The sequence below is a fragment of the Balaenoptera musculus genome, chromosome 6, assembly GCF_009873245.2.
Source record: "Balaenoptera musculus isolate JJ_BM4_2016_0621 chromosome 6, mBalMus1.pri.v3, whole genome shotgun sequence".
In the NCBI taxonomy this organism is placed as follows: domain Eukaryota; kingdom Metazoa; phylum Chordata; class Mammalia; order Artiodactyla; family Balaenopteridae; genus Balaenoptera; species Balaenoptera musculus.
This window is the reverse complement of record NC_045790.1, coordinates 76,865,985-77,100,984: the sequence shown is the minus strand read 5'-3', so window position 1 is coordinate 77,100,984 and position 235,000 is coordinate 76,865,985. Positions and strand designations below refer to the sequence as shown.

The window sequence follows — 235,000 nt, the reverse complement described above, 5'->3', positions numbered from 1 at the left end:
AACTAAATTCTGCCAACAACCTAATGAGTTTGGAAGTGGATTCCTTTCCAGAGCTTCAAGATAAGAACCTAGTTGGCTAAGGCTTTGATTTCAGCCTTGTAAGACCCTAATCGGAGAACCCAGATGAGCCATGCTGGACTTCTGACCTCCAGAACTGATAGGTAGTAAGTGGCTGTTGTTTTAAGCTGCTAAGATTGTGGTAATTTGTCATGTAGCAGCAAACTGATACAGTTTAAAATCCCTTCCTCCCCAGCTAGGCCTTCAGTGGTGAAGGGGAGCCTCTTGGCTTTCCTGCTCTTCTCTCCAGGATCACCTTCTTTCTCCCCCTGAGCTAGCTTCTGTTTTACTGGGGGTGAGAGGGGTGGATAGCAAGGAGATGTAAGGAGTAGGACAGTTCTTACTTGGCTGGTGGCTTCTTCTCTCTGGACCCACAGAGCGTCCCAGCTGGCTGTGTTGTGGGCATTTTGCAGGAATTTTGGAGGCTCTTTGCTGCCCCTCTCGTGTAGGGCTTTCTGGGCCTGGACTGATGCTTTTTTTTAATTCCGAGTGGCCTTAAGAAATTTCTTTGTGGCTTGGGGACTTCCCTGGTGGTGCAGTGGTTAAGAATCCACCTGCCAATGCAGGGGACACGAGTTCGAGCCCTGGTCTGGGAAGATCCCACATGCCGTGGAGCAACTAAGCCTGTGCGCCACAACTACTGAGCCTGTGCTCTGGAGCCCGCGAGCCACAACTACTGAACCCACGTGCCACAACTACTGAAGCCCGTGCACCTAGAGCCCGTGCTCCGCAGAAAGAGAAGCCACTGCATTGAGAAGCCCGCACACTGCAACGAAGAGTAGCCCCCGCTCGCCACAACTAGAGAAAGCCTGTGCGCAGCAATGAAAACCCAGTGCAGCCAAAAATAAATAAATAAATTTATTTAAAAAAGGAAAAAAGAAATTCCTGTGTGCCTTGCTGTCCTAAATGAGCCACTTTCGGCCGACATGAAACACATGCTTCCCAGCCTCCCACTTGCTGAAATGAACGCCGGGTTGCAGATGCCTCCACGTGGCCGTGCACTTCTCCCTTTGCCGTCAAAACAGTCACCTCCTCCCTCAGCCTTCTTTTTGTGGGCTGGAGTCAGTCCCCGGTCCACAGTCCGCTTTGTCTTTCTCGGGGATGGATCAAGCGCCAATTCTTTTTGTGTCTCGGTGACAGGCAATCCATTTCGAAGCTCTTTGAAGTGAACTCTTGCAGATTCCCTCACTAGACATGTGTAGAGAAGGCGGCTTTCCCCACCTCTTCCCCTCAGGGACATGTGGTGTGGTGGGACCAGACTGTGGCTTTGCATGGTTCTGTGGGGCAGCATTCATATTTCAATCTATGTATTCAGAAGCTTCTGGAACTCCGGAACACCTAGAACACATAGAATGCAATCAGAATGATGCCCCAGGTTGTGCAGTGGGGCTCTGCCTATGGTGGGGAGTCACTGTGAGCACAGCCTTCTTCTAAAAGAACCCTTCACCAATCCTCTCTCTCTATTTTTTTCCCCTTTTATTTTCTCAGAGTGGGTGGCTGGAGACACAACTGGTGGAACAGGTTCTCCTATGATTCCATTGTAAATTCTGCTTACGGGAGGCTGTGTCTCACCCTCGCTTGGGTATCTTGTCACATGAGCCCCTTACTGCCAAATACTGTGCGAAGGGTTACACTTGTCTAGCTGAGCATCCGCGTCAGTGGCCAGCACCCTGCAGCACTCACCAAAGAAGGCACTGAGAGGGTGGATTTTTAAAAAATAGCATCAGGACTGGATGCCCCAGCCGGGCTACCCTGTCCCTCCACTTGCTAGTCAATAGGTTCTTCCACTAGCTGGGAGCTGGAGTTGCCAGTGGTCAGAACCTTGCCTCTGGTCACGCATCCCTGGAGGCTTTGCTTTCCTATCGCAGGCCTCCGTTGACTTTCTACTGGCCACCTGTGCCCACTGAAGAGTTCTTTTTAGTCTTGAGCTGTTCTTATTCTCTCCGTGTGTGGCTGCGTGTGCGTGTGTGTGTGTGTGCGTGTGCGTGTGTGTGTCTGTGTCTGTTTTTTATCTGTGCTTTCCCTCTTTTGAATGCTGGGATCTTGGTGGTGTTTCATTCAGGAAACCCAGCCTGGCTGACGTCCACGATCCCTCTCTCCTGCTTGTGCTCACCCACTGCCTACAATTCCTTCCTCTCGGCATCTGCTTACTCTGTGCCAGGCCTAGGCCCTGGGAGAGGAGCTTGTTGGCAAAACGTGCTGCTGGGGAACATGCGTTCAGATGGCAAAGTGGGTTTTTGACACAGCTGGCCGTCTTCAGGTGGGTCACCTGCATTGCCAGAAACACAGGGGCGTCTTGTTCATGAGACTTAAAACAGCCGTTCTGAGTGACTGAGCAAGTGTCAGCTTCACAGGTTTTGGGTAAGTGTCTGCTTTAATCAGCCAATGGTTTTCTAGTCTAGAAGATCACACCTGGACAGCTTGCCTGAAGGGCATCTGAACATTTTTCTTTTCCTATCTGAGTCCTAACCTATTACTCTATGACTCCCAATTAGATCGATAGTAACTGCCATTCTCTTCCCTACTCTTTATCAAAACAGGCCCAGGAACCATGAATTCATACGATATGCCTGCCAGCTTAAGGTCTTAGCAGTCCCAGGATGTTCAAAACATAGTTTAAAATTTCTGACATCAATCCAGTATAATAGAGTAATAGGTGAGAATTGGGTGGTGTGTGTGTGTGTGTGCGTGTGTGCCCTGGACCAGAATTAACCACCTACTATTATGCAAGTCACACTTTTGTTGCCTTTCTTCCTTTCTTCTTGGGTTGGTGGGTAGGTCATTGCCTTGGTGGAAACCAAAGGTCCTCCCAAAGCCTGAACAACCATGATGTCTACTCCAGGGCCTGCCAAATATCTATGATTTCTTCCAGGAAAATCTGTCATTTAGGTTACGGATATATAAAAATCCTCATATTTAACTTTCTAAAGCTACATAGTAATCAACCAGTCCTCATCGTCTAGCTGTGCTTTCTTTCAATAAGTATATATTGAGTACTTGCTGCGTCCTCACTATGCTGGAGGCTGTGGAGACACAGAGGGGTCAGAGAGACCATAAGAATTCAGTCTGGCAAGTGGATGACCAAGTGCATAATGTTTTGGTGTGATGGGGTCTCTGAGAGCAGGGCATGTACCCCCAGACAGTAGGAATGGATGGGCGCGAAACATCGCTAGGAGTGATGGGAGGTATGAACAGGGAGTGGAGAAGCCATCTTGGCTTCCTTGATGTTTTGTCCAGACCTTTTCTTTTCATGCCTCTTCTCCTGTCCCTCCTGCCTCTTTTCTCTTGCCTGACTTTCTTCATGTCTTCTTGGCATTGTTGCTTCTCTTCCTCCATCTCAGTCACCACCCCCTTCCTTATCGTGCTTCTTGTCTCTAAAGTTGCCGCTTCCAGAAGGGTAAAGGGGAATGGAGACTAAAGGAACATGTCTCTTGTTTTCTTCTTGTGCGATTCTGACTTTGAAAGAAGAGAAGGAAATTTAACCTTAGATGTTAGGCTTATTATTATCATTATTATTAAAGCGCTTCCCAAGTTCATTGAGGAGAGTGCTTATGCACTAGGATTAAAGGAAAGAAGGTGCACAGGGTTGGGGACAAGAGGTGGGATTTACAGCCCACCTTTTCCTAGGTGCTCCAGCAAAGAATCCTCAGAGAGCGACCCAAAGACAGGACAATTCACATGTTGAGTTTACAGTGGACACGTTTAAGGTTCAGAAGGCAAATGTGAAAATTGCCTCATCTGCTTAAGGCTGTCTCCTTGTTATTGTACCTCTTGCTTCTCAAACTGGCCTGCACATGAGTCCCGTGTGCTGTCTGTCACTTGTCTTCAGCTGGAGTGTGGGAGAGGCAGCGTGTAGTGTGTTGTTGCCTAAAGTAATCTCTGCACTCATTTTGCACCAGAAAGAACGCCAGGGCTTGCTTCCTTTTGGGGAAACAGGCACACCCTGGCTGTACTTTGTATCACAGGGCACAGGACAAATGGCTTCTAAACTAATGGCCAGTGTGAAACAAGGGACTGGGATCCTTTATTTGATAAGTGATTCTCATTGCGGGCACAATAAAATATTACCACAGCTTCCAAAGTCAGCCTACTTGGCCAGTGAAACACAAGGGAATTCAAAACAGGAAAGCAAACCTAAAACAAAACAACAATATACAAAGCGATAATAATGTTACTGCTAATTGTCCTCCACGTGAAAATCTGAAAGCTTTACACTACCTTCCTTAAAAGGGAGGATGGGTTTGGTACATTAAATGGGATTGGTATAAACCAGGCTGCTTTCCAGTGAATGCTTCGGTAAAGACTATATTCGGAAAAGGCATAAACACTCGGTGCATCATAAGGCAAAGGGCTGTAGGGAATAGTCCAATAAATGGAAAAAAGTCTGCTCAATGAAAACACTTTCCAAGTGAATATATATATTTGCTCTAAAAGAGATATCTTAAAGTCTAACAGAGGTACCATTCAGGTGGCAATAGCATCTCCCCCTGGTCCTAGCAGTGAACCAAAACTGAAGGGAGTGCAATGTGTGGAAAATTATAAGCACTTTATTCCGACATTAACTAGATTTTCTTGTTCTGTAAACACATGCGCATCTGATGTTCCCACCCAGGCTATTCGTTCTAGGAGTGCGTGCTCTCTCTCACGTTAACCATTTGGTCGCTCGATGAAACGCATCACCATCGCCCTTTGTACCCATTTAGCACCTCTAAAAGTCACTACATGGATTTAGTGATGAATGATGATTGATTTTTTTTCTTGCCAGCTTAATCGTCACACTTGAGTGGGGCTGATGTAGACCCAGCTGTGCTTAATTAGCCCACGGGACTTAGAAACCATATTTTAAATCCAGGCTTGTAATGGAAGAAGTCTTCTTGAGGAGGCAGCCTGCTGAGGTGAACCCAGACATGTGGTAGATGCAGTTTTTCATCAGGCCCAAGGAGCATGTTTGGGAAATGGATGTTGCCTGAAAAAGACGTGTTCTCCCTAGATGTGGGAAAGCTATTGTTTGTTGCCTTCTAGAACATGGGGTAGAGAGGGAGACAGCTCAGTATGAATTTTTTTCTCTGTGGCATGATCTTGACTAATTACTTAGGACAAATGCTTGCTTCACTCTGGAAGGTAGGTGTGTTATATCACATCATTTTATATGACGTATTTGGTTTTTTGTATTTTTGGAGAATTTAACCTTCTCTAGTGTCTACCTTAAAATGTGAAACTCTTTATTATTCTTGAAAATGTTCCATGTCTATAAAGATGTCTTTTAGTCAGAATCCAAAATAAAGAACCAGGCTTCCTCATTCCCTTCCTTCTTTGCTTGGCCAGTGGAAGGCTTCCTACCTTTCTTCCTTCTTTCCTTTCTTCTTTCTGTTTTCCCTTTCTTCCACTAGACATATCTTCTTTCCTATAATTAGGAAAGTTATTTCTGAATTCAGCCTATTCCCTGTTCAGTTGAGAGGCTTTGTGCTGATGTCTGCTGCATGAGCAGTTGCCCACTAAGCGTAGACCACATAACCATAATCTCATATTGTACACACAATAGAAAATCATCCAAGTGTCATCGTCACTTCAGGTAGCATCTGGCTTGAGTCAAATCTGGACTAATGACATAGGAAAGCTGTGACTCTTGTCAGTACTTCTCTTAACCTAGAAGGCCCAGAGGAACTTTATGAGGGTTGGATTCTCAAGGAGTCTTCTAGGTGTATTTAACAGGTATACTTGTAGATATTGTTGGGAATTGTGAAACTGTTCTTATGTGGAAATCATAAGGAAACAGAGGAAAACCTTGCTGCAAGTCTTGTGCCGTACTATTAGGCTGTTGACTAGGGGGAACTTTGATGCAGGTGGAGTAACGGGAAGACTAGTGAGAGCATGAGAGGTGGGAGTAGCAAGTGAGGGGGCTTCCAGCTGAGGCCCAGTATCCTAGAAACTGATCCTAAGAGAGTTGCCTCCGAGGGTGGTGGGAGTGCAGATTGGAACTGCTATGAAGTGCTGATGAAGAGAATTGTCAGTGTGAAAGGCAACATTTTGGTGTTAAAGAACAGTATTGTGTTTAAGAAGAATGCTACGTTATTCAGAACCCTTTGGGCTACAAGTGATAGAAACTCAGTTTAGACATTTTAAGCAAAAAGGGGAATTTATTGGCTTATTACATAGTTTAGAAGGAAATAGGTATAGCTCATCGGACTGAAGTTACAGCATAGGACCCAGGGCCTCAAGAACTTGAACCAAGCACTTGACTCCTATGTCTTTCTCTGCCTCTTGCCACCATCTCCATCCATCCATCCATCCATCCATCCATCCATCCATCCATCCATCCATCCATCCATCCATCCACTCATCCATCCACCCACTCATCCATCTCTCATCTGTATCTGTGCTTGACTTTGTTCTGCAGATAGAATTCCTCTAAATGGCAGGGTTTAACAAATACAGTGGAAAGAGCTTTGTTGCCTAATCATGCATATGACGGTCCAGGGGAGGGACACTATCTGGCCTTGTTGGGTCATCTGATCCTCCCTAATGCAATGGAGACGAATGAGGTGTTATTTGGCTAGGGTGGGTCATGTGCCCATATCTGTGGGTGATACTTTAAGGTGAGGAGAGAATGGTTATATTTGTATGAGAAAGATAGAACAGCTTGCTGGGCACACAAAAATAATGGTTACCTCAGTCTGCTAAAAATTCCACATAATGTTACCACTAATCAGTCTAGTAAACATACCTTTTTCTGAATAACATTTTATTCTGTTCAAAGCTTTTCCACTTACATATTACCTAAATTTTTGTTCAGAGTGGTGCTGAGGGGTCAGTTAAACAGACTTAGTCTCATTTCATTGATGAAAAAAACCCAGGTCTAGACTAAATAGTAGTACGTTCATACAAGGGCATAAAAATAACTGAAATATATATATATATATACACACACACACACACATATATATGTATATTCTTTAGTCAATTATATACAAACTAGAAGATCTAGGTCTAGTTCCAGTTCTGCCACTAACAAGGCTCCTGACATTAGCAAATCTTACTTCACTATTTTGGGTTTCAGAGGGAGTTGGACTAGATCAGTAGTTCCCAAACTTTAACATGCATCAGAATCACCTGGATTATTTGTTAAATGCTCATTGCTGGGCTCCGCCCCCACAGTTTCTGACTCAGTAGGTTTGGGGTGGAGGCAGAGAATTTGCATTTCTAACAGGTTTCCAGATGTATTACTTTCCTACTGCTACTCTAACAAATCACCACAAACCTAGTGGCTTAAAACAATGCAAATTTATTATCTTACAATTCTGGAGGTCAGAAGTTTGAAATGCTTCTCACTGGCCTAAAGTCAAGATGTTGGCAGAGCTATGATCCTTCTGGAAGCTCTGGAGAAGAATACATTCCTTTGCCTTTCCCAGCTTCTAGAGACTCTCTGCATTCCTTGGCATGTGGACCCTTCCTCCATCTTCAAAGCTAACAGTGTAGAGCCTTCAGATCTCGCTCTGACCTCCTCTGCTGCCTCCCTCTTCCACATTAAAGGGCCCTTGTGATTACATTGGGCCCACCCGGATTAGGAAAGATAATCTCTTTGTTTTAAGATCAGCTGATTAGCAAGCTTAATTTTGTCTACAGTTTTAATACCCCCTTGCCATGGAACAAAAATATTCACAGGTTCTGGGAATTAGGACATGGAAATCTTTGGGGGCCATTATTCTGTCTACTACATCAAGGATCACTCACTGAGAACCGTTGGACTACAGAATTATTCCATTTTATTCAGCTCAAAAATTCCAATTCTAAGACAGCTAAGCAGAATTGTTCTCACTTCTCTGAAAATGGATTCATTGCTTACCTGTTTTTATATTAATTCTTTCCATTGTTTGAGCTTTATTGCAAAAATAATTTGCTCCAGAGTTAAATTGCTCCCCCAGGGAAAGCCATTTATTCCCTCAGCTACAACAGGAATAGTCCCAGTAAAGGGCTATCTCCATGAGGCTTTCTGTCCATGAGTGCGGTTCTGGCTCAGTGGTGAGGTAACATGAGGTCTGAGGCTGGGAAGGTCTGTATTCTCAAGGTTCACATCAAATAGTCTGTCTCAAATTTATTTTGTGGTTTCAGGTTATCTACTTTTGTCATTCTTGAAGAGTTAGAGGTTTTCCTAGCATTAACTAACTGCAAGCAAGAAGGCCCTGAGAAGGCAGAGAATGTTATAAAAGGCTTCAATTTCTATCCTCTGGGCTTAAGTTAGTTATTGGTGAGACAAGGCTTTGGGTCAGGTCTCCTAAGAACCACTGGGAGTTGCTATGGGAACTGCTCTGTTGTCTACTTTTCCTTGATTCCTCCCTCGTCATCATTTTGAATCTGAGCAAACAAATCTGTCTGACAGTATCTCAAATGCATATCTTGGATCTGGAAACCGATAAAGTAATTCTCACTTTTTCCCTTTCCCTCCCTTAATCTCATCACTTATTTGCATTTAAATCTGAGTGAATCTAAACTTCCCTTTGCAGTGGAAACACTCCTTGTGTGGTAATCTGTATTTATAGTGAATTAAAACTTGGTTTCATTTAGAAGTCATTGTATTATAAGCTACTCTATGAGAATCTGCTCTCTTCTGGGCAAAGCCTTCCTGTGGCCATTTTTGTTTCTTCTTTTAGCTCCTTTTCATCATCTTCCTGTAGTCACCTCTTTCCCCTTTGCAGCAATTTGCTCTGAATTTCATATTGTCTTTAATTTAACATGGACTTAAGCATTTTATAGGGGAATGCTTTAAGGTCTAAAGAAATAAGTCTCTGACAACAGAATAGTGAGGAAAATTTCTGTTGGTATTTAAATAACAGTATGTTTGCTGGGCTTTATCTTCCTAACCTAAAATGTAATTTTATTGACATGCATTAAAAGGAACTCTGCCAGCTTTGGAATCTTTTCTTTTGAATCCACTAATTACCTTTATTTAAATTGGTAAGTCCCCTACTGCTCTAGAAGATTTGAGGTATCTTATTAAAGATGCACATTTTCAAAACTTTCAAAAAAATGTATGCACATATACATCTATTTATACAAAATCTAGGTTAGTGTAATTAATATAATTGAGCATTACATGTGATTTTGAGTTTCATGACAATGAAAGTACAAAGGGAAACTCAATTCACTATAATTTTCATCTGGAAAAATGTTAGCTTAGCATTTCCTCAGGTGAGCCAATTTTTTTAGATATTATATATTTTAAAAATATTTTCAGGGATATACAAATCCAAATGCTGATATTCGGGATGTTTATTACAGTATCGTTTATACCCGCAAAGAAGTAACTAGAAGTAAACATTGAGGAAGAGTGGTATAGTAATATTCCGCACAACTATTACATACAGTGATATGTGTTCATATAGTAGAATCTTAAGATGGCATAAAAAACCATATTGAAAATGACTACTTTTCATTATGTGAAAATGTTTATGATGATGCACCTAGAGTATGAATATACACTCTATAACAAAATATCAACGGTATGTTTATTTGAAGGGTGGAATTATAGATCACTTTTATTCGCTTGCATTTTTCTGCTTATCTGTATTTTTGTATGTAAACATGTATTACTCTCCAGATTTTTTTAATTAAAAAATAATTTTCTCCATAGACCTTTAGAGCAAGAGATGTTTGACAGCCTTAAGCAATATATGATACCTTAAACAATGGTTTTACTGAGAAACAGAACCGTTCTTCCTGAAATTTATCAAAATCTGATAGCTTAACTTAGTGAAGGCATTTCTTTGCATCGTGAAGCAAGGTGGTGGCAATCCAATGAGCACTGGACTGATGACTTCAAATGACTCAATAGATATGCAAACAGAATCGAGCAGTGCTTCTTGAATTTTAGCATCCACACAGAATATCTGGAGATCTTGTTCAGGTGCAGATTCTGGTTCAGTAGGTCTGAGATGGGGCCTGAGGTTCTGCAGTGCTAACGTACGGCTGATCCATACATGCTTTGCATAGTAAGGGCTTAGGTCACCTAAGGAACCAGGTGGAACTTACTGGTTCCCACCGCAGGCTATCCATCAGGGTCACCTGCAGAACTTTAAAAAGTACAGATTTCAGGGCCCACCTTAGATCTGGAGGTGGAACTTAGGGATAAGTGTCTTATAAAACCTCCCCAGTGATTTGGATAAAGTTGGTTCAGGACAGGGTGTGTGTGAGGTTCATTTCCTGGGACAGTCTTATCTGTCACTCATTCCAGCGGTGGTTTTGACAGGAGCAGCACAAAAGCCTGCCTGGAGTGCGGCCTGTCTTGCCCTGTGTAGGAATTCGCTCCTGACTTTATAGCGGACATTGAGGTAGCAAGCTTGTCCATGTCACTCGAAGGAGGAAGCCAGGTTGATATTGCCACCCTCTCTCTGCCCTTTATGGGCCACTGTGGTTGTTTCTAGGAGGAAGGTATTAATTTTCCATAATTTACTGTAGATTCGCTCAAATAAATATATTGCTAACTGCATAATATTATCTGACTCTGTCAATGAGTTTATCTAGAAACATGCGCAACAAACATGTCATTGAAACAGAGTCATTACTTTGTAATTTCGTTTCTCCCGTGTTTAACTTCTTATATAAAAAATCACATAGGTGATACCGCAGCTGTCTCTTCAGAGTGGACAGATTAATTATATTTGCATGAAGTCCATGTCGGACTCTAATTGAGAAATATACTGAGCAAATGCCCACATGGACTCACTACATAAGGTTTTCATGGAAACTGAAAAACGTATGAGCTGCCAAGGAGGTCAGCGTCCTTCGGGATGTCTAGTGCATGCAGAAAGCGACGTGTGACAGGACAGAACACGTCAGTTTATCCTCTGCTAGGTCTGAGCCAGCAACTCATATATGCCAGCCTGTCACTCAGAACTATGCTCGTGCTACTGGTATCTACATATGCTTGTATTTGAGAGCAGTAAAGCCCTGGCTTTTGAGTTTTAATAAGGCATACCTAATTTCCACATAAAAATTGAAGGTTAACCATGCTAGCATGTGGTGGACAATTTCCATCTCAAGTGCAAATTTACTTTCCACAGACATTGCTTTCCAGCAGGTTTCTGAGAAGCCCACGTAACTGGGGTGTGTAGGACAGTTAATGAACAATTCTTTGATTAATAGATTAACTGCGACTTTGTAACAAGCAAATCAGTGACTCTTACTAGAATACATCCTGAATGTCAGATTTTATTTTCCTGTTACCAGAGTTAGACTTTGTGCTGCAAAAGGCAGTATGACCCAGCCCCCTACGCTAAGTCCCCTCTATGGTGAATCAAGCCTTGATTTCTCTGAGATGCTCTTTGTATTATAATCCCTATTATGATAACCTGCTGAGCTAGTGGGTTGCATAAATGCACAGAACCGCTGTCCAAGAGTGATTCCAAGATGAATAATTTTACTTCTTGACAAAGGAGAAGAGTTTCTCCATTTTCACTATCCTTGCTGCCCCTTTCTCCTTGGCTGCACTCTGGGAAGCTCCCTTTCTCCTTTGCCCCAGGCACGAGTAATTATTCACATCAATATTAAAGAAGAACTATGAGCTAAAGTTCAGGACCAGAATGATACTGATGAGCATCATTTAGCTTCCCATTTGGAGTCTTTTCAAGTTGATTTTTCTCTTGACTGCAGCTGGCCAGCATATGTGGTTCACCCGGCCACACAGAATTTTCTCTTCGATGGGGACCATTTATAGTCAGGCTGCTGACCTCTCAACATTTCCTTCCTCCCCAACCTCTGCTGTCCCCTCTTCTTGGTCCTCTTCTCTTCCTCCTTCCCGATTCTTCTTCCTCTTCCTCCTTCTCTGGCTACAGATAGAAGCAGGAGCCGGGCTTCTCCAGGGTCAAACACATAATGTCGTGGCTTACCTCCTGTTTGATTCCAGCCCCGTCCCTGGGGGGATGCAGTGTTATTGTCGTGGGCCGGTCTTGTAGCACCACAGGCTAATGGATCAGTTCAGCCTTCAGAGCATCCTGTGACCTGTCGATACGAAATTCTAGCAATTACTGAAGTGGGAAGGCTGGGAAGTGGCTAAAGAACATTCCCTATTGATCACTCTAGAGTATGATGAACTTGTTTAAGAAAAATTGATCTGACACATTGATTTTTTTTTATCAGAGGATCTTACGAATGCAATTTAAGTCATAATATTTCTTGCCTTGCAGTGTTTTCTTCACGAGGAGAATCTGTGAGGCAAAGCAGCCAATGAGAGATACTGAGAACAGTTCCAAAGCACCCTACCCCTTGCCTGCTCAGTCATTTTAGAAAATGTTTTTGTATTATACCAGTTTTTAAATGTGAGGTCTCCTCTCCTCCATGTTTTGTGTTTTTAACCCTCTCGTAAACCTTCTTCACTAAAACTCTCTCTTCCTTGCAGTCCATCACTTGTCCAGCTCTAAACTCCTAATCGGAGGTTTCTGTTTGAGGAGCAGGCCCTCTGATGCAGCATATGTGTTCTTATTTATTACATGGAGAATAGATTTTGGAAAATGAGAGTCTTAATCGTGGCCAAAGATAGCCCTGTCTCTGGACATCTCTGAGAACTACTTGGGTAGTGATGGTGATAGATCGCAAACCCCGGGAGCATTCACGCTCTGAGCTGTGTCACATCAACAGCACAAGCTTGGACAGCTGTTGTGTCAGCTAGAAATGCACTGTGCACTTGAAGAGGTGCCCCAAGTCCTCACCTACTTCTAAACGTCTCTCCCATGCATCTCTATGGGCTGGCTTTCCCTTCTCTCTCCGCCTAATCTGGCATTCTCTTGGGGAGTGGATGAGTGGTTTCCAAATGTGGGTGATCAGCAGTAGCATTTTGGGAACTTCCAAAAATGCAGATTATTGGGTCCCATTCTGGGCCTGTTGAAGCGCACAATCAGGGAGTGGAGTCTGGGAAATTATAATTTAAAAGGCTTCCTAGCTGAGTCCAATTCCAGCCTTTTTTGGGGTCTACTGGATTAGATAACAAGGTTGTGTGAGTGCGTGAGCGTGTGTGTTTGTGTTTGTGTGTTTGGCAAAGAAAGAGTTGGATAGAAGTGTAAAAAGAGAATGTTGCCCCAAATTGCAATTTATCCCTTTAGAATTCCTTATTAGCACTTTGAATTTGAATGTACATGTACAGGAATTTGTTGATGAGATGAATCTAGTTGATACTAAGTCCAATAGAAAAGAGATAAAGGACAGAGCGATTTCCAGAGAGGGTTGTACTGAGGGTAGAGGGTAGCACAGAAGACACATTTGGCACACTTTGGTGTTGGGTCCAGGAGAAGGTCTCCTGGCAAAGCTTCAAGCTTGTGTCACAAAGGGAGAAAAGATACCTACGCCTAAAATTTCTGATGGCTCACTCGTAGTAAAGCCCACGCCTAGCTTCTCTGACGTGTGTGGAAGAAACCAGTTTCCTTCCAAATTAACAAACTGTGTTGAAAGTGGAGAACCATTCCCAGACCTTTCAACACAAGAATTCAGGGGTTGTGTCTTTAATTACCTTGTCAAGCCTCACAGAGAATGTTCTAAAGTAGTTGCACCACAAGAGAAATGCAGGTTGCCTGCATTCCAGAATACATCCAGGAAATCTGTTCCCAAATGATTTTCCATTCCATTATCTCAAAGACCTGCTTCCAAGGGTGAAATTTTTAAGCAACTTTGCTGCTTGCTTTGTGAGTTTGAATAAGCTGAGAGGTAGGTCAAAAGAATCTTGTGCAAGTTACTTAAATTGGAGATTACTTGGCAAATAACCTAAGTTTCAGTGCAGTCTAGTAAATTCAGCTTTTAACCATTTAATACTTACCAGTGGTTACTTTCTTCTCTGGGTTTCTGCAAAGTAGACTAGATAGTTTGCCACAGTAGTTCCTAGTCTTGACTGCACTTTAAAATCACTAGGGAACTGTCACAAGTACTCAGGCTTGGGTCCACCCCCAGATATTCTGACTTAATTGGTCTGGAGTTAGGTCTGAGCATTTCTGTAAAAGCTCCCGAGGTGATTGTAGATTGTGGCCAAATCTGAGAACCCCTGGTTTATTTAGATTTGAGGGCAGCAAATTGAAATTTTGCCACAGTTTGAAATCTTTATTTAATTTGCTGCTGGACTTCTGGAGACGACAATGCACAGCAGAGATGGGAGGTACCTTCCTTCTGTCTGCCAAATTTGGGAAAAAACCAAAGGCCTCTCATTTCAAGTACTTCTCAGGTAGCACGTGGGCTCTCTTCAATACGCGGCTCAGCTTTCAGCAAAATTGTTAATTACAGATCATAATAAGCTGTTAGAAGCAAAACACACATAATTTGAAAGTGAAATGAGGCACAGTACACTGATAAAGCAATTGTTTGTTTAAGAGGTGATTAGCAACAGCAAAACAAGCAAACTGATACTTGAACCTGAAAGAAATTACACCCATTTGCAATTGGTAGATTCTTTGGTTATTTGGGCATCGCAGCCTAATGCAAAGGTACGAGTCTGTGAGTCTGTCGCTGTCAGCTTTCCTCTCTTCTGTGTGTGATGTAGGGAAGGTATAGTCTATGCCATCTCAGAACTAAGATGATATTAAAAGAATAGCTTGTCAGAAGGAATAAGGAAAGGGAAGTGTCTTGGTTTCTCAAAGAAGCACAACTGAGATTTAAATTGTTCTGAGCTATGATAAATTATAAGGCTTTAAAACCACTGTGATCACTGAATGAACAAAACAGTTTGCCTTGGTGCCTTTGGTAATTATGCCTTTTTGGTCTCCTTCACTTTCAGATTATTTTCCCCTTGTAAATGTTACACTCTGGCACCCGTGTGCTGTGTCAAAGCGTGTTAATCTCAGTGTGAAATGCTGGGGTTGTCTTGAAGAGTAAGTGAGCCCAGAAATATTTGCAATTCAGACCAGGTTAGGTAAAAACACCATTAACGTGACATTTGGTGACAATAGCTTCTGAATCACAACTCCATCTGGGGTATGGGGTGAGGTGAGGTGGGGGATCACCCACTAATCTCACAGGAGAGTTTTACTTGAGTAATCTTGGGGGGCTCAGCCTCGTTCCTGGAAATTCCCAGGGTGGTAGCTTCACGTGGAATAGATGCCAGTTAATGAATAAGGGCTCACAGGCTGAGGAGAGATCACCGTGTTATGAGGGTAGATTGCAGCACTCGAGATGGGAGGTTTAATAAGCAACGGAGGTTAACAGGAAATCCTTAGCTTTTTGTTGCCCGATAATGCATTCAAATTTTGCAGGCTGTGCTTGCTAAATTGAGGAAGGGCCTAATTAGTACTTACGAGAGTCACCACGGTTCAGAGTCCAGGTTCCAGGCCCAAGCACACTCTCCGATTCCAAGGTTGGCAGCAGAATGTGAGGCTGCTCTGTGTAGCTCATCTGGTATTGTTGTCTTTGGAAAGTTTCAGCAGGAAAGCCTCTATCTGGCGTCTTGAGTGAGAAGGTGGAGACAACAGTCAACCTTGGTGCCACCACATTTTCAGGTTGCCTGGCTCTCTGGGTTAATGTTGCCTTCCATCTAGGGGCAGAGCCTGTACCTTCCAGTTTCCTTGGAGATAACAAGTCCACATGCTCAGCCGCTTGGATAAGAGCCAACACTTACTGAGCAATTACTTTGTGCTAGGCATCATTCTATGCATGTCGCCTCTATTACCTTCTTTAACAAGGATCTCATGAGGCAGGCACTTTCATTCTCTCAACTTTACAAAAGAGGAAAAGGAGACAAGGAGTGGTTGCCCGAGGACTCAAATAGTGGAGCTGGATTGGAACCAGGCAATCTGACTCCGGAACAGCCAAGTGACACGCCTTCAAAGATACAAACTCTTCCCTCTTTCTGTGCTTCCCACCTGCCCCACCCCAGCTCCCAGCTTTCTCACAACCCCAGGACTGGGGGCAGATAACCCAGTACTGGGCCAATCTCCCCTCTTGGCCCTGGAAGAGGCTCCAAAGTCCTTGTTTTAGAAAGTTAGTCTTTATCTGATATCGTGCCTTTCTGTAGTTTGATTCGTACAATGCTGGGGTTTGTGGACTTGTTCTGGAGCAGAGGTCTTAAGGGAGAGCCTGTAGGTGGTATTCGTTGTGACCTCCTTAGATGATGTCATAATGCATCCTCTGCAAAGGACCATGCCTGAGCCTCCCGGTAGGCTGGTTGTAAACAATACAACAGACCAGGGGATTTACAAATCCTAGTGAGATTGCAGCTGGGGCTGCAAATGTATAACCCAAAAGGCAGGGAGACAACATGAAGTCTGATAGGGTTGCCTGGAGGTATTAGAGAGGCCAACAATCCTATAAATGTAATTGGTCTTTCGAATTAGTTGTGATGGCCTCATCAGCCTGCACGTCTTATGCAGCCTAACTGGCCAGACTCAGGACCGCATGCATAATGGCCCTCTTTGACATTTATAAGCCTAGGCCATTTATTTTGAGTCAAACCTTCGAGATGTGCTTCTTGATTCGGACTGCCGAGAGCTGCCTTCACGTGGGGAGCTGGTCTTGTGCCTGAATGTGCAGTGGCCTGGTTTGCATGCAGGACCCGCTCTGGCCTCCCGTGTACCATCACAGGCTCTCAGAATGTTCCCTCCTTTCAGCCTCCTTGTGTAGCTTGTTTTGAATCTACTTCTGCCTCCTCCCACTTCCTCCTGTTACTAATGAGCCTCTCTGGGTGAGACAGTATGACATCTAAGGGCCTCTGGGAGCAGCAGAAAAAACTGTCGGTCTGTCCACAGAGGAGTCCCATGGCACTGACCATTTATCCGTGGCCATGTGGGCCCCATAAACAAAGCAAATCTGTCCGGCTCTCCCTCCCTCTATGGCTTTTGGGCCTGTGCAAGTGCATTTCCCAGGACAGTTGCAGGAGACACCAAAACTTGTCTTCATTATGGCTCTGACTCATAACCCAATTAATGGTGTCAAGAAGTGAAACATGGTCCCCAGGCTCAGCTGCCTTTTGAAAGCAAGTCCCAGCCTGTTCAGAGGAGTAACGAATGGTGCTCCAGAGAAGGCGGCTCAGGATCTCTCCTGCCAGCTGGTAGCCAGGGGGAGGGGTTCTGAAAGGCACTGTGCGGTGTCAGCTCTCAGTTTTGGGGTGTGAATGCACTTGGTCTCAAAACTGAGTGAGAGGGAGGGCGGGAGAGCGGGAAGGGAAGTGAAAATGTCCGTTGCTTCCCCTGACTTCGGAGAGAGCTCACCTGCCTCAACTACCCTGGATTTCTCAAGTTTAAGGCAGGCCGACCTGTCACCTTGAGGTCTGAGATTCTTTAGGAAGAATCTTCTCATTCACATTGACCAGACACTCATTTTCCCCCTCTGGGGCCCCTGCGTGGGCTGCTTATGACGTGCCTTTCCTGACAACACTGCCACCGGTGTGTAGGGGAAAGGCCAGCATCACGTGACCATTTTCCAGCTTCCATTCTCGAGGTTATTTTGTAGGTTGAGATGTGTTAATTTCCACAGGGGGGTGTGCTAGGAGGGGCTCTCCGCGAGACCAGGGCATACTGTTCCTTCAGACACCTGACTGAGCGCACACAATTTTACAACACGCTTCCCCTTGGCTGAGTGGTAATGCTCCTTTCTAGGAAGCCATTTACTTCTTTCTGAATAAATCAGACCTCTTCACAAATCACATGCAGAGCCCCTTTCATAACACTCATGAGAGCTGCCATTGGGTGCCACAGAGACACGTTGAGAGGGTCCCCGATGCTCCCAGCAGCCCATCCAGTGGGGAAACGATCCCCGTTTCTCAGGTGAGCTCTGTTCTTCGTTTTGAAGGAAGGCAATGGGTAGAGAGGACCGTGGCTGGGCTTCACCTCAAAAGGGAGCTGGGAGCTGAGCTGCTGGGTCCTGCAGTTAAAAGCCCATCTCTTCTTACTGCTTTCTCACCCCCTGCAGTCGTCTCGGGATTTTTAATATCCCAAGAGGCCTGAACCTTATTTCATGTCTCCAGGAGAGAAGGCGGGGTCTCCAGGAGGGTGAATCTCCCAGGGAAAGGTTCGGAGGGAGGAGAGCGTCCCAGCAGCATCACCCAGACACCTGCGGCCTCTCAGGTCTCCCCCAGTGGCCTCCTCCCTGGAGAGGACTGAACCCAGCTTTGCCTGGGTTCTGGGAGATGACAGCCTGTGGTGACAGGGAGGCAGTTGAACACCCGCCGTGCCCCCCCCCGCCCCCCGGCAAGGATCCCCTAAGGATCCTTTTCTTCTGTTGCAGCCAAACGCTGCTCATTTGAGAGCTTGGGAAACAAAACAGTCTTTGTTGCTTAAACTGAAATCATTCCCATGGCTGATCGTCCCAGCGGTCCTGTTATTAACAATACTTCCTCCTCCTCCTCCCGCTCGCTCCTCCCCTCCGCCCGCTCGCTCCTCCCCCTCCTCCCCCTTCCTCCTCCTCCTCCTCTTCCTGCTCCTCCTCCTGCTCGCTCCTCTCCCTCCTCCCCCTCCTCTTTCTCTGCTCCTCCCACTCCCTTGCCCTCTATGATTCTTAATCATTACACTTCTGCAACACGACAAACCTCACGGAATCTTGCCAAAGCGAGAGGCCCCAGGGAGTTAGTACTAAAAGTAAAACAAGAGCCAAATTCATTTGGAAAGGTTTGGGTTTCATGGGAACCGTTTGGTGCAATGAGAAGGAGAGAAGGGGGAGGCGGCCCAGCTGATTGTCTCCTGGGATGGTTGCCCAGGGAGTGGGGCCATGAACTGGATTAGTCATTGTTCACCGATTTTAGATCATGGTTGTCTCTGAGAATTTGAGGAGCCTGCATAGCGACACAAGGTTTGGGGTCTCAGTTGGGTTTCCCTGAGTCCTCAGTCCAAGGGCTAATGCTCTGTTCACTTCTGACTTCCCCCCACCCCGGCTTTATCTATCTTAGAAGCCCAGTGGACACATGTCCTTAGCCCATGTCACTTATTGCCTTCACTGGGACACTTTTGAGAGTGACAGAGGCACTATTGGTAACTACGCTGGGACAACATATATCATCTGAGATGGTCCCAAGCAAAACGTGATATGGTGTCTCTCTCCCTGCTCTTGTCATGGGGTTTGGTAGCAAGATCCAAGACTGGGAAGTGGGTTCTACCATGAACTACCTAGAATTTCTGGGCAACCCTCAGCTTACCCAACTGTAAAAATCAAAGAATTGGACTGTCTTCATTGTTTCTTTGTGTGCTGGTGTTTTGAATCCTCTTATCATTTACATGAATGGAAGAAAAAGTATTTTGGGTGACATATTTTGCCTCATACTGGTAGGTTCAATCAATGCATCCACTCAAATATCTAGGAAAAAGAAGTACTTGGTCTTGGGAATTCCCTGGCGGTCCAGTGGTTAGGACTCCATGCTTCCACTGCTGGGGGCCCGGGTTCGATCCTTGGTTGGGGCCAATAAATAAATAAATAAATATTTTAAAAAAAAGTACTTGGCCTTGTGAGAATAACATAGTGCAAAGAACCTGGGAACTACCATATATGAGGGTCTGTCCTTTTCTGAAAGAACGGGGCAATGCTTTCATGGAACTGCTCCTCCTTGTTCCAAGTAACTGACCATGGTATTAAGTACTGATTATTCCGGGAGCACCCACAGTTCGCTGAGGGCTTCTGCAGGAGCACCTCGGAGGGGAGGCATTCTCTGTCTCGAGGACCTAGGCTCTCAATTATATGGAAAAAACAAGCCTGCATTTAAAAATACACTAGCTGGGAAGGTACTGAAATCCCAGAGCTCCTCGACAAGGCCCAGGTTTAGGCCTAATTTGGGGGAAATTCTAGCATCGAGATTTCACTATTCACCTTGTACATCTCGAATAAGCAGGAACCACAAACATTAAAGACAGTGGAGGGCTCATGGGCGGGTGAAAATGAGTTCAGGGCAGAGAGCCCTGGACCCTGAGGCAGGCTTGTTTGCGGTTATTCTGGGTTTGCCATTGATGTTCAGGATGTCCACAGGCAGATCCTTTACACTTCTTTCAAAGATTTCGTTTTCTCCTGCTGTTCACACTGAATGATAATTGAGACCAGAGCAATGTAAATGGCTTGCCATTCTGCATTTTGAAGTTAAGGGGCACACGGCGAAGCTGGCAGTGGCGTGTGGAGGAAGCAGTGGGTCTGGTGTTAGGAGGACACAGATTCTAATCACTGGACCTCACTTGGTTTGTGTGACCTTGCCGGGTCTTTTTGTGCTAGAAGTCTCTATTTTCTCATTGGAGGGTGGGTTTTTTTGGGGTTTTTTTAAGTAGCAGAATTCTTTAAAAAAGAGGAAACTTTATATAGATCTTACATAGATTCCCCAATATTTAAAAAATGTGTATGTGTATATATATATGTATTTGTTGAAATAACTTTCTAGGCCCAAGATGTAGCTGCTCCTGTCCAGGGTACACATCAGCAAACCAAATCTTAGATGACTTTTGTTAATGCTCCACTTGACCAGAAACCCAGTATATCCAGTCATTTGATCCCCAAGCACCAGGCCAACTCTGGGCTCTATACTTACTTGTTTGTTCCTTATTCATTTTCTGTTTTTCTCTTCCTTGCTTCTCATTCTTTATCCTGTAAAAGCTTCCTGCCTTCTGCCCCATTTTGCAATTCTCTGGACCCTTGAGAGTGGAGAATGCCTGCTTCACGTAGTGTTAAAGTTTGTTTGTATCTCGTAAATTGTCTTCTTTAATCATTTTAACATGTATAGAAAGCTGTTTGGATTAAAGGGGGCTTAGGACCCGGAATGGTGCCAGCTCAGGCTTCCCCCCTGGCAACCCTCATAGCTCCCTGAGGCATTTCCTCAGCTTGGCCTTGGCCAGTGCTGAGGCTGGGGTGAACTTTAGAAGGTGCCATACCTCAGTCTGATGCGCCTCTGCACCAGGCCTTAGCCAGCCCACAGGGCGAGAGGAGCAGGCGCTGGGTGGAAGTGCCTCCTCTCCCTTTGGTTTGGTGCACATGCCCAGGCCCAGCGCAGTGACCCCGAGTGCTGGGAAACTGTGGAACACCTCCCACAAGCTCCTTCCAGAATTTGGCCTTCTGGCTAATAGACGCGGCCTTTCTGGATTGAGAACTGGAGCCTACGGCACAGGTAACCATTGGAGCCGTTGGATGATACAGACAGGAACCAGAAGCAAAGTGTTTGTCCGTCAGTCAAGATGTCTGGCTCCTGAGACACCCCTCCGCCTGAAAGCCGGCTGTCCCGGTTCTCTGGCCGCCAGACCTGCTGCTCTCTCGGCAGTTCTGGTGCTCAATTTGATTGTTACCCAAGCAGGTTATCTGCAGGTTATCTGGGACTGTGAAATAGGATTCTTGAAGGCTAGAGTGAAGCAAGTGGCCCTTGGGGACCAGACACCTTAGGTTGTAAATCAATCTCTGCAGTTCAGACACTACAGCGGTTAGACATTACAAGGTGAAGAGTGGCCCCCTTGTGGGACACCCTGCAGCGATTGCCATGTTAGCCGAGAAGATTGTGTTTCTGGAAACGATCGGATGGAAGATACAGAATCCCCTCTGGGGACGATGTTTTGGACACGTGGGAGCATCTGTTAACAGGAAATGAGTATAGCTGGGTCCTGGGAATGATCTGGGGAGTAGCTTCTTTTTCTTTTTGTATGAAAAAGGAACAGATGCTTGCATAAAATGTATTTCTTGATAATTCTGTTCAATACTTAAACAACTCCAGTCCTACACACCAGGAAATGAACAGTGGATATTTTGTAGCTGTTTGAATCTCCTTAGAGTCCTAGCATCCTGAATAATTATGTCTCCTAAAATTTCATTTTCTTGGATTATTTCTAAACAATCAGCTATATGTTTGAGTTATACTTGGGAAGAGTCACCAAGTGACTTGCGTTAATGAACTGATGAGGCCATAGTCTGTCCCATGATAATACCTGAGAAAATCCAGATTCAAAATGTGTTAATCAAGTGTTGAACTTAAATTTTTCAGTTTGGGAAAATGAAAAAGTTCTGGAGACGGATATGGTGGTGGTTGCACAACATTGTGGATGTATTTGATGCTACTGAACTATGCATTTAAAAATGGTTGATAAGGTAAATGTTATCTTCTGTAAATTTTAGAATAAAAAAAAATTAAAAAGAATTCAGGTCCTAGTTTTTGTTTTTGGGCTTTGCTCAATCCAAACCAAAGGTACTTTGGCTTTGTTTTTAGATTCATGACCCATGTGAATATGGCATATTTCGTATCTCCCCAGACTCTTCAGCTCACTTGTGAGTCTCAGGTTCCCAAATATTATTTCTCATTTCTCTGTCACATGGTTCCTGCTCATCCATTTCAAATACCAGGGAGCAAAATAAAAGCAGGCAATGTTTCCATTGCAGAAATTCGTATAAAAGCTAATGATGTGAGGGCCTTGCAAAGATTTCAGAACCTGTGTTTACTTTGGAGAAGCATCCAAAATTTAGAATGGTGGGAGCTCCTTTCACTAACTGCCAGTTCACGCTTTACTGTCTTCCTGCCTCTGAGCCTTCATTCCATAAGTGCTCATCACATCCTACACTGTTCATGGTACCGTGTTAAATGCGTTTGAGAAGTTATCAGACTCATCTACCCTCTAGATAGAGGCTCTAGAGATGTGTGCATAATGAAAACAAAAGAATGGACAATATCCTGAAATAGACCCCCCTCTAACATTCACTCAACAATTACTCATTGATCCCCAAAACATGCCAGATACTTTAGTGATTATGGGATTTCAGAAACAGCAGAAAGCCCCTCCAGGGAGTGGCATTAGGGAACTGTCTCTGGAAGACATGGCATTTCAAGAAGCTAGTTCCTGAAGGTTGTGTAGTATTTGAGGGGCATTCCACAAAGTGAGAATGGAATAAAAAAAGATAAGGAGGAAATCAAAGGATATGTATGGGGAAGAATAGGCTATATCACATGGGTCAGCAGACTTTTATTGTGAAGGGCCAGATAGCAAATATTTCAGCTTTGTGGGCCATATGGTCTCCATTGCAGATACTCGTAGACAATATCTAAATGAATGGATGTGGCCATGGTCCCAATAAAACTTTATTTACAAAAACAGGTGTAGGTTCATTTTGACCCACTCTCCATAGTTTGCTGACTCCTGAGCTGGAAAGTAGGATGGATGAAGGGATGCAAGAAGGAAGTAGCCCAGAGTCTGATCAGAGTGGTACTTGCACACCAAACTAAAGACATTTTTCCAAAGTAGCAGTCAGAAGATACATGTCTTGAAGCAAAGTGAATGTCTTGATTAGAACCAACAACCTTAAATAGCATCTTTCTCAAAGGAGGCCCCATAGTTGTCTCTTTCAGAAGCACTTCTGGGGACTTTTTTTTTCTAGTATTATTCATTCACTATTACAGTCATAAATTCTTAGAGCTTTAAAAGTAGTTTGGTACCAACCTTATAAATCACTTGGTCTTACCCACTAAACAAGGAAAGGAGAGGTGGTTATAAGTTTCTTCCAAACTTTCTGTCTTGGGAGGTTATTATAGATGAGAGTAGGGTGTAAGAATTAGCCAAGATTCTTGCCTTGGTCTTTCCATATATTCTACCACAGCTCCTTTGAGTAAGGCCTAGAGTTTTGCAATACCTTCATGGCCTTGCAGATTAGAACACTTGTCTTTTCAACCTGAGTCCCCTGCTCTCAGCTTTCGAAGTCCTGAATTTCCAATTCAAATTGTACTTTTCCAGGCCTCATCTTGCTTGACCTATACAGTATTTAAAGCTCCATACTCCTTCCTCCTAGTTACTTCCCTGCTCTGGGTTTTGTGATATCACTTTCTCCTGGATTTTCTAATTTACTTGTGACTCAGCTTCTTGGCCTGGTCCATGGACCCCAACGCCAGTGGCAGAGTTGGTGTGCCCACCTATTTACGCAGTTCTGTTAGGAGGCCCATTTGGATAACAAATCTAAAACCACAGCTTCCTTCTTGGCCTCTATTGGTAGAAAAGGTGGTACTTTAGTCTCTTAATCAGTGTTGCTCCACTATTTTATTTCTTCATTTGCTCAGGGAAGAAAGGGTGCTATTTGTTGGGCCTTTCAGATACCCCAACATTATCCCCCTTTCTATCTAAATACTCCATAGCTTCTTAGAACTCAATATGTCTAAACAGTTCGTCTAATCCTGAACACATCTGTTTTATTTATTTATTTAAAAAATTTTTTATTGGAGTATAGTTGCTTTACAATGTTGTATTAGTTTCAGGTGTACAGCAAAGTGAATCAGTTATACATATACATGTATCCACTCTTTTTTAAAATTCTTTTTCCATATAGGCCATTACAGGGTATTGAGTAGCGTTCCCTGTGCTATACAGTAGGTCCTTATTAGTTACCTATTTTATATATAGTAGTGTGTATATGTCAATCCCAATCTTCCAATTTATCCCTCCCCCTCCACCCTTACCCCCTGGTAACCAGATTGTCATACTGAGTGAAGTAAGTCAGACAAAGACAAATATCATATGATATCGCTTATATGTGGAATCTAAATAAAAGGGTACAAATGAACTTGTCTACAAAACAGAAATAGAGTTACAGGTGCTATTTTATTTTTCAAAAAGAAGATTTTTCTCCTTGAATTTGCCATCTTTAAAATGGTGTGATTTTGTATCCATTAACCTAAGCTAGAAACCTAGAGTCATCCCAAACTCTTCTTTTTCCCTAACAATATTCTCTGGCTTCAGTCTCTTTCATACATCTCATCTTCTTCATCCGTCTGACACTGACATCATCCAGGTCATCAGAATCTCTGCTAGGTTTCTGAAACAGCTTCTTAACAAGTCTCACTGTTTCTAGTCTTACGCCTTCCAGCTCAGTTTTCCTTTCTGTAGCCAGAATAATCTTTATAAAAATACAAAGCCAATTACGTCATTACCTGGTTAAAAAATCATGCTATGTTTTTTTCCATTGCCTACAAGGTAAAATCAAAACTCTTAGGATGACAGTAGGACCCTTTGTGATCTGGCCCCACTTATGCTTCCAGCCTCATCTCCCAGCATTTCACCCAACCATGTATTCTTAGTTCTATACATTTTTTGCTATTTTAAGTTCTCTTAATCTATCTTACAGATTCATGCCTCTATCTCTATGCACACAGATATCATTTCCTCTCTTGAAGATCAGATGAATATTTTACTTGTCTTTTAAAATTTGGCTTAAATAGCACCTCCACTTTGCCTTTCTTTCACTCACTTTCCAATAAAGTATCACTTCTTTTAATCCCCCATAAATGGCAGACAGAAATATAAGGCTTAGATTAGACTCACATAAATCTTGATAGATATGTAAAATGGTGGCTATAATATCAGTTGCTGATCATTGATCTCTCAGAAGATCTCAGGAAAACCTATTGATCAAGCACAGCTAAGCTTATTAGGCCTACCAAAGTAAGGGAGAAGGTTAATTTGGCTGACTTATAGTAGTGTCTCAAAATGGAGAAATGAGGGGTGGGTATATATGACATTTTAGGACCTAAGCTGTGTGATTTTAAGGTGGGTCTTTCAAGGCAGGGAATTGGTTGGGATTGGGCCGGTGACTATGATAAAATAACTTTTGGTTGGTAGACATAGCTAGGCAAGATCTTAAAGCAAGCCCTGATGAGCAAATTTAGTCTTGATAAGGTATTTTAATTGGTTCATAGTCTTATCTTCCAGGAGCAAATATTTCATGGCACAAAAGGGTACTTCCTTTTGCTTGGTCCTACTATTTTTAGCACACAAGCAGGAAAATATTTTTCCAGGAAAGTATGTTGGTTTAACTTCTCACTATCTCATAGGGATATTGTAAGGATTGACCGATTTTAATGCGTATGAGATATCTATCATAGTGCTTCTATAGCAAGTTCTCGATAAAAAAGATTTATAACTGTTCCTCTGTATATTCCGTTTGTTAGAACACCTACAACCCTTTATTTCAGTGATTTGTTTTAACGTCGCTCTCTCCTACTATATCGTAAGAGCTCAAGTACCTGCGCTATGTTTTATTCATCTTGTCTTTCCAGCTCCTAGCACAGAGCTTTGCCACTTAATGGGTTCTCAGTAAATGTTTGTAGAATAAATGAATGGATGTGTTGTGTTAAATACATTCTGTGTATGTGGGTTGACGCTGAGGAACTTGTTATGTTGGTGACTAGCATGAGAAGGGAAGAGAGGACAAAAGCTTCCTAGAATGCAGGAAGTGAGTGAAGAAATGGAGAATCTAATTTTTCTCTTTCTCTTGCATGCTAAGGATCAACTCTCTTGCACTGAAGCTGAATACATTTAGCAGATAGCCATCCATCATTCCCTGTTTGCAGACAAGAGCAAGCGATAGCTCCATTAACTCTGCCCACATAACTCGTGGAGCAAAACCTCCAAGGTTGGTTTGGATTGGGACCTGGCGCTACCTGATGTGGAACAGGGCAGAGAGGCTGAGAAAGACAAGCATGGCTGGTGACTGTTTCTTATGTTTAATGGGAAAATCTTGAACTATTGCAACCCTCAGCACTAAGAAGGTAGGGATGACTTAAGAGAAAACCAGGACCACACAGCAACAAAATGATATTGATGGTTCTGCATCTTAACAGTGAGTGACACTGTTCATGTTAAGTACAACATTGAGTCTTTTGCATTCTGTCTACATTTCCCTTTTTGCTAGGAGACCTTTCTATACGACACAGATCAGTGGCCTTGCAAATCATGTATTGGCTCCAATCAGAACTGAGGCAAAAAAAAAAAAATTTGTATTGTGTAATAGCTGTCTGATCTTAGTTTATACTTCTTTTAGAGCTTTGAGGATAGGGCATCATACTTAGTTCTGTAAAGATCTGGGGTTTTTTTTGTTTTTTGTTTTTTTTCACTCTAGTATGCTTCCCTAAGGGGAAGCTCAGCATCTTATTCAGTATTATAATGATTGCCAGGCCCTTTTCCCATGTATCCCAGTACTGATAGTGCCTGGCACATAACAGAAAATGTTTGTAAATTCGATGGTGATGAAGTGAATGTACATAGATGGAGCAGCTGAGTGAATCAAACAAGACATTTCTTTTAAAATTATATTAATTTTTTCTTATTTTGAATTATAAAATGTTTCATTGGGAAAACCATAATTAAAACAACTTTATACACCTGAAATTAACACAACATTGTAAATCAACTATACTTCACTTAAAAAAAAAACTTTAAAAAGAAGGGAAAAAAAAATCCTTAAACTTAACACTGTTAGTAAGCGTTCCAGTCACTCACTTTCATACACACACACTATACACACACATACATACAACATATAAATATATAAGTATGTAGACATGTATATACAAATATAAAATACATTTATACATATTTGTGTGTAAGTATGTATATATGTTTAAGTCTCATATGTATATCAGTGAAATTAGATTTTGATTAAAGAAATAATTTTGAACCTTATTTTTTTATCATTATTATATAGTGAAGGACTTTCACATGTTTTAAGATATTTTTGGAAATATTTTTATTAACTGTATCGTTTTTCATCTTATAGCTGTACATTATTAAATTGTTTCTGAGTCTTCTAACCCTACAGGAGCAACGTTGTACACAAATCTTATTGCGTAATCTCCGTTTATGTCTTTACAAGAAATTCTAAATTTATGGTAAGGGACATTTTGGATCAAAGGGTAAGAATATTTTTAAGACTTTTATCCATGATACCACATTGCTCTCCTTAAAAATTATACTGATTTATGATTCCCTTTGCAGAGTGTGGGCTTCTTCTTCCTGTATCAGTTTTAATGGTAGGTTTTAACGTTAGAGAAAAAAACTGGTGTCAATCTTAAAGGAAAAAAGTAAAATTATATTGTTTTAATTTGCATGTGTTTCACCATTTTGAATGACTTATGCATTTCTTCTGTTTTACTATTAATGTTCATGATTTTCTTATTGACTTGGCAATAAGAGCTTCTTATAGATTGAGGATATTTTTTATTAATTTTTTTCCAGGTTGTCATTTATCTTTTATGTTAGAGTTGACAAACATATTAAAAGTTATGTGAAATCAAATATACCCATTTTTCCCCAGTGTAGATTTTTCCTTTGCAATTATGCTTAGAAATTTTACTACAAAGTCAGATAAACATTCATCAAGAATTCCATGCTTCTTTGGTTTTATTTCTTATATTTAACTCTTTAATTTGACTGGTGTTCTTAGGTGTAACATATGAGTTAAGGATGATATAACTTTTTTTTTTTAATTGGGGTATAGTTGCTTTACAATGTTGTGTTAGTTTCTGCTGTACAGTGAAGTGAATCAGCTATATGTATACATATATCCCCTCGTTTTTGGATTTCCTTCCTATTTAGGTCACCATGGAGCATTGAGGTGAGAACCTATACAGCAGGTTCTCATCAGTTATCCATTTTATACATAGTATCAATAGTGTATATATGTCAATCACAATCTCCCAATTCATCCCACCCTCCTTGGTATCCATATGTTTGTTCTCTATGTCTTTGTCTCTATTTCTGCTTTATAAATAAGATCGTCTATACCAATTTTTTCAGATACCACATATATGCGTTAATATATGATATTTGTTTTTCTCTTTCTGACTTACTTCACTCTGTATGACAGTCTCTAGGTCCAGGGGATAATATAACTTTTTAAACTTGAAATAATTTTGCGATTGTCCCACTCTATTTTAATAAAGAATTTTAACTGTCCCAGTCTAATTTAACACATAATCTTTCTCTTCCTCATTAATTTGATATTGTACTAAAATCTAATGTAACTTGAATTTTCCCATGCATCATGAGCCTGTGGATATTAATTGGATCATTTTAACAATAGTTATTTAAATTTCACTAGGATGTGTTCCCTGTTTCAGCAAACTCCAGTTGTTCATCTTACACCCCTCCTGCCCCCTTCCCCCCAACTCTCTATCCCAGGACCCATTCCCTTTCAAGTATTCTGGGCATTCTTAGGAGCTGGCTCATTTGTACTCTTGGACAAGTCTGACTAAAGATTTTGGGGACAGTGCTCTTGCCTCAAAATCAAATATTTGTCCTGGCCTTCCTGTTACTTCACTTAAGTGGAAACAAACAGTTGATGAGATAAAGTCTTTCTTTATATATGCATTAGAGCTAATCAAAGAAGAAAGAATGACAGAATTAAAATATGCCATCTTGTAACCCCTAACATAATGAGTAATGGGAATATTTTCAATGGCTGCTAAGACTACTAGGTAAAGAGCTGATTGGGAACTTTTTAAGGGAGGCTATGGCTGTAATATATATAAACCCCCTATCAATCTTAACATGAAGGAAAGAGACAACCAAACATTACGTACCTCATGATGGGATTCTACTACACAACTTTTTTTTAAAATTGAAATATAGTTGATTTACAATATTATATTAGTGTAGAGCATAATGATTCAATATTTTTATAGATTATACTCCATTTAAAGTAATTAGAAAATAATGGCTATATTTCCCTGTGCTGTATAATATATCCTTGTTGCTTATCTATTGTATACATAGTAGTTTGTATCTCTTAATCCCGTACACCTTTCTTGCCCCTCCCTGTTCCGTCTCCCCACTGGTATCTACCAGTTTGTTTTCTATATCTGTAAGTCTGTTTCTGTTTTGTTATATATATTTGTTTGTTTTACTTTTTAGATTCCACATATAAGTGATAACATATAGTACTTGTCTTTCTCTGACTTACTTCACTAAACATAATACTCTCTAGGTCCATTCACATAGTTGCAAAGGGCAGAATTACATTCTTTTCTTATGGCTGCCATTATATATCTATCTATGTCACATCTTCTTTCTCCATTCATCTGTTGATGGACACTTGGGTGGCTTCCACATCTTGACTATTGTAAACAATGCTGCTATGAATATCAGGGTGCGTGTATTTTTTTGAGCTAGTGTTTCGGGGTGTGTTTTTGGAAACCCAGGAGTGGAATTGCTTCATATGGTAGTTCTATTTTTAGTTTTTTGAGGAACCTCCATACTGTTTTCCATAGTAGCTGCACCAATTTACAATCCCACCAACAGTGTACAAGGGTTCCCTTTTCTCCACATCCTTGCCAACATTTGTTATTTGTAGATTTTTTGATGATAGCCATTCTGACAGGTGTGAGGTGGTATCTCATTATAGACCTGAATATACATTTTTCCAAAGAAGACATACAGGCAGCTAACAGGCACATGAAAAGATGCTCAACATTGCTAGTTATTAGAGAAATGCAAATCAAATCTACAATGCAACTTTGAAGTATTCTTACTAAAAATATTCAACTTGAATATGCTCAAGCCTCGAGATCCAATTACTAGCTTTCTAGAAACACAGGGGATATGGGAACATGTTAAACAACACCATGAAGATATAATTAACATTTTATTTTGTTTTAAGTAGTCCCTTTTTCTACATAGATACCTTAGCATCTAACTCAGAGGAAGCGATGTCAAGATCTGCTAGGTGCCATTTTTAAATGGAAATAACAACCACAAATTTTTGGTTACCTACTAGGGACATTTTTTCTGTTTCATATAGGAGTAATATTGAGAAAAATATTGAGAGTTACCACTATGAGAACAAATAATATAATTACTAGATGAAGGAGGCTGGTTCTTTGTTCTAAACAGCACTTTTTTTTTTTTTAACATCTTTATTGGAGTATAATTGCTTTACATTGTTGTGTTAGTTTCTGCTGTATAACAAAGTGAATCAGCTATATGTATACATATGTATATATCCCCATATCTCCTCCCTCTTGCATCTCCCTCCCTACCCTCCCTATCCCACCCCTCTAGGTGGTCACAAAGCACGAGCTGATCTCCCTGTGCTATGCAGGTGCTTCCCACTAGCTATCTATTTCACATTTGGTAGTGTATATATGTCCATGCTACTCTCTCACTTCATCCCAGCTTACCCTTCCCCCTCCCCGTGTTCTCAAGTCCATTCTCTACATCTGTGTCTTTATTCCTAAACAGCACTTCTGAACACTCAATACCCAATTTTCAAATTCGATAATTCACTGTCTTACTTTTTTTTAATATTAAAAATTCACTTTGCTGATATGAGATACTACATTTAAATATCTCTTTGAGAGTAGATAATGGGGGCAATAGACACATTTTCTATTCTCTAAAGTGCTATAACAACTGGTTTGGATCATGAAGTTTCTTTTTCTTTTTAAAAACCTGAAGGCATTTTTATCATTTTACTAATAATACAATTTATAGTAGAAGAAAAAAATAAACTCATAATCACACTAAGATATAACAATTATTACTCTTTTGGTATATTTTTTATGGCATTTATGAATATGCATGTATATACTTTTAAAAATAATTATGGGATAATCCAGTTTATAACCTGAAATTTTTATTAAATAGGAGATAACGAACAACTTCCTACATCATTATTTATGCTTCATTTCATCAGAGTATTTTGCTCCACCAGAACATTCTCTCAAGTTACCACCAGTGAAAGTTTTAGCAACTGGACCTCCACGTAATGCCGCGAACTATTTGTGTCCCACATGCCACCTGGGATGAAGTCCTCATTGTCAGCTGGACAGTGAGTGATCTGTTCCCCAAATCCCAGGTTACTGCCAGCTTTCTGGGGTCACTCCTGGTAACAGCTCTGACATTCAGATCCTCCAGGAATCAGACACTGAGACTGAGTTAGGAGGGCAGGAGGTTTATTGGGGATTAGTGACTGTGAAATAGAAAAAAGGGGACAAAGCAGGATTGGGCAGGGAAAACCTACAGACCATGTTGCAGGTCTGACAAACCTAGAGGGATGGGATAGGGAGGGTGGGAGGGAGACGCAAGAGGGAGAGGATCTGGGGATATATGTATACATATAGCTGATTCTCTTTGTTATACAGCAGAAACTAACACAACATTGTAAAGCAATTATACTCCAATAAAGATGTTAAAAAAAAAAATAGCCAACCCTACAGGAGCTCTAGAGCTAAGATTACCCATAAGGACTCCTGTGTTGGGCAGAAATTGCCAGGTCCTGCAGCCCTGCTTGCTTAGTCATTGGCTGGAGGTTGTCTGGGGAGAGTGTGGTCTCAGTTTGAAAGCTGAGATGCCTCCTGAAGGTGTTAACAGCTGGAGGCTCTCAATCACCTGCACTCCTTGCAGCTGAATAGCAAGTTCTTTCTTGATGGGTGATTTGGGCCACCTCTACAGTAGACATGTACCTCAAAGTCATGCTAGTGATTTTAGTGGTGAAATAGACATAAGATTTACTTTTTTTTTTTTTTAAGTGCCTCCTGCCTCTCTTCTGACACTTTTTTTTTTTTTTCATTCTACTGCTCTAGTTAAGGTTCACTTTGTCCCTCTTCTGAAGGAGTTGCTGAAGGCTTTCTTTTTTTTTTTTAAAAGCTTGATGGTATTCACATTGCTTAATTTGTGTCATGCTTTATTTATTTATGTATTTATTTATGGCTGTGTTGGGTCTTCGTTTCTGCGCGAGGGCTTTCTCTAGTTGTGGCAAGCGGGGGCCACTCTTCATCGCGGTGCGCGGGCCTCTCATTATCGTGGCCTCTCTTGTTGGGGAGCACAGGCTCCAGACGTGCAGGCTCAGTAATTGTGGCTCACAGGCCCAGCTGCTCTGCGGCATGTAGGATCTTCCCAGACCAGGGCTCGAACCCGTGTCCCCTGCATTGGCAGGCAGATTCTCTACCACTGCGCCACCAGGGAAGCCCAAGATTTACTATTTTAACCATTTTTAGTATGCAAGTTAGTAGCATTAAGTACATTGACGTTGTTGTGTAGTCATTATCAGTATCCATCTCTAGAACTTTTTCATCATTCTGAAGCTGAAACTCTCTACTCATTAAACAATAACTTCCCATTCTTTCCTTCTCTCAACCCCTGGTATCCACTATTCTACTTTGTATCTCTATGAATTTGACTACTCTATGTACCTCATATAAGTGAAATCATACAACATCTGTCCTTTTATGTCTGGCTTATTTCACTTAGCATACTGTTTATTAGGTGCAGCCTGTATTGGAATTTCATTCCTTTTCAAGGCTGAATGATATTCCACTGCACGTATATACCACATTTTATTTATCCATCTATTGATGGACATTTGTATTATTTCTACTTTTCGATTATTGTGAATAATGCTGCTGTGAATATTGGTGTATAAATGTCTGAGTCTCTGCTTTCAGTTTTCTTGAGTGTATACCCAGAAGTGAAGTTGTTGGTTTACATGGTAATTCTGTGTTTAACTTTTTGAGAAACCATCATACTGTTTGCCAAAATAGCTGCACCAGTTTACATTCCCACCAGCAATGCCCAAGCATTCTGATTCCTCTACACCCTCACTAACACTTGTTATTTTCTGTTTTTTTTTGATAATAGCCATTTTAATGGGTGTGACGTGGTATCTCATTGTGGTTTTGATTTTCATTTCCCTAATGATTAGTAATGTTGAGCATCTTTTCATGTGTTTATTGGCTACTTGTATATCTTCTTTAGAGAAATGTCTATTCAAGTCCATTGCCAATTTTTAAAATCAGGTTGTTTGATTTTCTTGTTGTTAAGTTGTAGGAGTTCTTTATATAATCTGGATAGTAACTCCTTATCAAATATATGATTAGCAAATATTTTCTCCCATTCTGTGGGTTGCCTATTCACTCTCTTGATAGTGTCCTTTGATGCACAGATGTTTTTAATTTTGGCTAAGTTCAGTTTTTCTATTTTTTTCTTGTGTTGCCTGTGATTTTGGTGTCATATCTAAGAAACCATTGCCAAATCCAATGTCGTGCTTTTTCCTTATGGTTTCTTTTGGGAGTTGTATGAGTTTTTTTCTCTTACATTTAGGTCTTTGATCCATTTTGAGTTAAATTTTGCATATGGTAAAGAAAAGATCTAATTTCATTCTCTTGCACGTGGATATCCATTTTTCCCAGCACTATTTGTTGGAAAAACCGTCCATTTCCCATTTGTGTTGGTATCCTTGTTGAAAATCACTTGGCCATATATGTGTAGGGGAGGAAGAATTTTATTCTACCCTATTAGGTTCTGTGGCTGTGCCTAAGAATTAAACTGACATAAGACAGATTCATAGGAGAAAAGCATACACATTTTATTGAATGTTTTTATGTGTAATGGGTGTCTTTAAAAGGAAAAGGAAGACCCAAAGAAGCTGTTAGGTCTAAAGCTTATATATACTTTTAAAAATAAAGAGCAATAAATTGTGGGGATGTGACAAGACAAAGGGATTTGAGTTATGGGCAGTAAATTGTGAGACAGTGACTAGGAAATATATGGGGAAACTAATGGAAGATTAGTTTTTCATACACGTCCATTTCAGCATTGGCTTTCATTCTCTGGTAATAAGCACATCCTTCTCTTCCTGGTACAGAGACAGTACCTTTCTCATGGGAAATTTTATGATCTGCTTTTAGGTAGAAAGGGGGAGGTCAGAGAGCCCTTCTTGCCTCCGCTGCTTCTCAAGCACCTTCCACTCAAAGTAATCAGTATGCCGAAGTGGCATATTTTGGGGTGGCATGTTCTGAAGCCCTTCATATGTGAGGGTTTATTCCTGAGCTTTCTATTCTGTGCCATGTTACTGATTTTTAAAGCATATTAATATTCAGACATTCAAGTGAGTGAGGTTCCTTTCAGCATCCTTTCCCTGGGAGGCTATATTCCTCTTCAGCTCTTGCTACTATTACTTAAAGAATTTCTTCTGTCCTTTTATGACTGTATTTGAAGACTGAGGCCACTATTTGTTGTACCTCCAGTGATGGCACACCTTCATCCTTCGTGGTATTCTGATTTGGAGGAATGATCATAAGTTATCTGTGGTCAATCTGGCAAATAAATTGAGTGATGTAGACAAAACCATTACTCTTAAAAAAATGAAAGGAGGTTCTAAGGTAATGGTGTGAAATTTTGTGTGTGCCATATAAACTGACTTGAGGCCAAATATCTTCTTAAGATAATTGCTTAAAAAGGGGGAATGCTCATCTTGAAGATAACTGCTGGAATGATTTTTTAATTTTTTTAATTTTTATTTTTAAAAATTTATTTATTTTTTTGGCCATGCTGTGCAGCCTGTGGGATCTCAGTTCCCTGACCAGGGATTGAACCCGTGCCCCCTGCATTGGTAGTGAGGAGTCTCAACCACTGGACCGCCAGGGAAGTCCCTGGAATGATTTTTTTTAAAAAACAAACAATAGGGCTTCCCTTGTGGCGCAGTGGTTGAGAATCTGCCTGCCAATGCAGGGGACAGAGGTTCGAGCCCTGGTCTGGGAAGATCCCACATGCCGCGGAGCAGCTGGGCCCGTGAGCCACAACTACTGAGCCTGCGCGTCTGGAGCCTGTGCTCTGCAACAAGAGAGGCCGCGATAGTGAGAGGCCCACGCACCGCGATGAAGAGTGGCCCCCGCCTGCCGCAACTAGAGAAAGCCCTCGCACAGAAACGAAGACCCAACACAGCCAAAAATAAATAATAAATAAAAATTAAAAAACAGACAAACGATACATGACCCATTCCTTACTTTAGTGTCACAACCTACAGCCTTTATTTATTTATTTGGACATGTACCTACTCTCTGTGTAAGAGTGCTAAAAGCATCATAAAAAAATTAGGTGAAGGAGTAATGGCCATGCAACCAAATGACTCAGAGAGGCAGAATTTGGAAGGACCTGCCCTCCTTGACAGATGAGGGCTGGAAAGGCTCTTTGTTCAGGGCCACTCTTCAACTGAGGAGCAAGTGAGGAGCAAGTCTGACTAAAACTCAGTCTTCTGACTTCTAGCCCTGAATTCTCTCTGCAACATTACTGGGGAGACGGGTCACCAGGAGGTGTTGTGGGCTCTTCTTTCTGAATATCCATCAGGATATGCTAACTTTCTTTCTGCAGAGGATAATTTAAATGTAATCTCACCTTTAATGGGGGGCATTTAGCCTTTATAAGCCAATGATTCTACAGTTCTCATCTGAATTTTCTGCAAAACATGTTTTAACCCTAGATGGCATTTCATATGTTAAGAACTGGGAAGTGGGTTTTCACAATTCCTTTGAATGAAATACTTTTCAAAGTTATCACATTCTATTATAGTCTCCAAGTGACATTCAGGAGAAAAGAAAAGAAGGACCTGATTTTGATTATTTTAATTCAAGTGGCACAGTTTCATTCGGTAAGGAAAATACTAAAATATCCTGCATGTGTGCTTGTGTAGAGAGAGAGAAGGAGGGAGGATCTCTTAGGCAAGTGGACGCTCCATGAGGCCCACAGGTGCCTCCCTAGGATGCAGGAGACCTGGGTACTGGATCTGTGATCACCACTGTTTAGCCATGTGACTTGGAAATACATCTAACCTATCTGGATTCCTTAGTTTGAAAGGGAAGGTTTTTTTTGGCAAGATATTCTTGAAGTTTACTTTTAGTTGGATAACTCCTTGAAATAATTCCAAGAAAGAATGTTGGATTTAAAATAGTTAGCTACAATATTGTGAGTTGACAGCAAAAGGCTGGCATTTTGGCTTAGTGTGATGCCATGTTGGAAGCAGCATCTATATAAATCTGAACTCCAAGTACAGTTGTCTGAAAACTGAGAAAGTAAAGTTGACAGGACATCCACTCTTTGTTAGTATCTTTATCAAATACGGTATCAATGAATCCGTGACCTTGGAGATATATTCTAGTATGCAGTTATTTCTGAATATTATATATAATCAAATGGAGAGAGAGAGGAGAACACGAGAGAAATGAGAAACTTAACTTTTAAATTTCTTAGTATCACTAACAGCTAGAAGAGTTTGTTTTTTTGTTACAAATCCAGTCTTTTCAAATGTGCTAGTTGGGAAGTTTCCATCAACTTTTTCTTTGTTCACTATCAGATGAAAGGAACCCAACTGTTCACAGTGTAGTGAGTTTGCAAGATTATTCATTTATACCAGGGCAAGATGATAAATGAGCACAAGAGTTTCTCAAATGAGAAGTTTTGGAAGGATAGTTTCACTTATCTGAAACTTTATGAAAACCCCTAAATTTGGCCCAGTAAGTTATTCACCTCAATCACCTGTGGGACCAGTCATTCCTCAGATGAAACAGCAGTAACCCCCATCACCACCACCACCACCTGTGCTCAGTGCTGCAGGCTACTTGCTGCTCAAAGGACTAATTAGGGCTGTTGTTAGGGTTATGCTCTCCCTGCTCCTTTTCACTGAAAATGAATCTCCCTGCTCCTTTTCACTGAAAATGAATCACTGTCTTTACAAGACATTCTTCTTGCCCTGTCCTTTGTGGTGTGGTTTTATTTTACCCTAGACTTTAGCTTGAAATTCAGTGGCTGATAGGGTGTGAAATGGAACCCAACATACTGTGCAACAGGTACAGGCTGAGTGGTGCCAGGGACCCTGGGGGACAGGTTGAAACCTTCTTTAGCCACAATGAACTGGAAATTACTGATGCTTCATACACAATAGCCAAGCCGTCATGAGCAATTAAGCAGCAGTGGTGTAATTGACCTGATTTGAGGATGCAGGGCAGCTGAGCACTTCTCCCTGGGGCCGGCTCTCCCACGGAGCAGAGCAGATGGCCATCTGAGGGATTACAATAACAAGGGCTGCTGAATAGTCAAGTGACCAGTCAGGGTAACCAAGGGGACTGGGCAGTCAGATTTCTTCTGGATGAATGGGCAACCCATGCCTAACTGAGCCATGCCATATGTCCCTGTTTCTGCCACCCCCGTGCCCTCTCCCAGGAGTGTTCCTTCCAATGCAAAACATAAGGGTAAGGGATGTGTCACTTCAACAAATTCCTGTATGTTGGCACTATGATGAATGCTGGTAATGAATAAGATGAATAAGGAACAAGGAATGACTTCAAGGACCTTGTGATCTAAAGGGGGTGGAGCAAACACGAGTGTAGGTGAGTATAATCCAAGTCTTACTTTCTAAGTGCTGCCACAGCGCGTACCATATGATGACTGCAAAAAGAAAGGAAAGATCATTTCTTACTGCAGAAGACGTTGAAAAGAGGTGACGGTTTCCACTATATATTCACTAAAAAATGGCTCTGTGGTTCAATACATTTCAGAAACCCCACCTAAAGATTTACAATACACGTTAGCATATGTGGTATATTCTAAATTTTATTTTCTGAATAGGAAATGCATAATTCAAAATTCAAAATATCTTACCTTATCCCCCAGGTACTCGGTTTCCTCAATGGCAGCAACCACTTTTACTAGTTGTAGTGGACCCTTCCAGGGATATATTGATACTGTGCCTATGCATATATGAGCACACATGTATATATTCCGTTTTTTCTTTACACACAATCTTGATTTTTTTTCACTTAAAATGTATCCTAAGAATCACGCCTTATCAGTCAGTTTTGAGCTTAATAACTTTTTTAAATGACTGCGTCTAATCCCATTGTATGAAGAGTTTTCCCATTATTTATTTAGCTTTCTCCCTACTAAACATTTTTGTGTTACAAACAATACTTCAATGAATATTCTCATAAATGATTAATTTAAATATGTACATGTTTATTTGTAGGAGCAATTTCTAAGAGTAGCATTGCTGGGAAAATGAGTGTGTTTATTTAAAATTTTTTTTTTTATTGAAGTATAGTTGGTTTAAAATGTTTCAGGTGTACAGCAAAGTGATTCAGTTATACATATCTACCTATCTTTTACAGATTCTTTTCCATTATAGGTTATTATAAGATATGGAATACTGTTCCCTGTGCTATGCAGTAGGTCCTTGTTGTTTATCTGTTTTATATATAGTAGTGTGTATCTGTTAATCCCTTATTCCAAATTTATCCCTCCACCCACCCTTTCCCCTTTGGTAACCATAAGTTTGTTTTCAATATCTGTGAGTCTGTTTCTGTTTTGTACATAATTTCATTTGTATCATGTTCATTTTTAATTTCAAGAGAGATGGTCCTGTGTTTTTATTGAAGTTATTTCCAACTGGATCTACCTGCTTTGTACTTTTTCACTAATTCAGTGTATTATCAAAGTTATTTTTATCTTGATCAATATAAGTAAAAATGGTATTTTTGCAATTTTTTTTTTCTTGTGAGTGGTGTAAGGAGGAGAAACTATTTCTCTACTCTCTTACATTGAGTAACTGAGGTCTGCAAATTAAATTGACAAAAACCAGAATAACAGGAGAAAAGGCATACAATTTTTATTGACTTTAATATTTTTATGTGCATGGAGACTTCATAGAAAAGAAGTGAAAACCCAAGGAAGCAGTTAGATTTGGGAGCTTATATACCATTTTAAGAAAGAATAATGAATTGTGGAGAAGTAACTTGACAAAAGAAAGGAGGTTTGGGTTTCTAGGGCCAATAAATTGTAGAAGAGTGAATAAGGAATATGTGAGGAAATAGGAGGAAAATATATTGAAGATAAGGGTTATTTTGGTAAGATTTATTTGTGTAGACTCATCTCAGTATTGACTCCTTTTCTCTGGTGATAAGAGGGCTCACCTCTTCCTGGTACAGGGAGGATACCTTTCTTACAGGAGATGTACCTTTTAGGCAGATAGGGAGACGGCAGAAAACTCTTCCTGTGTCTGCTGTATCTCAATTGCCTTCAGCTCAAATAATCAACATGCCAAAGTGGCACATTCTCATCCCCTTCAGTGGGGTTGAAATTTTTCAACCCCTTCAGTGGGGTTGAAAAAATTTTCATATATTTAAGAGTTATTTTTATGTCTTATCTGTTTAAATTCTTTGTATTTTTTTTATCATTTTCTTATGGAATTTTAGGCATTCAAAGTATGTCAAGTAATTAGAAATTAGGGCTTTATATAATGAATATCAAATATTTCTTTCAATATGTACTTCCTTTTTGGATATAATTCATGATTTCTTTTTGCCAAGTAGACAGTTAAATCGAATTATTAATCAAATTTATTGATTTTTACATTTAGAGCTCTGAGCTTTGTGTCCTGCCTAGAAAGACCTTCTTCCAAAATTATATAGAAAAAGTTCTCTAATAATTACATGTAGTACCTGTATACAAAGTTGATAATTTGAATATTTGATCTATCTGATACACATATGTGTGTATATATATAGCTCTATCTATCTATCTATCTATCTATATATATATATTTTTTTTTTTTGTATAAGTGAAAGGTAGGAATCCAGGTAGGCAACCCAGGTATCTCAAAACAATGTATTGAATAATCTACCTTTTTCCCACTGAAATGAAATGCTACATTTATCATATACTAGATTATATTTAGGTCCAATTCTGAACTTTCAATTCTGTTTGAATGATCTGTCTACTCATGCTAAGTTCTGTAATTTTATAAATTTTAGCATATGGTAGTGCAGTTTCTCTTTCATTACTCTTTCAGACTTTTCCTAGGTTTCCTTGCTTATTAATGTTTTCAGTATGAGTATCAGAATCAACATGTTAAAAATAAACTGTGAGTATTGTTAGGGGGGAATTTCATTAAATATAGATCAATATAGGTAAAATTGATATCCTCTTAATACATATTCAAGAACATGATTCTATATGGTATTTGTCTTTTTGGGATTGCTTAGTACCATTTGAAAGATTTCTCCCTATGAACTGTATTCATTTCTTATAAATTCATTTTCTATGTATTTTATCTTTTTGAATGCTACTTATTTTTCTTCCATTATGTCTGCTAACTTGTTTTTATATGTGAAAACTTACGATTTCTGTATATTATTTTTTACTTAATGAAATTAGTAATTCACGTTACTATTTGAAATGGCTTTTCACTTGATTCTTTTGGGGGTTCCTAAATAATAATAATAATAATAATTATTATTATTATTACTATTGTAAATAGTTAATTCATTCAAATAATGGTAAATCTTACCTTTGTTTTTCCTGTTTTTATACCTCATTTCTTTCTTTGGCTACTTCTTATAGAATAATATTAAATATTAATGGAGAAAAGAGACATCTTGTCTTGCTCTTGGACTTTAATGAGAAATTTTCCAGCTGTGTTTCCCTATCGTACACAGAAGAACCTATTTTTTTAAAAAAATTCTTACGAAGAATAGTTGTTAAATTTTGTAATGCCTTTTCGGCAACTATGTAGTTGTTGTATGATTTTTCTATTTATGAGCTGTTAATATGGTGAATTATATGCAGATTTCCTAGTATTAAACTATTCTTGCATTCTTTGAATAAAACATATTATCATGGTTTATTTATTTGTTTTTTAAGTTTTCGTGTAATTGATTTACAATATTGTGTTAGTTTCAGCTATATAGCCAAGTGATTTGATTACACACACACACACACACACACACACACACATTTTTTTTTCAGATTCTTTTCCATTATAGGTTATTACAAGATATTGAATATAGTTTCCTGTGCTATATAGTAGGTCTTTGTTGTTTATTTTATATATAGTAGTGTGTATCTGTTAATCCCATACTCCTATTTTTTGTCTCTCCCTGCATGGTTTATTATTTTTAAAAATCCTGATGCATTCTACTTGCTAATTTTTTTTGATATTTGCATCAATATTTGTAAATGAAATTGGTTTATAGTTTGCTTTTTTGTGGTTGCTATCTTTGTCAGGTTTGGTACCATTGTTATACTTGCTTCATGAAACTTATCTGGGTGACTTCCTTTTACAATTTATTTTCTGGAAGAGTTGAAATAGTACTGGAGCTATCTGTTTCTTGATAAATAAGTCATGGGGAGGTAATGTACAGCATAGTGACTATAGTTAATAATATTGTATTTAAAAATTGCTGAGAGAGTAGATCTTACAAGTTCACAAGAAAAAAATTGTAACTTTATGTGGTGATGGGTGTTAACTAGATTTATTATGGTGATCATTTTGCAATATATACAAATATTGAATTATGTTTTACACTTGAAACTAATATAATGTTATAGGTCAATTATATGTCAATTGAGAAAAGGTTTGGTAGAATTTCTTTTTTTTAAAATTTTGTTCGAGTATAGTTGATTCACAATGTTGTGTTAATTTCTTTTTTTTTACATCTTCATTGGAGTATAATTGCTTTACAATGTTGTGTTAGCTTCTAATGTATAACAAAGTGAATCAGCTATATGTGTACATATATCCCCATATCCCCTCCCTCTTGTGCCTCCCTCCCACCCTCCCTATCCCACCCCTCTAGGGGGTCACAAAGCACCGAGGTGATCTCCCTGTGCTAGAATTTCTTGATAAAGGCATCAGGGCCAGTTACTGTTTTGAAGAGTATCTCTTACACTTTCTCTCTTCTTTTCTATTTAATTGTTATGTTCAAAATATATTCTGCCTATTTCACTTTGATTTCTTTTTGGACTCCAGAGTCATTCCTGAAAATTTTGTTATAATCTTGTCTTCTGTGTCTTTCTCCTTGTGTTTTCTGTTGCTTTATGAAAATGGCTGTGTATTATTTATTACAAAGATATTTGTAATTTTTAGATCTTCCCTGTGAAGTGTACCCTTTAAATAATATTTGCTCTAAATCCAACCTTGTCTGAAATTTTCCTCTATGTGCATTTACCCAATAAGCGTTTGCTAAGTTGTTTGCCCTACCTCACATTCTCTTGGTCCACTTTTCACTGTTGTTTCACTTTTCAGCTGTAGTTGCAGCAACTGGCTCTCTGTATGTGTAATCTGAGCACTCACCTTGTCTGTAACACGAAGCTATGTATCTGTATATACCTGCTCAGCTGTTATTATGGGCAAAAATTCATGACTAATGGGGACAGGGGACAATGGGTAGATAGTCTCCTTTTCCATCTCTTGGGTGGACAATTTTGAAGTATATTCACGTGGCTGCACAGAGCTCCCAGTGGGATCATGCCTAGGTGCCCCAGGGATAATCAGCTTCATGACACACTGTTTTCCTATTTCACCTTTCTCAGTCCTCCACTCCTGATCCTTGTGATTACGTCCCCAAATTTACCACCTGGATCAGGCTACTTTTTCAGGGAAGCCTAGATTAGGACAGTGTCTTTTGAGTTTTGCAGTGAACTGAATCTTGCCTTGCTTTCCTCTTTTGACATACTCTTATACTATATGTACAAAACACATAGTTGTTTATTTATATGACATATATTTGTTCTTAATTCTCTTATGTTTAATTCCTTCTGTAAAAATTAATAAACAGAAATCTCAATTAAATAGAGTTGGGAGACTATCAGGGGGAGCTCTCAGGGCCTGAACTGATAGCAGAGCCCAAAAGGAAGAAGACAGACTCCTTCTTTCCGGGCAAGGACTCAGCCAGTGAAAAGCCATGGACTCTGTTAAGAATAATGCTCCCAACTTCCTTTTCCCCTCTATAAAAGTGTTCTTCTTCCCTTGTCCTGTGGGGAATTTGCTCATGGTTGCAGACCCTGAATTGCAATTCTCTGCTATCCTGAATAAATCCATCGTTGCTGGGGAAGTATCTGGCAGTCTATCTGTTTCAAGTCAACACTTGTATATTCCCTTTTTCACGATAATGATTTGTATATTTCTATGTATAAATATTTTCACAGATTTTTCTTTTTAGTTTCAAACTAGTTTATTTAGGGGTTCCATTTTCACTCCTCAATAGATTTTATGTATTTCTCATATGCTTCTTCACTCATTAGTTCATCTAGTTCTGAAGGATTACTGAGTGTCCTCTTGATCAGCCAACCATCTTCCTAACAAGATTTGTTGACAAGTCCTGGGTTTTCTGCTAGAGCTTCATCCATTTCAGTTACTTCTGATAGAGGAGAATAGAGTTCACCAGCAGCTTTCACACTTTCCAAAGCACCAACCTCCTCTTGTTTGTTCAATTTTGTCCCAACTTCAGGCAGACTATGGTAAACACCTCCCGAAGCTTCCTGTGCAAAATTGCTGATTCCCACTGTACCAACACCGTTTTCTGCTGGTACCCACTCACATCTGTCTGTGAATTTATGCAGGGAGAGCAGAGCATGGCAGTGCACAGCGTTTAGACATCAGCCACCCGCAGCCCCCAGGGCCATGGTGGGCAGGACAAGGCAGGCACCCACTCGGCAGAGTGCAGGCTGCAGACCCAGGTCCCCACGCTCTGTGCTGCCCCTGACCATACTTTTGTTTTAGCAGTTCCTTTTTTTAAAAAAATTATTTATTTATTTATTTATATTTGGCTGCATTGGGTCTTCGTTACTGCGCGCGGGCTTTTCTCTAGTTGCGGCGAGTGGGGGGCTACCCTTCGTTGCGGTGTGTGGACTTCTCATTGCGGTGGCTTCTCTTGTTGCAGAGCACGGGCTCTAGGCGCATGGGCTTCAGTAGTTGTGGCTTGTGGGCTCTAGAGTGCAGGCTCAATAGTTGTGGTGCACGGGCTTAGTTGCTCCACGGCATGTGGGATCTTCCCGGACCAGGGCTCGAACCTGTGTCCCCTGCATTGGCAGGCAAATTCTTAACCACTGCACCACCAGGGAAGTCCTAGCAGTTCCTTTTTTATTTTTATGAACTGTGGTTATAGGAGGTCATCAAGAGGATGTGACTGCTGGTTGACCCTAGAGCCGGACCAGGGCAATGGGAGGTTCCTCACCCCCTCCCCTGTCCTTGCAGTGCACACCTTGCTCTCTGTTCCCACAGTGGGAGCTGTTTTCAAAGCGGCAGCCTTGAGAGAGCAATGTGTTGAGATGATCCGGACTGTGCAGGTGACTTAAACCTCGTTTTAAGCCCTCTGTATAAACTTTTAAGATTCTAGTAGGCAGGTGTAGAGTATCTACTTGTTACCGACCTGGGTTCTTGGACTCTTTAATCAATAGAAATTGATAACAGGCCAGACAAGGAGTTCAGGCAAGGCTTTATTGGGGCCCGTTGTGCAGGACGAGGGCAAAACAACTAACAGGTGCCCTTGCTCACTCTTTGAGTAGCGTGGGCGAGCTGGTTCATTAAATGGGGTGAGGGCGGGGCGATGGGTGGGTCGGCCTGGAGGCGTGGCTTACGTGGTCTGCCCACCCCATTGGCAGTGCTGAGCGCCGGGATCATGCGCAGTACCCTGCTTTTGCTCCCGACACCGCCTCAGAAGCAGCAGTCGGCTTTTGGCTTTTTTGTATCTTACTGTTTATAACTTGCCCCTCCTGCGTGTGTGTGCAGTTAAATTTGCTTCCTTATAGTTTCTTCGAATTCTGTTGCTGGAGGAGATGTCTGTTCAGGTGCAAGCACTGCAGCACAGGGTCCCAGGTCCCAGCCTGTCTCATACTCGTCGTGCAGCTGCCCCAGACAAGCCTGGTGAGTTCCCTTGCTTAGTTAACCCGCCACCTACTAATCTGGCGTGGCCTGTTTCTTTGGTTTCTCCTTGCCTTTCTCTGTGTATGGGGGCCAGTTTGCGAACAAACAACTGTACTGTTGATTCCTTTGTACAAGCAATGATGGAATTAGTACAGTTTTAACTTCTCCGTTTTCATCTTTCTATTTTGCCATGAGATATTTTTTGTTGACTGTTATTTTTTATTAGTGTTACCTTTATGTCTTTAAATATATCTATGCCATGATTACTTGATTTATTATACCTGTAGAATATCTTTTGATACTTGGTGATAAGAGACGAAGAAGTCCATGCATATTCACTGCCTCTCATTTTCCCTTCCCCATCAGCTTTATTTACCTCTTTTTTGTCCATTTATATTCTCTTTTATATAGCCTCCACATTATTTTAATTTTATGATAAAATGGATTCATTATACATTCATTCTTGTGCCACAGGTACTTTGTTCATTCTCTGGTAATTTCTATAGAAAACTCTTGAGAACTATATTTTAATTTTTTATTTTAAAAATTATTTTTCTCTTGCCTTTATATTTGGACCAGAGTTTGGTTATGTCTTATGTCACACTTTCTTTCTTCAAACTTTGTGGGCATTGCTTTGTAGTCTCCTTGTATTAAGAAATTTGAAATTGGACAATTTTAGTAGATCATGTTTTCCTGTTGATTGTATAATTACATTTGAAGTGCATTCATGTTCTAATTGTTGGTTGTGTTTGTTTTTCTTAGCGTTTCTTCACGTTTTGGAGTTTTGATTGAAAGTTTAATTTTGAATTGATGTTTCTTCACACTCCTTTTCTGTTCCCACTCTTCCCTGCCTAGGGGTTTAATGATTGACTTTTAGGACTGCAGTCCATAAGCAGGTCTCATTATTCATTTTGTGGCTCCTGCTTCTAAGCAGTATTGGTGAATTCACAGGTGTAATCACTGAGCCAGTGGAGCGCTTAGTTTAGTTTTTGGTTGAGAGACTTGGCCTGTGTTTTTGATGTCTCTAGGCTTTAAGTGACTATGGTTTCTCAGTGTTGAGACTTGGCACTCAGTACTGCACTATTTACATGCTAGCACTGTTGACAGTTTGCACCAGATAATTCTGTTCTGTGGGGGGCTTTTTGTGTCTGTATGTGTTGTAGAATGTTTTACAGAATCTCTAGCCTCTATGCACTAGATGTGAGTAGCATCTTTACATCCCCAGTTCTGACAACCAAAATACTTCCTGACATTGCCAGATGTTTCCTGGGAGACAAAAGCACCTCCAGTGGAGAACCACTGTTCTAGGCACATGGTGGGAATATATTTCAGTCTTTTATGCCAAGAGGGAAATAGCCCCACCAGAGTCTTTTGCTTCAAGTAATAGCCTGGTTTCTGTCTCTGTCTCCCTGCATGCTGTCACTCTCTTTTTCAGACTTAGAGGTCTACAGCTCATGGCTTCAGCCTGGCTGACCACTTTTCATTCAAGAGATGTTTATCTTGATTTTGAGATATTTATAACTTTTTCATATTTCTATTTTTACCTTTCGGTATTATTGCTCATTGTTTGGAACAGAGAGGTTGCATCGAAGTCAGAACTAATGGAGTTATCTTTACTGGAAATCTTTGCCGCTGTTATAGGGTGGTCAGTATACTTCTACTTCAATTCAGTCACCCCCAAAACAGTGGATAAAATAAGCGTGGCAAGGGAAAACTAGTATCATATTGTTGAGTTATGATACTCCTCTGTCTACCGTCATCCATTTCTCCCACCATTCCCAACATGCTTGATCTTTCCTATTAGTATACAAACAAACCCTTGTTCTGGTTTACCAAAATATCCCATGTAATCTGGCTGTGGCCTAGCCCTCCAACATCATCTGGTAACCACTATAGGTTAGTCACAGTAGGATTCTCTCTCTCTTTTTTTTTTTTGGCCAAGTTAAGCTCTTTCCTTTTTTTTTTAAAATTTAACTCATATACATACCCATCTTTTATTTCCCAAAGAAAATTATACAACTTTGCCATAGATTGCTTTCAACAAAGGATTAGTTTACAAAGATGGTGGGGGGCGGAGATTAAAAAAAAAGAACCCAAAGACTATTTCTAGAAAAGTTACAAGCTCATTCCATTTTAGAACCCTGTGGTGATCTTTCAATATCTGTGCTCAATTTGTTTCTCCTGGTCATTTAAATATCAGTTTAAATATCCATTCAAAAATATCTACTCAATTATTCTCTTACACTGCCCCATTTTAGTTCTCTCTGTATAAGCTTCCAGTCTCCAATATTCTTTTAAATTTGTTTATTTTCCATTTCCATCTACTGTAATGTAAGCTCCTTGAGGGCAAAGACCTTCTTATTGTTTAGTACTATATTGTTAGTGCCAAGAGTAAACCTGACCCATAGTTAGAAATTAATGATAAATATTTACTGAATAATAATAAATGCAAAAACACGCTGTGCATGAATACTGTTGATCTATTCCTTTAGTAAAATTATCCTAAAAGGAGTCTTGAAGTACCTTCTCATTCTCCAAAGTTTTTAGAATAATTGCTTAATAAATTTATTAAATGTGACATCAATCCCATTTTGTCATATCCTAGGCCCATTTTTCATGGGGAAATGTGCAAATAATCTCTGGTGTAGAATGCCTCACAAAGACAGTGTTAGCTAAGAGACAAGCTTAAACACAAATTGAAGATGCTTTCAGTAGGTGGTGACTGGCTCTTTTAAACTTCCTCTGGAGGTCAGGTATTTAGTCTTTAGGGGACTGTATGTTGTAGCATATAATTGGACTTAAAACTTTGTTGCATTCTGCTTTGTTATTTATAAAAAATGTTAATTATAAAAAAGATATAAATTGTTCTAAGGAGCTAGTTCGAAAAATATGTGAATGCTTATTAGGGAATAGATTAGTCACTGGTTTCTGTTCCAAATATTTTTGTGGTATTTTACAAAGAAATGTCTTGAGAAGGGAAAGGTATAAGGGCCTGTGAAAACTAGGTTGTCAAGCCAAGAAGTTAAACCTGTATTTCAATTGATTTATCTGGAAAATGATACTAATAATATTTAATCTCTTCTGACTTTAGATGATGACTATGATAATAAAATTAAATAAATGTATAAGTGCTTTGAACACAGCATGGTAAAAATGCAAGTTATTACTAGTAGCTACAACAGAATGATCACAGTAATATTGAGTTAGCTTTAGGATATTAAATAAAGGCTGTAATTCAATGGGTGGCATTTCCTTTTTGTCCCTTGTGAGATGATGTCATCGTTTTAAAAAGCTAGAGGAGCCAAAGCCCTCCAGATTCTCAGTGTATATTGGACACCATTTCAGTGGGCCAACATTTGAGAATGATAACCACTCGATGACCATAAGTAATATTTTTCTCCTTATTACTTTCATTGGTGAAGTTTGTTTCCGTTTTATAATTTAGTTTTAAGAATGCTGATTACAGTGGTGACTGTGCCTCAAATTTCGATTCATTCCTTCTTTTCTTCTTTCTGGCAGTATGAGTCTAAACTTATTCCCAAAGGTTTTGAGTGAAAGCTGATATGCCTAGTTTTGCTTTTGGAATTTAGACAATAATCGAGAGTAAAAAAGTTATTGATGAAAGTGTTAGTTAGAATATATTATATCTGCAGGAAACTCCAGATGTAGACTGTGCCCTCAGCCTTGTTCTTCTGTGATGTAGAACTGTTTGAGAGAAAGGAAGTCCTGGAGTCCTGTGTCTGAGAATTGCATTTTGTTTTACAACTCAGTGGTACATCCATACAACTCCCAAGCAAACCGGTTAGTTCAGTAAACACCTGAAAAACGGTAAAAATGGTGACACCAATCAAGTGAATTTCTCTCTCCTTTTTTGTTCTTTTCCAGATATACATGTCTTACAGACATACACGTACGTTTTAGACAATTGAGAAGGATAAGCTAAGGGTGAAAATTCTTTTTTCTAAAGATGTTCTCTGAAGGGGTCTAGATAGTAAAAATGAAACAAAATATCATTCAATAAGGCAAATTTATTCAGCACCAATAGTGTTTTAGGTTAAAAAGATGTTTACTATAGTAATTTTAATAAAGCAAATTTACCTGTTATTAAGAAACTAATTTTATTACACAGAGTAATTATTATGTATCTTTACTGACACAGAATATTGCTATCTTTTCATAATTTCTGAGTAGATTTTGACATATGTCATAGCATATGATAAGCTGTGTGAGGGTCTTTTTTTTAAGTGTACAATTTAATGGTCTATTACTGTGCTCACAGGTTATGAGTAACCACTGTCTCATTCTAGAACATTTACATCACCTCAAAATCAAACTCCATTAGTACTAACTCCCCATGCTCTCATTCCCCCAGCTTCTGACAACTACTAACTGCTTTCTCTCCCTATGGATTTACCATTCTGGCCACTTAATAAAAATGAAATCATACAATATATGGTCTTTTGTGATTAGCTTCTTGCACTTAGCGTAGTATATTTCGTGTTCATCATTGAAATACTGATAGCTTATATCATTTTATTCCTTTTTAATGGCTGAATAATAACATATCAATGTTTTATTCCTTTGTATGGCTGAATAATATTCCATTGTATGGATATAATTTATTTTTGCATTCATCAGTTGACGGCATTAAGGTTTTCACTTTTTTGCTATTATGAATAATGTTACTATGAGCATTTGTGTAGAGGTTTTTGTGTGGACATGTGTTTTCACTTCTCTTGGGCATGTATCTAGGAATAGAATTCTGGGTCATATGGAAACACTATGTTTAACTTTTTGTGAAACTGCCAAACTGTTTTCTAAAGTGGTTGCATCATTTTACAATTCCATGAACAATTCATGAAGCTTCCAATTTCTCTGCATCCTTGCCAGCACTTGTTATTGGTTGTGTGTTTTTTTTTTTAAGCAATCCCAGTGGATATGAAGTAGTATCTATGGTTTTGATTTGTATTTCACCTACTGATGTTGAACATTCCTTGGGAGAATATCTTCTTGGAGAAATGGTTATTCAGATCCTTTGCTTGGGTTATTTGTCTTTTAATGGTGGATTTCCAAGTCCTTTATATATTCTTCATTCAAGACATTTATCAGATATAAGATTTGTAAATATTTTCTCATTTTCTGTGGATGTCTTTTCACTCCCTTGACAGTGTGCTTTTTTTAAAAAAAAATTGAGGTATAACTGATATAACATTATATTGGTTTCAGGTGTACAACATAATGATTTAATATTTATGTATACTGAGAAATGATCACCACAATAAGTCTATTGATAGTGTGCTTTGATGCACACAACGTTTTAATTTTGATAGTGTCCGATTTGTTTTTCTTTTTCTGCTTGTGCTTTTGGTGTCATTTCCAAGAAACCATTGCCAAATCAAAGATTGAAGAGATTTACTCTGAAGATTTTGACTAAGAGTTTTATAGCCTTAGAGATTCCATTTAAGTCTATGATTCATTTTAAGTTAATATTTATATCTTTTGTGAGGTCAGGGTACAACTTTACTCTTTTGCATGTGGATATTCAGTTATTTCAGCACCTTTCCCACCCCTCCCCATGCATTGAATTGACCCTTGCAAAAATGTAAGAAGTTATTTCTGTACTCTCAATTTTATTGATATATATGTTTATTCTTATGTAAGCACTACATTGTCTTGATTATTGTAGCTTTGTAATAAAATTTCCCAGCTTTATTGAGATATAATACATATATAACATTGTGAGTTTGAGGTGTATAGCCTAATAACGTGATACATGCATATGTTGTAAAATAATTACCACAATAAGGTTAGTTAACACATGTATCACCTAACAAAATTGTCATTTTCTTTTGTTGTGAGAACATTTAAGATTTACTCTCTTAGCAGTTTTCAAGATTATAATACAGTATTGTTAATTATAGTCACCATGCTTTACATTTGAGCCCCCAGAACTTATTTATCCTATAACTGGAAGTTTATACCTTTTGACCAACATCTCCCTATTTTCCCCAACTCCAAGCCCCTGGCAACCACTATTCTACTCTCTGTTTCTATTAGTTCAGCTTTTAAAGATTAATATAGTATTTGTTCTTTCTTTGTCTGACTTATGTCACATAGCATAATGCACTCAAGGTCCATCCATGTTGCCAAAAATGGCAGGATTTCCTTCCTTCTTATGGCTGAATAATATTCCTTTATATGTATATGTATATATACCACATTTTCTTTATCCATTCATCTGTTGATGGACTTTTGGGTTGTTTCCATGTCTTGGCTATTGTGAATAATGCTGCAGTGAACATGGGAGTGAAGATATCTCTTTGAGATTGTAATTCCATTTCTTTCAGAAATATACCCCAAAATAGGACTTTGGATCATATGGCAGTTCTATTTTTAATCTTTTGAGGAACCACCATACTGTTTTCCATAATGGCTGCACCAATTAACATTGCCTCCTACAGTACCCCAGAGTTCCCTTTTCTCCACATCCTTGCTATCATTTCTTACTGCTTGTCATTTTGATAATAGCCATTCTGACAGGTGTGAGGTGATATATCACTGTGACTTTGATTTGCATTTCCATGTAATTAATGATGTAGAGCATCTTTTCATATACTTATTGGCCATTTGTATGTCTTCAGGTCCTCTGCCCACTTTTAATTTGGATTGTATTTTTTGTGTGTGTGCTATTGAGTTTTATGAGTTTCTTATGCATTTTGAATATTAACCCCTTATCAGATATATGGTTTGTTACTACTTTCTCCCATTCTATAGGTTGCCTCTTCATTTTGTTGATTTCTACTGCTGTGCAGAAGCTGCTTTGTTTGATATAGTCTCGTCTGTTTGTTTTTGCTTTTGTTGCTTGTGCTTTTGGTATCATACACAAAACATTGTTGTCAGATACAAAAAATTGTTACCAAGACCAATGTCAAGGAACTTTTTCTCTGTGCTTCCTTCTAGGAGTTTACATCAGGTCTTAAGTGTTTAATTAATTTTGAGTTAGTTTTAGTGAGTCATGCAAGACAAAGGTCCAGTTTTATTCTTTTGCATATGGATATTTGGTTTTCCCAGCACCAATTATTTTATTTTATTTTTAAAAAATATTTATTTGGCTGCACTGGCTCTTCATTGCAGCATGTGGGATCTTTGTTGCGGCATGCGGGATCTTTGTTGTGGCATGTGGGATCTTTATTGTGGCATGCGGGATCTAGTTCCCTGACCAGGGATCAAATCCGGGCCCCCAGCATTGGGAGCGCGGAGTCTTAACCACTGGACCACCAGAGAAGTCCCTGGTTCTGGGCTTTCAGTTTTGTTCCATTGGTCTGTGTGTCTGTTTTCATGCCATTACCATACTGTTTCATTATGATAGTTTTGGTGTATAGTTTGAAAGCAGGAAATGTGATGTTCTCAGCTTTGTTCTTCCTTCTCAAGATTGCTTTGTCTATTTGAGGTCGTTTATTGTTCTGTACAAATTTTAGGATTGTCTTTTCTATTTCTGTGAAAAATACCATTGGAATTTTGATAGGGATTGCATTGAATCTATAGATGGCTTTGTGTAATATGCACATTTTAACAATATTAATTCTTCTGATCCATGAACAAGGGATATCATTCTGTTTGTGCCTTCAGTTTCTTTCATCAGAGTCTTATAGTTTTCAGTGGATATATCTTTCATCTCCTTGGTTAAATATATTCCTTAATATTTTATTGTTTTTGAAACTGTTGTAAATGGGATCATTTTCTTTATTTCTCTTGCAGATATTATTTCTTTCTCAGCTGATTTTTGTATGTTGATTTTGTATCCTGCAACTTCACTGAATTTGTTTATTAGTGCTAACAGTTTTTGGTGGAATCTTTAGGGTTTTCTATATATAAGATTATGTCATTAGCAAACAGATGCAGTGTTACTTCTTCCTCTCTAATTTGTATACCTTTTTTTCCTTGCCTAATTACTCTGGCTAACATTTCCATTACTATGTTGAATAGAGTGGTGAGAGTGGACACCTTGTCTTGTTCCTGGTCTCAGAGGAAAAGCTTTCAACTCTTCACCATTGAATATGATATTATCTATGGGTTTGTCATATATAGCCTTTATTATGTTGAAGTATGTTCCTTCTATATCCAATTTGTTGAGAGCTTTAATCATGAAAAGATTTGATGTTTTCTGCATCTATTGAGAGGATCATATGAATTTTATCCTTCATCCTATTAATGTGGTGTATGTTATTTATTTGCATGTGTTGAACCGCACTTGTTCATGGTGTATGATCCTTTTAATATGATATTGAATTTGATTTGCTAGTATTTTGCTGAGAATTTTTCCATCTATATTCATTGGGGATATTGACTATAGTTTTCTTCTCTTGTGTCCTTACCTGGCTTTGGTAAGGTAATGATGATAGTTAGTAATGATGGCCTTGTAAAATGAGTTTGGAAGTGTTCACTCCTTTTCAGTTTTTGGAAGAGTTTGAGAAGGATTGGCATTAATTCTGCTTTAAATGTTTGGTAGAATTCACCAGTGAAGCCATCTAGTCCTGGGTTTTTCTTTGTTGGAAGTTTTTGATTACTGATTCAATCTCTTTAGTCATTATTGGTATGTTCAGATTTTCTGTTTCTTTCTCATTGTCTTAATAGGTTGTATGTTTCTAGATACTTATTAATTTTCTTCTAGGTTATCCACCTTGTTGGAGTATAATTGTTCATAGTAACCTCTTCTAATCCTTTGTATTTCTGTGGTGTCAATTGTAATGTCTCCTCTTTCATTTATAGTTTCATTTATTCTTTTCTCTTTTTTTCTTGATTAAGTCTAGCTAAAGTTTTGTCAATTTTTTTATTTCAAAAAACAGCTCAGTTTCATTGATTTTTTTTTCTATTGTTTTTCTACTCTCTATTTCATTTGTTTTTCTGCTCTAATTTTTATTATTTCCTTACTTCTGCTAACTTTGGACTTAATTTTTCTTTTAAAAAAATTCCTTGCAGTGTAAAGTTGTTTATTTGAGATCTTTCTTTCTTCTAAATTTAGGCATTTATCTCCGTAAACTTCCCTTTTAGAACTGTTTTGCTGCATCCCATATGTTTTGGAATGATAGGTTTTCATTTTCATTTGTTTCAAAATACTTTCTGATATCTCTTGATTTCTTCTTTGATCCATTGGTTGTTCAAGAGTGTGTTGTTTAATTTCTCTGTATTTGTGAATTTTCCAGGTTTTTTTCCTGTTATTGATTTGTAGTTTCATACCACTTTGGTCAGAAAAGATATTTGATATGATCTCAATCTTCTTAAATGTATTCAGGCTTGCTTTGTGTCCCAACATATCTATTCTGGAGAATGTTCCATATGAGTTTGAGAAGAATGTGTGTTCTGGTTCTGTTAGATGAAAGGTTCTTTATAAGTCTGTTTGGCCCATTTGGTATGAAGTATAGTTTAAGTCCAATGTTTCCTTATGGTTTTCTGTCTGGATGATCTTTTCAGTGTTGAAAGTGGGGTACTGAAGTTCTGTACTATTATAGTAATGTTGTCTATTGTTTGGCTAATATTTGCTTTAAACTTATAATTTTTATGCCCTCTTGAATTGACCCCTTCATCACAATATAATGATCTTCTTCTTAGTCTCTTGTGACTGATTTTTGATGGGAAGTTTCTTTTATCTGATATATGTATGGACACCCTTACTCTCTTTTGGTTACCATTTGCATGGAATATTTTGTTCCATCACTTTACTTTCAACCTATGTGTGTCTCTAAGGTTAAAGTGAATCTCTTACAAGGCAGCATGTTGTTGAATCTTTTTAAAAAGTTCATCCAGCCACCCTATATCTTTTGATTGGAGAATTTATTCCATTTACATTTAAAGTAATTTTTGATAGTTAAAAAATATTACTAATTTTTGATAAAAATTACTGTTGCCATTTTGTTGTTTTCTGTTTAGTTTTTTTGTTCCTCTCTTGCAGTCTTCCCTTGTGATTTATTTATTTTTTTTAGTGGTATGGTTTAATTCCATTCTTTTTATCTTTTGTGTATCTACTTTAGGGTTTTTTGTTTTTTTTGTTTTTGGTTACCATGAGGCTTACATAAAACAGCTTACAGATATAACAGTCTATGGTAAGCTAATAAAAACTGACCTTCAATCTTATACAAAAGCCCTACCTTTTTACTTCTCCTTACCCACATTTTATGCTATTAATGTCTTACTTTACCTCTTTTTATGTTGTGTAATTAACACATTATTGGAGCAATAGTTATTTTTAATATTCTTTAACTTTTATACTAATATAAAAGCACTTTACACACCACCATTACAGTAATAGGGTATAGTGAACTTCACTATATATTAACCTTTACCAATGAGTTTTTATACTTTTATATATTTTCATGTTATTACTTAGTGTTCTTTCATTTCAACTTGAACTCCTTTTAGCATTTCTTTTTTTAAAAATTTTATTGGAGTATAGTTGATTCACAATGTTGTGTTAGTTTCAGGTGTACAGCAAAGTGATTCAGTTATACATGTACATATATTCATTTTTTTTCAGGTTTTTTTCCCATGTAGGTTATTACAGAATATTGAGTAGAGTTCCCTGTGATATACAGTAGGTCCTTGTTGGTTATCTATTTTATATATAGTAGTGTGTGTATGTTAATCCCAAGCTCCTGATTTGTCCCTTCCCCACCACCCACCTTTCCCCTTTGGTAACCATAAGTTTGTTTTTGATATCTGTGAGTCTGTTTTGTAAACCATAAGTTTGTTTTTGATATCTGTGAGTCTGTTTCTGTTTTGTCTGTTTCATTTTAAAAAATTAGATTCCACATATGAGTGATATTACATGATATTTGTCTTTCTCTGTCTGACTTACTTCACTTAGTATAATAATCTCTAGATAGCATTTCTTGTAAGGCAGATCTAGTGGTAATGATATTAGCTTTTTTTGGTTTTTTTTTTGGTCTGGGAATATCTTTATTCCTCCTTCATTTCTTAAATTTATGTATTTATTTATTTATTTTTGGCTGTGTTGGGTCTTTGTTTCTGTGCAAGGGCTTTCTCTAGTTGTGGCAAGCGGGGGCCACTCTTCATCGCGGTGCACGGGCCTCTCACTGTCGTGGCCTCTTTTGTTGCGGACCACAGGCTCCAGATGCGCAGGCTCAGTAGTTGTGGCTCACGGGCCTAGTTGCTCCGCGGCATGTGGGATCTTCCCAGACCAGGGCTCAAACCCGTGTCCCCTGCATTGGCAGGCAGATTCTCAACCACTGTGCCACCAGGGAAGCCCCCTTCTTCATTTCTGAAGGACAGCTTTGCTAGGTATAGTATTCTTGGTGGCAGCTTTTTAATATATTTGTCATTTATAATACAAATGATAGAAGTATTGGTGATCAGTCACTTCTAGCAAAACTAAAGCTGAGATATGTGATTTCAGGTCTGCTTCCACTTCCAGAGAATGTACTCTCTGTGTCTCAGTTTCCCCACCTCCATATTATGAGTATGCTAGGAATAAATTGTCCCCAGTATGCTTACTAGATCTAAAGTCTTATGAATTCTGGAACAACATACATAGGAGCTAATGCATAGAATCCACACATGCCTTATGTTCACAATGTTGAGGGATCATAGGTCTAAGGATTTATTACTGTTTTTGTGGCCTCTGACATGGTATTGTTCAATTACAGTAGGAAGACTGGAGACTCCAGGAGGGAAGTGTCTATGAAAAAAAAAAATACTGTATTATCTGATGCATTTGACAATGTAGAAAATATAGCAGTGTTAAGAAGAGGTTAAAAGCTCTGCAAGAATATATGGAAAGAATGAGTGTGAAGTAGATAGAAATCTAAGGAAATAAAAAAAAAACGTTAGGCAATTAATAACCCTAAGAAAAACAAGGAGTTGCATGAGAGGAAATGTAATAATAGTATACTAGTTGGTTAGAAATAAACAATATTTTTGCAGTAGTAATGATGTAAATCATAAATATTAGTTTCAACAAAGGTAAATCTGACTATATCCATAGAAAGGAGGGAGGTAAGTGAGGGTGGTAGTATAAGAAAGTTAATATAGCTATTATAATAGGAAATGAATAACTATTTGTACAAAGCAAGATATAACAGTTCAACCATATTAATTAGCAATCTAAAGATAAACATCAAAAGAAACAGCTGAAGAATTGAAAAGGAGCATCTCTTGGAATAAGGACTGGAATGGAAGCTGCTTTTTATTGTGAGCCTTGTAGAATAGTTTTACTTCATAACACAAAACATATATTTAAAAAATCCATAAGAAATGTACATTCCTTTCTACATCTTACAATTTGATTCTTAGTGGAATCATTGTCATCATTATCATTATCATCATCTGTAACATCTGTATAACTTACAGGCATAAAATTTTCCCACATTTATCATTTCCATTTCCATCCATCTTCATTAGTCTGTGAGTTGGGTAGAACATATTTCAATATCTCCCAGTTTTACCAATAAAGAAACTTAGACAATGTGACTTGCGCAAGGTTAAATAATTAGTAAATGGTAAGTCAGTAAATTGCAAATGATAAGCCCCAAATTCAAAACATCTGTTTCCCAGCCCTGAGTTCTTTGCATCATAACTGTATTTCTCCAGAATCTTTCACTGTATCATAGAAATTAATAGTTGTATTTTAGTTTACCTTGGAAATGTATAAGAACTTTTCATAGGGTTTTTATACTAGAACCTCAAAATGTTTTACCTAGTTCTAATGGGTAAAAAAAAAAAAAAAGGGAAAAAAAACATTTTTAATTTTCTTTATATCTCTTTCCCTTTTTCTTTCATTCTCTCCAAAAGTTTTGCCACAAAAATACACCGGCGATGGATGTCATAGATTTTCTAAAAAATCACTTTAGAGAACTTCATTATTTCTATTAATACAACTACTATTAATAACAACAATAATCATGTTGTGCCCTTCTCCACAGCCTCTCATCCAGGGATCTCAGAATGCTTTTCAAACATTAATTAAAAATCCTCTCGTCATCCCTATGAGTTCCTAGGGCAAGGAGAGAGGAGGAAATGGTATCTGCTCTGACACTAATTAAGCTCTCCCTTGGCTTGCAAACTAGGTAAATAGCTTTTCTTCCCCCCATTAACAAACAAGCCCGCTCTCCACGACGATTATCACAGATGTTCACAAGTAAGAGGAGAGATGACTTCTGCTGGGCACTGAGGAGGGGGACTGACATACTTGCCAAACTTGGCTGCTGAGGCTTTGCTTTCTAACAGTGGTTTCCAAAACCTGGGCCATCAGCAGCATGGCCTTAGGGGTTCTGCAAATATACCTGTGTCTGGGCCATTTATACTCCCTTCCTACAGATCTGATTTCATAGATAAGCAATACAGCTCAGGAATCTGTGTTTTCAAAAATTTCCCTCTACACTTTGAGAATGATCACATTTAAGTGGCAATTTTATTACTGGTTTCTTTCAAATATTAAAAGCGTCTTTTCTTGCCTTTCGTCTCTTCCTGCTTAATAGTATGGGATATGCACGTCTAGACCAGAGGTTTTCAAAACATGGTCTTTGGATCTTTTTGTAATCTGAAATACCTGGGAAACTTGTTAATGATACAGTTGTGTTGGAATATGTTGTTCTTGCATAAGTTTATATTTCTCTCAGGGAGATAAAATTTATTCCTACATCTAAGAAGTGAACAATGCCCTGTCAGAAGCCATGAAGATAGTAATAAATCCTTGGGCTTATGGGCCCCTAACACTGTCAATATAAGGCGTGTGTGGATACTGTGTGTTAGCTTCTGTGTACGTTATTCCAGGATTCATAGGAGTTTAGTGCTGTAAACATATTGGGGACGATTTATCTTAGCTGACTTACACAGAGGTGGGGAAACTGAGTCTTACCACTGAAGGAGTGTACTCTCCTACCATCATCACACAGCCCACTGGTAGTGGAGGCAGACCTGAAAGCACATCTCCCATCTCGGCATCCGGAGTTCCTTCTGCATCACCAGCAGACCACCTCAGTGTAAAATTGTCTCTTGTTTGTCACTCTGAGTCCCTTGTTTTTAAAAATGTTGGTTAAAAACAGAAGCCTGATGTTGGAAAATATTATTCTCCAAATCTCTGAGGGGTAAGAAAAGGAAACAAGCTGAGATAAGACGTTTGCCTTGTAGGTAAACTGCCTTCTTTCCCTACTTTTGGTCTCTTTTGTTCTTATCTTCTGGCTTCTATGGTTGACCCTGCTGGTGGCATGACAGGGACCAGCTGATGGACAAGGAGGCTGAAGTGTTTATTCAGAGGACTAGAGAGATTTGTGTGTGACATGAAAGACAGCTCGCTAAAAATCATAGCACTTAGTCTACATTTTATGTCCAAGGGTGTATAAGCCTTTCACAGACCCTTCCTTCCAGAATATTCCCTGGGACAATTTAATTAGTCCTACTGTTATGGGTGGAGACACAGCGTGAGTTGTTCATTCCTTACAATACAACATATCATTAGGGCTTCCCTGGTGGTGCAGTGGTTGAGAATCTGCCTGCCAATGCAGGGGACACGGGTTCGAGCCCTGGTCTGGGAAGATCCCACATGCCGCGGAGCAACTGGGCCCGTGAGCCACAACTACTGAGCCTGCGCGTCTGGAGCCTGTGCTCCGCAACGGGAGAGGCTGCGATAGTGAGAGGCCCGCGCACCGCAATGAAGAGTGGCCCCCGCTTGCCGCAACTGGAGAAAGCCCTCGCACAGAAACGAAGACCCAACACAGCCAAAAATAAATAAATAAATATTTTTAAAAAAACAAACAAAAAAACCCATATCATTAGTGAGGCTGGAACTAGAGATCCCGGGGGTCCTGTACCCCCATGGATAATGGGCCGCCTGCTTTAGTAGCCTGTGGTCACTGGATGATGGTGAGTAGCAGGGGGCTCTGGGTGTAGATGGTGCAGTGTGTGGGTAGGGAATGCCTGTTTCCTTCCTCTAGAGGGAGGAGGCAGAAGAGGGGAAGGTGCTAATGAATTGAGGAGCCGTAATGGGAGTAACTGCCATTTCTCATCACATATCATCATTGCAAGAACATTGTGGACAAGTCTATAGATCACATTGTACCCAGGAGAAGACCGAGACTCAGAGAATTAAGTATCTTGTGGAGCTGTGAGTGGAACTGATTCTTATACATCTTCATCCTTTCTGTGCTTTCTTAATACCTAGAAAAATCTTTGCTCACAAAACAAAGATGAGTATCTCTTACTTTAAAATCCACGCTCTCCCCATGTACCTCGTTGCCTGCCCACACAGAATTTTCTTAGGTGGTTTGTTGAAGTAAATAGAACTTTCTCTCTTTTATCCAATTGCGTTAGCACTAACAGCAGTGAATCGTTCAGAAAGAATGCAATCATGAGTGTTTTACATCTATTCCAGAATAAAAAAACGAACAAAGCAAAGCGTCTGTATGCTCCAGCAGAGCCCTACTTTCCTGAGCTCAGGTCTACAACTTGAAAGTTCATGCATTTCTAGTCTCTGCCAGTCCTCTGCTTTTGGTAAACAGAGGGTGAGTCACTTAATCATTCTGTGCCTTCCTTCCACCTCCAGCAAAGCAGGGTGATTAGAGTTTGTCACCCATCTATGTCAGAAGGGTATGGTGATGGTAACCTTGTAATTATGAGGTTCTGGGAAAATATAAAAAACCTAAAGAGCTAGTAATATATCGCCACTCATCCCAGGTTGGAGATTGGCTTATTGGGTTGGAGAATTTGCAACCCAGCAAATGCTTACCACTTGGAGGTTTATAAGTCTGGAATCTTAGAGCTGGAAGGAATTCCTAGAGATTACCTAGTATGAACCCCACACTTTGCAGCCGGAGAAACAGAAACCTGGAGCGGTGTAGGGACTGTATCAAGTCACTCAGTGAAGTTGAGACAGAACCCAGGTCTCCTGACTCCTGCCTCGGGCTCCCCTTTTCTTCCTCTGTCTTCGACTGTCCTGCTGCTTTTGGGGAGGCTTCTGACTCCTGTCTGGAGAGAGTGGCTGCAGATGAAAGTAGGCCTGGGACGCAACAGCTGCTGGAGGCTGCCTTTCAGTCGGACACACACCATTCACTTTGAGCTGAGAAACCTCTTTCAAATACGACTGGGTGAGCCAGGCAGAGCAGATGGGTAATTGCCTGGAGTGTGTAGGGAGATGGTGGAGAGTGTGGTTCACTGAGTACCCAGGGAGGTTTGGCACATTATCATTTCCAGCCATCCAGAATGTGAATGACCAAACCCCAGTGGTCTGATCCTGTCAGATTAGTTTTACTTAACAGAGCTATGCCTCTGAGCTAAGCTGTACTCTGTACTTTTCAGGCATAAACTTGCAGAGATGAAGTTTAGCTGGGGAAGCCGGAAAGAGATGTTAGAGAAACTGTACAAGCAGTTGTATCATTACCTTTATGAGAAAATCACTAAACCCTATTTATTTCCTCCCTTTCTTCCTTCCACCCTTCCCCCGTCCATCTTTCCTTCCTTCCATCCTCCTTCCATCCTTCTATCTTCCTCCTTTCTGCACATATTTTATTTAGTGTCTACTATGCTCTAGACAATTTAGGCTCTAGATAAAGCGATGTAAAGATACATAAGGTCCCTGGCCTAGAGAGAGCTGAGAGATTGAAAAAAAAAAGCAAGTAAACCACAAGAAAATGAGCAAGAGAGTGTCAGAGAGCGATCAATGCTATGAAGAAATTAAAGCAGGGTGATACGGGACAGACCGATGGGGCCTCTGTGAAGATGGAGTTTGAGCTGTGATGAGAAGGAGCCAGTCACACACAGACCTGGGAGCAGAGTCTCCCCTGCAGAGGTAACAGCAAGTGCAGAGGCCTCGAGGCAGAGAAAGTTTTGTGAGTTTGAGGAGTAAAAGCAAAGCTATTGGGGCTGGAGTATAATGAGCTAGGGAGACAGTGGTAGGTCCTGAGGCTGGAAAGGTGGAACTGGGTCATGTCATATTGGTTTTTGGAGGTGGTGGTAAGGACTTTAGATTTTGTCCTAAGTGCACAGGGAGATAAGTGATGGGCTTTAAGTGTTTGTGTGTGCGTATCTGTGTGTTGGGGGTGTGTTGTGTTACATGAGAGGACTTTTGTTTTTAAAACATAGTTCAGATTTTTTTTTTGTGGAAGCAAAGCTTCCACAGTCACGGAGATGGTTTCTTTTGAAGGAGAGTAGAGCAATCATGCAGGTGATGATGATCACGGCTGAAAGTGGCTGGTGCAGGAGAGAGAAAAAGGAGTGGATGGATTTAAAATCTATTTTGGAGATGATTCTGACATAACTCTTTAAAGGATTGTATGTGAGGGAGGAGGGATGAGGGGAAGAGAGGGCTCAAAGCGATGCTAAATGTTGTATCTGAGCACAGGGTGCTTGGTGGAGACATTGGTGGTGGGGGAGTGCCAAGGTGTACGCTGGGGACAAAATCAAAAAAAATCAAGGTTCTGTTTGGCCATTTTAGGATTAATAAGATTAGTTATTCAAGGGGAAATACCAATCATAGAATTACAGTTAATTACAGTTTAGATTTCAGAGCTCAATGGAGAGGTGTGATGGGGATACAAATTTGATAGTCTCCCACACGGGGTATTTAAAATCATGGAATATATCAAAACTGGCCAAAGAAAACACTGGAGATGGAGAACAGTGGAGCCTTGGAGGAACCCTGGAGCACTCTAGCTTCTCAAGTTTGGACCGAAGGGAGGGGATCGAAAAAGAGACAAGAGGAAGTGATTAGTGTATAAGGAAGAGAAACAGAAAAATGTGGAGTCACAAAAACTAAGGGTGTGTTTTAAGGAGGATTGAATGGCCACCAGTGTCTAATCTTGCCAAGAATTTGAGTAAGATGAACAAATATAGAAGTGCCTAGTAAATTTGGAAGCATGGTGGACTTTTGTGGTGATGCCCAGTAACCTTGACCAGAAGAATCAGTTGTGTGGGAAAGGTAATGGGCTCAGAAGAGATGGCTTGGAGGGAGTGAAGAGGTGGCATGGCCAGTAAATAAGTCATTCAATATTTTTTTGCCATGCAAATGAGCAGAAAAGTACTCCAGAAACTAGAGGTGGACCATGGGCTCGATGGAGGTTGTGCAGGAATAGATGTCACTGGGACATAATTAAGAAGGTGTATATGTTGATGGGAACAATTCAGTAGAGAGGGAGAAATTGATTACCAGAAAATCAACAAATACATGAGAAGTAGAAAAAAAGATGGGGTCTGGGGCATAAGTGGAGCGGAAGAGATCCAGGGGGGGTGGCAGACTTGGTGAGGTAACAAAAAGTGATTCTCTTTAGCTGCTTCATTTTCTCAGTCAAATGTGAGTTAACATCATTAGCTGAGAGTATGTGTGTATATGTGTCTGGAGGTCTGAGGAGAGAGAATATATGAAAACTCCATTTTGGTAAGTAGGTGAGTGAATATATCCTGGAAGTATGTTTGGTTTGTTTAGAGACCTTTTGACTCTCTGGTTATGTTTTCCATTTAACTCTGGTTATGATTTTCAAATTTAGACCTGACAGTATGGTTCTGTGTTTTTTCCCTGATACCATTCAGCTTTACAGAGAAGCATAGATTAGGGAGATAGTTGGTTTTAAACAAGGTTCGGATTTATCCAGAGGAACATAATAGAGGGAAAGTAGACAAGAGAGTTGAGTAGGTAGCAAGTGAGTGATTATAATGATAAATCATGGGCTCTCAACAGGGTACCAACATGAGAAGTGATGGCTTGTAAAAAAAAAAAAAAAAAAGAAAGTGAAGAGTCACTGGATTGGATGTATTATATTAATGAGGCTAAAGAATAGTAAAATGAGAGTATATGTAATAATATAATGCAATATAATATATGTGTATCTATCAATCATAAGAGCCCTGGAAGGATAAGCAGTGGTAGTAGAAGTTTCAAAGGTGGTGTGATTATTTGACGAAAAGGAAAAGGATGTGCCCATGTGATGTTGTGGCTGAAGTGTGGGGTATAGGAAAAGACCACAACGGGTGAGGCGTCCAAGGACTTGAGAAGTTGGGCTCTTGGATGGTTTAAACAGCAGGGTTGGTATTGATGTCTCCAAGAATGACAACTGGAGTTGGATATAAAGGGAAAAGTCAGGTGTTGACATTTTCAGGGAATGATATTGAAGACCAGAATATTGATAGGGAACACCAAACAAACAATAACAACAGAAAAATGAGTTAGTCGATACTAAAGGTTGGGAGCACCAAGGAGCATTGACATGGAGATATAATAAAAGTAACCCACATTATATCAATGTGTAGGCTTGTTAAAGAATGATCAGCTTATTTTTAGTGTTTTCAAAATGATTTAAAAAATTAGAATTCTGCACTTAAAGAGGATCCTCCACCATGAAGAATTCTAACAGATGTCATTTCTAGGAGATGTCCTTGAATCATCATAATTTGCCATAAAATGATAAAGACATTCCAAATTCCTAAGCTGTAAATACCTTAACGCGATAAACTCCAAAATTAGTAAGTTTGTTAAAATATTTGCTCTAATTGTTTTACATTATATCCCTGCTTTCTGCTGACAGGAGGCAGTATTTTCCCCAATTAAAAAAAAACTAGTATCAGTCTCTATGTTGTATACAAAGTATTGTTTCTTGATACAGTGTTGACCTTCCTCTGATTAAAGTTGGTGCCTTAGAAATAGGTCAGTGATTGCACGTAATGAATACTGTCTCCTGTATTATACAGTCAATATATCTGTTTCTCACTAAAGTAAGAAAGTGAATCCTGTTTAATGCAGTATTTTACTTGACTAGAAAGCTGCTTAGTATGTCAGTCTCATAAAAATCCAATCTCTTTGCAATAAGGAGCAGCTCTCCAATGTTGTAACAGCTACAGGGGGACAGTAAAGGATGGTACGATTATATTTTCTTACCGGGGGTGACCTCTAGTGTGAAGCAATGGCATTTTAGAATTCCTTGGGGTTTGAATTAACAACACTTTGCCAATTATGACAATTTTGCTATTTTTTTTTTCCCCCTTAAGATCACAGGTAATTTGTCTTGGTGGTGCTTTCTTGAGCTGTTATTTGATTTTTGAAGTCAAGAAATCTATTTGCATCTTTTTTTCTCTTACTCGCTTTCAGGTCCCCACCTAGAAGTCTTTACAATTTTGTTTTTAATACGCAAGAGATCTGTCCCGTATTGCTTACTTTGGCTTGTTTGATTTCATTTTCAAGCTCACAAGTGCCACATTTCAATAGATTCCTCTTCTTATGTATTCTTCCTATGCCACTTAAGTTATTGCCTCTCACTTGAAAGCCCACCCTGCTATACTCTATCTCTTTGTTTTGCTGGGGCTGGAACTCTGCAAGCTAGGCTTCTGTTTTGCCAGCTGCTACGATGTAGGCTCTGTCAATAGGGGGCGCTAGAGGGCCTGGACGAGGAGGAAGGCATATGCTCCTTCCTGTCTGCTTGCCATGCCTATGAGCATCTCCCCAGCAATGCCTCTTCTTCCTGGCAGCAGCAGTTCCTTCTTACAGATGCAGCCAAATCCATGTGGAATTGTTTTTTCAACACCAGCTCAACAGGAACCCCCTTTTCAGAATCTGACTGTCAGCTCCACGAGGTCCTTTTTTTTAGGCTTCTAAGTTTCAACACTTTCAACTTCCTTTTGTTTCTCACAGGCCCTAGGGATGAGGTGCTTCTTTCAATCACCACTTCTTTGATACGCTGGGATTCTCTTCTTATCTTTTTTTAGTTATCTAGTTACCACTTTATTCCTAGTCAAAATTCCTTATATTAAATTCTCTTTGCTAAAATAACTAGTATGGTTTCTAGTTCCTGATCTGGCTCTGACTGCTACTTTACCTCAGCTTTCCATTTCTTAATATACATGTAATAAAAAGCACACCTTAACTAATAGTCTCAAGTCCTTACTTTCAGCTTCATAGTTATGTTTAATGTGAGTAAGACATAGTTATGTCTTAGTAGGTAAGAATACAGGCTATTGAATAAGACAGATCCAGGTTGAATTTCTACTCTTTATAGCTGTTTGAACCTTTCTGAGCCTGTTTCCTTATTTGTAAAGGAAGATCATCATCTACCTCTGGGGTTTGTTGAAAGGATTTCAGGAGGTAAAGCACATCAGTCACTTACACAGTGCCTGGCATAAGAAAAACAATAAATCATAGTGGTTTAATTTTTTTTTTTATCCTTTTCTATATAATCTTAAAAAGACTGTAGTCTTCAAACTAAATAAAACAAGGCAAACAAATCCTAAGCAAACATACAAACAGAACAGAACAGCACAATTCCTGGCACCAGTGGGATGTAAGTTTGTATTTTTTATGAATGATTTTCACATTACTGATTAGAATTTAAAATAATGTTTACCTCATGACCCTCTCCCCTCCACCCCAATGTAAAGAAGGGAAGGTGCCAAAAAGAAGAATGGGTTAAAATTAAATTGACCACTAATAAAAAAAAATAACCACTGATCTAAAGTCTCTGCCTCTTTCTCTCTCTGTACACTCACACACACACACATTTACATTCATATCGTCTTTCTTCTGTGTATAGAACACCAATCTTCTGTTTCTTATTCATCTTCCAAGTATGTGTTTAATATCTAAAATGAGGAAGGTTGGAAGTTTTTCAACTGAATGCCTTGAGGAAAAGAAAGAATATTCAGAGAATCTGTTTCCAGGTTTCAAGCAGTGTGTAAGGGAAGACAGGGCAGGAATTAAGTGTGATACAAGGTTAAAAAATGATAATAGCTCTGAGAGAGGCACTCTCTAACTGTAGTTAGTAGTACTGAATATGGAAATATTTCTTTAGCTGGAAGGTTAGGGATGGCTTCGTGGAGAAGACACCATTTGAGCTCCTCCATTGTGAATAGGAATTAGGTGGCCCTGGGTTGGGAAGGGCAGGGGAAAACCCAAGTATGGGAAAATTAAGCAGATTAGGAAGTATTTGGGTGGCTCAAGAATTGCACGTAGTTCCATTTGACTACTGTTAATGGTGCACAAAGTTCAACAGCTGGATCGTTAGTGCAAGGCTGGCTCCCAGAGGGTCTTTGATGTCAGGCAGAAGAACCTGGACTTTAATACAAAAGCATTAGGAGGGTTTCAAAAGGTTTTGACGAAAAAAGAAAAATCAGAGCCACTCTAAAGAAAGGCAGTCTGATAGTATTGGAGAAATTTGGTTGGAAAAGGCAGATGCTGGTATCTAACAGTCATTTGGATCATATTATAAAGGGCTAGGTGAGAGGTACAGAAGGCTTCCCCTTGGTAGTAGGAAAGGAAAGGAGACCCAAGTATGGCATTAATGTACTGAATTTACAGAACTCGTCAACTGGAAGAATTTGAGCAGCTGGGGGAAGGGAGAAACCAAACTCCTGTGGAAGTTTTGAGCTGGGTTAGCCATAGGGATAAAAGTTGCACTGACAGAAATATAGAACATGGAGGAAGAACAGGAGATTCTTTCAGCGAGAAGCTGGGCTTGATGAATTAAAGTGTCTATAGGACATTAAGGAAGAATTGTCTTACTTGCTTTGGGATATAAGACTGTAGACTGGGAGGGAAGTCAGGGGTTGAGGTGCAGATTTGGGTGTCTCTGAAATATAAGTGGTAGGTGAGTCACATAATTGGATGAGATTGACAAAGGAGGGAACATAGAAGAGAGACAAGGACAGATCCAAGTACACCGGCATTTAGAGCAGGGATTGACACACTACAGCCTGTGGGTCATATGTAGCTTACCTCCTTTTCGTGTAAATAAAGTTTTATTGGAACACAGCCGTGCTCTTGTATTTGCATACTGTCAGTGCTGCATTTGCACTACAAGGACAGAGTCCAGTAGTTGCGAAAGCAGACACTGAGTGGCCCTCAACGTCTAAAATATTTGCTATCTACCCTTTACAGGAAACATTGACTAACCTCTTATTTAGACAGTGGGGAAAGGAAGGAATTAGAATCCAGAGAAAGACTAGTCAAATATTAGAAGTTAAAAAAAAAAAAATGATGTGTCAAGAAAGGCAAAGATGAGTTCTGAGGGAAAACTGAAGGAATCAACAATATCAAATCCAGTAACAGCATTTCCCGAAAGATATGCAGAGAAAATGAGTTATAGGTATTTGAAGAGATATTGATCTCCTTAGCCTATCCCAGGCCAGGGTGGGCCTGGGGTGACCAGAGTCTTCAGGATTTCAAGTGGGGTTGCCAGGTTTAGCAAATAATAATACATGACACCCAATTAAATTTGAATTTCATATAAAAAACAAATATATATTTTTAGTACAAGTAAGTTCCCTGCAATGTTTGGGACATGGTTTTTCTTAAAAAGTGATTTGTTCTTCATCTGAAATTGAAATTTAACTGGGTGTCCTGCATTTTTTCTGGCAAACTGAGCTCGAGCAACCTCATCCAGGGCTTGCAGGGGACTGCCTGGCGAGGGGGTCTGATCGTTAATCCAGTAGTTAAAACAGGTAGCAAAGGTGGTGGGCATAACTGGGCATTTGCCATTCTACTGGGAATCTCTGACCACTGCTAAGAAGGGGCCTTATCGTTGAGCAGCTGTCTCACGTGCCATGTCTGAGTTGCTGAAAGGGTTCATGTTCCATGAGCCTAAAGAGGGCGCAGCAGGTCAGGGGTGGGGTCTTCTGACTAGTGTAGCTATCAGGGTCCGCCCTGAACCTCTGATTTCACACCAAAGACTTTTATCCTTTGTGCAGCTGCTGTTTACTTTTAGTAATGCTGAATTGAGCTAATGATGACAGCTCCAACAATATGTGTGCAGTCTATAAATAAGAACTTCACCATTATTTTCAATTGTTTAGAAAGAATTAATTTGATTGGATATAAAATATTTCATAAGCTATTTCAATATTACTTACAGGAATGAAAGAAAAGGAAAAGGTACTCCTTTTTTAAAAATTAATTAATTAATTAATTAATTTTTGGTTGCGTTGGGTCTTCATTGCTGCACACGGGCTTTCTCTAGTTGTGGCGAGCGGGGGCTTTTCTTCCGTTGTGGTGCGTGGGCTTCTCATTGCGGTGGCTTCTCTTGTTGCAGAGCAGGGGCTCTAGGTGCATGGGCTTCAGTAGTTGTGGCATGCTGGCTCAGTATTTGTGGTTCACGGGCTCTAGAGTGCAGGCTCAGTAGTTGTGGCACACGGGCTTAGTTGCCCCGTGGCACGTGGGATCTTCCGGGTCCAGGGCTTGAACCTGTGTCCCCTGCAATGGCACACAATTCTTAACCACTATGTCACCAGGGAAGTCCCATACTCTTTTTTTAAAAAACAGATTTTTCAACCATTGCACATTTTTGGATGGTGGTAAAATTTGGTTTAAAAAATTTTATTCCTGTATATGAACAAAGTTTCTTGTAGATGGGGATCCACAAGTATTTGAAGGGCTAATTATTAAAGTCTGATAAAAAATTACGAGTAGCCATCTCAAGCAAAAATCATGATAGAAAAGTTGAAATCAAAAAGGTGAAATAAGGAAATCAAACTCAAGTTTCTTAATTAAACATTTTGAAAAGATTGTTTGGAAGTTTCATGCAAGTCAGTTTTGAATACCGTTGCAGGTTTGGTTCCTCAGAAACAGTCGCAGAAATGGAGTGTGGGGACAGGGTATTTATTAGGGATCCACCCCTGTGGAGAGAAGTGGGTGGAGGCGGGATTGGGCAGAGGAGATTGTATTATGGTGAATTCAGAGTCCGGGTCAAGGTCCCTCTTCCCCCACAGGCAGCTCTGGAGTGTTCAAGGCCCCACAGAGTTGTTCCCTGTTGGGCCAATATGGTTGGGTCCTTAGACTCTTGCCTGATTGGTTACTCCATACGGGCTGTCCCACAACAGGTGAGTTCTTGGGCGAGGTAAGGCGATCCCTGTAGGGCTGAGGGATCGGAATGTGCATTCCCTGCCCCTACAAACACTACATTGAAACTCTGTTTTATTTTTACTTTCAAATTATTTGATATAAAGAAAATGTAATGCATTTTTTTCACCGCATCTATACAGAGGGTCCTAAGTCCCCTGCCGTTTATTCAGTGTGCTGTACAAACATAATCATTTCCTCGGTGTGCCAGTGATACATACATAGCACTGTGGGCTACAGCAGTTGAGAAGGAAAGACCATGAATCATCTTAGTTTTTATCCTTTCAGGGTCTTGCTAGAAGTAGATATGACTTGGAGTGCATACATTTGATCTCATAGAAATATGAATACCAAAGGACCGTTGCTGTTTGTTTTGGTGATATTCTGATACTTAAAAGCCACCAGTGACACGTGTATTCATGGCTTCCTCTTACTTCGGTGGTTCTTGGCAGTAGCAAAAAGTGTTAAAAACAGTTGAGTTTCAAATGAAAGCAACAGGTTTCCAGCATTACTCTTACTTGGCTGCAACTTTTACTGGGTTTATGTAACTCTGACCTGCTATTATTCAAAGCATTTTTCTCATAACCTGTGTTTTAGAATCTGACACCTGGATATTGAAAAGTGTCAGTTATCTTAAGATCGTAAGTCGTTATTTTCTAAATGTGGGTAAATATCAAAATTACCTTGGTGTGTGTGTGTATGTGTGACCTGTTAAACGGTTGGAACCTGTTTGAAGAAGTCATAAGTGACAATCATAGAGCATTTACTTCCCCATCCCCTTCCCCTCCCCAGATTTATTAAATTAGAATCTCCAGGATGAAACTTGTATTGTTATCAAATGCCCAGATTTGGAAAACGCTGACCTAGTGTGACATTTAAAGCTTTTTATAGTCTTTCTTATCCTGTGTGTCCGGCCAGATTTCCCACTGTTTACCTTTAATGCATTCCTTACTAGCAAATAGAGCTGCTCACCACACAGAGCACTTGGGGGCTGAGCTGGGACTTGGGCAGAGGGCATCCCTCTACGAGACAGGCAGGAGGAAAGGGCATCTCACTTTGGTCACCCTCTCAGCCTCTCAGGTCCTGGAGAGTTCTGCATAGGGCAAGCTGATGTTTCTAGTTTATTGAGTCCCATGACTCGTGTGTTTCCGGGTGGTTGTTCTTTTTAGGGTGTTTATTTTTATTTTTAATAAAGAATTCTGTTTCATAGTCCTAGGTTTGAGGACTGTTAATAAACTGATCCATGCTCTTTTGTTTGTTCTTTATCTGCTATTCTTAGCTCATTTCAGCACTTTGCTAACTTTTCAAGTTTCCTGCATCTAGTGTCTTCCTGTACTTTCTGAAAATTGTATTTATGTTATCTTCTAATTCTTGTCCCTAATATTTTATCCTATTAACTCTCATTAGCTTCTTTGTTTTTTATTTTGCCAGTTTTACCTTTTATCATTTATATTAATTGTTCATTTTATTATTTATAATTCAAAACCTCTTCTATTCCTAACTTCTTACTTTGAAATCTAGGTTTATTTTTATGAATTTATATTGTCCTTACTGTGAACTTACTTTGAATTTTATTATCTGTGTTATCGTAAACGTACTTAATTTCTGTTAAGGTCATTTTTTATATTCATGCTTTACGTTTAAAATTATTTATTGTTTTTAAAGACTTTCTTGATTGTTTGGCATTTATATTTAAATTTAAAATATTTATTGTTTTTAAAGGCTTTGTTACTTGTTTTTTGTTAATGTTAATGAAAATTTATATTTCCTTTTTTACTACATAATTTTTATCCATGCATACTTTAAAAATACCTATTATGTACTTTTTTTTTAAACATCTTTATTGGAGTATAATTGCTTTACAATGGTGTGTTAGTTTCTGCTGTAATAACAAAGTGAATTAGCTATACATATACATATATCCCCATATCTCCTCCCTCTTGTGTCTCCCTCCCACCTTCCCTATCCCACCCTTCTAGGTGGTCACAAAGCACCAAGCTCATCTCCCTGTGCTATATGGGTGCTTCTCACTAGCTATCTATTTTACATTTGGTAGTGTATATATGTCCATGCCACTCTCTCACTCCATCCCAGCTTACCCTTCCCCCTCCCCGTGTCTTCAAGTCCATTCTCTATGTCTGCATCTTTATTCCTGTCCTGCCCCTAGGTTCTTCAGAACCATTTTTTTTTTTTTTTAGATTCCATATATATGTGTTAGCATACGGTATTTGTTTTTCTCTTTCTGACTTACTTCACTCTGTATGACAGACTCTAGGTCCATCCACCTCACTACAAATAACTCCATTTCGTTTCTTTTTATGGCTGAGTAATATTCCGTGGTATATATGTGCCACACCTTCTTTATCCATTCATCTGTCGATGGACACTTAGGTTGCTTCCCTGTCCTGGCTATTGTAAATAGTGCTGCAATGAACATTGTGGTACATGACTCTATTATGTACTTTTAATAACAACTTGCATTAGATTTTTGTAGTTGTTGTTTTAGGTTAGTCCTTGAGTTTTGTGTAATGGCTGGCAAGAATGGATGCAGCAGAGGGGAAGCTCATCATAAGCAGGGGAAACCCTGTTCACCGCCCCCTACACACATTGAATCGCAGATTGTAAGAAGATGTATATGAGAAGCCTTCCAACATCAATAATGATTTTATCTGGAGAAAAGCATGCTTGTTCCATGAGAATATTTCTTTTGACGTCATGCGCTATCCAGTCCTAATATGCTTGTTATATAATCCATTCTGTAGCTGTTAGGTTTGTACTCTTTACATCACTCCACTTTTCTTAGAGACAGTCTTAAGACTGCTCATTTGGCTGATTAAACTGTGAGTCCTACCCTAGTGTGTTTAACTTGAACCCCAAAGTCAGTAGACACCTCCACTTTTTAGGACTGGTATAATATGTGCTATAGTCTTGATTCTGGGTGAGGGCGATTTGCCAGATATGGGGAAACATGCCAAAGAGACATCATGCCAAACACCTCCAATGGTTAAGATATTTTAAATTTATTTATTTTTAAAGATTTTTTTTTCTGATGTGGACCACTTTTTAAAGCCTTTACTGAATTTGTTACAATATTGCTTCTGTTTTATGTTTTTTCGTTTTTTGGCTGCAAGGCATGTGGGATCTTAGCTCCCTGACCAGGGACCAAACCCGCACCCCCTGCGCTGGAAGGCAAAGTCCTAACCATTGGACCACCAGGGAAGTCCCGGTTAAGATTTTAGATTAGCCAGTGTTTCATTGTTTTAGAGCTGGCAAATGCCTTGAAGTGGACCTAAGTTTCCTCTCTGGGATGTTGCTAGAGGGAGTATAAAAGCCCAAGCTTTTCTGATGGGTTTAATATCCAGTCTGCAGAAGAAATGCATTTTATTTTTTTAATATTTGAAATATTTTTCGTCTCCTTAATTTTAAGCAACAAACCAAAAGCTTTGAACAGGTTGTAGTGGATTGGCTGCCCAGTGTGGGTTGTGTGAAGAGGACCTGGTTTTCCCAGTTCTGCCTCAGTTAGCTTCAGGTTTGGTGTGATTTGCTTCAACATATTTCTCTTTATTGAGGCACATGCTTTCTGCTTGGATATCAGTTTTCATTTTGAAAATCTTCTTTAACTTGGGTTTACTCAAAGCATAGTAATTATTCCTAGGGACCCGTAGCCGAGATGGAAAATAAAATTGCTAGAAATCTTTGTGGAATGATTGAGAAGTGGCATGGTTGGCTTTCTGTAGACCAGGGCTCAGCAAACTGTTGCTGTAAAGGGTCAGATAGTAAACATTTTAATTTTTGAAGGCCATGAAGTCTATTGCAGTTATTTACCTCTGCCCTTAAAGCAGACAAGCAGCCGTAGACAGGCAATATGTAAATGAATGGGTACTTCTGTGTTCCAGTATAACTATTTACAAATGCAAAGGTGGATTAGGCCTGCTGGTTTTATTTTGCTTAGGCACAGTTTGCTGACCCCTGATGCAATGACCCCATTGCTTTAGGTAAAGATGTGTCACCTAATTAGAAACTTTTGCACAACTCTGAAGGATTAAGGATGGCTACAGATTTTTGCTACTTCTGCCATTGAGAGATGGGGACTAATTCTCCTCCTCTTGAATCTAGGCTGGGCTTAATGACTTGCTTGTCCACTAGAAGGAGGCGGAAGTGAAATTTTGTGTCTTCTGAAGTTAGTTCTTAAGAAGCTTTGCAGTTTCCACCTGGGCTTCTGGGACTATTCTGTAAGCCCCAAGCTACCATGTAAGAAACCCATCCATTGTGATTCCATGGTATATTCAAAGTCATTTCTTCGCTTTGTTCAAATCTCTGCTCAAAAATTGTCTTTTCAGGGACTTCCCTGGTGGTGCGGTGGTTAAGAATCCACCTGCCAATGCAGGGGGTGTGGGTTCGAGCCCTGGTCCAGGAAGATCCCACATGCCGCGGAGCAGCTAAGCCCACGTGCCACAACTACTGAGCCTGTGCTCTAGAGCCTGCAAGCCGCAACTACTGAGCCCACGTGCCACAACTACTGAAGCCCGCGTGCCTAGAGCCCGTGCTCTGCAACAAGAGAAGCCACTGCAATGAGAAGCCCGTGCACTGTAGAGTAGCCCCCGCTCGCCGCAACTAGAGAAAGCCTCCGTGCAGTAACAAAGACCCAACGCAGCCAAAAATAAAATTAATTAATTTTTAAAAATTGCCTTTTCAGAAAGGGGTTCTTTGACCAATGTATCTAAAATAGGGTAGGGAAGGGGAAAAAACTTTTCCTCTACTCTCCTCAGTTCTCCAGCTGGGGCCATGCAAATTAGACTGGCAAAAGACAGATTAACAGGAGAAAAGGTATGCAAACTTTACTTGATGTTAATTTTTTACTTGACATGTTGGCCTACCTGGGAATGAAATGAAGACCAAAGAAGCAGTTAGGCCTGAGGGCTTATATACAATACCATTTTTTTTAGACTTTTTAAAAAATATATCTTTATTATTTATTTATTTATTTAGTCTGCGCCAGGTCTTAGTTGCAGCACGCAGAGATCTTCGTTGTGTCATGTGAACTTGTTAGTTGTGGCACGTGGATTCTTAGTTGCGGCACGTGGGCTTCTTAGGTGCAGCATGTATGCAGGATCTAGTTCCCTGACCAGGGATCGAAACTGGGCCCCCTGCATTGGGAGCGTGGAGTCTTACCCATTGGACCACCAGGGAAGTCCCTGCAATACCATTTTTAACAAAGAGAAGTAAATTGTGGAAATGTGACAAGACAAAGGAAAAGGGTTTCAGGCTTCCAAGTGTGGCAAACTATGGGAAGGTAAGTATGTGGGGGAAACTGATGGAAGATAAGGGTCATTTTAGTGTGGTTTGTTTGTGCATGTCTATCTTGGTGCCAACTTTCTGTCTTCTTCGTGGTCGTAAAACTTTCCTGGGAGAGGGGATTTATGGCAGTCCTCATTTCTCAGAAGTTTCTGCTTTTAGTCAGATAAGGGAAACTCCAGGAAGACTCCTTTCTGTATCTCTTGATTCTCAGTTGCCTTCAACTCAAAATAATCTATATGTAAAAGTGCCATATTTGGGGGTAGCATATTCTGATCCCCTTCACTAGTAGTCTTCTTTCTTTTTTCCTGCTTTCTATTTTTTCACAGCATTACAGATTTATTTTTTTATGTGTTTATTTTTCTTTATTTAGTCTCTCATACTAGATTGTAAACTCCACGAAGGCAGAGATTTTTTTCCTACTAGCCTGGCACATGTGAGGTACTCAATAAACCTTTATTTTTAAGTGCATAAATCTTCTAATTCTTGTTTTATTAATTTCATGTGTATTTATTTGAATTACCTCTAGTATTTTAGAGAACGAGTTGATGTATAAATAACAAATAAATGAATTTACAACTTTCTTCTATTAAGTATCTCTTATTTCTCTGTTGCCGACATTTTTGCAAGGTAGGAGTATTTTCCTTTCTCTTCCTGTCACCTCTGTTTCTGGACCTCTAAATGCTTATCACTAGAGTGAATACCACCTCCTCCTTGAACTTGACTCTGATTCATTTCAAGAATCCTTTACATCTTTCCCTTGTGCTCTCAGGAAACATTCCCCCCCACACCCCGGAGCCATGGAAAAATCTCATTTTTATCCCACCTTCTAAAAAATCTGTGTTAAAATCATTTATCAACACCTCTTATTTCCCTTACTGCAGTAATATATGACTTGAAGGTAAAAACCTATATCTATGGGAAGGTTTTACAGCCATGAAGGAGACGGAAAGTTGGCACCAAGATAGACATGCGCAAGCAAACCTTACCAAAATGACCCTTATCTTCCAACAGTTTCCCCCATATACGTACTACCTTCCCATAGTTTGCCACCCTTGGAAGCCTGAAACCCTTTTCATTTTGTCTTGTCTCATTTCCACAATTTATCTGTGTGTGTGTGCGTGTGTGTGTGTGTGTGTGTGTATGAAAACTGGAAAAAATGCAGGCATGTATTAATAAATGCAAAACAGAGTCTTGAAAATAGGCCGAAAATTTGTTGGCTTTACTGTATTACTTTATTACTTTATTTCTTGTTGCCTCTAAATTTCTTCCTTTCTGGTACTCCAAGATATGAAAATCATCTTGCAAGAAATACAGTAAAAAATACTTCAGTGAAAAATTTATGCAAATTAGGCCAAAGAATAAAGGGTTTAAAAAAAAATCCTAGCATCCTCATTTACTTTCTTATCTACTCTGATATTTTGTGGACCTGCTGGTTGATTTCTGATAGATTCATCCTGATTTTTTTTTTTTTTTTTTTGGTCAAACTCAAATAGTTTTTATTTTATGAGCATATGGAATGGCGCTCTCCGCACTGTAGATATTCATTCCACAACCTTACCATGGTACAGATATTTTCTGTGATAAGATTATGTTCTACAGAGGATCTGATTGTTAAAAATTTTTTGTAGATCTATGCTAAATCTGGGGAAAGTGTAAATCATTATCAAAAATTAATTTCATCCTTTGAAAAAAATTTGAAATCATTATAATTCCAATGGTGTTGTGTTATCAGTGTCAATAGAAAAATCATTATTGAGATTACTTTAAATTCATTAACAAAAGGAATTTTATTATGAAGGTAGTCTGGTCTTAGCCATATTGAAAATAATGTACCCATGCTTTTATTCTCTAATTAGAGTTTTAACCACCAATTCAGGCAGGTTGGAGAAAGCAATATCAAGAAAAGAAAGAGGGGATAAAAACTTAATATTAATCTCTGCGCCAAAATATTAAAAATAATCTGAAATAAATGAGGTTTTGAACCTTCTGAAATTAAACTAAAACATAATGTTAAAATCATTTATATTGTGCAACTTTTTGAGCCTGAATTCCATTTGTACTCTCCTGACAGCATGAGTGTATAGCTAGGAGTGAGAGAACTAAGGTGTCACCCACAGGAGAATTCTGGGACCATGGATACGGGAGCTTGTGGTCTTTTACTGACAATGTTTTATGCTGAATTCAGAATTTACCAGGGCTGGAAAACAACAGATACTGTCCATGGACTTCCTCATTGGGAACCTTATGGCAATGGTCATTCATTGTCAGTCAGACAGTCCACAGGTATTATTTAGCCTTCATTTGCCTGAAGAACTCCATGCTTGATAGGATACTTCAGGCTGCTTGAGTACAAAAGGAATTGAAGTAGTTAGTTCCTTGAGGAGTTTACAGTCTACTTAAGGACCTAGAAACTAATGAAAAACTCTGGGGATGGTGATGGGTTAAGGAAAAGCCAAAAAGACCCTAGAGATGAGGTGACATTTAAACCAAAGAACAGGAGGAAGTAATCAATTGGGGCAGGTGGAGAAGGGGAGGAAAAATATTTTAGGTTAAAGGTCTGGTACTTAGTAAAGCATAGGAAGTAAGTATGTATTATTTGTATCCCACTGTATTTCACATTGCGTTGAACCATGCTCCTAGGAACAACCGTAATATGGTAATTGTTTTTTTGGAAAACCTAAAGAATTAGTGAAAATTAAAATGTGGATAAAATAATGAATGCAAGTTTGAGCTTAGAACAAAGAAAGCTGCCAAGTGCAAGGCAACCTCTGTTCGTAGGGAGATAAGCCAACTCTCCAGAAATAAGCCAAAAAACCCCCAAAAAACCCAGAAAAAGAAAAGAGGCTTTGAGTGGTTGCTGTAGTTGTCAGAAAAGCACGGCACTAAAGTCTCTCCATTTCACATCTTGTGAAAACCTTCCACATATGTTCTGTATGATATGATAGCCACTTGCCACATGTGACTATTGAGTACTTAAACTGTGACTAGTCTGGGTGAGTCATGTAAAACACACACTGTTTTGAAGACTATGGAAAAATGACTGAAAAATATCTCATTAAAAGTTTTATAATGATTTTATGTTGAAATGATAGCATTTTGGATATATTGGGTTAAATTATTAAAATTAATTTCTGCTGTTTCCTTTTACTTTTTTAAGTAGCTAGTAGAAAATTTAAAATTCCATATTTGGCTCACATCGTATCTTTACTGGACAGTACTGCTTCAGACTCTCTTACGACCTATTTTATCCTTATTCTTCACACAAATCTAACATGTTCATACATATTTAAAAATTGCCCAGCAATTAGAATCATCAAAAAAAGAAGGTGGTATTGGGATAAGTGTAGTGTTGGGGGTCTGGTAGAGACTTCCATGTTGATAGTAGTGAAAATTTATTGTTCTTGAGAAGTTTATAATCAGTCAATGAGATGAAACCTAAAGATTTGAGGGCACTGTGTTATTTAGCTACTGCTACAATAAAGTTGCGTTAACAACCCCCAGTCGAATGGCTTCTAAATATAATCATTTATTTTTAACTTACCCTTCTGCATGTTGGTTTGGGTTCAGCTGACCTAAGCCGTGTTTGGCTCCAAGGTGCTGGTTGGGTAAAGGTTTGCTCCTTGTTTATCTCGTCCTCACTGGATTAGTGGCTACCTGGATCTTTCTCTTTACAGAGGACAAGTGAACAGGTTGCGCTGCCCTAGTCCGTTTCAAACCTCTGCTTGCAGAATTCTGCTAATATCCCACTAGCCAAAGAAGATCATGTGGTGACGTTGAACGTCACAAGGTGGGAAGTACCTCCTCCACCGTGAGGCCATGGCAGGGACATGTGTGCATATCCTCTAGTGAAGACTTGAGACAAAGAATATAATCTACCTTAAGCACCTACACAACAATACACAAACAGGCAGCTGATACTTGGGCAGTGAAAGAGAAAATAGAAAATCATTAAAAAACAGACACCAAAGCAAACCAAGAAGACAATTCTAGAGCTATTTGGTATAAACATAAATAGTTCTGAATACCTCAGGAGCATCTGAAACCTTACAATAATACTTTCTGTTTTTATTGATAGTCATTTAAATGTTTTAATAGACCCAGCACAGGACTGGATCATGTGACCAAGACCTAATCAATCACTATATCATTTCCTCTAGTTATCTTTTTTTTTTTTTTTTTTTTTCTAATGATATAAGCACTGTCTTTATAGTCTTAATGAGCATTTCTGGGAAGAAGACATATTGCTCTGCTTTTCAGACTAACACACTATAGCCTCAGAGGAATTAAGAAACATGGTCAGGGTCACAAAGCCACAAGAAGTTCCAGAATGCCACTCAGGTCTGTACGGCTCTGAATCCTGTATTCTTTGTTTTCCAGCATTGTGTCTATGAAAATGAAGAAGCAAGTAGTCGGAGCTAATCTATATTGTCATATTAATTGGTGTTCCTAGTGATGACCTTGTTTTTAGGAAAAGATTAAATTATATTTTCTATGGGTAAAGCATACTTTGGAAAGATTTTTGAAGGGAACCAGGCTGTGCCATGCCAAACAGGCCACTTTGGTGTATGGATTATTTGTGCTGAAGACAATTGAGAATCAACAGATGCAGGAAGAGTTCTCTGCCCTCCCCTTTTCTGCCTAAAAGCAGGACATAAATTTCCCTTTGTGAAAGTGTTCTTCCCCTGTACCAAGAAAAGGAGCGTGACTCTTATCACAGAGGCAGATAGTCAGCACTGAGATGAGTATGCATAAACAAACTTCACTAAAATAACCCTACCTTCCATTAGTTTCCCCCATATATTTTCTAGCCACTTTCCCACGATATATCATCCTTTGAAGCCCAAACCCCCTTTCCTTTGTTAGAATGGTATATAAGCTTCTGAGTTTAGCGACTTTGAGTTTCACTTCTTTTCTGGGGACTCCTGTACATATAGTACATTAATAAAAATTGTGTGCCTTTTCTCTTGTTAACCTCTCTCTCTCTTTTTTTTTTTTTTTAATGTTTCCATGTTACTTATACTCAAACCAGAATTATAATTTTATTTCCCTGGCTTTAATGGAAGCAAACTCATGAATAATATTTTCAAAACCTGCTTCATTTTCTATTGATAGATTGAATGTTTGACAGTTTCTCTTGACCAAGTGACATTCTTAAGTAATTTTTAAATAACTGCAGCTTACTGAGACTTCTATTGTAGGATGCCACCATAACTAGTATAGCTAAAAATTTTTTCAAGGCTATTCCCAAATTTGGATACAATTCCACTAAGCAAAATTTGTGTATCAATTTTAGAAGATCCAAACACAATGCTGATTTTATATTACAAAGCATCAGTGTTGCATGTTTCTTAAAACCGTCAGTTGGGATTTCTATATGACTTAAAATTTCAGAATATGTAACAGGCAAGTCAGTGGCTGCTTTTGACAAATCAGATGTATTCATAGAACGTAACTTTTCTCCATTTAAAAATTCAAAATCCGAAGACTCTTTGTTTAAATTTTTACACCTCCATTTCAAACGTGAAATTAGGACACCTATAATCTGCTTAGTTTCTATTTGGTATGCACTTTCCCATAATAATTGATACTCCCATTAGGTGGTTTGTATATTTCCAATTTCTCTCTCCTTTTGTTGGTCCAAAAATGTATTTACTTTCCTTCTTTTTTTTTTTTTTTAACATCTTTATTGGAGTATAATTGCTTTACAATGGTGTGTTAGTTTCTGCTTTATAACAAAGTGAATCAGCTATACATATACATATATCCCCATATCTCTTCCCTCTTGTGTCTCCCTCCCTCCCACCCTCCCTATCCTACCCCTCTAGGTGGTCACAAAGCACCGAGCTGATCTCCCTGTGCTATGCGACTGCTTCCCACTAGCTATCTATTTTACATTTGGTAGTGTACATATGTCCATGCCACTCTCTCACTTTGTCCCAGCTTACCCTTCCCCCTCCCCGTATCCTCAAGTCCATTCTCTAGTAGGTCTGCATCTTTATTCCCGTCTTGCCCCTAGGTTCTTCATGACCATATTTTTTTTGTTTTTTAGATTCCATATATATGTGTTAGCATACGGTATTTGTTTTTCTCTTTCTGACTTACTTCACTCTGTATGACAGACTCTAGGTCCATCCACCTCACTACAAATAACTCAATTTCGTTTCTTTTTATGGCTGAATCTCTCTTTTCTTAGTCTGATTCACAGGTCCCAAGTCAGTGAACATAAGAGAGTAGTGCCACAGTTTTTCCTCCCCGGCATTTTCTTCTCAAGAAGTTAAAATAACATTCAGTTTTATTTCTGCTTAAAAGAATAAGATTTGATATAATTTGTATATCCCTTTGGGGTCCTTTTTCCCTTGGTATAGCACAGAAATGATTTTTCTAATTGTTTAATGAAAAAATTAATTTAGAAATTTCAGTTCTATGACCTCCCGTCTCCCAGGTCACCATAAAAGTGAGTTGTCTATAAAGCTGTGTAGGTGTTGAGTAAAGTAGCTATGGTAGGTATTAATTAGTAAAGAGATTCTGGGAGGAGATGAGTTTTTTGTTTATTTGAGAGTTTGTTTTCCTAGAGAGAAAGGACAGGGACTGATAGGGAGGAAGAAGAAGGAATATCTTGCTTATAGAAATATGTAAGTGGGAAGTGAGTTCTGTTTGGAGATTTCAAGATCACCTATTTCGAGCAAGGAACCCTGTTTTGGATTTTTGAGACAAGAATTAGTGGTAGAAGCATAACCTTAACTCCCATTTACCTTGAGATGGCCCAAATTTGGATCACTCTTAGAGCATTTTGGGATTCCCTAAGGATCTGATGGACTTCAGGTTCTTTATCATGTGGTATTAGAATAAAGTCAGGCGGTGCCTTTACTTCCTTGGCTTGTGACAGGAGTAATATGGGAACATTTCCAGGCACTAGAAGGTGGGAACTCATGAAAAAACAACAGGCCTTGTGCATCTCCTTCCATTCCCACTAAGGTGTTATAGACATGCTGAGCTCCATTTCTGAGATCCGGGACAAATGGCTCTGTTCCCCCTTGTTTTTCTTTCTTCCTCTGTTTTTGTCTACTTATGACCCAGTACCATGAAGGAAATGAGGCACTGTACTCTTATAGAATAAGATGAGATGAAGTTGGGCCATGAAGGAGGAAGTATGCCCTCCCCTGCCAGAGGTCACCCATAGCTCTCCATGCATCTATCGACTTCTCCTAGAAATATGCCACCTGCTGCCCCCCACTTCTTACTGTATTCATTTTTATCAGACTGCTCTTCTTTTCTCCCTATTTCTCTTTTTAAAGATAGAGCCAGTGTTTTTCTCTGGTGATGCATATAGGGTCAAAGATGTGAAATCTTAAAACCAAAAAAGGTATATATATATATATTTGGTTTTAAACCCAATGTAACTGTGGAAATGCCTGCTTTTTCAAAATGAATAAGGGAATAATAGGAACGGAAACCCAGGCAACAACATAGGGTCAGAGTTTGGTTAAGCATTGTGTTTTTAAAGGCATAGTGAGCTGTTGTTGACTGAGTTTCTAGAGACATTGGGTCCTTCAGGGACTCGCCTCTGGATACTCTGAATTTTTAGTTTAGCACATTTTTTATACTGTTGTTTAGTTATTGTAGAAATGATGGCTGAAGGGAAAGAAAGGAGGTTAGATGTGAAAACCTGACTGAATGTGACTGACACAGAAAAAGCAGCTCCTCTAAGCAGATGTTTTCATGCCAGCATCTCAGACTTGCTCTCATACAGGTGCTTTTTTTTTGAACTGCCGACCAATTTATTTATTTTTGTAACTTGCGTCCAATAAAGTTCACTTATTTTGATGATATAGATCTATGAGTTTTAACAAATGCGGAGTTGTGAAAGTATCACCATGAAATAGATACAGAACTGTTTCTTCACCCCTGAAATTCTTTTGTGCTATTTTCTTGGTAATCAACCATTTCTCCACCCCCTACCACTGATCTCTTTTCTCTCCCTGTAGTATTGCCTTTTCCAAAATGTCATACAAACATATTTGTAAAGTATGTACCATTTTGAAGTTAGCTTCCTTCACTTAACATAATACATTCATGCTTCACCCATTTGTTGCATACATCAGTAGTTCATTTTTTAAAAAATTTTTATTGGAGTATAGTTGATTTACAATGTTGTGTTAGTTTCTGCTGTATAGCAAAGTGAATCAGTTATACGTATACAAATATCCACTCATTTTTAGATTCTTTTCCCATATAGGTCATTACAGAGTATTGAGCAGAGTTCCCTGTGCTATACAGTAGGTCCTTATTAGTTATCTGTTTTATATATGGTGGTGTGTATATGTCAATCCCAGTCTCCCAATTTATTCCTCTCATTATTTTTTGATGGGTAGTATTCCATTGAGTTCCATACTATCCAGTTAATTTATTCATTTGCCAGTTGAAGAACATTCAGGATGTTTTCAGTGTTTGCAATTATGATTAAACCTGCCATAAACATTTGCATACAGGTTTTTCTGTATCAGTTTTCATTTTTCTTCAGTAAAATATCTGGAAGTGGGATTGGTAGGTTATTAGATTTCTCTTGCTGTAACTAATTACTACAAATTTAGTCACTTAAAACAACATAATGACATAGATTTATTCTCTTACAATTCTGGAGGTCAGAAGTCTAGACTGGGTTGGCAGGGCTGTGTTTCTTCCAGAGACTCTAGGGAAGAATCCACTTCCTTGCCTGTTCCAGCTTCTAGAAGCCAACCATCTTCCTTAGCCAGTGGTCCTGCATCATTCTGACCTCTGCTTCTGTGGTCACATCTCCTTCTGTGACTCTGTCCTTGCCTCCCTTATAATTACAGTGGGCCCACGTGGATAATCTCCCCATCTCAAGATCCTTAACTTAATCACAGCTTCAAGTTTCCTTCAAAGTCCTCTTTTACCAGATAAGGTAATATACTCACAGGTTCTGGGGATTTGGATGTGGATGTCTTTGGAGTGGGGCGGGGGTGGGGCATTATCCTGCCTACCAAAACTGGGACATATAACAAGTGTATATTTAAGTTTATAAGAAATTGCCAAAATGATGCTTTCAAAAGTATTATCATGCTGTAAAATTTTGCTAATATTTCCAGTTGGGTTAATAAGATAGTGAGCTTGTTAATCAGGGTATGTTTCTGCGTCTGTTTGAATTTTTCTGCTGTATGTCAGAGAAAACCTAACACAAATTGGTTTACAGAAAAAGGAAAGTTATTGGCTTACATAAATAAAAGGTCTAAGGCTGAAGTTTTGCTCTTGGCATTTCTGAATTCAGGACTCAAACATTGTCATCATTATTTAGTTTTTCTCTCTCTATTGGATTTGCATCATTTACAGGCTCCATGCAGTGGCAAGGAGATGACAGTAGCTCCAGATCTTATATTCTCTTTGGCTCAAGTCCCAGGGAGCAAATGCCCAATTATGTCTCAGTATTTTCAGCAAAGGTCTGGCTGCTTATTGTTGCCAGTGGATCACATGACAATCCTGTGAACCAATCACTGTGGCCAGAGGATAGGATATGCAGACTGGTCTTGGTTACATGATCTACTCTGGAGCAGGGCAAGGAGCTTAATCTGAGGACTGTGGACTGAAAATGAGAGAGGGATGGAGCCCAAACATAAAACAGAGGCTCTTTCTAGAAAAAGATATGGATGTTGGAGACACATTCTACAAATGCCCATTTTAATTTCTTGAACTTTAAATAGAGCTCTAGAATTAATTGTCCTCTAAGGAGGTTACTCTTTTTTTTTTTTTTAAGACTTTATTTTATTTTTTTTATTAACCCATTAACTTTAATTAATTAATTTATTTATTTTATTTTTGGCTGTGTTGGGTCTTCGTTTTTTCTGTGCGAGGGCTTTCTCTAGTTGTGGCAAGCGGGGGCCACTCTTCATTGCGGTGCGCGGGCCTCTCACTGTGGCGGTCTCTCTTGTTGTGGAGCACAGGCTCCAGACGCGCAGGCTCAGTAATTGTGGCTCACGGGCCCAGTTGCTCCGCGGCATGTGGGATCTTCCCAGACCAGGGCTCGAACCCGTGTCCCCTGCATTAGCAGGCAGATTCTCAACCACTGCGCCACCAGGGAAGCCCGGAGGTTACTCTTTTGAGTGTGTTTACGCACTTTTGCCAAATAAGGAAAGTAAGGAACCATGTTAACTTCAATTATACCACCAGGGATAGCTTATAGACTCAACGGGGAGACAGGGAACTAGGGGGGCTGTGCTAAAACCAACCTGTGCTGGCTCACACACACTCCTCCTGTATGGATCTCTTCCCAACGCTACATCTGGTCATTTCATGTTGATAGCTTGAAGTAGGCCATGGTGAAGTATTTACACCACAGAAATTGGCAAATGTTACATATCAGGGCTTTATCCTCTAGAGTGCAGGTTGCTAAATATTTACCAGTACATCACTGCTGGCAGCCAATAGATAACTGTATACAATAAATATGATAGCACTGTGTGACAATTTTAAATTAATTCAGGCTTTAATTTGCAACAGGAATTGAGAGAAGGGAAGTATCACTGTGTGTGTGTGTGTGTGTGTATGTATGTATGTGTCCCCCTGCCCCCCTCCCCCCAAAAAAAAGACTTCATGGAGAAGAGGAGAGCTTGAACTGGACATTGCATTGGAGAGAATACAATCAAGTCTCAATACAATTTGAGTCTGTGGCTTGTGCTTGCATGGTTTGCACTTTGGTCTCCTATCCAAGAAAAATTGTCATTTTTCACAAAATATTCTGTTTTCTTCTAAAAACATCATAGTTTCTTAAATTAACTTTTGGGTATGGTGTGAGCTAGAGGCTGAGGTTCATTTTTTTTTTCTCCAATGCCTTGAGAATATTAAGAACTCTCTTCTGACTATCATCAAGACATTATCACGGAATGCTGCATACTCCCCATTCCTTTTTTTCTCTGGTTCTCAATTCCCAGCACTAGTTCTTTTAAATTCGTGAGTCTTCAGGCTACATAAGAACAGAGGTCTAATGTTCAAAACCACCTGCGAGTCTGGTCTGACGGTGAGTCTTGATCTGTAGTCTGTTCTGCCACCAGCTGCTCTGATGCTACATCATTGATCTGGGCACCATTTCCCCCGTGAGGAACATGTAGGTGCTCCTGAAATATTAGCTGAACAAGAAGCATTCATTTTAACTTCAGCAGATCCTATGCAGATGTTCACTGTTTTTAATATATCTTGCTCTCACTCCTGCTGCACCAAAACCCTACCTCAGTTCCTCAGGTCATCCGCAGGTTTATTCCACCCCTTCTCTTCGTGGGGTCAGCTGAAGATGAAAGATGATTTTCTTCCCAAGAAGAACTTCAGTGTCTTGAGCCTCATAACTTCTTGTGTAATTTCCTGTCAGTTCTCTCTTAGGGCACAGACTCCAAGAGCTGATTGATGTGGATGAGTTTCCTGCAGTTGAGATGCTCACTAACAATTTGCTGCCCAGATCTACCATATTCTTTTCACTTGAGTTTTCAGGGAAAAAGATTTTTTTCTTGAGCTTACTTGCACTTTAATGATTTCTTTCTGGTGAAGCCTATTTGAAAAAATAATTTCATGGTTAGAATAAAAATGCACATTTTAATTTAAAACACAGGTCTTTTTTTCCTGCTTATGAGCCCACTTTTACATGCTAGAATTCTAGATAGGTCTGGGGGGACATTTTGAAGACAAGTCATAGGCATTCGGCATCTTAAGGGATAAAATAAGAGTAGTCTTTGAGAAGATTTAGCCTTCATTTTATGTACTTTCAGGCCACATACTGCAGTTTATATGGAAGTTCAGTGAAAACATTAAGTGCTGGCACTAAGGGTTTCTAAGGATGTTTTTCAAGGAAGGTTAAAAACACCATTGCTTAGAGTGATTTAATAGTAGAATAACCATTTGTGTGAAGTGGGTTAAAAGCTTTTGGTCTGGAGTTGAGCAAAGATCTTCAGAGGAGAGAAATCATGGAATAGGGGAATAGGCCTAATTTTTCAGGCCATATAAATCTAGGTCTGAATTCCGACTTTTGACGTTGCTTGTGACGTAACTTTGTGCATTTGACTTACACTGTTTGGGTCTCAGACTTTATTTGTCAAATGGACATACTGAAGCTACCTCAAGGTGTCATTATTATGAATGAAATGAATGAATGAAATAAAAGTACGTGAAGTTGTTAGCCTGTTGCCTGGTACTCAACAAATATTGCTCATTATCCTTTTTCCTTAAGAGGAAGACAGAATAGGTATGGGAGAAGTTTGGAAAAATTCCCAAACGGGGCTTGTTATGCCCTAATAGGACTAAGTAACACTTTTTTTTCTTTTGGGGGAACTGATGGGACTAATGTTATGATGCCTATTCCATCTGCCCAGTCATGGAGGGAATAACATACGCTGTGAGGCTCAGGGATGCTTAGACTATGGAAGAGTCCCATAGAGGATGAAAGTAGGCCAAGCTAAATGTAGATATATTGGCATATTGGCATTAAATTTTAGAGGATAAATACTATGTGAAATTCTCTCTTGTGTTTAAAATTTCCATGTCATTACAATCAAACAACTCAAAGAAAGACCTGACAGAGAAAGAAGAAACCCAACGTTTTAGAAGACCTGAAAAAAGGCCCCCACTTTACAAAGGAATCCTATCTATAGCAGACCCAATGGATCTGCTTGAACAAATTTGGTTACAAGGAGTAGACCACCCTTAAGGCATCCTATTTCATCTCTGAACAGCTGTAACTGTTAGAAATGCCTTTATATTTAGTCAAACCCAACACCTTTGTGCTGCAGTGTTTGCACAATGTGCTGCAAATGTGCAGTGTTTGCACACAACCCCTTTGTGCTGCATTTCAGTACTAGAGTCAATTTCAACTGTCTCTATTTCTTTTTCTCCCCAAGTTTTACTGAGATATGATTGACATATAACATTGCATTAGTTAAGGGGTACAGCATAGTGAATATTATTATATATATAATATATATATATATAAATGATTAACACGGTTTAGTTAGCATTTGTCACCTCACAGACTTATAATTTTTTCCTTGTGATGAGAACTTTTAAGATCTACTCTCAGCAACTTAAAAATATAGAATACAGTATTATTAACTGAATTCACCAAGCTGTACATTACATCCCCAGAACTTATTTATCTTATACCTGGAAGTTTGTACCTTTTGCTCACCTTCACCCATTTTGCCCACCCCTCCACCCCTCACCTCTGGCAACCACCAATCCTCTGTGTAATTGGGTTCATTTTTTTTAGATTCCACGTATTAAGTGAGATCATACAGAATTTGTCTTTCTCTGACTTATCTCACTTAGCATAATGCCCTCAAAGGGCATCCATGTCACAAATGGCAGGATTTCATTCTTTTCTATGGCTGAATAATATTCCACTATATATATATGTATATGTGTATAATATATATTTTAATATAACATATATATCACATTTTCTTTGTTTATCCCTTGATGGACACTTTAAGTTGTTTGCATATATGGTTATGGTAAATAATGCTGCAATGAACATGGGGGTGCAGATATCTTTTTGAGACAGTGATTTCATTTTCCTTCTGATAAATACCCAGAAGTAGAATTTCTGGATCATATGGTAGTTCTATTTTTAATTTTTTGAAGAACCTCCGTATGATTTTCCATAGTGGCTGCACCAATTTACATTCCCACTAACAGTGCACAAGTGTTCTCTTCTCTCCACATCCTCATCATCACTTGTTATTTCTTGTCTTTTGATAATAGCCATTCTAACAGGTATAAGGTGATAGCTCATTGTAATTTGATTTGCATTTTCCTGATGATTAGTGATGTTGAGCACCTTTTCATGTAATACCTTGATCACTTTTCATGGCCATATGTATGTTTTCCTTGGAAAGATATCTATTCAGTTTCTTTGCCCATTTTTCAGTCAAATTATTTGTTTTTATTTGTTTTTGTTTCATTTTTTGCTGTTGAGTTGTATATCTTCTTTATTTATTTTACATATTAACCAGATATAAGACTTGCAGATATTTTCTTCCATTCCATAGGTTGCCTTTTCATTTTGATGATAGTTTCCTTTGCTGTGCAGAAGCTTTTTAGTTTGATGTTGTCCCATTTGTTTATTTTTGTTTTTGTCTCCTCAAATGTCTTGTATTTCTTCAGAGGAGTACCCAGTGAACGTTTGTAGGCTTAATTCCCTTTTGCATGCACCAGAGAGAACTCTTTCATGACTACGGGCTGTTGTCCTGAGCAACAGTGTTGTACAGAGTATTTTGCAGTTAATGTGAGTATGAGGATGGGGCAGAGGGATAACGAGGTAGCCTGGGAAGCTCATTCAGTACAAAGTCATCACCACTATTGGAATAGCCTCACAAAGCCCAGGCAGCCCACTTGGTAGCTTGAACACCTAATTCTTTCACAGCACCTAAGATTCAGTGATATTTTCTCAGAAGATCTCAGTAGAGGTAACTTTTTTCAGTTAATTATCTATAGGAGAATATGATAATTGCATTTCCAAAGTTCTCCTGTATTTCTGCATTTAGATCCTTGATATTGATTGCTCTTTGAAACTTCAAATACTGATAAAGGAAATGTGCTTGAAAGAAATGCCATTTGAATTTGGGCCTGTTAAAAGCCTGGCTGTGAGAGGACTAACTCTTCAAATAATACTGATTTATTAATATACTGTATCTGTTACCTGCCCTCTGTCAGAAATCCCAAAAGGAAGCAGGAATCTTAAGCAAATGTTTGTAGCTTACTTAATAAAAACAAAAATAATAAAAGTCATCTTCCTGAGGATAAAGCTTTCTGAGAAGCAAATTTATTAAATGTCACTCTTGAATGGGTGCCGAATTTTGACCCTCGCTAGTTGGGGGAGGCACTTCCAATGGTTTGTTTCCATAAAATAATTAGCTTCAAATGTAATTAAGTTTTATAATTGGAAGGAACCTTAAAGATAGTTTTGTTCAATATCCTTCATTTTCCAGATAAGAAAACTAAAATAATTTTTTAATGGGTAATTGTTGCATGCCTGTTGTATTCCAGGCACTGTGGTAGGAACTGGGGATGTTGTGGACAAGGCAAGGTTGACTACTTAGACTAATTAGAGAAGTCCTGGATTAGTTAGTGCAGACCAGAGCTAGACTGGCCCTCAACCTGCAGTTGCCTTGCCCATCGGTCTTGCCTCCAACCCTCACCAACTCCTCCAACATCTTGAGTTGCTTATTCCCATTTGCTTTTCCAGCCTCTCACTTCTGCTTTCATATTGTCTGAGAAGAACGGTGGTTCTCAACACTTGGTCTTCTCTCCTCTCCCTCAAATGCACATGTGAGTGCACACGTGATTTTCCATACCATCTCAGGGCATGTACAGCGCTCTTGAAGTCCACAGGCATCAGGACAGGAAACTCTGTATCTTGGTGATATATGCTAGAACAGTAGCCACACAAAGACAACTTCATGGGCCATCTGCTTTGTACTGGGGAATTTTGTGGGGTCTGCAATATTTTTACTATTGGTGAGAATTTTATCGATCACTCAATAAATCAATCAAATCAAGAAGTAATTGACAAACCATTTTCCAAGCACTGTGCAAGGATACAGAATTTTAAAATATGGTCCTTGTTTTACTTATGAGGAAATTACATTTTAGAGATGTTAAAGAGATGTTAAGTAACAAGTGCCCACAGCGTCTAGGTAGGGAGACCAGGGTTTGAACCCAGGGTTTCAAACTCTACTTCTAGGGCTTTTCCCTTCCCGCAGTAGGTACTTTGAAGTGTCAGAAATACCTCCAGAGTGGAGACACTTTTTTTTTTTAACTATGTAACAGGCCACAGGTGTTTTAGGAGTCTGGAAGTGAGGGAGATATCACTAAGGGCCGGAGAACACAGAGGGAACTTCCCACATAGAAGGTCCATCAAAGGATGAGTAAGATGTGGATAAGTGGAATAGGATCAAAATGGTTAATATTAATTTCACTCAGATGTTTTTAGAAGGATGGGAATTAGTTTGAAGCAGAAAGAGCAAATTGCTAATATAATAATTTCTGTGACTTCAAACCCAGTTTTAAATACAGGTGTGTTTATTTTAGGTAATCAGTGATTTTCTTTTCTGCTTACATCTGATATTTTAAGATGGAGAAAAAAAGGTATCTGGTCAATTCACCACACATTTAATTATTTGTTACTTAGAAATAATAGAGAATAATTAACAATAAATAGTCCTTACTCTCAGGAAACTTAGATTCTGATTGGGGAACAGTGATTTCAACTATACCCTGAAGAATTTAAAATATAAAAATTCTAGACAATCTTTGATCCTTTTAATACTTTTTTTTTCAGACTTTGGTTAGGAAGTAAAATAAGCAAAATTAAACCACTATTTTTTACAATGGCTCCCAAATACATTTTCACTGAAAACAGGCAAATACCACTGAGAAATTTTAAGAGGCTAACAACATGGTATACATCTTTTAAGGTGCTATACTATCTGTGATTCTTATTTTATTTGAAGCAATTAAATTGGCCTATAACTTAGGATGATCCCACTGAGAGAACTTTTAAGCTCTTAACTTGCCTTGATCCGAAGCGCTGTTGCGTGAATGTTCAGGGTACAAAAAATAATTAGAGCCTATGTTGGAGTACCATGCCAAGCGCTTTATAAGAAGTATCTTGTTGGATCTATATAATGGTGGTATGCTGCACTGCTATTGCTCCCATTCTACAGATGCGAACATCAAGAAAGGAAGCTGTTAGGATAGTCACGTTAGGGGCCAAAAGGCTTGAGGAATTTTATGCTCCAGATATTCAAATACAGAGAGTTTGTAGTAATGACAAATAACTTCATCTTACCATTTTATCTAATAATCTTTTATTTGTTCATAATTAAAAGAAAGAAGAATTGAAATTGCCACAGTGCCTTTGGTTCACCCTTACATTTGAACCTACAAATCTAGAACTTCTAAGCTAGAAATTCTAGTATGTCCGTGTTTTTGCAGATTGTAGACTCTATGATAAGAAGCCATTCCACTATATAATAATTAAAAAAAAAAATAATATATTGTAATATTTTGTATCTTAATTACTTGCAATATTATATGCACTGTGTGGAAATGCATTATATACATTATATGGAAACTATGCATTACATTCTGTCATCACACTTTGTTAGCTAGTTGTGAACCTGTTTCCCTCGTTTGAATGCAGCTTGTTTTTTTAAATTTATTTATTTATTTATTTATTTTTGGCTGTGTTGGGTCTTCGTTTCTGTGCCAGGGCTTTCTCCAGTTGTGGCAAGCGGGGGCCTCTCTTCATCGCGGTGCGCGGGCCTCTCACTGTCGCGGCCTCTCTTGTTGCGGAGCACAGGCTCCAGACGCGCAGGCTCAGTAGTTGTGGCTCACGGGCTTAGTTGCTCCGCAGCATGTGGGATCTCCCCAGACCAGGGCTTGAACCCATGTCCCCTTCATTGGCAGGCAGACTCTTAACCACTGCGCCACCAGGGAAGCCCCCAGCTTGTTTTCTTGGCAGCTCAGAGAGGTTAAATAAGTTGCTCAACTTGACACACTGGTAAGTGAAGAACCAGGATTCAAATCCAGGCCTGAATGACTCCAGAAGCATACGCCCTTCACTGTGCTTTGCTTTTACCCTGACTCAAAATTTACTTTTTATCACGCTAGTTTTATCCAAGTTTGAATTGTAAATATTACAAATACATTGGCATCATTGTATATGTAAGACCATAAAGAGCATACCTTGGGAAGTTATGGGCCAGAATAAACTGTATGTACATGACTTATCATCATTAGCTAGAGAACCATCACCCTGTGCTGTGGTCATATGAAATTATTTATGGAAACTGAGCCAAACAAAACACAGTGGAAGCTCTCCATTGTGTATGCAATAACATGTTAAATGAGATAATCTGTTTTGTTTTGGTAAAATACTCAAGAAAATTGAAGGCTCGAATTCTCACTTTCCAAAGTGAGGTTTGAATCTACTTAACCTGAACCACTGAAGAAGGTCAAAAAACCGGTTGGAGTCTTCAGCTTCCTGCCAAGATGGAATAACAGGTGTTAGTTTTACTCTCCCTCCTGGGAGGCTGGGAATAGTGCTTGTTCCCACCAACCACCTTGGAAAACTTCATGATATACGAGGCTTTAAATAAAGCCTTCAGAAGGGTTCAGTCTCAGTATTGGGGAATGATTAGCCCGAGACTGACTACTACTCTGGTCCCACCTAACAAATCTTTAAAAAAATTTTTTTTTCTATTGAAGTATAGTTGATTTACAATGTTGTGTTTCAGGTGTACAGCAAAGTGATTCAGTTATACATACATATATATCTATTTTTTCAGATTCTTTTCCCTTAGAGGTTATTACAAAATATTGAGTATAGCTCCTTGTGCTATACAGTAGGTCCTTGTTGGTTATCTATTTTATATATAGCAGTGTGTGTATGTTAATCCCAAACTCCTAATTTATCCCTTCCTCCCTTTCCCCTTTGGTAGCTGTAAGTTCCCACCTAACAAATCTTAAAAGTAAGACCTGAAAGCGTCAAACTGTTTCTAAGTGATTTAACCACAGTGAGATGCCACTATACAACTATTTGAGTTGCTAGAAGAAATATCTGACCATACCAGGTATTAGCAAGGATGTGTAGGAACTGGAATGCTCATATACCATAGGCAGGAATGTAAGATGCTATACCCACTTTGAAAAACAGGCAGTTTCTTATAAAGTTAAACATGCCCCAGCCATTCCACCCCTAAGCACTTGCCCAGGAGAAATGGAAAGTTGTCTTTACAAGGATTTGTACATGAATATTCACAGCAGCTTTATTTACAAACAGCCTCAAACTGGGAACAATCAAACTGTCCATCAATAGGTGAATAAATAAACAAATCATGGTATAGCCATACAATGGAATACTGTTCAGTAATAAAAAGGAGTGAACTATTGCTCATGAATGAATCTCAAAATACTATGCTGAATGAAAGAAGTCAAAAAAGAGTACCCACTTTGCACAACAATGTGAATGTACACTCAAAAAGGGTTAAAATGGTAAATTTTATGTCATGCATATTTTGCCACAAAAAAAGGGTACATACTCTGTGATTCTTTTATACAAAAGTCTAGAAAATCAACTAATCTATAGTGACAGAAAGCAGATCAGTGGTTTCTGAAGGGGTCAGGCGGGAGAAGGAATGATTACAAAGGGGGATGAGCAAACTTTGGGGAGTGATGGACACCAATCCCATTTTTCCAACAGCATTTGCTCACTCTGTGTCTTTGTGTCACATTTTGATAATTCTCACAATATTTCAGATGTTTTCATTATTACTGTACTTGTTTGGTGATCTGTGATCAGTCAGTGACTTTTGATGTTGCTATTGCAAACAAGATTGACTCGCTGAAGGCGCAGATGATGGTTAGGATTTTTTAGCAATAAAGTATTTTTTATTTAAAGTATGTACCCTTTTTAAGACAGAATGCCATTGCACACTTAATAGACTACAGCATAGTGTAAACATAGCTTTTATATGCACTGGGAAATCAAAAACTTTGTGCGACTCTATTGTGATATTTGCTTAATTGCGGTGGTTTGGAACCAAACCTGCATTATCTCTGAGGTATGCCTATATTAACTGCTTTAAAATGTGTCCAGGATTTGTTTTAATCAGGCATGGTAAGGCATGCAGACATGGAAAACGTTGTCATGAAGGAAGAAATGTTTGTACTCACAGATCCCTGGAAACAGAAGGCATGTTATGCCGCACAGGGTGACATGGGAAAGCAACTGAGTCAGTCAAAAGGCAGAGAGAGTGAGGGGAAAACGTGGGCAAGAGCCTTTTTGGTGATTTCTGTGGGAAAAGCAAGGCAAGGCAGAGAAGACGGGTTTAGGATTAGCTAGTTTGAATAATCTCAACAGGCCCTGGGGTGTAAGGGCTTCTCCTACTTGTCTGATAGCTGGCACTGGGGTGATTAGCACAGGTGGAGAGTGGCGTGGCATATGAGAGCACCATGAGGGTCCGATAAAGGAGATGGTGGTGGAGGTAGGGGTTCTGGATTGGCTGGTTTGCTTTTGAAGAGCGTGCTCTTGGGCAAGTGTTTGCTGCTCTAGGAATCAGCCAACCTTGGGAGGGGTAGTCCCTTCCTGCGTCAGCAAGACCTCAAGATGTCAAAGCAGCAGAAAATACAGAAAATGAAAACCATGACTGATACAGTAACTAAGAGTGAGAAGATGAATCATGTATATTGCCCAAGGTTTAGACTAGGCCCAGGGATAGAATGGACCATGCAGCAGGTTTAATGGGCAGTAGTGCTTTGGGGATAATTAAAACATAGATTTTTATAAGATAGAGTCTCTGAAACTTTCCTGTGCATGCAGATCAGCAGGGATTTTGTTAAACTGCAGATTCTCATTTAGAAAGTCTGGAGTGAGACCTGAGAATCTGCATTTCTAATAAGCTACAGTGCTGCTGGTGTAAGGTAACCCATTTTACAGCAAGGTAGTAAGTGGTTGAATGAACAACGGGTAGGGATCTGGGTTGAAGTTTTGGTTCTGCTACTTGGTAGTTGGATGATTCTGGATAAGTTACTTAAGATATGGAAGCCTTATATTCCTTACACATAAGATGGGAGTAATAATAATATCTACCTCAGAAGATTGTTGTGTTGGTTAAATGAAGTATTACTTAATGGTGCTTAATGAAAGGCAGTCAAAAGTAAGAAGAGTGGGGGTGGATTTCTAAGATAATTTAGTGTTTCCTAAGTTGCGAGAGTGGGACAATTTAGAGATCTTATTCTTCCAAGGATCTCCTTTGCCATCTGTCTGATGAGAAGATTTTTTAGCTTCTGTGTTTGCAGGGATGGGAAGAATTCACTTGGAGGCCATTTTGTTTCTAGACTGCTCTGTTCATTTCAAAGGATTTTTACTATTTGGAGATAAAATTAGCTGCTGCCAAGTAGTTACAGGTCTGTCCCCTGAGGCAACACAAAAAAAGAAATCTTCACCCTCCCGATCCCCTCTCATTTTTCTGATACCTCCAGAGTTTCACACTTAACCAAGCCCACTCAGTTATTCACAATTACCGTGTTTCCTGTGGTTGATACTTACAACCTTGTGTGATAAGAGGTAAGTGTCTGTTATAGTTCATCCCCCCCAAACTCATTACAGTGAGACACTCAGACAGAAGTATAGACACATTTTTAACCAAGCATGCACAAAAACAATCATGCAATCTACAGCAAACTCAATACATTCTTGACTCTCAGTCCTTGTAAGGGCTCCAACAGCACTTTGTATGAAAGAGTCACTTGGTAAGGACAGTATCCCAGTGGTAGGAATCATTTAATCTTCTAGATAAAGACTAATTCCTCTGAGAAGCAGCCAGGACACATAGGTTGAGAAGTCTGTGCCCAGGATGCTGTTCTGAAGAGTGTAGGCTCTCAAGCTCTTATATCTTGTTTCCTCCTACAAAGGGAGCAGGATTTAAAAATATTCATGAATTTGAATAAAGCTTTGGTTGGTTGTTTATAAGGAACAGAACTTCCTCACTCAGTTTAGGTGAGGGAAGATTTATGATTCAGGGAACAGGGATGTTTCATAGAATTCAAGGGCAGAAATCACAGCTAGGGCTGATGAGAGACTGGGGCTGGAAGTGTAACACTCAGTGACCAAGGCCTTCCCACCTCCCTTGGTCTGGTGTCATACGACCTCTTGCCCACCCTTCCCTGAAGTTTGCTTCACATTTTCCTTTGTCTGTAGAATATATCTTCCATTTCACTGTCGTAAGACCCATCCTGGCCATCTTCAAACTGTACCTTCAGCCCCTGGGTCTATGTTACTTCCAGACCAAGATACTCAGCCTACCAACTATCGTCTCTATCCCAGTTCCAAGTGATGAGTACAGAAGTTGGTTGACCCAGCCTGAATCAGTTGTCTCCCCTTGCTCCAACCAGCTGTGGGTAGGGTAAAGGGACTCGAATAGCCCTAGGGCCAGTTCCCAGTTGGTAAGAGCACAGTACGTGGGCAGGAAAATTTTTTTTTTTTGTATAGACTTTATTTTTTTTAACATCTTTATTGGAGTATAATTACTTTACAATGGTGTGTTAGTTTCTGCTTTATAACAAAGTGAATCAGCTATACATATACATATATCCCCATATCTCCTTCCTCTTGCGTCTTCCTCCCACCCTCCCTATCCCACCCCTCTAGGTGGTCACAAAGCACCGAGCTGATCTCCTTGTGCTACGTGGCTGCTTCCCACTAGCTATCTATTTTACATTTGATAGTGTATATATGTCCATGCCACTCTCTCACTTCGTCCCAGCTTCCCCTTCCCCCTCCCCGTGTCCTCAAGTCCATTCTCTACGTCTGTGTCTTTATTCCTGTCCTGATGGGCAGGAAATTTGAATGCCATGTCTGCTCTGGTTTTGCCACTAATCTATCAACCATCAGCACTGTTTTGTTAACCAAGAAACTCAGTGAGCATACATTTTGTGTGTTCCTCACAAACAGCTGATAAGTATGAATCAGGACTTTGGCAGAGGGGGCCCTCTTGTTTGTCATTGATTGATTGCAGTTGATTACTCTTAATCAGTAATCTTTGAAGGGGACTGTAGAGTCAGCTGTAAATTATACTGTCTGTATCCTTACCCACGTATTTCTACTTTGTCTATAAAGCTCTAATGAATGCCACTGATTCTCTTTTTTAAAAAATTATTTATATATTTATTTATTTATTTTTGGCTGCATTGGGTCTTCGTTGCTGCACGCGGGCTTTCTCTAGTTGCGGGGAGCGGGGGCTGCTCTTCGTTGTGGTGCGCAGGCTTCTCATTGCGGTGGCTTCTCTTGTTGCAGAGCACGGGTTCTAGGCGCGGGGCTTCAGTAGTTGTGGTGCGCGGGCTCAGTAGTTGTGGCTCATGGGCTCTAGAGCGCAGGCTCAGTAGTTGTGGCTCACGGGCTTAGTTGCTCCGCGGCATGTGGGTCTTCCCGGACCAGGGCTCGAACCCGTGTCCCCTGCATTGGCAGGAGGATTTTTTAACCTATGTGCCACCAGGGAATTCCAAGTGATATACTCTTAGTGTTAAAGTCATGTGGGAAAGAAAATTAGATCAACAGGTGTGAGCATCAGAAAGAGTCCTTGGAACAACAGAATGAACCCTGTGTTTAAAATCAAGTCTCTTTCTCTCTGACACTTATTGGATAGTTGACCTTCTTACACTCTCTTCCAGTCTAATCTTTTAAATCTGTAAACCAGGAATTATAGTTCTTATTTCAAAGTCGTAAATATTAAATGAGATAATTATGAGGTTATTTGTGTCTTCTAAGGTGAACTATTAAAGTAGGAAACTGAAGAAATTGAGTATGGTCTTACTGGGGTTTCTTCTATCACATTCACTCCTCTTTTGTGGGCCATGATGCTGAGATATGCGAAAAGATGTTGAAGAAATTATATTCCCTCCCACCACCATATCTCTCCAGGGACACAGACTCTTCCAGGGATGGGGAAGGCCACATTCTATTTAATTTTTTGATCTTTCACATTTTTAGCTTATAAATTGTGTGGGATTTTTTAAGAGGAGAGCAAAATGGTGTGTTTTGGGTAAAGTGAGATATCAAGGGGCTACAGTTGGGATGACGGTGATTGAATTTATGTGCTAAGAATCTCCCAGAGCCTTAGCACAACTGCTAAAAAACAGATCCCAAAGCGAGGTCCTAATATTTCCCACATTTTGTTCTTGAAAGACTGATAAAATTACCTCAAGGTGAGGTGTTTTCATTGTTTTCCCTGAATTGAAGCTCTCACACCTTCAATCTTGTACATGTCATAGACAACAAAGACCATTAGTTTAAATGTTACAAAAACTACATGCCATTTAAAGCAAGCACTTGGGCTTGAAATGAGCTCCATTGTATTTAATGCATCTTTTCTAGAGACATTTTATTGACCAAACAGCCAGGTTTGTAAAATAATGTCAAGAAGATCTGCCTTATATGTCCTCTCTTAATAGCCCTACTACTCCATTAAATTTGCTCTTTTTTTTTTTAGTATCTCTATTAGAGTATAATTGCTTTACAATGGTGTGTTCGTTTCTGCTTTATAACAAAGTGAATCAGCTATACATATACGTATATCCCCATATCTCCTCCCTCTTGCGTCTCCCTCCCACCCTCCCTATCCCACACCTCTAGGTGGTCACAGGAGTTACTGCTTACATGGAGAGAACAGGAATTCATATATTGCACATATAGAACTGTTGCTTTCAAGCCTATCTTCCAGAATACTTAAAGGCATAGCAGGTGTCAATATAGCTCTTTGATAAAGCCATTTTCTTTAGTCAGTCCTCTCCTTTCTAGAACTCCAGTATTTGAACAAGGTGTTACTGGGCCATCTTGAAAACCTGCCTGAATCATTTGGAAAGGAAACATGTTTCAGTACTGACTTCAATAGAAACACAAAGTTCCTACATGAAAGCCTTTTGCTTTTAGCTTGCACAGCCGTAGGGAGACTGAAACGCTGGCTGATTACTCTCAGAACTGCTAGAGCATTCACAGGATCTCTGTCACAAAAACAGACCGTGTGTTTGGGTGTGTGATGTCACCTGGGGTAGCCTTGTTCGGGATCCTGGATACTGAGTCCTTTACCTCTGCCCTCTGCTGCAGGCTCCAGAGCCTGGCGCACAAGGTGTCTGGCCCAAGGTCTTCAGCCTTTTTAACAAGCAGCAACTGAATGAGAAGAGATACTGCTGGAGGTGTGATGTTTTAAGATTCTTCGGTGGCAGGTTTCAAAAAAAAAAAACCTACTGAAATGACTTTGTATTAGTTCAGATAAAGCTTGATGTTGTGTCACTTAGAGCCTGTAAAGTCTTACATAAGGGAAATTTATTTCTTGAGCTTGTAAAGTCTGCTCGGTGAGGGTGGTATTGCTGCTCCAAACATTCTTTCAGGACCTTAGGCTGAGGAGGTGCTGACATCTTCAACACGTGACTTGCACCATTGTCCCTGGTGTGGACCTTTAACTGGCCTATGAGGAGAGAGAACGAGTGGAGAATCATAGGGGAGGTTTTTTTAGCCAAGTCTGAAAGTAGAGAATATCACTTCCTCTCACATTTTATTGGTCAAGGCCCAGTCACATGACCACAACTAACTGTGTAATGAAGCCTGGGAATGTAGTTTGGCTGTGTGCCCAGAAGGAAAGGGAATGGCTTGGTAAACAGCTGGCCAGTCTGCCACCTAGCTTAAACCAAATGGCGTTTATGACGAGAGCATAGGGGTTCTCACAGAATCCTAGGCCTTCAGGAAGGGAGTGGGCCTAGAAATAGGACAGTACTCTCTGTCTCTGTCTCTGTCTCTCTTTCTCTTGATATCTTTCTTTTTGTTTTTGTGCCACTGCTTCATTCCACTCTCTCTGTGTCTCTCTGTGCACTTTTTAAAAGGCTGCTCCTTTATCCACAAGGCAGAATACGGCTGTTCCACAGCCCAGTTTTCACATTATGGTCTTGACTGCATGCAGAGCTTAACTACCTTCTGAATTCCAATTCCAAATTTCTAGGCAAGAGAATTTGATTGGCCCAGGCTGCCTCAGTTCCACCAACTGAGACCAACAGTCAGGGACCCAAAGTGCAGACCTGGCTTCTAGATCCCCAGCCCACTACCACTGTGACCCTGTGGAAGAAGGAGATGGTGTTCAGAAATGGATGGTTTTGAGCTGGACCACTCAGACTATCCAGATGTTAAAATGGCAGGTTTCAGAAGTGACTCAGGAGTTTGTAGCCACAGACTGCACTGCAAGAAGGCAAGAGGTGACATTCTCTTGGCTGACCTCTGATATCTCTACTTCTCTATCACCCATATCTTTGCATTTGTCATTTTGTAACATTATGTACATCCCAACTAAGCTAGTCATACCACCACTTCTCTGTCTTGGGAAGGAAAGAGTCACTTCCATGTATATAAACATGCAGCAGGCCTAGTTTTTACTTAGAGGGTTTTTCATTTTCTATAGGACCAGCTCCTTCAAGCCTATAAAACCAGTGACCTAAATATCAAATTAACGAAGCATGCAAGAGAATGGAGAAACTAGGAAGGATTTCCCTTATCCTGGAGTCTGTGGTATTCTGTCACTGTTACGGAATGTTCTGTTTTAAGATTCATCATGTTTTTAAGGTGAAGGAAAAATACATCTAGATATAAGTCTGACTCATTTTGGTTTTCACTGTGGTCTTGTGAAGTGCTTAGTGTAGGTTGGAGAATCAAGGCTCAGTTTGGTGATTCACTTAATGCCTTTGAGCCTCCCTCATTTGTAAAATGGAGATAGTAATACATTACTCAGGAATGCTGGGAAGATTAAATATAATAATCAATGTTAAAAAGCTTTGTAGAGTTTTCAACATAGAATGGAATTAGCATATGAATTAGCATATGACCCAGCAATTCCACTCCTAGATTTGTACCCAAATTAGTAGAAAACAAGTGTTCAAACAAAAACTTGTACGTGAATGTTTGGCTATTCACAATAGCCAAAAGTGGAAACAAGCCAAATGTCCGTCAAGTGATAAGTAAATAAATTATGATATATCCATACTATAGAATATTGTCCAGCCCTGAAAACAATTGAAGTGCTAATACATGGTATGGCATGGATAAGTCTTGAAAACATGCTAAATGAAAGAAGCTAGAATTATTGCATGGATAAGTCTTGAAAACATGCTAAATGAAAGAAACCAGAATTATATCATCTGGGCCACATATTATATCATCCCATTTCTGTGAAATATCCAGAATAGGAAAATCCATAGGGATAGAAGGAAGATGAGGGTTTTCAGGGGACAGGGAGGGGAAATGGACAGTGATTGCTTAATGGATAGAGGGTTCCATTTGGGTTGATGAAAAAGTTCTGAAACTAGATAGTGGTGGGATTGTTCAATATCTTGAGGGTACTTAATGCTACTACATTGTACACTTTAAAATGGTTGAAATAGTAAATTTTATGTTATTTCTATCTTATCACAATAAAAAAGATCACCTAATGTCCCCACTCCCTTTTAAAAAAAGCTTTGTAAGTGCTAAAGTGCTATACAAGATTAGATCACCCATGGTTTTTTTGTTTTGTTTTGTTTTTTGCCTTTTATTAAGGTGGCTGTCTTCGGTGGCTCCAAGCATTTCATTTCTCCATGATACTTGTTTTCTCATAACCTCTCAATGCCCCAGTCAAGGACCAGTTCCAATCCTTAACTCAAGGTTTTTCTCCTCGGTCCTATGAGGAAATGTTCATCATAGTAGTTTATTCAAGAAGGAAGAGACGTAGATAGATGCTGCTTCTAAGTTTTCCAAGAAATAATCAATCAGTCTTCAACTGGTGGCTACCTAGCTTTCTGCAAAGTAATCTAAAGATTAGATTGCACAGTAAAAAGAAACAAAGCAAGAAAAGGTCTAGATTCTGGATAGTGGTGGGGTTCATTAGTGCTAGTTACCCATTTCCAGTTTTTCTCTTCTTTGTGGGCACGTAGGAAGGCTAGACTTCCCAGCTCCCTTCGTGCCTAGGCAGGGTGATTTGACTAATGCTAACAAATGACATGGAGACATTTAAGAGACAGTGTGCCACCTCCTGCTCCCTTTTCCTCTGCTGCAATGACCCTTCCACAGGGTACCAAAGGGGAACGGAAAAACCTTGCTAGTGTAGGGATACCAATGGGAGTGATTTAGAGTGATCTCTGAGCCTGAGCAGAAAAGAAGGGGTCTGCCTGTCTAGGACCAAACAGGATCCCTAGGGGAGAAGGCTTCCAGGAGATTCTAGTATCCATACCACCCCTTTCCCCAACCTCCTTGGAACCTTCATCCCTGTTAAGACTAGTCAGTTGGAGGTGGTGCATTGCTAGACAAGTCACTGGGGACCAAAGAATGAACAGCACAGCCCCTGCCATCAGGAAGCACGCAATCCAGTGGAAGAGACAGAAAAGGGAGAGATGCTTATAATACAGTGGCTAAGTGTGGCAGCAGAGGTAAATCCAGAGAGCTGTGGAGGACAAAGGTGGACCCTGCAACCCTGAGCTGAGACTGGGATGGGTTGGGCTGTGAGGAATTTGGAAGAGAGGTTTTGTTCTCACTCTAGAGATGACATCAGAAAAACGTGGGGCTTGGGCATTTCAATGTGGAAATCAATTCATTTCTCATCACACGTCCTTATATGTGGTGGAAGCTCTAGTCCTGTTGGGAGGCTAGTTTTCTTAGTAGTAATTCTAAGAGAGGGCAGAGCATGGTGCTTATTAGTCCTGCTACTGGATCAGACAAACCACTTCAATGTTGGCTTAGCCTTTTTTTAACTGTGTGACTTAGGGAAAATTACTTTTTTATGTCTCAGCATTTGCTTTTTTTTTTTTAAATCTGAAAATGTAGGTAATAATCTGTTGTTAGGATTGAAGATTAATCCCCAAAGCTTGTTAGCGTTTACAATGATATGGTTAAATGCATGATGGCAAGTTGTTTTAAGACCTTAAGTAACATACTGACACGGTTTTACTGGAAAAGTACTTTCCAATTCCAAATGACTGACCCAAAAGAAACATGGGGGGACCCACACTACTTAGGTGGGAGACTACAACTTCATTTTAGCAGTGTTAAATTATTATGGTCATTTTCTGGCTCCCACTGAAGAGGAAGCTTGTTAGTGGGATACAAGGTATGCTTTGTAGATAGGGATATAGAGCTTCTCTTACAGGCTTCTGTCCTCATTTACCCTGTTTAGAAATTCATAACCAGTTGAGTTACATCTATCCTCTGTCTTTGATCTGTGGCTTTGACTAATAGGAACATCCTTGGGACATGGTTCCGGATAAGGATTGTGTGCACACGGTTCCTTCATGGGCCTCTCTGTGGAGCCCTCCTCTTCTGTCCAGCCCTCAGAAGCCCTCGTGGAGAGGTGACACTGGACACACACCCAGGTGCTCCTGGAGAGGAAGCTTAAGGGCAGAAACTGTTGCTTCTAGAACTTGTATGCAGGGGCTGAGAACTGACTGTCCTTAAATCCAAAACCTCTGTACCTCTGGGTATTAGACAGGATATTGCAATGGGCGGGGGGGGGGGGGGGGGGGAGATTCTACTCCTCAGACTCCCAGGGCTCAAGAATCTTCCAAAACTGTATAATGAAGCCCTTGAATAAGCTCTTAATGAGGCTGTCAATCTGTAGACCACATACCTTGGCAGAAATTGGGACATGCTAAGTGGAAGGAATTAATCAGGATTTGTGGATTGGATGGTGGGTCACTTGCCTCCTAATGTTTGAAAAGGAATGAGGAGCTGAAAGTATCTTTTGAATTACTTTGGTATCAAGGTAAGTGGATATTAAAATATGGGACCCTCCTTGACAGCTTCAGGCTGCTTTTCAGAGAGCTAAACTTACAGGATGGCGTGTAATTAATGTCAAGAAGCTGTTATAAGTTGACATCATTCTGAAAAGCACAGAGTCTGAAAGGAGTGAGTATATTTCTGGGAAAGATATTTTTCAGGAGGTTATAGTGGGCTGAGGAGTCCTTTCCGGGTGGTGCTTTATGACGTCACGTTAATCAAGCAGGGTCATTGTGCGTCCACAAGTGTGAGGACAGTCAGTTGCAGGCCTGTTCTCTCCTCCCTGGTAGAGCCCTGGGCATAAGGAACATGCAGTGTCTAGTGAATTCTAACTACACAAAGGCGTCCCAGGTTGGTTGTTAAGGTGGTGCTTACAAAGTAGATGACAGAAGGTGTGTAATACTTCAGTCTTTAGTGTTCTTAGGTTTGAATTTTTAAAAGGGAAAAAACTAATCCAGTCAGTGACAGAATGAAGTTCTATGTTTACATTTTCAAATTAAGAAATAAGTAATGCTTTCTTTTTAGAACTCTCTAACTTCTTCTTCAACTCTCTTTTCTCTTCCCGGCCCCTTTTTGCCATACCCTCCGGTGACTTCTCAATGAGGAGAAGGAAACCTAGTCCAGTGCCTGCCTCCTGGCTTCTTTAGTGCCCAAGCTCATAATTACCCCAACTTTCTTCCTCCCTCTGCTTCGCCGAAGCTCTGGCAGTAGATGTTCTGGGCACAAGTGCAGATCCCATTTTCAGTCGGTATACTCCCTGTTGCTTCGAGTGCCGAGACTAATGGTTAACATCAGCCAGCCTGCTCAAGGGGACTGCCTGCTCCCTATTCAGAATCCTGGGGTCGACACCCTTTCCACCTGATGCTGATGCTGGTAGAGGGTACAAAGCTTCTCCTCCCGGCCTTAAGCGGGACAGTGCTGGATTCGGCCATGACTAGTCATTACCTAAAAGCCTTGCTTTTCTTGCTTATTCTGCTTCCCTCACTCCTTTGTAGGGCTCTCCTGAGAAGAAGCACATCCTCACGAAATTACATGTGTTTGAGGCTCTCATCTATTTCTGGGGAACTCAACCTAAACAAGTCTGTGGTCCAGTTGGGTCTTTTGAGAATATTTATCTCAGTAAAGTGATCTCACGTAAATGAGAATTCACAACACTTTAAAAGAAGCCGCTTAGCAGCAGCTATTCCTCCCTAATTGGTGAAATTTCATTTATTACAATAACAGACTAAACATTTTTAGACAGCGTGGAAGATAATTCTCAGGGGAATTGTTATGATCCTACTTATCTTTTTAGAGCAACCTATTATATGCTTTGTTGAGGCCACAAAACGGTTGATGCCATAAGTATGTGTATCATAAAAATTTTAAAAAGAAAAGAATTCTTAAAAGACACAAGAGAATGTAGTTATGAGGAATTATCCTTTAAGACCCTAGGGCAGATTAATGCTCACTCTGTAATAAAGATAATCTTGCTCCCAGGTGAGGACTAGGTGGGGTTTCCCATCAGTCTCTGGCAGTCTGCCCTTTGTAAATCATATGGAGCATTGCAAAGTTACTGCTGGTTGTTCAGTGGAAAACAACAGTGATCACAGTAGGAATGAGAAATATGCCATATGAAAAAAGATAGTGTGACAATTAAGTAACAGTTTTCACAGACAAATGTAGTTTTCAATGTTATGGTCAGTGTTGGAACATGTACTTTTTGCAACACAAGAAACTTAGATGAACCATATGGAATGGTAGTTTATCATTAAATCGGATGACTGAGGGAATGTTCCTTTTTTTTTTTTCCTATTAGACAAAAGAACAGAATTATTAAAAAAGGATGCAAACAATTTAGAAGTCTAAAAAGTAAAATCAGAAAATGTCCTTGCCTTTTACTTCCTATGCCTACTCTAATTTTCCAGAGATAAGCACCATTTGCTGTATACTTTATATATACTTCCAAATATTATTCTTCATGCTCAGAAATATATAATTATATGTATATATTTTCACATTACCACAAAGGCACATTTAAAGATTTTCTAAACCTCTAAATGGAATCATTGTAATTTTGTTCTTCAACAACATTCTTTCTTTACTCAACGCTATATCATTTATGTCCTTCTGTGTTAGTACATACAGAGCTACCAACTTATATTTTAAATTGCTGTATACAGCATTACAGAATAATGTACCATTATTTAACCATTTGGAAGGGGAGGTACTGATTTATGTTTCTGTGAAGGTCTTTGGCAATAGGAAAGTGGTTATTGGCTAACTTAATTAAAATCTTAGTCATATTTTTAGAGAGAGTCAGCACAGAAGCCACATTACCAGCTCAGCTTACAAATGTTTGTTCTTTGTTGCAAAGCACCAAATGACATTCAAAGGGGTTTGTTTGTTTTCATGTTTTTCTAAAATCGTGTTCTCTGATCTAAACTGGAGATGAGTATTTACCTGCACTGCGCAATATTCTAGAAAATTTGAGAAAGAAATAAGAATTGTAGAGTCAGACTAGACCAGACTCTAAATCCTGGTTCTATCTATTTTGAACTATATGATCTTGACAAATTATGTAAACCCCTTTAGCCTCAGTTCCGTTGTTTGTAAAATGGAGACAACAATCCTTAACTAATTAGACTATCTTCACTATTTTTTTTTTTTAAATAAACATCAGAGTAGACTCTTAGGATTCTAGCCTAACCATATACACTAACAATAGGGTAGATATTTTTCAGTTGTGCAAATACGGTTCCTTTAAGCTATCTTGTGAAATAAATGACACAAACTCATCAATTATCAGCTGTTACCTCTATTATTCTCACTTCTCAGAATTTTTCTCTTGTTGAAGGAATCACAGAGAAGTAGTTCATAAGAAGGATTATTTAGAAATATAGACATAGCAAATTTTATTTCTGGCTATTATTGTCCTGAACTTCAAAACAAGGCATATTTTTCCTACATGAGAAAGAACAGTTTACCTCTTCTTTATGCAGAGGTCCCACTAGCATGGGAATATTTAATTTAGGGTTAAATTAGATTGGTTTCAGCAGCTGTACTTGTGATTCTTAAGGACCTGACTCTCAGAAAAGATCTCCTTCCCTAGTCGCATGTGTCTTATTTTCTTTTTTTTTTTGATTTTTTTAATGTTTATTTAAATTTTTTTTCTTATTAGTCATCCATTTTATACACATCAGTGTATACATGTTAATCCCAATCTCCCAATTCATCCCACCACCACCCCCACCCCTCCACCATTTTCCCCCCTTGGTGTCCATACGTTTGTTCTCTACTTCTGTATCTCAATTTCTGCTCTGCAAACCGGTTCATCTGTACCATCTTTCTAGGTTCCACATACATGCGTTAATATACGATATTTGTTTTTCTCTTTCTGACTTACTTCACTCTGTATGACAGTCTCTAGATGCATCCACATCTCTAAAAATGACCCAATTTCGTTCCTTTTTATGGCTTGAGTAATATTCCATTGTATATATGTACCACATGTTCTTTATCCATTCGTCTGTTGATGGGCATTTAGGTTGCTTCCATGACCTGGCTACTGTAAATAGTGCTGCAGTGAACATTGGGGTGCATGTGTCTTTTTAAATTATGGTTTTCTCTGGGTATATGCCCAGTAGTGGGATTACTGGGTCATATGGTAATTCTATTTTTAGTTCTTTAAGGAACCTCCATACTGTTCTCCATAGTGGCTGCATCAATTTACATTCCCACCAACAGTGCAAGAGGGTTCCCTTTTCTCCACACCCTCTCCAGCATTTGTTGTTTGTAGATTTTCTGATGATGCCCATTCTAACTGGTGTGAGGTGGTACCTCATTGTAGTTTTGATTTGCATTTCTCTAATAATTAGTGATGTTGAGCAGCTTTTCATGTGCTTCTTGGCCATCTATATGTCTTCTTTGGAGAAATGTCTATTTAGGTCTTCTGCCCATTTTTGGATTGGGTTGTTTGTTTTTCTAATATTGAGCTGCATGAGCTGTTTATATATTTTGGAGATTAATCCTTTGTCCATTTATTCGCTTGCAAATATTTTTTCCCATTCTGAGGGTTGTCTTTTCATCTTGTTTGTAGTTTCCTTTGCTTTGCAAAAACTTTTAAGTTTCATTAGGTCCCATTTGTTTATTTTTGTTTTTATTTCCATTACTCTAGGAGGTGGATCAAAAAAGATCTTGCTGTGATTTATGTCAAAGAGTGTTCTTCCTATGTTTTCCTCTAAGAGTTTTATGGTGTCCGGTCTTACATTTAGGTCTCGAATCCATTTTGAGTTTATTTTCATGCATGGTGTTAGGGAGTGTTCTAATTTCATTCTTTTACATGTAGCTGTCCAGTTTTCCCAGCACCACTTATTGAAGAGACTGCCTTTTCTCCATCGTAAACCCTTGCCTCCTTTGTCATAGATTAGTTGACCATACGTGTGTGGATTTATCTCTGGGCTTTCTATCCTGTTCCATTTATCTATATTTCTGTTTTTGTGCCAGTACCATATTGTCTGGATTACTGTATCTTTGTAGTATAGTCTGAAGTCAGGGAGCCTGATTCCTCCAGCTCCATTTTTTCCCCTCAAGACTGCTTTGGCTGTTCGGGGTCTTTTGTGTCTCCATAGAAATTTTAAGATTTTTTGTTCTAGTTCTGTAAAAAATGCCATTGGTAATTTGATAGGGATTGCATTGAATCTTTAGATTGCTTTGGGTAGTATAGTCATTTTCACAATATTGATTCTTCCAACCCAAGAACATGGTATATCTCTCCATCTGTTGGTATCATCTTTAATTTCTTTCATCAGTGTCTTATAGTTTTCTGCATACAGGTCTTTTGTCTCCCTAGGTAGGTTTATTCCTAGGTATTTTATTCTTTTTGTTGCAGTGATAAATGGGAGTGTTTCCTTAATTTCACTTTCAGATTTTTCATCATTAGTGTGTAGGAATGCAAGAGATTTCTGTGCATTAATTTTGTATCCTGCAACTTTACCAAATTCATTGATTAGCTCTCGTAGTTTTCTGGTGGCATCTTTAGGATTCTCTATGTATAGTATCATTTCATCTGCAAACAGTGACAGTTTTACTTCTTTTCCGATTTGGATTCCTTTTATTTCTTTTTCTGATTGCCATGATTGCCATGACTAGGACTTCCAAAGCTATGTTGAATAATAGTGGCGAGAGTGGATATTCTTGTCTTGTTCCTGATCTTAGAGGAAACGCTTTCAGTTTTTCACCATTGTGAATGATGTTGGCTGTGGGTTTGTTGTATATGGGCTTTATTATGTTGAAGTAAGGGTAAGTTCCCTCTATGCCCACTTTCTGGAGAGTTTTTATCATAAATGGGTGTTGAATTTTGTCAAAAGCTTTTTCTGCATCTATTGAGATGATCATATGTTTTTTCTTCTTCAGTTTGTTAATATGGTGTATCACATTGATTGATTTGTGTATATTGAAGAATCCTTGCATCCCTGGGATAAATCCCACTTGATCATGGCGTATGATCCTTTTAATGTGTTGTTGGATTCTGTTTGCTAGTATTTTGTTGAGGATTTTTGCATCTATATTCATCAGTGATATTGGTCTGTAATTTTCTTTTTTTGTAGTATCTTTGTCTGGTTTTGGTATCAGGGTGATGGTGGCCTCATAGGATGAGTTTGGGAGTATTCCTCCCTCTGCAGTTTTTTGGAAGAGTTTGAGAAGGATGGGTGTTAGCTCTTCTCTAAATGTTTGATAGAATTCACCTGTGAAGCCATCTGGTCCTGGACTTTTGTTGGTTGGAAGATTTTTAATCACAGTTTCAATTTCATTGCTAGTGATTGGTCTGTTCATATTTTCTATTTTTTCCTGGTTCAGTCTTGGAAGGTTATACCTTTCTAAGAATTTGTCTGTTTCTTCCAGGTTGTCCATTTTACTGGCATAGAGTTGCTTGTAGTAGTCCCTTAGGATGCTTTGTATTTCTGCAGTGTCTGTTGTAACTTCTCCTTTTTCATTTCTAATTTTATTGCTTTGAGTCCTCTCCTTCTTTTTCTTGATGAGTGTGGCTAATGGTTTATCAGTTTTGTTTATCTTCTCAAAGAACCAGCTTTTAGTTTTATTGATCTTTGCTATTGTTTTCTTTATTTCTATTTCATTTATTTCTCCTCTGATCTTTATGATTTCTTTCCTTCTGCTAACTTTGGGTTTTGTTTGTTCTTTTTTCTCTAGTTCCTTTAGGTGTAACGTTAGATTGTTTATTTGAGATTTTTCTTGTTTCTTGGGGTAGGCTTGTATAGCTGTAAACTTCTCTCTTAGAACTGCTTTTGCTGCATCCCATAGGTTTTGGGTCGTCGTGTTTTCATTGTCATTTGTCTCTAGGTATTTTTTGATTTCCTCTTTGATTTCTTCAGTGATCTCTTGGTTATTTAGTAATGTATTGTTTAGCCTCCATGTGTTTGTGCTTTTTATGTTTTTTCCCCTGTAATTCATTTCTAATCTCAGAGCATTGTGGTCCGAAAAGATGCTTGATATGATTTCAGTTTTCTTAAATTTACTGAGGCTTGATTTGTGACCCAAGATGTGATCTATCCTAGAGAATGTTCCGTGTGCACTTGAGAAGAAAGTGTACTCTGCTGTTTTTGGATGGAATGTCCTATATATATCAATTAAATCTATCTGATCTATTGTGTCTTTTAAAGCTTGTGTTTCCTTATTAATTTTTGGTTTGGATGATCTGTCCATTGGTGTAAGTGAGGTGTTAAAGTCTCCCACTATTATTGTGTTACCGCTGATTTCCTCTTTTAGAGCTGTTAGCAGTTGCCTTATGTGTTGAGGTGCTCCTATGTTGGGTGCATATATATTTATAATTGTTATATCTTCTTGGGTTGATCCCTTGATCATTATGTAGTGTCCTTCCTTGTCTCTTGTAACATTCTTTATTTTAACGTCTGTTTTATCTGATATGAGTATTGCTACTCCAGCTTTCTTTTGATTTCCATTTGTATGTGATATCTTTTTCCATTCCCTTACTTTCAGTCTGTATGTGTCCTTAGGTCTGAAATGGGTCTCTTGTAGACAGCATATATATGGGTCTTGTTTTTGTATCCATTCAGCAAGCCTGTGACTTTTGGTTAGAGCATTTAATCCATTCACATTTAAGGTAATTATGGATATGCATGTTCCTATGACCATTTTCTTAATTGTTTTATGTTTGTTTTTGTACGTCCTTTTCTTCTCTTGTGTTTCCCACTTAGAGAAGTTCCTTTAGCATTTGTTGTAGATCTGGTTTGGTGGTGCTGAATTCTCTTAGCTTTTGCTTATCTGTAGAGCTTTTGATTTCTCCATGGAATCTGAATGAGATCCTTGCCGGGTAGAGTAATCTTGGTTGTAGTTTCTTCCCTTTCATCACTTTAAGTATATCATGCCACTCCCTTCTGGCTTGTAGAGTTTCTGCTGAGAAATCAGGTGTTAACCTTATGGGAGTTCCCTTGTATGTTATTTGTCATTTTTCCCTTGCTGCTTTCAATAATTTTTCTTTGTCTTTAATTTTTGCCAATTCGATTACTATGTGTCTCGGCATGTTTCTTCTTGGGGTTATCCTGTATGGGACTCTCTGCACTTCCTGGACTTGGGTGGCTATTTCCTTTCCCATGTTAGGGAAGTTTTCGACTGTAATCTCTTCATATATTTTCTCAGGTCCTTTCTCTCTCTCTTCTCCTTCTGGGACCCCTATAATGTGAACATTGTTGCATTTAATGTTGTCCGAGAGGTCTCTTATGCTGTCTTCATTTCTTTTCATTCTTTTTTCTTTATTCTGTTCCACAGCAGTGAATTCCACCATTCTGTCTTCCAGGTCACTTATCCATTCTTCTGCCTCAGTTATTCTGCTATTGATTCCTTCTAGTGTATTTTTCATTTCAGTTATTTTGTTCTTCATCTCTGTTTGTTTGTTGTTTAATTCTTCTAGATCTTTGTTAAACATTTCTTGCATCTTCTCGATCTTTGCCTCCATTTTTTTTCCGAGGTCCTGGATCATCTTCACTATCATTATTCTGAATTCCTTTTCAGAATAATGGAGATAGGAAGGTTGCCTCTCTCCATTTCATTTAGTTGTTTTTCTGGGGTTTTATCTTGTTTCTTCATCTGGTACATAACCCTCTGCCTTTTCATCTTGTCTGTCTTTCTGTGAATATGGTTTTTGTTCCACAGGCTGCAGGATTGTAGTTCTTCTTGCTTCTGCTGTCTGCCCTCTGGTGGATGAGGCTCTCTAAGAGGCTTGTCGAAGTTTCCTGATGGGAGGGACTGGTGGTGGGTAGAGCTGGCTGTTGTTCTGATGGGCAGAACTCAGTAAAACTTTAATCCACTTGTCTGCTGATGGGTGGGGCTGGGTTCCCTCCCTGTTGGTTGGTTGGCCTGAGGCGACTCAACACTGGAGCCTACCGGTGCTCTTTGGTGGGGCTAATGGTGGACTCTGGGAGGGCTCATGCCAAGGAGTACTTACCAGAACTTGTGCTGCCAGTGTCCTTGTCCCTTGCTGAGCCACACCTGCCCCCCGCCTCTGCAGGAGACCCTCCAACACTAGCAGGTGGGTCTGGTTCAGCCTCCTATGGGGTCACTGCTCCTTTCCCTGGGTCCTCACATGCACACTACTTTGTGTGCGCCCTCCAAGAGTGGAGTCTCTGTTTCCCCTAGTCCTGCCGAAGTCCTGCAATCAAATCAAATCCCGCTAGCTTTCAAAGTCTGATTCTCCAGGAATTCCTCCACCTGTTGCCAGACCCCCAGGTTGGGAAGCCTGACGTGTGGCTCAGAACCTTCACTCCAGTGGGTGGACTTCTGTGGTATAAGTGTTCTCCAGTTTGTGAGTCACCCACCCAGCGGTTACGGGATTTGATTTTGTTGTGATCGCACCCCTCCTACCGTCTCATTGTGGCTTCTCCTTTGTCTTTGCATGTGGAGTATCTTTTTTGGTGATTTCCAGTGTCTTCCTGTCAGTGATTTTTCAGCAGTTAGTTGTGATTCCGGTGTTCTTGAAAGAGGGAGTGAGAGCATGTCCTTCTACTCCTCCATCTTGAACCAATCTCTCTATCTTCACTATTAAATGAAACACTATATGACAATAGCATAGTGTCTAATTGTAGGTGTTCAATAGAGTTTTAATTAACTAACATTTATATATTAGGTTGAAAAAATGAAGTAGTTGATGTTTAATCTTTTTTTACTTACAAAAAAGGCAATTTCATATAGTTTAACGTGATATATATATTGGTCATTCACTTCAAAATATATTCATTGATGAGACAGTACACTTAGATACATTCTTGAATGGCTATTTAAAGGCTAAATGATCAATATGAGACATGACTCTGTGAGAAATTATAATATGGAGAAATAAATGTTGGCTGCAATAATTTGGGATGACTTAATGGAGGTGTGAGATCTGATATTGACCTTGAAAGATGGGTAGGATTGGATGACTGGAGAAGCAATAGAATATTCCAAAAGTTCTGATTGATTAAACTTTCTCTTTCAGAGATAGATGAGTGACATAGTCAACATTTAGAATTTTGAATTTAATTTCAGATGGGACCTGTAAAATAGTTAGTTCAACCATTTGATATTACAGATAAGGAGAGAGGCCTACAGGATTTAAATGACTAGCCCAACATCATAGAGGTGATTAGCTACAAAACCACTGGAAAAAGATGACAGGTACCATTATTACTCGCAAGCAAGAAGTGGGGATAATTTTAGAGTTATGAATAAATGCTCATCAAGATTATTGTTAAAACTTTGAAGAATAATATTTAAAAAAACACTGCCTATGGAATCAATCTTTTAAAGAATATGGGCTGTGATGATTGAGAACAAATAAAACATGTCGATGGAAGTAAAGGATGCAGAGGGAAATGGCAAGCATTTGAACAAAAATTAATGTATGCCCAGGGGCTATGCAAATCATTGAATGATAAACACAATACAGACTTTACAGAGACCATGTAAATGAAGGAGCAGCGCTGAGAGTAATCATGGTTGAACAAGAGGCATATGCAAGATAGAAAACATTTGGGACAGAAGAGGCTGGAAAAGATTAAAGAATAAATTTAGAGAGTGTACAAAAGCTCAGGCAAATCAAAGGTGGAAAATGAAGGGAAGATTGCACAAGAGGATTGGTAATAAGATGTGTTTCAAGTACATGGAAACAAGATGTCTGTACAGAAGGCAAGAGTATCTCACAGATGGCAAAGGTCATTTACTGAGAGAAGAGGTAGAATTTCTGAATAAGATAATTAAATGACTCAGTTTTCCTAAGCATTAGTGATGTCAGGAGTGGACATATCTAGTAGGAAAAACAGAGAAATCTGTCTGGTATTAGCATAGCTGGAAAGGAAATGGAGTGAGGAGTTTGGTGAATTATTTAAGGCTGAATGAAGCATGTTTGCTATAGGGAGATCTAACAAGCTTCGTGATATTGAGTTGGTTGTTGAACTTCTCAAGACCTCAGATTTCTTAGCTGTAAATTGAAGGGTTTGGACAAAATGAGCTTTAAGGCAGTTTTACTCAAAGTGTGGCCCATGGACCAGCAGGTCTGGTACTATTTGTTACCAGTTTGTGAAAAAAATTTGTACAGACTTTGAGAATGTTTAGGAACTTTTATAGCAATTTGACATTGCTGCAACATCTAGGCATGTGATTTTGTATTTTACAAATTATTGGTCTACAATGAACTTGAAATTAAAAAAAAAAAGGGTCCTTCACTGTGGGTAACTTGAGAATTATTGTTATAAGGTATTTTGGAACTTTAAAGTTACGATTACATATTTTCAGTGATAAAAATTTCTCTAGGCTATGGATAGGTCTGATTCATCCTTGTATTAGCTTGTTAGGGCTGCCATAACAAAATACCACAAACTTGGTGGCTTAAACACAGAAATTTATTTTCTCACAGTTCTGGACACTAAAAGTTCAAGACGGGTGTCAGCAGGTTTGGTTCCTCCAGAGGCCTCTCTCCGTGGCTTACAAATAGTAGCCTTCTTGCTGTGTCCTCACGTGGTCTTTCCTCTGTGCCTGTGCATCCGTGGTGTCTCCACATGTTCTAGTCTCTTCTTCCTCTAAGGATTCCAGTTGGATTGGGTTTGAGGCCACCTTAATGGCCTCATTTTAACTTATTCACCTCTTCAAAGGCCCTGTCTCCAAATACAGTTACATACTGAGGTATGAGGCATTAGGGCCTCAACATATGAATTTGGGAAAAATAATTCAGCCCATAACCATGCTAGAGAAAGCTTGTTTTTCAAAGCATCATTTTATGACATCCTAACCAACTGATGGGTATTTTGGGGTTTGGTTTGTATGTTTGTTTTTGCCAAATGACCACAAATATAAGAATTAGTTATAGTATATTTTCATTTGATTTTAGTGTATGTACATTTCCCCCCAAATAATTCCCTTATTCCAATAAATTAAGATCAAAATAAATAAATTTCAGTTGTCGGAATCTCAGAAGTGTTTGGATGAGCAAGTAGCAGCGCTATAACAGATGATTCAATAAATCCATGAACCTTCCTCCATTTCTGAACTATCATTTAAAAAAAGTTAATAAAGTCACAGTAAACTCTCAGAAACTTAATAGGACATAAAGCAATCTTTATTCAAATTTTTATCTAAAATTTTTACCTAAAACTTTTTACTGAAAATTTTTGATGCATTTGATTTTTTCCATGGCTCCCATCATATAAAAGTTTACCTGTGTTCTGTTATTCAGATTCCCTGTATCCTGTCATTTTTTCCCTTTAATAAAGTCAAACTTTGGACATCATGTAGATTAATCTCCTTAGGTTAAATTTCTAGAATTACACCTACTGGGTGAAGAAATAGAGTATTTCTAAGGTTCTTCTTATCTACTGCCAAATTGCTCTCCGTCAGAAGTATAAGTTGCCCTTTTCACTAGTAGTGTGGGAGAATATTTGTTTTGCTGTATTCTTGCCAGAATTTATGATTACCATTAAGCAAATTATTTTGTAAGTTTGAAACATGAAATGTGATACATTATTTTCCTTTGTATATTTTCTTATTACAGATGAAGTTGCATCATTTTTCAGGTTATTGGCCACCTGTATTTCTTTGTGAACTGCCATTCAGTTGAGCATGATGTACTTTGAAAGACAGCAAAGGACGTACTGCCCTATAATAATTTCACCTCGTATTCAGAAATGGGCATAAATTCAAAGTACTGTAAAGCTTTACAAACTTGTTTTCATTCTTTTTCCTCCCCAACTTTCCCTGCTTTCCATTAGTCTGCTCTATTAAATAACTTCTCTGTATTTGCCCGTGGAGGTCCTAGAATGCAGTGTGTTGAGGAACTCATAACAGAGTTTGATACCCACTCTATTTTCAGTCTAGATCAAAAGGAAACACATTTCTAAGTTCATCAGAAAGAATAGGAACTGAACCTGAAACTTTCACTTTGCTCAAATCTTACCTGTACGGTGCAGGTAATATGTCTCTGTGTTAACATTTTTGCTCATCAAGAAATAGACATGGAGGCCCAGAAACTCGGAGGACCAAGGTTGAAATGTGCCTTGATCTTCTTTGGCTTCTTATATATTTTGCCTTTGTGGTAATTAATACTTCAATTTACCTTGCACAGTCTATCTTGTGCATGATTTTATGTCAGGCAGATGGACTGAAACTGCCTTTTCTTGCATTGCCAGGCCTTCAAAGGCTGCTCTGTGAAACTACACATAGACCTCCACTTTCCTGAAAAGCCAGCACTGAATCTGTCTTATGTTACACAAAGGAGGGCTGAATTTCTGAGGACATTTTTCATTATGTGAATAAACTACTTCTTCACATATGACCAGGAGAACTTTGTGCAGAGGGTAGGGAGGGGAAAGATTAAAGGTTTGGTAGAAGTAAGAGGGAGAAAAATGGAGGAGCTGGAGCCTAATTACAGGTAGAGAATTATTTAAATAAGAGATGGTAAATTCACAGTTCTCTGCCTGAATTCAGGTTGTAAATGTTTTCGGACAGCAAGGTTTCCATTTTTAACATTTTTAAAATTGTTATAAAATATACATAATATAAAATTTACCATTGTGACCATTTTCAAGTTCAGTGGTATTAAGTACATTCATATTGTTGTGCAACCGTCACCACCCTTCATCTCAAGTTTTTTCATCATGCAAAACTGAAATTCTATAGCCATTAAACAATAGCTCCCATTTCCCCACCCCCTCCAGCCCCTGTAAGCTACCATTCTTTCTGTCTCTCTAATTTTGACTACTCTAGGTACTTCATGTAAGTGGAATCATACAATATTATTCTTTTTGTGATGGCTTATTTCAATTAGCATAAAGTCCTCAGGGTTTATCGATGCTGTAGCATATGTCAGAATTTCCTTCTCTTTTATGACTGAATAATATTCCATTTTGCTTATCGAGTCTTCTGTCAGTGAGCACTTATGTTCCTTCCATGTTTTAGCTACTGTGAATAATACTGCTATGAATATGGGTATACATATATCTCTTTGAGTAGCCATCCTAATGGTTGTGAGGTGATATCTCACTGTGGTTTTGATTTGATTTTCCTAATGATCAGTGATTTGAGCATTTTTTCATGTGCTTATTTTCCATTCATATATCTTCTTTAGAGAAATGTCTATTCAAGTCCTTTGCCCATTTTTGAATTGAATTGATTGTTTTTGTTGGTGACTTTTAGGAGTTCTCTATATATTCTGGATATTAATCCCTTATCAGATATCTGCAAATATGTTCTTCCATTCTGTGGGTTACTTTTTCACTCTGTTGATAATGTCCTTTGAATGCACAAAATTTAAAAATTTTCATGAAGTCCAATTTGGCTGTGTTTTCTTGTGTTGCCTGTGCCTTTGGTGTCATATCCAAGAAATCTTTGCTAAATCCAGTGTTCTGAAGTATCTGCCTTAAGCCTTCTTCTAAGTGTTTTATAGTTTTAGCTCTTATGTTTAGGTGTTTGATCCATTTTGAGTTAACTTTTGTATATGGTGTTAGGTAAAGGCCAACTTCATTCTTTTGCATGTATATATTAAGTTTTTCCAGCACCACTTGTTAAAAAAGACTGTTCTTTTCCCACATTGAATGGCTTTGGCACCCTTGTCAAAAGTAATTTGCCCATATATGCAAATGTTTGTTTCTGGGCCTAGTTGTAAGCAGTTAGTGATCTTTTAGTGAAAAACTGCTGTGTCAAGGCAAAAGAGCCGTTAACAGATTTATAAGCTATCAATTATTAATATTTCTCTAGTGGTTGGAGTTGCCTGATGTATTTTTCTTCTGCCATGTAAACTGAAATGGTCAGTAGGTTTCTTAGTGTTAAAAATAATCATTTTCTTTAAAAAGTCAATATCTTATTCTTCTTTAATTGTAGGATATTTGCCATATATTCCACAACATATAATATGATGTAAAGATATGTTTGATGTGGTTTTCTGAAAAAATTGTTTTTTTGATCCAGAAACTAATTGATATTTACAACATGAGAATGAGTTTCCTTCTTTCGGCTTGATAGTGAATTTTTCTGAATGTGTGTAATGTGTGAATGCATGCATGTGTCATGTGTGAGCCAAATAGGCATATGTAATTAAGGTAGCCCAGGGTCATCTGGCTGTGGGGAAGGGCACACAAGTTCATTCCCTAAGTAACAGAAGCTTATACACTTAAATGCCAAAATCTGGGACATCTAAAGGCATTTATTTTCTCAAACGCATCACAGTTGATTTGAATTTCTTTAACTGAAATATTAAACCACCAGTTTTACTGTTTTTTTGGCATATTTCAGCATTTTCTTTAAGTGTAAAGTGTTTTATTCCCTCAATATTCCTTTTTTTTGAATTCTTAAATTTGAGTTTTTTCAAGTATTTTTCTGACGTCTTTGCTCAGGCTCCAAGTGACTATTTTTCCCCAGCAGGTATCAGCTCCTAATGGTACCTATTCCTCTTTCTAATTTGTTGCGTTTACTCTGGTATGGGAAAGCTTAGAATTGTGTGTAAAATAAAAGTAAACTTCCTTCTCTGAAAAAAAAAGTGGAAAGAGTTCTCTCAAAAACTTAAAGACTTTGGACTTTGGAATATGTGTTTTATGAGAGAATATGACTCCTATTACTATAGTATTGGTTGTATTCTGAATGATTTAGGTTAGAACTGCTTTTTGTGCTTAAATTTGATTTATTAATTAAAGGCTCTTTAATTACCATCAGGAGGAATTTATTGGTTAACTGCAGTTTGTACAGATTTTTCCTGTGCTGTGCAGTCTGCTAAATACTCAATGTGAAGAGAGATGTCCTGTTTTCAGTCATCACGTGTTAGCCTGACTTGTTTGACTCAAGACTTACACAAGGTTACTGCTCAATCCAGTTTTGAAAGTTGTACTTTAGGGGTGTTAGTAAGCTAATTTTTCATCCCTTTTAGTTATAATTGCCCACATTTCAACTTATTGTATATCATTTCCTTGGAAATTCTGCTTTTAGTCCTTTGCAGGTGTCTGCTGGGAGGAATAGTACTGCTGTTAGTATTGGTTGATTAGCTGTGACAGCGCTCCTTCATTGGTTTTTATTACTCAAAAGAAACTTTTGTCTTTTATATTTTCCCTCATATTTACTATTCATAATGCCTTTTTTTCCTTTCTGTATATTTGAGTATCCATCTAGTATCATTTCCCTTCAGCCTAAAAGTTCTTCCTTTGAAATTGTGGCAAATTTTATCAGATGTCATTTTCCCAAAAATGCCTTTATTCACCATCTTTTCTGAAAGATGATTTCACTGGATAAAGAGTTTTTGGTTGGCGGTTTTTATTACCTTTCAGCATTTTAAAGATGCAATTCCATTGTTATCTGACTTTCATTGTATCTGATGAGAAGACTTAGAAAATTTTATATCATTGTCACCTATATACAGTGTGTCATTTTTCTCTGGCTGCTTTCAGAATTTCCTTCTTTACCTTCAGTTTTCAGCAGTTTGACTAAGATGTGTGTAGGAAAGGGTTGACTAGCAGGCCTAGTCTGCTCAAACCCCACACATTCCCAAGAGAGGCATCTTTTCAGAACTGCCCCTTGGCTGGTTTCTGGGAGATAAGATAACTGACCATGGGTATAACAGCTTTTCTGAGTCCTGTGAGTCCTCTCAGCAAATCATTGAGCCTGAAGGTGGCCTTGGGGACTCCTGACACAGTGTGCTAGGTGTGGTTTGTATTGAAACTATTTGGATTTTTCTGAGCTTCTTGAATCTGCAGGTTGCCATTTCTACAACAAATATTGGAAATTTTCAATACTTATTCAACAAAATTTCCCCCCATTTTTGTTTCTCTGGTGATCTGATTATACATGCATTAGATTGCTTAAAGTTGTTCTGCAGGTCACTAATGCTCTCTCTCTCTTTTTTTGTTTTTTTATTACTGCGTACCTGATTTTATTTTATTTTTTTAACATCTTCATTGGAGTATAATTGCTTTACAATGTTGTGTTAGTTTCTGCTGTATAGCAAAGTGAATCAGCTATACATATACATATATCCCCATATACCCTCCCTCTTGAGTCTCCCTCCCACCCTCCCTATCCCACCCCTCTAGGTGGTCACAAAGCACCGAGCTGATCTCCCTGTGCTATGCAGCTGCTTCCCACTAGCTATCTGTTTTACATTTGGTAGTGTATATGTGTCCATGCCACTCTCTCGCTTCGTCCCAGCTTACCTTTCCCCCTCCCCGAGTCCTCAAGCCATTCTCTATGTCTGCGTCTTTATTCCTGTCCTGCCCCAGGTTCTTCAGAACCATTTTTTTTTAGATTCCATATATATGTGTTAGCATACGGTATTTGTTTTTCTCTTTCTGACTTATTTCACTCTGTATGACAGACTCTAGGTCCATCCACCTCACTACAAATAACTCAATTTCGTTTCTTTTTATGGCTGAGTAATATTCCATTGTGTATATGTGCCACATCTTCTTTATCCATTCATCTGTCGATGGACACTTAGGTTGCTTCCATGTCCTGGCTATTGTAAATAGAGCTGCAGTGAACATTGTGACACATGACTCTTTTTGAATTATGGTTTTCTCAGGGTATATGCCCAGTAGTGGGATTGCTGGGTCGTATGGTAGTTCTATTTTTAGTTTTTTAAGGAACCTCCATACTGTTTTCCATAGTGGCTGTATCAATTTACATTCCCACCAACAGGGCAAGAGTGTTCCCTTTTCTCCACACCCTCTCCAGTGTTTATTGTTTCTAGATTTTTTAATGATGGCCATTCTGACCGGTGTGAGATGATATCTCATTGTAGTTTTGATTTGCATTTCTCTAATGATTAATGATGTTGAGCATCCTTTCATGTGTTTGTTGGCCATCTGTATATCTTCTTTGGAGAAATGTCTATTTAGGTCTTCTGCCCATTTTTGGATTGGGTTGTTTGTTTTTTTGTTAATGAGCTGCATGAGCTGCTTGTAAATTTTGGAGGTTAATCCTTCGTCAGTTGCTTCATTTGCAAATATTTTCTCCCATTCTGAGGGTTGTCTTTTCGTCTTGTTTATGGTTTCCTTTGCTGTGCAAAAGCTTTGAAGTTTCATTAGATCCCATTTGTTTCTTTTTGTTTTTATTTCCATTTCTCTAGGAGCTGGGTCAAAAAGGATCTTGCTGTGATTTATGTCATAGAGTGTTCTGCCTGTGTTTTCCTCTAAGTGTTTGATAGTGTCTGGCCTTACATTTAGGTCTTTAATCCATTTTGAGTTTATTTTTGTGTATGGTGTTAGGGAGTGTTCTAATTTCATACTTTTACATGTAGCTGTCCAGTTTTCCCAGCACCACTTATTGAAGAGGCTGTCTTTTCTCCACTGTGTATTCTTGCCTCCTTTATCAAAGATAAGGTGACCATATGTGCGTGGGTTTATCTCTGGGCTTTCTATCCTGTTCCATTGATCTATGTTTCTGCTTTTGTGCCAGTATCATACTGTCTTGATTACTGTAGCTTTGTAGTATAGTCTGAAGTCAGGGAGCCTGATTCCTCCAGCTCCATTTCTCGTTCTCAAGATTGCTTTGGCTATTCGGGGTCTTTTGTGTTTCCATACAAATTGTGAAATTTTGTGTTCTAGTTCTGTGAAAAATGCCAGTGGTAGTTTGATAGGGATTGCATTGAATCTGTAAATTGCTTTGGGTAGTAGAGTCATTTTCACAATGTTGATTCTTCCAATCTAAGAACATGGTATATCTCTCCATCTATTTGTATCATGTTTAATTTCTTTCATCAGTGTCTTATAATTTTCTGCATACAGGTCTTTTGTCTCCTTAGGTAGGTTTATTCCTAGATATTTTATTCTTTTTGTTGCAATGGTAAACAGGAGTGTTTTCTTAATTTCACTTTCAGATTTTTCGTCATTAGTGTATAGAAATGCAAGAGATTTCTGTGCATTAATTTTGTATCCTGCTACTTTACCAAATTCATTGATTAGCTCTAGTAGTTTTCTGGTAGCATCTTTAGGATTCTCTATGTATATTATCATGTCATCTGCAAACAGTGACAGCTTTACTTCTTCTTTTCCGATTTGGATTCGTTTTATTTCTTTTTCTTCTCTGATTGCTGTGGCTAAAATTTCCAAAACTATGTTGAATAATAGTGGTGAGAGTGGGCAACCTTGTCTTGTTCCTGATCTTAGTGGAAATGGTTTCAGTTTTTCACCATTGAGGACAATGTTGGCTGTGGGTTTGTCATATATGGCCTTTATTATGTTGAGGAAAGTTCCCTCTATGCCTACTTTCTGCAGTGCTTTTATCATAAATGGGTGTTGAATTTTGTCAAAAGCTTTTTCTGCATCTATTGAGATGATCATATGGTTTTTCTCCTTCAGTTTGTTAATATGGTGTATCACGTTGATTGATTTGCGTATATTGAAGAATCCTTGCATTCCTGGTGTAAACCCCACTTGATCATGGTGTATGATCCTTTTAATGTGCTGTTGAATTCTGTTTGCTAGTATTTTGTTGAGGACTTTTGCATCTATGTTCATCAGTGATATTGGCCTGTAGTTTTCTTTCTTTGTGACATCTTTGTCTGGTTTTGGTATCAGGGTGATGGTGGCCTCCTAGAATGAGTTTGGGAGTGTTCCTCCCTCTGCTATATTTTGGAAGAGTTTGAGAAGGATAGGTGTTAGCTCTTCTCTAAATGTTTGATAGAATTTGCTTGTGAAGCCATCTGGTCCTGGGCTTTTGTTTGTTGGAAGATTTTTAATCACATTTTCAATTTCAGTGCTTGTGATTGGTCTGTTCATATTTTCTATTTCTTCCTGGTTCAGTCTCGGCAGGTTGTGCATTTCTAGGAATCTGTCCATTTCTTCCAGGTTGTCCATTTTATTGGCATAGAGTTGCTTGTAGTAATCTCTCATGATCGTTTGTATTTCTGCAGTGTAATTTATTACTTCTCCTTTTTCATTTCTATTTCTATTGATTTGAGTCTTCTACCTTTTTTTCTTGATGAGTCTGGCTAATGGTTTATCAATTTTGTTTATCTTCTCAAAGAACCAGCTTTTAGTTTTATTGACCTTTGCTATTGTTTACTTCATTTCTTTTTCATTTATTTCTGATCTGATCTTTATGATTTCTTTCCTTCTGCTAACTTTGGGGTTTTTTTGTTCTTCTTTCTCTAATTGCTTTAGGTGCAAGGTTAGGTTGTTTATTTGAGATGTTTTCTGTTTCTTGAGGTAGGCTTGTATTGCTATAAACTTCCCTCTTAGAACTGCTTTTGCTGCCTCCCATAGGTTTTGGGTCATCGTGTCTCCATTGTCATTTGTTTCTAGGTATTTTTTGATTTCCCCTTTGATTTCTTGAGTGATCACTTCGTTATTAAGTAGTGTATTGTTTAGCTTCCATGTGTTTGTATTTTTTACAGATCTTTTCCTGTAATTGATATCAAGTCTCATAGCATTGTGGTCGGAAAAGATACTTGATACGATTTCAATTTTCTTAAATTTACCAAGGCTTGACTTGTGGCCCAAGATATGATCTATCCTGGAGAATGTTCCATGAGCACTTGAGAAGAAAGTGTATTCTATTGTTTTTGCATGGAATGTCCTATAAATATCAATTAAGTCCATCTTGTTTAATGTGTCATTGATAGCCTGTGTTTCCTTATTTATTTTCACTTTGGATGATCTGTCCATTGATGAAAGTAGGGTGTTAAAGTCCCCTCCTATTATCGTGTTACTGTCGATTTCTCTTTTCTTTTTTTTTAATTGAAGTATGGCTAATTTACAAAGTTGTGTTAGTTTGTGGTGTGTAGCAGAGTGATTCAGTTATACATATATATTCTTTTTCAGATTCTTTCCCATTATAGTTTATTATAAGATATTGAATATAGTTCCCTATGCTATACAGTGGGACCTTGTTATTTATCTATTTTATACATGGTACTTTGTATCCGCTAATTCCAAAGTCTAATTTATCCCTCCCCCCACCCCCATCCCTTTCCACTTTGGGAACCATAGTTTGTTTTTAAAGTCTGTGAGTCTGTTTCTCTCTTGTAGATAAGTTCATTTGTATCGTTTTTTTAAGATTCCACGTATAAGTGTTATCATATGATGTTTGTCTTTCTCTATCTGACTTACTTCACTTAGTATGATAATCTCTAGGTCCATCCATGCTGTTTCAAATGGCATTATTTCATTCTTAATGCTATATGTAAATCTGGATCCATACAAAAGAATAAAGTGCATTTGAACTAGTAAATATGAGGGTAAATATAAAAGCTTTTTTTCTCATTGCTTTCAAGCTCCTTGAAAGATTTTGAGTATTTAAAGCAAAAATAATAATAATGTGGGGGTTATAATATACGTAGAGAAAAAGTATATGATTACAGTGCCACAGAGGAAGAAAGTGGGATAAAATAAGTTTACTGTTCAACATTTCCTAAACTTACTATGTGATGTCATATAACTTTTGAAGATAGACAAGTTAAGAACACATTTGTAAACCCTAGAGAAACATCTAAAAATTTGTCAAAACAAAAAAGTATAACTAGTAAGAAAATAATGGAGAGAAAATAGAAAAATAAAATTACATAGTTGATTCCAAAGAAGGCAGACAAAAGAACAAAGAACAGATGGGATGCAGAAAAAACAGTAACACATGGTAGATTTAAACTCAATCTTAATTACATATAAGTGGTCTAGACATTCCAATAAAAAGGCAGAGATTGCCATATGAAGATTCTTCTATATGCTGTCTAAAAGCTAGCCCTTTTTAAATGTAAAGACCCAGGTAGGATTGAAGTAAAAAAAAAATGGTTAAAGATATACAAACACCAATCAAATGAAAGTTAGTCTGGCTATATTTAGAACAAATTTCAAAGCAAAGAATATTACTAGGGATAAAGAGAGAATTTGCATATGCACCCAATTACAGAGTTTCAAAATACATGAAATAAACCTGACAGAACTGAAAGAAGAAATGGAAAAATGTATAATTATTTAAAATTCAACATTTCTTTTTTAGTAATTGAGTTAAGTATAAAGAAAATATGTAAAGATGTAGAAAACTTGAACAACATCAACTAATCTGACCTGACATTTACCTAACACTCTGCTTACAAACAACGGAATACATATTCTTTTCAACTGTATATGTAACATTTACCAAGATATAAAGGCCATAAAGCAAGTTTCAATAAAGGCATGGATTGAAATTGTACAACATATTTCTCTTATTAAAATAAATAAGAAATAAATTACAGATATCTGGAAAATCCCAAATACTTTGAAATTTAATAACTCTCTTCTAAATAACCATGGATCAAAGATGGACTTATAAGAGAACTTGGAAAATATTTTGAACCTCATAAAAATTTAAATAGTAAAATATCAAAATTTGTGGCAAATGGCTAAAGCAGTGCTTAGAAGGAAAAAGTTATAGCATTGATTGATTATGTTATAAAAAAAAATATCCCAAATGCATAATCTAGATGGTGCTGAAATAATTTGATTCCATATGCAAAAAAACCCCAAAGAATATGAACACTTCTTTAAACTACTATATAAATTTTGTATAAATAAACATTAACTCAGAATTGATCAAGAACCTAAATGTAAGAGCTATAAATATAATATATTTTTTTAAAATAAGAGAAAATATTTATAACCTTGTGTTAGGCAAAGATTTCTTAAATTGAACACAAGTATGAACTGTAAAAGAAAAAACGGGTGAATTATGCTTCATCAAAACTATAAACCTTTGGGACTTCCCTGGTGGTCCAGTGGTAAAGAATCTGCCTTCCAATGCAGGGGATGCAGGTTCGATCCCGGGTCAGGGAACTAAGATTCCACATGCCGCGGGGCAACTAAGCCCACGTGCCAAAGCTACTGAGCTTGCATGCTCTCAGCTAGAGAGCCCAAGTGCCACAAACTACAGAGCCCACGTGCTCTGGAGCCCACACGCCACTACTAGAGAAGGGAAAACCCGCACGCCACAATTAGAGAGAAGCCCACATGCTGCAATGAAAGATCCTGTGTGCCCCAACAAAGATCCTGCTTATGGCAACTAAGACCTGATGCAGCCAAAAAAATTTTTTTAAATAAAAAAAAAAAGCCCTGAACTGTCTAAACTCTAGCGGGGGAAAAAAAAAGAACCCCCCCAAAACAAAACTATAAAACTTTGCTCTTCAAAAGACTTACAAAAATAAAATGTCAAAGCACTGGCGGAAAGAAAATATTTTGCAAAACATACATCTGATCAAAGCTTATATCCAGAGTATATAAAGAACAGTTACAACTCCATAATAAAAAGAAAGCTTATTAAAAACAATGGGGCAAAAATTTGCACAGACATTTTATAGTTGGCCAAAAACATATAAAAGAATGCTCACCCTCATGAATCAATAAGAAAATGCAAATAAAAACCTGCAGTGAGATGCCTCTGCACACCTACCAGAATGGCTTTTATCCGAAAGACTGACAGTGCCAAGTGTTGGTGGGGAGGTATAACAACCTCATACACTGCTAGTGGGAATGAAGAATGATACAGTTGCTGTGGAAAACAGTGTGGCAGTTTCTTATAAACATATGACCCAGCAATTCTCCTAGAGTTTTACCCAAAAGAAATAAAAAATACATCTGTCCAAAAAACCAGGACAGAAATGCTCATAGCAGTTTTATTTACAATAGTTTCAAACTTGGAGTAAATCAGATTTTCATCAAAAGGCAAATGGATAAACAGATTGTGGTATAACCAGACAATTGATGCTACTCATTAATAAAAAGGGATAAACTAACACACAACATGGATGAAGCTAAAAGCACTTTTCTTAGCGAAAGAGGCCAGTCATAAAGGAACACATGCTATATGCATCCATTTGTATGAACTTCATGAAAGGGCAAAACTAGAGTGGTAGCAGTCAGATGTATTTACTGCAAAGGAGTAAAGCATGGGTAGAGTGAAGGGAAATCATGCTTATTCCATACCATGCTTGTGGTGGTGGTACACATTTGTCAAAACACATTGAAACGTGTGTTTCAAATTGGTGACTTTTACTGTGTACAAATCATGCCTCAACAAAACTGACAAAAAATCAGCCACCCATACTGGGGTAATTTTTTTCAGGAAGCAAAAAATAATCTTTTAGTTATTTTGCCTTTCTTCCTTTTCACTGACATTAATGCTAGTGTTGCATCTTATTCATCATGTTTTGTTGAAATCTAACATTCACCAATAGTGAAGAGGAGGAACATGTTAATAAACAGAAACACTCTTTGGGAGGATGGTGTAAGCTTCTATTGGTAGAATGAAGTGACAGGAAAAGTAAATAATAATCAGTCATAATCTAATTAATTGCTAAGTGGTAGAACGCAATGTGAAAAACTCCATGGAGATGAGGACAACTCCTTTGGCTTAAAAGTGCTTTTAATGCCTCTTGAATCCCAGGTGTGGAAAGAAAGAGGAAGAAGGAAAAAAAAAATCCATCAGCAAAGCTTTCAGATACTTTGGGTCTTTGGCTGTTAGAAAGAAAGGTCACTGCTGCCTTTTCCAAAATGCTCACAGTAATCTTTCTTAGGCAGCGGCAGTAGTTCTGTTATCAGCTGAGCAAGTGCCAATGTCAGTGATTGACAGGGTTTCCACCTCCAGATTTCTTTCACAGTCGTGCTTAACAACTCAGGGCTTGCAATCTCCTGCTCGCGACGAGGACTCAGCAGGGCTCGGGGAGGCAGAATCCCAGCATGGGATTCATGTGGCACACACTCCGTCTCGTTGCACTTCTCTGTGGGATGTCCTGCTTAGCCAGGCAGGCTGCCGAAGACAGTGAGAAGTTTGGAACTAGGCATATGCTCAGCACGGCCCAAACACTGCTCAGCCCTAATGTGGCAGTCTGCCGCAAGTCCAGTGTGAGTGGACGATGACATCTGCACCTGAAAGTGAATATGAGGAGGTAGGTTGAGAGTCTGGTTTGATAGAAACGTGGGAAATCAGCATGGTTCTGTCAGCTGGTAATGAGATGGTTCAGAGGACTTCACCTGCAAGCCATGAGCTCATATTGTGTGAGAGCAGGAACCAATCAGTCAGGTACAGAGGTGCGTGGCTCAGTAGGGTCCATGCTTGGTTGAATGCTCTGCTGTTACCATCTTGAAATTATTGATAGTTTTATCTTTGCACTTGTGTTTGGTAAGTGAAACCCAATTAGCCAGTGGGGAGCCACTGTCTGCCATTGTGTCCACATGGCAGGTATGTATCTGCCATTTGTTGTTGCCCCGTTCATGTATGATGTACACAAGTGCCCCGTGAGCACAGAATTCCAGTGGACCCTCAATGCACAGGAGTTCAGGGAGACTTACAGTGAGCACGTAGTAAGCGTGTTATGTCTAAGATAGAGTAAGTGGGTCCATAGACAGTCCCCAGAGACCATGCTTTCCATTTGCTTCAAAAGTAGCAAGAAGGCAATGACATTCTAAGGACGAGGAACAACCAAGGAATCTTATCATATGCTTTTTTGCTTACGTTACTTCCTTGTATACAACTGCTTATGCTGAAAAAGATGAGGAAAAAGGAAAGATAGGGCAACTCATAGTTATTTTTTACTTTTCGTCCTTTATTATTCATCGGTAAGCTGAAAATAGAGCATGTTGGTAGAATCTGTACATATCAAAAATTGAAATGAAAACAGTTGAGTTAGTTTTGTTGTTTCCAGTTTTGGTAAGAATGAAATACATAGGCATGTATGAGTTACAAAATACAGATTGTGTAATTTTGATGATTTTACTTGAGTTAAATTTTTATACCTGCACTTAAAACTAGCCTTACACAATACAATGATAAATGGTAAAATTTATTCTAATAATTAAAAATTTTCATTTTTCTTTACTTGGAATTATATTAAAAAGCAAATAAAAAACACCATGGTGAATAGAGAAAGGCTGCAGAAGAAAAGAAAAAGCTTTATATTTTAGTACTTTTAGTGGCACTTTTTTCCTGCTTTTGAACAAGGGGCACCACCTCGTCGTTTTGAGCTGGGCCTCACAAACTATGTCGTCAGAGCCCTGCTAGCAAAACTGGTTTCTTGCATGTCAAAAATTGGCTATTAAAGGCGGCCACCCCTTTTATTAATTTTGTGCCTCTCACTACTCTGCCTTCTAACATACGCTGAGCAATCAAATAGACTTTTTCTAAATATTTTAGGTAAGGCTGTGTTCTTCAATTTAACGCATCAAGCAGTCCATCAGGTAATTATGAAATACCTACTAGATGACACTTACTTATTATAAAAACTTTACAACTTAGTTGAGGGAACAGTTATTTACATAGCACAGTGATGTGTGCTATCTAATACAGACGTGAAAACACACAGGTGAGAGTGACGTTATTGTGCCTGGCAGGACAGTAGGGGATGACACGTTAGACTTTCCTGAGCTGTAAAGTATTGTTTCAGCTCAGTTGATGAGGGAAGAATTTTTGCAGGTAGTTGAATTGATGGGAGGACATTCCAGGCTGAGGAATATTTTATTCCCAGAACTAAATTCACTTCAGTGCACTCTGCTTTTGTGCTTTAGAATTGGTTGTTTGCATCCCTTTTTTTTCCTTTTGAGTTTAAAATTGTGAATACACTGACATATTTTTAGAGGTTTTGTTTTTGTTTTTGTTTTTTTTGGATAAGGTAGGGCTAATTTTTTGTTTGTGGCAATGTACGTGTACATTTCTTTTTAAATTTTGGTTCCTTTTTTCCCTTGTAGGGGTATGAAGTGATATTTTTTAAATGTGTTGATGCCATTATCTCACCCATCATGGTTTTGAAAAAGTGTTTTTTTATTTTGAAAAATAACCTGAAACACTTTGCCTTCTTTCTTACCATCACCCGTGAGAGAAGGTGTATAAAAGTTGTGGTGATGGTAGCGGGGAGGAAAAAACATCACTCAGGAGTCCTGGAGAAATTCACTGGGGACATGGCTCCACGAGTAACACCAACAACAAAATGAGGGGATTAGGGTTACAGCTCAAGATCTGCTTAACACCTGGGATGCTTTTGAAATCTCATGTGATGATGACATGCCAGTGTATCAACGGGGAGCAATATCCCATAGGAATCAAAGAACACATCTGAAATTTCCTTAAATCTATTGTAACGATGTTTGTGGTAACTGCGAATCTTTCTCAACCCTCGGCGGGTGGGTGGGATGTGATGGAGGTCACTGTTACTATTTTGACTAAATGGGAAGATGGGTACTGGCATGCAGAGCAACATGATTTTATAGTCTGTGCCTCTTCTCTATTCCCTGTGATAGCAAGAGAATTATGGAAGTGAGGTGGAGAAATCTATCAGGAGTGTGGTGTGGCTGAAGGGCAATAGTACAGACAGCAGTTTCAAGCTCTCATTTTCTACCTCCCCTTTTCCATCGATTCAAATGACTATGAGCCTGGCCCTCCCTTCTCACCTGGGGAAGAAGTACTGGCCACAGAGCAGGAATCAATGCTCACCACTGAAGAATGGGAAATGAAAGTCTGCCTGGAGCTCTGGTGGCTAAAGGTTATAGTTAAACCATGTTTACCTATAAACCTATCCATGTTGGAGGCCAAGGTATGCGCTTTGAGAGGTTGTTTTCCTCCAGAGATAAATGTCTTGTAGACACTCAGTCCCATCCTGACACTCTCTAAAGAGGCTTTTATAAATGATGTTCTCTCACTTGCCTCTGTTTGGCTTTTAGTAGCAGGAAGCCAAGAAAAGGCCCAACTCTGGTTTTGAGGGCCCTGGGGAAGAGTTGCAAAAATAACACCTGCAGGTGTGGAAAGCTGTTCGGTGACCCCCGGTGTGCAGAAGGCCATGAAGAAATTATGAGATTAGAGGATCGGGAGAGTGACAGCAGCTGCCTTTCAGCAGCTTTCTGCTGTTGCCTTGAGAAAGAGTCAACTCTAGCAGACTTATTTAGGGTCTGGGAAAATAGTGCAAAGTGAAGAAAGAGCTAGATAGTTGTCCACCTTCGGGTGAGAAGAGATATTTGAGCTTGCCCCAGGATGTTGAGAAGTGGAATGACAAAGCAAGTCGTGTTAAAGGAGTAACAGAATATACTCTTCTACTGTGCATTTTTGTAGGAGAAAAAATGGCTCTATCTAAATACTGAGAACATCTTAGATAATTTACAGGGAACATTAGTAAAGCCAGGAAAGCTTGTGATCCAAACTAAACCTCCAAGTCGTAATAGTGAGCAGAGAATACAATGAAGAAATAATAAATGAAGATTAATAATAAATGAAGATTAAGCAGCTTTCAGTTTAAAATTGCATCAGGCTAACAGTCCCTTATACAACCTCTTTTAACTTGCTGTTGAACTGCCAATGAAGACAGAGAAACACCAAAACTTGTAACACAACCAAAATTGGAAGTTTCAACGTATTTCCATAATCTTGGCAGTTATGATTATTGGAAGTGTATTTAAAAGTGTACTTAAATGCTTCCCCCAGCTTTATTGAGATATAATTGAATATAATATGGAGTAAGTTTAAGTTACACAACATGATGATTTGATAGATGTATGTGTTGTGAAATGATTACCAAATAAGTTTAGTTAACACATCCATCACTTGACATAATTACCTTGTTGCGAGAATGTTTAAGATCTACTCTTAGCAACTTTGTGCACTGTTGGTGGGAATGTAAATTTGTGCGGCCACTATGGAAAACAGTATTGAAGTTCCTTAAAAAATTAAAAATAGAACTACTATACAATTTAGCAATCCTACTTCTGATACTTATTATCAAAAAGACAAGAGATAACCATGCTGTGCTGGCCATTTGTTTCTTCAGTGGTGAAAGCTGCTGGGGTGATCTGCAGAGCAGGTCACTGGGAACCACCACTTTTCCCATTGTATAGTTAATGCTGGTAGCTCCTGTTCATCTTCTTTGTTTCTCACCACCTCCGTACATCTCAACTTGGCTGGGCTCTGGGAGGGGTGAAACTGAAGGGAGTCCTTACTGTGGTGCCTCAAAAGGCTTGGGAAGCTTGCTGCTCACCCTGTTCTCTCTTCCCCTGTTCTTTCTAGTTTCTCCACTAGACAGAGGAGAACTCTTTCTAGTTGTGGGTTCCCTCTTGATGCTGAGCAGAGCAGGCCTGGGGGATGGGGTGTTGTAGGCAAAGTGAAGCTGTTTTCCTTCTCTTTTTGTGCAGTTATTCTCAGGTTTTTCCTTCCACTGTGCTGCTGAAGTTTCTTAAGTGGACTCCTGAGCGCTCCCTGAGCTACTTTTTGTTCATGGATAGCTGTCTAGTTGTTGATTTTTGTAGGGGGATGGTGGCTGGGATCTTTTACTTCACCATCTTCACCTTTTGTGAGCTTTTCAAGAGCCCAGTCCTCTGAGGGTAGGTTCTTCTGTCCATCAGTGACTCACCTCGGTTCAGAAATGCCAAGTTGTCACCAACCAAATAAATGCAGAGGCCAACTTACTACTTTAGGGTTGCTGCTGTTTTAAGTAAGTAGAGTTTCATTTTCCTTTCTTTCTCATGTCCTATCAAGAGCCTTCCTCCTACACCCACTTAGAGACCACAACTCCGAAACAAAATCCAAACAAACAAATTAGCAGGAGGGAGGAAGGAAGGAGTGATTCAGGAAACAGAATTGTATCCTGGGAGGGGTAGTCAGCGAGTGCCATGGTAGGAAGTACGGTGAGGAGGACCCCTGGCAGCATTTCATCTGTTTATAATATTAGAACGTTAGGCTGTGGGAGTTGGGAAAGATCTCATATTAGTCTGCAAGAGCCACAGTTGGTAGGAGAAGGAATGTCGTTGAACTATTTCGATTTGATATGCACCACTTCACTTGTTACTTTGATGTCTTCTTTTTACTGGGGAATGGTATCTAAAACACCAGTTTGGGGCTGTAGGTTTGCTTATTGCTAAAGGGTCCTTTTAGTGGATAGTGCTAGAAAAAAGTATGTGTGTGTGTATCCATGCATATAATAAAGGAATCAGGAATTTATACTGATACTGCAACTGCTATCCTATAGGGATCCTTATGGCCTCTCTCTCTCCATATTACTGTCTTTATTGTGAGAATTGGGATTCTCAACATCAATATATTTATTCATTTGTTCAATCCTGTAATATACCCAAAATAATTTTGGAATTTTTATATCTATACTATTAAAAAATAAACCTACTAATAATTGTTCACTATATATTTTCAGTTTATCTTTCCTTAGACTGAGTATATAGTCAAATTATATTGTTCAAAAGTGCTTGGGTAGATTGTTTTCTGCCCTTCAGTTGAAATACAGGTGTGTTTATTTCTCTTGGCATTCAGTTTTACAGTTCCTTCTATTTTTGTGGTTTAAATTTAGTTTTTGCATATTTAGAGCATTAATATAATTCCAGGTGTTAAAAGTATATACTCCTTCCCTTATCCCTGCCCCCCCCCCACCCGCCCCAGGTAATCAAATTCATTAGTTTCTGATTCAGACTTGAAGTGTGTCTGTTTGCAAAAATAAGCAAATACACCTATGGGTTCTGTACAAAAGGTAGCATACTATATATAGGCTTTTGCACTTTTTTTTTTACTTAACAATATATCCTAGAAGTTATTTCACATCCGCAGGGCCAAATATGCCTCCGAAAGGTAGAGTGAATATCAAAATTGGATTTGTAACAGAAAAAAAGCAAGAACCATGAATAACAATATTCTAAAGCCACAGTTTTCCCAACTTGAAATTAAAGGAGACATGAATATGTAACTGGGGCCACAATGTGTTTTAATTAATTAATTTATTTTTGGCTGTGTTGGGTCTTTGTTGCTGCATGCAGGCTTTTCTCTAGTTGCAGTGAGTGAGGGCTACTCTTCGTTGCAGTGCGTGGGCTTCTCATTGCGGTGGCTTCTCTTGTTGCGGAGCATAGGCTCTAGGCACATGGGCTTCAGTAGTTGTGGCACGCGGGCTCAGTAGTTGTGGCTCATGGGCTTAGTTGCTCCACGGCATGTGGGATCTTCCCGGTCCAGCACTCAAACCTGTGTCCCCTGCATTGGCAGGTGGATTCTTAACCACTGCGCCACCAAGGAAGTCCCCACAATGCATTTTAAAAGGAAAAAAATCATCAAGGATGATCAACATGAAGACTTAAGCTGATAAAGCTTATACAGTTGAAAGAAAAGGAAAGAACCCTATGGTTACCCAGGGAGATGATAAAAAGTCATCTTTATGAAAGGAAAATAAGGCTGACTAAGCATCCTTCAGTGCCAGAAGACAATGAAGCAAGGTCTATAGATTTTGGAAGAGAAAATACAGGACCAAAGACTATTATACCCAACTAAGATGTCATCCTCCAGAAAGGCAACAGAGAGATTTTCAAATGTGCAAGAACTCAAGGACTACAGCATACATGAAATGCCTTTGAATCTATTACTTGTTAATAAAATCAAGTCAACCAAGAGAATAATCAAAACAAGGAACACAGGAATGTGAAAGGCATTATATGAAAAGAATCGTGGTGATTATTGAACCTAATTAAATGTAGAACTGAAGCTAAACAATTTTGGAATTATTGCTGTGCAACAAAATTTAAATGTTACAAATGTTGAAAGAAATCTACATCACATAAAACAATATTAATTATAATGGACTACCACAAAAGTCCCATTGTGATAATTTTCTTACCTTCAAAAAAGTGAGTCAGTTGATTCTAGTTCACTTTTAAAGTTGGTGAAAAGAAATGGGGGTGTGAAGGTTAAGTTTAATAACAGAATATATGCTTTATAAATTTGGAGGAGAGAGTAAGAGGAAGGAAGTTGCATACCAGAGATCAAATAATAAAATTATAGAACACAGCAAGAAAAAAATAAAATGCCAAATTAAGCCAAGCATGCTATTGCAACAGTGATTAATGGGATAAGATTTTTATTTTAATCAACCAAATGTTTTATCATGAGAAAATAGCAAATTAGAAATATTATCATCCTGTATCTCTCATCATATAGCAACCTACATAGAAATTATAAAAAGAATAGCAACAAAAACATCATAACTATTTTGTAATTTACAAAATCTCCTCTGTTTAATTACTTTTAGGTAATTAAAAAAGTAAAGAGTTAAATTAAAAAAGAAAATTACAAAGTAATAAGGAAATAATCATAATGAAAATGGTACTTTCAAGACCTATGGTGTGTGGGCAAAGCTTTGATTAGAAAAAATGCAAAGCCTTTAATATTTATCTTGCTGAACAAAAAATGATAAAATAAGTGAATTACGTTCTACATGAGAAATTAGAAAACGAACAACAAATTAAACCAAAGGAAAGTGGAAGGAAGGAAATAATCAAGATAAAAGCAGAAAATAATTTAACTCAATGTCAAAATTGATAATCCATGAAGGGACTCTTTAGGGGAAAAGTCAATAAAATAAATAATCCATTAGCTAGCTCAATAAAGAAAATCCACAGAGAGCACAATATACTAAATCAAAAGGAAAGATGATGAAATAACCAGAGATACAATTTTTTTTCTGCATAGCTCTATTAAGATACATTTGAGATCCTGGAATGAATGATTTTCTGGGAAAATAGAAATTACCAAATTGTAGAAAGGTCAAATCTAAACAGGTCAGTAACCATGAAAAAAAATGATAGAATTATAAACAACATTTCTTCCCAGACGGCATCAAGCTTGGATCGTTTAACGAGGGCATTCTTTAAAATAGGTTAAAATTATTGTTCTTGGGAGGCTCGAGAAAGGAGGAGAGCTTTCAGTTAGATGTTAAAGGGTGGTAAGGAAGAATTCTGAACAAAGACACAGAGCTTGAATATCCTGAGGTGTCACTGAGGGACAGTTACTGGATGTCTTGGAATCTCATTAACGATATGAGTATCGACTACATGAATATATGCACCTTGGCTTTCCTGGGAAACTTCACATGTACTCGTCACCGGACACTGGCAAGGTCTTGGGTCTCTCTTCAGCTGCAGGCAATCCCTGAAGAGAGACTCAGCTAAGGGCTGTCAGCTGCTGCTACTTTCAGCAGCTGAGAAAAGCAATGCTTGAATCTCAAAGTGGGGAGGTCTCCATAACACTCTACAGCATCGATTGCAGTCTACACCTTGCACTGCTTGGATCCACTTTTTTTTTTTTTGCTAAAAGTTCTGGGAGAATCTCTTCCTGGATTTTGGTGGACCTCTTTTATTTTATTTTATTTTAGTTTTTAATTATAGTACAGTTGATTTACAATGTTGTGTTAATGTCTGCTGTACAGCAAAGTGGTTCAGTTATATACATATTCCTTTTTATATTCTTTTCCATTATGTATCACAGGATATTGAATATAGTTCCCTGTGCTATACAGTAGGACCTTGTTCTTTGTTCGTTCTATATATATATATATATATGCTAGTCGGCATCTGCTAATCCCCAAACTCCTACTCAATCCCTCCCTCCCCTCCCCTCCGCCTTGGCAACCACAAGCTGTTCTCTATGTCCGTGAGTCTATTTCTGTTTTGTAGATAAGTTAATTCGTGTCATATTTTAGCTTCCATGTATAGTGATACCATACAGTATTTGTCTTTTTCTGACTTACTTCACTTAGTATGATAATCTCTAGGTCCATCCATGTTGCTGCAAATGGCATTATTTCATTCTTCTTTATGGCTGCATAGTATTCCATTGTGTGTGTGTGTGTGTGTGTGTGTGTGTGTGTGTGTGTGTGTGTTTGTATATATACCACATCTTCGTTATCCATTTGTTTGTCAGTGGACACTTAGGTTGTTTCCATGTCTTTGCTATTGTAAATAGTGCTGCTACAAACATAGGGGTGCACATATCTTTTTGAATTATAGTTTTGTCCAGATATATGCCCAGGAATGGGATTGCTGGGCAAATAAATAGGGCAACTCTATTTTTAGTTTTTTGAGGAATCTCCATGCTGTTTTCCATAGTGTCTGTACCTACTTGGTGGACCTCTTTTCTTGATGTAACAAGAGAGGAGTTAGTATGATGAACTACAGCCCTTACCACAGTCACCAATATTCACTGTCTCCCTTTTCTGTGATCTATTCTAGAATCATCAGATCTCTGAGGTCTAGGTGGCTGACCTGGTGGAGTCACCCAAACCCATTTTCTTCATGGGTCTGAGCCCCTGATCACCACCTCCTTCTCAGGCTATAACTGGAGAACTTTTTCATTTTCCATCAAAATTAAGGCGTGAAATACCAAGAAACATTCATGTAGATCACTTTTTTCCAAACATATTCTTTCCTGTCCCTACTATGTAGCAGAAGCCCTACCTCCTCCTGATCATCAGTGTCAATTATCCTAATATTAATAGAATGACTCTGATTCCTTTATTTGCCTCCTCATCTTATGTCAAATAAGAGGTGACTAGATGACAGCCATAGTTTGAAATGTAACGGAATTTTTGCTGTGTCTCCTGGTGGATATATTCCTCCTCTGGTAGCCAGAATTTCTAAACATGCAGATCCCAGGCACAGGATGAACAGATTCCTCGAGTTGGTCCCTGGGAGTGAAGTGTTGTTTCACTATTAAGGACAGGCTGCAGCTGTTGATTTAGAGCAGTGGTTCTCAACTAAGGTTGATTTTGTCTTCTCGAGGGACAGATAGCAATGTCTGGAGACGTTTTGTTTGTCACAACTTGAAGTGGGGATGCTACTGGCATCTAACCAGGGATGCTGCAAAACATCCCACAATTCAAAGGGAAGCCCTTGCCACAAAGACTTATGTAGCCCAAAATACCAATCCTTCTGGGGTTGATATAGAGAATATAGCACATCTTGGAGGATGCAGCCCATCCTTGCAGGGTATCATCAAGCTGGCACTTTAGCTGTGCCTTCCAGAGGTAGTTACAGGGAGAAACTCCTGGGTTATGAATGAACTTGATGAATCCTATGACCTTGTGCCCATGATCACACCCCCTTTTCTGTAAAATAGATTCCTTGACCCCATGTGATATTATTCAGGATCTTGTACCGGTGCATCAGACACACTGCAAATCCATAGTGGTATGTTCACTGAGGTCCTGTAGGGAGGAAAAGTGAGCTCATGCCAAGTTTGTGTTAGTTCTAGTCAAAGATTAACTTTCTAAGGTTAAAGGAATCTGATGACATCAATTTGCTGCCAAAGGGCTGATTGGTCTCCTTGAGAGGCTTACTTTCGATCTTTGTAACTGGCAGGTTGGGCTTTCAGCAATGGAAGTCACTAGATCAACCTTGTTGAATTGACAGCAGTGCACTATAAATAGCAAAGGCTGGCTGATGTCAACTGGCCAAGTCATTATGTGTACTTGGTTTTTTATTCCTGTTCTGTAGTGGATGCTCTCTGGTGAGAATTAACGTGTGATACAAAAATCTTCACATTTCTTTTCCTATCTTACAGGTCCACGGTCGCTTTCCAGATATCCCGTGCCCTATCTTGAGCTCTTTTTTCCTTCAACCTTTCCTTCCTCCTGATCAACCAGCTAGCCATTCACCACTGCCTATTGTTCATATATATTCCATCCTCAGGCTACACCCTTTCCCCCCAAATTGGATGACTGATTGTACTGCCCAAAGCCCTGTCCATGAGAAAGATCCCTCCTTGCAACAGATTTGCAGCGCCATCACTGAGTGGGGCTATAATGCAGTTGTCCATTTTCAGTTTGCATCCACATACTGGGCTAAGGAGCCCATGTTCCAAGCTTGAACTTTTTACTCCTCCTTCAGCTGGTCATAAGAGAGACCTAGAATAAGAGGTGCTGGTTCAATAGTAATGGATGATAGGGGATCTGGCCATCTGCTTATGCAGCTAACTTTTGCCGTTCAGTGCTGCTCATGCCCGAATCTGGATCTGCCACTTTCATCTTAAAAATGGATAGGTATTAGGCTCACCTGACCTTGTGTCTTGGTGAGTCTCACAGGACCCTGATCATGATCAACAGTTCTGGTCAGCTTCCTTATCATCTACACTAGATCTCCTTTGTTGTACTCAAGATTGAGTAACACTTTTGTTGGTTGCCCGTGGTTCTTTCTCCTAGGGATGCGTGTTTTTATTATCTATAACTCTTCAGATTAGACTCCACTTGCTGGCATCCAAACTTGCTGCTCATTTTAATAATTATACCACCTCGTTTCTGAGGACTGAGTTGCTGCTACCTGGCCTCTTTTATATTTGCAATCCTAGAATCCCCCGTTGCTGTCGAGGGCCAGGTTCTGTAATGGTATATTCTTCTGTCAGCCTTGGTCTTCAAAGGAGAGCCACCACCGGGGCTTTTCAGTGTTGCTGGTGCCCCTCTCACCTGCACATTCCTTATTGCTCTGGTAAATGGAGCACCTCTGGGTCTGCCCTTGAAACATGGTAATCTGTTGGGTTCCTGGCCTTAAGTAGTATTTCCATCTTAGCAAGCCCACTTCTCTTCTTCCACCATCTGGCAATTTTGACATTTCTGCCTCACTTAGTATGGGCTACTGCTTTTGCCAGGCTATTAAGAGCAACATGCTATCATCTTTTCATAAAGTCCTTATAAGGTTTTAAGCCTTGTCACATGAAGATTTCACATATCCATACACTCTCCCTGTTTCAACTTAATGTTTTACCCCTTTGATCCAGCACCCTTAAGATCTAGTCATATAACCGCTCTCCCGGATCCTGCCTTAACATATTAATTCCATCCTGCAGCAATTTTTAAGACACAGTTCCTTTCCTCTCATAGTGGTCCCAGCACTTCCATGGCCAGATTATGTTGTGCCTTAAATTTAATACCTAAGCTACTTTTTGACATTTGTTGTTAAAAGACTTTCGAAGTGATGCTGATTTTTTTTCTTTGTAGGTAACAGATTTTCCCTCGTGGAAGCTTGTTAATTTCTTCTTCCCTCCCTCCCTCCCTCCCTCCCTCTCTCCCTCTCTCCCTCTCTCCCTCTCTCCCTCTCTCCCTCTCTCCCTCTCTCTCTCTCTCTCTCTCTCTCTCTCTCTCTCTCCCCCTCTCTCTCCCCTTCTCTCCCACTTCCCTCTCTCCCCCCCTTGCTCCTCCCTCCCTTCTTTCTTCCTTTTTTTCCATTGAGTAAATAATATATTCTCATTGTAAAAATTTGAATGGTAGCAAAAAGTACAAAATGAAATCAAGAATTCTCCTTACCACTGGTCACTACCATGTGCTATATCTTATTGCTCAAAAGTAAGCATTGTTAATGATTTCTTATGAATTCCAAAGGATATTTTTTCCATGTAATCTCCCTATCTATCTATCTATTCATTTGTTGTTTGTATTTTCACAGATGATATCATAGTCTTTGTACAGTCCTATAAATCACTTTTTTTCCCCATCAGGGTATTTTGTGTTTATTTCCATGCTACCATGTTTCCCGATGCTAGCTTCATTGACTCTGTAGTTGAAGTAATAATGCCCTATTTATTTTATAGGAACTTGAGAATGAAAGAAGTAATTTTATTAAAATACTAAGTTATAGGGACCTAAATAAATCAGGCAAGTAATATTTTCATGCTATTTCAACTATATTAATGATTCCTAAACAGAATTCTCTATAATAATGGCACATGACTATAAACATAGTACCAGAGAGAGACAGTCAAATGCTCTGATTATGTTCATAGAGATGAATGCCATTTCCACATTTAGGCACATGACTCACATTCAAAGCTGATGGTTTTCTTTTTCCTGTCCTCACATTTAAATCTCGCCTTGCTCTTTTAGACTAGCTTAATCATCTAACCTACTGATATTTTAGGAATTCTGTGTTGTATTTAACATTTTTTCTTTCCCTATTAGACTTTTCATTAGTCCTCTGTTTCAAATTATATATGTAATTCAAATTATATATATAATTTGATTTTTTTTAAGTTTAGGACCAGAAGGTTCTTTTTTATCTTAGACTCTTAAAATAGCTTTGATTTGCTATTTGGTTTTTCACAGGACTTCTCTTTTGGCATTATTTTCATAACATTATTGTTAGAAATGATTTTCTTTCTTCTTTATTTTCAATTTGTTTGTTTTTTTTTTTTACCTGTTATCCAATTTTCTTTTGATATATTCTGAGGAAGAAAACATGAATATTTTATTTGTTTCTTTCTGATTACAAGTAAAACCAACTAGACCCAGGCAACTTGTTCCAGTGTCTACAGTTAAAATGTCTTTGCAGAGAGAGTATCATCCATGCTATACCTTAGTGCTAGAGGATGTGAATGGGTATAGTGTTACATCCAGTTGATTTATTCATATACAAAATTTTAAATGAGTGACTACTGCATGTGAGATACTAGGGAATTCTAGGACATATTTGTGTTGGAGGTCACCAAGACCACCACTGGCTTTGGTGATTTGGTGGTGATGGTTTCTTTTGTTGCATGTGCTTTTGATGTCTTACCTAAGAAATCATTGCCTAATTCAAGGTCATGAAGATTATGCCTACAGTTTTTTCTTAAGAATTTCGTTCTTTTAGCTTCTACATTTAGATCTTTGATTCCAATTTGAGTTAATTTTTACATATGGTGTGATGTAGGGGGTCCAACTTTTTTTTCTTTTGCATGTGGATAGGCAGTTGTCATAGCACCATTTATTGTAAAGATTTTCTTTCCCCATTTAATTGTCGTGGCACACTTGTTGAAAATCAATTGACCATAAAATCAATTGAGGAGTACTGCCATCTTAACAGTATTGAGTCTTCCTATCCATGAACATGAGATGCCTTTCATATGTCAGGTCTTCTCTACTTTTTTTCAACAATATTTTTTAGTTTTCAGAATGTAAGTTTTAAACTACTTTTGTTAAATCAGTGGTTATCTTTTTGTTGTTGCTTTCATTACAAAATTATTTTTGTGATTCTTTCTATTGTTTGTTGTCCTGTTTCATTAATTCCTATCTTTATTAATTCTTTTCTATTACTTTCCTTAGGTTTACTTTTTATTTACTTTTCAAACTTCTTGTGTTGGTAATTTAACTAAGATAATATTTAATCTTCCTTGCTTATTAATATGTGTTATCAAAATTATAAATATTCTGCTAAATATGACTTTTGCTCCTTCCCACAAATTTTGATATTGCTCCCATTGTAATTCAGTAGTGTGTTTCATAATTCACAATGTAACTTATTCTGACATATCCATGCAGGTGGATATTTTAGTGGCAAGCTCTTCATAGTGGTTCTATTTCAAGTCTAATGATTCCTTTATTATATTGTCCTAATCTTATGCTTTCTATTTTTTCATTTATCTCTTTTTTTTTTTAACATCTTTATTGGAGTAGAATTGCTTTACAGTGGTGTGTTAGTTTCTGCTTTATAACAGAGTGAATCAGTTATACATATACATATGTCCGCATATCTCTTCCCTCTTGCACCTCCCTCCCTCCCACCCTCCCTATCCCACCCCTCTATATGGTCACAAAGCACCGAGCTGATCTCCCTGTGCTATGCGGCTGCTTCCCACTAGCTAGCTATTTTACGTTTGGTAGTGTGTATATGTCCATGCCACTCTCTCACTTTGTCCCAGCTTACCCTTCCCCCTCCCCGTGTCCTCAAGTCCTTTCTCTAGTAGGTCAGTGTCTTTATTCCCATCTTGCCCCTAGGTTCTTCATGACCTTTTTTTTAGATTCCATATATATGTGTTAGCATATGGTATTTGTTTTTCTCTTTCTGACTTACTTCACTCTGTAGGACAGTCTCTAGGTCCATCCACCTCACTACAAATAATTCAGTTTTGTTCCTTTTTATGGCTGAGTAATATTCCATTGTATATATGTGCCACATCTTTATCCCTTCATCTGTTGATGGACACTTAGGTTGCTTCCGTGTCCCGGCTATTGTAAATAGAGCTGCAGTGAACATTTTGGTACATGAGTCTTTTTGAATTATGGTTTTCTCAGGGTATATCTACCTATATATCTTTACGATCACTTTTCCAATTATTCTTTTTTTCAAATACTTGAGGGTACTTATTTTTCTGTTTTAAGTATTGACTGATGTTCCCTCATAGTGCTTTCTTGGTAGTTTGTAATTTTTTATTGATTACAATTCTGCAAGTGGGGTAACAATTCTGGAGGAATCCCATGAACTCTAAAATGTGAAAGGGTTTCTCCAGAGAAGGTTGGTTTTGCTTTTGTCAGGACTGCAGGCATTCCAATGGCCCTGGACAAACTGTTATGTTAATGTTACAGCTTGTATTTTACAGAGCAAATGAGTGTTGTAAATTCAAACTTAATTCCTAAACTGGGAATAGACTTTGGGTTTTGATTAATCCCTGAAGATTTTTCCTCATTCCATTCCTAAGATAAATGGCCTTTTTTTTTTTTTTTTTGCTGCTTTAGGCTAGTGTCAAGGAGAATTTTTATATACCTCCTCCTAAATGATATTTAAAAATTTGATATAATTTGTAGATGTAACTCTCTTCATTTCAGAAACAGAGAAACTAAAGCATTAGAGATGTTACCAAATTCTTGTTAGCCGTCTTTACCTGTTTTTCCCTTAGGAATTTCAAAGTCATACTTTTGAAAACCAGGCTTATTACATTTCTTTTCCCCTCCAAGGCATTTCCTCCTTTTGTATTTCCTTTCTGATTTAAGATACTCAAAATCTTTTTAGTCCTTGAATTAGCAAGTTGGAATCATCAGTTCTTGCTCTCTGCATCAGCTATCACCATACACCATCAATTCTACCTTTAAATAGCTCCCTTACTTCTGTACTCATCTCCAATTCCAGTATCGCTGCCCCAGTTTACATCCTCACTGTATCTTACCTGGACTCTTGTGGTCTCTTCCTAAGTAACCACGCTGCATTCACATTTTCCCTCAGATTATCTTCCAGTGTTACTTAAGACAGAGATGGGGTCATGTCATTAGCTTGCTGCAAAAAAATTTTGGCAGTTCCCCATTACCTAAAGATTAAATGGACACACATTTTATTTTTTCAACTTCTTCCTTTCCTATTGTCCACTACATTTTACATATTGTAGTCAAACCAACCTATTGGATTTTCCCAGGATACCCTATATATAATCATACCTCTTTGTTTTTTGTTTGGCAGGATTACCTCCTCCAATTCATGGGTAGTTTCTACTAATTATTTAAAACCCAAATCCAGTGCCGTTGCCTCTGCATATCTTCCCTGTCATATAATTAGAACTAATCACTTTCTTCTTTATGTTTCCACTCACTTTTCTCATGCCTCCATTTCAGCAGTATCTTATTATAGTGTCAACTTTTACATGCCTGTTTTGCTCTTTCGACTGTGAGCTCCTGCAGGGTAGAGACAATTTTTCATTCATCTTTATCATCTCTCTGCTTAGCTAGCATGTTGCCTAGAACACAACAGATGCTCAATAAATGCTTTTAATAAATTAATGAAATAATGAAGCTATATTACTATATCAAAATAGCAACAGGAAAATGTTTTCAATTTTAGATAATATGTATCCTCTCATCTAGTATCTGCTGCACAGACCAAGAATTCAGTGGGGGACCTAATTCTAAATGATACCTGCTGCTATGGAAGCAAAATTAGATTCTTTGAACCTTATTATCTTTTTCCTTAAAATATAGCTAGAAATTCCTGGCTCTTAGTTGCTATAGAACCAGATAAGCAAATATAACCAGTAAATTATTTATGTTAACTAATATTGGTAGGGATTTTAAAAAGTGCTTTTCTTCTTATTTCAATTACAATACATATTCACAATAGTAAATTTAGAATACATAGACACAAATTAAAAAATCACGTATCATATCACTATCACTCTGCAAGATAATCAATATTTTGGATTATATATATATAACTGATAACAAAAGTAAAGCCAGAGGGTATATACTGTTTTGCATTCTTGGCATTGAAAGCAATATATTAAAAATAATTTATTATCGAGGATGCATTCAGCTATATGTTTTATAGCAGAAATATGTTTACACTATTATAAACATATGATAATCTGTTGAAAGCAGAAAGTTTCAAGTCAAACTGTCCTAAGCAGTAAAGAAATCTATTTCTCTCATCATTGATAAAGGTCAGGCGATGACTCTGGTTGGCTTATACTAATAAGCATGATCACTCCCTGAGACTGGACAAAGGGTCACCTTTTCTGAGTCACATGGGGGAGCGGTGGCTGGATTAACAAATTCAAGAGCTTATTCCAGAGGAAGATGGAGGTGAGATGATGTTGACATTGGGTAACCTGCAGAGTCAATCAGAGTGGCTATAGATTTTCCTCTTTTTTAAATAAGAGTTGAAGCTTACTGCACTTAATATTGCTCTCTTCCCTGATGTTGACATTTAGATATTTTTCCTTCAACTTTTCAATATTATAAACAGCACATCTGTGAACAATCTTATGGTCGCATCATTGTGAAATCCATGTTTATATGTACAATTTCAGAGTCATATTAAGCAACCTATTAAAGCTTTGTGAGATGTTGCCTATGGAAGAGTCACACCGTTCCCACCAGCAGCATGGGACAAAGACTGCTTCTTTTACCTTCAACAACATTGGGCATTTTAAATAGTCTACCTTGGCCAGGGGCTTTTAAACTGTGCTTTTGCAGAATCCAGCTTAAGCCAGTGTGGGTTATTTCACAAGCTGACTTAGGCTCCCGGTGCTTGATAGTAATCATGTTGAGTCTATATCGGTTTATTGTTTTCTCAATCCAGTGTATTTTAATTCTCATGTGTTGCACATGTGCTCTTAGGATTGCTCATGAGCTGAGTAGCAAAAAAGCAAAAACAAACACAAAACACAACAATACAAACTACTTGCACATGAGCAAATTTTGAAAAGCTAAAGACCATCTGAGAAAGGACAAATTTTAAGGCCCAACCTCTTTTTTCTAACTCTCAAAACACCTTTCTCCTATAAGGTATAATTGGGCCCAAACCCAATATATATATATACACACACACATACATGCATACACGTACGCACACACTTATTAACAATTTATCCATTGATCATTTTAAAGATTCCATTATTTCACAGTAGGTTTATAATCCTGAGGCCAGGTACTGAGTTCATGTGAGACCAAGAGCTTTTTACCTTGTGCAAAGTTGTTAAGACATTTAGGTGTCCCAGTGATGATGATTTATTTTTATTTCTCCAAGAGGTCACTCTGATTTAGGAATGGATAACTATGGGAGTGGAACATTGTATCTCTTCTCAAGCCAATTTTCCAGTTCTACATAAACTTAGAATGTTTGTAAGCTTTCCTGCCAAGTATATGATATCATTAAATGTAATAGGTCTGTACCTTGCAAGTGTTACATTTTGGTTTCAGTGTATAAGACTTACTGTAATCCATAGCATAAAACACTCTTTTCCGAATTCCCGCATCTCTAACAGAAGTGTGTTTAAAAGCACATACAGTGTTCTCTGTTTAGGTGATTGCCACGTGCATTATTTCATTTTCAGAAAGAAACACCAATAGAAGCTGTAACTTTAAAAATGTATGCATAAAAATTTTACAGTCTTTCTTTTAACTTCCTTTCTTTGTTTCCTTTCTTCATTTTTGTTGTTTTCTCTCAACTCTCAATGAGACCTCAGGACTCCATTTAGATCCTGCTCTACTAAGACCAATTGGCCGATAGGCTGGGAGGCCCGTGAAAGCCTCAGGTAAATTAATAGCAGAGTCAGTGTCTGAGAACCATGCCTGGCTGCTCTTAAAATCCTTCTGAAGCCTGAATTATTTGTATTAAGATAGGCCAGCGCTCGGGCCCCTATGAGTCAATTCTTTGTAACAGTTGCCAATATTTTTATACCTGAGAGAGCGGCTTCATTCTTTATTATTGCTCAGGAATCAATACTCCCATTGCCCTCACAAAATGCTATACAAGCATTATTGGCATTTCACTTGGCAGTGAAGAGTATCGACATCAATCTCGCCAACTGCACACCTCGCTAACCTTGCTCCACCTCTCCTGTGTCTATTTGTATTCCATCTGGGCTCTCCTCGGCTGCTGGATTTGAATGGGAATCCTTAGCGCTGCCCTCACAGGTCCTGCGATAAGGAAATGGAAAGGCATCATTGAACCACTCACAGAAACAGTCCCTTTCTCCCCACCCCTGCCCATTTTGTGCTTGGAGGTTTTTCAGCATTTAATAAAATACCATTTCCCACCACCCTGTGGTTTTTCCAAAATTGGTATCTCAGAGCTCTTCAGTAATAACCAAATGGCTGCTTCTAATCTACTGTGAATTTTAAAGTAATTTCTGGGCACTCAAAGCAGCAGATCTTAAAAAATGAAAACTCACACACATGGGGGTACAATGTGCACAGAGAGGCATGGTGGGAACTGCAGCTGCGTTTGCTCTGAATACTGACCGTGGATGCTGCTCTGGTTGTTTAGTAAACTTAGTAAAAATGCTTCTCACCCCACATGTAAATTCCCCTTTAAACATGCAATTCTTTGGTAATATCTAAATGGAAGCCATTGTAGGGGATTCTGTCATATATGAATCTCATGCTGGGCATTATCAATTTGTAACAGATGTTGTTTGATCCAAAGGAATATCTAGAGTATATAAAGAGCTCTTACAACTCAACAATAAAAAGAAAAATGACCTAATTAAAAATGGGCAATGACCGCAGTGGGATACCACTTCATGCCCATCAGGATTGCTCTTATCAAAAACAAAAAAAACCCCAGAAAATACAAGTGTTGGAGAGGATGTGGAGAAATTGGAACCCTTGTACACTGCTGGTGGGAATGTAAAATGGTGCAGCTGCTGTGGAAAACAGTTTGGCAGTTCTTCTAAGAGTTAAACATAGAGCTACCATATGATCCAGCAATTCCACTGCTAGATATATACTCAAAAGAATTGAAAGCAGGGACTCAAACAGATGCTTGTATACTAATCTTCACAGGAGCTTTAGTCACAGTAGCCACAAGGTGGAAACAACCCACTTGTTGACAGAGTGACTTTGAGTTACATGTATGATTGCTCTGAGCCTCAGTCTCTTTCTCTGTCCCATGGCAGTGATATGATAGTGATGATGGTGTGGTGATGTTGATAGTGTAATAATGGTGTTGGTGATATAATGATGGTGATGATGATGATGACATTTCACAGGATTATTGTCAAGATTAAGATACAGTATGAATAAGATGATTGAGATTTGTGATAATATCTAAAACTGTAATACACCATCGTTCTTTATTTTAAATTTTAAATCCAAGAATCAGAATATTTGTATGCTTTATGTCAAGGAGATATATTAAAGAGGCTAATATTTGCCTCAGAGGACAGACAGATATTTGGAAATTACATATTCTGTGTTTGTAGTCATGCATTTGTGTGAGCCTGGATTATGAAATCTTGTCAATAATCTTTAATTTCAGAATTGCATTAGCTTTGGTGGAGATAAAATGGCAAAGCTATTAATTGTTTCCTAGGAGAGAAAGAGTTGGTTTTCGTTTGTATCACTTGCAAAAACTTTCTGCAGGAGGTCTATTTTCTGAGCCTGTCTTTGTGCCAGGTAAAAGGGAAAATGACTTTGAAAAGATTAATTCTTCACTAGATTTGTTTTTTGGCTATCAAAAGGCAAGGGAAGAATTTTTATATATTATAGATGTTCTCCTCACTAGATCTTAATTTACCTAAATATTTCCAGGAAAAAACAAATGAATCCATCATTTTTTTAAATAGAAAAAGCCCTGGAATAGGAGTCAGGAGTCTTTGATTGTAGTTTCCAGTTTTGCCACGTGTTAAACATGTGACCATAAGCAAATTAATTAACTATCGAGCATTAGTTTTCTCCTCTGTTAAATGGTTGTAAAAAAGACCACCTATTCATGTAGATGTTGAGGTCAACTAAAATGATATTTGCGAGAATGCTTTGGAAATTATAAAGTTCTGTATAAATAAAAAGTGCCATATTTTATTAAATCTAAGATTATCAATCATAAGATGTATCATTAGTTACATTTCACTAAGAACAAAAATGCTGCCAGGTAAACTATGATACAGGGCCTTAGTATGCTGTTTGATGCATGAAGGGATCATACCAGCCTCTTCTTGTTTTGAATATCCTTTCATCTGTTCCAAGAAATATTGCGGTACATCTTGCTTTCAATTGTGTCGCTTAGCAGGAGATAGGCAAATTTTTGCACGTAAATCAGTTACAAAACATAGCAACATGTATTTTCCTAAGTCTAGTAAAGAATTTCATTGATCCATTGCAAGAAAACACAGAATTGCAATCATGCCTCCCATGATTAATTAATATTTCCTCTTCAAACATACACATTTTTGCTCTGTTCCCATTGCCTTTCTTCATATGCAAGAGTTTCATTTCATCATTAAATTAAAGTACAGTATTTTTGAAGACATTCTGAATGGCAGTTAAACTCAACAGGGGATGCCCCAGCAATGCACATTACTCAACTGAAGTGACAAAAATGTGAACGGCTATGTCCAAGCTTGTTCATGCACAGTTGGTGAAAAGTCCTTTATGACTGCCACCTGGCAGTCCCTGATTATAAGACCATTGCTGATTTCAGGGATGTTAGAACGTGGGGGGAAATGTGTCTCAGAAGTAATTGAATATTGCATTTATGTTATTAGCCACAGTGTGACACTTTTATCCTTAATAGAAACTGCAGGTAGCTCATTGCTTCATGCGTCTTAGTAATAGGAGCGTGAGGCTCCTTCAAACTAGTGAGGCCTCCTGAGGTTACGGAGGAACCATCCAATGCTTCTTCAGTATTTGTAGGCAGTGTGGCGTCTGCTTTGAGTTATCTCTTCTCCACACTAAACTCTGACACTTTGTCACTTTCTTTAAACTTTGATATGGCATGGTTTTGAGAACCCTTCTTTTGATCGCTTTCCTCTGAACTAGGCCTCATTATTCACGCTTCTTTAATGCACTGTATTTGGAATTAAGCATTCTATGCCAGTTATGCTTATTAAAATGGTGGAAAGATCCATCATTAACTTATTAAGAGCAACAATGATTTGTCTTGAATCTCTGGGTAAGTAAAAATTTGGAAACATAAATAAATTCTGCATGTACTTGTGTAGTTTTATTTTTAAATGGCGTTAAAACTACATTAAGCTAGTTATTCAGTATATATTATTATTTTGAATTAAGTACATTTTTATTCTTACAACACGTGTTCCTACTTTTTTTAGCATGTCTGTTGTAACTTCACAATTCTTTTTAGAATGCTGAATGGACAGAGTCAGAATGAGGCTCCTGATTCTAGGATATACCTGGGATAGTTTCCTAGGGATGCTGTAACAAAATACTACCAACTGGGTGACAAACAGCAGAAGTGTATCCTTTCACAGTCCTGGAGATTAGAGGTCTGAAATTACGTTATTGCCTGGGCCATGCTCCCTCTGAAACTGGCAGGGAAGATTCCTTCCTTGCCTCTTCCTAGTTTCTGGTGGTTTGCAGGCAAACTTTGGCATTCCTTGCCTTTGCAGCTGTAACACTTCAGTCTCTGCCTCCACTGTCACGTGGTTTTGGTCCTGTGTGTCTTTGTCTTCACATGGTATTTTTCTCTTCTCTTAAGGACAACAGTCATATTGTATTATGGCTTATTCTAATGACCTCATATTAACTTGATTACATTTGCAAAGACCCTCTTTCCAAATAAGTTCACATTCCTAGGTACCAGGGGATGGGACTTCAGCATTTTTTGGTGGGGCAGACAGTTGAACCCATAACATCTGTCAACATTACTTTGTTGGTGGACATCAACTCATCACTACCCAAGTCACTACTCTTTGTCTACAATACATCCTCTAGCTACTAATCTGATAATCTTTCTTAGCATTCAATTCATATTTCTACATTCTATACAAAAGGATCTAAAGGGAAAACTATCTGACTGTTAGGAACTTGCTGAAGTTCCCATAAGCTTTGTGTCCTGGTTTCTCATATTAGACAATTCCTGTAATCCTCTCAGAGCAAACCATAAGTGGAGTGTGACAAGACATTCTTAGACACTTTATGACAGCTGCCCTCTCCTCTAGGTACTCACCATCCATTCCTTTAGCAATCCATCCTTGTATCCAGTGGTTTGTTTGCCAGACCTATCATTTTCCACTTGAAAGTGAGACTGACGTTGGCTTCCTTCCAGTTTTTAGTTTCCTTTGCCCTTCTCTAAGATTTCTCATAAAACAAGGATCGTTGTTGAGTGATTTTATTTATAAGTTCTCTTAGAGCCTTGGGATACAACTTATCTAAGCCAAATGACTTGAATTCATATAAAACAACTTTACTACCCTTGGATTTTGTATTCCCTTATGAATTCTTGGTCTATACTTGGCAGAGAAATCAGAAGCAGAAACAGGAAGTTAGATGTTCTGTTTTCTTCCTACCAAACTTCTATTTAACACCTTTGGTCCCATGCAGTGGTCATGACCCTCTTTTGTTTACCTTCTTATTTGTGAAATAATATTTTTAAAAGACTTTTGTCCTTAGCACTCAACAACTCGAAGTCCACTCATTTCGGACTTAGACTCCCTGATACCATGGTTTCATACACATCCTTAGTTATTCTTTTTTCCATTCTTGGGGCATATACTTACTTTCTGCATTTCCTCCTTGTTTCTTTCACCTAAGATGATTTGCCATTCCATAACTGGAATTGTATCAGTAAGAGCTTCCCGACTCTCTTGAGTCCAGCCATTCAAGAGTCATGCTTGGAACCACATGCAATGGAACCATGAATTATGATATTTTTTGATATATACATATTTAAATGTCTCAGCAAGATATTTTTAACAGGCTTTTCCCAATATTGTCTACTGTAGGTATTACGATCTAAGATGATAGGACTGATTTTTTCCAAGTCTTTCATCATTTCCCCATCATGAAGTAACTCCTCTCCTGGTTGGAATTAGGTCTAGAATAGTAGTTCTTAAAGTCATTTTTTTTCAACCATTGGAGAATTGAGAGTATCAAAAAGGCTAGACAGTAATTTTTCAGAACTGTTACTTTTAACAAGATGAGATTTGTTGCCTTTTCCTGGTCAAATGAAATCCTTATTATTGTTATATTTTTCTTGCCTCTGTGATAAGGAGGGATGCACTATTTAGCCTCTTCACACAGTAAGGTGACCTGTATTTTCACAGCAGTATCACTTACATTTCTTTCTTATAAGTTATACACCATGTTTTCCAACACACTCCTATCAATGCTTTAGGTATTTCTAAATGGGAATATATGAAGCGGAATGTTTAAATGAGATACTAACTCTCCTAGGTTTAACTACATTACTAGTACTATAGATTTTAAGTTCAAAAGTACATGAGAGGGCTTCCCTGGTGGCGCAGTGGTTGAGAATCTGCCTGCTAATGCAGGGGACACGGGTTCGAGCCCTGGTCTGGGAAGACCCCACATGCCACGGAGTGACTGGGCCCGTGAGCCACAACTACTGAGCCTGCGCGTCTGGAGCCTGTGCTCCGCAACAAGAGAGGCCGCGATAGTGAGAGGCCCACGCACCGCGATGAAGAGTGGCCCCCGCTTGCCACAACTAGAGAAAGCCCTCGCACAGAAACGAAGACCCAACACAGCCAAAAATAAATAAATAAATAAAATTAAAAAAAAAAAAGTACATGAGAGAGAAAAATCCTTCATGCAATATTATAAATTTCCAAGAATTTTTCAAGAATCAATTCCATGTCTCTTATATCACTCAGCCGAATCAAGAATAGAAAAAGCTGTCAGTGATTCTCTTTGTAATTAAGTTCTTACTGGAGAGTGTCTGAATTTGGGGGGGAAAAAAGGATATCATGGGGGTCAGATTCTATTTTATGGCATTTAGCCTGAGGGCAGGCTATAATCACATTTGAACAAGGTGGCTAAAAATCTTGTAAAAACCATAGTTCTCTGGCTTGAGGAATCAGAGAGCAGAGATTGGGGTAACTGCAACCACTGGAATATTAGGGGAGAATACTAGGAAAGAGAAATCTGGAAAAAGGAAACCTCCAAATCTGTGGGTAAACTTTGCCCAAATCTCTGGATGATTCCAGAACTATTATTGTGTGGGATGGAATTCAGATACAGATAAAATAATTGACTGACTTTTGAGATGCTAGTCAGAAAGCAGAGTTGGAAGTTTGAGTTCAACCAAGTTAACTAACTGGCTGCTTAAAAAGCTTAGCACTTTTTGAGGATTAAAATAGAATTCACATAACATTCACAGTGTCCAAAATACAACCCCAAATTACTTGAAATACAAAGTACTGGGAAAATATGACTCACTATTAAGAGAAAAAACAGTCAAAGAAGAACTCCAAGCTGACTCAGAAGTTGGACTAGCAAGAATTTTAAAGCAACCATTATAGCTATGCTCAAAGAGGTAAAGGAAAGTATACTCAGGGTGAATGAGAAGATAAAAAAATCTCATCAGACAAAAAATATAAAGAAGAACAAAGTATAAATTCCAGACTTGAAGAATAAAATATCTGAAATGGAAACTTTACTTAACCAGAAAGTGGAGTTGACAAAAGAAAAGAGTCAGTGATTCTTGAAGATAGTTTAATAGAAATTATCCAATTTGTAGGACAGAGAGAAAAAGAAAAAAAATAAACAGGGCCTCAGTGACCTGTTGGACATTATCAGGAAGACAGGAGGGAGAAAATGAGGGAAAAATATTTGATGAAACAATGGCCAAAAATTCCCCCAGTTGGTGAAAGGCATAATTTTATAGATTCAAGCACCTCTGAAACTCAAAGAGGATGAACACAAAGAACAAAATGCCTGGGCAATTACAGTCACCCTGCTGAAAACTCAAATATAAAAAAATCTTGAAAACATCCAGCAAAATAAAATGACACATTTTATACAGAGGAAAAATGACTTAACTGCTGACTTCTTGTCAAAAACTATAGAGGCCCAAAGAAAGTGAAAGAAAATCTTTAAAGTGCTGAAAACAAATAAATAAGTTATCAACCCAGAATTCTGGGTGAGAATATGTATTTTGAACAGAGGTGTGTATGCGTCAGAGTGGGAAATTATTGGGACATCTTGCCAAGAACTCTATGACAATCCTAATACTTTTTAAACATATTTAAGAGGGAATGAATATAAGCAGTGCTTTACCTAGTGCTACATCATAACAAAGTTTGAATTCTTGCCTCTTAGTATATCTTTGTTTTCTGTTGTATCCCCATTATCAGAAATGCCCCAAGGCAAGAACAGACTAGTTATTTGTTAATAAAATAATAATATTTTCCAGATCATAAAGGAGGTGGCTTCTCAGTATTCAAACGTAAAGTAAAAGTTGTAATTAGAAATCATTCCTGTCAGTCATCTCGTGTATGAAAGTAAGAAGTAAGTCACCTCAAGTGAGAAAGGCGTTATCTGGGAGCTTGTCTGTAGATGAACATACTTTGTTGAACTTCACCTAACATCAGAAGTGTGTGTGTGTGTGTGTGTGTGTGTGTTCATTTCTATTATTCATTTGAAATGATCCAAGGAGGAAGGCTTTTCAAACAGAATACTGAAAACCCTATGAGGATAGTATATGATTTTTTTTTGAAACCTTCATTCATTTATTTATTATTTTTTAAAACACAGACTGGATGACTTTATTTATTGTTAAAATTTTTATTTATTTATTTATTTTTGGCTGTGTTGGGTCTTCGTTGCTGCGCGCGGGCTTTCTCTAGTTGCAGTGAGCAGGGCGTTACTCTCTTCGTTGCAGTGTGCGGGCTTCTCGTTGCCGTCGCTTCTGTTGCGGAGTACGGGCTCTAGGCGTGCGGGCTTCAGTAGTTGTGGCTCACGGGCTCTAGAGCACAGGCTCAGTAGTTGTGGTGCACGGGCTTAGTTCCCCCACGGCATGTGGAATCTTCCCAGACCAGGGATCGAACCCACGTCCCCTGCATTGGCAGGCAGATTGTTAACCACTGCGCCACCAGGGAAGTCCCTATGATTATTTTTTAATGTTATTGTAGAGGAGGAAAATTCTCTACTGTCTTAGAGCCTCCAACTGGGCCCATGATTAGATTAAACTGACACGACAGATTAATGAGAGGAAAGCATACCTGTTTTATTAAATTTTTACATATACATGGGGACTTTTATAAGAGAATGAAGACCTGAAAAAGTGCAGTGCAGAAAGTTTTTATATCTTTTAGATAAAGAAATGATAAATTTGTGAAGAAATGACAAGACAGGTTTGGGCTAGGTAGGGGCAACAAATTGTGCGGAAGTGACTAGGAGATACATGTGAAGGGCAAGGCAAAACTAATGGAATATCAGGGTTATTGTAGTAGGTTTGTCTGTGCAGAGCCATTTTGGCATCTGTTTCTGGTGACAAGGACCTTGTTTTCTTTCTGGTACAGGGAAGGCATCTTGCTCGTGGGAAATTTTATGGCCTATTTTTGGTAGGAAGTGTAAGTCAGAGATCTCTTCCTGCATCTGCTATTTCTCAAGTGCCTTCAACTCAAAATAATCAATATGCCAAAGTGACATATTTTAGGGTGGCATGTCCTAAACCCCTTCATTATCTTTAGTATGAAATAAATGGACTTAGTTGAAAAGCCCTAATGACTTACGTTAAACTCTTAGAGAACTGGGTCTTTCATTCATTGACATTAAATTTTGGGCTTAGCAAATTGGGTTTCCAAATGTTTAGTAAATTTTACCCCTAAATTATATCTCAGAATTTATATGTGTTTTAATATTCACATAGAATCTTTAGCTATGATATTTAAACATTTTATAGCTAAATATTTTCATCTTTTTTCTTCTTAATTCTCTTGTGTCAGTTCTCAAAATATTTTATATATGCTTTAAAAATTTTAAACACAAATGATGTATGAATAATTTCTCCTTATAAAATATCAAAAAAAACCCCCAGAAACATAGCTCCTCTGAAGCCATTCTTACAACCTGGTGTTTTCCTTCTGCTTGAAAGTAATGAGAGTTATGAGTTTAGCCTGTCATTCCAAACATATTCCCTATACCTATGGCTCTGTTTATTTATCCTGTAGAACATATATACTATTATTTTATGCATTGCCAGCATAAAATTATTTTATGTATCTTTAGTATGTTCTATAATTTGCTTTTGACAGTTATCATATGTCTTCAACAATGCTCCATATTTGTATAGTGCTGGTACATTCAGAAAAATAATACAAATATATCACAGATTATTCAGCCATTTTCTGCTGATGGACATTTAGATTTTTCCAGTATTTTGTAAAATAAACATTTTGTACATGTTTTCTTGTGTGTATGTGCAAGTGTTTCTCTAGGAGCAATATCAAATAGTGAAAATATTGGGTTATGGAGTGTGAACATTTTCATTTTTCATAGATGATACCATATCATTCTCCACAGTGGTTGCACCAGTAAACCTTCCCACTTGCAGGGCACTATTTTTAGTTACATTTCATCATTACCTACTGTTAATAAGTTTTTAAAATTTTGTTTGTCTAATGGAGGAGTTGACCCACTATCACTTTTTATAAACCTGTAAACTATAATAATGGTTTAAAAAATTTTAAATGGTTACATTTAAAATGGTTGTTTACATACCTACAAAATAGTCTTCATTTTGCCACAAAACCTAAAATATTTACTATCTGGCACTTTAACAAAAAGTGTGCTAACTCCTGATCTAATGGAAATGGAATGGCATGTCATTGTATTAATTTGCATTTCTATAACCACTTAGTAAAATTGACCATATTTTCATATGTTTATTTGACATTTGTATTTCCTCGTTTGTAAATTGCCTATTTGTATTTTTTGCTCATGTTTCTAAATGTTAAATTGATTGAATGAATTCTGTGTATATTCTGAATACCCGTTTTACAAGACAGTGTTGTTTGCCTACCCAGTGGTCATCTTCCCCATTTATTCTGTTTTGCTAATAGAACTTCAGTTCATTCAGGTTCTGGGCAATGATGTACTTCTAGAGATTTGAATACCACCCAAATCCTAAGGTTGGGGAGCTGTAAATTTATAATTATTCTAAATAATTGTGCCAACTGCATTCCTGCTTGCCTGTAGTTAGTTTAGTATTGAACGTGTGATGAAATGTGACCAGTGAGATGTGAAGTCCTCTGGGTATTTCCCCTCATTTTAAGAATGAATAGTGGGATTTTTTTTTTTTTTTTTTTTACCCCTTTGCAGCCTCTGTTTGCTTTCTTCTCATGTAACTTCTGGGAATGTTATGCTCTTTTGAACATAACCATAGCCAGATTAAATGGACAAGTTAGGATATGAGAGTAACAGACAGAACAGCATTATAAATAGAGGGTGGGATGTACATTTTGAGGCTCTTTATAGTTTAGACTTTTTTATGTGGGTTTTCTGTTACTTGCAGCCAAGTACATCCTAACTAATGTGTTTAACATCTGGCACTCTCCCATGTGAATTTTAGAGCCATATTTTCATATTCTAGTCATTTGAAATGATTTGAACTATTTTGCCTCTAGAGATTAATTTGAGCTTAAATGATACCTATAAAACCTTGAGTTTTTCCATTATTCATGTCTTCTATTTAGGTCTTTAAGTAAAATTTTTTCTAGGAAGATTTTGCAAATTCTTATTAGTTATATTACTAGGTACTTTATAGTTCTTAAGAAGTGGCTTTTATTTTTTATTGCATTATATAATTGTTTTTTGTTACTGGAAAGAAACATCATAGATTTTAAAATATTGCTATTGTACACTACTGACTTGCTACATTTCTTCTTTTGGTTTTAATCCTGTATCTGTGGGCTTCCTTGACCTTTTTATGAATCCAGCCATATCATTTACTAATAATTATAATTTTGTGCCTTGCATCCATTACCTTATAATTTATACATCTTCAATCGTTATCTTATTGCATTGTTTGGGATAATTACAATGTTCAGTAGAAGGTATGAAAGGAGTTATGCATGTATTATTTCTGCTTTGTTGCTGAATTTAGTGAGAAATGCTTTAAATATGTCATCTGAAGTAGGATGCTTGCTGTACGTTTACTGTGGATATACTTTACAGCAAATAAGCCCCTCTTTTTCTCTTTTTATTTATTTATTTATACTAATTTTCCAGGTCTTCTTTCTTATTAATATGAATGAATATTGAAGATTATAGAAGAACATTTTAGCCTCTATTCAGATGACACATATTTTTCTCCTTCAATATGTATCAATGCACTGAATTACATTGGTGAATCTATTAATTAACAATTATTGTATTCCTACGAAAATACCTACCTTGTTCTGAGTAGATACAGATAGGTGCTCCAATATAATCTTTCAGAATTCTATTTGCATATTGTTTATTTTTTCCCCAAATAACTAACTCTTGGATCTGCTTAATCCTTTGTCTTTCTGTTTTCTTATTCTTTCTGCCTTCATTTTGCCTTTATTATTATTTTCTCAGATTTCTTTGGGTTTTTTTAAATAAATTACTTAATTGGATGCATAATGCAACTTTAGTCTCTCCATTATTTTTTCTTATAAGAACACTTAACGTGATGAGTTTAACTCTGAGAACTGTTTTGTCTTGGTTATACAATTGTTATTAACTTCTCATGAAAAGTGCTAGGTTAGATTCATTCGTTAACCTTTAGCCATCGTATATCAAGTGCTTTTTCTATTCCAGACTTTTCACATATACTATCTAGTTTAATCCTCAAACAACCCTGTGAATTTTCCTAATTTCCCTGATGAGAAAATGGATTCTGGGAGTTTAAATGACTTGCCCACTGTCCCTCAGCTTGTGACTGGTGGAATCTCTGGCTTATCTCTGCCACAGTGAGTCTTTAAAAACATAATGTAAGCAGGACTATGCTAGCAGCATGGTATCCTTCATAGGATTTTCATCAGCTGTACGTTTCCTCAGTGTGTGTTTGGATTTGATGGGTAGGATGGAATATAGGGACAGGAATGAAAAGATGTTCATATTATGGAATGTTCCATATCTTCTGTTATTGGTTCTTTGAGCTTTGCTTCTTCAGTAATGAAGAAATTTGAAAAGAGCATGGATTTTTCTTGGAGAAGGTTAACATTGAAGCCATGAGCTAGTTTAAGGAAGTTTCATGGAAGGGAATTTTTTCAGAATTATAGTTGTTGGAGCAAGGAAGATTAAGTTTTGCAATCCACTTCCTTTAACCTTATTTCAAAATGCACCTTGCTGTGATAGCATCACCACACATGAAGGTTACAAATGAAAATTACTGGACTATTTTCTGAAAGGACATTTTTCTCAAAGTCCATCTTTAACTAGTAGAACCAGTAGTATTAAAGTTGGACACATGCCCTTCCTCAGGATTAGGAACTAATTTTTTCTGTAAGACAGAGAAAGGTGTGACCACTTGTTTGCCTTTATTGGTCTTAATGGAATAGCCTAATTAGACATTTAGGAATATGACATAACCCCTCTTCCAACATGCTGAATCACCAAACTGGCATCGTTTTAAGATGTGAGTGAAACATGAAAATGAGACTGTTTTTTTGATTCTTAATGGTCAGCTTATCCACAAATATTTTAATTGCTGGACTTGTGTTTATGGTGATGACAGTGATAAACATCATTTCTGAGAGGATCTGATGACATAATTCAGAGAAACCAACAGTTTAGTGATCTCACAACTTTCATTAAAGAAAAGGCCCTCTAAAAACTTTGCAGTGTGATTACACTGATTAAGTTTTAGTAACTGATTACAATTTCACTTTATTTTTCTCTTAGGCAAGACACATGATATTTTCTACATCGCTTTTGATGTTTTCATTAGGCTAGCAATGCATTAGAATCCTGACATTGCTTCCGTGAATGTCAGGGCCAGACATTTTCTGTTGTCATTTTTAAAGTAAGAAATGTACTTTTCCTCGTCTTTAATATTTGAGTTGGGTGATGAGAAAAAATTTATTTTTGCCAAGAAAATCTGCCATATACATAACACATTCATTTCAGTGAAATTAGGAAGTCATTTTTTATTTGCTTTGATTTTTTTTTTTTGCTTTTACTATTTTAACATTACAAGAAGCAACATTTGTGTTATCCACTGTGCCCTGGTGAAGTTTATTAAATTATATTGTGGGCCCACCAACAAATGAACTATTTTACTCCAGGCAATGGACCCACCCTAATTATAGGTAGATCTTGATTTTTAACAAGGAATACAGGTTATCAATATGTGGACTCTTATTTCTTTGTCTTTTTTCTTTTTGCTGATGGGAGAATATAATTAGGAGTTAAGACACTTGACATATTATTTGGGTGAGTGATTTAATTTGAGCCCTTTCTCTCTGGGCACAGCAGAGGGAAACCGTGTGGAAGCAGTCTGGAACCATGGAGGTCACTCTTCATTTCCTCAGGTTTATTACCCAGATGCAGTACTATTTGTGCTTTTGCTTCATTTCACTCAGCTGAGCATGGCTGCTTTCTGGATCCTTTACATTTCACACCACTGAGCTTGATTGTTCTTGGGTCCATGGTTGCTCAGTTGTAGCATTACTCATGCTAATAGTCTAGGCTTCAAATCCCAGCTAAAGCCAAACCCTCAAGATTCACAGATGATGAATCATTAGAGGGCATGCAAAATATCCAGAGTACTAAAGGCTCACTGAAGCTATTTCTGTGTAATATAACAGGCTTCACCATTAGATTTTGGAGTTAGAATATCCAAATCCTCAGTTCAGCAATCTGATTGATGAATTGTCGCAGTGATTATGCTGGAGAGAGAGGTCCACAAAAAGTTCTGGCATATTGCCCCAGGGTCTTTTTTGACATATTGGCTTTATTTGAGAAAATAAGCCCATCTCTTGTGAATACTGACAAATTGACAACCTGACTTAGCTCTTACTTTTTACAAGATTTTTTTATTTTCCTTTCTGGTAGTCAATCTGATCTTGTCATCTGCATTAATAAACCTTTCTGTGTAACTCAAACTGCTCCTTTGGAGAGTCATGAATAAACTATGAAAATCCAACCTCTCTCTGTATATTGCTTGCCTTGTGGAAAAAAATGGAATTAAAAGACTCATCAGTGAATACAAATTTCATTGCATTAGTGATCCCAGATAGATTTATAAGTGGATTCCCCAGCACTCCAGTGCATCCAGATAAAAGAGAATCTACGTGTTCACTGGGGGGTAGATTCATGAAGTTTTCAGGTTCCCAAGATGAACCCTTGTGTTTGATAGGAACTGTTAGTTGGGACTTGATCTACAAGGGCTTATAAGAAAGATTAGTTCTTAAAATTATTCTAGGTGTCCAAAATCTAGACTACCTGCAATGCTTGTTGTTTAGGGTGGACAGAACACTGAAAATATTAAAAATCTTCATCCATTCATTTATTTCTTAATATATCTTGGATACCTACTATGTACTAGAGATGCTGTTATACACCAGAAATTTAAAAGTTGAAATAAACCGGTGTCTCTGTCAAGGAATGGTTGCTTAGTTTATTGCAGCATCACAGGATGTGGAGTTTGCACAACAGTTAAACAGGTATTTGTATAATTCTTTTTTTTTCTTTTATATTGGAGTATAGTTGATTTACGTTATGTTAGTTTCAGGTGTATAGCAAAGTGACTCAGTTATACATATACCTATATCTATTCTTTTTCAGATTCTTTTCCCAAATAGGTTATTACAGAATATTGAGCAGAGTTCTCTGTGCTATATACAGTAAGACCTTGTTGGTTATATATTTTCTATATAGTAGTATGTATATGTAAATCCCAAACTCCTAATTTATCCCCCCTCCAACCTTTCCTCTTTGGTAACTGTAAGTTTGTTTCCTATGTTTATGAGTCAGTTTCTGTTTTGTAAATAAGTTCATTTGTATATCTTTTTAGATTCCACATGTAAGGGGTATCATATGATATTTGTCTTTCTCTGTCTGACATTTAATTCAGTATGACAATCTGTAGGTCCATCCATGTTACTGCAAATAACATTATTTCATTCATTTTTATGGCTGAGTAATATTCCAATGTGTATATGTACCACAACTTCTTTATCCATTACTTTGTTGATGGACATTTAGGTTGCTTCCATGTCCTGGCTATTGTAAATAGTGCTGCTATGAACATTGGGGTGCATGTATCTTTTCGGATTATGGTTTTCTCTGGATACATGCCCAGGAGTAGGATTGCTAGATCATATGGTAGCTCTATTTTTAGTTTTTTTTGGTTATTTTTTAAAATATATTTATTTATTTTTGGCTGTGTTGGGTCTTCGTTTCTGTGTGAGGGCTTTCTCTAGTTGAGGCGAGCGGGGGCCACTCTTCATCGCGGTGCGTGGGCCTCTCACTGTCGCGGCCTCTCTTGTTGTGGAGCACAGGCTCCAGACGTGCAGGCTCAGTAGTTGTGGCTCACGGGCCCAGTTGCTCCACGGCATGTGGGAACTTCCCAGACCAGGGCTCGAACCCATGTCCCCTGCATTGGCAGGCAGATTCTCAACCACTGTGCCACCAGGGAAGCCCTATTTTTAGTTTTTTAAGGAACCTCCGTACTGTTCTCCATAGTGGCTGTATCAATTTACATTCTCAACAACAGTGTAGAAGGGTTCCCTTTTCTTTACACCCTCTCCAGCATTTATTGTTAGTAGATTTTCTGATGATGGCCACTGTGACCACTGTGAGGTGATACCTCATTGTAGTTTTTTTGTTTGTTTGTTTTTTTAATTTATTTTTTTATACAGCAGGTTCTTATTAGTCATCAGTTTTATACACATCAGTGTATACATGTCAATCCCAATCGCCCAATTCATCACACCAGCATCCCCACCCTCCCGCAGCTTTCCCCCCTTGGTGTCCATACGTTTGTTCTCTACATCTCTGTCTCAACTTCTGCCCTGTAAACTGGTTCATCTGTACCGTTTTTCTAGGTTCCACATACATGCGTTAATATACGATATTTGTTTTTCTCTTTCTGACTTACTTCACTCTGTATGACAGTCTCTAGATGCATCCACATCTCTAAAAATGACTCAATTTCGTTCCTTTTTATGGCTGAGTAATATTCCATTGTATATATGTACCACATATTCTTTATCCATTCGTTGGTTGATGGGCATTTAGGTTGCTTCCATGACGTGGCTGTTGTAAATAGGCTGTTGTAAATAGAACATTGGGGTGCATGTGTCTTTTTGAATTATGGTTTTCTCTGGGTATATGCCCAGTACTGGGATTGCTGGATCATATGGTAATTCTATTTTTAGTTTTTTAAGGAACCTCCATACTGTTCTCCATAGTGTCTGTATCAATTTACATTCCCACCAACAGGGCAAGAGGGTTCCCGGGTTCCCTTTTCTCCACACCCTCTCCAGCATTTGTTGTTTGTAGATTTTCTGATGATGCCCATTCTAACTGGTGTGAGGTGATACCTCATTGTAGTTTTGATTTGCATTTCTCTAATAGTGATGTTGAGCAGCTTTTCATGTGCTTCGTGGCCGTCTGTATGTCTTCTTTGGAGAAATGTCTATTTAGGTCTTCTGCCCATTTTTGGATTGGGGTGTTTGTTTCTTTAATATTGAGCTGAATGAGCTGTTTATATATTTTGGAGATTAATCCTTTTTCCGTTGATTCGTTTGCAAATATTTTCTCCCATTCTGAGGGTTGTCTTTTCGTCTTGTTTATGGTTTCCTTTGCTGTGCAAAAGCTTTGAAGTTTCATTAGGTCCCATTTGTTTATTTTTGTTTTTATTTCCATTACTCTAGGAGGTGGATCAAAAAAGATCTTGCTGTGATTTATGTCAAAGAGTGTTCTTCCTATGTTTTCCTCTAAGAGTTTTATAGTGTCCAGTCTTACATTTAGGTCTCAAATCCATTTTGAGTTTATTTTTGTGTATGGTGTTAGGGAGTATTCTAATTTCATTCTTTTACATGTAGCTGTCCAGTTTTCCCAGCACCACTTATTGAAGAGACTGTCTTTTCTCCATTGTATATCCTTGCCTCCTTTGTCATAGATTAGTTGACCATAGGTGTGTGGGTTTATCTCTGGGCTTTCTATCTTGTTCCATTGATCTATGTTTCTGTTTTTGTGCCAGTACAATATTGTCTTAATTACTGTAGCTTTGTAGTATAGTCTGAAGTCAGGGAGTCTGATTCCTCCAGTTCCGTTTTTTTCCCTCAAGACTGCTTTGGCTATTTGGGGTCTTTTGTGTTGCCATAGAAATTTTAAGATTTTTTGTTCTAGTTCCGTAAAAAATGCCATTGGTAATTCGTTAGGGATTGCGTTGAATCTTTAGATTGCTTTGGGTAGTATAGTCATTTTCACAATTTTGATTCTTCCAATCCCAGAACATGGTATATCTCTCCATCTGTTGGTATCATCTTTAATTTCTTTCATCAGTGTCTCAGATTTCTGCATACAGGTCTTTTGTCTCCCTAGGTAGGTTTATTCCTAGGTATTTTATTCTTTTTGTTGTGGTGGTAAATGGGAGTGTTTCCTTAATTTCTCTTTCAGATTTTTCATCATTAGTGTATAGGAATGCAAGAGATTTTTGTGCTTTAATTTTGTATCCTGCAACTTTACCAAATTCATTGATTAGCTCTAGTAGTTTTCTGGTGGCATTTTTAGGATTCTCTATGTATAGTTTCATGTCATCTGCAAACAGTGACAGTTTTACTTCTTCTTTTCCAATTTGTATTCCTTTTATTTCTTTTTCTTCTCTGATTGCCATGGCTAGGACTTCCAAAACTATGTTGAATACTAGTGGCGAGAGCGGACATCCTTGTCTTGTTCCTGATCTTGGAGGAAATGCGTTAAGTTTTTCACCATTGAGAATGATGTTTGCTGTGGTTTTGTCATGTTTGGCCTTTATTATGTTTAGGTAGGTCCCTCTGTACCCACTTTCTGGAGAGTTTTTATCATAAATGGGTGTTGAATTTTGTCAGAAGCTTTTTCTGCATCTGCTGAGATGATCATATGGTTTTTATTCTTCAATTTGTTAATATGGTATATCACATTGATTGATTTGTGTATATTGAAGAATCCTTGCATCGCTGGGATAAATCCCACTTGCTCGTGGTGTATGATCCTTTTAATGTGTTGTTGGATTCTGTTTGCTAGTATTTTGTTGAGGATTTTTGCATCTATATTCATCAGTGATATTGGTCTGTAATTTTCTTTTTTTGTAGTATCTTTGTCTGGTTTTGGTATCAGGGTGATGGGGGCCTCATAGAATGAGTTTGGGAGAGTTCCTTCCTCTGCAGTATTTTGGAAGAGTTTGAGAAGGATAGGTGTTAACTCTTCTCTAAATGTTTGATAGAATTCGCCTGTGAAGCCATCTGGTCCTGGACTTTTGTTTGTTGGAAGATTTTTAATCGCAGTTTCAATTTCATTGCTAGTGATTGGTCTGTTCATATTTTCTGTTTTTTCCTGGTTCAGTCTTGGAAGGTTATACCTTTCTAAGAATTTGTCCATTTCTTCCAGGTTGTCCATTTTATTGGCATAGAGTTGCTTATAGTAGTCTCTTAGGATGCTTTGTATTTCTGTGGTGTCTGTTGTAACTTCTCCTATTTCATTTCTAATTTTATTGATTTGAGTCCTCTCCCTCTTTTTCTTGATTTGTCTGGCTAATGGTTTATCAATTTTGTTTATCTTCTCAAAGAACCAGCTTTTAGTTTTATTGATCTTTGCTATTAGTTTTCTTTATTTCTATTTCATTTATTTCTCCTCTGATCTTTATGATTTCTTTCCTTCTGCTAACTTTGGGTTTTGTTTGTTCTTTTTTCTCTAGTTCCTTTAGGTGTAACGTTAGATTGTTTGAGATTTTTCTTGTTTCTTGAGGTAGGCTTGTATAGCTATAAATTCCCTCTTAGAACTGCTTTTGCTGCATCCCATAGGTTTTGGATCGTCGTGTTTTCATTTTCATTTGTCTCTATGTATTTTTTGATTTCCTCTTTGATTTCTTCAGAGATCTCTTGGTTATTTAGTAATGTATTGTTTTGCCTCCATCTGTTTGTGTTTTTTACATTTTTTTCCCTGTAATTCATTTCTAATCTCAGAGCATTGTGGTCAGAAAAGATGCTTGATATGATTTCAGTTTTCTTAAATTTACTGAGGCTTGATTTGTGACCCAAGATGTGATCTATCCTAGAGAATGTTCCGTGTGCACTTGAGAAGAAAGTGTAGTCTGCTGTTTTTGGATGGAATGTCCTATAAATATCAATTAAATCTATCTGGTCTATTGTGTCATTTAAAGCTTGTGTTTCCTTATTAATTTTCGGTTTGGATGATCTGTCCCTTGGTGTAAGTGAGGTGTTAAAGTCCCCCACTATTATTGTGTGACTGTCAATTTCCTGTTTCAGAGCTGTTAGCAGTTGCTTTATGTGTTGAGGTGCTCCTATGTTGGGTGCATATATATTTATAATTGTTATATCTTCTTGGGTTGATCCCTTGATCATTATGTAGTGTCCTTCCTTGTGTCTTGTAACATTCTTTATTTTAAAGTCTATTTTATCTGATATGAGTATTGCTACTCCAGCTTTCTTTTGATTTCCATTTGCATGGAGTATCTTTTTCCATTCCCTCACTTTCAGTCCGTATGTGTCCCTAGGTCTGAAGTGGGTCTCTTGTAGACATCATATAGATGGGTCTTGTTTTTGTATCCATTTAGCAAGCCTGTGTCTTTTGGTTGGAGCATTTAATCCATTCACGTTTAAGGTAATTATCGATATGTATGTTCCTATGACCATTTTCTTAATTGTTTTGGGTTTGTTTTTGTAGGTCCTTTTCTCCTCTTGTGTTTTGCACTTAGAGAAGTTCCTTTAGCATTTGTTGTAGATCTGGTTTGGTGGTGCTGAATTCTCTTAGCTTCTGCTTATCTGTAAAGCTTTTGATTTCTCCATCGACTCTGAATGAGATCCTGGCCGGCTAGAATAATCTTGGTTGTAGGTTCTTCCCTTTCATCACTTTAAGTATATCATGCCACTCCCTTCTGGCTTGTAGAATTTCTGCTGAGAAGTCAGCTGTTAACCTTATGGGAGCTCCCTTGTATGTTATTTGTCGTTTTTCCCTTGCTGCTTTCAATAATTTTTCTTTGTCTTTAATTTTTGCCAATTTGATTACTATGTGTCTCGGTGTGTTTCTCCTTGGGTTTATCCTGTATGGGACTCTCTGCGCTTCCTGGACTTGGGTGGCTTTTTCCTTTCCCACGTTAGGGAAGTTTTCGACTGTAATCTCTTCACATATTTTCTCTGGTCCTTCCTCTCTCTCTTCTCCTTCTGGGACCCCTATAATGCGAACTTTGTTGTGTTTAATGTTGTCCGAGAGGTCTCTTATGCTGTCTTCATTTCTTTTCATTCTTTTTTCTTTATTCTGTTCCACAGCAGTGAATTCCACCATTCTGTCTTCCAGGTCACTTATCCATTCTTCTGCCTCAGTTATTCTGCTATTGATTCCTTGTAGTGTAGTTTTCATTTCAGTTATTGTATTGTTCATCTCTGTTTGTTTGTTCTTTAATTCTTCTAGGTCTTTGTTAAACATTTCTTGTATCTTCTTGATCTTTGCCTCCATTCTTTTTCCGAGGTCCTGGATCATCTTCACTATCATTATTCTGAATTCTTTTTGTGGACTGTTTCGTGTCTCCCCTTCATTTAGTTGTTTTTCTGGGGTTTTATCTTGTTCCTTCATCTGGTACATAGCCCTCTGCCTTTTCATCTTGTCTGTCTTTCTCTGAATGTGGTTTTTATTCCTCAGGCTGCAGGATTGTAGTTCTTCTTGCTTCTGCTGTCTGCCCTCTCCCTCATTGTAGTTTTGATTTACATTTCTCCAATAATTAGTGATGCTGAGCATGTTTTCATGTGCTTTTTGGCCATTTGTATGCCTTCTTTGGAGAAACATCTACTGAGGTCTTATGCCCATTTCTTGATGAGGTTGTTTGTTGTTTTGATATTGAGCTGCATGAACTGTTTGTATATTCTGGAAATTAATCCCTTGTCAATCGCATCGTTTGCAAATATTTTCTTCCCTTTTGTAGGTTGTTTTTTCATATCGTTTATGGTTTTCTTTGCTGTGCAAATGCTTTGAAATTTAATTATGTCCATTTGTTTGCTTTTATTTTTATTACTCTAGGAGGTGGGTCAAAAAAGATATTGCTGCGACTTATGTCAAAGTGTGTTCTGCCCATGTTTTCCTCTAAGAGTTTTATAGTGTCTGGCTTTACATTTAGGTCTTTAATCTATTTTGAGTTTATTTTTGTGTATGGTGTTAGAGAATTTTCTAATTTCATTCTTTTACATGTTGCTGTCCAGTTTTCCCACCACCACTTATTGAAGAGATTGTCTTTTCTCCATTGTACACTTTTGCCTTCTTTGTTGTAGATTAATTGACCATAGGTGTGTGGGTTTATTTCTGGGCTTTCCATCCTGTTCTTTTCATCTATAAGTCTGTCTTTGTTCCAGTATCATACTGTTTTGATTACTGTAGCTTTATAGTGTAGTCCGAAGTTATGGAGTGTGATTCCTCCGGCTCCGTTTTTCTTTCTCAAGATTGCTTTGGCTATTCAAGGTCATTTGTGTTTCCATACAAATTTTACGAATTTTTTTTCTAGATCTGCACAAAATGCCATTGGTAACTTGATAGGAATTGCATTGAATCTGTAGATTGCCTTGGGTAGTATAGTCATTTTCACAGTATTGTTTCTTCCAATCCAGGAACATGGTATATCTTTCCATCTGTTTGTGTCATCTTCAGTTTGTTTTGTCAGCATCTTACAGTTTTTGGAGTACAGGTCTTTTGCCTCCTAAGACAGGTTTATTCCTAGGTATTTTATTCTTTTTTGATGCAATGGTACATGGGATTGTTTCTTTAATTTCTCTTTCTGATCTTTCATTGTTAGTATATAGAATTGTGACAGTTTTCTGTGTATTAATTTTGTATCCTGCAAATTTACCAAATTCATTCCTGAGCTCTAGTAGTGTTCTGGTAGCATGTTTAGGATTTTCAATGTATAGTATCATGTCATCTGCAAACAGTGACAGTTTTACTTCTTCTTTTCCAATTTGGATTCCCTTTATTTCTTTTTTCTTCTCTGATTGCCGTGGCTAGGACTTCCAAAATTATATTGAATAAAAGTGGCAAGGGTTGACCTCCTTGTCTTGTTCCTGATCTTAGAGGAAATGCTATCAGCTTTTCACCATTGAGTATGATGTTGGCTGTGGGTTTGTCATATATGGCCTTTATTATGTTGAGGTAGGTTCCATCTATTCCCACTTTCTGGAGAGTTTTTAATCATGAATAGGTGTTGAATTTTGTCAAAATCTTTTTCTGCATCTGAGATGATCATGTGGTTTCTATTCTTCAATTTGTTGATGTGGTGTATCACACTGATTGATTTGTGGATATTGAAAAATCCTTGCATCCCTGGGATAAATCCCACTTAATCATAGTGTATGATCCTTTCAATGTATTGTAGGGTTTGGTTTGCTATAATTTTGTTGAGGATTTTTGCATCTATGTTCATTAGTGCTATTGGCCAGTAATTTTTGTTGTTGTTGTTGTATCTTTGCCTGGTTTTGGTAACAGGGAGATGCTGGACTCATAGAATTAGTTTGAGATTGTTCCTTCCTCTGCAATTTTTGGGAACAGTTTCCAAAGGATAGGTGTTAACTATTCTCTAAATATTTGATAGAATTCACCTTTGAAGCCATCTGGTCCTGAACTTTTGTTTGTTGGGAGTTTTTTTTTTTTTTAAATTAATAAATTTATTTATTTTTGGCTGCACTGGGTCTTCATTGCTGCGCACAGGCTTTCTCAAGTTGTGGTGAGTGGCGGCTGCTCTTTGTTGCAGTGTGTGGGCTTCTCATTGCAGTAGCTTCTCTTGTTGCAGAGCATGGACTCTAGGCATTCGGGCTGCAGTAGTTGTGGCATGCGGGCTCAGTAGTTGTGGTGCACGGGCTTAGTTGCTCCATGGCACATGGGATCTTCCTGGACCAGGGCTCAAACCTGTGTCCCCTGCATTGGCAGGCATATTCTTAACCACTGCGCCACCAGTGAAGCCCCGTGAGTTTTTTAATCACAGTTTCAATTTTATTACTTGTGATTGGTCTGTTCATATTTTCTATTTTTTCCTGGTTCATTCTTGGAAGATAGTACCTTTCTAAGAATTTGTCTGTTTCTTCTTGGTTGTCCATTTTATTGGCATTTAGTTGCTTATAGTAGTCTCTTATGATCCTTTGTATTTCTGTGATGTCCATTGTAACTTCTTTTTCATTTCTGATTTGATTGATTTGAGCCCTCTCCCTTTTTTTCGTGGTAAGTTGGACTAAAGGTTTATCAATTTTGTTTATCTTTTCAAAGAACCAGCTTTTAGTTTCATTGATCTTTTCATTGTTTTCTTTTTCTCTATTTCATTTGTTTCTGCTCTGATCTTTGTAAGTTTTTTTCTTTCTACTAACTTCAGGTTTTGTTTGTTCTTCTTTCTCTAATTGCTTTAGGTGTAAGGTTAAATTTTTTAATTGAGTTTTTTCTTGTTTCCTGAGGTAAGATTGTATTGCTGTAAACTTCCTTCTTAGAATATGCTTTTGCTGCATCCCATAGGTTTTGGATAGTCATGCTTTCTTTTTCATTTGTCTCTAGGTATTTTTTGATTTCCTCTTTGATTTCTTCAGTGATCCATTGGTTGCTTAGCAGCATATTATTTAGCCTCCACGTGTTTGTGTTTTTTACACTTTTTTCTTATAGTTGATTTCAAATTTCATAGCATTATGGTCAGAAAAGATGCTTGATATGATTTCAGTTGTCTTAAATTTACCAAGGCTTGATTTGTGGCCCAGTATGTGATCTATCTGGAGAATGTTCCATGGACACTTGAAAAGAATGTGTATTCTGCTGCTTTCAGATGGAATGCTCTGTAAAACATTAAGTCCGTCTGGCCTAATGTGTCATTTAAGGCCTGTGTTTCCTTATTGATTTTCTGTCTGGATGATCTGTCCATTGATGTTAAGTGGGGTGTTAAAGTACCCCACTGTTATTGTGTTACTGGAGATTTCCCCTTCTATGGCTTTTAGCATTTGCCTTATATATCAAGGTGATCCTATGTTGGGTGCATATATATTTGCAATTGTTATATCTTCTACTTGGATTGGTCCATTGATCATTACTCAGTGTCCTTCTATGTCTCTTGTAACAGTCTTTATTTTAAAATCTATTTTGTCTGATATGAGTATTGCTACTCCAGCTTTCTTTTGATTTCCACTTGCATGGAATACCTCTTTCCATCCCCTCACTTGCAGTCTGTATGTGTCCCTAGATCTGAAGTGGGTCTCTTGTAGACAGAATATATTTGGGTCTTGTTTTTGTATCCATTCAGCCAGTCTGTTTCTTTTGGTTGGAGCAATTAATCTGTTTATGTTTAAGGTAATTATTGATATGTATGTTCATATTGCCATTTTGTTACTTGTTTTGGACCTGTTTTTGTTCAAAAAAAGAAAGTCTTTTTTGTTCTGTTCCTCTTTTGTTCTCCTCTTGTGATTTGGTGACTATCTTTAGTGTGTGTTTGGATTATATTTTTTCTTTCTGTGTGTGTGTGTGTCTATTGTAGATTTTTGTTTTGTGGTTACCATAAGGTTTTGATATACAGTCTATAAATAAACAAGATTGTTTTACTTTGCTGTTCTCTTAATTTCAAACTCATTTCCAATATCCTACATGTGTACTGCCCTCTTCTCATGATTGCTGGTTTTGATATCATATTTGTGTGTGGATGATTTCCTATCTACTGTATGTTTATTTTTATGGGTGAGCTTTCCCATTCATAATTTTCTTGTTTTCTTGTTGTTTTCTTTTCTGCCTAGAGAAATTCATTTAGCATTTGTTGCAAAGCTGGGCTGGTGGTGCTGAATTCTCTTAGCTTTTGCTTGTCTGTAAAGTTTTTAATTTCTCCATCAAACCTGAATGAGCGCCTTGCTGGTTAGAATATTCTTGGTTGTAGGTTTTTCTGTTTCATCACTTTAAATATATCATGCCACTCCCTTCTGTCCTGCAGAGTTTCTGTTGGAAAATCAGCTGATAACCTTATGGAGACTCCTTTGTATGTTATTTGTTGCTTTTGATATTTTCTCTTAGTCTTTAGTTTTTGTCGGTTTGATTAATATGTGTCTCGGCGTGTTCCTCCTTGGGTTTATCCTGTTTGGGACTCTCTGTGCTTCCTGGACTTGGGTGACTGTTTCCTTTCCCATGTTAGGGAAGTTTTCAGCTATTATCCTTCAAATATTTTCTCGGGTCCTTTCTCTCTCTCTTCTCCTCCTGGAACCCCTATGATGTGAATGTTGGTGTGTTTATGTTGTCCCAGAGGTCTCTTAAACTGTCCTCATTTCTTTTTTTCTTTGTTTTGTGGTAGTGATTTCCACCATTCCACCTTCCCCGCTCACTGATCCATTCTTATGCCTCATTTATTCTGCTATTGATTTCTTCAGTGTATTTTTCATTTCTGTTATTGTATTCTGCAGCTGTTTTTTTGTTCTTTAAATATTCTAGCTCTTTTTAAAGATTTCTTGTATCCTGGTCTGTGCCTCCATTCTTTTTCCAAGACCTTGGATCATCTTTACTACCATTTTGCTGAATTCTTTTTTGGGTCGATTGTCTGTCTCCACTTCACTTAGTTCTTCTTCTGGGGTTTTATCTTGTTCCTTCATCTGGAACATATTCCTCTGCTGTCTCATTTTGTCTAACTTTGTTTGTGATCTCCAGTCTGCTGGCTGCGGGCTTTTAGTTCCTCTTGCTTTGGGTGTCTGCGCCCTGGTTGGTGAGGCTGTTCTAGAGGTTTGTGCAGGCTTCCTGGTGGGAGGGACTGATGCCTGCCCACTGGTGGGTGGAGCTGGGTCTTGTCCGTCTGGTGGGCAGGGCCATGTCAAGGGGTGTGTTTAGAGGTGGCTGTGGGCTCAGGAGTTCCTACCAGGAAGCAAATGGAAAGTGCACAGGGATTAAGAAGAACTGCAGAAAAGCCTTTGTCATATGATAGTGACCTCGTGGGATTGCCGGATGTGAGAGCATGTGTGTGGCTTGTCCTCAGCAGACAGTCAGGAGTTCTCTGTGGGAAAGTGGATAGGAGCCCACGGAGCTGCTCTGCCTCTGCTTCACTGTACACTGCTCCACCTGTATAATTCTTAAATATATTTAAGCACCAGTGTTGATCTGGTGATAGGAAGTATACTAGATGTCCTTAGCATCCACCCTAAATTTTTATACCACTTTATCTGCCGACCTCTTTTATGATTTGCCTTTGTAATATCATGAAGAAACATACCTACAGTGTTCTCCTACAACACCCTAAGGTCCATAAGGAAAAGGCAATAGCTGATTAATGTATAATCCCTACACTGAATATTTCTTGAGTAAACTCTGGGGGGTGGCAACTTACAGTTTACAGCCCTGACATAGGTAAGAAAGAGTCACTAATTACTTAATTATTCAAGCAATTAGTTTTCTAGTCTGCATGCTCTAACACACTCATTTGACTAATTTTTTCTCATGATGAGAGTCAGAAGACTTTGGTTTTTAGTCTGGCTTTATCACTGGCTGTGTTAGCTTTAGCAAATTATATAACCTTTCTGCACCTCAGTTTCCCCATTAGTTTCTAAAAATACTGGCCAACTTAATCCAGATTCTATAGATAAATGTTTGTATTCTTCTTTAGTAAGTATAACCAAAATAGACCATTTGCAGCCTACTTAGTTTAGAGTGTATTATTAGAAACAGATGCTATTAGGATTTCTCTATTTTTAATGTTGAGAACTTAGGAATTCCTTCCCAGGACATGTTCTCAAAGCAAAATTTATTGTGTTCATTACCATGATCGTTAGGCTTTTAACTTGTAGACCACAGAGGAACACAAAAGTAAAAGAGAAAAGTGGGAAAAGGATTCATGAATTAGATGAAAATTGTAGTTACGTTTACCAGAGAGAAATCTTGCTATGGTATGAAGATTCATCCAACCCTGGTGGTCCTGAATGACATTCTATTTCCTAAGGTCAGAGTGACCTCGACTTTCTCTGTAGTGAGGAGGAATGCATTTTACTTTTCCCTAAGTTGTGGCTTTAAAAATACATTCTCAGAAACCTTTTGTTTTCTTTCAGGAGAAAAAAGTGCAAGTTTTTAAATAAAGATTTATTTTCATATGTAGAAACCACATTTGAAAACTGTGTGCACTAAGATACATACATTCATTAAACATTTGTATATGTATTTATGAACACGTTTCATTATCAAGTATTTGAAAACATTATGTTAAAAAGATCTTTTTTCTTTCTTGCCACACAACATGGAAATGAATCTTCATGGACTCTGTCCTACTTGGTAGAATAGACACCTCCAACTCTTTAGATCAGCTGAACGAGGGTCTCAGGTGAATGTCATGAATTTCATCCATCACAATGCATATTATGTCAACATGAGGCCATCTGAGGTGAATTTTCTTTCTTCAGAATTTCTTTGCTCTTACTACTGTCATTTTAATAATGAATTCATGGAGAAAACATGCTTTTAAATTTAATGCACCTGGAGACAAAAATATTAAATATTCGTTTTATTTTAAGACTCTAAATTGCTAAGTCTTGTAACTTAGCATATGTGCCTTAACTATGGTACATTTGTTTGCATGTTCAAGTTCTTCTAACTCCTGATTTTTATAGCAGATCCATGGGAAGTAGGCAGAAGTTCACTATTATTGGCTTGGGTGAGAGGCTAAGTGATTAGTCTAGTATTTCCCAAGCTAGATGCAGATTTTAAAATAAATACAGCATGTTCCAGTCTGATACCTTGAACTTATATTTTAAAAAATTGATAAAATTGACATCCATATAAATCAGCTGTTAAAGTGAGCAAAATTTTTATCTGATGAAATAATGTCTTTTAAAATTTTTATTTATTTACTTATTGAAGTATAGTTGATTTACTCAATGTGTCTTTGAAAGATATTGTCCCCAAGTGTTAAGATTTGAGAAATTAATATATAAAAGAGGAAAAGAGTAGTACGAATCTAAAAATAAATCCAGAAGACCAGCATAAACCAGTAAGGGTAATGTAAGAAAGGAGTATACCCAGCATTCAAAAGGATAAGTACAGTAGTAGGTTCTGTGAAGGTGATGCCTCAGAATAACAGTAGGGACAGTGTAGAACCAGTAAGGAGAGTGCTCAGGGATCTTAAAAATCAATAGAAGACAAAAGAAAACATACAGAAAAAGATGCCTAACACCACTAGATATCAAGAAAATGCAAATTAAAATCATGAGATACTTCTATGCACTCATTAGAATGGCTGAAATTAAAAGGACTGAGAATTCGAAGTGTTGTCAAGGATTTGGAACAACTGGAATTCTCATAAACTGCTCATGATTAATATAAAATGCTACAACCACTTTTGAAAACTGCTTGGAAGTTTCTTAAAGGTTAGACATACACTTAACCTGTCACTCAGTCATTCCACTCTTATGTGTACATTCAAGAGAAATGAAAGCATACATGTCCTTATAAAAACTTGTATGTGAACATTCATGTCAGTATTATTCACAGTATACAAAACAGCCCACTCACACTGTTTGAGTCTATTTATATACAATTCTAGAACATTTAGTTTTTCTGGTGATACAAGTCAGATTGATGCTTGCCTGGGGCAAGGACACAAATAGATGGACTGCAAAGGGACATAAGGAAACTTTGAGTTTAATGCAAATGCTCCATATCTGATTGTGGTTTCATGGGTGCATACATGTGAAATGGATGCATACATGTGTCAGAACTCACAAAACTGTACATTTTACATAGATTCCACTTCTTGTACATAAATTGAACTTTAAAAAAGGTGACAGTCAATGAAAGACCCTGGATAGAGAGCTATGAGCAAAGAAAATCAGGATACAAGTGAGAAATTATCCTAGAGTGAGAAATAAAGACAAAGGCAAAATCTAGATAGGACAAAAGCTCAGCTGGCTATTTCCACCTTTCAACTAACCTCTTCCTTTGCTTGAGTAAAGAATGCAAAACTGTGGAATTAACTGATAACTGAGTCTGGGTTAATAATAATGACAACACTTTAAATTGTAGTTGTATCTACCGTTTAGAGTCTCCTTATTATATGACAGGATATACTATTAGATGCTCTAAAATGTACACTCCATGTTCTTAGACTTAATTAAAAATTGGGGGGTCACAGGGAGGTCTGCCATATTTCCTGACTCTTCTTCCTCTCATTTCCTTTCTCTTGCTCTCCTTTCTGCTACCCTTAAGGAACAATTCTTTGTCTTTCTTACAGTGTGATGTGTATTCATTCAAGCCTCTTTTGGGGTCTTATCTGTTATTCCAATCAGCTTTGAAAGAAATTTCCTGGGGGAAAAAAAATCTCTTCCCTGCTTAAAGGGGCTTCTAGAGGATACAATTTTCTCCATCTGGAGAAATAGGCAGGCAGACCAAAATTTAGGATTCCTTTGTAATATCCACAGTAGCCCCATGGTGTGGAGACAATAGTCTTAATTTCCTTATGAGGCAACTGAGGTGGTAAAGAGACTCTGCCTGAATTCACACAAATAATAAGTTGTAAATCTAGGATTTGGTTCTAGGCCTTTCTGGTTGCAAATGAGGCACTTTCTACCCCTTAACCTTGGTCGTCAAATGGAGATTGGGGTTTTGCCCAGCTTGAGTTATAAGTCACCCAAGGTATCTGAAGCCAATAATTGACAGAGAGGTAGCATACTTGGATTGTAATGTGCTGGAAAATCTAGGAATCAGAGCACAAGGAGAGGGGTGATATGATATATGAAGCAAAACACAAGGTGAGGTTGGCATTCATTGATTAGATGATTATATATTCCTATAATGTGTCAAGTACCTTATCACACCCTGCAGGTCCAGCATCAGATACAACATAGCTCCCGCCTCCTGTGAGATTCTACTGTGAAAGTGGGGAGACAGGCCTTTGGATCACTGCTTGTAATTCAGTAATTTGTGATACAGGAATGCACATGCTGCTGTGAGGCTTACATGTAGGGGCATCTTGGTGAAGCCAGAGAAAGCATTTCAGAAAAGATGGGGTTTAAAGCACATGTAGTCAGGTGAAGAGTGATTTAAGACATTCCAGGGAAATTCAGCCACTGCTGCTCATGCAGAGACATGACATAAAACAGTTATCTAGGGACATTGACATTATTTGTCAGAGCTGGAGTGGGGAGTGAGTGTGAGTGAGGCATGTGTTATGATCTAAGTGAGGGAGGGTGGAGTAACAACTCTAAAGTGTGTTACATTAAGGAGTTTCAACTTTTTCCTTAAAACTTTGGGAACCATAGAAGGACCCTCAGCAGATGAAGGTTATGCTGTACATTTGTGACATTGGTGATCTGAAAGATGGCCTGCAGATTGTCACAGGGATGCAGTTACCATTTTCAGCCTGCCTCTTTCTGGTGCCCTGAGAAAGATGTTAGGGTGCTTGGGCTGCAGTATTTAGGAGCACATAGGTTGCTGGGGTTGATTCTGTAGGATTGGTGAAGTTCACCTTTGAGATTGGGGGTAGGAAAAAGAGACTAACAATTTTTTTTTTTTACATCTTTATTGGAGTATAATTGCTTTACAATGGTGTGTTAGTTTCTGCTTTATAACAAAGTGTATCAGTTATACATATACATATATCCCCATATCTCTTCCCTCTTGCATCTCCCTCCCTCCCACCCTCCCTATCCCACCCCTCTAGGTGGTCACAAAGCACCGAGCTGATCTCCCTGTGCTATACGGCTGCTTCCCACAAGCTATCTATTTTACATTTGGTAGTGTATATGTGTCCATGCCACTCTCTCACTTTGTCATAGCTTACCCTTCCCCCTCCCCATATCCTCAAGTGAGACTAACAATTTTTGAATTCTAAGTGTATGCCAGACTCCAGGCTAGGTTCTTACTATAAGCTATTTAATGTAATTCTCACAGTCACCCCCATGGTATCGATGCTATACTCAGACATTTAGGCACCCAGGCAGGTAAATACTATGACTTCTGAGGCCCAATTAAGTGTTCCTTACATTTCCCAGTTAGGTTGATTTATACCAATGTTTTGTCCAAGAGACTGAAAGCAGAAATAAGGAATGCCACTTTAAGACGAGGCAGGCAAATGCCAGTGTGTATCTTCTTCTCTTTATTTCCTTACCATAGTAAACTTGGAAATACCAAGTATTCCATAAGTGATATAAGTTCAAGCTGGAGAACAGTCAACCAACCTACATAAAACACCACATAAGACATAAACCCTTATTTTTTGAGCCACTGGCCTTTCAGAATTACTACTGCACTATAAACTATATATATATAGTGTCCCTTCAAACAGATATTATTTATATGTACACTTATTTATTTGGAGTGAAATATATATATATATATTATATTTTTAAAATGTCTACCAGAGGACTCTGTTTTGGTCAAAAGGGAACCAAGGACATGTCACCAGTTTCATTAGAAGCCATATTTGGAAACTCGAGTCAACTAGCACCAAGTTTTCCATTTAATTCATTGACCTTCCAGCACTGCCATAGATGAGCACCTTGGGTAGTAGCATGACGAGCCTTCCCCTTAATCTAATTTTGGCAATATGAGCCCTGGTGTATAGATGAGAAAACTGAGACTAAGAGAAGTAACTTGCTCAAGGTCAAATGTTTAGTAAATGATAGAGACTATATTTGAATTAGTTTGTTTAATTATCACAGCTTATGTGACTTCAGAGGTCATTGTCTTTCCAATACTCCAGAGTGTTATTTATATTACTGAGTTGTTCAACAAAGAAAGTTTCTTAATGTGCCATTGTGTTGGTATTGAATTTTTTCCTCTGGGCTATGTTTCTTTTATATCATCTCGTCCTCACACCCACCCTCCTTCACCCCAACTTAAAGGCAGATAAGCTGGGTATCCAGGGTCCATAGAGAAACAATGACTGACTGAAGGAGACACACAGCCAGTTAGTGATCAAACCACGACCATAAAGTCTGTGCCTGTCATCTTAACAGGAATTTTTCTACTGCAGGAAGGTAGTATCAGAATGTTTCTCTCTCTCTCTCTCTTTTTTCTGTCCTGCAAGACAGTCTGTGTGTTGGATTCTGTGAGCTTGTTTGCAGAATTGAACTCAACTGCATTTTTGTTTACCCCCAATTAATAAATAGCTTCGGGTTATTTACTAACAGCTCACATTCTGGTTTGCACAAATATTCTTTCAGACTAGAAACCATGGGAGAATGAGAGACCTTGTAAGCTGCCTACCGGGCACCTTTTTAATCTTACTTGAAGAGCTGTGTCTGTGAGGATGAGAGAAGACATTTAGGCTGCTCCTTACCCAAGTCCAATCTGCCCAGAACTGATTTACCTACAATTATCGTGGATTTGATAGACGATGAAACAGAGTGAAAAGAATATCAGTTTGGGAATTTGAAAATGCTGTTTGTATTTCATGTTCCCTGTGTGATCTTAGGCAGCTCACTTAAATTCTCTTCGCCTCTGTTTTCTTAGCTCTAAAATGAAGATAGAGTAATATGTGAATGTTCTCCTAAAGCAAATATCAGTCAACTCAGTAATTCATTCTGGAGCAAGAGTTGTGTAGCCTTTGGTACTAGGAGAGGTATGAACTTCTTCAATCTTAAGGGCTTGAAGTGGGGTGGGGGGAGGTGTTGGGAAAGGCCTACATCTTGACACAGAAACTGGCCAAGTTCGTAGCGCCTTGTGACCCTGGCATCATGGTCATACTCGGGGAAATGCTTCTGCTCGTGCTTAATAAAAGCTGTTTATACACAGCGGGCTCCAGGACTCAGCATGACAAGGGGGAGAGGAACATCATTTTTTTTGTATCTTAATGAACATTGAAAATTCAAAATCACAGTGAGCTTCATCACAGAGTGGTAGGACATCATTGGAAGAAACTGAGACCACGACATTGGCTGTCCAAAGACTAGCCGTCATGGTGACTGGTCCTATTGTCTGTGAATGAATTTCAGGCCCCTCTTGGCCAAAGGCAGGAGGCAAGAGGCAAAGAGGAGGAATAATTTATAATCTACATAATCATTTCTTGGGTTCTGAGTAATCCCTTAAGAGTGGGGAAGCTTGGAGAATAAAATTTTCATTATAGGGATCGGGGTTGGAATATTTTAATTTAAATATTATTGTCCTTTTGTAGCCTTATTTTTATTCCAAGATGGCCAGGTTAGGCCTATGGCTACAAAAATACCTTCTATTTATTAGGTTTGTTGTAAGGATTGGAAATGATATAGCCCATAGCATAGCGTAGTTATAGCTATATCCTAGCAGAGTTAGGTAATACTGTCCATAGCCTAACACCTAGTAAGGCAGTCAATAAGTGATAGCAATCAACATTATTATTTTAAATTAATTTTATCAGGTACTACAGCTTATGATAATTGGGGCAATAAATTGTAAGCCTACAAAGCCTAAATTTTATGTAATATTATTCTTTTAAAAAACAGATTTTATTTTTAGAAACATTTTTTTCTACTTTTTCTGCTAACATTACCAGTATGTCTCTGTGATCTTCCCTCTGTCAATCTTCTGACTCTAACGTACCACTTACTGCCTTGATCATTTTAACTATGTAGCTGTCTTATCTCTCCAACTAGACTATAAGCTCATGGAAGACTGAGAACCATATCTTTTGTTCAGTGTGATGTGCAAAATATTTATAACCAGTGTGGTATAGACCCTACTAATCATAGTGGAGCCTGGACATGAACAATCTGGTTGGTCATACTGGCGCATACTGGAGGAATACTGACCCAGTTTATATTTCTTAGAATCCTTCATAATGCCTCCCACATAAAAGAAGTTCAACAAATGTTCATTTGTGATTAAAGTTGGAAAGTTCCTATAAAATGATATCAGGAGAGGCTGACTGGCTGCCAGGTATCTTCCCAAGATTATGATTACCTTGAGGAATTTATCCCAGTTAGGTCTTCAGCTTTGTTCATTCAGAAACTCAGGTTAACCGAACTTGAAACTTATTTATGAATTGGAATTCCAGTTAATTTATTTAAAGTGAGAAATATGCATTGCTACTCACACTGGCCTCAGCAGTGCATTCCTTGGATAAGGGCTAGTTTGTGTGGGGAGTCAAGTTATCATGAGAGGATACTGTTGATTTGTATTATGTCAAGGGAGAAATCCTTACATTTATGGTCAGCTGGTTTTCAACAAAGGTACCAAAGCAATTCAATGAAGAAGTAGATAGTCTTTTTATCTGGGAAAAGTGGATATCCCACAGGCAAAAAAATGAGGCTACCCCCTTATCTCTACAATCCAAGAAAGGGAGAAAGATAAAATTCCAGGTGTTCTTTTTCACTAAATTTTGCAAATTTTGTAAAAGATTAAAAAAAAAAACAAAAAACAAACAAACCCAAACTGCTCTCAGGGTGGTGGAACAGCTGACAAAGTTTGGTAAGTTTGGCCTGTTTTGTTCTCTCAAGGAAGTCTGCATTTGTATTCTGTCCTGACTGCCTGAGTGGCTGGTCTGAGTGATCCTGCTCCCTTGGCTGTCCCTAGTAGGTTAAGGGGGTAGGCTCAGTTAATTCAAAATGAACCATATTCCTAAATTTAAGAGCTAAAACCATAAAACTTCTGGAAGAAATCTTTGTGACTTGAGTTAGGCATCAATTGCTTAGATCGATAAAATGAATAATTAATTTGACCTTATCAAAATTAAAAAAATTTTGCTCTTCTAAAGAATGAAAGTGAAAAGACCAGTAACAATCGGGGAGAAAATATTTGTAAAACATACATCTGATAAAGGTATTGTACCAGAATATATATAGAATATTTATTGCTCAACAATAAGAAGACAAACAACCTAATTAAAAACTGGGCAACGTATATGAATAGACATTTCACAAAGAAGATATACAAATTGTCAATAAGCACCTGAAAAGATGTTTAATATCATTAGTCATTAGAGAAAATGCTAATTAAAACCACAATGAGGTACTTCTACACACCCACTAGAATGGCTGTAATCCAAAAGCCTTAAAAAATACTAAGCGTTGGTGAGGATTTGGAGAAACTGAAATCCTCTTACATGGCTGGTGGGTATGTAAAATGGGGTACACTTACATATATTTATATCCAACCTAGAAATTCCATGCCTAAGTATCTATTCAAGAGAAATTAAGACGTATGTCCACACGAAGACTTGTTTGTTCATGACAGCTTATTGATGCACTCCAAATATCCACAGACTGGTAAATAAACAAAATGTAGAGCCATTCAAGGGGATGCTATTCATCAGTTTAAAAAATGATTTACTGATATCTATAGTAACATGGATGAATTTCAAGTATCAGTACATCATGCTAAAAGAAAGAAGCCCAGTGCAAAAGACTACATATTTATGACTCCACTTGTATGAAATTTCCAGAAAAGGTGAATCTGTAGAGACAGAAGGCAGGTTTATGATTATCTGGGGCTGAGAGTGTGAGTGGGAATTGATTGCACATGGGTAGAAGGGAACTTTTTGGGTGATGGAAATGTTCTAAAACTGGATTGTGGTCATGATTACACAACTATATAAATTTACTAAAAATCATTCAACTGTACACTTATAATGGGTGACTATCATGATACATAAATTATACCTCAAAAAAGCTGTAAAAAAATTCAAGGATGGGAGATTTGGCTGCTGGATAAAATCTTTGAGACATCAAGCTCTATAGATTGGCTGTGCCTATCCCTGCAACAGAAACATTTACCTCCCAGAGAAACTTGCCTGGCTACAGCCATATTGAACAGTGAAGAAAGAAATTAAAAATATATTTCTGTGATTCTATTTATTGAAAATTCTTCACTGACCAAAAGACCATTTTATTTATTAAAAAAGTTTTTTATTGAAGTATAGTTGATTTACAATGTTTTGTTAGTTTCAGGTGTACAGCAGAGTGATTCAGATATATATATATATATATTCTTTTTCAGATTCTTTTCCATTATAGGTTATTACAAGAAATTGAATATAGTTTCCTGTGTTATTCAGTACGCCCTTATTGGTTAGCTGTTTTATATATAGTAATGTGTATTTGTTAATCCCAAACTCCTTATTTATATGCCCTCCCCCCTTTGCCCTTTGGTAACCATAGGTTTGTTTTATATGTCTGTGAATCTATTTCTGTCCAAAATCCATTTTAACATATTGTTTTTTTATTATGTTCATATAATCAGTATTGTTCTGGTCTGAGAATCATTTTGTCTGTGAGATGATTTAGCAAATTTCTGCTCAGATTCATTCTTGCCCATTTTACAGTTTAACAATAAGAGGATACTCTTAATTCTGGTAGTTTGTAGCTTAAATTATATCCAAAGAGGCCAAGTCATTTCTAAATTCCCTTTCTCCAAGTTACTGGAAAATATTTAACTGTGGTCCCACATACCACATACAACTACACGCACACAAATTATCACTTCATAAATAACCTACAAGCTCCTTTTTTCCTAAAGAAATATTACCTGGCTTCCCCACAAACTTACAAATAAATCTTTACCATATTTGAGTTTTGTAGACATGGAAAATAGTCCTTAAATGGGGGAATATATGCAACAGTGGTCCTTACAGGTATTCATAAATTTCTCCAAGTAGAGGTGGAACACTGAGATATATATCATCATTCTTTAAAACCAGAAAGGGTGAGGAAGAGATGGAAAACACGAATATATATGCAAAGTAGGGTATTCGCTTCTCCAAAATGTAAATAAAGTATTTTAGAGGAAAGGATTTAAAGAGTAAGAATTTCTAAATGTTGGTTGGTTGTTCATAAATTTATTTTCCAAATCAACCAAATGATTCAAGGCAACACTCTAATGAATGAAACACTATTTTCCAATTAATAGATTCAGGATGTGGTTGCAATTGCCTTTTCAGAATTGGCTTCTTTCACCAAAAAATGGCAGTAGAGATAGTGAGTGGGTTCTTTTCTGACGCTCTCTTTATCATTCTACTGTTACTACTGTGGAAATCATGAGTCAGTACAACCAGGTCTGGTCTGAGGAGGGTGACACTGACAAACAGATTGGGTTCAGACACACCGTAAATATCACACAGTGCCTTACACAGCAGGCCAAGGCAAAGCCTGATGAACCAATATATCATCCTAAGTACGATGCATATGGAGAATGTTCAAAGAGGCTGCTGATTGCTGTGGCCCTGGCAGAACTTGTTTTTGCCATTAATGATGGGCCTCAAGTCAACGTTATTCTTTCCAGCTTCTCTTCTGCTCATGTGTGTGGGCCCATGAGCACATGGCACATTTAGAACTTATTTACTTGTATGATTCAGGACTTCTTCAGTTTGAGATTCTTATCAGATAATTTTTTTTTTAAGTGGACTCCCGTAAGACTATTTGTATTGTTTCCAGAACATTTCTGATGCTGTTGCAGTGTGTATTACTTTGGGTAAAGCATCGTGTCAGTAGTCTCTAAAGAGGGATGGGAGAGCGCAGCTAATGGAGTGAGCAGGATGATCCACTGGGGGTGAGGACAAAATGCTAAGACTTCTATTTCAATTGTTATCTAATATTAAAAATAACTTAAGATGCATCAGTATGTAGTATATGGATTGGAAGTGGCACACTCATCTGCTCACTGTGTGAGCTCGTCACAGATGGTCTGTGAGTTACCCTGAAGGAAGACAGAAGTCCCACATTTTGGAGTGATTGACTCAACCATTCCTGCATGTTTATTAACTTAAAACACACTGTACTTCACAAAATAAAAAATGGTCTTAAATCTATGGATTGAAAAATACAAATAATAAAAAAATAAAACATGGCAGCTATAGTTCTAGGAATCGCTCTTTGGCAACCATACCATGAAGTCTAAACAATGGTTACCTAATCACATCTGTCAAGAAGATGGCCAGTTACCGTCTTCTATTGGATGATAGGAGGATTTAGCAACACTGAGCTGGAATTTCTGTGTGCCGTCAATTGGATTAAACCAATGAGTGGCTCCCCAGTTTCCATCAATACCAGACTCCATGCTTTCCTCCACTATCTTCTGCCTGACCCTCTTCACTCCTTTATGTTTGATTCCAGGCCTCTGTAAGCATTTAAGTTTTCTTACCTGATTTCTTTGTCTGATAATTACTTTTGAATTTTATTTAATATTTTGTAACTAAACTAGTCAAAATAAATGTCTTATTCCTCAGAAAAGAAAAGAAGATGGCCAGTTAATTTTTTAAAATCATACAGAAAATTTACTGAAGTTAAGTTTTATATCCACCTTTGTTAAATAAGAAGTAATGTGTGTTGAAGCTTAGTTGGTGATAGTAGCACATATAGCATTTGTTGACATTGCTTTTTCTGATTGGACATGAAGTCAAGCCATTTGGAGACCACCCAGTAAGAAATATCACTTGGAATTTGTATACATGATCGTTGATGTTTCTGGTTGAGAAGACATGTATTGGGAGGGACAGGAAATATGTGAATTAAGAGTGGCAGCAAGGAAACTGGCAAACATCAAATATCAGAAGTAGGTGAATTCTGTGGTTTAATTGTACATTTGATACTCTGGATGTGTGAACCTTGATACTACGTTGGTTGCTAAGTGGGCATTCTTGTCAAAACCTGGACCACTGTCCCTGTGTTCCACTTGACTAAGAGTTGTAGTAGCATGATGTTCTGCTTCTCCAGGCACTAGGTCAGGCACTTGAAAATGGTAAGTAACACAATGTTGCAAGCAGAATAAAACTTTCAACTTAGGTGTCATGAGGTAAAAGGCTAGCCATGAAAGCGTAAAATATATGTTATTCATAACAACTGACCCTTGTATCTGGAGAAAAAGAAGGCATTTATTTGGATTAGCTCAGTTATTCTACTAGTAATCGTCTGCCTAGAGACTCCAACTTAATTTACATCACATTGAATTAATTAGTAAAGTATTTATTGAATGCCTACTAAGTGATGAGTGCTAGAAATAACTGATGCCACTTATTGAGCATTTTCTTTGCCAGGCTGTGGGCTAAACCTCTTAAATATAGCATTATGATTAATCCTTACAACAATTTTTAAATTAGGTGTTATAATCCCAATTATAGAAATAAGGAAATCAAAGGACAAAGAGGCAAATTATTTGGCCCAATTCTAAACAGGAATTTCTGGACAACCTCAGATCCCTGATGGTCTTTAGTCCTCTTGATGGATGGAGAACTATAGGGAGAGTGGAACGATAGGGAAAGGAGGAAAGAAGAACCTTGGAATGTGGGAGAGCAGCAAGCAGCCTCTCTCTCAGAGCTACTTTCTCATGGAAACTGCTTGGTGCCTTGCCTTCAAATTCCTCTAGCTGTGTTATTTGAAGCTTTCATCAAGCTCTAAACCCAGTCTGGCACCTATGGAGGGGAAATAGAAGACCTCTAGAGCTGTAGCTCTATGTTAGTGCTTCAGGATCAGGTCAGTTTTGCAGCTCTTCCCTTTCTGGTCTTGATTTCATGGCATCCCAGCATCTGGCCGTTCTGCTCAGTCTCCTATGGCTGCTCCCCCTCAGGACCTCTCAGAGACTGAGGTCTGTGACATCTGTTGCCAGATGTTCCTCAGGCTACCCATAGCCTTTTTGGTCTTTGCTTATGGCTGATATCAGCATCCTCCAAACCCCGTCAGCTGCCCTGTTCTTGTTTGAATAAACTCTCTGGGTATCAACTCTTTTTAATTAGAAGGCACTGGTATTGTTACATCTAACTTCCTGAGAAGTTTGTTTACTCTTCGAATTGCAGATCAGCTTGCTCTGCTGCCCTGCTTAGAAGTTTTTCTTTTAGGCTAATCCAACTGCTCTGCTTGAAGTCTTCCTTCTTGCGTTCATAAATGTGGCTTCCTTCCCATGCCTGAGCCTCAATTAAAATACGGCAGACCTCTTTCAAAATTGTGACGTTTGTGTTGACTCCTTCCCAGGTTCCCCATTGTGTTGCTTCTACTCTTTGACTTTCAGGATTTAAAATTGTCATCATTAACATCATCATCACCATCATCACTATTTGTATTTTGGTTTCATATATTTGTTTTGTTTTAATAAAGGACACTGAATAAAGGTGAAGTTACTGTTTTCCTACTCAACCTCTCGGCTCTCTTTCTCCCTAAAGGCATCCAATATCATGAGTTTCAGTTGATATTATTATACTTTTCTACATATATGTGCCCATAAATAATTAATAACCAATGTTTATTGAGCACTTAGTATACACCTAGCAGTGTTTTAAGTTGTTTATGTGTATTCCTTCCTTGGCTCTGAAAACATCCCTATGAAATAGGTACTGTTATTATTGCCATTTTAAACTTGAGACACCAAGAGCTTAAATAACTTGCACAGCTAATAAGTGGTGGAGCTGGGGTTCAAAGGCAGGCATCTGACTCCAAAACCAGTGGGTTCATCATATACTAATGCTTTTTTAAAAAAATTGGGGATTTTATTTTATTTAAAAATTTTAATCATTTTTAAATAGAAGTATAGTTTAATATTTACAGTGTTATGTTAGTTTCGGGTGTACAGCAAAGTGATTCAGTTATATATATATATATATATATTTTTTTTCCCAGATTCTTTTCCATTATAGGTTATTACAAGATACTGACTATAGTTCCCTGTGCTATACAGTAGGTCCTTGTTTATCTATTTTATATATAGTAGTATGTATATGTTAATCTCAAACTCTTAAAACTCCTAATTTATCTCCCCCCGCTATCTCCTTTGGTAACCATAAGTTTGTTTTCTATGTCAGTGAGTCTGTTTCTGTTGTGTAAACAAGTTCATTTGTATCATTTTTTTCGATTCCACATGTAAGTGATACTGTATGATATTTGTCTTTGTCTGACTTCACTTAGATAATCTCTAGGTCCATCCATGTTGCTGAAAATGGCATTATTTCATTCTTTTTTATGGCTGAGTAATAGTCCACTGTATATATGGACCACATCTTCTTTATCCATTCATCATTTAAGTTGCTTCTATGTCGTGGCTATTGTAAATAGTGCTGCTATGAACACTGGGGTGCATGTGTCTTTTTGAATTAGAGTTCTCTCCACGTATATGCCCAGGAATGGGACTGCAGGATCATACGGCAACTATACTTTTAGTTTTGTAAGGAGCCTCCATACTGTCCTGCATAGTGGCTGCACCAATTTATATTCCCACCCACGGTGTAGGAGGGCTCCTTTTTCTCCACTCTCTCAAGCATTTATTATTTGTAGACTTTTTAATAATGGCCATTCTGACTGGTGTAAGGTGATACCTTACTGTAGTTTTGATTTGCATTTTTCTAATAATTAGCACTATTGAGCGTCTTTTCATGTGCCTGTTGACCATCTGTGTGTGTTCTTTGGAGAAATGTCTATTTAGGTCTTCTGCCCATTTTTTGATTGGGTTGTTTGTGTCTTTGATATTAAGCTGTATGAGCTGTTTGTTATATGCTAATGTTTTTAACCACTCTAATGTTTTACAGCCTTTTGTGGTATTGCTTATTTTTTAAAAAAGTTCAAAAATGCATTTTAAAAATTTCCCTCGACTTATTTTTCTCTAAACATTGGATTTTTGATACACATTTTAATCCAATCATTGATATTTACTGCTACGTAGTATTCTGTAAGGAATAGCCATCATAATTTACTATATTCTCCTCATGGGCATCTAGAGTATTTCTGATTTTTCACTACTACAAACTATGCTGCAATGAACATTGTTGTGCATGTCTCCTTGTTAACAGCCACTTTCCCCTCCAACTCAAATATGTCTGTTTCACCAGTGCCTCTGTCAATTGACGGGATGACATGGTTAATTTAAATGATTCCTACCAACATCTGACTGATGGATAAAACATTAATCCTTTGTGGACTTTGCGTTTTAAGAGACCCACTTATTAGCTGAAAGAATTTAACCTACAGTGGTTGATGTAATGCTGTGAAAGCTTTCAGAAATTAGGAAGAAAGGGTGGATTTGAAGGTTGTATATGGAGGGAGATAATCCTAGTGCCTTCAGGACTCATGCTATCTGTCCAGTAAGGCTGACCTTCTCTTCCTTATCCTGGAAATCTGGGTCTCCATGCGAGTCTGTTTCAGCACCAGTATTCCACGGTGGTTCAGATACTATCTGAATCAGTGCTCCTTTTCCTACCTTATAAATTGTAAATGTAAAGACAGAGTATTTATTGTATTAAAAAATACTCTGCAGTATAATAGCCATGTGACTTTAAGATATAGGAAAACATGTTTCTAAATCTTGATAACTGTGGGGTGAATATATTTGCATACCAAATGGGATTTCCTCTGCAGTCCAAGCTGCCTTGCTCTTCAGTAGCTTAAGTTGAGTGCCTTTTGAATGGAGATGGTCCAAGTGGCAGCATCAGAAAGCTATCTACCAGAAGCCCAAGAATATTTCATGTTGTGACAACTGCAGTCTTTTATTCATGGAGAAGCTTTACCAGAATTGAGTTTTTGCTGGACAAACTCATTGTGAATGAACTCAGTTGTGTTTTTGTTATTTTATGATTTTATATGTGTGTGGCTCTCTGTACACATCTTGGTGCGTGGCACAGATGTTATCTTGAAATAGAACACCCACTGGACCTGAACTTTAATAACAAGAAAAGTAGAATTTCCCAGTAACAGTACATCATCGAGGAAGAACATTGGGCATGGAATTAGAACACCTGGTTCTAATTCTAACACTTATTGGCTTGGTAGTATCGGGCAAGTTATTGTAAATAGGAATCATAACATTACTGATCTCATGTTGTAAGATGATTATAATAATATCTTCTAAATTAGTATAACTTTAAAAATCTAACCTGTTGATAAACATTGAGTGGTACGCCTAAGGCACTAGTGACATACATTGAAATATTCTTAACAAATTTACTATAAAACAGACTTACTAATATCTCATTCCTAGAGTTGCTGTGAGAAGAAAAATGGCTTGATATGTGTAGGAGGGCACTATGTGTAAGAAAAAACCCTGGCCACGTGGTAAGCCTTCTATTACTGTGATTCTGTGTTTCAGGGATCACTCAACCAGTGGCTACAAGTGAGAATAATGAGCACTAGTTACCTTAAAATTTAAGTGCAACACATCTCAATCTATGAATCCAGCTATCTCTCAGGAAAGCTCAAAATCAACAGTTTAATGAAATTAGCCCATTTACCCCTCCCTTACCCCAGGTATAGAAAAATAGATCTGCAGAGAGGATGAGATATCATCTCTTAGGGAAGTATGGATTGTATAGAGTAGTAACCGTTCCATCCCCCATAAGAAAGGGTTATATGATTTGTTCTCTGACTTTCCCACAAGATTGAGAGTGCCTAAATTGCCTTCCCCAGCCCTATATGTAAGTCACAGACTAGGAATGATTTGTTAGAAAATGCGGAGCAACTGATCTGATGGATCATTGGTTCTTTTTTTTTTTTTTAATTAATTAATTTATTTATTTATGGCTGTGTTGGGTCTTCGTTTCTGTGCGAGGGCTTTCTCTAGTCGTGGCAAGTGGGGGCCACTCTTCATCACGGTGCGCGGGCCTCTCACTATCACGGCCTCTCTTGTTGCGGAGCACAGGCTCCAGACGCGCAAGCTCAGTAATTGTGGCTCACGGGCCCAGTTGCTCCGTGGCATGTGGGATCTTCCCAGACCAGAGCTCGAACCCGTGTCCTCTGCATTGGCAGGCAGATTCTCAACCACTGCGCCACCAGGGAAGCCCGGATCATTGGTTCTTTAGGCTTGAGCATGGAGAAAGGGGCCAGAGAGATGTGACAGAGTTGAAAGAGAACATCCCAGGGTGGAGCCCGCATGGCTGTGTTTGGTATGACAAAGATGTGTGAGTGGAATCTGACTGAAGTGACAAGGGGACTGAGTATTAAGATTTTTTTCAATCACGGCTCCCTCCCAGGTGCTACTCGTTGGTCAAAGGAAGTAAGGGGTTGTGGAGTGGGTCACCCAGGATGAGCCTGAGGTGAGGAGGAAGAAGCTGAGCCTCTGACAGAAACCCGACGTTGGGCAGGGAGAACCCCCTGGAGGTCCCACCTGAGGATCCATAGATGCCTCCCATGTGCAAGTCAGCATTTGATGAAGGGGAAAATGAGGCCAGACAGTGGTCTGTTGACAAGGAAGTGAGGCCGATTTACCATACGCAGTCACTTGCAGAATGTCTTCCTTCCTCTCCTTCGTCCTTGCTCCAGTCCCAGAAGAGGACTTGGACAGCAAAGAAGGTGAGAAATGGCGTGAGAGAGAAGTCCCAGACCCCACCCATGCCCACTTCACCTCCTACTCCAAGCCTCCGAGACATCTGTCCAGCCCATCGTGGATGGTAGAGGAAGAGAGCTGTGAATTGAATATGCGATTAAGGTTTTTAAATGAAGAGCATCAAAACTAGTTGGAAAATTTATGAAATTGGACTTAAATATCACCAGGGAGCCTGAAATCCAATGGGAATGGAGGCTTGACAAATAATTTTTTATTCAAAAAATTAAAACCTTTTAATGGTTATACTACAGGTTGGCCCATCTCAATGAAATCAGTTAGTTATTAATTATTCATTATAAATGCTTCTATCTTTATAGGACAAATGTCCTGAGAAGTTGTTCCTCCAGATGGATCTTATGAGATTTTTACTCAGTCTCGGCAGAGATGAAACTTGGCCTGCTTTCTATGTGGCTAATCTTAAATTGTTCATGCATTTGTTCATTTATTCAAGCTACATTTATTGGGCATTTAGTGTGCCAGACCCTGAACTACTGAACCAGACTCTTGGGATAATTAAGCAGGCCAAATACTCAGTTCACATGCTTTCACATGGAATAAAAAGACTTTTTTTTCTGAAGCTTTTGAGGCATTGGCAGACATTGCACGTAATAAAATGTGGGCTTTACAACCAAAATAGCATCCTGAACTGCCTGATAGAAATAATGGTGACCATGCATCCTGGGTTTTCCAGGGACAGCCTTGGTTTCTGGTAATTTCTTTTTTTTTTTCAATAAAGTAAATTTATTCAATATGTAGCTAAATGCAGTTTATTTTTTATGACTTTGTAACACTTTGCATTTAAATTTATAAATGATTAAATGTCCTTTGTCAGACCACATGCCCCAATTTTTTATTTGAAAAATGTGATGCTTAATGCGTGGATTTTTTCAAAAGTGAATTTAGATCTAGATTATGATGATCAAAATATGAAAGTTATTGTTTCCTGGAAACCCATCTTTCCTGGTTGTTGTTTCTCTTGGCGTCTGACAGTTTTTAAAGGTATAGCAAGCTGAGCTAAAGCAACAGTTTGCTTTATGCCAGTTTTAACCCACAGTGGTGGGAGGTCCACTGATTTCCTGTGCTTTCAAAGGTAATAAATTGAGGCACCTGAGTCTTCCCTCAGGTCATACTTTCTGTAAGATAAAATGAAAGATATCGGAGGGAGAGAGTTGAGAGACAGCGACAAAGAAAGAAAGAGACTTAGAAAAGCATAGAGGAGAGAGAGCCAGGGAGAAATAGTTTGTAACCATCTCAGCTCTCGTCTCAAAATAATTTCTTGCACAAGCTATTCAAGAAGCATGAAGAGGATAATAATCAACTCTTGTTTTCAGATTCCTTTTAGTTTTATTGTAGAATAATTTAATTAAAATACATTTTTATTACCATTTTACAGCCTCTGTCTCCTCTCTCTACTGCTGTAATTTCCTGAAGGGAGATGTATGACATCCTGTGGGCATCCCTGGTAGCTTTTCAATCAGTTCATCTTCTGAGTTAGTTTCATTTTGCCAAAGGAATCCTTTTCTTATTTAGCATTCTTGTCACTGAAAATGAGTGGTCTGATTATCTGATATACTGCACAGTTACGGGGAAAAAAAATCCCTTAAATTTTTTAATCTCCACTTTGAATATGATAGGCTTAGAAAACAAACCTGGCGATAATACATTTCTTTTAAAGACATACCTGGGACTTCCCTGGCAGTCCAGTGGTTAAGACTCTGCACTTCCACCACAGGGGACGTGGGTTTGATCCCTGGTCAGGGAACTAAGATCCTGCATGCCCTGCTGTGTGGCCAAAAAAAATAAAATAAAAAAATAAAGACATGCCTTTCCGCTTTCCCAAGTGTGGTAGGCAGAATAATGGCCCCCCCAAAATGCCAACATTCTAATCCCCAGAACCTGTGAATATGGTACCTTACATGGCAAAAGGGACTTTACAAATGTGATTAATTTAAGGACCTTGAGATGGGAGATTATCCTGTATAATACAGGTAGGTCTATCGTAATCACAGGGTTCCTAAAAGTGAAAGAGGAAGGCAGAAGTGAGGTATAGAAAAAGGTGTGATGATGGAATCAGTCAGAAAGATGCTATGTTGTTGGCTTTGAAGATGGGTGGAGGGGCCATGAGCCAAGGAATATGGGCTGCCTCTAGAAGGTGGAGAAAGCAAGGAAACAAATTGTTCCCTCAGAACCTCCAGAAGGAACACAGCCCTGTTGACATTGGTTTTAGCCCAGTGAAACCCGTGTCAGACTTTTAAGCTACACAACTGTAGGATAATAAATTTGTGTTGTTTTAAGTTATAGCAGCAATAGAAAACCAATACACTAAATATCCTTTTTGTGCATAGGTTGAATCCTAAATTATTAGCTTTTAATTGTATTATTTAATAAAAGTCTTCCTAACCTCACTAACCTTTCATTGCAGTATTTTGTATAATTGAAGATGCAGAATAGGCAGCAGATTTCTCACCTCTCTACATTTCCTTTCTAATCGATGCCCTTTTTAGAAACTAATTTTCAGTGGCAACATACTTATGCTCGGACAGTTCCATTACTACTTATTCTCAAGTCTAATTTTAATCAAATTTGTCAGTAGATGGAAGACCCAAGCCAGACAGGGCTTCATGAATTTTATAACAGTTGATAAGACAAGAAGGAACACTCTCCTTCCTTTTTTTAATATTTGGAAGATTTCCCTTAATTTGAATTCTACGAGTGAAACCTGCCAAGATCACTTTCACGTTGCACTGTCATAGTGAATATTCTATGGCCAGTAATGTTATCTAGAAAGGAAGCCATTTCTTTGGAGCAAATATTAGTTAGCGCCTGAGACAAGGAGAATCTTGGTGTAATTCAGTTGATCACTTCACTAATTGGAAGCTACAAATCAATGTGAACCTGAGATTCATTTATATAGATGTTAGTTTTTCAAGTACTTCATTTTATCTGTCATGGGTTTTTTCAAACAATCTCTATTACTCTGTAACATACTGAGTTTTAAACAACTCTCACCTAGGTTTCTTGACCACTCACACCAGATGAATGGAAAAGTAAGAAAAGAAGAATTTGTGTCAGCCTTTTTTTCTCTGTAGTTTTAAAAGGGGTTTTGTAAAGGCTGTACAGGCTTTGGATCAAGGCAGTGCCTCTGCTACAAGTTCAATTGTGATAAACAGAGACAAGACACTCCAGGGATGTCTTTGTACAGATCTAACAAATGTCAGGCAGTGGTTTTTTACGTTCTTGATAGTGGGTAGCTGAATTCCACTGTGATTGTTAACTGTAAAATTTGTGTCAGTAGATTGATTTTGAACAACAATATTCATATGGCATTAAGTTTTTCAAAGAGTTGAATGGTGTGATGGTGTGTGTTAAGGGTGTGTGTGTGTGCTTGTGTGTGTGTGTGAGAGAGAGAGAGAGAAAGCCATAATAGGACACAAAGTAATTTTTCCAAAGGACCGTGATACCATTTCATGGAAATACTTTCCAATTTGAAATCGGTATACAGCACATAGGAAGTGAAGTTATACGATCATTGAAAACTTGAGTTGGAAATGTCCTGCCCTTCTGCTTCCTGCTTCCCTTCATTTTCCAGCCCTTCTCATCTCCCAAGCTGTTTTCCCCTCTCTCCCCAGGAAGAGAACATTGACTTTGGAGAGAAATTAAAAGCCTTCACAAGACAATTCTGTCATCTCCTCAATAACAGCAAAGCATCTGCCAAATAACAAACAAACATAAATTTGCATCTGCCCTGTCCTTCTTCCTTCTCTTTACGATGATGTCCCTACTACCTAACACTTGGAATTTTACCCACTCTGGCTTGCTCCAGAACTTTACACCGTTGCTTGTTTATTCTTGATGTTATATGGTAGAACTTTCCCTCTCAACTGGATACTTGCCATCAACTCTTAAGCATGCTTATATCTTTTATTTTTTAAGAACAACAAAAAGAATCCTCTTTACCCTTCACATATTGCATTCTCTTTTCCTCCTTTCTACGGCAAATTTCTTCCAATTTCTTCTGAGTTCACCTCAGTTTGGCATTTGATCCCCTGACTCCACCAAAGTTGCTCTCCTTTATGTCATCAGTACTGTCCATTTCACTAAATTGAATGGACTCTTTCACTTCTCTTCCTGACCTCTCAGCAGCTTTCAACGCGTCCTCCTTCTCAAAACACTTTGTTTGAATTCTGTGATCTAACTCTTTCTTGGCATTTCTCCTGCCTATCTGTTCATTCTTTTCCTATTTCTGTTTTAGGCTCAACCTCTAGTAAGTAATCATTGGCTGATGAGATTACTCACAGGTCCATTATTGGTCCTCTTTTCTCTCTACCCTCCATTCTTCTTCTAGGCAATCTAACTCTTGCCCAAAACTTCAATGACAATCTCTAAGGTGATGAAGCCCAAGTATCTTGTTCTAGTCAAGACTGTTCCTTTGTTTCATTCCTGAATATCCACCTGCCTACTTGGCACTTTCTCTTATGTAGCTCAAGTTACCTGAATCAAATATGTCCAAGAATATACTCACAGTTACCCTGTATCCTGTCCTTTCACCTTGGTCTCTTTCAAGCAGATGCCATCAGTAATGCTATCAGTGAGGGCACCAATATCCACCCATGGATCCTTGACGAATCCCTCTAATTCACTACGCCAATCCCACTCAGCACTAAGTCCTGTTATTTTAGTTTCCTAAAACTCACTGATATATATCTACTACTCATTGTCTCTATCAACTATAACCTAAGCTGAGCTACCAGAGTAGCTACTTCCCTTCCAATGCATTTTCTGTAGCATAGCTAGTGATCTTTTCATAGTGCAAATCTGAACATGTTACTTTCCAGGTCAAAACCCTTTGATGGCTTCCCACTGCTCTATGGGTAAAAACAGTTTATTTCACAAGCCCTGTGGTCATTCGTATTCTGGCCCCTAACTGCTTCTGTAGTGTCCATGTGCACCATGCTTCCATCCTCTTTAATTGGCTCCAGGCACATTGTCCTTTCAGCCTCATATACATGTCACATACCTCCAGCCACAGGGCTTTTGTATATGCTTGGACATTCTCCTCTCATCTCATTCCCTGTCGAACGCCTACATATCAAGGATCATCTCCTCATGGACTCCTTAATTGACTCCCCTAACTAGACCAAATGCCCACATGAAATCATGCATTTCTCCTTCATAGCACTTAGAACAGTTACAATTTAATATACATTTGTCTGTTTGATTAATAACCATAGCATTTGGCTTCATGAAATATACATGGGCTGCAAGGATAAATTATTATATTCTTTGTGCTTAGCTAAAGTCAGTTAGCAAAGGAGACTGGGGAAAATATTTTTTGAACAAATACATGGAAAGGACTTACAAATTATTTTAATCTGTTTTAGAGAACAATAGACTGAATCTCAGAGAGGTGAGTCACTGAAGCTGAAACTCAGGTTCTGTAATACTAATATTAGGGCAATTTGTGGTATAATACTATGTTTTAAGTATGTTTTATGCTCTCTTTATACATTAATACAAATCTCAGTGGGGTTAGTGTCAATTATTTTAATAGTGGTGGCATTGGGAGAATTAGAGGTGAAGTCTGTATTCAACACCTATTACACATAGTTAACTTTTGTAGACAATGACCCATTCCCAACTTTCTTGTCTAAATTCCTGTAGCTGATGAAGCTTCTTGTGTGAAATCAAACTTTCTACCCTGGATTGAACTAGAAATATATGCATGACAGAGAAAATGACTCTATAAGAAGTAGGTACAAGGAATTCTAGCTACTTGTGAGTTGCCCTGGCTAAAACTCCAAATGGAATGGTGGCAAATTCTTTCGATTACTCTTTGTGAAAGCAAGCCAGTCATTTGCTTATTTATTCTCAGATCAATTTATTGCATATTTTTATTCTCAGATCAATTTACTGAATATTCCCATTTTGATTCTGTATTGCAAGGGACTACTAACTAGCTATTAGGTAGGGTCAGCCAATGGGAAGAAAAGGTGAAATACAAGAGAAAGGGGGAATTTAAGGTTATATCTCCTCTCATGTTGACTTAGACAGCATCTCTGGCAGAAGCTGCATCTCCTTAACTCCAGCTCCTGGCAGATAACCCCTCATTCAGTGGTCCCAGCTCCCCCAGGCAGCTCCCCCAGTGATATTTGCCCCCATTATATACTCTTGGCTTTCGGGCTTCAGTAAAATCACTTCTGCTTCCTATAGCCCTATGGGGTAGTACTGGCTTTCCTGCTGTTGCCAGTCTGTGGATTGCTTCATGATCTCCTATTAAGTTTCTCAGTGCTATCAACACGTGTATAACCATTTGTCTGTATTAAATTTCCTTTATTTGAAATATGTACATTGATTTATATTTTCCTGGTTAGACCTTTACTGATACAGTCTTTAGGGGGGAGGTATCAGGATAAGTTCCAGGAAACAGATCCTCAAGAGAAAATTTTGAACTTCGATTGCTTGCTTCTTTTAGCTTGAACACAGTACAGAACTTCTCTCAGGTGAAAAATGGGATACTATAATTAATCTGTCTTATCAAATGACATCACAATTAACTTTAAATTATAACCTGGTTTGTTTGGGATGATGTGACAATTGAAAACTAGACTTTGGGAAAACAAGTAGCTGTTGCATTTGACAATAAAAATGGGATCGCTGGTTCTGATTGTGCTGGACTGCTTACAAACAGAAAATGATAAGTCTAGAGGTTTAAACTCTTAGCTCAAGGGAAAACCAAGGAATCAGAGGGCTGCCATGGCGTTCTTAGAATTTTTTGTGTCAGGAGGGAAATCATTGTTGAGCATCAGAATCATGTGTAGTTTGCAGGGTTACCATGCAAGTTGAAAACACAGGCTCATCAGTTTATTATGTTAGTATTAAGGCATTAATTTTGAAGAATGAATCTCTTTATTCTTTACTGAAGAGTTTGGGGCGAGGGGCATTGCTATTTGAACAGATACAGTTGAATCTGAGAACCATGATCACTTGATATCCCAAGTTTCCTTTACCAGCAGATGCAACTATGTCTGATGAGGGTAGTCTTCCCTTACTTAAAGAGCTTATAATGTTTTCACCTGAAAAAAGTTGCCTTGAAAGGAGATGCTTATTTTCCTAAAGACTCATCAGAAGTATCTCTTATTGATACCTCAGGTGAAGTGCAAAGCCTTATCCCAGAGTAAATATTTTTACATCCAAAGAGTTGCAAATATTTGCTAATTTTTATTAGCAGACCCCTGAAAAACATGTGTGGAGGTGGAATCTATATGAGTGAGTCTAAGAAAGGCAGAATATAATGTAGAATTGGTCAATATTTATTAATATAGGTATATTTACCTAAGTATCCAGATTAAATTTGTTTGAGTACTAGCTGAATCAGCTGAAAATTTCACTAAAACATTGTATGATTGGTTTACTGAAACATGGACTTTAAAGTGGTCTATGAGAAATGAGGGTAAAATGCCAGAACTTCCCTGGAATAAAGCTTAAGAAGAATTCAAAAGCATAAGGAGATGAGAATGTTGGAATGAATTTATTATATGCATCCTACTCATTTTCCTCATGACGATCTCTTGTAAGAGAAATCTAGAGGACTCTTCTTTTATTAAACCATCCGTAATTGCGTTAATGAGAGGAGCTTCAGTATCCTTAAATGTATATCGTGGCTTTCCTCTGCAGGCTGTGGATGACAGTAAGAGATGATGCCTTTGAAGTGAACTGATTTTAATAAGAAGATGAGATCTTAGGATGTCTGGGATCAGGTTGCAGTATCACTTTACTGATAGAGACAAGGTGACCCAATTACTGTAATGAGCAGAAAGGGTTGAGTGGCAACCAGGATGTTTTTACCTGCACGGATCTATGATGATAGCTAATTAATCATAGTTTCCCTAGGAGTTAAATAGAAGCCTAACAAAGAATTGCTTGACCTAACACAACCAGGAAACATTAGGTGTGGTGATCAGAAAACACCTTGAATAAATGCAATAGGAAGTCACAACTGCTCTTCTTCTTCCCAGATGCGGGCCAGTTCACAGATCCAGAGCCTAAGGAGGAGGCCAACATCCCTTGAAGAAGGATTGTGAAACACTGCCACAAGTATATACTGTAAGTCATCTGCCAAGTCTTTAAAGGAATCTGAATTTAACAGAATAACTGTGCAAAGAGAAAAGGAAAATATCCAGGGATTTGGAGATTTTTAGACATGGATTCTTAGCTGAGGCTAATACCTGGTGTCACAAAATGAAACTCTGATCCAGTGATGTCAGTAGGAGCTTATAGGTATGATGGTAAATGGAGTTTGGCCCCAATTAATCCCACAGTGAACCCAACCTGTGGTTATTTCTCCAGTTCCTGAATGTAGAGTTAGAATAGACATATTGGAAACTGGCTGAATCCCCAGATTGGCTCCCTGACTCATGGAATGGGGGCTATCATGTTATGAAGAGTCAAAGCCCATGGAAGTGCACCTCTCAACTGAGATAGTAAATGAAAAGCAATATCTGTAGGAATTGAGAGACTGAAGTGTTACCATCTAAGGTTTGCAGGATACAGGTTATGACTACTATCACGTTCATGTTTAACTTGCCTGCTTCCTCCAGGTTAAAGCTGACGTATCTTTAAAAATAATTGAGAATTAGAAAAAGTTCATCCAATAGTAATTCCAACTGTAACATGTTTCAGGTCTGATATATTTGCTGGAGCAAGTTGTCTTAACACCTGGATCTCAACTATTGCTCTGGTAAATAATTTATTTCCCCTACAAATGAACATAGATTATCAATAACAATTTGTTTTATTTGGAAGGGGCAGTAGTATACCTTCCCTCTCTCACCTTGGGGCCATGCCAACTCAATTTTCTCTGTCATAATACAGTACAGAGACACTGATGATCTGTATATCTCACAGAATATCATACTGTCACTATATCAGAGGCATTATACTTACTGATTCTGGTGAGCAGCAAGTAGCAAGAATTGTGTGCTAGAGTGTGGAAGGAAAACCCCAGTGACCTGGCATCTTATTTAAAAACTTTAATGTGAATGACAAGTTGCTGTGCCTTACATTTCCTGCCGTGAAGAAAGAGGTATAGTAAACCTTGTGGGTCTTTATGGAATTTGGAGGAAACATAAGCCATAATTGATATATTGTTCTGATTCATTTACTGAGTATCTCATATAATCCTTACTTTTTAGTAAGACTCAGAGAAAAAGAAGGCTTTGCCTAAGGTCTAGGCTTTCATACAAGCTCTCTTGTTACTTGGAATTTATGATCTAGCAGATGCCATTCTAGCCTCTAATAGAAAAATCACAGTACAGGCCATTAGGGTTTTGGAGCAAAACCATTTCTTCCTCTACTGATGCAACTGGCTTACACACTGCGTTCTAAAAACTGACTGCTTGATTGTGGGACACCAGATGACTATGCCTTCTGAGCTGCCCATCATGAACTAGATTCTAGCTGATTTACCAAGCCATAAGGTTGTATTTGTTCAGTAGCCATCCATCATCAAATAAACATATATGCGAGATTGGGCTTACAAAGGTCTGGAAGACACAGGTAGGGAGAATTTGCTGGTGTTGCAGATTCTCATAACATCCATTTGGTCTCATGGGGAGTTTCCATTACTAACTGATGGAAGACAAAAGAATTCAAGTCTGGTTTACAGATAAGTCTGTAAAATTTGCTGGAACAAGGCCCAAATCATTCGTGCTATATTACAGAACCACTGAAGTAGCCCTTAAAGAAAATTGTTAAGGAAAATCCCATCTCAGTACATCTGGGGCTATCTCTTTTTCTAGGACGTAGGTATGTCCTGAGGTATGGGTCTACAGTATCTTGTTAGCAGTGGCTAATGACTCAGCTTGCTGTTCAGGAACCCAGAACAAACACGGTTGGGAGATTAGTGACAATAAGGTTTGGGAGAAGGTATATAGATAGACTCCGTGTAACAGCGTGAGCATATTTATGCTCCGCGTGAATGCTCCTCGAAGGATATCCACGGAGAGGTATCTTTCAATAACATGGTGGATAAGATTATGCATTCTGTGGCTGTCAGTTTGTCTCTTAGCCATCCTCATGCATGTGCAACAAAAAGGCTCTAATGGCAGGAAAGATATGGACTTCCCCTCATTAAGGCTGATATTTCTACCTGGCTCCTGAATACCTAATGTATCAGCAGTAAAAGCCAATCCTGAGCCCCTGATATGGCACTATTCCACCACCAGGGGTTAAGTTAGACACCTAGTAGACGTTTGATTATATTTGACTCCTTTTCCATCATTGGTTAGGGGCAGCAATTTGTACTCAATGGAATGGACTCTAATTGGTTTACAGTGGTAGTGCATGCCTAAAATATGTTGCATGCACCATCATCCATGGACTTATTACCCTACTCATCATGATGGTACCCCATACAACATTGCTTCTAACTGGGGAAATTATTTTACATCAAGAGAAGGGTTCATGAAATTCCTTAGTCTTATACTTCGGCTTTCAGAAGTGGATGGCCTGATAGAATGGTGGATTATCAACTGAAGACTCAGTATCAGCACTAGTGAGGAGGCAGCATTTTGTGAGATTAAGTTGCTCCCTCCAGGATGCAGCATTTGCTTTGTACTAGTGACCAGTACATGCCACTTTTTCTCCCATGGCTAGAATTTGCAAGTCTTGATACCAAAGTATAAGTAGGAGTGGACTCTCTCCTTATTACACCTAATGGCACATTTACAAAATTTTTGTTTCCTATCTCTATTCCCATTTAGAGGCCTTAGTTTCCAAAGGAGGATGAATTCCACCAGGGAAGACATCACTGGTTCCATTGGATTGGAGCTTTTTTGGGCTTCTCATGCCATTGATCCTATCCAATAGCCAGAAAAGGATAATTGGGTATGTCTGGATGGTTAAAGCTGATTGCTAAGGGTAAATTGGGTTGCTTCTACACAATGAGAGTAAGCATTCTGAGCATGTTTAAGGTAGGCTAGGCTAAGCTATGATGTTCAGAAGGTCAGGTGTATTCAAAGCATTTTTGACTCTCAATATTTTTGACTCTCAGTATTTTTGACTTATGATGTATTTACTGGAACATAACTCCATCATAAGTCGAGTTCCTAGTGGTAGCGTGAAAGGGGAGGACTGCATGTCACATGGAGATTCTTTACTTCAGTATAGTCATGGTGATTTTTGATGGGTCTTTACATCTCCCAATTTGGGAAGAGGGTGAGAACATTTTCATTTTATACAGGACAGTTATTCTATGGATTCTGTAAATAATATTCCAAGACAAAAGGGAATAACGTTGTTATGAGCAGAGGGGTGCAATGAATGCTGATTAGCAAAAAAAGGTGGACTGTGTAGGTCATATGATGTTTTCTCTCATGTTCATTCTCTGTACTTTTTCTGCACTGCTCTGGGTCACGAGTCAATACATTTCCCACATTTTCTTGCCTACTAGTTTGTAGATTTGCTTGGTCAATGAGAAGTTCAAGGGGAAAAGAGAAAAAGGGAGAAGCCAGTATATTTCTTCCTTCCTCATTCTTTCTGGTGGCATCTCGAAGTAGGTGCCTTTCCTCTGTTGTTCTAGCACCTGCCAGGGAGCCCATCACTTTATCTTCTAGATCTGTGAGGAGAATCTCCTGCCGTGGTCCTAGTTCCAGCCAGACATCCTCAGCTTCTGGGTTTCTGTAACATCACATAGTACAGTTGTCCCTTAGTATCTGCAGGAGATTTGTTCTAGGACCCTCCTCGGATACCAAAATCCAAGGATGATCAAGTCTCTTAAATAAAATGGTGCAGTATTTACATATAACCTGCACATATCCTTTCATATCTTTTAAATCATCTCTAACTTACTTATACCTAATATAATGTAAATCCTATGTAAATAGTCGAAAATACAATGTAAAAACTATGTAAATAGTTGCCAGTGTAGTAAATTCGAATTCAGGTTTTCCTTTTTGGAACTTCCTGGATTTTTTTTTCCCCGGATATTTTCAATCCGCACTTGGTTGAATCTGCAGATGTGGAACCCACAGATAGAGAGGGCCAACTGTAATTTTATGCCATCGCTAACTTCTAGGTTGCCTCACTGTCTCAGTTTTGCGTTTTAACTTTCCCATTGTTTATGTAAACAGTGCCCTGTATTAAATTCTCTTTGTTTGAAAAATAATTCCTTTTGTTTGAAGTACCTGGATCTGATTGTGAAAATACTACGTAAACAAAGACAACATGGGTTTTTTCAGTTTCAGCTCAAGCTGTGGTCCTGAGTAAACTTGTTGATTCTCCTTGATGTGCCCTGAAGCGGAAGGTTCTTCAAGTCACGCAAGGCCCTCCCTAATATGGCTTCTGTCTGCCTCTTTAGCCTACCTCTGACACTCCCTGCCTCACCCCACAATTCAGCCATTCAGAATCATTGGCACTTCCCCAAGTGGGTGCTCTTGTTTCACCCCTCAATGCCCCTGCCAGATATGGAAAGCCACCACCTCCAAGGTCTCAGTTATTTTCTGAAGACTCAGTTCAAGTGCCTCTTGCATTGTGACACCTTTCCTGACACCTAGACTGAAATGGTTCACTCTGCTCTTTGTACCCTAACTCTATTCCACATATTCATATGCATATTTACCCATGCAAAACACCCTGAGCTCCTGGAGTATAAGGAATTAGTCATCTCTGTATCTTTGCCCATTGAAGACTCTCAAGTACTTGTTGAATGAATCATTGAAAAACTAACGGTGATGAGTGGTGTTGGTACTAGACATTTCTTAAAGATCAACCCATTATCTTCCCAGTGGTAAGGTGAACGTTTTCAGTCATCGCAAGTGATTTGACAACTCAAAATATTAAGTAATAGCCTATGGCCATAGCCTGCCTTCTGCATAAACAAGTAGCCTTCGTTTGGAAGACAGCTGTACATCACTTGGGCCCTCCAACTAGATGAAGAAAAATGTCACAGCCTGCCAGCAGCTTGCTTGTTTCACAGTGGCTTGTTTTCCAGCCCATAGGATATTGGCCATAATCCCGATGAACAAATGTTGATCAGACTGAAGGAGGGGGCAGGCTGTGAAAATGGAATAAACAACGACCCTGTAACATGTTGGAATAAAACATATTCAATATCTTTGGAACTCACATTAACAATCATTCTAGATTACTGAGCAGGCCTTCACTTTCTGTTTATTGGAGCACTGCAATCGCCTTTGGGAGATTGAAGCTACTGTCCTGGCAAAATAGTTCAATCATGCTGGCCCCTTCAGTGATAGTGACGTAACCATAGTTGTGCTCTCCAGGAAATTTTCCTCCTTTCTCCAAACCTAATGCCTCATGAGTGTGTCTCTTGGGTAAGAGGTAAAAATGATTTGTAGAAACCTGTGAAGGCTGGGGGCCCAGTTTTCTACTATTTTAGTGATGATTTATACTTCCTTATGATTCTGAAATGCCGCACTATGAGAAGGTTTGCAGTTTTGTGGTTCTGCTGGTTTCAAACTAACCGGCATTAAGCCTTTTGCATTAGCAGGATGGATTTTCACCCCCACTGCCTCTAATCTCTGACAGGCAGAGGCAAGGTTGGAGGCTGGAGAGCCGTGCCCTCCCTCTTCTCTCCTCTCCTGTGCGGCCACTCTAAATAAGACACAGGTAAAAAATGCTGCATGGGAGACCTGCTTCAGAAGCAGCCTGTCAGACCTCTGATACTTATCAGCATTTCTGAGATCCAATTGAAATGTATGTTTTGGCTTTGCCAGGGGAGAATGGGTGAATGTCCTCTCATAACATTTCTAGTCTCTGGAAAGATCCGGTCTTGTGCCTGAGGCAGAGGGCATTAAAAAGGAGAGTTCTGCTGTCACCTGCTTCAAATTGTTTTTGCCTGCAGCATGTAAGAAAAGTGTCTGTGCTGTAGAGAGAGGAGATGGGGAGGAAGGGCTGCCTTTTCCCCAGGCAGCTGAGAGAGGCAGGAACATTTAATGTTAGGAGATGAAACCTTTGCTATTAAAATCAAGGGGTGCGGAAGTAAGTTATTTTCACCATGCTGCAATGTCGAATACTGTTCTGTCCTGTATTTACTATTAATTTTTTCACCCTGGTCAAACATTTTATTCTTAATCTCAGTAATCCATATCTCAAGATAATTATAGGGGATTGGATTATACCAGTGTTCCTCAAACTGTATTCCTTGAGGTATGTATTTTAGGGGATAAAAGGTTCAATTGCGAAAAAATTTAAGAGCAAAGACTTACTGTCCTTTTGTACTAGTTTCCAATGGTATGGTAACAAATTACCACAAATTTAGTGGCTTAAAAGAACAAAAATTTATTCTCTTATAATTCTGGAGGTCAGAAGTTCAAGATGGGTGTCGTTGGGCTAGAATCAAGGTCTCGGGAGGTCTGTGTTCCTTCTAGAAACTCTAGAGTAGAATCCATTTCCTTGTCTTTTCCAGCTTGTAGAGTCTGCCCACAATTCTTCAATTATGGCCTTGGACCACTTTGATCTCTGTTTTCACCATCATATCATCACTGTGAACACTGATGTTCCCATATTCCTCTTATAAGAACTGTTGTGATAATTAGAGGTCCACTAGTATAATCCAAGATGATCCCCCATTGCAAGATTCTTAATTTAATCACATCCGTAAAGACCCTGTTGTCGTATATTCATAGGTTTTAGGATTAGGACATAGGCATCTTACAAGGCTATTATTTTGCCTACCACACTCTCATTCATTGAAACTCACAATGCTTAATAGCACATTGAAAGTTCTCCAAAATCTTGTAAGGAATTGTATTTTATTTTCTTTAACCCAGAGGGTCCCAAACCTATTTCTAGTTGCTCTTTAATTCTAAGAATATCTGTTCTTAGATGGAACACAGCTTAAGAAATGGAAGACTTAAGTCATTCCAACTTTAACAACTTAATATCTGAGATCTTACTTACATATTTCAATTCACTGTTAGGTTAATGGGACAGGAATGGGCTCAAAATTTGGCTTTGGTGCTCTTTTCATATGAGTGACCTCGGGCAAAACATAAAATCACAGAGCCTCAGTTACCTCATCTGTGAAATGGAGATAAGGATGACCTGCTTTGCTTGCTTGTTTTGCAGATTTTAGGCAATGATATGTGAGAAATTTCCATGTAAATTAAAGTTAAAGAGAGTTAAATAATGTAAAACTTCAATATCCTAAGATAAAGAAGCTGCTATATGATAAAGTTGCAACCAAATTTTCATAATAATTCTCTCCATTTGAGAGATATTCTAAAGCCTTGAATATTCATGATAGTTGGTTTTAATCATGGTACTGTTTTAACCTAGGAACCAGGAATCTGTGATTGATAAAATGTTTATGTATGTTTAACCATCAGTTATCCTTGTGACTAATGTGGAGGATTATTTGAAAAGTGTTGTTCATTCCTGATTTCATTCTCCTTGTGAACCATGTGCACTCCTAGGCTTCCTCTTATTTTTGTTGGTGCCTACCCACAGACTACAAATGAGTTTTAAATGAATTACAACTCAGTTATTAAATTATCTAGTGTTTAGGATAACCTTCACTCATGCTGTTTCTGTTTTGTGTACTTGGTAGTAATTCTGATTGTTCACAAAGGTCCAGTCTCTTCTTCTTCCAGACACGTGGTAGATTAGTACTTCCACACACCCTATGAATGCAGAGCAAAAGGCATGCAACTTGCTTTGGCCAATAAAATGTGAGTGGAGGAGACCTGTGTCACTTCCAGGTGGGAGCTTTAAGAGTCTGTGGGCCATTTAGCATCTTCCTTTTAATAGTCTCAGAGCCTGTGAAGGTATGTGCAAGATGGCACTCTCTCAGCCTGCATCCCCAAAGGATTATAAAGATGAGGTCCTGTCTGTTGACCCACTTTGGACTTGCATGTGAGTGAGAAATAAACTTTTGTTAGGTTACACCCACTAAGATTTTGGAGTTCTTTTTTATTGCAGTTTAACCTGGTTGAAATATTGTAGAATCCTTTAACCGATCCCCATTACCTTTAAGCACATGAAAGTATATATACGAAAGTTCTTGGTAAACCATAAAGAGGACTGGAAAAGTTCCTTTTGTTACCATAGAGACAGTTGAGAGCTAAAGCAATAGGGAAATATGCAAAGTGAATAGAAAGATCATGGGATTTGGATGAGATGACCTGCATCCTAGTCCTATCTTCATTCCTAGTCACTGTTAATATAAATTTTATAAATTGAATGCATAAAGCATTATTTAATTTTTAAAAATATTATTTATACCTAGAAAAGTGATTCATAGTGGGTGGAAGCATTCTTACAATTAATTCCCATCATCTTGTAAAGACATGCTGAAATTTTACTGGCTCTCAGAAGCTGTTTACTGAGTAACATGTGTTGAAATCATTTACTTCATGTCTCTTTTTCTCTTCCCTGTCAATCCTTTGATTAAAATCTGTTTTGATTAAATAAAGCATCTCTTGGGATTGATTTATGACCAAACGGCTGCTGCCTCCACTACTTGGTTTGGGGAATGCCAGTGGAGAGAGAAGGGGAAGAAGCTGAAAGTGCAAGTACTTCCTGAAGGGGGAGCCACACTGGTAAACCCTAAACCTGAGTGTTAATGTCAGCTGTTGGAGGCATTTCTGTTATAGGGAAGAACCTTTGTATTCTATTACCAGTTAATCAGTAAAGGGATGTTGCCTATAAGCTTAAATGACACATAATGGCCCATCTCTGGGAACCTTGCCTAGGTAATGAGCGTTAAGCTAAAATACCTTTGTTTAGCTCATAGGAAACATCCTGACCAGGCCCCCCTATGCATAACTGCAGGAAGGAAGAAATTAACACATCCCCTCCAAAGGCTGACTGGAACCAGGAAATGTTTGACTGTACTCCCTTCCCTTTTAATATAAAAGAAGGCTGAATTCTAACTCAGGCAAGATGGTTCTTTGGGACACGAGTCCACCATCTTCTCAGTCTGCTGGCTTTCTGAATAAAGTTGCTATACCTTGTCCCAGCAACTCATCTCTTTATTTATTGGCCTGTTGTGCAGTGAGCAGTATGAGTTTGGACTCAGTAACATTTCCAGGAGCCACTTTGTACGGAGGTAGGGGAAGTGGCAGTGATGTCTTGGTGGGGGAGGGAGGGGCATGAGGTTGCTGGGCATCTAGACTTTCAAGAAGGTGTGATGATAATGGTTGAGGGGCAGATAAACTATTGGAGCTCCAGAATGAGTAGGGAGAGGAAACTTGAATTCCAAAAGACAAGCTTCCTACTCGGAAAATTTGCCTAGGGCCATCCTAAGTGCCCCTGAGCCATAGCCAGATACCCAAGGCAGCTGCTGATATTATAGCTTGCTTCCTCTTTCATCCTCCCTAGCCTCTCCCGGCCCTCTGTTCATTAGCAGTTCCCAAGAGACACCCTGTCTGCTTACCTGTCATGGCCGCTTTGGGGAACTAAAAAGAATTTGAAGGCAGTGGCAGTTTCTATCCTTTCTCAGTGAGGATGGCATTTTTCATCCCTGTCCTCCTTTTGTACTTTTATTTTTTTTTAATTGCATTAGGAGGCTAAGTACAGATAGTAGAAAGATGGGCTTTGGAGTCAGATGGTCAAATGTCCAGGGCTCTAGTCTCACCTCCATCAATTACTTGTGATGACAACATACTCAGAACATTTTTTAAAAGCAAATACTGCTTCTGCCTAATCACATTGTATATATTGTTCAGAATAATTCTGATGGTGAGTTCCTTATAAAGACATACTGAAAATTAGCTCTCGGATTTTTCTGCCAGTGACTGTTAATTTGCCAGAGAATAGGATTCAAATTCATTATACGTTCTGGCTTACTGAAAAGCATCACAGCAGTATTCTAGCAATTATTTACAGGCATGTGGGTGAGGAGAGATGTGTGGGTCTCACAGTGACCCACTCTCTGTATTCCATCTACCACATGAGACCCAAATGGGACAAAGAGGTATAGGTGTGGGCTGAATTTTTTTTGCAGTTGGCATCCTTTGGAGCCCACCACACAGAGTGTTGCAAGCATGGCATCTACTTGTGAGGAGGCACTTAGGATGTAAGCTTTGTTTTTTGCTTCATCATGATGGGAAGTAAGGAACCAGAGGATGTCTGCTCTAAATGCCTCACAGCTTAATAAAGCTAAATGTTGGCTAAGCTTCTTTTGAGTTACTGTGGCAGATTAAAGATGGACATAAATTCTTTGCCATTCATTGAGAGGAGGAATCTATTTATCCTCCCCTTGAATTTGGGATGGTTTGTGACTGCTTTGGCTAATAGCATGTGGCAAAATGATGTCATTCCAGTTATTAAAAAGAGGACTGGCAGCTTTTGCCCTGCTTTCTTGGAAGCCAGCTGCCAAGCAGGAAGGGAGACTACCTTGAGACTATCACATTCTAGGAAGCCCAAGCTGCATGAATAAATCCTGGAGAATAATGTTACTGAAATCAGGCTCAGCTGCTCACCTCTCAAAACCCAATAATTGAGGGGCAGGTGTCAGCAGAGAGGAAAGATGCTTTATTCAGAAAAGCCAGCAATCTAGGGAGAAGGTGGATTCACGTCCAGAAACCAACTCTGAAGATTCTGCTCTGCCATGACAATTTTTAAAGGGGAAAAGGGGAAACAATATCAGTTAAACATTAAGGCAGGAGGTCAGATTCTTCATCATTTTTCCGTGCATGCAGACCTGCTGACTCTCTCTGATCTTCCTTGGGATGCGGTTTTGCTTGTGTGGTCCACCTGCAATTGGATATTCTCTTGCCCACGTGGTCTGCCTGCAGATTTACTAAGGGGAAGATAGATAGGGGTAGAGAGTCAGTCATTCTTTAACTACTTAGTTCTTTTTTTTTTTAAACTTTGGGTTTATTTATTTATTTATTTATTTTTATTTATGGCTGTTTTGGGTCTTTGTTTCTGTGTGAGGGCTTTCTGTAGTTGCGGCAAGTGGGGGCCACTCTTCATCGCGGTGCGCGGGCCTCTCATTATCGCAGCCTCTCTTGTTGCAGAGCACAGGCTCCAGACGCGCAGGCTCAGTAATTGTGGCTCACGGGCCTAGTTGCTCCGCGGCATGTGGGATCTTCCCAGACCAGGGCTCGAACCCATGTCCCCTGCATTGGCAGGCAGATTCTCAACCACTGCACCACCAGGGAAGCCCTAACTACTTAGTTCTTTATTCTTACTCCTTCTAATCCAGGAAAGGAATCAACAGGTTAGGCAAGTCATTGTGTACATTCAGTAAAGCAGAAATCAGGAACTAGGTTAAATGTTGCCTAGTGATCTCATCTTTATGATTAAGGTCTGAGGAAGACAGGGGTGAACAAAAGGAAAAGGGGCAAAGGAGCTGCTTACAATATGACACCACGTAGAGAGAGAGAGAGAAGGAGGGGGAGGGAAAGGGAGAAGAGGGGAGGGAGAGGGAGGTAAAGAAGGGAGACAAGAGGGAGGGAGGGAGATAGAAAGAGAATGTCAAGGAATAATGACGCTCCCAGTATATAGTAAAGAGGCCATCTTGAAAGTGGATCCTACAGTTCCAGCCACTCCAGCTACCACCACATGGATCAGAGACCAGCTACCCAGCCAAGTTCATTGTGAATTCCTGATCCATAAAACTGTGAACAAATGAAGTGGTTGTTTTAAGTCATTTGGGGTAATTGTTTAAGTTTTCAAGTGGTTTGTTATGAAGTAATGGTTAACCTGATGAACTGGTTTTGTAAACCTAATGTAGGTAATTTTTTAAAAATTATCAATACTTAGGGTTTGTTTTTACCCATAATTCCTTGGGAATGGTTATCCCACTTGAACTAAAAGAATACTGGATTTCTTCACATCTTGTTCCAAGTAGTCAGGGGTCAATGTGTCTCCAGAGACCTGGGGTGGCAGCAGGGAGACCAGAGCAGCTTCAGAGTCTGGGGAGAAAATGATGAGTCGAAGTGAAGAAGACAGGGCCTGAGAAATGTTCGATTTGTAACTAGTCTCTATCCTGGGCTCCCCTGACATCACATCCTATTGCTTGAGACATATGGGGTCTGATCAGAAGCATTTGTTCACTAAAACTGGCTGGTACCTCTGTCTCCTTCCATAATGTGCTTGCCAACTGGTAGACCAGAATCTGATCTGATGCTATTTCTTCTGCTGGAAAATCCTTCCTACTCCTTTTTTAAAAAAACCTGATCAGCCCTTACTGATGTGAGATATCTGAGATATCTCTGCCAGGCTTATCTGGGAGCTCTTCCTCTTCTGTGCTCCCATGGCAACCTGAGCTCACCTCTATCATTTAAAATGCCATACTGAATCATCAGCCAATGTTTTGGCCACTTCCAGGAATGGCAGATTTCCAAAGGGCAGGAAAACTTTCCTGTTCATCTCAGTATCTATCAAGTGGTTAGAAGGGAACTTAGAACACAGGTGGTCAGTGAATGCTTCATGCATAGAACTGAAAGGGATCATCTTGTGCAGAGGTAATTTCTCTTGTGATTCTTAAACTATTTATGTTGAGAACATGGGGAGACCTGCCTTTAGAGAGTAGGTAGACTTGATCTGAAGTCAGATTTTACTAGAAAGAACTAATTCTCTTTCTCTTCTCCTCATTCCTTCATTTTCTGGAAGTTCGTCTCTGTCTTTGTGGAGCTATGGCATAACACACCATCGAGCTATAGAGAGGATGATTTAATGCTAGCCCAACTAGGAACCATCCTTAGTAAGTTCAACAAGCTCAATGCTTTACACTCTTCTGGCCTCTTTTTTTTTCTCTCCTCTTTCTCACTGCTCTCATCTCATGGGATCGTTTTTCCCATTTTATTCCTTTTTACAGAATGGCACACAATGAGGTAAGGCTGGTCATTGGGACCAGATGGCTTCAAAGGAGAATTCTATCAAACATTTAGAGAAGAGCTAAGACTTATCCTTCTCAAACTCTTCCAAAATATAGCAGAAAGAGGAACACTCCCAAACTCATTCTACAAGGCCACCATCACCCTGAAACCCAAACCAGACAAAGATGTCACAAAAAAAGAAAACTACGGGCCAATATCACTGATGAACATAGATGCAAAAATCCTCAACAAAATGCTAGCAAACAGAATCCAAAAACACATTAAAAGGATCATACACCATGATCAAGTGGGGTTTATCCCAGGAATGCAAGGATTCTTCAAGATATGCAAATCAATCAATGTGATACATCATATTAACAAATTGAAGGATAAAAACCATATGATCATCTCAATAGGTACAGAAAAAACTTTTGACAAAATTCAACACCCATTTATGATAAAAATCCTCCATAAAGTAGTCATAGAAGGAACTTACCTCAACATAGTAAAGGCCATATATGACAAACCGACAGCCAACATCCTTCTCAATGGTGAAAAACTGAAACCATTTCCATTAAGGTCAGGAAAAAGACAAGGTTGCCCACTCTCATCACTATTATTCAACATAGTTTTGGAAGTTTTAGCCACAGCAAGCAGAGAAGAAAAAGAAAGAAAAGGAAAGAAGTAAAGCTGTCACTGTTTGCAGATGACATGATACTATACATAGAGAATCCTAAAGATGCCACCAGAAAACTACTAGAGCTAATAAATGAATTTGGTAAAGTAGCAGGATACAAAATTAATGCACGGAAATCTCTTGTATTCCTATACACTAATGATGAAAAATCTGAAAGAGAAATTAAGGAAACACTCCCATTTACCATTGCAACAGAAAGAATAAAATACCTAGGAATAAACCTACCTAGGGAGACAAAAGACCTGTATGCAGAAAACTATAAGACACTGATGAAAGAAATTAAAGATGATACAAACAGATGGAGAGATATAACATGTTCTTGGATTAGAAAAATCAACATTGTGAAAATTACTATACTACCCAATGCAATCTACAGATACAGTGCAATCCCTATCAAACTACCAATGGCATTTTTCACAGAACTAGAACAAAAAATTTCACAATTTGTATGGAAACACAAAAGACCCCGAATAGCCAAAGCAATCTTGAGAAAGAAAGACGGAGCTGGAGGAATCAGTCTCCCTGACTTCAGACTATACTAAAAAGCTACAGTAATCAAGACAGTATGGTACTGGCACAATAACAGAAATATAGATCAATGGAACAGGATAGAAAGCTCAGAGATAAACCCACACACCTATGGTCACCTTATTTTTGGTAAAGGAGGCAAGGATATACAATGGAGAAAAGACAGCCTCTTCAATAAATGGTGCTGGGAAAACTGGACAGCTATATGTCAAAGAATGAAATTAGAACACTCCCTAACACCATACACAAAAATAAACTCAAAATGGATTAAAGACCTAAATGTAAGGCCAGACACTATCAAACTCTTAGAGGAAAACATAGGCAGACATAAATAAACTCTATGACATAAATCACAGCAAGATCGTTTTTGACTCACCTCTTAGAGAAAGGGAAATAAAAACAAAAACAAATGGGACCTAATGAAACTTAAACACTTTTGCACAGCAAAGGAAACCATAAACAAGACGAAAAGACAACCCTCAGAATGGGAGAAAATATTTGCAAACCAAGCAACTGACAAAGGATTAATCTCCAAAATATACAAGCAGCTCATGCAGCTCAATATCAAGAAAACAAACAACCCAATCCAAAAGTGGGCAGAAGACCTAAATAGACATTTCCCCAAAGAAGATATATAAATTGCCAACAAACACCTGAAAGGATGCTCAACATCACTAATCATTAGAGAAATGCAAATCAAAACCACAATGAGGTATCACCTCACACCAGTCAGAATGGCCATTATCAAAAAATCTACAAACAATAAATGCTGGAAAGGGTTTGGAGAAAAGGGAACCCTCTTGCACTGTTGGTGGGAATGTAAATTGATACAGCCACTATGGAGAACAGTATGGAGGTTCCTTACAAAACTAAAAACAGAACTACCATATGACCTAGCAGTCCCACTACTGGGCATATACCCTGAGAAAACTATAATTCAAAAAGAGACACGTACCCCAATGTTCATTGCAGCAGTATTTACAATAGCCAGGACATGGAAGCAACCTAAGTGTCCATTGACAGATGAATGGATAAAGAAGATGTGGCACATATATACAATGGAATATTACTCAGCCATAAAAAGAAATGAAATTGAGTTATTTGTAGTGAGGTGGATGGATCTAGAGTCTGTCATAGAGAGTGAAGTAAGTCAGAAAGAGAAAAACAAATACCGTACGCTAACACATATATATGGAATCTAAACAAACAAACAAAATGGTTCTGAAGAACCTAGGAGCAGGACAGGAATAAAGACGCAGACATAGAGAATGGACTTGGGGATACGGGGAGGGGGAAGGGTAAGCTGGGACGAAGTGAGAGAGTGTCATGGACATATATACACTACCAAATGTAAAATAGCTAGCTAGTGGGAAGCAGCCGCAGAGCACAGGGAGATCAGCTTGGTGCTTTGTGACCACCTAGAGGGGTGGGATAGGGAGGGTAGGTGGGAGATGCAAGAGGGAGGAAATATGGGGATATATGTATATGTATAGCTGATTCACTTTGTTATACAGCAACAAGTAACACACCATTGTAAAGCAATTATACTCCAATAAAGTAAATAAAATAATTGTTTTTTGTTAAAAAAAAAAAAAAAAGATTGGTCATTGGCTGTTGCCCTGCTCCTTCAGTGGGGCTGGAACTGCATGGGAACCTTCTCTCAGGCTACGGTTCAGTCTCTGCCAGCAGAGACCCTCTGGTCTCCATTTCCTCAACTGCAAGAGAGGCAGAATAATTAAATACCTCCCAGATCGGTTAATGGGATAGACGAAAACTTGAAGTGAAATAGTAGGTGTCAAAGCCCTTTGCTAAGTGAACTGATGTATAAATATTTGGTGTGTTGAGTGGGTTCAGCTGGTCTCTGCCTATCACTGTCTAATCGTGTAATTGACCCCCTGCCTCTCACCAAGTGTTGTTTCTGACCACAAATCCTTGAAACAATTAAAGTCTGCATGTCAGATTTGTCTTCCAGGATTTCTAAGGCCTGCCACTGTGGTATTAATGGCCAGAACCAGAGAGGCCGGAGCAGGGTTTGATGAATGTACTATAATTGCTGTTTGATATGACATAGTAATAGGAAAATTCATATAATTGACAATGTAAAGGCCCCTACTGTTAGCAGCTGCTTTAAATTGAATGGAGCCAAGATTGTTAATAGTCTTTTCTTCACAGGGGTCTTTCCTTTGGCAGCCATAGCACAGAGCAAGCGTGTCCCATCATCTACGCCTCCCTCCAGGCCTACAACCCAGCCTCCCTGTGGCAGAGGATTATAGGGAATAGGTCCATTTGCACTTTTTCGTCTTGTGTTAATTATCTGGTGGAACCATTGGTGTGTGATATGTGGCATTTCCTCCCTGTGAGACTTCTCCTTATGCAGCATGATGCTACAGAAGACAGTTCTGGAACTGAACCAGGGATATGCCATTTACTAGCTGCACGTTTTGGACAAGTTACGTAACCTCTCTGAGCTGCAGTGTCTTCTAGGAAACATGAAAATTAAAACCTACAAATTGTGAAATGACCAGCACAGGGCATGGAACGTGTTTATTAAATATTAGCCTCCTCTCTTCTCTGTGTGCACCAGACCAGACCTCTTTAATTAGCCAAGTCCTCCACTAGCCACTTCTCTGTCCTCACTCTCTGGTTTGCCACTTTTCTCAACAAAATGACACGTAAAGCAATCTGACCTTGCACTACAGAATTCCTTAGGGCTGTTTCTCCTTTCCTTACAAGAGCGACCTTGCTTTACCAAAAAAACGAATATGGGTCTTACAAGAAAACTGCAGAAGATTCAGCACAGGGCGTCCTGTTGCTAGACACTTTGGGTCATTATTATTGGATTAGGTTTACTGGCATAAGACTGATTCACAGGAGAAGTAAAAACCAGAGTAAAGCATAAGAGATTCCACTCACACATTGATGCCTGTCTTTTAAATGCAAACCATCAAATTATAAAATTGTGTGTGTGAGGGTATATGTGTCTAAGAAGAAGAGAGGAAGGCGGGTGGCAGGGAAGGAGAGAGAGGAGAATTCTCATGGGGCTCAGGTGCCGGCAGGAAGAAACACGTTTAATGCGGTTTCTCGCTAGGCCTACCCAAATTGTTCCCCTTGGCTGCAGATAAAGCATTTGTATGTGTGTGCCTGTGTGCCTGTCGAAAGCTTTCTTCAGGTAAACCAAAGCCACAGGTGCTCAGTCAGTTCTCTCTGCAGTCACTCAGACTGTTTTCCTGTGCAGTTAGTATTAACTAGGGATTACATCATCTGTCCTGCAGACAGATGGACATTGGGATGATACAGACCTACTAGAGAATGGGCTTGAGGATATGGGGAGGGGGAAGGGTAAGCTGGGACAAAGTGAGAGTGGCATGGACATATATAAACTACCAAATGTAAAATAGCTAGCTAGTGGGAAGCAGCCGCATAGCACAGGGAGATCAGCTCAGTGCTTTGTGACCACCTAGAGGGGTGGGATAGGGAGGGTAGGAGGGAGGGAGACGCAAGAGGGAAGAGATACGGGGACATATGTATATGTATAACTGATTCACTTTGTTATAAAGCAGAAACTAACACACCATTGTAAAGCAATTATACTCCAATAAAGATGTTTAAAAAAAAATTCCTATGTAAAAAGAATCCCCCCCATCCCGCAAAAAAAAAAAAAAAGATCAATAGAATGTTTATAAACTGTTGTGGTAATCATTCGGGAGGAATACTGCAATTTCCTAACTTTCTTCTAGAAGAACTCTCCTAAGCAGGAAATAAGTGTATTTATTTTGTTTTAATCCCTGGTATTTTTTTACTGCATGAGCTTCTCCCTTACTGACTCCTTAATGTCTGTGCTGCTGAAACTAACCATCTTTTATAAACACTATTGATGTTTTTTTTCATGTCTTCCAGTCATCTTTAATCAGAATATTCTGTCACCACAAAATCTTCCATGGGAAGACTTTGTCATAAAAGCTATTAATGTCTGGCGTTAAACACTTTACCCAGCTCTCATGCTCTGATGAGCCCTCTGATGTGGTACGCTATTTACAATTCTCAAAAGCATGTTTTCCCATGGGAAGCCTAGATTTCACTCCACCATTGATACTTGCTTTTATTTTTTCTTTTTACAGTTTTTTATAAGTTGTGATTATCTGGAAATGCAGTTATCAGGTGGCAACAAGGTATCGCTCAACAAAGGAAAGGAGATCAAAATGCTGTCATTCATTAAAGGACAAATAGAAGTGTGGTGGCTACTAGGTGTGTATAAGCATTTATAAAATAGGGGAAATAGGTACAGTCTCTGAGATATGTCATTTACCTGAAGTTATGATAACTTGGTGATACATACATATATTTCTGATGAATTGATCATTGCCAGTAATCATCCTAAAACAAAATTGTGCAAATGTTTTGAGGAATCATGTATGTCTGCCAAATGTTTGTGCTGTTGGTACAATTTAGGGATGTCCTATTCACATCTTTAGTCACACCAGTGTTTAGATACTCCTGTTTGGACAAGGGCAATTCTCTGGAGATGGGGGCAGCCATGAGTTGCTGTAATTCAAAATTCACATGTGCATTGCTTAATAGAGGCCATCTGGATGGGAAACCACAAGTATTCATTACTATCAATTCCTTGCATCTCTTTTCACTTGCTGCCTATATTAAGTTCATGCCTTCTAAACACAGCTTCTTTAGGATTTTGGTTGGCCATATTTGGGGGAAAACTTGTAAGAGGGTTAGTGGGACCAACCATTGTGTACAATGCTGGGCCTTCTTAGGTGAAATATGTTTGTCTGAGCTACAGACACTGTAGCTCAGACACTGTCAGCCCTTGGATAGTGGTGCTAGCTGAGAGCACGTGGTTGGGAAAGGCAAACCCACACTTGTAATATGTGTTCATTCCAGTTGATGATGAATGGCTGTTCCATCCGACGGGGGTTGGGGGGGGAAGAAGTCCCATAACGTCAACTTGCTACAAGTGGCTGGTTGGTTTTCTTGAAGGGTGGTACTCTTCTGAGGTCCTAGTTTTGTTTTCTTTTGTTGTTGGGTGGGATATGCAGAAGGGCAAGAGCTAGATTAGCATTAGTAAGAGACAGATCCTGCTCTCTGACTCATGAATAGCCTCTGTCTCTGCCACCACACAGCTCTTTATGAGTCTTATGCAAGAGGCACTGATAATGGGTGGTCAAGGACAAAGATTAGAAGACTTGCTGAGTCATGTGGTCCACTAGGTATTGATACTTTAATGCCTCTTCTATAGCAGATGCTCTTTGCTCAGCATTAATGCGTGATACAGAGGTGCTCATACTCTGTACTCACTTTCAAAGGTCCATTTACCTGCCAATCCCCCAGACCTCCTTCCTTGTCCTCTAATCTAGTTTTTTCCAAGTCATTGACCATGCGGATAAGCTATTACTGCTGGCTCATGAGTCTGTGTACAGTCTTAACCTTGGTCTACTCTCTCTACATTCCAAGTGTTTTGCCTGTTGTAGTGTCCAAAGCTCTTCCCACTGGGAAGCTTTTCCTTTGACATTCTTTCAGGGCTTCTCCTGAGTGAAGATGTGGTACAGTGACAATTCATTTTTTGCTTGCACTCACTTGCTAAATTGACTCATCTGTGAATCAAGCTTTGTGTATTTCTTTTCCCATCATTTAGTCATAGAAAATGCCCATGTGGTCAAAGTGGGAGCTGAGGAAAAGGCCCCAGAGAAACATGGGCCCTGAGCAGCTGTTCATGCACCTTAGTTGTACCTTTTGGACCAGCTTGTGCCTGATTCTGGATATACCACATCCATGTTATTATGGATTGATGTTAGAACTGCCCCAAATTATGATTTGGTGGATCTGAAAGCACTCAGTTCATGATAAGTAGTTCTGGCCATATAGTCACTTAATTCTCAAGGTCAGACGTGCAGTTTCTAAAAGGATTCCAAGACCTGTTTTTTGAGTCTTATATAGATTTTTACTACATGTGGCATGACTTCTCTTCCACATCATAGGAGTTTCTGCTGTGACCAGCCTATTGGGCCTTGCCAAAGGTTCTATACAATGTCTTTCTCTACCACAGATCTGTCTGGTATCATGGAATCTGCTGAGTCACAGAGATCAAATGTTAGCACTTCTAGAACCACAGCCTGAATTGCTGCAGAGAACTTTCTTTTTTGGGGGCCTCAATCAAAGCTAACAGCTTTCAAACCAGTGTGGTGAATCAGTAGTTTCAGTATTCTTAAATGCAGAATATGTTGCCTACAAAACCCAAAGAGCCCTATCCAGGGTTGGGTTTCATTCTTTGCGGTAGGAAATGTGAGGCATTTCCCCACTCTCTGGATTACATGTACATTTCCAAGGCATCCAAAGCATTTGCCACTTTTTTGATCATCAGCTTCAATTAATACAATATTAATTTACAAAAAATATCCAGACAGTTGAAAGATAGAAGAATATGCCACCTCAAAATATACCACTTTGGCATAGGATTATTTTGACCTGAAGGCAATTGAGAAGAGGAAGATACAGGAAAAACTCTCTGTCCTTCCACTACTTGCCTAAATGCAGGACATAAATTTATAAAGGTGTCCCCCTTCCCCTTTCTACCAGGAAAAACAGAAGTTAGTCACCAGAGACAACACTAGGCCCTCTTCAGCCCAGGGATGCTACCAAAGGACTCTACAAAACAAATTATGCAACTAGCCCTTATCTAACATTAGTTTCCCCATATATTTGCCTTCCCATAGCATGCTGCCCCTAGAAACTCAAAGTTCTTTACCTTTGTCTTGTCACTTCTCTAAAAAAGTATTGCTGTTTTGTTAAGATCCTATATAAACCCAAGCTCTAACCACCCCTTGGAATTACTCATCTCCGTGTGCTCCCAATGTGCCTGTGCGATGCACATGTTAATAAGGTTCTGTTTGTTTTTCTCTTGTTTATCTGTCTTTTGTCAATCTAATTTACTGGGCCCCAGTTAGTGCACCCCACATAGGTAGAGGGAAAACAGTTGTTCTTTCCTACACAGTCCAGGTCCCTTCAATCTATAGTATGACAGAGAACATGAGAACATAACATTGGGATATGACAGTGAGTGTATATAGCCCATGTGAATGTAAACTGCTCTAATTTTCTTTTTTGTGAGTTATGGTTTGCCAGTCTAATATCCACATACTGTATACTGGAGGCTCTGTTAATCTTCTCTAATAAAGATATCACGTTTAGTGCAGTGGATCCAACCAGATTTTGTAGGGACCAGACTGGTAAATGAAATGGGAATATGGTGGGGAACACCACCTCTGCGTGTTTTAAGTCTTTGAGTGTAGCACTGATCTTGTTATTGTGCTGTGAAGTGATAATTGTTTTTGTTTACTCTAATTTCTGGGTGGGAAGGGACAGTTGCAGGGGCTACCACTTGGCTTCCCTACTACAACCACTCCTACTCTATAGGTCAAGGAACCAATGTGAAGTTTCTGCCAACTGCTAAAGATATTCACTTGAATTATACATTTGGGGACTGGGGAAATGACAGTTATGTGGGTTCATAGTCCCCTCTGTGAGATGGACCTGGGTCAAAACTCTATGGATTTACCTTTATTTCCTGAACCCCTTATACCCCTGATTTAATGGGGAGGCTGTCAAGGTAGCACTTTTTTGGTCTCGTGGCGTCAGATTGAACTTGGACCCTATATCTACCAGGCCTTGAAAGATCTGGGTATTCCCCTTTCCCAAGTGGGCCATACCCAAGTAATGGCTTATGGGTTTCCACTGGGGAAGGACTGGGGAATCACTATTGTATCAATATATAATTGCTGTGGTGCTATAAGGATCTTCATCTTCTGGACCTGGATGCTCCTTCAGTCAATGGGCTCTGTATCTGCGAGCTGACTTCAGTCTTGAAACTGGGCAAAAATTCATGACTTTCCAGGGAGGATAACCTCTGCCTTCTGTTTACCTATTCTTATTATATTTGCAGTACCCTGGGCAGATGACTTTGAGTCATCTCTGTAGATCATTTCAAGTCAGATCCTTCTGGCTGCCATTCATGTTTTGCTAATCATGCTATTCCAAAATCCTATCACCCCCATTGTTTCTAGGGAACTCAGTTTTGTGATAGCATCTCTCCTACCATTTCAACCCACAGAGGACAGGCACTGCTGAGCATTGCAGTGATGTTGGTGTGCTCTTCCCCAGTTCATCCCTTATTGTCCTAATAAATGGAGTGCTCTCTGGGCCCTCCTGAAGAAAATGATCAGCTGGTGGGTTTTCTAGTTGTATGTAACAGAAGCATTTTAAAATGCTCTGTTCTCTGAGCCTTTTGAGCTCTTCCTCATAGTTTTCCATGGTATCTCTAACTTAATGTCAGCTATTGTTTTTTTGTTTTTTTCCAAGCTACCATGCTTCATCCCAGCAGTGTTTTAGAATCATCACTTAGGAATCTTGGAAGGGAGTTAAGTCCTGTATCACTAGAGTTCCCTCATATTGTAAATCCTCTTTTATCCAGATTTATGTTCCACTCTTCTTGATCCAGCACCCTTAGGATTCACTTCCAGATATCATCTCCTGCTTCCAGCCAGTGCATGCTACCCAAGTCCTATAACAATTTTGATGCATAATCCCTCTTAGTCCCTAATGGGTCCAGCACTTCTCCAAACTGGCTATGCTGAGATTTGTCCATAAGGGCCTGGTGCCCTGGCAGTGAGGAGAGAGCAAATTTGGGGGAGGTTATTCGTTGTCTTGTTTGGCACCTGCCTCATTTGAGTCTTTTGAACAGTCTTAGAAAAGGTGGGGTGATCTCTCTTCCAAAAAGGAGAGGGCCACTTCTGATGGCCTAGTGGTTCAGAGACATTGAGGATACAGGGCTCACAAATTCATCTACCCATATGTCTACATCTCAAATCTCAAGGTTCCACTCTTTCCCCTCTCTGGGCCTGGTATTGTCATAGGAGACTTGCCTAGGCCAAGAATTCTCTTAAGTTCTGCCAATATTACACTTAAGTTCTGTGTCTCGTCTTCAGCTGTTTCTGCCCTCTGGCTTCAGGAGACGAGTCTTTTTGAATGCTACCAAGGAGGCCTGTGATACCCACACTTTGCTTTGAATTATTAAGAGGTCTGAGCCTATCATTTTCTTTCTTCAATAAATCAATGGTACTTAGCAAGAACCACTCACTTTCACAGCCTTTATAGTTGCTACTTCCCCATATCAGTTCAATGCCTGAGAAATTGCAGCAGTTAGTCCATCCCCTCAACCTGCATCCCATATCATTCTCCTCAAGTGAAAGTCTTAGTAGTTTCATGCTGCCGCATGCACAGCATCCCAAAGATTAGCAATACCACCTACCACAAGTGATCCAATTGGCAAGTTGGATGCAACTGCAAAATTCTCTCTGCTTCTCAGACCTACTCTGATACAAAGCAACTTGGGTTGAGTTCCTTTAAAGAAGAGCCTGAGATGGGGATTCTTGTTTGAGTAACTTACTGAAGGAGTATTCTTAGGAGAAAAGGAGTGAGGGATGCCTGATAGAGCAGGTCATAAAAACTAATCGTGAATGTAGTCTCCACTAAAGGCAGCTTCAGTCTGAACCCCAGGGGAAACTTTGGAACACAAATTACAACAAAACGTTAGTGTCACCCTAAGATGAGGAATGAGTCTTTCGCCCCTTAGTATCAGCTAATTATTAACTAAAGTTTGTTGAGTTGGAGTAGTTGGAGTGTATATTGTGTAGCTTTTCAAGTAAGGAAGCTCCCATTCAGCCAAGGCTAACTGTCTAGATAAAGGGCCAGCTGTGAGTTTTTACCAGCCAACTCTCATAACAGCTAGAGGATGGGTACACTGGCAGGTGAAAAAGATATTCCCATTGACTCAACACCAATCCCATATGGTAGATCAAGGGTAGGTCCTGAAATTTTGTATGTATTTCAGCTCTCAAGTGATGTCAATATTGCTGGTCTAAGGACCACACTTTGGCGAAAGATGGATTATTTTGTTTTCAAGTTTTTCTATCTTCTCTTTTTTTTCCTGCACCCTTTTACTTTTCTTTCCCTCTTCTTTCCTCTTTCCAGTTATGCTTATTCTACATCTGATCTCCAAACCCGTTTGTAGAACTGCATTGAAAGGATGTGGGCAGTTTGCAGGTTTATTTCTTAAGGAAGGGAAGAAAAACTTCAATTTATTGGTCAGTTTTTCTATGGATACATCCAGTTGCCTACACTAAAGTTGACTTTAAGTGTCTTGTTCACATGAATGGACATTTCTTTTTAAATATTACAAGCTTAGAAGCTGATTCAAGAACAAGGCAGGACTCTTAGCTTTTTGTGAGCAGACCAAGAATAGCAAAGCTATCTTAAAACAGGAACCACAACCAACCTTTTGATTTTATTGTAGCACTGAAAGAAGCATCATTTACAATCCTAATTATATCCAACTTGTAATTTGGAAATACTGAGGTCCCCCCAAATTAAGGAATTTATTCAAGGTCACATAGGAAATGAATGGCAAAGTTTGGACTAGGACCTAGGCCTTGGGTCTCCTATTATTGTGTGCTTGAAATTGGATCTCTGCATCTTGAAAATAGTGTCCAAAGTAGGACTTTCAGCCATCAGTTTTATACATAAGCTTTATGCTTAAGAGCACAGTGGAATAAAACATCAACATGTAAACATAAAAATAGATAGAAATGCTAAGTCAAAGAAAAGTATTGAGAAGGTAAAAGATGTTTTAGAGTAGACTGAAAAGTCTGACTTAGTTTAGGATGCCTAGCTTCACTTTAGAGAAGATTTCCCATTATCTTAGCATCATTCCCCTTACTGTTGAAAATTTTTAGTAAGACTGCTTCAGATTGGAGAAGGTGACTTCTTTTATTGCTGTCTGCTTTTCCTTTAGTGTTGCCATTTTTCATGGCATAGAGGTGACTGAGAAAGAGAATGTATTCAGTACAATACAGAACATACTTTCCCTATTCACTTTCTAAAGAAGTCCATTAAAATTAGGACATTATCACCACAATCATCAACATTGTCATCATCATCATCATAATTCTCATTACCAAAAGTGTTAACACTCATTGAGGGCTAACTATGTACTAGGCAATATATTGTAAGCTTTACATGTATTATCTCATTTAATCTTCAAAACATGCCTATGATGATAATACACTTATTATACTCATTTTACAGATGAGAAAACTGATGCACAGAGGATTTTAGCATTTTTCGCATAGTTACACAGCTAGTTTATAATAGCACCTGGATTTGAACTGAAGTTGGTTCATATCAGAATTTACTATTGTAGGAGGAGATCAAGATGATGGGGTAGGAGGACATAGAACTTACCTCCCCCCCGAACACATCAAAAATACATCTACATGTGGAACAATTCTCACTGAAAAATAACTGGAAACTGGCAGAAAGACTCCTGTATAACCAAGGCTATAAGAAAGATCAACACAGAATTGGGTAGGAAGGGAAGGGAAGCCATCAGTTGGGATCTGTGCCCTTGGGAGAGGACTCAAAGGAAAAAAAAGAATAAACATGCAGAAATCTTCCCTGTGGAGTGAGTACTTTGAGCCACATATTGGGTGTTCCAGCCCTGGGATCTGACACAGGGAAGTAGAGACCCTTTGGCTGGTTGAAAGGCCGGTGGCACTAAGAGGAAGGCTGTGGGAAGCCTGGACTCCACACGTGAGGAGTGTGTGATGCAGGGCATAGAGGGTGGACTGAAAACTACATGAGTGGCTGTCCAGTTTTCCAAAACCACTCCTGCTGTGCCCCAGCCTGAGCTGAGGGAACCTGCCAGGCCCACTTGCTTCATGACATAGCTCCACACTGGGGTGAGGGCATGGCTGTGAGATGCAGAGTTGGCTCAGACCTGAAGTGGCACCTGAGAAGAGTGGGGGCAGCCATTACTGACACTTACACAGGCAGTGTGTCAGAAGTCCAGGTCTCTGACCCCAGCTGGACTGCCACAGCCCAACCCCTAACCCATGCCGAGTGCCCACATCAGCTCTTCTTGCTCCAGCACTGCTCCCTTCTGGGCCAAGGATGCTGGTGCTGGGAGGGGGAAGAGCACCTACATAAAGGGAATGGAGCCAGTGTGGACCTGATTCTCAAGGCTTCTGATCCAGCAAACTGGGACCCAACCCTGCCCCCAGTACAGCGGTGATGGCCACTGAGCAGTGGGGAAACTCTGGCTCATACCTGGCTCCAGCCCTGGCCCCTCCATCTCCAGCTCCACCTCCTACCATGGTGATAGCTGCCAGCACACCTTGAGGAAAGAAGTGACTGTGTGTTCACATCAAATCCAGTTCTCCCACCAAAGCCACTGGGCACACGTGGACTATTTAGGGATGCTCCTACATAAGGATACCCCTTCAAGACTGCAATAGGTAACCGTTTCACCTAATTTCATAGAGACAGAGAAAGTTAAGCAAAATGAGAAGACAGAGGAATTTGTCTCAGTGAAAGAACCAGAGAAGCCTCCTGAAAAACACAATGAAACAGAAATAAACAATTGACCAGAAAAAGAATTCAAAGTATTAATAATAAGAATGCTAACTAAATTAGGGAAAAGAAAAGATGAACAAAATGAGAATCTTAACAAGGAATTAAAAAATATAAAAAAGGACCAGCCAGAACTGAAGAATTCAATAAATGAAATACACACTAGAAGGAATTAACATCAGACTAGGTGATACAGAAGGACACATAAATGATCTGGAAGCTAGAATAATGGAAATCACCCAATCAGAATAGCAAAATGAAAAACAAATTAAAAAACGAGAACACTTTAAGGGACCTCTGGAACAACATAAAGTGTACCAACATTCACATCATAGGAGTCCCAGAAGAAGAGAGAGGAGGTGGTTGAAAATGTATTTGATGAAATTGTGGCCAAACGTTTTCCAAACCTAAGGAAGGAAACAGATATCCAGGTATGGGGAACTCAGAGGGTCCCAAACAAGATGAACCCAACCAGACACTCACCAAGATATATCCTAATTAACATGGCAAAGGTTAAAGACAGAATTCTAAAGCCATCAAGGGAAAAGCAAAGAATCATATACAAGGGGACCCCCCCATAAGGCTATCAGCTGATTTCTCTGCAAAAACTTTGCAGGTCAGAAGGGAGTGGCATGAGTTATTCAAAGTGCTAAGAGGGAAAATCCTGCAACCTAAGATACTCTAGCCAACAAGATTATCATTTAGAATTGAAGGAGAGAGAAAACTTCTCAGATGAGCAAAAACTGAAAGAGTTGATCAGTGCTAAACCTACCCTAAAAGAAATGTTAAAGGGTCTTCTCTAAGTGGAAAAGAAAAGGCTGTGATAAGAGGTAAGAATCTATAGGAAAGGAAAAATCCCACTAGTAAAGGCAAATTAGTAATACATGTTGAGAATCAAACACTTAAATAAACTAGTATGAAGACTAAAAAAAAGAAAAATTGTAAAATTAACTATAACTATAATAATCAGTAAGGGATAAACATGAAGATGTAAAATTTAACATCAAAAACACAAAATGTAGGAGAGGGGAGTAAAAATGTAGATCTTTTAGAATGTGTTTAAACTTACAGGACTAACTGTTTAAAACAAGCAGATATAGTTGTAGGTCAACATATATGAACCCCTTGGTAACCACAAATCAAAAACCTACAGTAGATACACAAAAAACAAAAAGAGAGGAATGCAAGCATACTACTAAAGAAAATCATCAAACCACAAGGGAAGAGACAAAAAGAAGAAATGACCAGTGAACTGCAAAAACAACCAGAAAACAGGTAGTAAAATGGCAATAAGTACATACCTATCAATAATGACTTTAAATGTCAATGGACTAAATGCTCCATCAAAAGACATAGGGTGGCTGAATGGATAAAAAAACAAAACCTTTGAATACACTGCCTACAAGAGACTTACATCAGGGCTAAAGACACACACAGACTGAAAGTGAGGGGATGGAAAAAGATATTTCATGCAAATGGGAATGACAAGAAAGCAGGGATAGCAATGCTCATATCAGACAAAATAGACTTTAAAACAAAGGCTATAATAAAAGACAAAGAAGGCATTATGTAATGATAAAGGGATCAATACAAAGAGAGGATATTACACTTGTTAACATAAATACATCCAAGACAGGAGCACCAAAATATATAAAGCAAATACTAACAGACATAAAGAGAGAAACTGACAATAATACAATAATAGTGGGGGGCTTTAACACCCCACTTACATCAATGGACAGATCATCCAGACAGAAAATTAATAGGCAACAGTGATCTTAAAAGACACAATAAACAAGTTGAATTTAGTATAAACTTACAGGACATACCATGCAAAACAGCAGAATAAAAAAAAAGAATAAAAAAAAAAAACCAGCAGAATACACATTCTTTTCAAGTGCACAAGAAATGTTCTCCTGGATAGATCACATGATAGACCACAAAACAAGTCTCAACAAGTTTAAAAGGATAGGAATTATATCAAGCATTTTTTCCGACCACAATGGTATGAGACCTGAAATCAGTTTGGGGAAGAAAAATGGGAAAAGCACAAACACATGGAGAATAAATAACATGCTACTAAAAAAACCCCCAATGGCTCAATGAAGAAATCAAAGAGAAAACACCACGAGTCAAATGAAGATGGAAACACAACTTTCAAAAAGCTATGGGGTGCAGCAAAAGCAGTTCTAAGAGGGAAGTTTATAGAAATACAGGCCTACCTCAAGAAACAAGAAAAAAATAAGCAACCTAACCTAACTTCTAAAGGATTTAGAAAAAGAAGAACAAAGTCCAAAATCAGCAGAAGAAAGGGGGAGGGGAAAGAAAAAGAAAAGATCAATGAAACTAAGAGCTGTTTTTTAAAAAAAGATAAAATTGATAAACCTTTAGCCAGCCTCTCCAAGAAGAAAAGACACAAATAAAATAAGGGATGAAAGAGGAGAATAACAACTGATACCACAGAAATACAAAAAAATCATAAGAGAATACTGTGAACACTTATATGCCAACAAATTGGACAACCTAGAAGAAATGGAAAAATTTCTAGAAATGTACAACCTGTCAAGACTGAATCAGGAAGAAATAGACAATCTGAACAGACTGATCACTAGTAGTGAAATTGAATTTGTAGTACAAAAAATTCCCAGCCCTCAAAAGTTTAAGACCAGATGGCTTTACAGGGTAATTTTACCAAACATACAAAGAAGAGCTAATACCTATCCTTCTCAAACTATTCCAAAAAATTGAAGAGGATGGAATGCTATCAAATTCATTCTACAAGACCATTACCCTGATACCAAAACCTGACAAAAATACTATAAAAATTATAGGCCGATACCTCTGATGAATATAGATGTAAAAATCCTCCACAAAGTATCAGCAGATTGAATTCAAAAATATATAAAAAGGATCATACACCATGATCAAGTGGGATTTATTCCAAGGATGCAAGGATGGTTCAGTATTCATAAATGAATCAGTGTGGTACTCCACATTAACAAAAAGAAGGATAAAAATCACATGATATCTCAATAGATGCAGAAAAGACATTTAACAGAATTCAACATCCATTCATGATAAAACTCTCATCAAAGTTGGTCTAGAGGGACTGTATCTCAACATAAAAAAGCCATTTATGACAAACCCACAGCTAACATCATATTCAGTGGTGAAAAACCAAAAGTCTTTTCTCCAAAGTCAGGAACAAGACAAGAATGCCCACTGTTACCACTTCTATTTAACATAGTATTGGAAGCCCTAGCCACAGCAATTAGACAAGAAAAAGAAATAAAAGACATCCAAATCGGAAGGAAAGAAGTTAAACTGTCACGATTTGTAAATTACATAGTACTATAATAGAAAACCTTAAAGTCTCCACTTATAAAATATTAGAACTAATAAGTGAATTCAGTAAAGTTGCAGGATACAAGATTAATATATAGAAATCTGTTGCTTTTCTATACACTGATAATGAACTCTCAGAAAGGGAAGGCAAGAAAATATTCTCATTTAAAATAGCATCAAAGAGAATAAAATATCTAGGAATAAATGTAACCAAGGAGGTTAAAGACCTATACTCTGAAAACTGCAAAACACTGATGAAGGAATTTGAAAATCATACAAAGAAATGGAAAGATAACTGGTGTTCTGGGAATTGAAGAGTTAATATTATTAAAATGTTCATACTACCCAAAGCAATCTACAGATTTAATGCAATCTGTATCAAAATACCCATGACATTTTCCACAGAACTAGAACAAATAAGCCTATATTTCATATGGAACCACAAAAGACTCCAAATTTCCAAATCAATCTTGAGAAAAAAGAAGAAAGCTGGAGGTACTGTGCTCCTTGACTTCAAACTATACTGCAAAGCTACAGTAATCAAAACAGCATGGTGCTGGCACAAAAACAGACACTTAGATTAATGGAACAGAATAGAGAGCCCAGAAAAAAACCCATGCATTTATGGTCAAGTACTTTACAACAAAGGAGGCAAGAATATACAGTGGAGAAAGACAGTCTCTTCAGTAAGTGGTGCCATGAAAACTGGACAGCTACATGTAAAAGAATGTAAAAGAATGTGATTAGAACATTTCCTCACACCATATACAAAAATAAACTCACAATAGATTAAAGACCTAAACATAAGACCTGAAACCATAAAACTCTTAGAAGAGAACACAAGCACAACAGTCTTTAACATAAATCGTAGCAATGTTTTTTTTGGATCTGTCTCCTGAGGCAAAGAAGTAAAAGCAAAAATAAACAAAATGGTCCTAATTAAACTTAAAAACTTTTGCACAACCGAGGAAACCATTGACAAAACGAAAAGACAACCTACTGAATGGGAGAAAATATTTGCAAATGATAACATCGGTAAGGGGTTAACATCCAAAATATATAAACAGCTCATACAACTCAATGTCAAAAACCAAACAATCCGATTAAGAAATGGGCAGAAGGCCTGAATAGACATTTTTCCAAAGAAGACATACAGATTGCCAACAGGAACATGATTATATGCTCAATATTGCTACTCATCAGAGAAATGCAAATCAAAACCACAGTGAGATATCACCTCACACCTGTCGGAATGGCTATTATCAAAAAGGCCACAAATAACAAATGTTGGTGAGATGTGGAGAAAAGGGAACCCTTGCACACTGTTGGTGGGAATGCAAATTGGTGTAGCCTCTATGGAGAACAGTATGGTAGTTACTCAAAAACTAAAAATAGAACTAACTTATGATCCAGCAATTCCACTCCTGGGTGTATATCCAAAGAAAATCAAAACACTAACTCAAAAAGATACATTCACCACAGTGTTTATATTTATAATATGAATTATTTACAATAATTATTTACCATAGCTAAGATATGGCAGCAACCCAAATGTCCATCAACAGATAACTGCTTAATTCTCCATTCTTGCTTATTTTTATCTAGGAAAAGAATCAACAGGTTAGGCAAGACATGGTATGCATTCAGGAGAGCATAAGTCAGGAGTTAGGTTAAATTGCCTAGTGATCTAATTCCTATAATTAAGTTCTTTTAAGGTTAGAGGGGAACAGAAATGAGCAAGCAGGAAAGGGGCAAACGAGTTGCTCTCAAGTAGAGTGTATACAGTGAGGGACTGGCAAGTGCCCTAAAGAACTCAGAGTACTTTCCCCTAAAGAAGATACAGTGGATATAGGGAAGCCAAAAAAAAGCAACAGCAACAGTGCCTGAACCTGGCTGAGATAAGCCTTTAGAAAATGTAGGCTACAGCTATAAAATTCTTCTCAACCAATCTTTCACAACGCCAAATACTTCAGCCCCTAATTAAATTATTTGATATGCTCCTGCAGTTGATCAGAGTATTCTAGTCTCAATGGCTAAACACTGAGTCCATTGCTAGGGATAGAGACATAAATGAGATATGCTCTGACGATGTTAGTTCATCATCTAACATGGGGAAAATAAACAAATTGCAGATAAACAAAATAAACAATATAGAAAATTGCAAGTTGTGGTAATGCAGAGGTATGTTTGCTTCCCTGCAGAATGAATAAAGAGGCATCACAGGGAAAAAAGAGAGCAGGAGAGATTAATTCTTCTGTGAGGTGTTGAGGAATGCTTCGTGGAGAATATGACATTTGAAGTGGATCCTGAAAAACAAATGCTTATTTTTTGTTTATTTTTTAATTTTTTCTGAGCTAAGGAAGGGAGTATAGACAGAGGAAGCTATTGAAATAAATGTATGGAGATGTGAAAAGTCATGCTGGATGCAAGGGCACTGGTGTATCTATAAAGCACAAGGGATGCCATTCTAAACATTTATTGATGGCTCTAGAGAGGAGTGTGATGGGTTGAGACCCATAGCCTATGGAGGAGGGTTATAAACTGTAGTGGGAAAGGACCAGAGTCAGGGAGGTCAGATCCAAGGTTATCAAAAAGCAATAATCCAAGTGAGAGATGGTGGAAAGCTGCAGTGAAGCAGGGGACATTTTGAAACTCAGTCAGTAATATATGGATACTGACTGGATATGAGGATAAAGGAGAAAAAAACGGTCAAAGCACACTGAAGGATTTCTAGCTCTTTTCACATGGTCATGATGATATTATTAAATAAAACAGGAAAAAAACAGACTTGGGGAGAAGCAAATGAAGTTGATAAGACACATACTGGTTAAAAGTGTATAGGCTCTGAAGATTTTTTTCCCCTAGTTTTCACATATCAGTTTATGGACTGATTGTTTCCCTATATGTTACTATGTCAATAAGAATGGGCATTAAAAGAGCATAGCCAGTGAACAAGTGATAAACACACCTAGCCTTCACCCTGCACAATGCCCTGCTGAGATAGATGTCCTGGGTGGGAGATGGGGGTATTATGTTCTTTAAAGAAATGTCTGGGCAGCCCAAGATGGGAATCTAATAAATGAAAAGACCTAACGTGATCTAAGATACGGCATCCATTAGCTAGACCTGGCAAGCTGACTTTATTACGGACTGCTATAGGTTATCAGGGGAGACAGTGACAGATCATTTTGTAGGGCCCAGGGAGAGCCAGATCCATCTGCCAAATAAATCCCAGTTCAGAACTGAGGTTAAAAAAATTGACAAGGCACAGTGATGCATGTGCCCCTCGCTGGGTGGCTGGTGGCGGCTGGCCACGGGAGGTTACCCTCACTGGCTCATACAGCCTGCCAGCTCCTGGGCTCATGTTACAGCACATTTTCCCATTTCCCTTGCCATGGTCTAGTTTAGGCAGAAAAATGGACAACAGGCGGGGGGAGGATAAAAAATAAACAAGAGAGGGAAAAGAGTCTCTCTCTGAGCAATCTTATAAAACAAAGCATAAATCGTTAACTGCCTGACCTTTCAGCTCACATGGTTTTTGGTGCAGAAGGGATAAATCAGGGCTCATCTGGAGGCTCAGGGGAGAGTGGCTTTCTGCCTTCCAACAGGAAGCAACCTATTTGTGTAAAGCACATAGATGTGTCATTGTTTTTAATAGAAGCTCAATTGATTTCCTAGAAATTGAAATGTTCCCCCGGTTGGGAAATGAAATTTCTACTTGGCCGTTCCACCTTTGGCCGCCCCTTGGTGGAAAGTCTTATTGCACATTGCTAGAATTAGCGGAGAAAGGTCAAGTGAAAGGTCTTAGGGTCAGATTCCCTCATGACGGGACACCATCTCCTAAGTGCAAATAAAACTGGCAAAGGTTGAGGGTTGCAGAGATGTGACTCCTACAATATAGTGAAGAATGTTTTTGTTAACCCTTCTGCTGCTGATCTCATTTCCTGCCTTGTGTTGCTCTTATGCCATCGTAGCCCATAAATATTCCATGAGAGCCAAGGATGGGGCCCTGGATTCAGCAGCTCACCTGAGGGCCTTGGCACGTTTCTGTTGCCAGGCCCTTTATCCCAGAAGCCACAATGATGAACATTTGAAAAAAATGTTTGTTTTTTGAATACCTGGAGAAAGAATGACAATCAATGTTTTCGAGTAACTGAAGTTTCCCCACTTAAGGGAACTTTTTCCTTTTTTTGGCGGGGGTGGGGTTGGGTTGGTGGTGATAGATGTGGCTAGAAATAAAAAGACAGTAAATTAGTAGTTTGAAGACAGAATTGGAACCAAGTTTCATGGGTTAAAGCCCACTATTTGAGTTCATGGAACCAAAGACGTGTTTTGATAATTTTTCTCCTTTTTTTTTTTTTAAATGACTAAGGCTGTTCAAATGTGAAAAAAGCAGATATGCCAGGAGCTAGCCCTTCCCGAGGTACTTATTAAGAAAACAAAATCAAGGAAATAATTATTTTATTCCACTGCAAAAGTGAGGTAATATTCTAAATCCTTCCCAGATCCCTTTTGCCAAAGTCTTTTCCTTTGGTCCTAGCAAGTACAACAGCCACCTAATGAAGTAGTGCTGCTTCCTGAGGCCCTACATGTCACCGGAAATAAAGTAAAGCACCCCCTAGAGTGAAAAGCCCCTTCCAGAATATTCCTTAGTTTAGGCTGGGGATGTCTGAGTGTATCTATCATTTGAAGAACAATGACCTTTATCAAGGAAAGCTTGCTATCCTTTGCTATACCTTTCTTTAAATGCTATTCTGTTAGCAGGTTATTTCCACATTAACTTTTTGCAAGAAGGTTCAGGCTATTAAATCACAGAAAAAAGAAACGGATAATTTAGGAGCTAGAGTAACATTTTCGGTCTTTTTGGTACTACATTATCAAGTTGTCTCTCTTTATTTATTAATATTTACTATTTGTTTGTATTTATCCTATTTCTTAAGATTTGTTTATGGCCTAGTGGGGACCCAGTGGACTGCAAATTAGAATATCATTTTAGGTCTACAGTTTA

At 38.6% G+C, this 235,000-nt stretch overlaps 1 pseudogene; it reads right to left on the bottom strand.

Moving 5' to 3' along the window:
- Positions 1 to 43,482: 43,482 nt before the first annotated feature.
- Positions 43,483 to 209,561, bottom strand: LOC118896378 (annotated as a pseudogene).
- Between the last annotated feature and the right edge of the window lie 25,439 nt (positions 209,562 to 235,000).